The sequence below is a fragment of the Bombyx mandarina genome, chromosome 10 (assembly GCF_030267445.1).
Source record: "Bombyx mandarina strain Sakado chromosome 10, ASM3026744v2".
In the NCBI taxonomy this organism is placed as follows: Eukaryota; Metazoa; Arthropoda; class Insecta; order Lepidoptera; family Bombycidae; genus Bombyx; species Bombyx mandarina.
The window spans coordinates 9854658-10143015 of record NC_143217.1 but is presented as its reverse complement, the minus strand read 5'-3'; the positions used below and the strand labels follow the sequence as shown (position 1 = coordinate 10143015).

Genomic DNA, 288358 nt, shown 5'->3' with positions numbered 1-288358 from the left:
TAATGTTTAGTGTAATAAACTAAGAAAAGAGAAAAAATTGTTAGCATATATATAGTGCGTATACAGACATGCTCGCCATCCGCCATTTTTTTATAACGTAGGTAAGTGAACGAGCTCACGGTCCACCTAGTGTGAAGTGTTTATCGGAGCCCATAAACATCCAGTACCAGGTATTAAATCCTTAACTTTAGCAGTACCTAGCTATTGTCGGATCCAAGAAATCCGACAAAAATCTATGTGACGCTAACGACCATTTACGGGTAGTATTTTACTAGTTGGAGTTAGTATATTTGTAAAATGGGTAGTATTTTATTAATTGGAGTTAGTACATTTATAAAATTCCGCATAGATTACATCATCTTTGCTATTTCTGCCGCGAAGTTGTGTACCGGTTATAGGGACACCAATTACATAGTACAATGAACTTCGATATTATTATCATGTCTTAAAGTGGGCGGTTGTATTTTCTATGTAATATATTATATATGGAGTCGGGTAGCCACTTAACTATGTCGTCAAAATTATTATTATTTTTTAGTTATACTTGGAGTCAAATTTCTTAAAATATCGAACTTCCTAGTAGTTCCTAGCTGGTTTGTTGACTGAATAACTCGCTTATGTGTAATGATGTGGGGGTGAATGTTTCTTTTAAGCGTCATAATATCTCATTCAAATTCAGAGTTGACTTCGAAGTTTAAATTGTGTAACGGCTATAAATGCAATTTGATTTCGTGTTACAGGGCCATGGGGTATACCGTTTCTTGGTTATCTACCGTTCATGAAGAGCTCACCCCACGCCATGTATTCTAGAATGGCCGATAAATACGGTGAAATTTCTTCTATAAAACTTGGAAACCATTTAGTCGTTTGTCTTAATTCGCCGAAACTTTTGAAGGAACTCTTCAGTCGATCGGATTCTATCGCGAGACCAAGAACTCCGCTGAATGAAATCATGGAAGGACGAGGTAACTTCTCAGACCACCTATTCTCTTCCAAAATTAACTTCGTCCTAAAACTTACTTGTATTTTTTCATTAAGTTTAGAACTGCATTCCACACAATTACAAATTAAAGGGTTTAAGCAATCTTATTTTTTATGAATCAAAAATTTTTGGCAGGTCTTATTTTAGGTTACTCAATGTTTTTAAATTAAATCTATATATTAAAAATGCTATTTTAAAAGCAGATTAAGAATAATAATATTAGGTTAAAAGATAATAAGGGTACCTTAGGTACTCTATATTACCCTTCACTTGGCACTTAAGCACGAACAAGCCCTTAAAGACAGTTCGACGAAGATCTGAACGTGCATTTACGAGAAGACGTCTTTTATATTCGATTTTACTATTCGTAGGTATAGTACTGAGTGAAGGTATACTTTGGCAGAAACAGCGTCAATTTCTACATGAAAAATTCAGGGCTCTTGGAGTAAAGGTGTGGCCGAAACAGCGATTCGAGAAATTTATTATTGTAAGTATATATATTTCAAAAAATCATTGAAATTATATTAAGGAAAAATGTACCGGAATAATTATTTTTTTTGTATTATACTTGCGAAAGCAAAGGACAATATATGGCTGAAATCCCAAAATATTATGTATTGAATGTGTTAAACGTAAGAAAAAAAATACATTTTTTCCAATATTTGAGCAAGGTGAAACTAATGGACTTGTATTCCTTTTTAAAGGTAAAAAACATATGGTTTAATAAAAGTTTTATTCAGCTTACAAGTAAAAACTTGTGTTTTTCTGCAAACAACAATAAATTTGGCCAGAAGGTTTTACTTAATAACGTCATAATCCATAAATCCCAAAAATAAATGTGGCCAGAGGATCTCGCTTGATGATATCATAACCCATAAATCCCAAAAATCCATAACAACGACGAACAGAAGAAGCTGACGACCCAGGGTCTCTCCATTTAGTACTACTTTGCATTCATCAACAGATTTTTTATTTCTTAACTTTTGCTATTAACCTCGGGGGGTTATACTAGCTTCATCGAACGTATCAACAGTAGGTTGAGCTTACCCCTCACCTCATCTTTTTCTAGCTTAAAAGATCCTGAGATGTCATTGAGCTTAATGATAAAAAGTTTGGTTTTGTACAGATTTGCGATCAATGTTATAAGATTTTGAGGTACTCTTGGGATATCATTGAATTGTATTGTATAGATTGGTGACAACACAATGTGAATACCGCCATCACACGATGTCATTCTAGAAGTATTTTGACAGCCATGGTTAAATTCGTATTTCCATAGAAAAAATTGCGCCTGGGAGATTTTTAAGCTGGTATAGCTGAATCGCTTGATACGAATGAGCTGGGCGCTTTATCCTTTAGGCCACGGCGATTTCATAGAATGCTCTAATGCAATTAGAACTTTGGCATTTTGTCTTATGATTGATGACGCCATACACGTTGTGTTTTATAGTCTTCCAGTAGCTGCTAAGACTTAGTCGACAGAAAAATAGTTGCTATCACGAATTGCGATATTGACGATTTGGAATAAATAGTAGTGGAAATAAAATTGTTTTCTTAGATCTATGATATAATTTAATTTTAGATGGAAATCGAAGAATTTATAACTGACTTAATTAAATTGAATGGAGCTCCTGTTGATCCAACGCTTTTGCTCGGAAGACACGTACACAATATAATATGCCAATTGATGATGAGTTTCCGATTTGAAGAGGACGATCAAGAATTCGGGATATTTAATGAAAAAATCAGTCGTGGGATGAAGCTGTACGGATCGATACATGCTAGCGAATACGTGCGGCAGTACTTGGTTCGTACACAGATTGTTCTCTTTCTAACACCTTTTTGTTACCTTGACCTGTATTGTATCAATGTAAAGGCAATAACAACGTAATTTTCAACAACTTCGTTTGATTAACTTGAAAATTTGCACACGTATTAAGGACTGATGACAGTACAATAATTGATTATAATACTTTGGCCTAACATTCTGACCTGAATCATTAAGATATAAAAAGCATATTTTAATTTGAATTGCTTATAAACTTCGTAAAACTATATTTGTCAAATAAGGTATTTAGTGGTAGCAATGAAAATAATCATCTCGACATCTTGTTGCGCATTCAAATGTTACATGTCGAAAGTTTGCGTTGTTTAGGGCTATTGTATAAATATCTCTATATCTACAGTAGTATTTGAGCTAAGAATACTTATTATTTATGTTTTTTTTATTGCCCTTGTAGGCAGACGAGAATACGGCCCACCTGATGGTGAACGGTTACCGTCGCCCATGGACTTCAATGCCTGGGGCAGAGCCAAGCCGTTGCCTACCGCTTAATATTCTACACAAGCCTCGTTTGAAGAAGGATATGTCATAGCACTCGGGAAATACCGCGGAGGAGAGCTCATTCCATAGCTGGATGGTACGTGGCAAAAAAGACCTCTGGTAACGCACTGTGGATGACCGCAGTGGCTCCAGGTAGTACGGATGAATTCTACTCCGGTGGCGGGCGGTGCGATGGTAAAAACGAGATGATGGTATCATCTCGAATAATTCCTCCCCATGGAACATACGGTACAAAACACAGAGGGAACCGAAATTGCTCCGCAGACCCAGAGGTGCCAAACGATCTGTGATATGTACTTTATTTCGGTAAAATCAAACTTACAACTGAAAATTCTAACGTTCCACTCACAAGATAATTGTCAGCATAACATCTCGCTTTGCTCTACATATTGTGACACAGTTTCTAATGATCACGGCTCAAACACACGTGTAAGCTATAAAACAAAAGACGAAACCAAATATTTTGCTTCTCAAACAGAAACTGCCCGGAAAGAAAACAATTTTAGACGAAATGAAACGTAACTTGGCCGACATCAGCGAATTTCATGCAAACAAGATCAGAGAACGTATTGATTATCGAGCAACCCATCCATATGATGAACCTGCCGACCTTTTGGATTATTACTTGGACAATATTGAAGCTAGGAAATCAAGAAAACGTTTCCCTGATATATTCCCGGGAGTCGATCCAGGTATTGACACGTCTAATATTTTAAATTTGTTGTATGTAACTTTACATTATATCGACGCTTGAAAGGCAAACGTGACTAAGCGACAATGCGTGAACTTTACAGTAGACTAATATAACTAGTCAGGTCATAAGTATTGTCACACAGTAAAAACTTTTCTTTTAGGATGACCAAATATACCAAACAAAAATGTTAAACTCAAAGCTTACATAAAATAGAAAATACAAATGGAGTAATTAGTTACTGCTTATTTGAAAATGTTTTACAATATTGAAATTCTTAATTGTTCATAATTTATATGAATTTTGACGACAACTAGTATTTAAATCACAATGCAATCTTCAATGGCAGCAAATGCGTTTCTAGATATAAATATTCCAATTAAAGTATGTATTTCAGACTTTTACGAGTATACAATTGCGACGTACTTTATCGATGCTTTAGTGTAAAAAATCGGACTAGTGCGAGAAAAGTCACACCCTGAGAGTTCTTGCTGTAAGTTAAGTCTCCTTGTGGTCCGAATGTGAATAAATAATATAACTAGTCAGGTCATAAGTATTGTCACACAGTAAAAACTTTTCTTTTAGAATGCTGGCCACAAAAAAGTTTATTGAATTCGAATTTCGAATTGTTCATGAAAATAAAAATGTATACTTTTAGAATTTTATTCATTTTTAAATATGGAGTGGACGCTTAAAGAAGACCGTGTTGCAGTTATTGCGTTGCATCGTTGCGGTTATGCGCCAATTCAAATTTTTAACATACTGAAAAATTTGAATATAACCAACAGATTCGTTTATCGTACCATCAAACGATACAATGAAGACTCTAGTGTAGAGTGGGTCAAGAAGTGGTCGCCCTCGGTCTGTTAGGACTCCAGCAGTGATAAAAGCTGTGAAGGCGCGAATTCAAAGAAATCCCAAACGTAAGCAGAAACTGTTGGCCCTTCAGATGGGGTTAAGCAGAACCACGGTGAAAAGGGTGTTAAATGAAGACTTAGGGCTTCGGGCATATCGAAGAAAAACAGGACATCGTTTGAATGCTCGTCTAATGGACCTGAGACTGAAGAGATGCCGCGCTTTGTTGAAGCGGTACGTGGGAAAAAAATATCGGAAAATTCTTTTTTCGGATGAAAAATTTTTTACCGTAGAAGAGAGCTACAACAAACAAAATGATAAGGTGTACGCACACAGTAGTGAAGAAGCGAGCAACCGTATTCCGCGTGTCCAACGAGGTCATTTTCCATCCTCGCTCATGGTATGCTTGGGAGTTTCTTATTGGGGCTTAACAGAGGTACATTTTTGTAAAAAAGGTGTAAAAACGAATGCAGTTGTGTATCAAAATACAGTCCTGACGAACCTTGTGGAAGCTGTTTCTCATACCATGTTCAATAACAGGCACTGGGTATTCCGACAAGATTCGGCGCCAGCTCATAGAGCGAAGAGCACACAAGACTGGCTGGCGGCGCGTGAAATCGACTTCATCCGGCACGAAGACTGGCCCTCCTCCAGTCCAGATTTAAATCCGTTAGATTACAAGATATGGCAACACTTGGAGGAAAAGGCGTGCTCAAAGCCTCATCCCAATTTGGAGTCACTCAAGACATTCTTGATTAAGGCAGCCGCTGATATTGACATGGACCTCGTGCTGCGATAGACGACTGGCCGCGCAGATTGAAGAAGGCCTGTATTCAAAATCACGGAGGTCATTTTGAATAAACTTTAGTGTCATAAGAATCTATGTTTTGTTAAGTTCATTTTGGTATATTAATGGTTACATAATGGATAAACTTGTTTCAATTATGTTACATTAAACATGTGACAGAATTTATGACCTGACTAGGTATATTTCAACGTAAAGTTGAAATACCTGAAAAAAAATCTATTTTAACGAATCTAGCCGTAGGATTGAAATGATTTTAATAGACCTAGAAATATATTTTTTTTGCGCATCGAATACGGTTATTGCCTATCATTTATGTACAAAGCAGTTATTGTCGTTTAGTCACGTATTTGCCTTTCAAGCGTCGATATGTAGAATGTAACTTTCTTGGTTTGTTTGCTCCTCGTACTTGTCGCGAGTTGTTTTGATAGTTTAGGAATTGTTCTTTTTTATTGCCCTTGTAGGCATACGAGCATACGGCTCGCCTGATGGTGAGTGGCTACCGTCGACCATGGACATCAGCGACACCAGAGGCAGAACCAAGTCGCTGACTACCGTTTAAAAATAGTGCTTGCCTTCCTCGTTCTGTTATGTACAAACAAACTAGTATCTATATTTTATACATCATACGAGTGAAATTAATTTCTTTGTAAACTTTGTAAGAAGTATTCAGTTACAGTTACAGTTCAGAAAACCAATTTCAATTTATTTTTTTTAGTTCTTTAAAATATCTAAAACAAGACACATTTTCAATTAACAGAGAAACAAGTAGTACAAGTGATGAACGATCTCTTCTCCGCCGGAATGGAGACGTCGCGCACGACTCTCTCCTGGACCTTGCTGATGATGATCCACGAGCCTAACGTGGCTGCGAAGGTCCGGGCTCAGCTCAGAGAAACGGTCCATCCAGGAGAGCTCGTAACCCTCGATCATCGCCCCGAGCTGCCATACCTCGAGGCTGTGCTGTTCGAGACATTACGATGCGTTTCACTCGTACCCTTAGGAACCACACATGTCAATACAACGTAAGTTGTTACAATTAACAACATTAACAACGTTACAGTTGAGAATTTGTAGTTTTCCCGTAAACATATTTAACTTTCACTAGAGGTCCCGCAGTAGTCGAAATTCGACTATAATTAATTTAAATTGTAAGTTTGTACACTATTATGATTCTGTTTTCAAAGACTATTATACTTCTATAATCAGAAATTTCGCCAAGACTACACTATAGAAAAATATTAATAAAGAAAAAAAATATTTAATCTATTCTCAATTTGACCACAGACGTCAAGAACAAAAGTTTGACAATAGTGTGTGTAATGTTTTTTTATTGATTTAATGTATTTTTAGGTATAATTTAAAAAATATTAATATTCTGCACTCCTTCTTTATATTCTCTATAAGTGTGGGAAATTTCATACTGCTCTGTTCGCGCAATTTTCGTAAAGAGGGATACAAAGTTTTTCCTTCACGTATAAATATATAGATAAATACGTTTTACAGCGAATGGAAAGTGGACAAGTACATCATCCCGAAAGGAGCACACATTATTCCGTTAATCGGCAAGATGAATAACGACCCCAAAGTATACCCGGAACCGGATAAATTCAAACCGGAACGTTTCTTGCGCGACGGCCAGTTTCACATCCCGGATAGCTACATGGCTTTCGGAGTTGGACAACGCTTGTGTCTGGGAATCCAATTGGCCAGGATGCAGCTATTCCTCTTCTTCGCCAACATTATGAACAGGTTCGAGTTGTCGCTGCCCGAGGGCGCTGAGATGCCGCCTTTAGAGGGCTTCATGGCTGCAACCCACACTCCGTTACCTTATTCTTTGTGTTTCCACAAAATCGATGACTAATTTTATTTTATTTTATTTTAAGTGTTTAATTTTAATAACTTTTTCGATTTGACTTTAAATTTGATATACATGAATATGTAGTTCGTATATTAGAACTAGTAGAATAGTTGACAAAAGTGCGTTATTTCTTCAGTTGTAATTTCTTCTTATTTGGAATCAATCAAAACTAGTTTTAAATTTATTATCGGACTGATCATGTAACTATAATTTTGTTTCATTTATTTAAAGCATTCAAAGAATCCTCATCGTTGGTTTGCTATTTTCTTTGCTTGAAGAGTGTAGTTTATTCATGAGTTTTTTTATTTGACAGTTTCGATTTTGGAGAAATTCGCAACTGAATTCATTACGTGACTTATGAAACATCAAATTTCAGTTAAATAACTATCGATAGTATTTTGACCCCGCCTATTTTAAGTTATATTTGCATTTATATAAATTTTTTGTACTGACATTACCTTTAGCGTGTTTATTTTTTAGTTCTCGAAATTATTTAGTTTCAAATCAAACGTAATAATACTGCATTCATTAATTTTTATTATTAATGGCCGCCGTATTTATTTTATACAATCACACTCCAGCCACGTACCATATACAAAAGAGCTTACATAATCCTATACACGACATATTCGTCCAAGTATTGAATAAAAGTTCCATACATAGTCTTGACACAAAAGCTTTAAGCCCAGTTATATTATATAACATCGGTTGATCATGACCAGTTGTCCCTTTTATGATTATGGCCTTGAATTTAATTTCTGTATGCATGAATAGTATTCAAAGGTCATAAGGGAACCTATTCAGAAATTTTATAATGGAAATATTGTTTGACCCCATTCGGCAAGTTCAAGGCTTTAAAGCGTTGTGCCACTCAAATCTAAACATTAATTAATGTAAGAGCAGTGATATTTGTAAGTTTCATAATATATTTTATGTAATTACAGAATAATGACAGTAGTATTATTGTGCGTATTTTTATGTTATAATGTATAAATAATTATATTTTATTTACGAGATAATTTTATTCCTAAATAATATGTAAAAAATCATGACGTATTATTTTAAGTACAAGCATAAATAATATTATTCTGAATTCGTATTTATTTTGCTTTAAAATATATTCGATTTGAAATTATTAATAAATCAATTACTCTCATTTTTGTATAAAAAGTAATATTTTAATGTTTATACTTTTTTGTTCTCATTATATTAATGAAGCATCAATAATTAATTCCAAATTATCACTTAATTTAATTAAGATCATACGAGGTCAAACTAGACTTTTACACCTAAAATTGGAATACACGCAAAATTTTAAAAATAATATAATAATATATCGGGAGCTTATCTATACTATTCACAAAATATATACTATTAACAAAAATTATTTTAATGTATACATATTATTCTAAGTACAATAACGAAATACTACATGACGTATTAAAGAATTAAATTAAAATTTTAAGTATTTACTATAATTTGTAACTATGTATTATTTTTCTTCTTAAAATATTACAAACTTTGTTTCATGGAACTCACCCTTAAGCTTGACACGTGTAATATGGAATTCGATCCAAAAGGAGAGGAGAAATTCAAGGTCAACAACGCTTACGTTCACACCGCCGTATGCTAACAGACAAACAAGCTTTTTAGATGTAAATGTATATGTATGTAATACGGTGATTGAAATACGAGATAATAAAAAAAAAAATTACGTTTATGAACGAAGGAGCTCACGGCCAACTAGATTTTAGGCTGTTATAGGATTCTCTGTAAAATTACGAGTATCAGAGGGACTACGGCCAGCTATTCCGACCGGAATGCATGCTTGTGGCATCAGAACGGTATCATGAGCTCGTGTGGGCTCAACTTGTCCTAGATATAAATCATGGGAAGCGTAGTGGATATTAATTTGAGAAATTTGGCGTGGTTAGTACTCGTACGATAGTATAGTGTAGTATAGATAGTATAGACTGATTATGCGGAAGTTGTATAACGCATTAGCTCGAGACGACGTGGCTGCATGTCCGCATATTATGATTTTTAGTAGTTCTAACTTCTTTTGTTAACGGATTTCAAGAAAAAAGAGATTCTCAATTCGATTATAAATTTTTTTTTGCCATTGTTACCTTAGAAGTTTTTCTTCTAGCTGAACCGATTTTGATGATTCTTTTTTTCTTTGAAAACTGGTGCTTCTTATGCGGTCTGGTAAAATTGTAAGATGTGATAGTCTTTGAGTTATCCTTAATAATAAATAATTAAGTGACATCGATGAATTTTTTTTTTGTTAAAATTTTGTATTATTCTGATTTTCAGAAGCGTTAGTCTGGTTCTAAAGTCTAAAGTCGACTTAATTTATACCTAAAGACTCTTCTAAAGCACATGAAGATTAATCGTTGCGAAGTGGAAAATTCTTTTTTAGCCAATAACAAAATTCTTAAGCATGAATTACGCGTTCTTTGCCCTAAATCTAAAGAAATAAATTTAAAGGACGTCAAAAACGTAATAAATAGAAAACTCCCTCCAACCAAGAATGAGCTAGTAACATAAATCATTAAAACTGACCAAGCCGCCTATGCCTGGAGGCAAAACTGAGACTGCTGACTGGTAGTAATTTTTTTTTTAATATTGACCATCAATCGTGCGTACGTGTCGTAACGCAAATGCGATACATACTCAACGCGTATTATATTATATAGTTGGTATTTTTTTAATTCAGTAGCTGAATGGGAGGGAGGGGATGAGAGGGAGGGGACAATAGAAGCATTCAAACTAATTTCAAGCCCAAACACTTGTGCGAACTGAACTGTCTTTACATCCCTCAAACACGATATAAAGTACCACCAGTACGCATTCTGTCTGAGCGCATAGTTACCAGGCTTACCACAATATATTGCTTCAGTTGCGACTGGTGAGGCGATAAAGGCACTGACTGGTTGACGTAATTCCAACAAATAATTACTGAGAGCACTCTCCGTGGAATATTGGTCTAAATACAAAGATAATTAAAGTCTTTCCGAATGCCCAGAGGCTCCAAACGATCCCTAAGACCAAGTTCGATAGTCTAATATCGATAATAAATAAGTCTAAAAAATAAGTCTAATATTCGATAGTCCAGTGCAGAATTTTAACTGAAAAGTGGGTCTGTCACATTTAGATTGTCTACGAAGGCGTAGGTAAAAATTTAGATTGTTGACCCCCTCTTCCTATCATCGTTAAAAATATCATAATACCCACATCTACAATACAAAGGAAAATAATTTGCATTAACAAAACTGTGCGTGTTACCCTTAAATACTAAAATTAATTAGATAATAAATAATAATAAGTGATCAAGTAAAACAAAGGCACCTCTTACGTTACGTATAAATTATATATAATGACGTGCGCTACTAAAAGAATTAGACTAGAGCTGCTCAATATATGAAAAAAAAATTACACAAGGAAATTCTTCTTCATGTTCAAAGTGTAAATGACGCGTAAAAACCTTCAATGTACATTGAATTAATCGTCTCGCAGTACACATAGACTTGAACTCATGATTAAGATCAAGGCTAACAATTTTGGCAATTTATTAACACATTTGACTTTGACATCTATAGACCTTATGACTATTCTGTTCCATCTATTAGGTTTGTTTGTTGCCTTCAAATGATAGATTGTGTTTGTTAATTATCAAGTTCACCACGATTTTTTATGAATATTTTTCTTCTCATGTTTTCTTTTTAATTAAAAATATTGAAAATAATAATTTGAAATGTAAACTAATTGTTTTACTTTATAAACCGTTCCAATGATATGTCGAGCACAATTTGTAACCTTACCTTATTTGTTTACCTAAAAAAAGCTAAATAAAAAATAAGTTTCATTTAAAGATTTGTACATGATAATTAGCTATAAATATAATAACTATAATTTAAATATTCGTATCCGAGCCACTATCATTCTTCATGATCCTTCACAAACTGTAATCCTTTACATAAATAAAAAGTGCTGCATTTCACACTTAGTCGTGTAAAACGCATAATAACTTAATTCTAAGCTAAATACCTAGTCAGGTCATAAATTCTGTCACATGTTTAATGTAAAATAATTGAAACAAGTTTATCCATTATGTAACCATTCATATACCAAAATGAACTTAACAAAACATAGATTCTTATGACACTAAAGTTTATTCAAAATGACCTCCGTGATTTTGAATACAGGCCTTCAATCTGCGCGGCCAGTCATCTATCGCAGCACGAACGAGGTCCATGTCAATATCGGCGGCTGCCTTAATCAAGGATGTCTTGAGTGACTCCAAATCGGGATGAGGCTTTGAGCACGCCTTTTCCTTCAAGTGTTGCCATATCTTGTAATCTAACGGATTCAAATCTGGACTGGAGGAGGGCCAGTCTTCGTGCCGGATGAAGTCGATTTCACGCGCCGCCAGCCAGTCTTGCGTGCTCTTCGCTCTATGAGCTGGCGCCGAATCTTGTTGGAATACCCAGTGCCTGTTATTGAACATGGTATGAGAAACAGGTTCCACAAGGTTCGTCAGGACTGTATTTTGATACACAACTGCATTCGTTTTTACACCTTTCTCACAAAAATGTACCTCTGTTAAGCCCCAATAAGAAACTCCCAACCATACCATGAGCGAGGATGGAAAATGACCTCGTTGGACACGCGGAATACGGTTGCTCGCTTCTTCACTACTGTGTGCGTACACCTTATCATTTTGTTTGTGGTAGCTCTCTTCTACGGTAAAAATTTTTTCATCCGAAAAAAGAATTTCCCGATATTTTTTTCCCGCGTACCGCTTCAACAAAGCGCGGCATCTCTTCAGTCTCAGGTCCATTAGACGAGCATTCAAACGATGTCCTGTTTTTCTTCGATATGCCCGAAGCCCTAAGTCTTCATTTAACACCCTTTTCACCGTGGTTCTGCTTAACCCCATCTGAAGGGCCAACAGTTTCTGCTTACGTTTGGGATTTCTTTGAATTCGCGCCTTCACAGCTTTTATCACTGCTGGAGTCCTAACAGACCGAGGGCGACCACTTCTTGACCTGTCATCTACACTAGAGTCTTCATTGTATCGTTTGATGGTACGAAAAACGAATCTTTTGGTTATATTCAAATTTTTCAGTATGTTAAAAATTTGAATTGGCGCGTAACCGCAACGATGCAACGCAATAACTGCAACACGGTCTTCTTTAAGCGTCCACTCCATATTTAAAAATGAGTAAAATTCTAAAAGTTATACATTTTTATTTTCATGAACAATTCGAAATTCGAATTCAATAAACTTTTTTGTGACCAGCATTCTAAAAGAAAAGTTTTTACTGTGTGACAATACTTATGACCTGACTAGTTATATACATTTTTTGAGGTAATAAGTACCCTTTCCCTTTCCCTGCCCTGCTACAGTACTTAAATTGGGGTGTAAGTGATGTTCGTAAATAATGTTATTACAAACGGGTAACGGTCAGCTGTAATTAGACGACCCTGTCGCATATCGAATATTCTGACTTAATAACCGGACTAGCTACTATCGTGCTAGATCCCTAAACACAGCCACTAAGGGTTTACAAGGTTTGGTTATACAAGGGCCCGAATGAATCGTTGCAATGGACGAAAATATTTGCTGGTGGAGAAGATGCGCCGCATCGATAGTATGTAGAAAGGTGTACACATACGTGGTCACCCTAAATACATTTTAATTTAAAACTGTATTACGAAATTGCGCAAAATTAGATGATGGTGACCTTACGCAGTGATCGTTGGGCAATGAAAATGCTCAGCCTCAACGCGATTAATTGAACGACCTTTAGTAATTCAGTTAGGTCAACGTCATGTGACGAATACAATCCACTAAAACCATTTTATGAGATAGGTATTATTACGATTATATAAGTGCATCTAAATACCCATCGCCCGTACTTAATTTGGAATCCATACCGAATGGAACATTTATGAAATGTCACACTCCAGGCCATAAATTGGTGGTATTATTATTATTAGTTAACTACTTTTCCAGTTTAATAATTTAAAGTGGAAATATCAGATTTTATTAAATCATAAATTAAGCCGTAAATGTTGTTTTGATCGTTTCTGCCTTCGATCAATAATAGTACGTTTCTGCGAATCCCAAAAATATTAATTTAAAATGATAAATGAAAATATTATTTTAGCCAGCTCACGAAAAAAATATGTCGGAGAAGCCACAATTATTCATCGTCAGACATAATAGCGAATAGGGTGATCAAGCTAAGCGAAATATTGAGTACACCAACCACGTTTGTTGTCTTGAACAATTTAGAATTATCTCTTGACGTTAGCAACGAAAACGAATGACAGTTCTTAGGACGAAGGCACCGCTCTTCAAGAAGGTTGGTTGGCAAGTGTGATGGCGTCTATGCGCCTCCATCGGCTAGGCTGATGGTAGGACCTCTTGTGAGTCCACACGGGTGGGTACTACCACCCTGCCTATTTCTGCCGTGAAGTAGTAATGCGTTTCGGTTTGAAGGGTGAGGCAGCCATTATAACTATACTTGAGACCTTAGAACTTATATCTCAAGGTGGGTGGCGCATTTACGTTGTGGATGTCTATGGGCCAGTAACCACTTAACACAAGGTGGGCTGTGAGCTCGTCCACCCATCTAAGCAATAAAAAAAAAAATAGCTGAAATACTAGCTAGACCAGCTATTTGGAAGTCTAGCCACCCAAAGTATTTCTCGTACTTCTTGTGGAATTCTCCATCTATAGGTATACTCCGATTCTTATTCAAATCATGTACTTCACAATCTTTTCCAAATAATAGGTCCTGAACCAAAAAACTATTAATTTGTAAGCAATATCGAGATAATTTCGATATAGACATTTCGCTGTCGGACTTCCTTACTAGACGCGGCGGCGAACGTGAGTACCCGTGGCCTGCAAACGGTGCTGCGCGAATGGTCGCCGCGTCCACCGCTTCGCTGTTCGCACCGCCGATCCCCGTGGCCATTCCGTAACAAGCCACGCGCACCGGCGACCGGCGAAGCGACCGGCGGAATGTACCGAGCGAATCGCGCGGGCGACTTACGATGCGGCGGGCGAGCAAAACAAATGCATGAATAAGGACGGCGCAAGCCACGGAGTCGAGCGGTAGTCGCGGCGAATAGTGCAGTGATTAAATGAGTTTAGTTGTTTTCGCCGCGAAAAATGAAATTTTTATATTTTATATTTTTTAATATTTTTTTTTTTTATATTTTTAAACTCTTCGTGGCCGAACGGATAAGGCGTCCGGTGTTGAGCGATGCACCGGTAGTCGAATATCAGGCGGGTACCAATTTTTGTAATGAAATACGTACTCAACAAATTTTAATGTTCACGATTGATTTCCACAGTGAAGGAATAACATCGTGTAATAAAAATGAAACCCTCAAAATTATAATTTGCGTAATTACTGGGGGTAGGACCTCTTGTGAGTCCGCGCGGGTGGGTACCACCACCCTGCCTGTTTCTGCCGTGAAGTAGTAATGCGTTTCGGTTTGAAGGGTGGGGCAGCCATTGTAACTATACTTGAGACCTTAGAACTTATATCTCAAGGTGGGTGGCGCATTTACGTTGTGGATGTCTATGGGCTTCAGTAACCACTTAACACAAGGTGGACTGTGAGCTCATCCACCCATCTAAGCAATAAAAAAAAATTAGCTGAAATACTAGCTAGACCAGCTATTTGGAAGTCTAGCCACTCAAAGTATTTCTCGTACTTCTTGTGGAATTCTCCATCTATAGGTATACTCCGATTCTTATTCAAATCATGTACTTCACAATCTTTTCCAAATAATAGGTCCTGAACCAAAAAACTATTAATTTGTAAGCAATATCGAAATAATTTCGATATAGACATTTCGCTGTCGGACTTCCTTACTAGTCGCGGCGGCGAACGTGAGTACCCGTGGCCTGCAAACGGTGCTGCGCGAATGGTCGCCTCGTCCACCGCTTCGCTGTTCGCACCGCCGATCCCCGTGGCCAGGCCGTAATACCTTGAAAGATTTACAGAAAGTTTCCTTTCAAATGTGAAACTATACTACCACAATTGTCGTTCGTGTTAATTCTGAAGCAATGATTTTATTGGTTTTTTTTCGCAGACGAGCATATTACCCACCTGATGGTGAGTGGCTACAATCGCTCGTGGACGTCAAATAATGCCTGGGGCCACGCCACTGCCTTTTGCCCAGTACTCTTTTTTTTTATTGCTTAGATGTGTGGACGAGCTCTCAGCCCACCTGGTGTTAAGTGGTTACTGGAGCCCATAGACCTCCACAACGTAAATGCGCCACCCACCTTGAGATATAAGTTCTAAGGTGTCAAGTTAGTTACAACGGCTGCCCTACCCTTCAAACCGAAACGCATTACTGCCTCACGGCAGAAATAGGCAGGGTGTTGGTACCCTCCCGCGCGGACTCACAAGAGGTCCTACCACCAGTAAAAAACTCTCCGTAAGCCTCATTTGACGAAGTGTCTTAACGCTCTGGAAACACCGAGGGGGAAATTCATTACAGAAGCGGAAGGTACATGGAAAAAAAAAGATGGAAATATACTGTAAATAAATGCAGTGGTTCTAAGTGTCTGAATGGCGAAAATAAAACTTTCGAATAAAATACATCATACATAATTTAGATTAATTTTCATATATCATACGAGATTTCCAATTTCTTTATTGATTATCTTTCATCATTTTTTTGGTGTTTAAACCATTAAGCCAACGGATCGCCTGTCCAGCATCGCGGTGATTTATTCGACCCTTGACACACACGTGATTGTATTTAACGCCATGCGCATGTGCATACATGTTGTTCGAGTTCATGATCATCACATTGATAAAATAATTGCCTGCTCAATGCACGTACTAATAATACATCCAGTAGGCTATTTAATTCAAGGGCACTCTCATCACGCGGTGAACGTGTTATCTGTTTCAGAAAGTATCGTATAACATAGAAACTTGTAGAATAGACTAGATTATTTTGCAAGCTTCCACAAAGAAATTTGATGCAAGAAAGATAATTGATGCAATAAAGATAACGAAATTTGTTTACCATATTTTATCATATTTACCAAACAATTTAATTCATAAATGAAATGATGAAATGATTTTTTCTTTGTACATATGTACATAACGTAATATACATATATTTACTCTCTGTGCTCTTAAGCCGATCATCCAATTGAAACTATGCTATAGTAATAGATAAATTAAAGTTAAATGTTGGTATTACTGATCTCACACGTTAAATGATGATGTATTTATTAATTATTTCATATTTTATTATGTTATATTTATTTATTATTATATTTATTAATTTAGCGATAGTGACAACGGAGCGTGACTATAATTAATATGTATATAGGTAATTTTAAAAGGTTTTTTTTATTGCTTTGAATTTACCTCACAGCGATAACAGAATAATAGATCAAAATTATTTTGTGCAACAACAAAAGCATTTCCATTAGATGCGTGAGCTTACATACCAACATTTGACAACTATCAACTTATAAGCTGAAATTGCCTCTCAAGCTTATCACCGCAACAGCTTATAACAGCAACAGTACTAATTGACTACGTATATAATTGAAAATAGAAAAGTATAGGGAAGTTTTACTTACTTCTAATTGGATAAGCTTTTAGTATTCTTAATAATTCTTAAGTATTCTTAACGGTAGGCAGCGGCTTGGCTCTGCCCCTGGCATTGCTGAAGTCCATGGGCGACGGTATATATATATATATATATATATATACTCACCATCAGCTGGGCCGTATGCTCGTCTGCGTACATGGGCAATAAAACAATTTAATATATTTAGGTTTAAAACAACCGTGGGGTCGTCGCGTCCCCTGCGGAGGCGCGGAGCGTGCATCGTGGAAAACCCTCTGACCGGGCATGTAACTCCCTGCCATATTTATATAATGTATTTATTTATTTATATCAAAATACAGTTTAGCTTTGTAAAACTATAGCAATTCAGTTGCTCTTATAAAGAGAAACAACATTTAAAGCTATTGCTTCACCACTATTTTTATATATTTTTATATTTTAATATTGCAAAAATGCTCTTTATATAGGTATGTCTAATGTTCTAATGTTTCAATACATAGATTATACACTTGTTTCAATAATCGAAATTCTATTTATGTCATCTATAGAAGAATGATATAAATAACATATTAACCTCTTTATGGATTAATCGTATAGAGGTTACATTTATTTCCGTTTTATGATTCGACATTTTCAAATAAGCTATGTATCTACAACTTATAAAAATCTTTGATTCATATTTTTGCTTTGCATCACTTGTAATGATAACCAAAGAACCTATTCGGAGGCTCTTCGTAACATAATATACGTAATTTTGTCGCTTATTTTCGTCCTCTACCTTGCCTGATTGTTCAGATTCGATTCCCGGTCGGAATATAATCATATAATAAATCACGATAAAAAATATTTTATTGGTTATAATCGTTCTTGTCGTATATACATATCTACGTTTCTGATACCCATAAAGCAGGCGATTAATGCTTTGGGCCATTGAATGTGAAACCTCTACGAGTATGTTAATTGATTAAATATTAAACCCGGATCTTATGGGTTTCGTGGCCACCCGCCCTTATTAGGATTAGATATAGATAGATAAGAAAATTCTAATGCCATTGTTTACGTATGTCCACAATGAGGTCAATGGCGGATGATTATCATCACGGCAATGATCGTATCGGCCCGATTCAGGGTTTCTATCTTCTGATGTTTATTATATCAGAATATACAGGCGATAGGGCGACACGTGATTTTAGAATTAAGTAACATGATAATCATATCTAAAGCGTTTTAACATGAATGCTATTTCCTGTTCATGGAAATAAAAGTATTATTAGACTTTGTCAGTTATTTTTTTATAAATCAGTGTGAAAAAGGTATAAAGCTTTTCACTCGTAAGCGATGGTTCGACCGATTTTTTAATGTTTACAATAATCCTAATTAGGTTGATATGGAAATAATAAAAATGGTGCGAGTGCAACTTGGTGCATGTGAAAGAAGTGAAATTTCATTTTTCATCCTTAAATCAAATTTCTATTGTAATAGAGAAAGATGTGTATAAGCGAAACGATCTGTTCACCCTTTATGTATATTTTAAATTGTAAATAAAAATATATTTTCATTGAATCTATACTAATACTAATACTAATAATATTATAAAGAGGAAAGATTTGTTTGTTTGTTTGTTTGTTTGTTTCGAAAAGGCTCCGAAACTACTGGACCGATTTGAAAAATTCTTTTTCCATTAGAAGCCGACATTGTCCCTGATGAACATAGGCTACTTTTTTTAATTTTTTTTTAATTTTATTTTTTTGGTTTCATGTGTGTTTTAATGTTTCCGAAGCGAAGCGAGGGCGGGTCGCTAGTATAAAATATAAGAGAGTTAATACGATACTGCCATCTACAGGACAATGAGAAACTAATAACAAGCCATCTAGTGGCTGACGCCCGTAAACAGAATCATCACAGCCCGTAAACAGATAAGAGACGATCCAGCTTGTCTTCTTCTTCTCTCGACAGTTAGTGGTTCGCGAGACGCTGCGTCTATTTTCTCACTCTCGCTCTTCCTAAATTGCATATTTTCTTACTTTGTTCGTATTTGTTCTCTAGATGTAACCAATCTGTCATGAGTTTAATTTGAATCTCAACGCGCCTAAAGAAGTTTCACTTCAAAAATAAGAAATAATGAACGTAAAATAATAAATTGAAGGCAATCGCATTATGATCAAAAACAAATTTAATTAAGTTAGATGGGACAATGTCTTTCTGATCTGCTATTATTAAAACAAAACGATGTAATATTTTAATCTTCTTATTTAATAATTTGATTAAATAAATTAGATAAAATCACGTACACTCCGATGGCAATTTTACTTGTGTTTATTTTATTTTCCTTGTACATCTCACGATTCAGAGAAGTTACTGGAGCTATCACTTTAACGGGAAAGAATTCGAATAACTTTTGGTTTCACGATGATTAGCTCGACCTGGAAATTAACTGTGACGGCGAGGCACCAGCCACCGGTCACGTAGGATATCCGTAGGACATCGCATTCTACTAAATATTTATTTACCTTAATACGGTGCATATATACAGGAACAATCAACGTTTTGAATCAGCTGCAATGGACATTTTGAAATTGTATTGCTGTCTTGCTATCTTATTTGGCGTGTGTTATACTGCAGGAGTTCAAATTCATGAGGTGTTTATGGTGTACTTTGAAGGTTAGAGCGGTCCTGTCCCAGGTCACTTGATGACTCTCAAGGCGTAGTCTCCCGGCAGGAATTGGGAGAAGAGGAGGACCCCTGTCTTCTTCTTCGCCCTGTTCTTCTCTGGAGGCGCCGGAGTCCGACATAACCCGGTCCCTTACCCCCCTCGACCGGGTATCCATAAATGGATTCCCCAGCGTTAAAAAAAAAAGGCACTTGATGACAAAACATTGTTGTTACCGTGACATAATAGAAGCGAAGCCGTATTGAAAAACAATCGAGTGGGTGCTTTTTTTTTTATTGCCCTTGTAGGCAGACGATCATACGGCCCACCTGATGGTGAGTGGTTACCGTCGCCCATGGATTTCAGCAATGCCAGGGGTAGAGCCAAGCCGCTGCCTACCGCTTAATACTCTCCACAAGCCTCGTTTGAAGAAGGACATGTCATAGCGCTCGGGAAATAGCCGGATGGTACGTGGCAAAAAAGTCCTCTGGAAACGCACTGTGGATGACCGCAATGGCTCCAGGTAGTATGGTAGAGATTTTTCTCAGTTGTCCGATTTTTTTTTGTGTACGAAATTTCTAGAAATTACTAGCTGCCAGCCGTTTTTAGTTCTCGAGTAGACGCCGCTACAATTACGGATGTAAGTTTTTGCATAAGTTTATCAATAGTTATGTTAATGCGATAAAACTTGCTATAAAAAACTTTATTAAATCATCAGGATTGTCATGGCGTACACAAATATTTACTTCCGAAAACGTAACTTTAATTAATGTCGTAAATTAACGCTAACACATTATTAATTGTATCTTAAAGTTGTTTGTACAATATCAAGTTTGTCAGGTTTTGTATTAACTGCCAGCACGTGCTTCGATCAAATAACGCGAAACACTACGTGTTATTTTTAAATCAGACTGCTTAACTGCTTACAAAAACCGGGTATAAAGTGTGCCCCTCATGCGATAGACCACATCATCGAAAGAGGATACATTCACCCACAAAAACACAACTTTATATACACATTAGTAGTATTATTTACACACATATTACTTTTCTGTTTTAATTTTAGCTAGTAAGCACGGTTGAGAATAGAATTCATCTTAATGTATTTTATTATAATTGATAGTATACATTGAGACGTGGGCCAAAAAAAATATCATCAAAATAAAATTATAATGTAAATCACACATACTACATACATTATGTATGTATAAATGTAATAATGACATGTTGACTTTGTATTATTTATCAGTCTCACCGAATAAAACTTCTAGTTAAGTGACCTTGGAAATATTTAATTGTCTCGTACAGCAGGAAGTTAATGTATCTATATTGTAATAATGATTTTTTTTTAAATATTAATTCACTCAACGTCCATCACCAAAATAAACTTTCGTATTTAGAAATTACTAGCTAGCCCGCTGGCAAACGTTGTTTTGCCATATAAATTATTTCTAGGAAAGATAAATAACCTAGATACCGATTGCAGTGCCATCTGCTAGGCTGATTTGTAAATCTAAAGCATTCTCGAATCCACCTGAAGGTACACAGAAAATTTCATTAAAATCGGTCCAGCCGTTTAGGAGGAGTTCAGTGACAAACACACGTACATAAGAAATATATATATATATATATATAAACATTGTATCATCTCGCATCTTCATAAAAGGAAAAAAACAGATTATATTTCATATCCCAATAGCTTATAATTAGTCAGAACTAAAAATAGCTGGTTCGTAAATATTAGAACGTTTGCATCCGAAAGCTGAAGCAATGATAAACCTCTAGCGTAAACTAAACTTAAATTTGCAATTTCTTAAATTTATATCTAAATATTAAGGGTAAATTTGTAATTCTGAAATATTGAGAAACGTCTCATTATTCCCTGATCCAAATTAACGTATATTATCCAGACAGTTTCTCTTTCAAACATCATCCCTATCCGTCACAGTGAGAAGACAAACCAAAAAATGCATTCTCGATTATGATATTGTTATCGTCATCGCAATGATAATTGAATTCACCTTGAACCACGGCTAATGTCACACAAACATTGTTAATTATCCTTGACGAGTACAGGAAGTGCAATTGCATTGCGTAATAGCGCGCACAGTTCTCGTCGCTTTTTATCTTAAACTACATTACGTCCTATAGTTAGAATGAAGTCATTCGCTGATTTGCATGAGCGTTACATAATCCAGTATTAAATGTATATTTTCCGCTCTTTTACCTAACGGAAAGTTTGTACTTTTAGATATAAACGATTCAAAATTAGGCTGCATTTTATACGCGAGTACAAAATCACAAACTTGCCAATTAGAAGTCCAATTTCTTGAAACAAAATTGAAACGTATTTAAATAAAAAAATATTATTGAGAGAAATTAGCATAATAAAATATTTTATACGCATTCAATTGTATCTTTATATTAATATTATTTTACGAGTAGCTTCAAAAATTTATAAATACCAGTGGTATATGAGTTTGTCAAAATTTTCAATGCGATCCACCACTGAAGTATTAAGCTATTATTATCTTATTATAATCGATATAAAATTTATGTTAATAGTGTCGGACTTTACAGACTAGCCTTCCAGCAATGAGCATAGAGTAGCGTAGACCCGTGCAAGCTCACTGAACATCCTAACACTTCTATTGCCATATAATGTATTATTTTGTACTGGCGGTAGGACCTCTTGTAAGTCCGGACGGATAGGTAACACCACCCTGCCTATTTCCGCCGTGAAGCAGTAATGCGTTTCGGTTTGAAGGGTGGGGCAGCCGTTGTAACTATACTGAGACCTTAGAACTTATATCTCAAGGTGGATGGCGCATTTACGTTTTAGATGTGTATGGGCTCCAGTAACCACTTAACACCAGGTGGGCTGTGAGCTCATCCACACATCTGAGCAATAAAAAAAATTTGCAATTTTAAGTTGATGCTAAGGAAAATTTGTGTTGCATTCTCTTATTAGGGATTAGAACGGACTTCGATAAATACACCACAACCCTATTCGTGGGATGAGGTTTAGTAGATTACGTCATGCCTCATCGCCTCTACATGGTGATGGTCGATGCAAGATATACGGAGCTCCTATATGGAATCAATCCCTGACCGCAGGGTGGTGAGGAGAAACGTGCTTTGGGCGAAACGCGTCACCTTGCCCTCCGCCCGTTCCTTATTGTTACGCAGGGGAGTGATGGAGAGGTTTATTCGATTTATCTCTGAGATGGACCACCCACCCCTAATCACAGATGAAAGTCGAACAACAAATTTCCGCCTGACCCAAGAAAAAGCCCAGTGATATGAAAAATTAAGCAAAACATTGTTCTGTAAAAACACTGCTCTGTGAAACTCTATGTACAAATTGAACATAACAACATCTTGTATAACAGTTTATTGTTATTGTTTATTAACAACAGTTCGAGCAAATATTTTCTGTTTGTTTATCCTTAGGAAGAGGAAATTAGATTCCGTGTTATTATATTTATCAAAATAACCTTGTATTAGTTATCGATGTAAGAAAAAAGTTTCACAATACACGACGAAATGATAGGACGTGATACAAAGAAAAATATTCCTAAGTTCCTCCATGTAGGGGCGAACAAAATCAATAAGTACATTCATTTGTCGGGCGTCCCCTGCGGCCCCAGTTAGCGATGTTTTCCCCTTGGAAAACAGGAAATAATCTAGCTTCATGATATCATTGTTGTTATCGAAAGCGTTTTTTTTTCGCTTTGTTTTTCCGCATTAACCGGAAAAAAATATAGATAAATTGGCAAAAACAACCTTGAAACCAACCACGAACGATCATAAACAATATGATAAACAAACATTACTAACTGCGACACCTACGTGGAGAGTCAGTTATGAATTGCTATTTAAATTCTAGAAGTCGTTGTGGCCTAAGGGATAAGACGTCCGGTGCATTCGTGTTGAGCGATGCATGGATGTTCGAATCTCAGGCGGATACCAATTTTTCTAATGAAATACGTACTCAACAAATGTTCACGATTGACTTCCACGGTGAAGGAATAACATCGTGTAATAAAAATGAAGCCCGCAAAATAATAATTTGCGTAATTACTGGTGGTAGGACCTCTTATGAGTTCGCACGGGTAGGTACCACCGCCCTGCCTATTTCTGCCGTGAAGCAGTAATGCGTTTCGGTTTGAAGGGTAGGGCAGCCGTTGTAACTATACTTGAGACCTTAGAACTTATTTCTCGTGGTGGGTGGCGCATTTACGTCGTAGATGTCTATGGGCTCCAGTAACCACTTAACACCAGGTGGGCTGTGAGCTCGTCCACCCATCTAGCATTTAAAAAAAAAACTTGCTTCAAGTAGGTGCCGAGTCTACACGTCGTTGTAATACGGTGGCAGGATAGTTGCCGTTTGCATTATTCGAATCATGAACAAAACTGCTGAACGATCGACGCACATTTCAATTCACGATGACATCATTTTCTTACAATAGAACCAGTTGTAAATCATTAAACAAATACTTATTAGACGCAAGATTCGAACAGCGAATGAATACAATCTATAATCAAAACACATGAAGAATGCTTGCACGGGTAATGGCTGCCGGTTTTAATAAACCCGAGTTTTCTAGCATGGTTCAATGAATCAAAGAAATTATAAGTTCATACAAATTATACGATCATCTGATTGTTTAGTTTATAATTGTTGATGCTATTAAAACAATACATCGCGCTAATAAAAACAAAATGATTCACTGTAACGCTGACAATGAGTTCAAGGTTGACAATGCACAATATTCTAAGTAAGTGTTCTAAATTCAAAATTCAATTGTTTTAAACAAAAATAAGAGTAATAAAAGATTTTAATTACAAGATTATTCATGAATTGTTATCGCTTTAAAATTTGGAATTTACACTACAACAATTAATTTACAGATGCATGATGTTATATGAAAATATATTCTATGCACATTATGTATAAGCACATTATGTTTAAGTGGGAGCACGAGACGCGACAGCTTGTACTACTTGTAATATCCTTTAATCAAATTCATATTGTTTTCCTACTTAAGTCTCCTCAAAATCATGTTAAGTAAAATAAAGGGGTGTTTTGATACCGTCAGGCTAGCACCTATGTGCAGATGTATATCCACCGGAAATAAGTCATGCATTGCAATAGGAACTTCGATAATAAGTCTCAATGGTGTAGTGTAATTAGCATTGTGTAGTCTGTGGACTCTAGTGACAACTTTAAAATTGCTCAGCTTAGAGTTCATCTGTCTAGTTACGGTATTAAAAATTGGTCACACAAATACTATTTTAGCAAACATTGTGCAGATGTTACCTGTTTATCGATGTGCGACTTCTGACGTTATTTCTAAAAATAAATAAAAAATATCCAACGATAAGGATCGTTTGACGCGACTATTACGATCCTGCGATAATATTTATCGTATCATCGTAACAGTCCGTGAAAGTTTTTACTTTTAATGCTACAACTGGTTTGAATTTAATCAAACGGGGCAAGGTCGCGTCGAGCGATCCTCGCAAAAAGCTGTTTTGGCGCTCAATCTTGATTCGGGGCGGGACCAATAAATTGTCTGCGTCTATACATTAAGAGACGTAGGTAGACGGTTTTTTTTTAAGCTAAATCGAATTCTTTTAGAAAACAATTTATGGATAACCTAGCTCGCAGGTGACCGGTCGCTCGTTTATCAGAATTATATCTGGACGTTCTGAGAACGATAAACTGAGACGCTTATAACGCGTCTGTTGACGGTGTTGCGCAATGATTGTCCTTTTGTTTGATTTGTGTGCTTAATATTGGAAGCGTTCTCAGGCTATTTCAAAAGAGCATTGTAACTGAGCAGGTATGTTTTATTGCCAAAAACGAGTATGGCGGCTTCCCACCCTTGACCCGCCGATTGCGCAATCCGCTCCAGGCCGAAGGTGCGTACAAGGTTAGTGACGCGACATGCAGACGTCTTTTCCTTGCCAAACCGTGTGTTGTAGTTTTTATTTCATTAACATTCTAGTGTCATGACGATCCGAAATACATTGGTGGTGTTTCGAGGTTAAGTGCAATAAAAAAATGCTTAGAAATTTAGATTGAGAAGCATGGGCTCGAATAAAGAAATGTATATTTTTTATACATAAGATTAACGATGAGCAAAACTAAGATAAACATTATGGACGGTATTGTGGCTTGAAGGAATTTTTTTCACGACAACCATCGAATATGTGAAGTGTGCTATCAGAGCTTGAACATTTTAATTCTAAATTAGAAATGAGTAGGTAAACATGTTTAACTCACGTACATTGTATTAGATAATGGGAGGTATTGTTCTGATGAATTGTTCGAGCTGATACCATCATCTCCTTTTTACCATCGCACCGCCCGCCACCGGAGTAGTAGTTCATTCATACTACCTGGTGCCACTGCGGTCATCCATAGTGCGTTTCCAGGGGTCTTTTTTGCCACGTATCATCCGGCTATGAAATGAGCTCCCCTATACGGTGTTTCCCGAGCGCTATGACATGTCCTTCTTCAAACGAGGCTTATGGAGAGTATTAAGCAGTGGGCAGACAAATTATTGTAACGTCCTATAAGCGCTTTACATCGATAAAGTCATTGGTAGATTACCAAATATTTTAGTATTATACTTTCAATCCTATACCAAGACCAACTAAGTCCATGCAGTGCTCAGTGACGGCACATTAACTAACTTAAGACGATATGTGAATGGTGAACCTTGAACAAACAATAATTTCGTAACAAGATGCCTTCTGTTCCGTCTTGTTGATTTAGTTTATAATAATGTTGCCGGGTTCAAACGCCGACCGTGATCGGATTACGTATATTACATAAACTAATTATTATTACGTGGAGCTCGAATACAATGTAGCCCGTTCGAATGTAAGACAAAAGGCCTTTGACTCGTCTAAACGATTAGTAAGCTTATCGTAACCTGTTACATCATCATTTTATGTCACCATCACATTGATAATGAAATATTAGTATAACTAAAGACAATTTCCTAGAAAGTCTGCCTCTTGAATATCTTGACACAGCAGCTCTTTATTAAATTACTAAGAAATGTACATACATACATGTACTGTAGATAGGACGATTTAGTTCCATTGTATGTAGTTCCATTTCCTATAAGAATTTTAATGTTTTTTTTTAAGTTTCTATTATTAGTATTTTCATTTAGAGGTTATTGAAGTAGCTCTTTTTTCTGTTGTCATCGAAGAGAGACGAGCTAGCCCTAGACGATCTGAGTTTCTCGCCTGATCTTCTCAGTAGATCGCGATTCCGATCCGGTGATAGATTAGTGACCGGCTAGTGTTAGCAAGTTCTTTCAGGTTGAGCCCGTGAGGGTACCTACCTGTCCGCGCCTAGCTTGAATAGCTAGTAACTTAATACTTGAGTAGCTAATAAGCTGCTTTCAGACTACGCTATACTATAGTACCAAATAGTATAGCAGCGTATACTTAGCCAATAATATATAGTACAGTACAGTGTGAACGTATCTTTAACAATATATAGTGCGCGATATTGTTGTACTAAGAGCCATTACAATATGCTATTATATTATAGCGCAGTCTGAAAGCAGGTTTAGGGAAATAGGGAAAATAGTCAGAGGCACGGCCAAGCTATTGTCCGCAGGAAATAGTTTTTTCATAGTGCTGTGATGGCACTTTATCTACTGTTGATACTATTCAAATATTTTAGGTTATCTATTTGTGTTTACATTTTTTTTATGTTGTTCGTCAACCAACACCTATGCCAATTAAATGCTATACTTGTAGCTCAGGTACTGCAAGAACTTTTAAATTTCATCAACTAACACGGCTAAGCAAGCAGTTTTGTTTATTTTTTATTTTATTTTTTTATTGCTTAGATGGATGGACAAGCTCACAGCCCAACTGGTGTTAAGTGGTTACTGGAGCCCATAAACATCTACAACGTAAATGCGCCACCCACATTGAGATATAAGTTCTAAAGTCTCAAGTATAGTTACAACGGCTTCCCCGCCCTGCAAACCGAAACGCATTACTGCTTCATGGCAGAAATAGGCAGGTTGGTGGTACCCACCCGTGCGGACTCCCAAGAGGTCCTACCACCAGTGATTACGCAAATTATAATTTTGCGGGTTTGATTTTTATTACACGATGTTATTCCTTCACCGTGGAAGTCAATCGTGAACATTTGTTGAGTACATATTTCATTAGAAATGCACCGGACGTCTTATCCTTTAGGCCACAACGACTTCAAACGACTTCAAACGACTATCAGTTAGTTCAAACAAAGTCAAATCAGTAATAACAAACATTTTATCAAACTTTCGCGGCCTCAACATTGAAATATTTATTGTAAAGGGTCGTTTTTGAAATACTTTTGAGTGAGTATGTCGTAATATCATAAAATTACTGGTGGTACGACCTCTTGTGGGTCCGCACGCGTAGGTACCACCAACTTTCCTATTTTTGCCGTGAAGCAGTAATGCGTTTCGGTTTGAAGGGTGGGGCAGCCGTTGTAACTATACTGAGACCTTAGACTAACTTATATCTCAAGGTAGGTGGCGGCATTTAGTTTTTGGGCTCCAATAACCACTCAACACCAGGTGGGCTGTGAGCTCTACCGCCTATCAAAGCAATAAATAAATAAAAACAGTTGAGTAGTTCGTACGATTGTCACATGAAAAACTCTCATCGACCGGGTGAAGAAGATATTAATTAGCGGGCGACACTCGTGGCGTTTGTTTACACTAAACATTAATATAATATAACAATATTATTGTTCTGGTGTCACCTCCTCTCATTCCAGAAAATAACTCTGTGTGTAGACTAACCCTAGTTATCGTGTAACTAGAATTATTTAGGTACCATTAAATGAAAATACGCTATTTAGATCTTCCATTTTTTGTGTTTTGAAGCGTTTTGTTTCGCAATCCCAAAACCTTTGTACAATACAATTGAGACTTGGATTTCATGTTCCAAAGAGATAGAAGCGTTCATGTTGTAATTCATATGGGCTCGGGTAACCACTTAACAGCAAGCGGGCCGTAGTTACGTTCAGTCATCTGAACTGACTGACTATAAAAAAATAGTGAAAAAAAAATAGATTTCATCTACCAGTCATAACCACTTTATCAATTATCCGGTCAACTGTTCTCAAACCCTTATTATGACATATATTGTCTTCCGATCACTTTTACTGTGTGATAGAAAACTACATAAAGTTAATCATACTTAATTCTGTTAGATCGAGGATGCAAGCAACTAAAATCTACTGGAATTAATGTATGAAACTCTTTAATAAAAGATTCTGTTGCGATACGAAAACCTAAAGAATTACCATGACGTAACGTATTTACTACGAATACTACACGCTCAAGAATTCCACGAAGATAAAAAAACCAAGTCATAGAACTCAACGATTGACGATGTTCTCGTCTGTTTTATAATTAAAATATTAGAGATACAATGACGCACGTGTTTAATACGAGCTGTTCAAATATTTTGTGGACAAACAAGAAACTCGTGGCTGACAAGATGTGGCCATGAACTCGATCGAGTCCGCTTCCTACCGGCTATTAGAGTCAATTGTCAGTAGATAGTCTGCTTCGTGTAACAGTTCAACGTTAATTTTATTGTTTTTATTGCATTTCCTTATAATATTAGGTACATATCGACGCTTGAAAGGCAAACGTGACCAAGCGACAATGCGTGAACTTTACAGTAGACTAATTTAAAGTTGAAATACCTGAAAAAAATTCTATTTTAACGAATCTAGCTGTAAGATTGAAATGATTTTAATAGACCTAGAAATATATATTTTTTTGCGCATCGAGTATGGTTATTGCCTATCATTTATGTATAAAGCAGTTATTGTCGCTTTGTCACGTTTGCCTTTCAAACGTCGATATATTAACATTACAAAGTGCGAATCTATTAATTTGAACATTTAAAATTTAATTTGCATGCAATAAAAACAGCTAGAGCAACAATCATATTAGCGGAAAAACACATTAGTTAAAAGAATCAAATGTATGCAAAAACGCAATTTATAACTAAATCTTTATCGTCATATTGTGCTAAAAAGGATGACCAAATATACCAAACAAAAATGTTAAAGTCAAAGCTTACATAAAATAGAAAATACAAATGGAGTAATTAGTTACTGCTTATTTGAAAATGTTTTACAATATTGAATTCTTAATTGCTCTTAATTTATATGAATTTTGACGACAACTAGTATTTAAATCACAATGCAATCTTCAAAGGCAGCAAACACGTTTCTAGATATAAATATTCCAATTAAAGTATGTATTTCAGACTTTTACGAGTATAACAATTGCGACGTACTTTATCGATGCTTTAATGTAAAAAATCGGACTAGTGCGAGAAAAGTCACACCCTGAGAGTTCTTGCTGTAAGTTAAGTCTCCTTGTGGTCCGAATGTGAATAAATAATATATATGACTTGATACAAAAAAAAAAAACTTTAATATTATATTTGAATATGAAACCTGTCACTCTCACGTTTTTTTTTTCTTTTTCATTTTCGCGCCAATCTTTGATAAATACTTATTATACATTATTGTAATGTTAAATGATTGAAAAAAAAATTTGAATAAGATTATTAACCGAATTAGTGTTAATATTATCTATATATATAAAAGAAAGTCGTGTTAGTTACACTATTTATAACTCAAGAATGGCTGAACTGATTTGGCTGAAAATTGGTGAAGAAGTAGCCTAGAACCAGGAGAAGGACATAGGATACTTTTTATCACGTTCCTGTCTGACGTGACATAAAACGTGATATAACAAGATGCAACTGATATGGAATAACAAAACGCAACTGACAGTGAAACGTAATATGAGTCGTCTATTATCAAAGGTGGCAATCTGTGCATTTGGACAAAAAAAAATTATTGATATGTCAATACAGATTTATTTGAATATAATCGTCTCCTTCAAAAAATACGGTTCAAAACCCTGCATTAAATAAAGGTTAATAGTTAACCTGTTATTTATCTAAGATGTCGTTCCGAAGAGTTTTGTGACTGCCAATGGAATACAAAGTCAATAATTCGTTTTTCTGATTTACCAATCATTGTCCAAAAGTCAGATTGCCGCCTTTGATAATAGTCGACTCATATATTCTATGGTTAATTATCGTAGAATTTTGAAGTTGACGTGTTTAATACAAACAGTCTGGCGGAACAAAGTTCGCCGGGTCCGCTAGTATAAAAATAAAAGAAGATTTGGAGACAAATACAAAATTTGTAACTCTTTATCGGCTCGTTAATTTTATTAGTCTGTGTATTAGGCTGCTACTGTTAAATCTAAGAAAACGTCCTTTGTTGGCCATTGAAATAGCACGGGTCATCTACGAATGATTAATTCGAAAAAGATGATCAAAGCAGTCAAGAAGGAAATGCTAAGAAATTATACTTCATGAACGGAAAACCATTTTTTGTAGGCTAAAATCAAAACAACTTCTTAAGCCAAACGGATGGTCACGGAAAAAAATACTAACGAGATTTTAGTTTTGAGCAAAACATTGATGAGCAGATTGAGCAAGTCCATACTTAGAGTTCTATAAATGATTGTCAATTAGTCAGTACCCTACAACGTGGATATTGTCTGCGTTCAATGATGGTTAAGAGGGGTGTCAGCTGCCAAGTAGTGATTAGATATTCATGGTGAAAAAGGTCAAAAGGTTGATTTTTCGTGTATTAAAAAAAAATCGCTAATTTCCTAATAGAAATATTTATAGTGGGACTAAGCATTTTGGGGAGAAGTAATTAAGATGCCACTTATGTTATTTTTGAAAAGGATAATGAACGCATACCTAATGCAATGCGTCATCGCGTGTGTAATGCGTGCGTTAAACAATCACCTAAAGCTTATTGTTCCAGTCAATTGTAGTTTTTGTACGATACACATTAATAACTGAATGAAATACAATCCGTTGTTTGTGGTCGTCACGTTTCTCGTTGTTTAAGCAAAAAAATATGAATGATTTTATGACCAAATGACACCGGTTCGTTGCACTCATTACTGTGCAAAATATTTGTATTTATTGAATTACTTTCATAATTTTAGGATCATTTTACTGTCGCGCAGTCAATGAACTTCGATTATATAACTCGTGGCGAACCAAAATTCCTTTGATAGTGTATAACAATCTACGAGTCAGTCAGTCAGGCAAGATCTATTTTTTTTGTATATTTTTGTATTTTAAGGCCTTTCCTGATGGTCAATGGTTACCGTGTTACATGAACGTTAACAATCCTAGAGGAACAACCAAGTCGCCTATTGCTAAGTACACTTTGCAAGCCTGGTTTGAGTAAGAACGTATCAAGCGCATAGAAAACACGGTGAAGGGTGCATTCCAGAGCCGCATTTTATTTGGCAAAAAATCTGAAATTAGACTGTGGATGTACACAGCGGTCCAAATAGCATGGATAAAATCTACTCCGGTGGCGGGAGATGCAATGGTAAAAAGTTACTGGAGAAATCATCTTGAACAATTCCTCAGAGCAATTCCTCTGGTATGTACAGACAGTACAAAACACAGATAGAACCGAAGTTCCTCCGTAGATTCACAAAATTCAAATTATACTCATTCATTTTGATAGCAAAAATGTTATCTTTCATCTTACTGTGAAATCGACTATCAATATTTTTTTTAATTAACGATTACTGTTGGCCTGGACGCCTTTCCAGTTTCACCAGGACAAGTGGGCAAGCAAAGGCTCAGCCAGGAGGGAAGGGATTTGCTAACAGTTGTCCGAGCGCCTCCAAAGGAGACCTAACAACTCCAAGGCAGTTGCTTTGGGAATGAATCTACTATTGAAACGAAATCGCGACATGCTTTGAAGATATGGCGAGAAACTCAGCGGGCTGATGCCCCTAGAACGTATTTTGTTTCTCGTTCCTTCTTGAAACACCAACAACTGTCTGTCTACAAACTAGATTTTATTAAAATACTAGCTGACCCGGCAGACTTCGTAGTGCCTCAATCGATATATAAAAGATCTAAACTTTTGTATAAAATAAACATAAAACAAACAAAAGGAATCCGTCCGACGGATTTTTATTTACTTTCGAGCATTTTCATATTTATCTACCTTTTAAACCATCTCTGGATTTCCACAAATAATTCAAGACCAAAATTAGCCAAATCGGTTCAGCTGTTCTCGAGTTTTAGCGAGACTAACGAACAGCAATTCATTTTTATATATAGTGATTATAAATAGTTTGCTTCTGAAAACAGAGGTTGTATGTCTCAATATTTATCCCACAAATATAAATATTTTCAATAAAAAAATATTGAAATATCAACATATCAAATCATCGACAGAATTAAAACAAGTTTTAGTTAGTTTTTATGTATATATATATCGTCTGGGTTGACGGCCCAACCGGTGCACAGCATTTATTTCTTTTTTTCCTAGCAGTAGTAGTCTGGTATTGGTGCGCTAGTAGCCTAAAGAGCTATTCCGGCTACTCGCAGACGGGTAGGTGATCTCACGAGTCCAACCTGAGAAAATTTGGTACCTAACACTAATCCTAGCAAGAGCAGTGCTTCTCAGAATAGTTGTCTCGAATGGATCGAAATCACAACCCACTAGCAAGATCCGGCGAGAAACTTAATGGATTGTATCTATGGGTTAGTTTTGGGACTAGCAACATTATTCACAAAGGTTTGTAATAATCAACGCGCAAGAAATTTTTTTTTCTCCTACCTACGCCGAAAGTTCGGTTTTCGTGCCGCTGTACAGGGAAGAAAGTGTAACTTTTTCTCCCTAGGTACAAGTGCGCATGCGCGTTAGTGTCTACGTCTGCTCTCACGCACCTATAATTCTCCTCCATTGTTGTGCTCGGGTAATTTGCAATATTGTGTTTAGTGTAAAAGTGAAATAAACAAAATGCAACAAAATTTAATAGTGAAGTATTAAGCAAAGATGGGTTCATCAGACAATTCTTATCCAATTAGTAGTAGTTTATTTAAAAATTAAAAAACTGTGAAATTGTTTTTTTATGAGTACGGGGGGCTCCGCCCCCCTACCCCCAGTCAGAGCTTCGCCCCTGGACCCCGACTCAGTATTCCACGAACTTTCGGCCTGGTAGGAGAAAAAATAGTATGTGCACCGCGGGAGAAAAGTTGGACATTTCCTCCGGCGTGTTTGCCATTTTATACGCGTGAGGAAATGTCCAACTTTTCTCCCGCGGTGCACAATGTACTATTCCGACCGGGGTCCGTGCGTCCTACGTGGTGCCCGCGCCTAGGGGCGTGTGGGGTATGTGGGACGATTGGGCCCAAGGATAATTTTAGGGCCCTACCGCACTAAACGGCTCCCCTACACTCTTACACCTGACGTCCAATCTCCGCCTGGGGTCAGAACCCGGTCAGAGTAAGGGGTTCCCGTGGCTAACACTACAACCAGACTCGCGGTGCCACCCCTAGGAAGTCCGACTGACAGGTCGTCGAGGCGATAGTCGACGACTTACGCCGCCGGTCTCCGCGGTACGGTGGCCCGACCAGGTCGCTCGGGCGATGCCGCTGGTGATCCGGGATACCGCACTGGGTAGCCACGACAGTTGGAAGCGACAAGTCGGCCCCTATTTTTGCAAAAAAGGACGCAGCGCTACTCCGCGAAAGCGGGGAAGTACGCAAGTGTGTGCTCCACTCTGTTCTCGTTACATCCACTGCAGTGGTGGCACTTCGGCGTTGGCTCCCTCCGGACAACGAGGTGCAGGTAGCGGCTAAAACAGACGTGCCCCGTGAGCACATGCGTCGCCAGAAAGGTGAGACGGTCGCGATCCACCCAGTCTGAGAAGACCGAGTGGATCACCTCGACGGTCCGTCGCCCGTATGCGGGGTCCGCCTGTCGGCGAGACCACGCTTCGAGCACGGTACGTGCCAGGACGCGACTCCCGCTGGAGCGGAGATCGCATTGCCACACGTAGATAATCCGCAGCGATCGCCTCTGCTTCCAGGTCCCAGTATCCAGGCGAGCACGCACGCGAACCACCCTGACCGCTATCGCGCGTTGCGAACGTTGCAATGCTGCGACGTTATCGTGCGTCAGGGCGTGGCACCACACGGGAGGCCTAATATAACCTAACGTAAACTAACAGAAATGAGAAAAACCAGTGTGCGAAAATAAAAACATTTATTTATCAGCTCTATCAACATGTGAAATTTTAAATATTAAACATCAAGCCTCTATCTATGAAGAGGATGATGTTATTACCACAATTGGCTCATAAATCATGAATGCTACACATTAATCGCCTAGTATGAGGTGGCCCTTGACCCTGTCGGTCTACTCAAATAAAAAGGCATAGTTTAATACAATTCTTTACAATTTCATAAAAATCTGACTAACTCTGTGGTGCGTAGTTAATGCCCTTGACTACTGGACCGATGGTCGTGGATTCGATTCTCATATTGGGCAAACATTTGAGTGATATACAGGTTTGTTTGCTCTTTGTCTGGGCGTTTAATAGCTCTCTCATCCCCATAGTACAGGCAATCCCAGTTTGGCGCTACCTGTCCACGGTCGTTATAATAATTGTTTTTTTTATATTATAAATGTAATGATCATAATGACTATTGATTAATTTTAACAGCCAATAAAGCGTAACCTAATTTTTATAATTATGTGCTTACGATTTACTGATTTTAATTTTTTACTTGTTATTCCTGTCTTGATCTGTGATTCTAAAACACGTCGCTTACTAGCACATAGACTCTTTCGGAATGGTAATCTTAAGGTCTGTATCTACTTGAGCAGCCTCAGACTGAGCAGCCTCTACTTGAGGCAGACCGAGGCTGTTCAGCTTTAGACAGAAGGTCGAGATACGTTGCAGATTATTGTAAGGCGATGAGTCCAGTTTAGAGCAAAAGCGCGATAACACCAGATGCGTGTAGAGTAGCTGTTGCTTTAGTAGTCATATCTGTGAGATTACTGATCTTTATCTCTAACTTACGAGTAGAACTAAATAATATCGTTTCAAGCAACCTGCGATTTTTGTCGTATTATTTTTTATATAACGGATCTTTTTTTTTATTGTTTAGTTGGGTGGACGAGCTCACATCCCACCTGGTGTTGCTCACAGCCCACCTGGTGTTAAGTGGTTACTGAAACCAATAGACATCTACAACGTAAATGCGCCACCCACCTTGAGATATAAGTCCTAAGGTTTCAGTATAGTTACAACGGCTGCCCCACCCATCAAACAGACACGTATTACTACTTCACGGCAGAAATAGGCAGGTTGGTGGTACCTACCCGTGCAGACTCACAAGAAGTCCTACCACCAGTAAGATCGCTAATAAAATGATTATTATTATAATTTTATCAATTTAACTGCAGTATCGTTGTCACTTTCCATTGAGAGTTGCGACCTAAGGCGACAGACCCGTCTTCGTTAAACGCGCGACAGACTCAAGCTCCTTTTAGCGGATCAAAAAACCGACAAACAACTAGGCATGCAGCGACGAATTTTGCTCATGGCTTCTGGCATGCCTTTGATCGAGGGTTCTGTCTCGAGTTGCACTGCCTCAACCTACAGCTGTCTTTAGTGTATACTTAGCTCTAGCATTACGAAAACAATAATTGTCAATATAAATATGTAGTACTAAAAGTTGTTTTTGGTATTATTCCATTGCAAATTAATTAATTAAATAAGAACCAAGCAAAGGTTAAACAATTTTACCAAAATAATTCGTGTCACTTTGAAACGTACCCTCGATTTTATCTATGATTTATACTTTTGACTTTTGTAAGGTTGTTGTATTGCATGAGCCCGCCGTCTTATCGAGCACGTCACTGTAACGCACAGTTTGTGACTCTTTTGAGACCTTTCCGATAAAAAATAATAATTATTGCACAATTTTATCGCGGAATCGTCGTGTAATCATAAATTAAAACCATATTATTGTATGCTTCTTTCCAATTCATATTCGTAATTAATTTGTCTGTCGTATTTTTTAAAATATGTACATATACCTAGTCTTGCCATAAATAGTGAGACAAAGGAAAAAAAAGTTTTATTGCAAATAACATTTATTACTTTTACAGTGTGTTAGTTTAATACATAAATATAAAACAATTTAAAGTATAAAAAGCTTATTCGAAGTGGTCTGTATTGCAGCCAATGGAGGATTTCTTCGAATTCTTTCCCTTACTGCTTTGACCACCTTTTTCGTACGAACACTACGTGGACGGCCAAATCTTTTTCTGTCACAAACAGAGGAGGTCTCATTGCACCTATTAATAACCCGGTACACAAACATTTTACTAATACCAAGCGTATGGAGAGTTTTAAAAATTGCATTTGGCTCCATACCTACTTTGTGTAATGCTATCACAGCGATTCGGTTCTCTTTATCACCCCACTCCATATTAATATCGCAAAATATTGTACAGTGTATTGGCGCCAAAATGAGAAAACTCCATTGAGTTATTATATAAAAATGACAGATTCCAAATTCAAATGTAATATTTTGTTTATTTTTAATTGTAACAGTATTTATGGCCAGACTAAGTATAGCGGTATCTATCGTCCTATCAAAAATACTCCTGAATAACGCTAGCAATAATTTCATTCAAACAACATTTGGACCATCAGTTTGTCCAGTAATCAATGTTCGTCATAAGCCATAAGCGATTATTTTTATACAAACTTATATACAATATACATATATTTTGTAAAGTAATTAAATTTAGGTACTGCAAGACTTCGCTTGTTAAATATGTTATCTACCAAGTTTTGGTACGAAAATCTATTTATAGCATAGGTAATTAAATGAAACCAGCCATGATAAAAACATTCTTGTTCCACAAAATGCTCAAGAGTGCAATATCACGTTCGATTCTGCCAGATACGTAATTATCCAGATACTTCACAGACACATGATCTGATCGCATCATTATTGCGTCAATGTCGTGACCTGAAATAAATTGTTTTAAATATTTAAGAACGACCTCTATACAAACGTTACGGAAAAACAAATAATCTGCAGTCGTATCGGCGTGCTGAATACGTGAAATAAATAGGTTCTCTAATTTAAATTTAGTTTTGCTGATTAAATGTTCGTTTAGTTAACGAGCTACGTGTAATACAAAAATTGGGGATTTACATGCTTAGTAGGTTGCAAGTTATTTGAATCGCGATAAAACAACACCTCAGATACGATAATTGATTACAAAAAAAATACAAATCCATATATTTGAAGGTATATATTTTCGGGTGTTTGTTTGTGTAAATTGAAATAAATATTTGATTTCTTGATTTAAAAATGGGGTAAAGTTGAAAATCTGACAGGACTAAAAATACTTTCAGCAATTTATTAGTAGTATTTTCTTTAACCTTTTCATTAATGTATAATATTTTATAGCGAAGTATATAACTATATCTCAAATATTTGTTAATTTTAATAATAACCAAAATGTAAGCAGCATGCATTTTTGTTTCAGAAACATACATTACTTTTATATATAATTTGAAAAGATAAGGAAAAAAAAATATTGAGAAAAATAAAAAAAATTGCAAATATGATCAAGGTCAATTGGCCATTTTGTCCTAATTAAAAAAGTAAAAACGCAAAGTACATTCACTGGTCATCTAAACCAAATAAATTCTAAATTTTAAACGCAATATCCAAAGTAGGTTATCATTTGACCTATGAGTTTAGTCGTCGATAGTTTTGGCGAAATGACGTCACAAGTCCGAATGAGAGAATAAGGCGGAATGCATAAATATCATAATATGTTTAATAATTTGAAAAACATGTATCCGACATCGGGTTCGGTCCTGACATTCGCATTTCATTTCCCAACGGCCTTCGCTTCCCACCAGCTCTGCTTCTGATCTAACCACGCTATATTTTATTTTACCAAAAAAATAATAATGTTAAACTGTAATAAGCACAAAACTGAGTACAGTGTTTATGAATGAAACGCATTGTTGATTTCTTCTAGACAACAATTCATCACAAGCTATCAATCGAATTAGACTCATTAATTAAAACCTTATGATCCCACTATTGGTTTATACCATTGAAAAATTCATATACACCATTTAGTACTAATGTCATAGCATTATTGTCTTATTCACATTCAGAAACACAATGGCCAAATTCCATGATAATGCTTTAGAAGTAAGTCAAGTTTGTTTCTAGATTCTGTTGCATAGCAACATAAATAAAAAAAAAGGTCGACAGAAAATAGCCCGTGCGACTGTTCTGTGATTATAAGAAACAGCTTACAAAATAAATGATTACCAAAAATATTTGTAATCTTAAAAGTCATAAACTGCGCGACAATCGAGAATGTGTTTTGAGATGTTTTTAAATCAGTTTTAAAATGCATTAAAGTATAATTATCAGTCCGTTTTTACAAGCCAATTTAATAAAAGTATTATACAGTTTTGTAATATTAACATAAAAATATTATATAGTAAAAGCTCCGAGCGTTCTCGTTTATTAGGGTTATTCACAGATGATCCTCTGCAATGTCTATTGCTTTGTACGGTTGCGATATCAGTTACTTTGTAGAGCGTCTGATGATCTTGAACGACTAGGTACCAAAATCCTGCTTATTTCTGCCGCGAAACCGTAATGCGTTCAGCCGTTGTACTATAAAACTGAGACATACATGAGAATAGCATCAAAAAACGGCAAATTAAATATAACGATAACACGCTTGTTCATATATGTACATCTAAGCAATTTCAATTTATAATTACTGTCAAAATTTATAGGAAAAGGTGACCGACAGTAAAAGAAATCGTAGTAAGAGAATATTCGGGAATGATCTGCTGTCGCTAACACAGCAATTTAATACGCGTGGCAAAATACAAAACGGACTATTCCGAACTTACAAAATGCCCTGAAAAAAGGAAAAGACTGGAATTATTTTATTTTTCGTAAACAATCAAGCCATTACTGAGACTGGAAACAACAATGAGACGAATAATAATAAATACATAATTGTTTTATTAAAACATTCGTGGAAAACAAAACGTAGGAATGCCTTTAGTAATAAAAAAAATAAAAGCTCAGCTGTGATTATATATCAAAATTAAATTTATTAGTATCATTAATTTGTTTTGTTTTAATTATTTAAACCATAATAATCATCGTCGCATGACTATCAGCTACCGAAAGGAAACGTAAAACGGAGGGATAGCAACCAAGTGAAAAATAGGTCAAACATATTTTTTTATTTGCCGATGTCGTAACAGTTCGATTATTATTATAAATTTGTTACGACGAGTTAAGCATTTGTAAAGTTAATCTATTTTTGAAGTAACAGTTCGAATTTCTAAACACTTATTTAAAATTTGTGTTTTATTTACTAGGTTTCACCGTCGCAAATGCAAGTCCTAAATCTTTAAAATCGCAGTAATCACTTAAGAGGATCAAACTTAAATATTAACTTGAAAATACATTTAACGCTCAAACTTGAATAGTTTTCAACAAAATGTGCATGGCAACCAAATTCTTAGATTGCCCTTGACACATGACGAAGAATAATTTTATCACTTTGACCAAACTTATGAAATAGAACACAACTATTTTTCGTAGTATCTACGTACGATCTTTTCCCAGTTTATTTCTCATGAGTCATATAACTTTTGACATCAGATGTAGCCATTAGCCAATCTATCCTGACAGGGTGTTCTAAGCCTCCGAGGTTTCGGCACAAAATTGCTAAGCCTAATATGTACGACCTGGTCTTTCGCCTACAACTCGTTTAGGGCGTGATACCACTTACAATAGTGGCGTAACAACTTTTCAGCTCCATCCAGATTTACTCATAACATTTTGTGTAAAGTTTATATTCTAACGTAATTACAAAACGCCTTAAACGACTTCAGAGAAATACTTCTTATAGTAAATCCCTTAGGAGGGCGTGCAAAGCGCTTACGCAAGTCCTTATCGATTGGTCGCGCTCGTGTTGCGCTCCACTCTAAACAGGTCGTTAACCTCAGCTGCTCACGCAAATAATTATGTAGATTTGGAAACCTTACCAACGGGCCGCCTGCTGTGTTTCTGTTTAATTAACTTCCCTAATCATTATTATGCAGTTCGTATGCGTATACCGCTACCGAATTTCATCGTAATTATCTCATTCCCTAACTAAGATTCTAATGCTAAATTCTTGTAATATGTGTCCTATATATAAATGATACCTAGCCGCATTAAATTCTAAAGTATACAGAGAAAATTATATGCAAATTATGTACAATTCTCTAAATATTCATTTTAAATACATAGCTATCGAAGCTTCTAAATTAAAACGTATTTGTTAGGAAATAACATGATTGATTACCTAAATGTTTTAATGTCTGAATGTTAATCGAATTATTTATAACAATAATATAATATGGATGATTTAAATATCTAAATGATTAAAATTCGAAAACGTGGCCCAAAGAATGGAGACAGACACTCGGTAACTCGTATCAGGCGATGTTATTATGACGGTGTTCAAATGCCGCAGGTAAGAAACCACTTTTCTAATGAAATACGTACTGAACTGGTGTAATCGAACAACTTCCGCGGTAAAGTAAAAATAATGTATAATAAAAATCAACTTGGGAAAAATAAAATATGATTAGCTAATTGTGTAATTAACTAATTAATTAATTGTGATATAGACCTCAAGTCAGGGCCACCACCCAGGTAACACCAGGTGGATCTTTAGCTCATTCACCCAATAAGTCAAAAAAAGCTATTTGATTCATAGCATCCTTTCTTTTTCGTACCTAATCTGATAGTCTAGAGAAACCATATCTGCGTCACCAAGCTAGTAGGTGAGCTCACGGGGCTCAAACCTGATGACGTTGCTAACACGAACCCTAGCAAGAGCCGTGCTTTGCAGAATATACCACCGGATCGGAAACGCGACTCACTGAGAAGATCCGGCAAGAAACTCAGTGGGCTGTGTCTGTGGGTTAATTTACTCGCCGAGCCCTTCGTCGGGAACGATGATCGGTGCTTGGGGTACCTCAAAGCACCAATAGCATCCTAATGATACTCTGTAATTATATAAGTACTTTTAAAATACACGCTAACTAGCAAACGGAACTAATAAATAATTTCACCTTTTTGCATACTAACATATAAGCTATAAAATTATGGTTTTGCAAATTTTCAAGTTAATCTGACATCTTGAAGTCGATGAAAATGACATTCAAAGATTCCGTTACATACAAACAAACACACATTTATAATAATACAAGCTAATAAAAGCGTATTTAAAAATAAGTTCGCTTCATCTGATTGTATGAGTCGTCGAAATAATATGTATAAAACTGTTGTGTAGATAAAATGCGGAATGGTATAAGACGTTTGTTTGTAACATGAACAGATTCAAGTTACGTCGCCCTGTGATCCCGGGAAGACATTGCAGTTTCGAAACGACACAATACCGCTTGACTTCCACGTATGATATACGAACCTTATGCATAATATTACGGTATTGTTCATTCCAAAAATGATAACGATGGATATTTAGATGGTTTTTTTTTTAATAGATCGGTAAAATATATCAAGGCCTACCTGGTAATGATTTTTCTTCTTCGTTTTATCGCAAAAATGCGTTAACGAGCTCATGCCTCACCTGTCGTTAAGTGATTGCCGCGTGGTCGTCGTTGACCACGAAAACGGTAATTCGAAACCTCAGAAATAATATAATGACAAAAAAGTGCATAATTAAACTGTAAAAGCAGTAGTCGTTAGGAGACGTAGCAGAATAAGCAGACGTAGCAGAATTACGTCTATGAATCGCGAAAACCAAATATAATACTATACCGTAGATACCTTGTTGTAAGGTTGAAGTTTCAATTGTTTAGTAATTTATTGGCCTGTAATGTAAGGCCTTTCCATATCAGAAATTGTACGATGGTATATACCATACACAGAGCATACAATATGCACTTTTTTCCCTACCTAGACAGATAGTCTTGAGAGGCTATGTCAGCGTAACGTGAGATCACGGGGCTCAAACCGGGAGTGTTGCTAACACTGGCCCTAGCAAGAGTAGTGCTTCGCAGAATCTACCACCGGATCGGAAACGCGACCCACTGAGAAGATCCGGCGAGAAACTCAGTGAGCTGTGTCTATGGGTTAATTTACTCATCGAATTCGTCGCAAGCGACGGGTTCGGCGAGGACGGTGACCGGTGCTTGAGGTACCTAAAAGCACCGTTAATAGATCGGGAGGATCCGTAATGACGTATTATACGCCCTAATGCCAGTTATTACGCAACTTTGTTAATTCTGCTGATTTAACCTTCAACACGCTACTTGGATTCATAATGATCGTCTGCTTTATTATGATTTCGCTCATGAAAATAATTCAAGACTCATAAACGTTACACAACCGTATGTTCTCTCGAAACGCTACTCGATTTACACAATACGAAATAAATGAATTTGAGAAGATACGACACGTTCGAGTATTCGAATTTAAAGAAATTGAATCGCTGACAGCTTCCCGTCAGCAATTCGTGTCATTAGCAATTAGTGATTGTTTTGTTTAAACAAACAGATCTGGTTTTGTATCGGTCTATTAGATTTTTGATTTTTTTTTTGTATCTGTAGCGGTAGTTATAAAAGAACAGAAGAAATACGACAAAAACCTAATTCGCGCCAACGACATTTTTAAATAATATTATCTGTTCGCCAAATGTAGTTTTGTATTTTTGAAACATAAGTGGCTTCGATGCGATGTTCTTAATATTTTCATGGATTGATTTGGATTCCAGTATTACTAACAGCCATCATAACCGTCTTTTTTATAGTATAAACGATAGATGTGAGAGTAGGAACGGTAATTGCTCGAAATGTCCAGATTTGCATAGTTAGCCAGACTATTATCATGTAATTGAGTTCGTCGAGGCCTCAAGGAGTAGAGTATGGTGTACTCCTATCGAGTGATGTAAACTATGTCGGTGCTCAACTTATTCACGAGTTCACGAGTGACTTCCGCGACGAGCAAATCGTGTAATACAAAAAATAATGAAACTCGCATATTTATAAACTTCTTAAGAGTTATGTTTTGTGTAAAATTTCATTCGAACCCTTTCAGTTGTTTTAGGCGTGAGATTTAAAATATTATTTGCATGTATGTCATTACTTAAGTCAATTTGCACTAGAACTCCAAATATGAAACGAAAAAAAATTTTGTAGATACAAAGAAAACGTCGGACCTTAGATTTTTTTTTATCGTTATTGACATAATGAATGACAAACGCATTTTTAATTTTGTGAGTCAAACCTTAAAGTCGTGAATATTGAAGTCGTCGTGGCCTAAAGGATAAGACGTCCGGTGCATTCGTGTTGAAGCAATGCACCGGTGTTCGAATCCCGCAGGCGGGTACCAATTTTTCTAATGAAATATGTACTCATCAAATGTTCACGATTGACTTCCACGGTGAAGGAATAACATCGTGTAATAAAAATCAAAAAACCCGCAAAATTATAATTTGCGTAATTACTGGTGGTAGGACCTCTTGTGAGTCCGCGCGGATAGGTACCACCGCCCTGCTTATTTCTGCCGTGAAGCAGTAATGCGTTTCGGTTTGAAGGGTGGGGTAGCCGTTGTAACTATACTGAGACTTTAGAACTTGTATCTCAAGGTGGGTGGCGCGTCTACGTTGTAGATGTCTATGGGCTCCAGTAACCACTTAACATCAGGTGGGCTGTGAGCTCGTCCACCCATCTAAGCAATAAAAAAAAAAAAAAAAAAAAACTATTAACCTAGTTTGAAAACAAAATTCCGTCATAAATAATATCAGTTGAAATAAATCCGGCTTTGTTCGATTATGCATAGAACCTACGGGGTCATATAGGTCGGTCAAATTAATTAAAATATAAATTAAATTTCATTCACTCAAGTGCATTTAAGATAATGATAAAGAATTTCTTAATTAGATTTTAAGCTATTTGGTATTTTTTGATTAGGTTAACCGAATAATTTCACCTTCAGATTTACGAGATTAATGCGGCTGGTGTAAGCTCAGTGCAATATTTCAAATATCTGTGTTTAAATCCAATGTCAGATACAAAATGAATTAATAAAATAATATGTATTTTAGACATTGTCATGTTCACGAATGATTTCCACAAAGAAGAAATATCACCGTATAAAAATACTCGAAACTGTATAGCTTATAAATTTGCATCATCACTATACAATTGAGACAAATACCCAAAGTCTCAAAGTGACATTCACGTGAGGTCTACGGGCCCCGGTACGCACTAAACAACAGACAACCAGGGAGCTTGTTCACCTGTCTATGTAGCATCCTCCTCCTCGAGTCGTGCTCCTCATGTCTGAGGATCGTGACCACCATCACCCATGAGCTTCAATCTTAGGATCTTTTTCCACTTTCCCCTGTCCACGGCGTCTTGCAGCGCGCTGTACACTGTACTGTCCAAAGCGGTGCGGATCTGATCGGACCAACGAGTATGGCTGCGGCCTCTAGATCTGTTGCCTTCAACTTTGTATGAATGCATGTAGCATAGTTGTAGCATAGATGTAGCATAGTTATAATATTAATCACCAACGATACTTAGTTATAATGAACCGCTTACGTCCGGATTTTGATATTACGTATTTAATTTGTAACGCCTCCGAGATTACGCTATTTCCATAACAGTGTACATACATAGTATTAGAAGATATTTACCACTGAACGAGTATTACGTTGATTACTGAATAATGATAACACAGTAACGGAATGTTATTTGTTTTACTATTGTAGTTCTCTTATCTATTTCGTAATTGTATACAATAATTCGTTCCAAAAACAAAATCTTTAGGTTGGCGTGTCATTTTTCAAAATAAATTTATTAGTGGTGGAGCTGTTAGTGGTAGACTGTAGTCGTTGTGGCCTAAAGAAGAAGACGTTCGGTCCATTCGTATGTAGCGATGCACCGGTGTTCGAATCCCGCAGGCGGGTAACAATTTTTCTAATGAAATACGTACTTAACAAATATTCACGATTGACTTCCACGGTGAAGGAATAACATCGTGTATTAAAAATCAAACCTGCAAAATTATAATTTGCGTAATTACTGGTGGTAGGACCTCTTGTGAGTCTGCGCGGGTAGGTACCACCACGCTGCCTATTTCTGGCGTGAAGCAGTAATGCGTCTCGGCTCGAAGGGTGGGGCAGCCGTTGCAACTATTCTCGAGACTTTAGAACTTATATCTTAAGGTGGGTGGCGCATTTACGTTGTAGATGTCTATGGGCTCCAGTAACCACTTCACACCAGGTGGGCTGTGAGATCGTCCATCAAAAACTATAACTACTGATACCATGCACCTCACGTTTTGATACAGTAAAATCATTTTTTCTTACACAATTTTTAATTCAAATTTATTAAAATTTATTTTCTTTTTTTAAGTTGGATTTTCTATAAAAGCGTATTTTGTTAATTTTTTAAACTATTATTTATTTTTCATTTTTTAGTTGAATTTCAAATTTTTTTCGTTTCAATTTTTTTTTTCATATTGAATTGTCATTGGTCCTTAGTAAATATACCAAATTTCGAGTTAATCCGACGTTTTGAAGGGGATCAAAATCATGCTCAAAGATTCCGTTACAAACATACATACGTCTGAAACTAATAAAAGCGTATTAAAAAGAAACCCCTATTAACCGACAAATCCAAAATAATTTCTGCAAGTGTATGCGTGAATTGTTATTTTTTTTTATTCGTGGACTGTCTCCGAGGGCCGTAGGGCTCCCGGTTATCGGGCGCGGTTATCGTCGTGGCCATTTTTATAGGTAGTGCAAAAATGGTGCCACCTACATTCCGCGCATTGAAGGTCGCTGATAATATTTTTTTATAACAACAGTATAACTTAATCGTCGTATGGCTTAGAGCATGATCTTAGTGTCACGGACAAAGCGATAATATAATAATTGTAATCGTCCTCGTAGATAAAAAATACTTAAAAATTATTGATTTTATTTACATTTTACATTTATGCACATATAGACAAATTTACCAATCCAAAAAAAAACATTTAAATAATTTTCACATAAAAGAAAACCAACTTCAATAAAATAAAATGAGAAAATTATGAAACTAAATTGATTAGAAATCGAAGATAACTAAATATGGATTATAAAGAATGACTTAAAAAACTACTTATCAGATCTAGGTAAATTGTGACCACATGAGAACTACCAGTTTTCAAACACAAAGAAATAAATTATAATCGATTCATATAGAAAAAAGTTCTGACACATAAAATAAAATAGTCAAATTGATAACCATCTCCTTTTTTTAAAGTCGGTTAAAGTTTTACTGTTGTCCTTGACTTTGATTTCATAATATTTAAATAGTCAAAGACGAAACAGCTATGCCATTTTCTTCTCTGTTTGCCCACAGATTGTGTTTGTTTGTTAAGTAGTAAGTGAGCTTTAGTGTTATCAATGAAATTTTGTAAATAGTCGTTTGTTTTTGTTAAAACATAAATCTAAATCTTGAGACTTTAGTTATTAAGGTCGAATTTCGATAATTGGGCAAGCGCTATACATATATTTTGAGACTGCACGTCACAACAATACTGATCCAATTGGTAAATTAAATTGGAACATTTTCTGAATATAATATCTAGGAACCCAATCGATTCAATAGAGCACTTAATTATAGACAAGGAATTTCTCTCGGTTTCATCCACGTTAAATTTGTAATTCTAAAGTAACGATGTATATATGTATTTGTTTGGAATATACAACTTTCGAGCCAACACCACGCTAAGCGTGTGCTTACTTTATACTTCTTCCGCTAAAAAGCCCATTTCGTTACTTTATTTCTTCTTCATGAAAAAAAAAACAAACAAACAAACAAACGCTCTTTCGCATTTTAATATTGTTATGATAATATAAAATGTATTGTAGTAAAAAGATTAATCCACTATATAAAGTACGAACGCTTCAATAAATAATGATAATTTGATCTACTCAATGCTAAGTGTCTCTTTTTCTCTGTATCAGTGTGTTATTAGTAATGACGAAATTCGACAAATAAATCCAAAAGTAATCCCTGGAAAAGGAAGTTTTCTTAACGCCCACGCCGGAATTCGTTTTGTATTGAGGTTTCTAATCGAATTTGCCCTTATTTTCCCGATAGAACTTTTGATTAGTCTTTACTGCTTATCTATATGTTATTTGGTTTCTTTTGTAACGATTTTTGTGACTCAACTTCAGAGCTCGTGCCTACAATTGTCTTCATGTTTTTGTTGCTCTTAAACTTGTAAATATGATATGATAAGTACTTATTATTTCTTATTTCTTCCTAAAACGGAGATGATATAATGTGATATAGATGATGATGATATAAAAACGAAAAGAGATTAGTAATTTTCAATGTTAAGAAGTCAAGAAAATTTATATATTTAGAATATCGACCAAATTGTGCAAGACTACTTTGTACGTCACGTATTGTTTTAGTCAGCGAATCGAGCTTAGAGCATCTCTTTGGTACGTGATTTATTTGCGAGATATATTGTTTTTAAATTTTATTTAGATTGTTTACTAGACAACATACTTTGGACCGCCTCAGAGAGTGTTTAATGTGTATTTTTTTTTATTTGCTTAGATGGGTCGACGAGCTCACAGCCCACCTGACGTTAAGTGGTTACTGGAGCCCATAGACATCTACAACGTAAATGCGCCATCCACCTTGAGATATAAGTTCTAAGATCTCGGTATAGTTACAACGGCTGCCCCACCCTTCAAACCGAAACACATTACTGCTTCACGGCAGAAATAGGCAGGGTGGTGGTACCTACCCGCGCGGACTCACAAGAGGTCCTTCCACCAGTAACAAATTTTTGATTGTACATAAATCATTAAGGGAGTTAGGTCTCTATTTATGAAAACTCAGTAATAATCAAATACCTTAATGACATTATAAGTGTTTGTGGAATCGATTTCTTAGTACATTCATCTACGTTCGTAAAAATAGAACTATGGGATACAATTAAAATTATACGACAGCTGAAGCTATAGATTTTTTTATCAAATAGTTTATTGTACTAATATTCAAAAACATAACTTTCATTGCAAAGGAATTTGCTACAAAAAAAATTGGCTGTTCCCCTGGCATTGCTGACGTCACGCTTTTTTAAATTTATTTTTTATTGCCATAGTAGGCAGACGAGCGTACGGCCCCCCTGATGGTGAGTGGTTACCGTCGCCCATGGACTTCAGCAATGCCAGGGACAGAGCCAAACCGCTGCCTACCAAAATGAGTGACGGTAACCGACTCACTACTAGGTGGGTCGTGTGCTGGTCTTCCGATAAAATCAATGAAAAAACATGAACAGCTCTTTTCTAAGATTTAACTTTAACTTTTAAATTTAAGTATTTGACTAGAATAAAAAGAGTGAGCTCCACTAAGGATTTTTAACCTAAAGATAACTTACCTGATCAGTTATCCTGAGGTTAAGAACGATGCATTCTTTAGTTTTTGTGATCAATAATGTACGCAACATTTTCAAAGTCAAATAGCAAAAAACTAATGAATGTGACTCAATCAAAACAGCCTAACTTCCTCTAGTTTACAATCAAAACAATTGTTTTGATTTTGCGCGCTCGCCACAACGTCGCCTACAAACAATTAATGATGACAAATCACTTTTTTATAATTGAGATTGTTTACGATCAGTTTTTTTTTTTTTTTGTCTGAAATGGTCTGAGATTGTGGCATTCATGACTTTGACCACATTTATTAATTGTATAACTTTTGATAACCTGCTTTTATCTTAAATAATAAGCTAACTAGTAATGAATGAATAAATTCAGAAATAATTACTCGTAAAATTCGAATTTACTGCTGTACTTTTGGTGATTTTTTTTTCTTGAAACGGTCATTGACTATGTATTTTATTTTTTTATTTAATTATCAGGAACGGAGTTTGAAGTGGTCGCCGTGGCCGAAATCGGCTAAGGAGAGTAGTAGTATTTAACTATGTATAATTTAAAATTATATTTCCCAATTACAAGAGATATTTCATTTAAGACTGAAAAATGAAGAAAACCATAATACTACACACCGCAAAAGATGTTTCACTTACTTCACGTGTACCAAGTTGCACGCGCACCTTTTTTATTGTCTTAGTAGGTAAACGAGTACACAGCCCACCTGATGGTGAGTTACTCCCACCATCGCTCATGGACATCAGCAAGGGGAACAGTCAATTCGCTGCCTACTGCAAGCCATGACATTCTTATTAAATTAACACTTGTTAATTTATCCGTAATGGACATGCCTACTTCTATAATTTTTATTTTATATTCTATATCTTTTAGACTCCAACAATTCTTTCATACATTAACCATAATTGTCTTTATTTCTTTTGAAAACATATCTGTGATTGAATTTTATTGACCTAAAGACATATCGTCTTTTCGCATTAAAAGTGTACAATTTCCAAAAACATTCGAAATTTAGTTAATATGCGAAATCATTTGGTATCACCAGTATTTTTCTCATAAATACTGTCAAATTTAAAAGAGCGTTGTTTAGTTTTAGTTTTTTTTTTAGTTTACCCATATTTTGACTACTATTAACAAAATTAATACATAATTTTATCTTACTATAAAAGACAAATAATGTAACTGGTAAAACCTAAAAAATAAATGTTGCAAAGATGATTAATATTAAAAATATCATATCGACGCTTGAAAGGCAAACGTGACTAAGCGACAATGCGTGAACTTTACAGTAGACTAATTTAAAGTTGAAATACCTGAAAACACAATTTATTTTAACGAATCCAGCTGTTGTAGAATCTAGCTAGTAGCTGTAGGATTGAAATGATTTTAATAGACCTAGAAATATATTTTTTTTGCGCATCGAATATGGTTATTGCCTATCATTTATGTACAAAGCAGTTAATGTCGCTTTTTTTTTTTTTTTTCCACAGGAGAAAATCGCCGGATCCCCACCCGCGCGGCAGGTGGGGTATGTGGGAGTTGAACCCACTAAAAACTCCTGCCGCTCACAACCGGCGCCCTACCTCGGGCCGGGCCGGAGCCCAGTCGGGGCTATTGAAACGGCGGGACAGGGTTGACGCAGAGCACATTACATCCATCCCACCGTCCCACGGACGCCGGACCGGTGGCCGCCAGCGACACGACCACCGGTTCCCTCGTTCAGCGGGCCGAGAGCCCGCTTTGATGGCGCCGCGTTACACCTTCCCCCAGAGCGGTCGGGGGAACGCGGTTTACTATCACCCGGCTTCCTATTGCGGGTGAGCGTGCCAAGCACGCCACCCCACGTCTGGGTCTCTCCCCGCACAAAACGGGTGGGACCCCTAGCTCTTAGGGGGCCAGGTCACGGATACGACCCCAGTCCCGACCCCCTGCTCGGCGGCGGCAGTTAATGTCGCTTAGTCACTTTTGTCTTTCAAGCGTCGATATGTTAAACCTTTAAAACACTCTCCCGTAAAATTTAGTAAGTTTTGAGATTATGCAGTTTTAATGCGAGAAGACGATATATACCTTCACATATTAAATAGTTTTATCTTTGATGATGATTTGATCCTCCATTGGATTTATCATGAGTTTAGTTTTAGGAGCTTTTGTCGTGAAACCTACCTCTTGTTTCTATTTATTTAAGTCGTTGAACATGTACTGAACAAGGTTTCTTTTTGGGTGCAAATAATATAGTGGAATCCGCAAATTCCGTTTATATTAAAACTATAATGTTTCTTTGTTGCGCTGATAAAATTCCTTTTGAAATTTCTGTGAATAATTTTGACTGTAGTCGGTCTCCTCATCTTTTAATTTGATATTAGCCGTACTATTCCGGTATGTGTGTCTTAATATTCCAATACATACATTTATAGTCACCTTCTTCGTTAAACTTTTCCAATATTGTTTTTGAGATCGATTAACACAAATACTTTAAACAATAAAACAGTTATAAAAATAAATTTTATACTCTTTATTCTTCTAGAAGAAACTTCTCATTTTGAAACGATCACGGAAATATTCTAACTACTACTAGTTCTTAGTCTAGAGCGCTTTACGGGTTTAATTTTTCTTCTTGTTTTTTTACATTTTCAGTTTTTCAAATTCATCCGTCCAACGTATCTATGCTTCAGCTTGGTTTTATGTTGTACCAGCACTTTTTTGTTCCAAACTATCACAATTTTGTACATCTATTTTCTGAAAAACGTGCTATCTGACCTGTCTTCCTTCGTTTCAATAGTAACATTCACTGATATAAATATTTCGAATTGACTAATTCTATACACAAAATACAATTTTGACAAATTTCAAACATCTGTTTAATCAATATTACATAAAATATTTGACAACAGAGTCTTCGAAGGCTACGCCAAACAAAATTTGCGCTTACATTTATGTCAAGGAATGAATAATCGAGGTAAACTAAATACTCGTACTGCGTACGCATATGTCCGTTGACGTGCGCAAACCATTGTGAGGGTACTGCGGAGGTGTTTGCAGAAAAAGAAATCGACCTAATTGTAAAAAAAGTAATTAAATTTTTCTCCATTAAAAAAAACTTCGAAAAACTGATTCAAAAGACTATTGAGATCCATTGTTTTTTTTTTACTCTTAATTAACCTTTCACTTACCTCAATCAATTTTATTATTATTAATCAAACAATCAAATTAATGGCTACTGGAAAATGGTCAAATTTGATCATAATTGTAGTAGGTACTGTTATAAAAATCGTTAAAATAACATTGGGTAAGTGTCTCATTCATTAGTCCTTAAGGTCGAGCAGCAATATAAAAACGGCGGCCTTATCACTTAAAAATTACTAACTGCCACAATTTTGCAGATGTTGTGCAGACAGGTCCCGACCCGAAAATGTCAAATTACTTCGTATCATGAACCGTGATTGTTCGCTTATCACTTACTGCAGCTTACTGTCATACAACTAGCACCAACCGCTATCGGGTAGCAACAATGGGTACTAAATAGCAATCTTACTTGTTTTTTTTGCTGAACCACCGAAAAACTTGTACAAAAAAGCGCCTCACATGCAAACATTTCAAAACTTCAAGAGAAATTTACGTTTGGAAAGCCAAATGAGAGCTGCTAATTTTATTCTGGGTTTTATTCCATGAAATCGCCGATAGATCTAAAAAAGATGTGGACTAGGCTTTTTGTTCTAACTATCATGTCTCTCTAGTCATTTTGATTCATTACTTTATATTATTAAAACATAAGAAGCTCAATTCTACAATAGTATATTTTTAAGTATAAAATGAAAAACAATATGACACCGAATTTAGATATGTAATCGATTGTTTCGAAAACACACAAAAAAAATGTCTTGTTCTTAGCGTAAACACAAAAATCATTCTAAAATTATTTTAATTCTAGATCTATTCTCCATTGGCAAATCATTTTTCTATTTTATGAAGTCCGCTTTATTGGAGTTAAAAAAAAATGAGAATTGCTGTTAGTGAGTTCAAATATGTGCACGTAAGTTTTAATCTTTGCGAAAAAGACTGTCCGCCAGCAACTATAAATGGTATTCAACTTCCTCACCAAAATTCGGTTAAATACTTGGGAATGCACTTAGATCACAAGCTTACTTGAAAAAAAAAACACGTAGAAACAAAAGAGATTAAATCAAACTGTAAAAGAGTCTACTGGTTACTGGGTAGAAACTCTATACTGGAAATCGACAAAAATATACTCATATATATTTATACTTTTTTTTTTTATTGCTTAGATGGATCGACGAGCTCACAGCCCACCTGGTGTTAAGTGGTTACTGGAGCCCATAGACATCTACAACGTAAATGCGCCACCCATCTTGAGATATAAGTTCTAAGGTCTCAGTATAGTTACATATATTTAAGCCTATTTGGAAGTATGGTACTTAATTTTGAGGATCAGCATATGGCTCGAATATAATGGTTATACAAAGGGGACAAAACTTTATTCTGCGAGAAACATTTCACTAAAACAAAGGAGATCCATGAAATCCTTAAGCTGCTAATGGTCAAAAATGCAATTAACTGCTATTGCTCCCGTTATAAATCACGACTTCAAGAACATCCTAATCAGCTTATAGCACAACTTACCATTCCTGAAACAGCTCGTCAACTGAAGAAACGACGGGACATATTTGACGAGAATAGTCATCCATAAAAGGGTGACTACATAAAAGAAGTTGGACTACACTGGGTACACTAACACCCTACACCTCATCTCGTCTACATTTCATCTGCTTGTAGTCCACTCAACTGATTGCATTATAAAGACAGGGAAAAAAATCTGTAGCATATATGGAAACTTACTACGCATTAATGTGTACGAAAATATTATTTGTATGCTGCCCTTAATAATAATAATCGGAATCAATAAATTATAAATTCACTCATAATACTTGGATATAAATTAGTCGACTGCACGCAATAACTGTTTGGGGTTAGTTGGGTTAACTAGTCTCCTTCCTTTTGCGTAGTTTTTATGCACGGAGGGATATATCTTAGCCTCATTAAATTACTTATAATCATGTTATTTAAAGATTTCATTCTGTTGGCAATTCTGTGCACCAATGATTTAATAAAATGTACGTTTTATTTCTTTCAAAATCATGTGTCTCAACGAGATAATAGTGTGGTTGAACGGACTCCTATACAATTTTTTGTTTTAGTCCCACATCAATACAACTTTTATCCATCGCATGTTTTTTTATTCTAATTTTACAACTGATGAGGCACTGATGCTCGTAGATTCACTGAAACTCGAATCAATCAATTTAGGCCAAAAATTTATTGGAAAAGCAATTCCATTTCCGTATCGTCTATTATCTATGTACTATTTAAACAATGTACTTGCTCAGTGTTGACAGTAGATAAGGCTATGTTATTGTTTTTGGTAATCACGAGTTAGTGATGTAAATAATATGACGTTTATATATTTGTTGAGTCAGTCGATTTCAATTGCCCTATCGTAGGAGCTCAATTTTCATGGTGTCATACGATAAGTGTTTTTAGACACAGCTGTAACATCAAGCATCAAGCAAGTATGAATTTAATATTCTCAAAGCTGTAACATCAAGCTATGAATTTAATATTCTCAAATAGGTGAAGGGACTCAAGGCCCGCCTAATGTTAAGTGGTTACCTATATCTTGAGACATGAAGTCACTGTCAGAATACTTTCCACCAAAACGCATTGCTGCTTCGAGGTAGAAATAGGTGTGATGGTGGTATCTACCCGTGTGGACTTACAACACACCCTACCACCGGTATTTTATGGAAGAACATTAAACAATAATGCTGTTAAAACTCAATATATTTATTTCAGCTTTGGATTAGAAGCCCAAAGCTCATATTCTCGCAATGTTCGTCTGGTAGTATCCGGGTGTAAATTCGTTTCAAGTTGCTCTTATAGATAATTAACACGTATAATATTTGGTAGATAAATACTTAGAATTATATTCAAGATTTGTGTTCATTGTCAAGTATAGGATCGAAATGCCATTGAAATTACGTTTTGATCATTTAGAGTATTGCAATCTTACACACCTTATACATCTTCGAGCCGGGATACTTTCTTAGAAGCTGGTATTTTATTTTGTAAAAAAAACAATAAATTTGTGCAAGAACCAAATCATAGTAATTCGTAAAACTTCAATAACATGAACGGCTAAACACCGCGGGACGCCGTTGTGGCCTAAGAATAAGACGACCGGTGCATTCATATCTAGCGATGCACCAGTATTCGAATCCCACTAGCAAGTACTAATTTTTCTAATAAAGTACGTACTTAACAAATGTTCACGATTGACTTCCACGGCAAAGGAATAAATAACATCGTGTAATGAAAATCAAACCCGCAAAATTAATAATTTGCGTAGTTACTGGCGGTAGGACATCTTGTGAGTCCGCACGGGTAGGTACCACCACCCTGCCTATTTCTGCCGTGAAGCAGTAATGCATTTTTGTTTGAAGGGTGGGGCAGCCGTTGAACTGTAAAAACTGAGACCTAAAAACTCATATCTCAGGGTAGGTGGCGGCATTTACGTTGTAGATGTCTATGACTCCGGTAACTACTTAACACCAGATGGGCCGTGAGCTCGTTGACCCAACGAAGCAATAAAAAAAATTAAAAAAAAAAGGAATCCGCTAAATGCCGGCTGCGCAAGACCGTCATTGTGGCGAACTTTGGGGGAAGCAGCGTCTAACAGTGGACGTCTGGGTGATGATGATGTATAAAGAAGCGCTGTAGGACATTTTTTTATCCTGATAAAAGACTAATTTAATATCAGGATGATTACTCCTTCATAAGTAATGAAAAAAGTAAAATGTGCTACATCATAACAATTTTTGTAAATTTTGTATTCTTTATAGTCGGAAATAACGAAAAAAATAGAGATGGTCAATAAACTCGTAAGAGTTTTGGCGATGGTGTACTAAATATGTAATTTATTGGAAACAAAATATTTATGACATTCGAAATATTAAAATATATCTGATTAACATGTAGATTTAAATACGATAAAATCATCACAAAAATTAGAAATTAAACTTTACTTTTTTTCTTCGATTGATCAAATTTGAACGATAAACTAAATCAAGAATTAAAATTTTTAGCCACTTTCTGTGCTTAAAGTTTGACCTAAGTAACTCGTTAACATTAACTTTCAATTTTCCGGGAAAAGTTTTACGCGACCTACTTTTTCATAGATTCTAAGATAAAACAGCCTTCAACATAACATATCTATTTCGAGAGCATATAGGAAGTGAGATAATAACGATTACATTATTGAGGTCAATGAAAAATCTTTATTATCAACTAATTCATAATAAGAATGACATCTTCGACATTATCAATCCATTTCGTCCTTTTTATTATCGTCATAATTCATTAAAAAATTTCGAAACAAGCGGAAACATTTTGTGTAAGTGAATTACTGAGGCGATAAGGCACGATTACATAAATTGATTCCGAGACATAGAACGCAATGTTCTAATCTAACTCCCGATAGGAAATAACGAAACACGATAGCTAAAGTACCGCTGTAAATCTGCGTTTTAAAGATAAAAGGGACGGTCATTGACCTTTAGTCGGGTGCATTACGTTCGCGGTACGTGATCTGGGAATATATTTTTGTCAGGAGACCTACTGAAATCGTTATCGTAACTGAATATTCATCGGAACATGCCTGCTTTAGTGGAACACTGCTCACTAACTGACAGAATACGAATACAGTTGCAGAGCTAAGTAAAGCTAATTCACGCGCTATATATACCAAACAAGAGACGCGATTTATTTGGCACTCAAACAAACTGTAATACAGAAAGTAATTGATTGAAAATTCAATAGGACGTTTGAGAATAGAAATGACGTTGATTTTTGAACATTTAATATTTACGCAGTTTTAAATCGGAACATTGCGATATAAAGATTTATAATGACATTATTATCTACAATTTAAGTACGATATAAACTAAGCTATAGTGTCCTACTCAAATCCAAGAACTTCCTACTTTGCAATGCATTAAGATGCAGTAAATAACTGTGAGCTACAGTTTCCGTTAACCCATTATTATAACTTAGATCATTCCACTTCTTAATTCATTGTTATCACATTATTTAAGTCGAACGTTCAACTATAGATTATTTCAAGACTTCAGCTACAGACACTATTATAAGCTCGGGTCATTTATTTTTAAATGTATGATAACACAAGCTTGATAATTAATCTCGTGCATTAACCGAATGTAGAAAGGTAAACGAAAAAAACAAATAAATATATTATACATTATCGAACATTTAATAACATTTTAGACTATTTTATGCTAAACGTGCTTATCAAACTATGTACATGTACATTTTACTGGTGGTAGGACCTATTGTGTAAAAAAAAAAATGAATATTATAAACGATTAGGCGTTCGGAAATGTACTCTCACTCGTTCTAATAATCTGTTTATATGACGAATTGATAAGTTATTTATTAAAACATGCGTAAGATCCGATAAACAGGAATATTCCAAGAAGATATTGTTACGTGTTTGTTTAAGATATTCGCGATGTTTTTCTGGCTACTTCTTATTAACACGCGTCTTTATTTGATGTATAATAGGCTATTCGGTAAATATCTGTATTTTTTTTATTGCTTAGATGGGTGGACGAGCTCACAGCCCACCTGGTGTTAAGTGGTTACTGGAGCCCATAGACATCTACAACGTAAATGTACCACACACCTTGAGATATAGTTCTAAGGTCTTAATATAGTCACAACGGCTGCCCCACCCTTCAAACCGAAACGCATTACTGCTTCACGACAGAAATAGGCGGGGCGGTGGTACCTACCCTTGCGGACGCACAAGAGGTTCTACCACCAGTAATTACGCAAATTATAATTTTGCGGGTTTGATTTTTATTGCACGATGTTATTCCTTCACCGTGGAAGTCAATCGTGAACATTTGTTGAGTACGTATTTCATTAGAAAAATTGGTACCCGCCAGCGGGATTCGAACACCGGTGCATCGCTCGATACGAATGTACCGGACGTCTTATCCTTTAGGCCACGACGACTACTTTCCACCATAAAGACCTGGAAAGCTTTTTGAATGTCAACAATTGGTTGGGAACTAAAATAAACTCCGATTGTAAAAACTATGCTTGAAAGGAAATTACTTAGTTTATAATTTTATTAAGTGAATATAAATTATTTCCTCATAAAAAATATATATTTAAGATTACATTATAATTTAACGTATACAAAATAATTTAATCTCGATATTTGCATTTCCAAGGTCAAAGTCAAGTCACAGCTTATCACTGTGGATTTTTTGGAATCACTATCACTATCACTGTGGAAATTTTGACTAATCTTTGAGTAAAAAAACAAATTTTTAACGGGTTTATTATCGAACAAATAAAAATGATATATTTCTATGTTACCGGTAAACCCTGTGACGACTATCACTAAAATGTATATTATGAAAAGGGTCTAATTTTTAAGACGTGACGTGATAAATGAAAAAATCAGTAAGTACCGTACCGACGTGCGCACGAATGCAACCAACATGAACAAGCGAAAGTTCAAAAAAGTATTTTATATTAAATAAAATGAATATAAACAAGCGACAGCCACGTGAATAACAATTGGAACGACTTAAAACGTTATCATTCACTTTTCAGATATGAAAAAGGTTTCGCTTTTATGTTTATGTGCATAAATGTAGTCTATTTATTTAATATATATTTTGTACACACAGCTGTTAGAAAAGACACGTCAATAAGGATACAGAGTACAAGGGCTCTACTTATTTCATGCTGAAATCTCTTCCAGTAGGCCCGCAAAAGGAAAGAAGAATTAGGAACACAAACCTAGTGCATACAGTAAACATTACATATATATACATATTACAAGAAGTCTATGTTTTTTTTTTAAAAGCTAATTGTTTTAGTCGATAGTTTTAAGTCCTATAAAGTCTTAAAAGAACCCTTATGATTATGTTCAGGACCCCTACTAGAAGGTTTTGTTTTTTTTCTCTCAATAGAACACGAGAAAAGCTGGATACCTTAGAAAGAAATTTCCTTATTTAATAACATTTTCCTTATAAATTTATACATATAATAACATGTTATATAAAGAGCAAATAGTTGTAACTGCGTAATTTTCACACTTAGCTACCAACTAATTATTGTTTCTTATACGTACATAACGAAAGTTTTTATTGTTTTTGTCGCAAAATCAGTAAATTTTCTATTAAATTAATACAGAACAGTAATATTTATAGAGTAAATTTAACATATAAAAAAATGCGAATCAATCATAAGTTTTGCGTTTTGTAACTCAATTATAGTAAGATCGATTTAAATAATAGTATCAGAGTGTGTGGCAGAGAGTCGAGCGCGTAGAATGTCGTTGACCCGCCCGTCACCTTGCACAATTACGCAATTCGTTAATCTTATCATCTGCGACCTCGCCAATCCCTACCCCTCTCCTAAATTCAACGCTTACAATGCATACATTCAATACATACACGCACGAATTTTAAGGCCATACCCAAAGTCAACTTACATTTAAAATTCGGCATGAGCTTGTTCTTGACATACACAATAATGCCCTTCAAAACCAGACTCGCAAGTAATCAAAATACTAATGTTCTATTATATAAAAGACAAATCATTTGTTTTTTTTAGTATCTTATTTTTCGAAGTTTTTTAATGCCAAATTTTGAATTAAATATTATATAAAACATGAGCGCATAAATTATCGAAATAAAGTGGGTACAATCAGTAAGAGCTCTATCTAGCTCTACGAGCGTTCGCTACGCGGCCCGTAGCGCTACTCGGTAGAGTTGGAGCAAGCCGTACGTACTCGCTACCGAGTAATGCGCATAGAACCAAAATCTACATACACACCACACAATTTTTATTCATCTACATTACTGCAACAGTTTATTTTAAACTTTTTAATCTTCTATAATTTTTTAACAATTATAAAAAAAATTAAACATAAATCAATCCAACCCGAATGGAGCAAAGATACATTTCAAATTAGTGAAATACTTTTATTATGCCTTTAAAATAAACAATGTTGCTTTTCGATTCAATTTTATATACGTTTAAATGTAAAGTTTGCAATAATATATATATTTTTTTGTTTCAATCCTTTATTATAATATTTTTAAATAACGTGCAAATTTTTTTTTATAATTTTTTATTGCCTCTGTTGGCAGACGAGCATACGGCCCACTTAATGGTAAGTGGTCACCGTCGCTCACGGACGTCAGCAATGCCAGGGGCAGATTCAAGCCGCTGCCTACCATGCCAAATGTGGATATCAGCGCTGTAAACTATTGTATTTACAGCGCTTAATAGCAGAAAAGCGATTGAGAGGTCCTGTACGCCGGTGGGACGGACTCGCTACTATTTATTCGCAAGGCCACGGCAGCGGCGCGCCAGTGCGCAAACGTTGCTCGCACGCGGTATACAATCACAGTGTTCTGACGTCGCATGCTCGCGATCTACGTTCCGCGCACGCATGTTTCGTTTCGTCTGAACGAAAAGTTAATTTTTATTTAAAAAAAAAAAAAAAACAAATCAGTAAAAATGATAACTATGCTCACGAATTCGAAAATTCTGTGGGCGCTTTGGCAAGTGATGAACTATTGTGTATCTCGTACGTCGGTGATGCTAATCATTGTAACCTGCACGGCGTTGTTGTTGACTCAATTCCTGAAGCTAGTACGTGACATTCGCAAGCTGCCCCCGGGACCGTGGGGACCACCCGTCGTCGGCTACCTACCTTTTCTCGGAGTCCGGCACAAGACGTTCCTTCAATTGGCCAGAAACTATGGAGCTCTCTTCTCTGCGCGACTCGGAAACCAACTGACCATCGTTATGAGTGACTACAAAATTATCAGAGAAGCCTTCCGACGCGAAGAATTCACCGGTCGTCCCAGCACTCCTTTAATGCATACTTTAGATGGTCTTGGTAAGTGTTTAATTTTCAAACAATTTCACATAATATTTAAAAAAAAAATGCTATAGTAAAAAAATAGTATAATAGTTTAAAGTAACTTAAAACTTTATCCACAAGACTGAAAGTTACACATGTTAAAGTGGGCGTCACCGAGTCGGACCTACCGGTGCGCATGCGCCGCCTACACTCGTAGACCCTACTAAACACCTCCCTCTTATTATGCAGGCATCATCAATAGCGAGGGCCGCCTCTGGAAAAATCAACGACGGTTCTTGCACGAAAAACTAAGGGAGTTCGGCATGACTTACATGGGAAACGGCAAAAAACTAATGGAGGACAGAATCAAGGTTTGTAATATACGCTTAATAAATAAACTAAAGTAAATGTTGTTATTTATGAACGTACTAAAAAAGCTTCGAAAGAAAACTTAGAACGTATTATTTTTATTGTTTAGAATGAAATCCACGAGCTGATTGTAAGCCTGCATCGAGCGCAAGGCGCACCTATTGACGTAAATCCTCTCCTTGCGCTGTGCGTGTCCAACGTTATCTGCGGTATCACGATGTCGGTCCGTTTTAGTAACGGCGATGTACGCTTCGAGAGACTCAATCATCTTATCGAAGAAGGAATGAGACTTTTCGGAGAAGTTCACTACGGAGAATACATTCCTCTGTACAATGTAAGTTTAAAAGCATACTATTCATTTTAAATTTCAAAACGTAATATACAAATACCTAAAGTCATAAACGGGATTTTTTTTTATCTTTTTCGATGCTAATCGTCGTATGTACACTAAAGCAATTCGAACGTATTTTTCTTTTTTTTAAACAAGCTTGAACAAGAAACAAGCTTATACTGTGTCACATTTGAATGTGTTCACTGTGTCACATTTAAACAAGTTCGTTAAACAGCATTTCCAAACTCGTCAATAAAATAAATCACACAGCCTAAGTACCACAAAAATATAGATAGACATTTTTTATGTTAATTTTATTTATTTATTTTGTTTTAGTATCTACCTGGAAAAGCTCTAGCTCAAGAAAAGGTCGCAAAAAATCGCGATGAAATGTTCGCGTTCTATCAAACATTGATAGACGAGCACCGCGAAACTCTCGACATCAATAATGCCAGAGACCTTATCGATGTCTACTTAATTGAAATCGAGAAGGCGAAGAGCGAGGGCAGGGCCGGCGAACTCTTCGAAGGAAGAGATCATGGTAAGTTATAATAGATTAATTATCATTTAATTATCTCTTTCTTTTGGGAGCTTCTTAAACCGATTTAATAACACTCTACTTTCTGTTTTAGAATTACAATTAAAACAAATACTCGGAGATCTTTTCTCTGCTGGTATGGAAACCATAAAGTCGTCGCTTCTGTGGATGATAGTTTTCATGTTGCGAAACCCAGACGTGAAAAGGCGTGTACAAGAAGAACTCGATGCGGTCATTGGCCGAGAACGTCTCCCTTCTATTGACGACATATCTAGTCTTCCATACACCGAAACTACAATTTTGGAAACGCTAAGATTATCAAGCATTGTTCCTTTGGCAACCACACATTCTCCGACTAAGTAAGCTCCAAAAAAACTGCAAAATAATAACGGCATTATTGTTGTTGCTTTTAAAACAATTTTTATTTATTAATTTATTGTTTTAGGGATGTGCAAATCAACGGCTATAAGATTCCGGCGGGTTCTCAGGTTATACCACTTATTAACTGGGTGCACATGGATCCGAATCTTTGGGATGAACCAAACAAATTCAATCCTAGTAGATTCATCGACGCGACCGGCAAGATAAGACGTCCGGAATATTTCATGCCATTCGGGGTCGGCCGAAGAATGTGTTTGGGCGACGTATTGGCCCGCAAAGAGATGTTCATGTTCTTTTCGTGTATGATGCACCAATTCGACTTGGAAATGGCTGAAGGTGACGCATTACCTTCGCTGGAGGGCATAGTAGGTGCTACGATTGCACCGAAAGCTTTTCGTGTGAAATTTTTGGCTCGTTCACCAGTACCCTTAGTACCGACTACGCTCTCTGCAGATAGCTCTCATCTTCGTCATGTCGGCTCACATTAACTGCGCCCCGTGCCTGTCTGCCACACACCCACCAGTATTGAAGTGATCCACTCGTTTTAGAGCGTATCGACGACCATTTATTTTAGTCTTTTATTATATAAGTGTCGACATCGCAGTTGCGATCGTCAAGGCTGTGCATAAAGTGTTCAATTATTAATAAACCAACCGTTTTAGATGTATCATTTATATCCCATCGTTGAGATTTGGATGAAATGTATGCGATTTACAGTATTAGGATATTTTTTTTCTAGATTATGAAAAAAGTTGGATTTTGCGAAAATCACACATACCACACGCATTAATTTAAGTAACTATGTGTAAGTTCTAGTACCTATACCAAAATAAATTGTATAATTCTAGGTCATTATTTATTTGTAAGTGTGACTTGTGAGTGTTGTTTGATGAGTGTGTGATCTCATGCGTGTTACGTTATGTTAAGTAAGTTTATATTTAAGATTTACAAGTGTTCATGTATAACAGTTCTAGTAGATACGTACATATTGATGTTTAAGTTACATTCCAGATAAAGTAACAACCAACTACTAGTCTAAAGCTATAATGTCGCTAAACAAATAACTTTAGTGTTCAGTTGACTCTGTGAAATCCATTAGCTCAGCAACCAAGTTGCTCTGAACTGAAATTTGGATGGTTAAGTCACTTCTATAAGCAGCTCACCGTTATTTTATAGGTTCTCTTAGAATTAATTTAGGAATTATCGCCTAGACGATACCGCTTGTAAATATCGCTGGTTTTCCATTTATTATAATGTTTAATTGTGCGTAAAATAATGGTGAAATATTTCATGAAAATAAATTATGATTATGAATTAACTTTGTCTTTTATATTCTAAAGTATTATCAGTCACGGCACATTATAAATTCTCTGTCAATCTGTTTTCTCTAAACCAGCGACAGATAATTATATAAATAATTATTTACGAAATAAATAAACCGACAAATGATAAAAGGTATATTCCGTGAAACAAAAATTACATAATGATCTACAACTAATGTTATTGAACGCTACTTTAATTAAAAGCGAACTCAAATAAAATTTTAGCCATTAAATTGGTTCGCAATAGTATTTCACCGGAGGAGGCGCCAACGTGACACCGACGGTTCCACGCATCTCTTCTGTTGTCGGTATTTTTGATGCGAGTCGAATACGCTGCTTTCTGAATAGTCTACTTACGAGGCCACACGACAACATACGGGACAGTTCGTCACCCGGACACATCCGCTTACCTGAATGAAATCGAAAACATTTTGATTAAAATCTAATAATAACACATCAAATTTGAAATTAAAAGGCCCCCCTGCCACATAAAAATTTTCGTGAGGTCCTACTCAACGATCGCCTCATTATTCTAGTAGCTATTAACCCTGATTAATGAACAGCGTTGGCCGGGTTAGAATCCCGATCGGAGTCAGTTTCTTCGTTAAACATACCTGATATTTGGATTTAGGAGTGTTTACGTGTTTGATATCATAACACAGTATAATATCTCAGATTAGATTAGATTATTGAAAAACCCGTTAAGTTTTTAGATATTTTTGCGTAGAGAACTTAATTAAAGACTTAAAAGTGTTGTTAACTTTAGAAAGCCAAAAACTCAATTAAGTACTGCTTCAAAGTGTTTTCTCCGTCCAAATAAAAGTAGTAATAAATCTCCCCTAAGTTTGAAGTCAAATTTAATAGGCCTAGCTTAGGTACAAAACAAGTCCCATATTTTGTTTTCTAATAGGAATCCCTAAACCATTAGAATCGGAAGTCATAATCTATGTATAATGTATAAAATAAATATCATAAATAAATATTTTTTGGCCGCGGGCCGAACCTCCCTGCACTCTCATCCAATCCCCCCTCGAGGTCAGAACCCGGGCGGGGTAAGGGGTCTACCGCGGTCAACACTGCAACCAAACGCGCAGCTCACCCAAGGGCGCCCAACTGACGGAGCATTCGAGAGGAATCGAAGGCTCTGGACTTCGGCCGTCTCGGTACGGCAGCCTGTCAGGCCTCCCAAGGGGTGCCGCTGGTATCCCGGGATACCCTGCTGGGTCAGAACCTGCCTAATGGGTCGAGACGCGATACACCGCCAACCGGTCGCTCTTATGATGATTTTACTCCCGGGCGACGCGCTAGAATGCTGATAGCGCACTGCGCGGCTTCGATCTCTCAGGTCACCCCATGACCTTCAACGGGGGAGGCCGTCAACTACAGGGGCTGGGACGTACTCTCGTACTGTCTCCCGCAGCCCACAGCTCAATGGCGACGGATCGGTGCGGGCAAGGAAAAGCTCTCCCGCTCTCTTTTCGCTGCCTCCTAGTGCAAGAAGGTGGATTCGCAGAATTCAACAATCGCCTTCCAGGACGCGCGACTGGTTCTATCCCACGACCGAGACGAGGGCGACGGCTGCCCCCGGAATCAAGAACAGCGCGCTAATGTATGTTCCGCATTGTCCTCCACGTCGCTGTCGTGGTGGTATTGCACCGTTAGATCCCTCCAGGCGACAAGGTGCAGGTACCGGCCGAAACAACCGTGGCCTGTGAGCACCTACTTCAGTCGGAAGGTGAGTTTTCCTCGGTCCTCGAGGATCGCGCGGGCCGCCACACAAAATCACCTATATAATTTATTTTTTTCTTAATCAAGAAAAATAATTATAATAAAAGTATAAAATTACCAGTTTGAAACGGTATGAATTCTTGAGGCTTAAGTAGACTACCATCCTGAGCCAAAAATCTACGCGGTTTGAATTTTTCTGGTTCTTCCCAAACATTAGGATCCATGTGAATAGCCCACTGCAATGGGATTACCATGGCATTTTTTGGGATTCTGTAGTTACCCAAGTAAGCGTCCTGTAGAAGAGAAAAAATGGTAAGTAAAATAAAATACATTAATTAAAATGTACTTATTAAGATATAAATTTATTTTAATTACATTTTTTTTCTAACAGACAATAAAAATTATGACTTACAATTAACCTGAAAATAATATTATAATAATAATGTAAATAACAAAATTTGCTTTAAAGGATACCTCATTTTCATAAGGCGAAATGTATTTGGGCAACTTGACATATAAATAACCATTACCTTTCAGGGGCTTTTTTTTTTTTTTGGTCAGGAGGAAATCGCCGGACTTCCGCCCTTTTCTGGGGATACTGGGCGGGGTATGTCAGAGTCGAACTGACTAAAACCTCCTGTCGCTCAACAACCAACGTCCAAACCTCGCATGAGACAGAACTCATGACAAGGCAAAGGGGGGAAAGTGAAGCGTTTAGTGCGGAGCACATCTCTCCCATCACCCTCCCCCTCGGGACGCCGGACTGGCGGTCGTCGGCGCCACGACCACCAGCCCTCTCGGTCGGCAGGCTATCCGAAGCCCGCCTAGATGGCGCCGGTTAGAGTGGGTTACCCTACGGAATACCCCGCTGGGCCAGAACCAGCGTGGGTCGAGGATAGCCGGCCTTCCATCACCCGGATGCTCTTGCGTAAAACGCGTGCAGAGCAGCTTGCACGACGTCTTCTTAGGCCCCCCTCGCCGGTCCCCAGACCAACATGTGAGGGGGACCCGAAACACTTAAAGGGCCAGGGCTTGGGCGATATCCGCCTCCCTGGCCCCCGCTCGATGGCGGCGGGATTGTGCGTCTCTCACGCGCCCCGCCGCCTCCTTCTGCGAGATGGTGCACTCGCAGAAGTCGAGCATCGCCTTCCACGACTCGTCGTCGCCGAGCATCGATGCCACAACACTCGGCAACGACAAGTCGGTTCCTATTTTTGCGACGAGGACACGGCGCCACCCCTCCCATGCGGGGCAGGCGACGAGCGTATGCTCTGCCGTGTCCAAGTCGCAACCACAATGGTGGCACTCTGCCGTCGGCTCGGCTGTGATCCGGTGCAGGAACTCACCGAAGCAACCATGCCCAGTGAGCACCTGCGTGAGCCGGAAAGTGAGGCGTCCTCTGTCACGATTCACCCAATCCATAAGGACCGGGCGAATCGCCTCGACGGTCCTACGACCAGCCGAAGGATCAGCCAGCCGTCTGGACCATGACTCCAGCACGGACCGCCGAGATTGGGCCCTCCGCGCTCTGACCACACTGGGGCTGGGACGCGCCACGCCCCGGGCACGAAGGTCAGCCCGCCACTTATAGTCAGCGGCGAGCGCCTCCGCTTCCAGAACCCAAGGCGGCGTCCCAGCCAGTACACACGCCGCCTCAAAGGAGATGGTGCGATAACCACGGATGACCCTGACCGCGATGGTGCGTTGCGGCCGTTGCAGCAGCTTCGCCACCCCCACGGCCAGGGACTGGCCCCACACGGGCGCCCCGTATAGGGCCATTGATCGCACCACCCCCGTATAGAGACGGCGCGTCACCCGGTCAGGTCCCCCGACGTTGGGCAGAAGCCGGCTTAACGCGCCGGCCACCCCCAACAAACGAGGGACCAGGTTCTGAAAGTGAGCACGGAAGGTCCAACGACTGTCCAGAATGAGGCCGAGGTACTTCAACTGCACCCCGACCCCGATACGGACGCCTCCAACCACGATATGGGCATCGACAGGTGGCATTCTCCGGGGCCTGTGGAACCACATGGCCTCGGATTTACTGAGCGCCACGTCGAGGCCCAATCTCCTAATTTTGCCGACGACATGCGCCACCCCAGCCGTAGCAAGACGGGCAGACTCAGCAAAACTCCCCCCCCGGGCCACGACCAACGTGTCGTCCGCGTAACAGATTACGCTCAGGCCCGGGAGGAGGGCACCTCTCAGCACCCAGTCATACCCGATATTCCACAAAAGGGGGCCGAGCACCGACCCCTGTGGAACACCGCGCACGACCGGGAACCGGTGCAGGATCCCACCGTGTCCGGTACACGTGACCGATCTGTCCTCTAAGTAGGAACCCACCAGCCGGCGAAGGTAGGGGGGCACTCTATGTCGTTCCAGCGTCCCCCCTATCACGGACCAGGGCAGGGTGTTAAACGCATTGGCGATATCGAGCGACACCGCCAAAGCCACCCCACCCCTGGAGACGGCCTCCTCCGAGATGGCCCGCACGCGAAGGATCGCGTCTACCGTTGAGCGGCCCTCTCGGAAGCCATACTGCTCCGCCGACAGACCTTTCAGGGGCTGCTCATGTCTGCATTGCGCGTAAGAATTTTAATTAAAAATTGCAATAGTCTAAGAGTCCACAATGCGACCTACCTCTATACAACCATGGGGTATTCCCACTGGAACAATCGATCGAATCCTCTGAGTTTCACAGATTGCTGCCATAAGAAGAGGTAACCTTGAACTATCAACATCATCGTCATGTGGATATACGGATAAGATTTCTGTACGTATTTCTTCCTAGAAACAAACACATATGTTACACAAGATGCCCGTCTCAATTTGGCAAGCTGGGGCGCGGGAACGGAAAGAATCGAGAGTTTTTTTTTTATTGCTTAGATGGGTGGACGAGCTCACAGCCCACCTGATGTTAAGTGGATACTGGAGCCCATAGACATCTATAACGTAAATACGCCACCCACCTTGAGATATACGTTCTAAGGTCTCAAGTATCTGCTTCACGGCAGAAATAGGCAGGGTGGTGGTACCTACCCGTGCGGACTCACAAGAGGTCCAACCACCAGTAAATGACTTCAAATACACCAAATTTGACCAGACTTCAAATACACTTTGGGAAAACAGTAAACGTTTATGTTCTATTTGGATTTAAAATAGTTTTTTTTTTTATCTTAAATAGTATTCGTATCTATAATACTCATACAAAGATTTTAATATGAATTCATATATTTAATATAATTCACATAGATAAAATATCATCTAACATTTCTATCGGAAACAACAGTTAGAATTTTATTGTCATACAATTAACCAAATAACCGACAATTAATTACTAGTTTGCATGTTCGACCTTTTTCAAATTCAGCTAAACGTCAACTATGGCGAAGTCATCGTTTAAAGAAAGCTTTCTCCTACCTTTCTCTTTTAGTTCATTTTTACCTTTTCTTTAAGCAAAATGTACTAACTGGTCGGTATAGAAATAGACATATATTATTAACATTGTGTAATCTGTATGTTGCTGACTTACATAGGAACAGAACCAACTTTACAATGATCAATTTAGATTTTCGAATCATTAGTAAACAGTTTTTGAATTTCGAACATATAGTTCTTCTTGTAGGATCGCTATCAAACAAGTACTGCAGCAAATAACATAATTCACAAATCTCCTATAAAATCGTTCACAAATTAATAACAAGTTGACCGCGGAGAGATACATATTCTCTTCGAACGATCCCCGTGCGATTATTTTATGATATCTATAGGTATAACAATCTTTATTACTCGTTTATGTTTCCAATAATAATTTGATACAATATTGTAACAGGCATGTTTGAAGAAGCATTTTTTTTTAATTTCTTATGTTGTTAGGAATTTACTGTGAATTAGAACTATAATTCACTTATAATACCAGTAAATGATTGAAATCTAAATAAAATCTTCTGAAATTTCAAGAGTGTGTCGAAATTTAAGATTGGGCACTTTGGTTATCGGGTTTATTGGTATTAAGATAATAAAATTCGTTAGTAATTAAAGAATTCTCAACAAGTGTATTCAATTCTTAGACTTCATTGTTGATTGGCCACGGGTAACGGGTCGCTTACGATAGGAAGCAACTAGACACGGTACATAGGGATTTAGTCACGGTAGGCAGCATTATATCAGTGCCCCTGGCATTATGATCACAGCCGCGAGTAACGTTCACCAGTGACCGTGAGATGGCCTCTCTATCTTTGCAGTGAATCTGACCAGCAGAAACAATTTAACAATTTCGGAGGCTACCACAAATCGTAAACTTCATAAAAACCATTTTGCGGTATAATCTCGGACTCACAACGCAACGAAAACAAAACGTCGGACATTATAAAATTTATAAAGTAAAGGTTAAATTTAATTCAAAAGATTTAATATAATTATTTACAGCTATGTAAATAGAATTAAAACAAAAACAGACCTGTTCTTCTGGAAACAAAGCCATGTATAGCAAAAACCAAGCTAAAGTCACCGATGTAGTATCCAGTCCGGCACCGAACATATCCGCTAGTAGAAAATGTAACTGTTCATCTCTCATATACAGTGCCGTTGCGTCTCCACTCTCAAATCGTTTCTTTTGCTCCAACAGAAAATTATCCAGTATGCAATCTCCTTCAGTCGGAATAAGAGTATTGGGATCAAAGAAATGCTCGGTGTTCGGAGAGACTTTGCTGTATTTTATGCATTTGATATGGCCATTTGGATATAGTTTTAAAAGGTTTTCGTGAGGAGCATATTCGGCTCCCTTAGGCTTCTCTAAGCCCAACATTTTTCTTCGCCTATCTATCATGCTTGCGTACAAAGTATGCGTCTGTGCCTGTCCACGGACTAGAACTTCAATTGTTTTTCGTGTTGATGGCGAAACATGGCTAAAACATTTCATGTCTATTTAATCCGAAACAAAGTATATTTAATATTAAGAGGATATCGGAGTCCAGAGTACATTAACAAAAATACCATGAGATATTAGGTTTAAGTTTTAGTTGCTATAGAATAATGGCTATCCTGCCATGCTGTGATTACGCATAGAATAGTAATCCATAAGAACTTACAGCATATCTTACCAATAAGAGATAGTATAAAAGTAAGATAGAAAAAAATTGACGATACTACTTGTTCAGATGGATGATGTTGTAATAGAACCATTATTATCAGGAGAACCTGGGCAACTTTATGTCATTATGTAAGTTCATATGGTCTGATATTTGCGTAAAAGTGTGGCTGTATACACAAACCCTGCTCTCGAAAAAACGAACACTAGTAACATATTATAATACTCACCGTATAAAGGGCAAGAAGTTTACAACACCTGCGACTCCCATCTCATGGCATCCTTCCTCCTGTATTTGACGAAACCATTGCCATGTTTTATCTTCAGGTGGAAACTTAAAGCCGAATATTATCTCATTGACAACGTTTCCTAAAGAATTCGTCAGCATATGAGGAAGGTCCAAGGCAGCATCAGAAGTTTTTTCGATATTCTAAAAATCATTTATCAGTTAATTTTACTATAGATCTTTATTTTTATCATTGAATCAAAATTCTAAAATTCATGCATGTGTAAGGTCATTTAAAAAATAGTAAAGCGCCTGAATGTTTCAAAGAAACATAATTCATAGCTTACTTCCAAAATTTCGTATACTCCTGAAGCGATTCGTTTTTCCAATTTTTCTCGGGAAACACTGTGCTTACTCATTCCAAAACTTTTCAACCACGATGTTATTAATTTCCTTTGGTCCCTCCACAAACCGCCTTCGGCACAAATAATTCCTAAAAAGCCAGAACTTTAAGATATTGTATTCACAGCTATATTAAATGGTATTACCATTGGTAATCATCTATACTAATATTATAAAGAGGAAAGATTTGTTTGTTTGTTTGTTTCGAATAGGCTTCGAAACTACTGGACCGATTTGAAAAATTATTTTTCCATTAGAAGCCGACATTGTCCCTGATGAACATAGGCTACTTTTTTTATTTATTTTTTTATTTTTTATTTTTTTTAGTTTCATGTGTGTTTTAATGTTTCCGAAGCGAAGCGAGGGCGGGTCGCTAGTACTATATAATTACCAATAATTACCATCTAAACATGAAAAAATATCTTACCATTTCCATTCATAAGGCCATGTGTTAAGTAAAGAGGTGCTCGTCCAGAAAAACTGTCTTTTGAGAACGCATCTCTTACAAGTTTATGATCAGATAACACTACAGTATATATGCTGCCCATTTTGAGACCGTAAATAGCTCCGTATGTTTTAGACAAATTTGTCAAGGTGATATGTGGATGATAGCGATCAATGAAAGGCAAATAACCGACGATAGGTAACCCCCAAGGTCCGGGGGGCAAATTCTGCCATTCCTTTATTTTTTTGAAAATCCAAAACCCAGCCACGAACGTTACAAGCCAAATAAAATAAAGGTCCATATTACCTTAAATTAAAAATAAATAACAAAGCATTTTTTTTTAAATAAGCAACTGTATTGAAATAAAAAAAAATATATATAAAAATGAAATAAAACTTAATTCGTCTTCAATTTCACAAATCTTATCATCTTTATTAAGCAAACTCTATATTGATAACATTGTGATATCAAAGATTGTGATTTTGATGCCACTAATTTAAAGTACAATTACATCAATTTGTGACAAATTAATTATTACTCTGGCAACACTATTGAAGCAGGACTACCAACTATGCAAAAAATAACATGATTCAGCAAACGTCATGCTACCCATTCCAAACTCTTTTATGAATAATTTTTTAACAATTTTTTTAAGAAGCTGACTGACAATTTTTTGCAAAGTATAGTAATTCTTTAATTTTAATCATACACTCACTTGATAGATACAGTTGATATTAGTTGGGTATCGTTAAAACGAGTAAGCCAAATATGTAGTAGAGACCAATAATCGGTATGAAGTGAGCGCAGCGTCACCACGTTAACTACAACTATTAGATTCGGACGCACCAGCAGTCACGTGCAGTGACGCCTATCGACTGCTCTCTGAATTTGTTTTAAAATAGGACATTTCTGATACGAAATATAAATAATTCAATATTCGGGTCCACAAAACAGGGATTTTAAATTGAAATTTGTGTAGATCATCCGAATGACGACAATGACGTTACTGACAAACAAAAGCGGTTTTAGGCAAAAAATGAGCGTAGTGTACGTCGCGGGGCTTCAATTAATTCTAGTTGTTTTTTACAAAATCCGATTTTTGACGAGGTCTTTATGTTTTTGTTTAATAATTTTAAATCTCGCTTCGATCTTAAGAGGCCAGATATATACATTATTCTAAACAGCTCCTTATATAAATAATTGAACCGAAGTGTTATTCTTGTCGTGTTTTTATTGTTATTTTTTGCTTAACCTCTGTAAATGTCAAGGTACCTACTTTTGTTTTTCTTTTAAATCATTAAGATCGAAACTTTAGTTACATTTATGGCTTTTAATCAGTAATGCTGTTAGTAAATAAATAAATGACAAATAAAAATTGGACTAATAAAATAACTCCCTGTGGTTTTAAGTGCAAAAGTATAAATTAATTCTAGTCTATTTTAGCATACATAATGATATATATTAATGTACTAGTTTTATACAGTCTATATTTATGTATATATTTAACTAGCGACCCGCCCTCGCTTCGCTTCGGAAACACTAAAACACACATGAAACAAAAAAAAAAAAAAATTTTTTTTAAAAAGTAGCCTATGTTCATCAGGGATAATGTCGGCATCTAATAGAAAAAGAATTTTTCAAATCGGTCCAGTAGTTTCTGAGCCTATTCGAAACAAACAAACAAACAAATCTTTCCTCTTTATAATATTAGTATAGATTGAATGCTTTTGTTTGTTTTTAATGTACTGTGGTTATTAAGTGTTTTCAGTCAATACATTAATAATTATTTTTTGCATTGCGCACCTTTACCCTTCATATACATCCAGTTTTTTTCTACTGCTAGTTGCTCTAAGAAAACTCATGAAGCTGGTCTCTCCAATAATGTATAAATAAGAAATAATTACATAGACTAATTTAAAACCATGGATTCTATACCTTGTTAGTCTTTTTGGGACTAACATTGGAATCCATAGAATTGTTTTTAGAATTCCATTGATTTTTTTATTGCCCTTGTAGGCAGACGAGCATACGGCCCACCTGATGGTTAATGGTTTTTCGTCGCCCATGGATCTCAGCAATGCCAGGGGTAAAGTCCTGCTTGATATTGCGGTAGGTAAAGCGCTGCCTACCGCGCAATATCATAGCGCTCGGGAAACACCATGGAGGGGAGCTCATTCCAAAGCCGGATGGTACGTGGCAAAAAATACTTCTGGAAACCCACTGTGGATGAACGCAGTTGCTCCATATAGTATGGGTTTGTACGTTAATGTCAGGCGCATATTTTTCATCCGAGCTAATACCAGTTTTTACATCGCGAAATCCCGCAAACTTGTTGGGTCCATTCACGTCCTCGCTATTTTACCCTGACCAGGAGTAACAGGTTGTACTCAGGAGCTTGTATTTTTTTCTCATTTCGCTATACGCTTTCGGAGGTAGAGAAGTATACGCCCCAACTGATGGGCAGTTAGAAAAGGATACCATGGTTCTTTGTAATTCGAAAGACGCAGCCAAACCGGTCCTTCCCGTACAGCTTTCGTAAAGCGTTGTTTGAAGAAGAATGAAGGATAAAGATGACGGTGTTATTTGAATCAGTTCAGCAGAACATATGGAATACTAGAACAAAAGAACCACTGGCCGAGTCAACGTTTGTATATTTACTATGTTTTTTCTGCAATAGGTAATTAGATGTGTAGTCACACTGCGACATGAGTACCGCCACCCACCATAAGGTGTCAATTCGAGGTTTCATTCCATAACGGTTTTCCTACCGTTTAAAAACCATAAAACACACCTTTTTCACAACAGAAATAGCTCTCTGTGTCCTTTCACAATACATACATATCATCGGTGACTTTCTTTTTGGATTCAATTTTACTTATTAAAAGTCTTAAAAATCATGTTTCCCCGGTTATGGTGCTTTTTTTCCCTACCTATGGCAAAAATGGCGGTATCGGTATAGGTGGATGATTCTTGATCGCTTGTTTTGTTGATTTTTCCATCACGTGGTTTTTCGATTACCATACATTGTCAAATTAGAAATCGATATAATTACCAATTGAAACCGAAACTAATAAGGAATACGTAATTATAAAACAGAATGCATAAGAATTTGCGATAACATGCTAAATGCTAAAAAGTCGTTGACTGTCTATGAACGCATTCAGTAAGCAAAACACCAAGTTAAATAAATGGAATAAATAATAAAACTTTTAATTGCCTATTTAGCTCTATAAATACATACCACGGGCTTCAGTTTTATTTTCGGTCGGAGTCAGTGTCTATCTGAAAAGTTATTATTATCTCATTTATTTATTATTTATTTCTAGCCCAATTACGTCGTAAATTTGGCTAAATTGTTTAAGTACTTTTTACATTTAATTTTAATGGTCCATAAATTGCTCTAATCTAATATTGCTATGTAATATTGCTAAAATCTAATATTGCTCCTGTAAATATTTATTATTGGATTTTAGTATTTAATTTATAACCTACCTATACAGTTGCACTTTGCTGTAAATAATTTACAATTAAGAAAAACGGTAATGTTCCATTTGATTTAAGAAGCTGTCACTCTCATATGACATATGCCACATTTTCGCGCCGATCTTTTTGAAATGAGTTGTCAAATGGAGTGGGATAATAAAAAAGCCGAAAAATCCTTTTTTTTTTCAGATAAATACTGTTTTCGATGAAAGAAGATATGGAGTCAGGTGCATTTTTTTTAAAATATTCATCTGCTTCGGATCAATTGAATGTTTGTATAACGGGTTATTGGTATCTTTATAATAAAACCCCTCTCTGTGAAAAAAAGATGTGTGGTGTCGTGGGACACCGGATAGGAACGAAGTTCCCAATTATAAAAATATGAATTTAAAGTTCTATTCGAGGTATGAAGAAAGAGAGAGAGAGACAGAGAGAGAGACAGACAGACAGACAGAGAAACATGCGACGCCGCACAGCTTACAATAGCTTACTATAGCAAAAAGTGTCGTGACAACTTTTCGTAAGAATTTATAGCAAAAAGTGTCGTGACAACTTTTCGTAAGAATTTTTTCCGTCTAACCCCCTTTCACAACGCGCGATAAGGAACTTCGTTTGAAAAATATGACTTTTCACTCAGTATACACACTAAAGGGGCAATCGAAGCAGAAAAGGAAATAACCCGAAGAAATTCCACCTGAAAGCATAAGATCGTATCTAGGGAAATAATTATAGCATACAGAACCGCATCGCGTATTATAAAATAAAAAAGGAATTCTTTCTTATAAAAGGCGTACTTCTTATCACTTAACCGATAATATTAAAATGTGTTCATTTTGATATTAAGTATTGAACACTTAATAAATTAAGTGATCTTAAGTTGAACACTTTGAACTTTGAGGAGTGAACAACACTTTGATGTTGTTTAGTCCCAAACTCTCTTTTCAATTAGGCTCTCTTTTAAAGAATATGTTATAGTAAGTGTTCCTAAAACATTCCATAAGAATGACAATGTCGATTTTTTAAGAGAAAGTAGGTATTTTAATTCTTAACCGCCACAAGGGATTGGGATCATTAATGGATAATTTTGAGATCATTTTGATTGAGCTTCATACTCTTGAAATTCTACTTTTTCGATGTATAAACTAAGGCAAGCTGTAGTAATAAATTTTTCATATAATATAAAGAAAAAGAGAAATATTTTTTTGTAATAAAAATTATGACCCTATATTGCTACACATCGCAATGGCTATTGGTTATCCTAACAAATATAAAAGCATTCTACAGTTAAAACAACATTATTGTATTACATGACTCACCTCCTGACGACTGTAGCCAGCAGCTAGAAATAGAAGGTCTTATGACGGCATGTATCGGTAGGAAGGTAGCAGTTATCCGGGCGTGTTCCCATATGCCCAATCAGTCCAATCACCAGTAAGTATCATGCTCTTTAATCGTATGGTTGAGTCGGTCAACGATGAATTCATATGAAGTTTCCGTTAATATTGTGTTTATGATCAACTTACACTATCAACTGTCGCGCGACGTCAACTGTGATGTTAATATCGTGTTGACCCATTTGATTGTGAGCTTTTGTGAGTTACAAGGTATCAGAGTCTCGTCATCGGCGCTAACTTCGTAATAAATAATGAATATTAAGAGTATTTGTACATATATGTTAACGGGAGATCACTGGGATACTTGATTCTTGACCGTGAGGGAAAGTGAAAATGAATGGATGGAGCTTAATTAATGTTATATCTGATGTATGGTTTTACGTTGAACATAAATCTGACTTTTTTATCGTCATAATAGGTAGTAGAACACATAGCCCCCCTAATGGTGAGTGGTCACCAATGCTAATGGACATCACCAATGAATGTGGAACATCTGAACCTATTCTATTCTATTCGAGGTTTCTAGTTCTATTCGAGGTCTAAAGAAAATAATTATTCGGGTATACATTTTTTATTGCGAATTTTTTAATGATAATAATAAAATAAAAACTACTTTACAAAGTTATCAACTTTATTTTATTCACAATGATTTAAAAAAAATATGTAATATTAATATACAAAGAAACAGCTATTTATATGAATAATAATAATAATAACCGTCATCACGTAGACTATACATTAGACACTGTATAGCCATCATACTAAGACTATACATAAATAATAAAAATCTTACGTTACGGACGTTTCTTCCCAGTTAGGGTACCCCTCCGCATCGTCCCATAAAGAACGTCGTTCCAATAATTAATTCCTATTTTTATTAGGTTACCTAAAAAAGAAGAAAGAATAATTACAGACTTTATAAAAATTTACAGCTTATATATATTATATAACATACATATATTATGTTATAAGTTAGTCCAAATGCTAATGCATAAATAATAAAAATCAATAAGAATGTGACATTTAGATTGTATGGAAACCGAATCCTATGCAATAATATTAATCTTAACTCACTATGAACGTGAAATGAAATTTACTTTGTTAAGTTAGGCTATTGATATATTTAAATAGCTTGCAAATTTAAGGCAGCTGTCAGTGGGTGCCCTCGCGTCACATGATACTATTGACCTCGCACGTCAGCTGATTTCTATTTGTGTTACACTGCGGGCAAGGATAAAAAAGTGTATGTAGAATAGTAAAACATTTTGACTTAACTGCTATCTTGGCGAAGTATATTTTTTTATAGCTTAGATTGGTGGACGAGCGCACGGCCCACCTGGTGTGAAGTGGTTACCGAAACCCATAGACATCTACAACGTAAATACCGCCGCCTATCATGAAATATAGTTCTAAGGTCTCAGTTTTTACAGTATAACGGCTGTCCCACCCTTTAAGCCGAAACACATTACTGCTTCACGGCAGAAATAGGCAGGGCGGTGGTACCTATCCTTGCGGATTCACAAGAGGCCCTACCACCAGTAATTGCGCAAATTAGAATTTTGCCGGTGTGATTTTTATTACACGACGTTATTCCTTCACCGTGGAAGTCAATCATGAACATTTGTCAAGTACCTATTTCATTAGAAAAAATAGTTCCCTCCTGGGGGATTCGAACACCGATGCATCGCTAGATACGAATGCACCGGACGTCTTATCCTTTAGGCCACAACGACTTCAAAAGGTCCAACTTTATATTGTCAAAATTATGCTGTGAACGATTGTCCTACTTTTACACAGAAACCCGAAAAGATGATTAACTTCACAATAGAATTATAAATAAGACGCTGATATGTAACAACTCGTGTGAGCTTGGAATACCATCAGCGTATAGCATTTGTTTTAGTTAACTATACCCTGTATAAGTAAGATAAAATGTCGTCCAATCTATTTTCCTCCGTTATTACGTTTTTGCGTCTTACGGATGTTGACTTGTAATTCGATGTAGATATATCGATTAAAGCCGAAACAAACACGCATCGAATAAGGAAAATACAGTAATTAGATAGCGTGCATACAATTTTACGATAGCATGCTAAACTGTGATCCAAAAATAGATAGGAAAATATTTTGATGACCGCACTGTTTTATCACATAAACAAACATGTTAGTAACATTAGTTACATTCGCCGATAATGTCCTAAAACAATTGACGCAAGTCGCGTCAATCATCATAGACACGATACAAAACAAAAATTTGGTATTTCCAGTTGAATACATTTGGTGACAATTCACAACGTTATAGTTACTAGTGGTCCCCCGGTAGTCGAAATTCGACAATAATTAATTCAAATTATAAGTTTCTACACTATTATGATTCTATTGTCAAAGATTATTATACTTCAATAAACACAGATTTCGCCAAGACTGCACTTTCGACAAATAACTATATCAATATAGACAAACATTATTTAATCTATTCTCATTTGACTACAGATGCATTATGAAAAGTTTGACAGTAAACAAATAGTATCCATGCGTGTGTGTGTCAAGTACGTGGTAGTGTGTGTAATGTTTTTTATTTATTGATTTAATATATTTTTTATGCATAATTCAACAAATTATTAAGATTCTGCACTCCTTCTCTATATTCTCTATAAGTGTGGAAAATTTCATACTGCTCTGTTCGCACAAATTTCGTAAAAAGGGGTACAAAGTTTTTGCTTCACGTATTAATATATAGATAATAATTTATTTAAAAATTAATAGGATACCACGCATAGAGCTATCTGTACACAAGAGTGAATCTGTAAGCGTGAGACGGGCGGGCGAGGTCGCGCGTAGTCTCAAGCGTGCGGCTGCAACGCTAATTGTGAAGGCCGGTCATCGGCCGAGCTACTCTTATCGAACCAATCACAACGATCGACTCTCTTAATATCCACTATCGACTAATGTAAGCATTGACTTCACCACGTGCCACCGATTTAATTAATTAATAAACGCAATCACGTTCACAGATATGAATACGCACACCCACACTCCTAAACATGTCCAAGAACTATCATTAAAGGCTTTTTGTTTCGATATTTAAGTAGTTTTAAAATAATAGAGAATATAATTTATTATATACATTTTGTAACATTAAGCCTTGACTTTTGTTAACTAGTAAGACATTGTTATGAAATAGCGGCGAAGGTACTGCTGCCCACTCACTAACTCATTTCTCAAGTTTAATACTAATTCAAAGATAAGTCTAAATTAGAAATTTAATTTAAAATTTTTATAAATTTCGCATCTCACTATACTATGTATAAGTTCGGAATTGTAATTTAGTAGAACACAGCTAAAATCATTACAGTGCTGTTTCTTTTCCACTGACAGTTCGTACCTAAATGGTTTTGAACATATAATATAGATATAATCACGATGCGATTTAGATTAGCCCTACTTGACAATGTGCCCCAGAATTCAAACATTTTTTAAAAAAATTGTGAGCAAAATCCATAAGATTATTTTCGGAATTATTACCAATCTCGCCTAGGGTAGTTCATGCCAGACGTTTGCAATACCTCATAATTAACGTCAACGCTTAGAAAAGCCGAAAGCATTTTCTGTTTGAGCCGTTCTCATTCGACCACGGTCCAGTTATCCAGCGACCAGTGTTACTGACACAATGCAAGGTTAGCACGAGGTAGACGCCCTCGCAAATGATCGTATAGCATTCAAAAGGACATTTACGTCAAACGACACGAATAAACCGAGAAGGGCAGAAAACCAAAATCTGTATCCAAGCGACGAAAAAACATAAATGATCCTTTTTTTGTGCAAATGCATTTTTTGTCCGGTGTTCGTATATTTAAAAGCTCTCCTGACCTTAGTCTAGACTGGAAAATAAAAAATCCTTGTAGAATCATTGCAGGCTATTACGAACCGTATTTCCTTATAACTGATGCATCGTTGTAAACTCTTCTATATGTACCTATCGTCTTATAAAGCGTGCGTATATATTATTTCCAATCTTTACAAGAGCAAATCGCACAAACGGGTTCCACGCCCATGTAGTGTTGGAATGCTCGCCACATTACTAACATAATAACGTCGATAATTAAAGTCAATAGCTTCATCGCAGGGAGCGAAACATATTCAACATTAAGTCAATGGATACCTTAACGAGGCCCTCGTGTCAATGAGGACACCGCATCTGATCGCATACGACGTAAATGTCCGTTCTCATTTAAATGTACAAGTTGTTCAGGAATCGACCGCCACCACTGTAGGGTATCCACGTCTCCCCAGGATGCTGGACGCGGTTACTTTTATTCCTTTTTATCGCTTACGCCTATAAGTACAGCCTAGAGTGCTTGTTTCCTTGGCAGATGTTTTATCCTTTTATTTTTAGTTAGCTCGAAAGAGGTAGTTGACCAGCCGGAGGATCCAGGGTCAATGCATGCTAGGTTTTTACCCCGATCGTGGGCAGCTGTTGCACAATAGTCTAGAAATTACTGGACGTCAGAGTTTTGTTATCGTGCTATTTATATATCGAGTAACAAGCTTCCAGGATTGCAGTGCTAAAAATAATCTTGCATTTGCTCAGAACTTACGCTGCCGCTTGTAAATAAATGTGTTTTCCAATAAGTGTGTCGCTTCAAGTCTGTGTCTATGTTTTACTAACGCAAACGGGCGCACTCATTGCTGTAGGGCAAACTTTGAAATGGTTACTAGTATTCATAGACATCGCAACTTGAACACCACCATCCTTCTTGAGACGAAAAGTCGAAAATTCAATTGTGTTGTAAATTGACCGTCCCTGTTTACATACATCCGAAATCGTTCTTTGTGTCAGAAATAGAATTACCATTATGCCTGTGTGCCTAATATATTCGCTTTATCTATATATTAATACGTGAAGCAAAAACTTTGTATCCCTTTTTACGAAATTTGCGCGAACGGAGGAGTATTAAATTTTCCCCACTTATAGAGAATATAGAGAAGAAGTGCACAATGCTAATATTTTTTTTAAATAATGCATAAAAGATACATTAAATCAATAAATAAAACATTACATACACTACATACCATGTATTTGACGCACACAAGCATGCATACTATTTATTGTCAAACTTTTGTTCTTGACGTCTGTTGTCAAATTGGGATTAAATATTGTTTGTCTTTGTTAATATTTTTTATAGTGTAGTCTTGGCGAGATTTGTGATTATAGAAGTATAAAATACATTCATAATAGTGTACAAACTGACAATTTCAATTAATTATAGTCGAATTTCCAGTAATTGCGACAATCTAGCGGAATCATTTTATTCTTATACTAGCGACCCGCCCTCGCTTCGCTTCGGAAACATTAAAACACACATGAAACAAAAAAAAAAAAATTAAAATAAAAAAAAATGTAGCCTATGTTCATCAGGGGCAATGTCGGCTTCTAATGGAAAAAGAATTTTTCAAATCGGTCCAGTAGTTTCGGAGCCTATTCGAAACAAACAAACAAACAAATCTTTCCTCTTTATAATATTAGTATAGATTATATATTATTATATTCTTACTCGTTAGATCAGGGAAGCTTCACTTTTTCAATATACTGTAATTTTCGTTAATCGCCTTACGGTAAACGAACTTATAGTTCGTTCGTACGTGGTAAAAATTTAGTGCCATAACCTCAATTAACTCTTCCTTAGTGATTAATAAAAAAAATACTTGTGGAGTAATTCATTATTGTTTGAACTAATATCGATATATTTATAATAAAAACAAAACAAAAATATCCTATTTTTTATCTTCTCAGAGTCTAGACCATAATATAAAACTCAATAATTCAAATATAGTTTATCCTAAAAATAATCAGATTATCTTCAATGCATAACTATTTAAAATTGAAATTATAGATATCCGACCGTGTGCCTCTTATGTTGAGAATTTATCACGCGAATCATTGCATACATGCATACCTACATACATGCTTGCATCCAAACCAACGTCAATGATAATAGTATTTATTACGTCTAGGGCTTTGACTTCTCTTAATTATTGATTCTCACACAAATATATCGTAAGCACAGCTTTAATGTGGATAAGTAAATAGTATCCTTGATTGAGTTCATTACACTCATCGCACAATTTTCCGCACGGAGCGCAATAAAATGAACGTGCATAAATACCGTTTTGCTCCAACGTTTTTAGTCACGAGGCTTAAAAGCATATTTCGAAATTGTTTGTATTTATTTTTAAGCGCAAACAGAAATCGCGCAACGCATGGCCGCTAATTAGCTTTGTGACCGAGTGAGTGAAGCGATGTGCGCTGCTAGGCTAGGAACCGATTCGGAACAATTCAAGAAACATCATCGTCGGCGTCCTTGCATTCTTTAAAGACACAGCGAATGTTTGCCGGTTCAATGACACTTGACAATGTGAAGGGAATATCACTCGCGATTCAAAGGGTGTGGTCCATTTACGTAATGAATCTAATAGTGACGGTCGAGAGAAGCTTACGATCACCAAACTCGGTTACCTTGCTGTTCAAACTCATGTACTCATTAATAGCCGTGAATATTTTAATTTATTCTAAGCTATTTATTTATTCTAAGCTAATTCTACTTCAATATTTGTATTCCTGTTATTACTCTATGCTAATTTCGATTAGAAGTAATACGAAGATCATTCAATTCCTACAAAGTACGTCACGTCGGAGCTTTGCCGCTTCGTTCAGTGAATAATTTTTAATATTAGTGTATTGAGGTCAGATCTCAAGTAATGTTTATAAACTCACGTAGTTTTGTGATGCTAAAACAAGAGGTGTAATATTTGGCTAGTAAATTGTAGGACAATTGCAAACAATCACACACGCAAATATTTCATATGGAGACTTGATGGAGCAGGTAAATAATCATTAACCTTTTACTCGTTTACGTGATGCAATTTTTTGTTCTATGTCTTTTTGGTTTCCCCGCGTTAAAGAACACAAGCGGTTTAAGCAAAAACGGTACTACTTGTCTTGTATGACAAGGGAAATAAATTGTTAACAGGCTATCAAACTTGAGCACTCCTGAACATCATACTTCACGATTTACATTATAACATCAGAGTACATTTTCAGCTTCGAACCAATGGTTCCTTGCAGAACAGACATGAATGACACCACTGGCCTACCAGAGCGTTTTGCATATAGAAATGTTATCTACTTAATAAATGATGTTACTTTTATTAAATAGTTTAACATAAAACTTGGTCATAACTTTTTTTTTTATTGCTTATATGTGTGGACGAGCTCACAGCCCACCTGGTGTTAAGTGGTTACTGGAGCCCATAGACATTTACAATGTAAATTCGCCACCCACCTTGAGATATAAGTTCTAAGATCTCAGAATAGTTACAACGCATTACTGCTTCACGGCAGAAATAGGCAGGGCGGTGGTACCACCCGCGCGGACTCACAAGAGGTCCTACCAGTCCTACCACCAGTAATTACGCAAATTATAATTTTGCGGGTTTGATTTTTGGCATATTTTGAACGTTGGCATACGCTTCTTAGAATTAACAACTCTTGCATTATACAACATTTTTATTGTTCTTGGAAAAGTAAATTTACGCACGCGTTGTATCGATAGCCGAACTCAATAAAAGTATAATCTTATGAATGTACTTACATTATCTTTTAATAGATATAAACTTAATCTATTCAACAAGTTCGATGGCAGATATAGATGGCACAAATGTAAGAAATTCTACCAAATATATTTAAATTTTATCCCCAGGATTAACTTGAAATTAACTAACTGGTAATTTTAAAATAACCTTTATCCTAAGAGTTACTATTACTGCTACGTTTTTTAGTACTGTTCATACTGTTATCAAACTTTTAATAATCAAAACGAGTGCAAACGTGCATTTTATGAAAACACTCTATGCAAATTGTTATGACAATACCATTATGACTACGTATGTTTCTAAGCTCGAGTTTGTTGATCGCACGTCTCTCAACGGAGACCTTTTATCGTTTATTATTTCATTGTACCCTATTCGGAGGTGATATTACGAGGCTGACTGCGTAATAAAAGTTAGGATCGTACATTGACTTTGGCTGCGATACGGCACGAGTTCACGGATATATTAGATAGTTAGTTCGTGCCGATGTTTTTGACGACGGAACAAGGAGAGAGACGTGCACTTCCTACTCATGTTTTGCAGGCTGTATAATATTCTTCATTTAATCTGTTTTGTTTATGATCACCAGAGCGTGGAGCCTCTAGATTACTGTTAATGCCCACGCCCAGCTTGAGGCAAAACATCGAACTATCGACCGAATTTGAAAGCAAATGCGTAAAATACAAATACCGATTTCAACTAAATAATAGGGGTTAAAGTATGAAATTGCCGTTCTATTGTAATAGGTACTTCGAATTGACATAGAACCTTCATGGTTTGAGATTTTTGAATGAAACTTTTCTCAAATGGTACCTGTGAGGTTGTTCTTTTAAAAAATGTGCAATATTCGATTATCGATTTTCAGTTGTTTTTTTTATTCAGCTTAGATAACAAAGATGGATACTTCGAAAATTCGAGTGATTTTTGAGTACGAGTTCCGACGCGGAACTAACCCTGCACAAACAGCTCGCAATATCAATGTTGCGTTTAGAGAGGGGACTGCTTATGAACGCACCGTGCGATTTTGATTTAAGCGCTTTCGTAATGGAAATTTTGATTTGAAGAACGAACCACGTGGAGGACCGCCCACACGTGTGAATAACAATGAATTGAAAGAGATGGTGAAAGCCGATTCAAATTCGAATCCGAAGCCAAATTACCCAGGAATTAGCGGCATGGTTTAACGTTACCTTTCCAACAATATTGATTCATTTGCGTCAAATCAATAAAATAAAAAATATGACAAATGGGTGCCTCATGATTTGATTGATCTGCAGAAAGGAACGTGTGTTGAAACTTGTGTTGCATTGTTGAATCTATACAGAAATGAAGGAATATTGGATCGAGTTGTGACATGTGATGAAAAATGGATTCTTTACTATAACTGTACGCGAAAAATGCGATGGCTGACCCTAGGTCAAACACCGCAACAGTGTCCTAAAGCAAAGCTTACCAATAAAAAGGTAATGGTAACTGTTTGGTGGTCTCAGCATGGTGTTATTCACTATGGCTTTCTCATATCTGGTCAAGCATTAACGGCAGATGTCTACTGGGCCGAAATTCGAACAATGATAGCAAAACTTGCAGTGAAACAGCCCCGACTCTTGAATCGATCTTCCCCATTATTACTCCATGATAACGCGAGACCTCACACAGCACGAGTAACCGTTTTAACTCTACAGGAACTGCAATTAAAAACTGTTCGTCACCCTCCGTATTCGCCAGACCTTGCTCCAACAGACTATCATATTTTTCGTGATTTGGACAATTTTCTACATGACAAAAAGTTTTCTTCCCAGGAGACAGTACAAAATGCTTTCACACAGTTTGTAGAATCTAGATCACTAGAGTTCTATCGCAAAGGCATAAATGACCTGCCTATTAGAAGGTAGCAATGTATAGATAATAATGGTAGATATTATGATTAAATAAATAAGTTACATGAAGAAGAAAAAAACGAATTTCAATTTTTCAGTCCAAATTAACACTTTCATACAGCATCTTATAAAATAAGAATAACGTCAGTGTTGTAGTCAAAATCAATGACATGTGCATTATTAAGGATAACACAAAAACTACTGGTCAGATCTTGATAAAATTTAACGACATAATTTTTTTTCGGTAGGCATCGGTTTGGCTCTGCCGCTGGCATTGCTGAAGTCCATGGGCGACGGTAACCACTCACCATCAGGTGGGCCGTATGCTCGTCTGCCTACAAGGGCAATAAAAAAAGACATAAGAAGCACCGACTCTCAAATATATAAAATAAATCAATAAAATCAATTCACCTAGAAAAAAGTTCTAAGGTAACTTAAGTACATTAAAAAAAGCAGTCGAATTAACAATACCCTCCTTTTTTAAGTCGGTTTATATTAATATCTGAACAGTCAATCCTTATTCAGAACTCTTGACCTAAGATGATAAATAGCTGGTGAACTTTGTCGCCGCAACACTAAATAAAATGCTATAAATACATTGAAAATATTGATAATTCATGTTAGCAAGCCAACGCACCTGATCTTGATAAGAGAAGTAAAACGAAACTCTTCCCAGTCAGAAATATAATAATCTGAGAATCCTGGAGCTACGTCCCCTGATTTATTGGAAGCAGACCATGACACGAGCCTGCACGGGCCGATAAATGTGTTCTTCTTCTTACCTATTTCTGCCGTGAAGCAGTAATGCGGCTTGAAGGGTGGGGCAGCTGTTGTAACTATACTGAGACCTTAGAACTTATATCTCATGGTGGGTGGCGCATTTACGTTGTAGATGTCTATGGGCTCCAGTAACCACTTAACACCAGGTGGGCTGTGAGCTCGTCCACCCATCTAAGCAATAAAAAAAAGTTCTGGAACATTTTTTTTGTCTATGTGCTGTAACCACTTAACACCAGTTAACTTTTTTTTGTAAATAATAATGTTACCGCGTAGCATGTGCTTTTAAGTTCAAAGATTTAGCAAAATGAATACCATCGTCTATCTTAAGATATTTTATTGAAGAATGAAAAATATTCTATTTCATTTAAAGACAAAGAATACTGGCAGGCATAGCCCGTACATTAAATATAGTAATAATACAAAAACCAATAAATTCTCTTTTGTTTTTTAGAAATAGAAGTCATTAGTTTGCGTCTTGTCGGAACGTATTCTTAAAAATGTACAAATCTGAAGTTTGCGCTGTAATAAAATATCTCTAAATCAAATAATATGTAGTGATTCTATCGATTGTACAATATGTATAAAGTATACTAACGTTTAAAAAGAAATTAAACCAATGCTCATTTTTTTCAAAATATTGCTGTTTTCTTTATGACCTGCGGCTGTTGAAAATAGTTAAGAATTTCTTTTGATTTTCTTTTCAAACCCTAAAAAAAGGTTGTATATGTACTACAACAATATTATTTTGATTGAATTTAGACAACAAACAAAGTATTTACAAGAAGAGATCGTAAGTTTTTTGATGTTAAATTTTTTGGGATGATTCGTCAACAAAGTACCATTTGTTAGGAAATACTAAATTACCTCAGTACCATCAGAACTGAACTTTCTACCAATTTTCATTTAAAACGTAAATTAACGTAAATAAGCTTTGACAAATTATTAACTATAAATTGTTTTTTACGAGTTGCAGTTGATCAAAACGATGTTTTACAGCTTGCTTATTTTATTCTCTAAACACCAGACCTAGTACTTCCAACGACTTCCAGGTTCCTTTCATACTAAATATTTTTCTTAGTTACCACTCACTATCAAGTCGTCACTATCAAGATTTCATTAAACTATGTAAATTTTTAAATATTACTGAGGACTTCGTGCATCCGATAGTAGATGTTAAAGGGATTGTTGATCTTGTTTTCGTGATGATATCGAGATGTGAAAGACAATGTTTAAGCGACATTTCGCTTAATACATTTATCTTTATAATTAAAGGTGCGTTTTATTTAGTATTATCATCAACAGCTCGATGCTTTTAATTAAACTTTTATTGAGTTTACTCTATTCAAATAGCTGAAGAAGTTTTTTATGTATGATATTTTAGCCTTTCACCCGATCACGACTTAGTCGGACCTGTTGTGAGTCCGCACGGGTAGGTACCACCGCCCCGCCTATATCTGCCGTGAAGCAGTAATGCGTTTCGGTTTGAAGGGTGGGGCAGCCGTTGTAACTATACTGAGACCTTAGAACTTATATCTCAAGGTGTTTGGCGCATTTACGTTGTAGATGTCTATGGGCTCCAGTAACCACCTAACACCAGGTGGGCTGTGAGCTCGTCCACACATCTAAGCAATAAAAAAAAAAGATCTCCAACATGGATCGACCTCATTAAATCTGTGACTCACTCCAACATAAACGATTGCTCTCACTCTGCGAAACACCGTGCCACATGGCGTCGCATCGCGAGAGCATCGGTATCGCAGGATCGGACTGATGCATGACCACGACCACTCTGTCAAGAGTGTACGAATAGGAAGAAGAAGAAGCCTTTCACCCCTCGATATGATGTTATGTTTTATTTTAGTAGATGAAGCGATTATCCGGAGCTCTTAGACAACAATTCAAATGAGAACAATTTTTGCAAAGGATATGTTGCAATGCTTAAGAATGCTTAGAGCAGCGGTCTGGATTGTTGAATAAGACAAAGACTGAAAGGTTCATTTAGATAAGGAAACAATATTAATTGCACTGAACACATCCAAAATTTGACCAACCTATGTTCTTATTGTGTAAGCTCTTTTCGCGTCTAGCCATGCGACTATGCTTTACTCAAAATCCCCGAAGAAACGTTAACAATTCTTTTTTATGAGTTCTATTTCATTATTTGCAATTTTTTCAGTTGAAATAATTGAAAAACATAAATCCACCATAAATTACAAATTTGCATAATAATTAGGTCTGGTCCTATTGGGAGACCTTTCTGGTAAACACCACGAAACATGCATTCGATCCTCTTTAAAGGGTGATAAAAATATAATTGAGTCTTCAAGCGAATGTCTTAAGGAGAATGGCGGCTTCATTTTGTGGTACCTGTGGACTCCTATTACTACATAAATAAGATCGTAATTCGTCTTTTTTTTTATTGCTTGGATGTGTGGACTATCTCACAGCCCACCTGGTGTTAAGTGGTTACTGGAACCCATAGACATCCACAACGTTAATGCGCCACCCACCTTGAGATATAAGCTCTAAGGTCTCAAGCAATTTTCGTAAAAAGGGATAGATACAAAGTTTTTGCTTCACGTATTAATAATATATAGATTCCACATAATACCTAATTGTAATCCTCATTAAATTGAATTAACTTCTACCAGCCATATTCCCTGAACATCTGTCACTTTTCTGATTTTAATAGTAATAAAAATTATAATTCTGATTTCCTTGACCTACCTACCTACGCACATAAAATGTTATTGTTTAATCAATAAGTTAAATTCCTTTATTTTATCTAAAACTATCTTAAACCAATTATATGTAACATTTTCAAAGACGTCACAACATTATTATCTATTCCAATTTGTTATTTTACTGTGGAAAATTTTACTGTGGAAAATTATGTTCGTAGAATTACATTTCATCCCTATAAAATAATATTAATCAATTTTCCTCAATACTATAAGTAAGTTTCCAATTACATAGACACAAATGTATTGTAATGTATCTAAAGTTTTATTAATATTTTTTGACAACATGCAATGTAGGTAATGATTTTTTTTTGCTTAGATGGGTGGACGAGCTCACTGCCCACTTGGTGTTAAGTGGTTACTGGGGCCCATGGACATCTATAACGTAAATGCGCCACCCACCTTGAATCAAATCAAATCAAATCACGTACGAGAGTACGTATTTCATTAGAAAAATTGGTACCCGCCTGCGGAATTCGAACACCGGTGCATCGCTCAACACGAATACACCGGACGTCTTATCCTTTAGGCCACGACGACTTCGAATTGTATTGTATTGTAATATATCTAAAGTTTTATTCATATTTTTTTGACAACACGCAATGTAATGAAATTAAAGAACATCTAAATCGTAATGCTCGAAGGTACGCGAAGGAGGTTTGCCAGGTGAAAAACTTTTATAGTACACCGTCTCTAAAACATTATTAATAAATAGAAAAGTAATTATGATTAACTTATTAAATGAATGATTATTGTTTGGGCGTCTTCCGTGCCCAGGCGGTAGCTTAAAGCTTCGATCACTGTCTTTAATTATCTGTTAGTATTTTTAAGGTTTCAATCGTTTTGTACTAAACAGATTAATTTACGATTTTATTTTGTGTGTGTTATTATTTTACATATATATGTGTCTCGCTCTTTTAATATTAAATAATATTTATTATTGAGATTCAGGTCAAAAGGTTTTCTGAACTCACTGGTTGAGTATTTTTGTATCACTAGCTCCTCGGTAATTCAAAGAGTTGGGTTCATGTTACTTATTAATTTAAGTGTAGGTTAACTTATAAATAGAAATGACAGTGTTGATTACTAATGCAATTGTGGTTGGCTTTGATTTCATTATTGGCTTGAAGATTATTCCGGTTTCGTTCCGAAGGCTTGAGAGATCATAAATTATTAATACTGTGTTTTCTAATTCGAAATGATTGATAATAAATTACTAACTTAATCAGATTCGTAAATACGTGTTTGTCTATTGTGAACCTATACCAATAATAGGGCCAAAATAGTGTACGATACCAGATCAGTATACACTAAAATACGTGGAGCTTTTTTAAATTAGTGGGCTGTATTGAAATTTTATGTCACAGGCGCGCAAAAAAAATCAGCTCAAAACCAAACTCAGTCATTTAACGATCTCTAAAATAATTTTACAATCAAACGCAATTGATAGTAACGATACGTTAATTACGTACGGAACCGTTGAAGTGCTCGTATACTTATCAAACGCGTTTCATTCATGTTTACAAACAAAAAGATCAACGCACGGTAAGTAGGTTAGTGCAGTGTGGCCGCGTGCGGACGAGTCGCGCCGGCGGATGGTTGCGCGGGTCGTGGTCGCACGATACACAAGCTTGTAAGACTCTCTTTTAGGTGTCGAAAAAAAAAAAAAACACAAAAAACATCATTAATTTTAACACTAATATGAATCTATAATTAACTCGTAACGCGAAGAAGAAAACAAGAAATTTAGTGTTGAAAAAAATGAAAAAGAAGAAGTTTGTGTGAAGAAGTGTTGAAAAAGAAGTATTAAAAATCATTATCAATTCTTACACAATAACCGAACTACGTAACAAACGCCTCTATCATTAGAGTACAGTGATAAGGAGTACTAATAACGTGAAATAGAATAGAAACGATAAGAGAACATGTTTGTAAATCTCATATTATGAAATAAAAATTTTTTAGAACAAAATAATAAAAATAAAATTGAAGTAAGAATCTTAAATGGTGTATTATTACATAAGAGATCTTCATTGAAACAAAAGTTATTGTTAACAAGAACTATAAAAATAATTTGAACTATATTTTAGTAAACGTCATTAAAAGATGCTAATATTTTGAAATATTATTGCATGTTGACATTTCATCGAACGTCTTCAAATCGAGAAAATCTTGTTCGCTTTCAACCTGCGCATAAACGGAAAAAGCACTATCAATGTGCAATTTAGTAGAACGATGGTCGGCAACACACCCGTTAAGAGTTCAATCCACTCATTAAATATTGGATTAACTTAATTTTTAAGGCTTAGAAAATACAGTGCTACATTTGACAAAGAGCAGGGAGTGTTTCTTCCCATAAACGTCAAAGCCAAAATGAACCGTGAAATTACAAGAAACTGGTGGTAGGACCTCTTGTGAGTCCGCGCGGGTGGGTACCACCGCCCTGCCTATTTCTGCCGTGAAGCAGTAATGCGTTTCGGTTTGAAGGGTGGGGCAGCCGTTGTAACTATACTGAGACCTTAGAACTTATATCTCAAGGTGGGTGGCGCATTTACGTTGTGGATGTCTATGGGCTCCAGTAACCACTTAACACCAGGTGGGCTGTGAGCTCGTCCATCCATCTAAGCAAATAAAAAAAAAGCAAAAAAAAAAAAAAGATAAGTCTTTGTTAGAATTTAAAAAGTTTCAACTGACAATAGCTTTTTAAATAAAGAATATTTCGAAAGAATTATGTTGCTTAAAGGTTAAGAGATTTAAATGAATCTTCAATTACTTAATAGCGTTTACATGTTACAATATTTACAGTATTTAGATTGAGCTGGTTTAATATGGAATAATTCAATAATTAGCTACGCTTCTTCAACAATAGGAACTCACTTTTCTCACTGTTTGTACCATGATAAATAGTTCCTCACCTAAAATGGCAATTTTCCTTTCTACTAATAACGATTATTAACTGTTAAGCTTTACAGTTTCAATCAAAACATTTCCAATACATAATAATAAATGCACATTAAATGAACTGAAATAGAAGGAAGGCAACAATCGCTCGTTTGCGCAGGAGAAATCGTTACAATGCCCTCTCGCAAACGCGCCGGAAGAAAGTTCCTAACGATTTGCATAGCGTTCAGCGAGCGAATAGTGTCGACAAGCGACCGAACAACGATCCCGCGCTCGCGATGGCCCACATAGACATGCTTCATAGTTTATTGTCGCGGACCTATTTCCGTGGGTGCACGACGCCGACCACCGCCTGGCCCGCGGCCCGACACACTTCGCTCACTCCGAAAGTTTCTCCGATAGAGAAACCTACAATATCTAATAGCACCGACATCCGTGTATGCAGATTTACAGAGCAAACCACCACAGAGATTGTGACCTAAATATGCGAACTTGCCTACAACCAGACTAAACCAATTGTTCTATACGGACTCTGCTTCATATATCTAAATTACGTTATTCGATTTTCATTGAAGTTAGCTAAATGAATTCGTCCATAATTAATTAACTTAGCGCGGTTTTTACTGTACTGTTAGAATCACATAGAGGCAATAACCGAAGGAGAATCAATGACAGCATTAATTCGTTTTCATTCTCAATAGTGATACGCAAGAAAGACTTGCACTATTACGTTAGAAAGCGTAGACCATTTCACCATGGAACCTAGAAAGTGTGCATAGAAAGAAAGTGAAGAAATTGAAAAAAATAGCTGTAAAACTATGTATATGGCGCGAAAATAGCTCAACGGATAAACAATACGGGCCTAAAGTTTCCAGTTGGTTTGTCATCACTTTTCCCCGAGATGAATCTATTGCATTCGCTTGCACACGTTTCTCGGCTCACGTTTGCCTAGTTCTTGTATCAATGCACTTATTTTTACTTTCTTTTCCGTTCGCTCTTGTTTGTTTCACCAAGCAGCTCTGTACGTACATAGTAGATATCACACATATTCAAAGTGAAAACAAAAACTGACGCTTTCGTGCGCTATGAGAAATGAAGACGAAAAACTATTCACAACGATGTTTACAACGTTTTGTATAGCTGTTGCACCAACGTCACGTCAATTCTTAGTATTAATTTAATCAGAATAAGGCATTATATTTTAGATTCCAGTGCCTAAAAAAATATATCTCATTTGTATGACTATTTACGGTGAACTAAACCTTTGAAACAAAACTGTTACTTTATTTATAAATCTTTAACAATTCATTTGTTTCAATACAATTTTTTATATGTAAGGAATTTATTGATCTACATTTGGGGAATCAAAATCTACATTTCAAAGTAGGTGTCATTTTTTCTCTTAAAAAAAATGAGTAGCGTTTGTGGCTGAAAGTGAAAATCTTGTTGCTGTACCGGTAAAATGGGGCGATTAGGGATTGAAAGGCGAATCGGGAAAAAACCGGGAAAATCTTTCGACGCTCAATATAAGTTTTATATTCGTTGCAAAATCTTCCATTTTTTTGTAGTTTAATAGTAGAATGTTGAAAGTTCACAAAACAACTCTGAATATGCATGTTAATAGCTGCTAACTTATAAAAAATCGCGTTTCAAATTAACTTCCTGTGGTGGTAATTATTTTAGTGCTAGAAACTTTGCTCTCTTTTATTTATTTGATAATAATAGAAGACGACTATGATTTATAAACGTTATTTAGTGTTTGAACCAGCATATATATTAAAGGTAAGTCTTAGTTGTTATTGGTTTTAATGTATTTGATTAAATAAAAATACATGTAAAAATCTGTTGTTTTTGGGGATATTGGGGACGTCTTAGGTACAAATAACAACGAAAAAGGGGTCAATTGGGATGAGAATACGTGAAATGGAAACGACATAAGTATAAATAGGTACAGGTTTGTAGGGTTGTCTATGTAGTTATAACAATATTTTTTAAATTTGTTGGTAAAAATCTGGTTTATCGAAGCGAAATTGGGAATAAGTCTTTAGTTGAAATAGATAAGCAATTTAATATAAGTAAGTCGATTTTGCAGAGACATGTAACAAGATCAATGAAATCTCAAGGTGGACAAAAATGTCTAAGTTATACATAATAAAATATTTAATATTTGTTCAGAGTGGGGGTATTCATCTGATTAATCCATGGAATAACCGACACACCTAATCTCTTAACCCAGATAGAAATATCAGCCCCTAAGTACTTACCAAGAACGGAGAAATATAAACCGTTTCTAAGAAAGCCCACTATATATATGTAAATATATATATATATATATTTTGTTGTTACTGCACTGTCGATTGCACCTATAATTGAGGTGATGTCTGCCATGTACTTTTGTCAGTTTTTCAATTTTTTTTATTGATGATCACTTTGTTGGTGCAACTAAATAAATAAATAAATTAAAACTATATATAAAAATAAAAGTAGTGCCAACCCTAGCAAATTTCTCATTTCATCCCAATTAACCGCAATTTTCGGGTAAATAGGGATTACACCTATTTTTGCATTTTTTGCTTAAACTGGAATGCTAGTTGCATAATTTTAAATTAGACAGCAAAGGTGCCCCCAAGACTCAATCATTTTGATCCTGATATAGCATTATATACATCAACAACTACCTTAAAATTGCTCTTAAAGTTGGAATTTGTCCCTAATCGCCCCATTTTACGGTATATAACAAACACACTTACGATAGTCGTAAGCATGGTTCACGTTGCGTGCGACTTACATATGCAACCATGAACTTTTCGCTTATTTTTACACAAATATCCCTACTTATATATTCCAAATACTAATGATTTATTCTGGCCTAAGCTCGTGTATTTGTATGTTCAAAACCCGCTGGCAGGTATCATTTTTTGTCAGGAAATACATATCGACGCTTGAAAGACAAACGTGACTAAGCGACAATACGTGAACTTTACAGTAGACTAATTTAAAGTTGAAATACCTGAAAAAAGTTCTATTTTAACGAACCTAGCTGTAGGATTGAAATGATTTTAATAGACCTAGAAATAAATTTTTTTTGCGCATCGAATATGGTTATTGCCTATCATTTATGTATAAAGCAGTTATTGTCGCTTAGTCACGTTTGCCTTTCAAGCGTCGATATGTACTTATGAAATGTTTATTATGAAGGCAAATTTCTATGACGAAAGGACTAGTAACATCGCATAATAACAACTAAAGCCGCAAAACCTCATAAGTGAGCCCTCGTGAGTGACCATATCTATGTCTGCCGTGAAGGGGCGGGGAAACGTCATAAAATTCAATTCAATTGACTTCTTCCTAAAATGGACGGTAACAACTCCATGCCAGATGGGCCGTGAACTCGTTCTCCATCTCTGTAATGCAAGGTTTCTTGAAACACCCTCTATCCGACTGCCAACATACATCGTAGATTTAATTAGTTAAAATGTATTGGCTAGATTTATGATTGGGAGAAAATTAAAAAAAAATGCGATCCAACTCGTTGCGTTGAATGCGCGTGTGTGTACCTCGTTGGTGTAACAAAAGATAGTTTAAGCGTTTTGGTGGCGAAGTCACTTATGCTAAAAAAAAATTAACCCACTGAGTCGCGATTTCCCTGTCTGGTGGTAGATTCTGCGGAGCACTGGTCTTGGTAACACGTTGACCACTGACTAGTATAACACAATACTAATGTGAGAAGTTATTTGGATTTCGGTAACCAAACCATTTTTTTTCGGACCGTGTGTCGGTCCTCCAGCGAGGTCCCCGTGGGACTTGACGACCTGCAGATGTTGGGAGAAGACCGCGGTCCCAAGGATGTTTTAGGGCCCTACCGCACTAAGTGACTCACCTGCACTCTTCCAGCCGACGTCCGATCTCCGTCCGGGTCAGAGCCCGGTCAGATTAGGGGGGAACGGTAACCAAACCATACTGAAGTCTCGTTTACGTTTACTGGTGGTATGACCTCCTGTGAGTGCGCACGGGTAGGTACCACCACCCTGCCTATTTCTGCCGTGAAGCTGTAATGCGTTTCGGCTTAAAGAGTGGGGCAACCGTTGTAACTATACTAAGACCTTAGAACTTATATATCAAGGTGGGTGGTGCATTTACATTGTAGATGTCTATAGACTCCAGTGACCACTTAACACCAGGTGGGCTGTGAGCTCGTCCACCCATCTAAGCAATAAAAAATATATCGTAAGACGACTAAGGGATTCATAACGAAATGAGCAATAACGTATTTTGCACCAGAACACACAGAAACCGTCAACAGACATTTTATGGTATCACCATCCCGCTCCTTTCTGGAGTGAACGTAGCCATGCATGGTTACGGTTACTGTATTTACAGCTGTTTTTCTTATGGCGAGTGGCGCCATTTACGTGGTGGTATTCAGAAGAAGAAAGGGGTCATCGTACCCTTATATGGAGGCACTGGACGGGCCTCAGGGCGAACCCCTCTGCCCAGGCTTTGGACAATCTATGGGCTTCGTAAATCACCGAGCGATCAGTCAGAGCGTCTGCACATCTACAACATTTATAAAAAAATATATATAAAACCCGAAAATTAAATGAATTTTGAAAAAAATATAATTAGTTTGACGTATTCGTATTCGACGCCATTAGTATCCCACCAACGCTAGATCTGCTATTAATGGACAAAACAAGTTTGTGCCCAACAAAATATGGATGAATGCCACCACGAACGTATAAAGCAACGAGCGTGTAAAGCAACGGGAAAGCTGACAGCTGCGGTGTCGAGAGAAACAGTGTGAAGGAGAAAGATGGGCATTTCACCGCGAGGTCAACGCGCTCGGTGTACTGTCGCTGATTATGCCCCAATTGCTGAATGTGGGTCTAGGCCGGCGTTCGTCGACCCGCGTGACACACTTGCGCCCGCGCAACGCGATGCTTTCACGCCCCACGCGAGGGTGGGGGCAAGCTACGGAAAGCTGAAACAGCTTCTCTGCTCTTAACATGGGCGGGGGACCAATCTAATCTTGAATGCAACTTAGGTGCGCTTTGCAGAACTAAATCACACGATTGTTACTAACCGTCTTCAAAAAAGGGGAAATATCAATTCAATTATATTTTTTGTATGTTGCTTCATTATTTTTTTCTAAAAGAACTAATTTTGATGATTTGTTTTATTTTTTGTAACATTTGAAAGCTGGTGGTTTTATTGTTTTTAAGAACTAATCAATATTTTTTGAATGATTCATATCAATGCATATTTCTTTGACTTCAAAAACACAGACGATATTCTCATTTTCTTTTAAGAGCACCGTTTTTCTTTTTTGTTAAATTTTTGTATTATTTTCGATGTCAAAAGTCAATCTTTGCTTAAACAGTATATAAGTGAAATATTCGTTGTTAATAATTTCATAAACCTTGATATAGCTAGGTTGTGAAAATATTTACATTGTAAGGACTATCAATCGCTCATTACATAACTCTTTATTACGGCACGATTACTTAGTATATTGGAACGCTTGACGAGTGACAAGGTTAACGTAGGAAGGTGTTCTATGTCACCGCCACTGTTACTATACAATATAAATTGTATTGCTCATGAGTCTATACAGTAATGTCGACGTAAATATTGGCTTACTAGTACATTCCTGGTAATTTTTTGAAGTCTTGAAAATTTTAACATCGAAAAAGATCTTTAAAGAAAAATTGTGTTTTATGTATTATGTGTGTTTATTACACAATTTTATCGGTAACGCTTATTTTTAAATTACTAATTTGTTTTATTATATTTGTAATTTTTAGAAATCATTATTTGTTCGGTCCTCTATTATGAAAAGTCATTGTGAACCTTCATATAATGTTGTATCTCACATTCGTCTCTAAAATATTATTAGATGTTTTCGTCTTATTTTCGTTTTGATTTCTAAATCGAAACAGTTTAATACTCGTATTTCTTTTGATCCTTAATATTCATCCCAAGAGCAATCCCTATTTTCACAAATCATCCATTTTATTATATACACTTTATTCACAAACAAGCTCTACAAGTCATATGTTAAAATATGCATCTATCTATATGGGGATGGGACTCGTTAACTTGCAGCGGTCCGACAACGTAACTAATGATCTACCATAAATTATGATAGTGCCTGCTAGTTGGAAAGGACAAGGTCAACTGAATTAGAGCAAGGTCAAGTCGAGTGAAGTCTCTGAGTGATAGCGTGACCTCTGTTGTTATTATCGCCTGCTGATGCCAATGCGTCTAAGCTCGGCCGTGTCATTCAGTCATTAGTAAATTGTATCGGGTACGAGCCAAAGCTTGCCTTGCTCTTGCCGGAGATTGTGTTGTTTGTTTTTTGAAAGTTGTTTACGTTTCGTTTTTAGTTTCACGCTCCGATTTACCTTGAAAATTAAATAGCATAAGCGTCTGTATGTGTGCGGAACAATGCGTAAGGAAACGTCCTCAAAGCCGAACTCTTGTCTGATCATATTACCGTGTCGGTACAGCTGAAGAAGCCTTAGGGCCAACAGCAATCCCATCACAGTCAACGTTATTTATTACCTAAACATAACATATTATATTTGTCGTCTGAGCAAGTGAAATTGCAATCTAAAGTGTAGGGTAGTTATGAGATGTTCTCCAGCATCATACAAAATCGTTGATCCAAAAAATCAATCGATTTTAAATATTGGGTTTTATTCTTAGTGTCCATTATCATCAGCCCCCACAACCTCTTGTCGTCGCTGTAAAAGGAAATGATAAATTCATTAAGTGAGTAATATGTAGAGGTTACATTAAATTGATATTTTGAGTACTGAACAACTTCTTGACACATTTGTTTCTCGCTTACCGATTGGTAGTAAGCCTAAGTGAGTCAGACTTACTACCCACCTCGTTTTGTTGTTTATTCTTTAAAATACAAGGAACTATGAACTGTTTTAAAACATATTTCATAGTCTCAATATATTTATTGTGTGTTTAAAACACAAGGCTGCTTTTTTTCTGTAATTCATCGAAGTCCATTATCGATATCGACAAAATAAAAGTGTCTCTTAGAAATAATTGTATACTGAACATTAGGGATGCAGGCAGCAAACCTCTTCTTACACTTAAGGAAAATACAATCAAAATTCACACAACCCATAAGCTTCTGTTCTGGTTTCCCAGTTTTTAAAACAATTAATGCAGTGCGCAATTATAAAAATGATTTCTAGCATACTGTCATAGCAATTGATGGCTTCGGTGGCGGGTCGAATTGAGCAGGTGCATTAAGCTAAGTTCTTGGAAGCTACAGGCCGTTCCAAGAATTCGTTTCGAGCCTCGAGACGATTGCATGCAATTTAAACTGACTAGGTAGTCATGATGTCATTCAGGATATGAATATTTTGAAACGTTCTCAGAATTGATTCAAATTGATAATTATTAAATTCAGACGAAAGTTTGGGAAACTTTTAACGTCTTATTTTTACGTAAATTTCCTTTCATTGCACAACTTATTTTAAGAAAGCTTCAATTAGTCACGCATTATGTAATATCAAACAATTATCGTACAAATTTAACTAAAAAACTAAGTTGCGCTGAAATTCAATTACAACTAATATATCTCGTAAACCTCTCGTCAAATAAAAAATTCTAATATATAGAAATCTATATATATAAAAATGAATTGCTGTTCGTTAGTCTCGCTAAAACACAAGAACGGCTGGACCGATTTGGCAAAGTTTGGTCTTGAATTATTTGTGAAAGTCCAGAGAAGGTTTAAAAGGTAAAAAAATATGAAAATGCTCGGAATTAAATAAAAATAACAATTTTGTTTGTCCTTTGATGTGTCCCCCATAGGACGGATTCCTTTTGTCTTTTATTTATCGATTGAGGCACTACGAAGTCTGCCGAGTCAGCTAGTAATGTAATAAAAACGTGCAATTTTTACATATTAGTAAAAAAATTGCCATTTGATCTTGTAATTAATTACAAGATTGAATTCATTTATTATAACAAACAAAGTTAACATTATTAACGTAATAGACAAGCTCTTTTGATAATTTACCGCCCTTATATTCATTACAAAACAACTAATTATCAATATTTTCCTATTAATTATAATTAAATTTACAATTACAACAAAACATTAATTTAAATGTCATGCTAAGTCGTATTTATCTATTTTAATGGGAAATCTGATGAAATCTGAATTTTATTTAATTTAAGTCGTAGTGGCCTAAAGGATAAGACGTCCGGTGTATTCGTGTTCTTGCGATGCACCGGCGTTCGAATCCCAGGCGGGCACCAATTTTTCTAATGAAATACGTACTCAACAAATGCTCACGATTATCTTCCACGGTGAAGGAATAACATCGTGAAATAAAAATCAAATCCGCAAAATTATAATTTGCGTAATTACCTTTGTGGTAGGATCTTTTGTGAGTCCGCGCGGGTAGGTACCACCATCCTGCCTATTTCTGCCGTGAAGAAGTAATTCATTTCGGTTTGAAGGGTGAGGCAGCCGTTGAGACATTAGAACTTATATCTCAAGGTGGGTGGCGCATTTACGTCGTAGATGTCTATGGGCTCCAGTAACCACATAACACCAGGTGGGCTGTGAGCTCGTCCATCCATCTAAGCAAAAAAAAAGAATACCAATAAAAAGCAGTCACCAAAAGTTTCCTTCCCCTGCATTTTTACAAACTTCGTGTGGACCCGTACTTGTTTTGTATGTACATACACAAGGATAATTGTACTGGGCTTTTACGAAATCCATACACAGTATTTTAACCCCGCAGCTATTTATGGATATGGAATATTCACCGAACGCACTCGTGTCTTATACGTATTTGACATCAAGACGTACATAAACAAAGTTTAGTATTCAACGCAAGATGAGGTCTGCGTCATGTAGTAACAGCAAAAAACCCGATAAATTGCTATCATTTTTCATTCAACCCTTGGAACGACGCTACGTCATCGACTAGCGATGCATTACTCACAAGTTTTTTTAAGAAACTTAAGTTGCAACGCTATAAAAAAATGACCGGTGTAACTACAGATGTTTTTTTTGTTTCTGGTCTTATGTGGATAAACTAGGTGTTATGTATGTATTAAAAAAAATACTTCTGTTTTCATTTCATTGCACTACATACACAAGTCATGATCGATGGTGCCCAACAATGGCTAGACCTTATAGCGTCACAACGTAAATTTCGCCTTCTCGGGACGTAAGGCCCAATTCAAATTTTACTGAATAATCAATCCTTCCTACTTACACTACACCATAGAACAATGATCAAAACAGTACAATTACTCCCATAATTATGTGGCCTAAAGCTGAATGGTGGGCCAAAGCATGTTTTTGTATGATATGAATTTGTAGCGCCAATTTATTCAGAATGTATGTTTTGTGTTAAAAAGGCGATAGTTTATCAATGATCTTTCAAAAGCTATTATGAAAAAAGTCTAATGTATTGCGCGCTTTCATGCTGCTTAATTATTGATATCACTCACTGTTCTAATGCTTAATACTGAAAACAATGATTATAGCATTGGTAGCATCAGACCACAGAATTAATTGTTTATTGCTTAAATATACATAGGCACGGTAATAACCAACTTCAATAAGACAGCTTCTGGGAACTTTCTATATGTTTTCACGTTGGAAAAGTCGGAAAAGTTAGAAGCCAGTCTAGGCACCGGCGTCACGTCCATCCGGCCAACATCTGTCATAGTATAATTCATTAATCGAGCATATTTCCAGAGGACGGGTATTGCCGGTAAATTTGTGGTGATGGTTGGAAAGCCCGTAGAGGCGCCGGCCGACGACACTACGAGATACGAACCGATGTTTCGCGTGGAAACTATGTCATGTTGCGCCTTCTCTCAGTAAAAGTACTTTCTTCAAGCCGCTTTCGGAAACTCGTCTAGAACAAATTTCCTCACTACTGTAGTAACCTTGTGCTGTATGACATAAGGTTTTACTTATCCGTGTGCTTAATATAATTAGAGCTGTCGGTCATTTTACGGCTGCTCCAAGAACTAGCAATCGATACTGCACAAAGCCCCGCCTCGTCACACAATCGTGAGAAACGTTCATGTTCTTAGCCAAGATGTTATTATACTTGCTAGCGAATAGAGATTAGAACACAATGAGCCGCTTAACAATACAGTGTAATAAATATGAAGTACATTCAAAATACGATGTTAATAAGAAATATTATAGACAGTTTGAACTATGTTTATGTTTAACACCAACAATTCTCACCTTCCAGTGTCTATTTATGCTTATCGTTCTTTATTGAATACTTACTTACTTACTTACTAAAAATTAAATGAATATATAAAAAATATTATAATTAAATGTTTTTTTTCAAGTGTTTTCTATTGTAAGAGGCTCATGACATTTTTTTTTTTTGTACACAAAGAAATAAACTATTTTAAATCGATTAAATTATCCCGAATCCAACAACACTGGAGCGAAAAGTATCAATCAACCATTGGCAGCGTTCACTACACAGATTGTTAGTCTGTGATAAAGACAAAAGGTCTGTCGAAACTAAAACATGTAAAAAATGCACTCTTAATATTTTAATTTCCCGGTGTTTCCCGAGCGCTATGACATGTCCTTCTTCAAACGAGGCTTGTGGAGAGTATTAAGCAGTAGGCAGCGGCTTGGCTCTGCTCCTGGCATTGCTGAAGTCCATGGACGACGGTAACCACTTACCATCAGGTGGGCCGTACGCTCGTCTGCCTACAAAGGCAATAAAAAAAATTGTAAAAGCGTTGTATTTAATATAGCTAGATCATTTCGATTTGCATGATTATTGTGTTGTTTAATTAAACATCGAGATGTGGGCGCAACATCGACTACCCCCAAAACACAATTAATTTTCTCGTTGGTGGAAAGATTAATAAAACATTTTAATGCTTATATGGGTGTATGAGCTCACAGCCCACCTGGTGTTGAGTGGTTACTGCAGCCCATAGACATCTACAACGTAAACGCCGCAACCCACCTTGAGATATGAGTTCTAAAGTCTCAGTATAGTTACAACGGCTGACTCACCCTTCAAACCGAAACGCATTACTGCTTCACCGCAGAAATAGGCAGGGTGACCTACCCGTGCGGACTCACAAGAGGTCCTACCACCAGTAACAGTAACTTTGACTACTGTAACAGTTAGTATCTTTGTAAAAGATATCTAATATTCGGGCCTGGCCTTCTTTTTATCTGGAATATGTTTCCAGAATCGATAACATATGAGAAAATTCACAGAGAATAAACTAAGTCTTTTCGACAATTTTAATTGAGCTTTAATACATAACACATTTTATTGTATTGTCTTATCGCGTAGATAGGCAAACAAACTCTCGACCTTGAGACATGAGGCTGGAGTTTTGATTGTATTGTACAATATGTGATTCTATGTAATGAGTTCGCTGCTCTTAAGTTGTTTGGTCTCCCTTGGAGGCGTCGGGATGGCTCTTAGCAAATCCCACCCCTCCTGGCTGAGCCCTTGCTCGCACACCTGTGCTGGTGAAACTGGAAAGGCCTCCGGCCCACCAGTAATCACTAAATCATAAAATATCAAAGCCTCAAAATTATAATTTGCGTAATTACTGGTGGTAGGACCTCTTGTGAGTCCGCGCGGGTAGGTACCATCACCTTGTTTATTTCTGCCGTGAAGCAGTAATGCGTTATGGTTTGAAGGGCTGGGCAGCCGTTGTAACTATACTGAGACCTTAGAACTGATATCTCAAGGTGAGTGGCGCATTTACGTCGTAGATGTCTATAGGCTCCAGTAACCACTTAACACCAGGTGGGCTGTAAGCTCGTCCACCCATCTAAGCAATAAAAAAAAATGAGAATAAAAATACGATAAATTTTTATTTAGCTTTTAGTAGATTACAGCGCACCCTTATTGATTGTGACAGGGTCCTTCCCGTATCCTTCGAGACAACAGTATCGTCTGCCATGCTAATGACAGTGACAAACTGTCTGAGTCAATCTGTAATAATAGCTGTCCTCTAACAATGTAGCACTCAGGATCCAAATAATTTTAAAGATTGCTATTACTACTACTACTACGTGTCTACTATTAAAAAAGATTACAGCGCATCCGGAAATTAAATTAAAAAATTTAGCGTACCTTTCCTTAATCAGCTTTTTATTACTAACTAGCTGACCCGGCAGACTTCGTAATGCCTCAATCGATAAATAAAAAACGTAAAGTTTTGTATAAAATAATCTTAAAACAAACAAAAGAATCCGTCCGACGGGGGACGCAACAAAGGGAAAACAAAATTGTTATTTTCATTTAATTCCGAGTATTTTCATATTTATTTACCTTTTAAACCTTATCTGGACTTCCACAAATAATTCAAGACCAAAATTAGTCAAATCGGTCCAGCCGCTTTCGAGTTTTAGCAAGACTAACCAACAGCAATTCATTTTTATATATATATAGATTTGTAATATATTACAATACAGTACATTATAGATACTAATTTTTATTATCAACATGACCAGATGTACGGCTTGATAGTATTTTCCCGTAATAAAATAAATTCTGTTTGTGGCCATTGATTCTCTTTCTATAAAACATCTGCAATACGAATTTAGAAAGTAGATTCAATTACTTGGGTTAGTTACAGTGCGCTTAAAGGTGGAAAGCTCATAAGATGCTTGACATTTGGGTCTCAGCATGAGCATGAGTCTCGCAATCTTCAACAATGCCTAAGCAAATATCCGTAAAAGGCGGAAGGCAAAATGTGTCGCAAGAAACCAAAGCTCTGTTAATACGGAATTGAGTATTTATCCAACATAATCTTTATTTCACTTGAATAAAGGTTATGTTTTATTACAATACATAGTTTCTATGTTTATATATTTTTGTTTTTAATTCAATGAAAAATTAAAACACGGTTTTTGGACTATAGATCTGCTGTGAGTATCAACTAACAATTTGCATTTCATCTTCTTTGTAAAAACCTCAAGTCTAAAACGCTCCTATTGAAATAACTAAAAAACGAACTTCTAAGCATTTTGAAGTTGCATATATTTTCGACACATCGAAATGTGAAACGCTTGATAAAAAACTTACGAATGAGATGAATTTTAGAAGCTTCTAGCACAGTCGTGTTTCGTAAATTGGGTCACAGGCGCATAGTGTGTCAGCTTTTTGCTTAGAATCAGATTCAGCGTCTATAAGAAGCTGTTGCTAAGAGAGCTAGGCCGCTGTAGCACTAAGCTCACAATCCGCGCTCAGACTTGACTTTTTCACAGATCTCTTCACCGTTATCTGACCCGTTACTCAAAATGTCATAAAAGGTTGTCTTGGAAACAAGGAAGTTTTATGTGTCTGGAGTCAGGACAAAGAGCCGTTTAACTGTTTCGAGACAATAAAGAAACTTTCTTTATTTTTTCAAAAACACTGCATAGCTTTCGCAATTTTTATTCGTGAATTAATAGGAGTGAACGTGTTAAAATAGGTCAGTATACAGCTATAATTACCATCCAATGATATTTCAGTGTTCATATTCGGATTTAAAGCAATTTAATGATTTATAAGTCGCATTCAATCAATCATTCCTATATACAATAATATACATTAATTTATACTTTGAGGAAGCTCAAACGTATGTATATTTAATCAAGTTAATTAATTTTCAGAAAAACACAGAAGGTGGCGTTAATTTTATTTATTAGTAGCATAATAGGCGCTTGGAATGCACATAATACGTGTGAAGTCATGACTGCGTCAACGGTGCGGCGCCGCGAACGCAACACCGACGCGAGCGCCGCTGCGATGCGCGTAGACTCGACGGCAAATTTCGCCGCTTTCGCCCACTGATCTACATTTCACCTCCAATATGGGTCAATAACTGCCCACGCTCAGCCCCTCCGAGCACGGCCATTCACCTCGCCACTCCAAATCATTGTTCGCCAAATGTATAGCGCTGTCAGAGGTCGACGACCTCGCTGTTGGTGCGGCTGCTGACAGCACGGATGTTCCTCAAAATGACACTCGACACGAAGCCGTCGATGCAAACAAACATCCTTTGTACACTCATTAGTGCCTAGATATAAATTAGACGTTTCAGCTTTGTTGTGTACTTAGCGGCATAAACAGAGCAATCATTTAGCATTCCCGCCTGTGTTGTTCTCTACGCAAATACCTAACGTGTTGTGACCTGGTTTTATACTTAACCATTATTTGCATAATAATAATGTATTGTTTTAGAACATATTATTCCTAAATTTAAATATATTTTAGGTGTATAAAACAATCGAGAAGAAACAAAAAAACGGCTTTTAATAATGGACGGTGGGAAAGGTAACACGAAATTCTAACAACAAAAATTATACCGCAAGGAAAGTGGCCCGATGAACGAGCTGGCAGCGTCTGAACCACTGCACGAAGTGTCACGTTGAACTCTTACATAAGGACTCTCTTGTGTGCTTTCCAAAATATTATCGACAAAATTTACCTTTCTTCGTCAAGCAACGTGAATTTTTTCGGTAAAAGAAAGTAGCTCGTTACACGTACAACATAACCATAAATGATTAAGATAAAAAAAAAACTAAATGCTGCACGTAAATATTCGTAACGTAGTTTCATAACTAAGTACATAACAATGGAGGGCTTTATGTATAATTTTTTTTTAATAGCCATTACCAAGATTATCGTACATAGAATTATGGTGAGCACTAAACGCAACGATTGATTCTTTGTGAGCTCCGAAGAGAAATTCGAATTAAGCTTTAGTAATTACTTTTAAAAGCGGAAACTGGCTTTGTGTTCGGCCCGGGGCAGTTATAGTACGCCGTGGACAAGTTGCGTCGTAGCCCAAGGAGAAACATTGTTGCTCCACATTTATCGAGTTCGGAACCGATGACTCCTCGTGACGGTGTCCTCCTTAACGAATGCTGCTTTATCTCACCGAATTTCTCTGTGCTGTTCCGCATCATCACGAACAAAAAGTCGAGACCCGTTCAGTAGAAACGCGGCCTAGTTGTAGCCACTTGCCCACATAGCGACGATCAATAATACCCATTCTCAATACGGAACCCAAAAGCGAGTCAGTACTTTCGCGTCGATTGAAGTGTTAACTGCAGTTAACGAGGTCAGAAATGTATATTTCATATGTGTAAATTTATATTAATATCGAAACAGTAACAATAATTTTACGGTGCTAGTGCTGTAGTAATCGGTGAGCGTGGAAATTTTATTTTATGCGTTAAAGCATGTAGGTATTTTTATTTATTTTCTATTTAACCCAGTAATGTAATTTAGCAAGCCTGCTGCCTCTGATTACTGGTATAACTTCCACATCATCCGTCGGTAATAACTGTATCCTCGCTTTGATTTTCTAGTTAACTAGTTAAATCGTCTTGGTTCTTTCAATCACTTAGCAAGCTTACCTATCCGGTTTGAAATTGAAATAGCCGTTACCAAAGTATTTGACAATTAGACCTAATGCTCAAGCCGAGTGACGGAATTCGCATTGTTACTTTAGGTGATATCCTAAAATCGTCAATGAAATTAATAAAAAGTAACAAGTAAGTAGTTGTAGTAATTCCATTCAGTATCGACTTATGTATGAAAAAAAATGTTGACATTCTTGTTGCAAGCCGCGCTGTGTGACCCCACTGAAGCTTCGCCCATATTCCGAACGAGGCTCCGTTTCAATGATACGGATCGCTGGCAGTCACGTGTACCAGCCATGCCTAAAGCCCGCGTGACTACCATTTCTGGGCCACCTTTATTATCTGCTGAAGAGCGTCTGTTTTGGCTAGGCCATAGCCACACTCATTTACGTCATTTGACTCGTGTAAGCACCACAAAATCAAGATTGGCACATAATTCTTTTTACTATGCGAATAAACGTAAGCACAGTATTTATATTATATATTATTATAATTAAATTACTAAAATACCTTATCATTTTTTTGCGTTTAAATGTCATGTGTTTATTTTTTTTTATTGCTTATATGGGTGGACGAGCTCACAGCCCACCCGGTGTTAAGTAGTTACTGGAGCCCATAGACATCTATGACGTAAATGCGCCACCCACTTTGAGATATAAGTTCTAAGGTCTCAGTATAGTTACAACGGCTGCCCCACCCTTCAAACCGAAATGCATTACTGCTTCACGGCTGAAATAGGCGGGGCGGTGGTACCTACCCGTGCGGACTCACAAGAGGACCTACCACCAGTAAAACTCTTGAAGTAATTACGCCAAACTGGTTTGTCCCTACGATTTTCATTCATTTATGTTTTAAACAGTACCTTTCTTAAAATTCATGGAGTACACAATAAATTTATGTGGTCAAGCTGTATCTACCTGGTGGTAGGACCTCTCGTGAGTTCGCACGTGTAGGTACCGCCACCCCGCCTATTTCTGCTGTGAAGCAGTAATGCGTTCCGGTTTGAAGGGTGGGGTAGCCGTTGTAACTATACTGAGACCTTAGAACTTATATCTCAAGGTGGATGGCGCATTTACATTGCAGATGTCTATGGGCTCCAGTAACCACATAACACCAGGTGGGCTGTTAGCTCGTCCAGCCATCTAAGCAGTAAAAATGGTTCTTTATTCTCGCACGATCATGGGGCAATAGTACTAATGAATAATTAAGGTCAGATACCCCATTCTTTCTATACAATATTAATTTTAAGTCAGATCCTATAATGATTTTAACCAAATATCACATAATTATTTTACCGATACGAAAATATTGCGAACAAAAGTCGCAAATTAATCCCCCTAATACTTTCACCTGTCTTAATAAATAAACAAAGTTTTTTTTTGTATACAGTCGCCGACGACATGATACAAATTCGAACACACAGTGCAATGACTTATTACATAAGCTTTTGTATTTAATTACAATGATGGCCCAGCTATGTATATTGTTTTATCACAACAAATTCGTAACAATGTTTGTTTACATTTTTATTTTTATCTTTAGTTTCTAGTTTGATTTTAATATATTTTTTAAAATATTTTGAGTCTGTATCAAAACATACACTCTAAATGTTATCTATCTAGTTAATAAACGAATAATTGCGGATACCGTATTGGCATTGATTTTGCTTCCTTTCGTATTATATGAGATTGTACAGGTGTATTTTAATAACGTAGCTTTCACTATATTACCGAGTCAAATCTAAATAAAGGCGAGGACCGGATCTAAATGATTTTTATTGACCGAATAATGAAGACAGCAATGTTCGTTCGGGATTCGCAATCAGATGAATTTGGATGATAAACTTTTATTTGTGACAACAAGATTTCTAAAATCAAAATCGTCGCCGAATATTTTTTTTTATTGCCCTTGTAGGCAGACGAGCATACGGCCCACTTGATGGTGACTGGTTACCGTCCCCATGGACTTCAGCAATGCCAGGGGCAGAACCAAGCCGCTGTCTACCGCTATAAAAACTCTTAAAAACTTTTACTTTTATTTTCCAGAGTAAAAAATGATAATTTATATCGAAGTAACGATGTGCAATGAAGCCGCGGGCGCGTCCAATACAGCTAAATGTCGCACACACGGCCTCAGCACTCACAAACGGCCTTTGCAGTTCGGCTCGGTCGACGACCTGCCTAGGGTCGATGACCGAACCCACATTTAGTTTTCACTTTCGTTCACTAAGGATAACTGTACCATATACGTCACGTACATGCCCACAATTTCGTTCGCGCCCAACTTTTTTTGGGAGCCCGCGAAGCGTACGCAATATTAAAACGTATAACAGTCGTTTTAAGTTTGAATTAGCCATATGCAGAAAACCTTGCGCATGTTCGCTTTTAACATTCTAGTTGTGACCTATCCGAGGTTCTATTAAGCGCCCAGATGAGCACTTAAGATGACTTTGTGGGTACGTTGACCAAATTTTAGTTATACCCATATTAAAATAAGTTCATTTACATACTAAATGTTAATCGAAACGTGCAATAAACGTTCACCACCTCCATCACCTGCCTAAGCAGAAGGTCGTTGCACTAATAACAGCCAATGTCGTAACTCGGGCGTTGGACCGGTGTCCTTTTGATGCATTTTGGTTACAATTAGGTAATTTTGACAAGATGGTGGGAGCAAGACGACGCCGAGGGGAGGCGCGGCGCGTGGGGTTGCGAGTTTGGCGGTGTTTGCGCAAGCGCCGGTCGTCGACTCGGTTATGTCAGCGGTTTACGTAAGCGTCACCTCGCAATGCTCTCGGGGCAGCCGCCAATTGTAGCCCCGCGACCGTTTCGCACCTCTCGCGGGCTATTTGCGGATGACCGCGACTTGTTAGCGTTCCGTCCACACCGCGCCTTTCCAACGACTCGCTCAACCGTCTTCCAACCCTCGACTAGACGATAATTAACGCGATAACGAACAAGCGAACATTACTATTACACACACAAAACCTTAACCAAACAATCCACGTTAATGTACCGGATAGCTATGAAGATCAGCTATTGTGCAAATATAAACAGCATTCGATAAATTCTAACGTTATAGTGCATAAGGATTATAATTAAGTTTCTTTATTGTTTCCATTGCTAATATCAGGCTGTGCCCTTAAAGAATAATTATGCGATATGGTTGTAGTCAGAGGAGAAGGGGCTGAAGCGGTTGCGTCAGCGCACGGAGAGCGGTCGGGCTCAACGCACAAGGTTGCATAGGTCAATGCTCTAGAAATATGACACCCGACCCAGGGCAAGCGCTCGCACGTCCGTCTTCCACGCCAGCTTCGTTCGTATTATGCGTAGACCGTAGACAATTCGACTACGCTCGTAGACAATAAACATACAATACAAAAACATATATTAAAAAATGATTTTTTTTTAAAACTATTTTATCGGTATCGGTGTTAGAATTCATGACTCCTTAGCTTCGATAAGATCGTTGTCGAGTACAATGGAAAGCGTTACTGTTTCAGTACAGTTATGCCCATTATAAACTATTGTTAAACTAGTTGTCCTAAATGATGACAGTTTATTTTAACGGTACACGCACAGCTTCGTCGAGTAACCTTCAAAAGAGAGAACGTGCCGTCGTAAGCACGTACAATGTGCCAACTCTTTTTTTACGTTGGCGTTTCGCAATTTTTTTTAAATAATTTTGCCTTCGACCTTTGTGTGCCGCCCAATTTATTCCGATTGATATTCCTGCGGCGACGTCTTGTTCTTTTCGTAACTTGTCGTCGAACGCTATGTGCGTTCGTGACGTGAGGACCATGCCATTAGGCGTTAAAGCACACGCACCGTATACAAATAGTCTTTAAATCGCTAATTAATTATGCGTTTGCTCTATTGACACACCACCGTTTCTTTGTAATATACCGCCATGTAACAAAAAAAAAAAAGAAAAAAACGTTTCGTCAAATTCTGTCTCATTGATTTATTTTTAAAGACATTCATGACTGGATACAAGATCAACCTATAGGAGTTTAATACTTTAAAAAAATTAATAGGGGCAAATATAATATGATATTACGTTCAAAGATTTTCTTCCGCTACATTTCAGTGATCATGCGGCGTATTGTATGACCACTGATTAAGTAGCAATAAGTAGCACAATCCTGCCTATTTCAACCGTAAAGCATTGGTGCATTCCAGTTTGAAGACGGCAACAGACGAGATATAACACAATTAAGACCTGGACCTCATGTCTTGAGCTGGAGGGCGACATTCACATGGGCAACCAAGTGGGCTTTCACGTTATATCTGAAAGAGAAAAAGAGAGAGAATACTTTATTTTACACCAAGATTTAACTGTCACTGAAAATAAGTCAACATGTATTGATTTTGAAAGACAATCTGATGTAACAGAATTTAAAAGCTTATACGACCGTTGGTATTAATTTTGGCCATTTTATCAAACTCGTTACGTGATTTTTTTTCATGGGCCCTTCACCGAGGACCCGCTTGTAAGTCTATTACAAAACTTAGAGGTCCACATTATTACGATCCTTGTGAAACACTATGGAAAGCAACGACGTAGCCCATATAGCGTAACAATTGTTATAAATCATCATTCCCTGACGCAACATCTATCCTTCGAAATAACTGGTGGTAGGGCGTCTTATGAGCACGCATATGTAGGTACCGTCGCCCTGCTCATTTCGGTCGTGAAGTAGTAATGCATTTCGGTCGGAAGGTCGGAGCAGCAATCTAAATCTAGGAAAACAAATACAAAAAAATTGTTTTGTAGTAATTCACATAGGACATAAACTAGTGTCTGACTAGAGTACCTATACTGCCCTACCCCACGGCATCAACTCGAAAATACGACAACCCTGTATCACGTGGGCAGTCTACTGGACTGGCCCAATACTAGATTACAACATTTATATCTCACCACAGCATAGTAAGCCTATAATTGTAAGTCACATAACAAAGCAAAATAAATTACTTTGATGTTTCGCCTTATAATATTTTTACGGACGTCGCAATCGTTGCCCAAAATACTTTTCGAAATTGAAACAAGCGCCAATTGTTAATATCTCACTGCCCGGTAATAGCTTGGTAGGTATAGACTACTGAAACTACAAGTTCAGACTAATATCTACCAGGAACCTATATTTAATCATAGTAATCATGGTTGTTATCCATAAATACATGGATCACACCCGTATACGATAAGGTACCGGAAGACGCAGCACACAAATCAGTATACTAACGAACACACAGTGCATAACAACAATCGAATCGAATCGTGAGCCAAGTCACAGCTGATTTGCGATTTCCACTACTCCAATCTCGGGTCGTCGACCCTGTTAGGCCACACTTTAAAGATGCTCTTCGCAAATATAATGCAACGGTCGTCAATTGAATATTAAATGGTTCAATCACGTAATAAGAATTAACACACATTCGCAACAGCTTAAATGTGTAGTAGATTCGGCAGGAAGGGATCATGCAAACACCGGTGCCTGAACCACATTACCGGAACGGCTATACGCAGCCTTTCACGCACTTAATTTGGCAGGACCCCCTTCTCTCCACGTCTGCCTCGCACCTCCTCGCCCCAACATTGAGAGAAAGTAGCTAGCCTACGCAATGACAGGGTCACTGACCGTACTCGAAAATGCTTACTTCTGACAAAAGTGTCACATTAACTTCGTGCATTTCATATTCAGCATGTGTGGTCAGTTTCTTGCACGGATGTTGAATGAGCAATGCAAATAAGTCAAACTGAATATACTACCTAACACATCCAGAGGATCCCTGAATAACCCGCTCGCCTAAGCCAGTTTATATTTTGTAAATACCGTTTTGAAATTTATTTTGTTATTAAGATCTAAAAGCCGCCATTTTTGGTTGTGTGGAATAACTGGGTTCAATGATTTAAGTAAAAGTCCAAACACACTGGCACACTTGCCAAAAATATTTGCACCGGTGAAATCTTTCATTCTAGGTTCAGATAATTTGTTATAAAATACCGCTTGGCAACAAACTAGTCACACTACTAATTAAAAACCAGTGTTACAAGCTGTTAACAGTCACGAATTGACACTTCAACCTGCTTCTTGCTGACTCAAGCACAAAGAAAATGCACTCGTACTAAAAGTATTCAATCAGATAACGAAGGGTTTGGCCTAAATCTGGGCGTGATCAGGGTCATCAACCAAAAGTAACCGTATTAAAAACATAACAGAATAATGCTCTACTATTCCACTAACTGATGGTAACGCGAACATTACCCGAGGCTACGTTAAAATGAGAGTGATTTAATTGAAATGGCTATGTACCTAAGACTCTTTTTACTTTTGCTTCATTGAATTATACGCTTACGTTCAGATGCATCATGGGTGGGTACATTGACTTTCACAAATTACTTCAGAATGAAAATGAAATCTGAATACAATAAATAATATTTCAAGAATCAAATGCATATCCTACAGAATTACTCATAAATTGATAAGATTCACACAATTCTATTTGTGTTTGACTTATCCGCAGAAAATCCAGAATTGCCCTACAATATTAAGGTTCAACCAAAAGAATATTTGTATTTTGATATGTAAAACAAAAACTAAAATTGAAAACAGTAGGTACTTTAATATGTTAATGGAGCGAATATTAACGAAATCTTACTTTTGAATTTTCAAATAGCATTCGAAAAACTTTAATTGTCTATACTAATATTGTAAAGAGGAAAGATTTGTTTGTTTGTTTGTTTCGAATAGGCTCCGAAACTACTGGACCGATTTGAAAAATTCTTTTTCCATTAGAAGCCGACATTGTCCCTGATGAACATAGGCTACTTTTTTTTAAAAAAAAATTATTTTGTTTTTTTGGTTTCATGTGTGTTTTAATGTTTCCGAAGCGAAGCGAGGGCGGGTCGCTAGTCTTTCATAATTATCTTGAATACTAGATCGGAATCAAAATTTTGCTATTATTAGTATCAAATTAGTATGGTATATGCAGTTGAAGCAGTGAAAGCCAAATTCAACGAGAAATGTTCTACTGAATTCTTCATGCATACTCCGTACCGATACAATGTCATACATTACTAAAAGCTTGAGTATATTTGAATATCTTGCACTTGTTTAAAACGAAAAAAAAAACATATTCAATAATTTTTCTATTCAAACTGCAATTTTGTTATAGTACAGTATACTGAACTTAGTTTTATTAAAAATCTGTTAGAATCTATTTCCTTCAGCCATCACGATCAATGGAACATGAAACAAATCAGTCAGTTGATATACTTACTGATAGACTGTATTGAGTGAACACTTAGTCAATTCTTGAATAAAATAACAGTATTGTTCACAAATGCTTCTTTTAAATTGCCAATTTAGGCAACGAGCATACGTCCTACCTGATAGTGAATGTTTACCGTGGCTCGTGGCTTTCGGCAATCCCAAGGGAACAATCAAGCTGCTGCTACTGCAAATGTTCTTTTAACTCAATAAAAAAATATCTATAAAAGTCAAAAGAGTAAGTGAGGTAGGGGATGGGAAAGACAAAATGTTTTACTTGTTTTCATTCCATACCACCCATAGAATGACTAAGTAAAGATAAGTCACCTAAGAATGAGTAAACTGTACGTAGGATGCAGCGGCGACACCGGTGACATTTGGGTGAAAAAATAAAAAATAAGGTCTACATAAGGTTTAGGTCCTCTTGTGAGTCCGCACGGGTCCGCACCATCGCCCTGCCTATTTCTGCCGTGAAGCAGTAATGCGTTTCGGCTTGAAAGGTGGGGCAGCCATTGTAACTATACTAAGACCATAGAACTTATATCTCAAGGTGGGTGGCGCATTTACGTTGGAGATGTATATGGGCTCCGGTAACCACTTAACAACAGGTGGGCTGGGAGCTCGTCCACGCAGCTACGCAATAAAAATCATTTGAAAAAAACTTGTTATATTGGAAAGTCCTGTTTGGTTTTTCCATTGTGTTGATATTGCTGTCACTCCTAGGTACTATCCACTTTTTTGTGACCGTCTTCTTTATAATATCGTTGTTCAGTTCAGTTATTCATAACCTCTCGTGTAACTTAATTTTATGATTATTTTAATATTAATAAGTTCATGATATTTTTTTATGCAAGTAGCCATTGTGATTTTAAGCTCAGACTAATAATATAACATATTGTAAAGTAGTTCTCCGAATCGTACGCAATTGTAAATCAATTAATATCTAATGCAGTTGTTTGCATGAAGAATGAGATCTCCGATGGACGCTGTGATAATATTCGAAGTACACCAAGTAGCTGCGGCAAGAAGCGGCCGGTCTTAGCACGTGCCATGGAAAATCACAGAAAACAAGGACACAATGCAATGGTTCATTCAACCGGACGTTATTATTCAACGAGCGCACTGTGATGAAACTACGCAGATCTTCATTATTATTAACAAAGAACAACGTTACGAAACATTTTACAACGTACAGCGTAGGACACGTTTGGCCTACCGGGCCCTTAAGCACTGCCGAAATATTATACCTATGTCACGCAAACCATCTGCCCAATATGCTCAAAAGAAAGCTGCGAATACTAAGCACGTGACTCATGCAACGGTACAACATATTTCGAGTACCTAAAGGGATTTTCAGGAAATTCAATCCACACCTATCATTAGAATTAATGTTTTTGATGCAATTTTATATAATAAACTAGCCGTACTCTCCCGCTTCGCTGGGCATTTAAAGTTAACATTATGATTTATTGTCATTATTATTAGGGAGTCCAACACTCATATAAAAACCTACCCAATAAGTACATGTATTTTCTACATAGATACTAAGTTTCAAGTCAATCGGATGCATGATTCAGTAGTAATAACGGAACATCCGTAAAAACCACTGTAGAAATATACCTATATATTAGTATAGATTATAGGTTCTGAATTTACAGCTAATTTAGTATAAACTTCGAGCATGTAAAAAACGAACAGACTTAAATTAATAATGTTCACTGATTTAAACATAATTATTGGGAAGTATAAAAAAGAAACTAAAAAAGATAATTCATTGAAAAATGGTTTTAATATCTTAAAAATCAGATTTACTTTCGTATTCATCATAACAGTGCAAGTCATATACTTACCAATATGGGATTTCCAAATTACTACTATAAATCAAGTCGAAAAGATTTACCGCAAACTTGGGACAGTGAAATCGAAATTGGTGCTAAAGAACTAATAACATTACGAAATATCTTTTCCTTTACAAACTGATTACATAACCTTAAATTTATCTTAATCGGTCTCTCCTTTAATCGAATGAAATTGTAAGCAAACGAAATCCAGCCATTGTATTTAATACTTCAGTATCTTAATTATTCACAAATTGTACAATATAATGTAAATGTAATGAAATGACAGGTGCTTATGAACAATAAATATAATATAGTACTGGAGGTAGGTTTATCTTGTTTTTAATAAAAATTAAGATATATCATAATATTTGTCAATTTGCATTTTTTTTATTCCATTTTAACCTGATGTGTATACGGCCCAGCTGATGATGAGTGATTACCGTCGCTCGTGAACAGTCAAGAGTACTCCGAAAATATAGTTTAAAGAAGGATATATCATAGCGATTGGCAACAACGCGGGGACAGTTGATTCCAAAGCTGAATGGTGCGATAAAAAAGATATCTCGAAACGCGCTGTGGATGAACGCAGTGGCTCTCGGTAGTGTGGTTTAGATGAACTCTATTCTGGTAGCAATAGTAACACAAAATGGCGAGAGTATTTCAAAGAATTCCTCACAGGACACCCCATTTCACGTACGGTACAAAACACAGTCGGGACTGAAATCTCTTCGGATACGTTGCAAGCTTTCAAACGTTTCATATCCGTCATGATAATCGCCTTATCGTTGCTGCCGCTGACTACTCCCCGAATCCTGATCACGCAGGAGCCAGTCACCGTCGACGCCCTAGACACGTCCTTACGGATCCATCAGATCCAAATAACCTTTGCATTAGACGCCTTCAGCTCTAACACTAGGAGCAGGCTTAGGGACCTCGGTAACCGTACTTGTCAAACTCAACAAAGAGTTCGCCGTGCAACCTAACCCATGAATCAGCTCGCTGAGTTTCTCGCCGGATCTTCTCAGCGGGTCGCGATTCCGATCCGGTAGTAGATTCATTCGCGAAGCAGCTACTCTTGAGCTGTTAGGTCTCCTTCGGAGGCGCTCGGGTAGCTGTTAGCAAATCCCACCCCTCCTGGCTGAGCCTTTGCTCGCCCACCTGTCCTGGTGAAACTGGAAAGGCCTCCGGGACACCAGTAATCCTTCAAGTAGTTTTACTGGTAATGTTTTAAATGTGCCAGGTATCTTTAGCGGTGTTTTCATGAAATATCCATTAACAAACAAAGACAACCTACATACAATTACTTTTTACTGGTGGTAGGACCTCTTGTGAGTCCGTGCGAGTGGGTACCACCGCCCTGCCTATTTCTGCCGTGAAGCAGTAATGCGTTTCGGTTTGAAGGGTGGGGTAGCCGTTGTAACTAAAACATGAGATCTTAGAACTTATATCTCAAGGTGGGTGGCGCATTTACGTTGTAGATGTCTATGGGCTTCAGTAACCACTTAACACCAGGTGGGCTGTGAGCTCGTCCACTCATCTAAGCAATAAAATATATATATAAATATATATATACTTTCGTACTATTAAATTATTTATTAACCTTAAACTCTTAGATTTTAACATAACTATCAACACAATGTTTTCTTAATTTATCAATCCGTGAATCTTTATTGTGTCTGAGCAATTCTAAGAATAATGAAATAAATTTTATAATTGACAAGAATTGATCAGTAGCTAAAATCAGCAACGCCATTGTCCGCATAATAATAAAATATAACATTGGCATAATTATTCTAAGATTGTCCGTTTTGACATCGAACTGCAACATATGAATACTTGATGTGATGAACATTCAGTTACAGACTGAATGTTAAGTCACCCTGTTGTCGAGCTAGCTTTTCGGAATCAATGGACATGTTACGTTGACAAGAAGAAAAATGTATATTTATTAAACTTTTCAAACGAACTTTAACACCAAGCTCCGATTGTTGTGAACCGAAAAAAGCACTAAATTACTTTTAAAGTAACGTAGGTATGTATGGAGAAATCTAAGCGTCACATCCCTAAATAATTAGTATGCATACCGATACGATGAACGCAGCCAAAACCAATTGGAGTGATGGTGTAACCGCGTGAGTGAGGTAGTAATGGACCGGGTTCGTTCGCCGATAAAAGCGAAAGTGCTGCGTTCACTGGGACAACGACCGGCTCCTGACAACCCTGCTAGCTTCCTGTAGTCCATCGTCATCAACGCGTCATCTGACCTCCTATTGGTCAGCGACTCCACGTTGATGATACTTGGCAATCGCAAGGAGTGCTATCGAACGATACTAGTGCAATATTAGCTAACCTATCTGAATACTAACTACGTTCATTACGAACTATAGAGAGGACAATAACACTGCGATGTCAAGGCATGGTTGTCTATTAAATAATAGATTCAAGGATTACATTATTACAATAATCATTGAATAATTTAATTACATCAAATATAATGCAAAAGTGAATTGATCTAGCAAAACAATTGATGCGTTTGGATGAAAATTTACAATAAATGCTATTATTTCGGAAAAATCATTTTACGTATTAAATTATATATATGCATTTGCTCGTGAAATATAGTGAATGTATAAATTAATCACTAATAACTAATCAATAGTCAACCTTTCAAAATAACATTCAAAATGCAAATGCATAGCTCCGAACCTTTATGAAATTTATAATATTAATACGATAGTGAGTCTGTTTGTTAATTAGTTTATTTCATAGACTTCAAAGGACAGACAAGCTCTCAACTTATTTAGTGTTAACGGGATTACCAAAGTCCAAAGGCATCAAGTATATCTTATAGATATTAAGTTGATGCTTCCGAGGACAAGAAATTTATCGGCTATTCTAACCAAAAACCTGAAACACATAACAGCTTAATGGTAGAATTATGTAGAACTGGAATTATGATCCTAGTAAGCTCACACTAAATACGCTACAAAACTAAAATGTTGATCTGTAGTTAAAAAATATCGCTCTGTAGTTAAAAAATATATTTTCGAAGAATACAACTTTTTTGTGACGATCTTTGATTTGAATTTACGACCCTATCCATTTTTAATTATCGGTTTAGTAATGAATAACTTCCTTATAAGCTGCGAGCTTAAAATACGCAACATGGTTCTGGGTGGTGAATTTGTATCCCTAAATTAAAAACATTAAAATTTGTTTTCGAACATAAGTTGTTCAGTGTGCTTAGTGCGAGTTTTGTAACGTTCTCACTAGCGAGCCAGTTTGCTCAAATTTGTATGCAATTGCAACAGCGCCCCTAGCGGCAAACGTACTCGGTGTTATTTTGTGAGTGCGAGTTCATATTAACATTGTGATCTCGTAACCGAGTAATTTTACCGAAATGAGTACTACGAATGACATTTGTGCGAGTGCGTGTTACAAATTAGTGGATTTTAATGTTTCAATCGAGTATTTCTTTAGTAGTTTTATTTTTCCAACTAGAGAGGCAAAAATATCATGCCATAGAACCTAATTTTTTTTTATGAAAAATGATAATATGGAGTGAAATGGATTTGATTAATTTGAAGCATTAATCAATTGGCATGGAATGAAATGAAATGAGATCAGATAATATGGGATAAAATATAATCTCTGCAAAATGCTGATTATATACTGAGATTTTTTCAGTGGACCTTTTCGAAGACTTCGAGAAGCTACGTCCAGCGGTTTTGTTTAATTTTTTTTAATTTTCGCACTTTCACAGATACTAAACAGTTAATAAACCCACGTTACTTTGTTATTGCACAGATGGGTGGACGAGCTCCCGGCCCACCTAATCTTAAGTGGTTACCGGAGCCCATAGACATCTACAACGCAAATGCCGCCTCCCACCTTGAGATATTAGTTCTAAGGTCTCAGTATAGTTACAACGGTTGTCCCACCCTTCAAACCGAAACGCATTACTGCTTCACGGCAAAAATAGGCAGGGTGGTGATACCTACCCGTGCGGACTCACAAGACGTCCTACCACCAGTAATTACAAAAATTAATTTTGCGGGTTTGATTTTTATTACATGATGCTATTCCTTTACAGTGAAAGTCAATCGTAAACATTTGATAAGTACGTATTTCATTAGAAAAATTGATACCCGCCGGCGGGATTAGAACACCGGTGCATTGCAAGATACGAATACACCGGACGCCTTAACCTTTAAGCCAGGACGGTCTCAAAATTACACTTATACACGAAGAAATATTAAATACGCATTAACTAAGAAACATTAAATAGACAAAATAAAACAATTCACACAATTTAGCTCCTCGCGGTCCCTCCAAAATGTCTTTTCACCTTTTTTTCCTAGTTGTTCAATTGTAAATGAATAAATCAAAATCAAATCGAGTTTACGTTCTATACGGTGAAAAATGAAGAATTGTGAGTGTGAGTTGAGAAATGCTACTCGCTTCGCAGGGCGTTTATTCACCGAGAGCAGCAATAATATTATTTCTCGTATATTGGTAGCACGTGATGTTTTGGCATTAGACCGTCTAAATGAAATACAACGCATTTTAACAGCATTTTAATGGGAACCATCTACTTTCAAAATTATTCGGGTAATGTCACGTGTTCAATACTATTTTGTACCTTTAGAATTAAAGTGGCTCAACCCAAAATTCTTAGTTTCTGGTAAACTTCAATATTGTAATACAATAATTGTATTTTTTTAGTTTTTCGGTTTAAACACTTTAAGGCATGCCATTTTATTTGAAAAAGACAGAAAGAGTACTTTGTCCTTTTCTAGACTAAAAGAGACTGTTTAATTTTTTAAGCTGATAGAATAATATAGAAAAGAATAATAGGATACCCTCTAATCGTCACATTGGAAAAAGGTATGGCTTTATCATTTTATCATTTAAATTATTTTTTATTGCACTTATAAAACTAATTTAATTTACAATATGTAACTACATATATCTATAACTAATCCGTACTTGTCAAATTCCTCATAAATTGTCAATATTCTTAATAAAATTCCTATTAATAATATACAAGTGCAAATGTTGAGCTGCTTGCCAGAAATGATATAATAGTGCTTTGTTTTTTTGTTGTTTCCTTGTAGGCTGCCTGTAATAATCTAAATCTGTGTGAAAGGCAATAAATGATTTTATTATTATCTACTAATGGTAGTCCAGTGGTCGAAATTTGACCATAATTTATTTAAATTTTAAGTTTGAACATTATTATAGTTCTATTGTCACCTTTCTATTATCATCATTTCTATAATAATCATTGCTCTATATCGCCAAGGCTACATTATAGAAAAATAATATTAAAGACAAAAAATATTAATCTATTCTCAATTTGACCACAGATTGATAAATCAATAAACAAAAAAAGTATAAATGCATGTGTGTGTCAAATACATGGTAATGTGTGTAAGGTTTTTTTATTCATTTAGTTTATTTTTTTATTGTTTATGCACAATTAAAAAAAAAAAATTAGCAATCTGCACTACTTCTCTATATTCTCTATGAGTGTGGGAAATTTCGTACTTCTCCGTCCGCGCAATTTTCGTAAAAAGGAGTCCAAAATTTTTGCTGCACGTATTACCTACTTAAAATGTAGGTTCTTAATAATAATACATAAGTGTTTTGAAATATAAAACTAATCTTAAATTTTTTAGTTATACCACTTCCATTCTAAGGGTGCAATTTCGTAAACAAACTTTGCCGTAATGGCGTAACCTTTAAAATACACGAAAACTGCCCAGCATAAACATATTTTTTTAGTAACTTTAATAGAAGTATTAGAATTAGAAGTTTATTATAGAATTTATTTAATTGTAATTACATATTTAGACATACTTAACATAATTAATCTTGGAATAGGTAATTATTTCAGCTTTTTTTAATTAAAGAAATTATGTTTTACATAGGTTTAATCTTTTACCCGTTGAACGTTTATAAAATTATTGTATTTACGGTAATAGTGTTGATGATCTTCATTAGGTGGCCCAAATATACTAAAATTATTACGAGCATCCATCCTTATTTATAAATGTGTAAAGAAGCAAAATTATTATTACATTGTTCAAATTTCTATATAATTTATAAATATAAATCTGTACGTATGTACCTGTAAATATGTATATTGCGCGCGCGCGTGTGTGTGTGTGTGTGTGTGTGCGCGTGTGTATGTGCGTGTGTGTATATATTTCTATAATAGATAGATACAGTGTGCAATTCATTTCGAAATTATTCTTGCCCATCTAATGGTTGTCTGGAAGAGATCACTCTTAGCGATAAGACCAAGAAAAAATGTTTCACAATATTTATTCATTTTGTGTACAATAAAGAATACTCTTTCACTGGTGGTAGGACCTCTTGGGAGTCCACACGGGTAGGTACCACCACCCCGCCTATTTCCGCCGTGAAGCAATAATGCGTTTCGGTTCGAAGGGTGGGGTAGCCGTTGTAACTATACTGAGACCTTAGAACTTATATCTCGAGGTGGGTGGCGCATTTACGTTGTAGATGTCTATGGGCTCCAGTAACCACTTAACATCAGGTGGGCTGTGAGCTCGTCCACACATCTAAGCAATAAAAAAAAAACAACTCTATCTCGCTCTCTCTCTCTCATCAAACAACTCTTTAAAAAAAAGCAATGATTTAATAAGAATTAAATGAAAAAGCAAAGAATTAATATGTATTTACAACTAGCTAGACGTCTATAAAATTTTCTAACCGAAAAAATATATGTGTATAAACCATTAGAATAGATAAAACCTTAAAAAACAACATTATTATTAAAAACGAAAGAAAAAATCTTGATATTGTATTGGTTTCACGGCAAAATTTTTAGTGACTACTTAACTTGCTTGAAAGTGAAGAAATACTCTCAAAATCCATTAATTTGTAACTCGCACTCGCACATACAATAATCGAGAGGCTCACTTCGGTAAAGCTATTCGATACATGAGACAGCAACATAAACAAACCTTCTCTCTCCCACAAAATGAGATTCATAAGCTTACCACTAGGTGGCACTGATACAAACTCACACAAATTAAACATAACATTAACATCGACTGAGTAATTAAAAAAACTCGCACTAAGCACAGGTACATTACCCATTACCCGACTAATTATAAATATCGTTAGAAAGCTTGGCATTTCAATTAAACGCCTTAAAAAAAAACTTGCGTGCTACCAATATAAAAGAAAAAATTATTGCTTCTAAAGATGAATAAACGTCCTGCAAATCGAGTAACTCGCACTCAGAGCTCCGCACGTTTCACCGTGAAGAGCGTACACTCGATGCGAGTCATTCGATTCGATTTTTGAAACTCGCACTAAGCCTACAGATCATTTTCTTCACTGCTTTGATCGCCTTTTTAGTATGGTATATAATATATCGCGTGGACGGACAGATCTTTTCCTCTTCTAAATACCTAGGTATAGGAATAGAATAAAATATTCATATCAGACATAAAAATTCCAAATTGAAATAAAAATTATGTAGTCCATATTTTATTGTAACAATTTATTTTTGCCTATGGCTACATTAGGATTTGGTTTATGCACATGTTTATACTAAGTACATATAAAGGGATCGTTCCCAAAAGGCGAACGTGGTAGAAAAAAAAACATTATTCTCCTCGTTTAATTTAGTTTTTTATAGGTTTTATATGTATATAATATATGTAGCTAGTACAAAATAAAGCTATAATACAAACGACAAACTGAACGTATAGAAAATACATCAACGGATTTTTTTAGAGATCATTTTGAAGTCGTCGTGGCCTAAAGAATAAGACGTCCAGTGCATTCGTATCTAGATCACTGATGCACCATTGTTTCTTCTTCGCTTTATTGCTATCCTTCTTACCTTTATTATACCAGGTAGTGTCAATACAAATATACATTGATTCCTCCCGATGCATTAACGGTGCTTTTAGGTACTTCAAGCTCCGGACACCGTCCTCGCCGAACCTGTCGCTTGCGACGAAGGGCTCGACGAGTAAATTAACCCATAGACACAGCCCACTGAGTTTCTCGGTGGATCTTCTCAATGGGTCGCGTTTCCGATCCGGTGGTAGATTCTGCGAAGCACTGCCCTTATTAGGGCCAGTGTTAGCAACATTCCGGTTTAAGCCCAGCGAGCTTACATACACGTCAAGGAGTAGCTGAAATAGCCTCTCGAGGCTATCAATCAGCATAGGTAGGGAAAAAAATACATTAGTTACATGCCATGGATATGCTTTTCTGAAGACTAGGTCTTACATTGGCAAATCAATATAAACAACTTTTGTATACCTAATGTGTTTAATGAGAAATTGTTGGAGATGATATATTAATCTGAGATTTCCATATCGTACCGTCCGGTGCTAAATTCCTAACTATTTGGAACGTTTCGTCCTGTGAATTTTCAGAAAACCTTTTTGTCACATACTACCCTTCTTTGGAATGGCGTATCCGTAGGCTCGACTGCCTATAAGGGCGATTACAAAAATGTTCCCAGCTAAGACTTGCTAGAAGAGGCTTGCTTTTCATTGAGATAGTTCATATTTATTTTTGCCATGACTCCGCTACCAGTGCATTTTAGTTTTTAATGGAACAAGTAATTATATTCTCAAATTATTCCCACCGACTTCACTTTTGAGGTCAAAAGATCCTACAATGCTATTCACGAGACCCTACCGGAACGACCACGGTCTCTGCTAGTACAAGTAAGATTGATTATAAGCCTGCACAGATGGTACCATCCTCCTATCTATTCATACCGCGATGCATTCGTGTGTTCAGCCTGAAGGGAAGGAGCCTTGTTATAACAATACTCGATGAGATTCTTAATTTTGAACAGTTTTGAATTTAGAGTTTACTCTTGTGCCGCCTCTTTTGAATCTAACGAATCTTCCTTGAAAGCATAGGATTTTCAAAAATAGATTACCAAAGAACGTAATTTCGAATTTGGAACTAACGCATCCTTTTTACGCGGAACACGTAAAATTAATCTGAACTTAAATCCGCTTGTTTCACCTGTCGCATCATACCCGATTTTTTTTAATGCCCTTTTAGGCAGACAGGCATACGGCCCACCTGATGGTGAGTGGTTACCATCGTCCATGGACTTCAATGCCAGGGGCAGAACCAAGCCGCTGCCTACTAGCTAGGAACAGCTACAGCAATTTTTTTACTTTTACTTTACATTACTTATATTAATATTGTGAGTGCTCGCCTTCAGTTCACCGCTGAAAATAAGATAAGGACTTGGACAACATCAGCTAATTCACAAGTATTTTATTCTCTGACTCATTCACTATGTTTTTCATCTTCACCTAGCCCCCAAAATATCCCTAAAGCCTGCTTGCCTCGCATCGCTGAATTCTGAACCCCTTTCCTACTGCATACACGGTATTCATGTCATGATGTAGGTACATATAGGGTAAGTCCGGGGTAGATGGCCATATGGGAGAGATGGCCTATCGAAATATTTCAAGGTACCGTTCATTAAATGCCACTGATTAACGTTTAGTTTTCTGCGCGTCGTGCGTGAGGGCAACAGTGCGATAAAATATTTGACGAAAAAAGCATAAAAAGTAAGTAAATCCTTTGTTTTTTGTTTCGACTATTGTAAATATTTATTTGATGTTTTATGTTTTACATAATTGTAGTATCAGTTTCTTTAAATTATGGTGATATTTGTATTTGATGCAAAGTATACAAACAGTGCTACTTTAAAATCTCAAAATGGTTTGTTTCGTGTCATGGCTTGTTTTAGTCTTTGTTGTGGCTATCTCTCCCGGAAAAAAAGGAGAGATGGCCAAGTGCAGTCGGTATATTATGGCCATAGTGCCATGTTACAGAAATGATGTTTTCTGCAAAGTATTATGTATTTTATTATTTGTTTTAGATGCCTCATAATCGTGTTTACAAAATCCTGCGTTAAAACTGCCACGATGTCTAATGTTTCACACCCGAGTACTCCGAAAGAGGCTTCGTTCAGTAAGGATCCAGATTATACTGCCATCTCGAATTCTACAGGATATATCACCTAGTCCAGAAAAACTGATTCAAGTGCTTAAATGAGCAAAGCAAATTGAAACACCTTTGACTTCGAAAGAACACATGTAAACTAGAAAAAGAAAGTAATAATATATGTCAAAACAAAGAAGGAAAATATACAATAAAAGGACTGTTCAATGTATAAAAAGAAAAGCCATTTGAAGACTATCTGAGAATAGTGACGATATTCTATTAAAAATACTGTCAGATAAGAATGAGAAAAGAAAGAGACTCGAAAAGGATAATTGTCTTGGGCGTGGTGGTGAAAATTACTACGAAACACCTCTCATCGAAGAGTGGCTTCAATGTACAGTGTGTCAGTATTAAGTTCACAAACACTACACTGAATTTAAAACGACGTGCTCCAGTTGTGACGAAGAGGAGAAAACAAGACTTGAAAGTAGAAAATAAGACCAAAAAGTAATTATAAGTCTAGAATTAAGCTATGGCCATTTTACCTTTAATACTATGGCTATCACACCTGGATACCTTGGAAGAGATGGCCAATTGTGATTTAAGGAAAACTTCAATTAATAAGGTGATCTCCTTAGAAATTGTTACTTTTTTGTTTAAAATATCATAGTTGATTCTTCAAAGTTTAATGACAAATAAATATAATTAAAAAAACATAAGTATTTGATTTTAGACAGAGCTTAGAAAAAACTATGGCCAACTACCCCGGACTTACCCTATGTGCACTCGCAAACTTTTAACCCCAGGCGAGCTCGAGCTAATTTGCGCTCCTAGAGATATAAAACATAAAAATATCATTGCGGAATTTTATTAAATAGTGAGTACCCACCTTATTAAACAGTTATTAAATAATTATACAAACTATCATTCAGATCAACGTTAACGTTATAAGCGACAGACTCTTAGATTCTAAAACGAACATAAGAAGCCTTAAATCTGTTTTCATTGGTAACAAAGAAACAAGGGCTTACAGTTGACGACGACGCAGCCACGTTCGATTTATTGGTGCATTGTTCAAATTTTCCCTCTTGGCTGTGGAGACAGTCAGACGCGCACCTGTCTAGCGGACGCAATCGTTACCACGTCGGTCTGCATCGGGGAGCATGCGCAAACCGAGCGATCTAATGTTCGACCAAGTTCAGTGGGAAGTGAGGAGGAACGACGCTGCACGGTGCTCGCGAATGGTCGCATAGCTGACGCCGCACCGCCCGCACCCACAGTCCTCCCGCCGCGCCGGCTCTGTGCGCTACACACGAACAGCATTATGGTGAGTCATTACTAAAGTGCGAAACTATTCAATTATGACGACCTTTACGTTTGACTGCAAACTGTGTTAAAATGAACTGCTTCATAATAATATACATAAGACTTCAATTGAAACGTGAAATCAGGACTGACCTTGACGCCTCAGAACAGCCGACAAACCAAAATGCGCTAACCTAATTATGTCGTAAATTGTAAGTTATGATAGAAAACAAGAATAATGCGTATCTTTAACGAAGGTCAACTACATAAAACCTAACAAGCAGTTGATCATTTAAATCTTTCAGGTAATGGATAACCGCACGAGTTATGATTCTGAAAACGAACAGAACTCATCGATTTTCGTAACAAACTTTCAAAATGGAGACAGCGTTAACTATTCTGTTGTTCTTCTTAAAGGAATAATAACACGTTTAAACTGTAATACCCAAGAAAAGTTAATCTGTTCAGTCACAAACAACGGGACACAAAGTAAAACGCAATGGGATGTCCATAATGGAGAATTTAAGGCAATAATTGAATTAAAACATGGAGAAAATGTGATTGAACTTGAATACACAGAACAACAACGCCGCAAATTTATTTTAGATTACACACCGAGAAAAACCAATCTAAGGGTAACACCTGTCTACATTATTTGCCAAGGCCATGACGGTTGTTTTCAAAGTCCATCCGATATTGACAACTCTGTAGAGAGTGCATGTTTACGTATATCTCTTGGCTGTAAACTAATACAAAGTTTAACAGCTGAAAAATTGTTTGAAAGTGGCAATGGCCGAAAAACATTTCAACTCGAACACGAAGTCAACCCAAAGAAACCAGAATGCATAATATTCAAGAGTACGCTAAATGTGAACAAAGCTAGAAAAATGAAACAAGCTGAATTATGGTCTCACTTTGGTAGAGAGCTCATGCTTTCTGATTTAGGAAGCAATGAGAGGAAATTTATAGGTTTTATATCTTGCACAAGGTATAAAGGAACTGATCTCGACAAGCCTATGACACATGAAGAGACAGTTTCTATGACTGAAGCTTACGCGGCTTTGGGTGGTGGAGGATTGGCTTTATTTGGAACAGCATGCTTATACACTTGGCCTACAACGATTGATGAAATAATTCCAAACTTTATGAATTCAACACCCGTAAATCCAAAGAGGTTCATGGACGATAGTGGTTATCGTGGAACACTCGGAGGCTGCTTTGCAACAACTTTGGGATCTGTATTTCACGAACTTGGACATACTTTTGATCTTGGACACACTAAAGATGGGATAATGGGCAGAGGTTTTGATAATTTAGACAGAGTATTCATTGTTGGAGAAAAAAGATCATCGTTGCTAAAAGATAGTATGAATAATTTTAATGGAAAACCAGTACAACATTCGACCGTTTCTCTTCAACGTAACATAAATGTAACTATGAATGTGGCAGAGCCGTTGAGAGTGTTAGGGCCAAGAAGTAAAACGACCTTAGGAAACTTTGCATCAATGTCAAAATCAGATATTGTAAGGAGAAGTCCAAATATCACTCCAATAACAAGACCATCAAGTGTATACTCAAGTATTACAAACAAGTTAACAGAATCTAAGAAAAATATAAACCGCAATCATAGCAATGATTCCATATATTGGACCAGAAACTGCGCAGTATTCCTGTCTTATCATAGATGGTTCAATAATGAATACGGCAGAGAGAGACAAGCAATTACCAGATATCTAAAATTTGACAAAAACAAAATGATGATTATCTCTACTGCGGGTATCAGGATAGTTGAAGTCAGAGATGATTCTAATGGAATGGTTTTAGATTCTTATGAATTTACTAACCTCCTACCAGAAAAAAGGTTTTTGGTTCCATTCACGTTTTCCCCTAAAACAAAAGTTTTGACAATAGTTGTTGAAGATGACTTAGGAAACGTGTTAAAACAAACGTTTTCATACTAGATCGAACAACACAAATTTTCCTATTGACAATAAGGTGAGCAAATCAGAAGGATAAATAGTATCAACAGATTTGAACGAAACCAAACGTGAAGAGAAACGGAAGCCAAAATTACATACACTTAAGTAGATTATTTTTAAATTTTAACGAAATTGGAAGCACTAAAATTATCATGGCAGCATTGTTCAAACCTCTGCATTTTGTTCCATGACATCTAGAAACTGACACTGACACATTCTTATCAAAATGACATTTTTGTGTACCTACTTACAATTTAATTTTAGGAACTTTATCATGTTTTTTGTAAATATCACGATAACGAGATAAGTTTTGTAAATGTGTAATAAATTAATTGTAATTATAAAATCCTTGTAAATAATATATTTAAGATAACTGCTAATAAGTATTTACAATGGCTAGCTCCACACAACACACAATAGTTTGTTTTGAAGATGTGAAGTCTTTCCCGCCTGTTGTAAATGGAAAAATAAATTTGGTGAGCTTCTTGGAAGCTGCAACGGATTTGGTCTACCTTGTTGGTATGTTTAACATCCATTTTTACTAGTTCGTTTCCTGTGCGAAATGTTTTTTTTACAAGAGTAAGTTTTTCAGGGAAGATTTCTGAAATAATTCCATTAGAGCGCCACTGCAAGTCATTAAATGGGTATATTTCGTCAATTTAGAAGAAATCAAAGTCCATTCACAACTATCTTTTATTATCATTTTACATAAACTAGTCAAACCATCACTTATTCAGGTTAAAAACTTAAAAACCAAATTAAATTCCACATTTTATTTTGTTGACCAATTTATATCGAATGTTACAGAACGCCTTGGCACAGCTTTTGCACCTGTAAAATTTGATATGCAAGGAAATATTGATGTGAGTTCCACTTTTTTTCAATATTTGTAAACAAAGTATAATTTGGCTGAATTTTAGTTGAAGCTTTATTACTTTCATTTTTCTAAATATTTCTATATAAGATTGGTCTTCTAAGTTTTTCTTTGGGTATCCTTTCTCTAAACCTCGATAAGACCTTACTTAGGTCATGCACTATAGGCCATAAGGCTTTTGAATTTCTTTCTTGATTTGATATTAATAGTTAGCTTATGCTCTCTGACTTTTTGAATTTTTTTTGTGAATAAGTATATTACTGGAGTTATTTTTTTAATTTAAAATTATTTGAATGTCATTGCTTTTCAAGATGTCATCAGTGGCATAAGGAAAGCAGAGCCATTATATTTCAGAATTGTTCTCAAGTAATTCCAGTATCTCAGATACTCTCAGATGAGGCTCCCTCCTTGTGTCTCTTTATTGTCTTTGTCATTCTCTGACCCAGTATAAAACCCTGTTACCTATCTTCTGACTGCTGTTTAGTGGTTTCTGAAATACCTTAAGGTCCATACAATTGATTTCTTTTAAATTAACAACATATGAGTCGACTATTATCAAAGCCGGCAATCTGACTTTTGGACAATGATTGGTAAATCAGAAAAACGAATTATTGACTTTGTATTCCATTGGCAGTCACAAAACTCTTCGGAACGACATCTTAGATAAATAACAGGTTAACTATTAACCTTTATTTAATGCAGGTTTTGAACCGTATTCTTTGAAGGAGACGATTATATTCAAATCAATCTGTATTGACATATCAATAATTTTTTTTTGTCCAAATGCACAGATTGCCACCTTTGATAATAGACGACTCATATGTATGTTTTATTTTTCAGAGAATAAAAAAAAATTACAAATTTGATGAAAATTCCTGTTTACTGATGTTAATGCTTGAAGAAATTAATAATGGTAAAGCTCCTGTTACTGAAGGAGTTTTATGGCTTAACAGGTATGATAACAAGGTTTGAAATCAGTAATGGGTAATGTTATTTATAAATAATATTCAATATAGTTAACCATTTTTACCTGAATAGAACCCCTTATTTCAATTCTAACACAGAAACTATCTCTTTTATCACATATATTTCATTTCACACACAAGTCTGTTTGATGTTTTATAATACATAATGTATTTCTTTAAAATAGAAAACTAAGACTTTTTATGATGATTTTGGATAGTAATTGTCTAATTCATATATTTTCTTTTGTCTACAACTTGTTTTTTTTATTTATTTCTATAGTATAACAGTATATTTATTTTATGTACACATTTAATTGAAAAGCTAATATTTAATTTGAAATTTTGGCCTTGAGGAACTCTTAACTTTGTTATCACTACACCCCCCCCCCCCACAGGAGCCTCACATAGAGTTCATCCTTACTCTTTGCAACTTCTGCATTTATCCAGAGTGCGTTTCCAGAGAACCTTTTTTTTTTTTGCCAGGAACCATCCAGCTCTGGAATGAACTCCCTTACATGGTGTTTCCTGAGCCCCTAGACATGTCCTTCGTCAAACGAGATTTGTAGAAAGTCCTGGGCAGTAGTCAGCAACTCGGCTGAATCCTTGAATCATTGTTAATTTCTATCAGAGACAGTGACCACTACTTACCTCAGATGGGCTTTATTTTTGTCTGCATATAAAGATAAAATAAAAACACAAATTAATTATATATTATTGCAAAATGTTTTGTTTCAGAGCTCTGCTGTTTTTCGAATTAGTATTTGTAGATATACTAGAAAATTTACAGGCAAAAAAGGAGATAAATATGAAATATGTATTCACCAAAGCATATGAAGGTTCTGTAAAGAAGTATCACAGTTGGGTCACACAACAATTATTTATAGTAAGTCTATTATTTTGATGTGAAATGGCTATACAAATAAAACCGATTGCTTGCGTAGCAACGCATCGCCTTAAATGATAATATGCATGTATACTATATACATGTATAAACATACATACATAATATATATATCAGTCTAGGGATGTTCGATGTGGGAAAAACATCGATTATGGCATCGATAATGACATCGGTAGCAGGATATCAATGTTGTTTGCAAATATTGATCAATTAATAAAACAACCATAAAATCACAACGTTTTTATAATTCAACAAAATGAAAAATAAATTAAAGATATCAGGGCATAGGTACATGTTATAAGTGCCAATACTTTTTGTTAATTGACTAAAAATAATAACTTGAAGTTCAGAACCTTTCAACCTATTGTGCTGTTGATATAGGGTTGACCAGCCAACAGAATTTCGATATGTGTTCGTAACATCGATGTTACGATGTTTTAAATAATGCAGTATCGATGTTAAAACATCGATGTTTTTTGTTTTAATATCGATGATCATCGAGCATCCCTATATCAGTCTATACGTAGTAGTCTGTGTACAATGTGGCGAAGCATCGCCATGCGCAAGCCACTTTTCTATACTAATATTATAAAGAGGAAAGATTTGTTTGTTTGTTTGTTTCGAATAGGCTCCGAAACTACTGGACCGATTTGAAAAATTCTTTTTCCATTAGAATCCGACATTGTCCCTGATGAACATAGGCTACTTTTTTTATTTTTATTTTATTTATTTTTTTTGGTTTCATGTTTGTTTTAATGTTTCCGAAGCGAAGCGAGGGCGGGTCGCTAGTTCTTAATATTTATATTTTATTTTTCACTATGCTTCATTAATTTCCTTTCGTAAACTATCCTTTTATCCATCTATAGCTGTACAAAATAATATCAATATTTCACATTTGCCAACCTTCCTGCAATGACTTTTTAAGTAAACTATATTAATAAATTACACCACATTCATGACGTAAATTGAAAAACATTTGAAAAATAAATTTCTATTAAAGTCAATACTTATCAGTTTAAAAATAATACTTAAACTTTTTGTATTTCCATTTCAGTTCATCTGCAAGATGTCACCAACTTTTGCACAAATGATCAAATCTTTTGGAGTTGATGGTGATATCAAAAGTTTCGAGACAAAATTGGCGAGTTTCAATATCACATTGCATTTAAATCGCTGCAAGATAGATGACTTTTTCAAAGACAACAACTTATTTAGTGATACAGCTTAACCAACATTAAAATCTACTAACTGAAACCAAAAATAAATTATAGGATATTTTAAAGTACGTTAACGAGACAGATGATAATAAAAAAAGTTCAAGCACCACAGTTACAATAATTCAATGGTTTGTAAGTTTTGATAGAAGTTCAATTATGTTCTAGCATAAAAACTATAAATATATCTTAAAATAATGAACATGAATAAGTGAAAAAAATCTACAGTATTAGAGACACAGCAGAGGCATGAAGAGGTTTGATCACTTTTAAAAACTAGTTTTAGATAATTGAATATTGACTTATTGGTTGTAACAGAATTTGCTAAAAGCAAAAAGTCAGGATGCTAAAATATACTTTTTACAGGAAAGGCAAAATAATGTGTAATCGAACGTAGATTCGAATACACCTAGCTTCTGAATTCTAATTACTTTAACAAATAAAGTCACTGCATTAGATGCAGCCAATACCCTTGTTACTCCACAGCTACTGAGAGCACTTGATTGCAAATTTCTTGCTCTGATAGCCTTTGTTTAGAATTAGAAGAATTGAGACCTGAGTGAGCTGATCATTCATAGTTGGAAAGGAGATTTAGGTAAATGTTAATCGGAATGGGAGAAAAAAAATCTTAATGTGGACAAATAAAACTCCTGCAATTCAAGCTGCCTTAAAAGTGAGTACTTTGGCACTGAAAGATTAAAACGATGTCTTACGGTTTACTATGGCAACATTTCAAAGGAGGAGTTAAATGCAGTCTTCATCACAAATACTGAGTTATAGAACATAATTTCCTTTAAAAATTTGGTTCGTGGAAAGTTGACATCACTAGTCAGATTGTTCCAAAATGAATTTGAAAATGTCGAACCTTTACATTTAAACACTGTACTTTGTAGATCCATTCAACTGTGTCAAAATTATATCATTTTCCCCTTGAAGTTTTCCCAGTGTTCTACAAATAAAAAACCAGTGCCTTGAAGAGTTTAATGGCAAATACAAATATTTAAATATGAATGTTGAAAACCATTTTAATGAAATCTTATATATTTTGATACCAATAATAAATTTAATAAATATGAGTCAGAGTATTGATTTACTTTTATATGAACGGAGAAGTTTTCTGTATTCCATTTTGTTTAAAGTAGTTACTTAAGAAAAAGTGCAATCATTATTTTAAAGTTATGACTAATATTTTTTGTGTGCTTTGACGCTATTTTTTAAAGTTAAATGTATTTTATGACAGTATTTTTTTTAAAAAACTTAATTTACTTTTGTAATTAACTATTATATAACAAGCTATGTTAAATAATTATATTTATGTTTATTATGCCAAAGCTTTGCTAAATACAGCAATTTTTATTAAATATCTTAAGATATGGTTCCAGCATCAAATGTATTATGACAATAAAGTCTTTTCATTTAAAGTATGTTTCATTTAAAAAATTTTAGACATTATGCCATAATGACTGATCTGTTTTGTCATGGTTAAAATTGGCATGAACGCACATTCAACCTGGTTTTAAATGGTTATTGTAAGTATATCATCCACATATTAAATGAGAGTGCCTTGAAGATTGAATTTTCATTGCATTGATACAACAGCTGTCCTATCTGTTCAAAAGAGAATACATGCAGGAGTAGTTATCATACCCATCAGTGCCCTACTACCTGTACCTACTTATGAATGCAGCATGAATTAGGTTGAGAGAAAATTATTTTTTTTTACTTTTATTAAGCATATGACATATGACCCACCCACCTGATGAGCATAAGTAGTCTCTATCACTCACGGATATCAGCAATGACAGGGAAAACCAAGTTGCTGCCTATGTTTTATTTGTTTTAAAAACTCAAGCCATTAAGGTTTATTTTCTAATTTTAATAAGAGAAAAATGTATACTGCGTTTACTTTTGTTTCAAACTAACAAATCTAAAGTTATGAAATATATAGATATCCTAAGTCACTTTGCAAAAGAAATTTGATTTTTGATAAAAAAAGGACATAACAAAAAATGCTTTTTCACATTGACAATGCTATTATTTAATGTTTTGTATTTATCATACCATAATTAGTGCTCATACTAATTACAGTCTGATACTATGTATATTAAGCTCCATTCTACCATAATATTACTACAATATTACCTTATAATTTTACTACTCTACTCACTGATTCTGAGTTGTGGACAGGTAAATGCTTTTAGCTAGAGAAGAAGCTTGTTTTAATGCTCTAAACCCGTACACAATCTCAATAATAGTAGTCATCCAAAACATAGCATGCAGCGTTAGTTCTGTTGGTGTGCTCAGCAAATATGGATGAAAAAGGAAGAAGCTAACTAGTGGCATTTGCATTAAAATTGTCAACATGAGGAATACAGCTAATTCTGGAACCTAAAAAAAAAAGTATATTACAAATTATTATTTTGGCTAAATTTTCCTTTTGGGTCCGTCGATTTGGAAGTTCACAATATTTTTGTAGCTAGTACTCATAAATAAAAAGCTTTTTACAAAATTTCAAGTTGCGGAGACTCACGGTTTACGAGATATAATTTTTTTAAATTTCCATAAATATTAGTATTTTTAAGCAATTTTCTTCCTATTACATTCTGTTATTTATACTATTGTTTTTGTAAATCTCTGCCACTAAGGTATTAATTAATATTCAATGACTTAATGTTAAGGACTGGCAAATGTCTTTATTTTGTCACATAATTAGTAGTAATAACCATTAATAGTAAATAAATTAGCCATTAATTACTTACTCTGCAAGACAAATTTCCATATCTACCAAGGTACAATCGTACAATTTCTATTCCAGATAGTAGCAAAAAAACTGTAGCTGATAAATATTTTGTCAGGTGGCTAAGTTTATCAAACTGCAAAAATAATTTTTAAAACGCTTAATTGTTTAATTTTTTACACAATGCATATTTCTTTGTTTGGAAAGTTACTTCAATTTAGTTACTTTCTTCCTCACTTTTTGAAAAATAGTAAAGTGTTATTATTTTATCACCAGATCTGAATTAAAGAAATGCCATTGTATTGCTGATACATCACTGTCAGAAAATTAATTTAAGTCCTATGAGATCAGGGAGCACCAAATCCTACATATATGATCTCGTATTACGTTTCCTATTCATAATAAATAGGATGATTACTAAGTACAGTGAACACAGCATACATTTTAAAGTATACCTTCATAAACAAGAAAAACCCTGTCACAAAACACCAGAGAACAAATAGATTTATTTTAAAGTACAGACATTTCTGCAAACGTAGCATAGTTTTATACTCCATTGAATTGTTTACATGTACAAAAGTATAAATCATTCATTTTTAGTCAAAGTTTATTTTATTACTTATCCGCATAGGATTTATTGAACTTTAACAGAATGCCGTTTATTCATTTGATACTTTATCAGCTTTACTCCTTGTTAATGTTTTGTTTTGCACATTTTACAGTTTGTTTGCTTTTTTTTAATTCGTTCACTGGATACGCAAATGTATAAATAGCCCATTAAACAAAAATTGAAATAAAGGCTGTTATGTATATAAAATGTAAAATGAAACGAAATAAAATGAAATACGTCATTACTTTACATATTTTTATTTTTATATTGCCTTAGTAGGCCAACGAGCATATAGCTCACCTGATGATAAGTGGTTACCGTCGCTCATGAACGTCAGCAATGCCAGGGGCATAGCCAAGTCGCTATCAATCATTTAATAGGTAGGTGCTCCTCCAGGCCGCCTTTGATGAAGGACATAATAATAGCGCTCGAGAAACACCGTGGAGGAGAGTTCATTCTAGAGCCGGGTGGTACACGGCCGACGGCTGAATGATCTCTGGAAACGCACTATCGATGAACATAGCGGTTCCAGATTGTATGGATGAAATCTGCTCCGGTGGCGGGAACAATTTATTTTTTATTGCTTAGATGGGGGGACAAGCTCATGGCCCACCTGTTGTTAAGTGGTTACCAGAGCGAATAGACACCTACTAAGTAAATGCCACCACCCACATCGAGACATGATTTCTAGCTTTTCAGAGCACTTCCCATGGTACGGCATACGGTACAAAATAGAGAGATAACCGAAGACCTTCCCTCGACCCAAAGGTTCCCAGCGATCCGTGAAAACGAGATTATCGACAATCTGAGTGGTCTGTCTTTGTATGGAGTCAAATGGTACCTACTACCTGGTAGCCCTGGCCCAGTGATGGGCCTCACGTACTCACGCTTCGCCCTGTTGAGGACTTCGAACATTTTAGAGGCTAATTTGGCTTTATCTTCCAAATGACTCCAATATCGTTCACCGCTCGGAATATCGAACCTAGAATACACTTGCAGAAAGCTGCAGGCAGGGATACTCAGAGAATATACGAAAAGTGTAAGGATGTATGGCGTGACACCTTCGCCTTTCCAGTTGGAAAAATGGAACTACTATTAATACTACCTGACAGATAACCTGAAAAATAACAAAGTTTTAAAAACAGTTTTTATAAACCAAAGTATTACAAATTATTATGTATTAAGTATTACAAAATAAATTAAACTCCTTAACTAATCTAATTAAAAATAATCTGAAATTTAGTTAACTCCAGTTATACTGGTTTTAAACCAGTTCAGATCAGGTTATTAAATACTTGTCAGATTTTTATTCATTAGTACTTCATTAAAAAAGATGTTCTACAGACCCTTTCGTAGCTGTTTCGGTAAGGATTTAAAATAAAACTACGAAAAATTTTAAATTAAGAAACTTACTTTAAATGTTTTTTTTTATTGCCCTTGTAGGCAGACGAGCATACGGCCCACCTGATGGTGAGTGGTTACAGTCGCCCATGGACTTCAGCAATGCCAGGGGCAGAGCCAAGCCGCTGCCTACTGTTAAAATGTAGCTTTAAAACGCGGTTTCACTCGCGTTAATATAGAAACTATAGTCAAAAAATATTTTTTTAATGAAAGGAAACTTTATTATTATTTTATATATAGGTGACACTGAAAATTGTAATATCGGTTCAGTAGTTAACGTATGTACGCGTCACAACGACTTTCACATAGACGATAATAAACTAATGATAGAAATTTCATTTATAGGTTTATTGCAAGCTGAAAAAGCTCAGCTAACTCTAGTTGCAGGTTTAAAATATTTTCCTCCGCCAAAAAATTATGACCGTAAGTTAACACCGTTTATTTCACTAGTCTAGTTTAAGTACTTCATTATTGAATATACCTATAGTAAATAACATACTAAGAAATAAACAAAAAACCCTTTCTTCTGTTGTTGTCATTTTATCAGTATTAAATTCAAATTTCATAAGGGTTTCATTGCAATGTTGAGTGTTTCCTGCAGCTATACCAAGTGTGTTCTCATCTGCATTAGAGCTACGGTTTTATGTGTTGAGGTGTGACTTTCTAATCAAGTGTTGTATGTGTGTGGCTGTCTCATTAATCTCCATACAAAACTTGCATAGAAGACTATCTCTAATAACTTTTGTGAATAAGCATTATATGGCTGTGGTCAGTGATTGCACAAAATAATGAGTTTGGCTGAGTTTGGCACTTAAACAGTACGATCAACAATTTAACTGTCTGTGTTGTATGAATAATTTAAGGTATTGAATAAGGAACTTTGACAACTGTGTATGGTTCTAGCATAGCCCCCCATATATTTTGATGAGAATTATAAAAGAGATTTATTTACTGAGGATGAATGGGTAGCAGCCTCTCCTTTTAAAGCAGCATACTTTGATCATCATTGTGGTAGTGATGACACTTTTCTGTCTATTCCTGGAGCACTTTGCTCCTCATTATGCATTCTGAAACTCAGCGGGACAGTTATTGCTTAGGATAGTCACACACAGGTATCCACTTGACATGCAATGCTTTTATGACCTTGTCGGGCCATGTTATTATAGATAATTAAATAAAAAAGACATTCTATTATAGAGAGATATGGTACAGGATACAATAGTTTGCTATTAAGAAAGCCACAACTTTTGAGGCAAATATTTGTTGATATATTTTTATGATAATATTTGCAGGATTCTTAGCCTTTTTTCATATTTGAGGACCCTAAAAATTCTCCTATTTTTTTACGCGCGGACTGCTACTTGAGCTCACAAACTCATCTTGAGAGAATTTGCTAACTATAGCCAAGTAAGAGTAGTGCTTCACAAAATCACCCATCAATTTGAAATCGCGATCTATTGAGAAGATCTGGCGACAAACTCAATGGGCTAGTCCGTTCGTCGAACTCGTCGATTACGACGAAGCTACGCGAAGGGGAAGGACGGCGACCCATTCTTGAAGAGCCTAAAAGCACTGGGAGTGAATCCTGGAAATCTCACAAGGCATGCTTCGAGCGACGGCGGTTTTGCGCTGCCCTATTGCCTGGCTGGGATATGTAATTGGCGGCGGCCACGATAAGTGGTGTAGCGCCGCTTTGTCGAAGTAGCGTTCCGACGCTACCTTAAGATACTTACGTATCGGTTCTTATCGTGACATTTCACGCGTGCCATGGAGCTCCAATGGTTATACTGCAGAAACGGGATTGGATGACCTGGAGAGAGCTTATATATGCGGCCCGCGTCAGCAAATACTACACTTCCATAACTCATGGTGAATAAAATCCTCCAGACCATTATTATCATTAAGAAACATAAAAGTTTTATTTTGCTACAGATATTGAAATACCCGAAAGACAAAGGTTGCGGGTATATGATAAAGTGCCACAGTATCCTCCAAACTTAAAACCACCCAAGATGCAGAAGAGACTCAGATACATGAGAGGACCAGAGGAAGTCCACACAACATTACAGTTGAAACAATATGGTGTCCGTGTAAGTCATGTCCTAGTAATTATTAATCTTAATTGGCTTTTTAATATTTTAATGCCTACTTTATAATTAGCAAATGAGCTTCGATTCTCAAATCTCCAAATTTTGAACATTAAACTTGTTATATAGGAAGATAGTAAAATTGTGTGTCTGTTTGTATCTTGTAATCGATCTGCTTAAGTAATTTTGGCTCTAATTTACTAGAAATGATGTGCACAATTTAATGTAATAGGTGCGTTTGCTAATTTTGCTTAGGTTGCCTGTTTAACAATTATGTTATGGTAAAAATGAAAATTGTTTGCTAATCAACATGAAATTGAATTGAAGAATATAAATCATAACTCTTATAATTATATCGAATTACGCAACTATAGTGGATTAAAATATGCACATATTAAAATATTTTGAACATGTACAAGTTTTTTCAAACGACTTTCACAATGAATGAATAATGCTATGTAATAAAAAGATAAACCACTTTTTTGTGTTATTATAATATTCGCGTTTGAGTAAAAAGTGACCATACTAGAGAATGATATATAAAATTAACAATAATTAACAGGCCACTGGAGGTGGAAGAATGAAACACGAACATTTTGAAATGGCTCGCTTAGTTGTTGCCAGGAAATTAGACATGAAACGTATGTTTGCCATATGGAGAATAGATCCTCCGTGGCAACCCATAACCAAGAAAGGACAAGGTCAGCGAATGGGTGGTGGAAAAGGAGCTATTGATCACTATGTAACCCCTATTAAATCTGGTAGAATCATTCTTGAAGTTGGTGGCAAATGTGAATATGCTGAGGTATTTGAGTGTTTAATATTATATTTAATCTATTTAAAAAATTTGTTCTATGTATTACCAACAAATTAAAAGGAAATCTTTTGACCTTATGACTTAATTTTAAATAGGCTGTGTATTCATTCACCCATCTATGCATATCATCTATCATATTATTATAATCTGTAAAATTTTACTTCGATATATTTTGCATAATATCGCGATTATTATAAAATGCCGTACACATAATTTTATTTAGTAAACAATATAGGTACCACCAGAGAAACAGTACATACGAGCCGAAGTTACTGCACTATCTATACTAATATTATAAAGAGGAAAGATTTGTTTGTTTGTTTGTTTCGAATAGGCTCCGAAACTACTGGACCGATTTGAAAAATTCTTTTTCCATTAGAAGCCGACATTGTCCCTGATGAACATAGGCTACTTTTTTTTTTTTTTTTTGTTTCATGTGTGTTTTAATGTTTCCGAAGCGAAGCGAGGGCGGGTCGCTAGTGTTATAATATAGTCGCCAGCTTACTATTGTAGTATCAAGGATCATGAGTGAAGTTGTCTTTCTATACCATACAAAGCTTCATTTCATTCAAGCTTACATAAGCATAATGCAGTCTTGTTCAAATTATGTTAAAGGCATTAATTATATTGGGCAATTGGTTACTACATCTTAGGCATTCGTTTCCACAGACTATGACTTTGATTGACGTTGTGTAGACGTGGGCTAGACAATTTAACTCATCTCGTCAACTTACGAAATTATTTTTCCGTACTAAATGCGTAACATTTTGCAGGTACAAGACATGTTGAGAATAATATCTGAAAGATTGCCCTTCAAAGCTGAGCCAGTTTCTGAAGAGATTTTAGAGCAGAAAGCAGCTGAAGAAAAATGGTTAGAAGAAAATAACAAAAATGAATACACAATGAAATATATTATACAGAACAATATGGGTGGCTGTCACAAAATGCTGTCTCCATTTGATCACAAATGGTATACGAAATATTTGTAATGTTAATGTTCAACTTAGAAATATAATTTGTAGTATGAATTAGAGATGTTTATTTTTATGTTGGCAACCCGATAAAATCTAACATAAAGCAATATGGTGTATGATTAATTTAGTTGATGTTTTAAGAGCAGTGTAATCGTTATTTAAAATTAGTTTTGTACCTACTCGTGGTACTTATATTTTAGGGACTTTTAGTGTATAAATTGAATTTTAAAATCAATTAAAAAATAAGTATTTTTATTAAAGCCATACGATACACGGCGCAGGTGCTTAAACAAGTCTACCCACCGCACAAATAAGTCTTTTGTTTGTATCCGTAAAATAAAGGTTTTATTTAAGTAAATTATTTTTACTGGTGATAGGACACGTTGTGAGGTAGGTACCACCACCCTGCCTATTTCTGCCGTGAAGCAGTAATGCGTTTCGGTTTGAAGGGTCGAACTGTCGTCGTACTATTACAACTGAGACCTTAGGGCGGAATTTATGTTGTAGATGTCTATGGGCTTCGGTAACTTAATACTAGGACGGCCGTGCGCTCGTTCACCCATAGAAAAAAAAATTACATTACATACAGATACCTACTACAATTTTATTTATGAGTATAGTTTTATGGGAAAATAAAACCCAGTGGATGTGTATGTACTTTTAATGGTTTATTAATTTTGACATTTGCCGAAAGGGTTACCGTGACAAGCCTCAATTTGCGTACATTTATATCTCGTAGCAATAATTTTATATTCCCTTAAAATATGGCAAAAATTCAACAAATACAGACGTCACAGCAAAAATTGCTACAGCAGATAATACTAACACTTTCCCAGCCTTACTTACAAACTAATCTGTATTGATAAATATTCGTCACGTAAAAAAAAATTATACTTTGAATATTTTAATGCAAGGCTGTACTCTTGTCGTCCTTAACCTAAAGACAGAAGCTAAACAGCACGCTATTTTTAATATCAAGACTCAAATGATATAAATTTGAGTTTAATTGCATTAGAATATTTGTTGCCGATTAAACTTTTTTTAAGATTCACATCAATTCATATTAAATACACAAGATTAGCTAATGTGTACTATTAACAGACACCAAATATAATATCATATTTAATTAGTGATATTCTGTGCACAGCTACCGTCCAATAAATTTTAAGCAACTACCACATTAATTATAATATCTTCTATTCAAGTTGTCATCTCCACATACATATAAATTATATAACTTCATAACAATATTTACAAAGCCTAATTCTATCTTACAAATAAATGCAATTTACATCGACGTTCCACAAATAAATTAAACTGTTGATACTATAATACAAGCTTTACCTTTAATAAGTAGATTTAAAAAAACAACCGGAGTTTTTAATAAAAATAAAGTCCGTTTATCACATTATGATTCTGCGGTAGGCAATGTTGGCATAACAAAATTATACTTAAATATAAACAGTCAATATATTAAATACGTAATATAATCCAACGAAAAGATATAATTACGTATGAATTCTATATTTTAATAACAAAATAAGAATTCCTATTCAGTAGAAGTTACAAATGTGAGCAAATAAATAAGGCCGATACGTAAAATAGTTGACTAGTCCTGCGTTCCGTTCTACGTTAAAATTTAAAACATAAATAATATGTATCCTAAACACTGGCATTTTGCAGTCTTAATTACTAGGCGTTTTAAAGATTCCAGGGTCATTACATAAACGCACTTATTATTATTCGCGTACACACATATTTAGCTAAGCTACAGTTAAGATAAAGTGAGGTAGCATTTTTATATTCTAGTGGAAAATATATATACAGATCTAGAACGAATGCAGTGTACAGTACACTATGGGGAGTAAGGGAATGGGTTTAGCTTCATTCATTTTTTTTGTTGTTGAAAATATAACAAACGGTACCTATTGTTTTAACAATACAATAAGGTAAAAATACATACAATCTGCATTAGATTGAAACATGTTAAATTATATACCAATAATATTACTAAGAGTATTTATTCACTACACACATATTATTAGGTACGTTTTACAGGTATGTGCAATTTGTCGATGACTAGATTATATTAACGATAACATTACATAGTATTATTATAATATTTATAAAACAGTTACATTTTGATTGTATTATTTCGATTTCGATCACTGCAAGGATCCACATTAGACCCGTTTGAGGATAATACCTTGACTGAACATGTTTATTCGTACGCTTCGCTCAGGTGTTCTAATAAAAACTTAAGTTGCCTTTTCATAAAATTGTTCTTGTGAGCGATTGAGTCGCATAGCATTTGCGTTGGTGCGACCGCGTTACCGTTGCTAACGTTCTCGTATATATGTTCATTGGAACATATGTTGTTGTTGTGCGTGTCAACAGTACTATCCTCGTGGCCGGCTACCCTGGATATATCGCAGGGAGCATTGTATACGTCGATTGGAGGAGCTTTGATGATATGCTGATATTTAAACGTAGACAATACCTGCCGGATCTTTGCAATGATCTGCTCTACTCAGGCGTTCGATTCCTGCGAAAAAGTTTTAAATACGTGAGACAGACTGCATATCCGTTTACAAAATCAATGATTTCTAAACTAGAAAACGTGACGCTACTTTCTATGCTAGTGATCAAGAAATAGCTGCACGCTACTCGTATGAAGAGTACATGTGTATGCAGAAACAAGTAACGAAGAGTGATGTTGCGTTGAATATCTATTCGACTGAAACCTACGAGATATTTTGCGGGAGTGCGAAACGTTTATGATGTAAATACCTTAACTAGAACTTTAAATAGATCGCGATACATAATAATACTGTTCGGCGTTTACGATAATCTATGTATATATATATTTGTATAAAATTTACAAATTACATTTTATAAAACATTACATCCTAAAATCAAAAAGTTTTTTTTTTTTTTTTAAATATATTAAATGCATCAAAATTTCAGGCTGTATTATTCATAAGAGAGTAAACATCGAAGATATAAAATATTATAAATCGTGTTAGAACTGCGCCGTGATTATCGGTGACATCGATGCAAGCGACACAGCAACATCTACACTAGAAGCGTGGAGGGACGGTGTGATGCTTTTTATACCTTGAGGTTGTGGAAATAGTGCATGATCTGATCGTAATCCATGTGGAGGTCGTCGAGTCCCAGGGCCTCCGCGGGGGGGTCGCGGCGCTCCTCGCGTGAGAACATCGGGTTGCCTACTATAGTGGCGCGTTTCACTTCAGGAGAGCTGCTTGCTAAAATCGAAACATTTATTCGTCAGGTATTGGAAACGATCTCAAAATTGAATATAGAACAAAAGAACACGATTAATTTTTAACGTGTTTTATTTATAACGAAATCTTTGAACGTAATTTTCGCCTACTTCAAAACGTTCGAACGATTTACTCATGCATCATTGGACCGATGACAAAACAGTAATTTTCTAACTTTGCTCTAAGCATTTCCTAATTAATATCAACAGGATAAAGTAAAGTGGAAATTAATTTTATTACTTTGATTTACTATTTAAGCGTGTTTTATTACTTTTAACATGGTATTTTTTATTCCGAATGATGTTTCCTAACACAATTTGCGGTGGAGGTTGAGTGTTAGAAGTCATGAAAGAACATAATATTGCTATATCCCTTTCATGCGACTATCTCTCTCTTTTTATTGAATTAAATTACTTACTTTTGTTTTGGTTTGCAGACTCGACAAAATCTCCTTTCGGTTCCTTGGTCTTGTTCTTATAACGAATCTGCATCTCCGGTAGGCCTGCGATTTAAATGAAATTACAAAATCTTTTTCACTTGTGGTTTTTTTTTTTGTTTTCTATCTATTACTAGTAACTTCATCAAATGTGTAGACGAGAGCTCACGCGGCTCAGCCTGGAAGATTTTGCTAGCATTTGCTCTAGGTATAGCAATTTTTTTTTAATGTATTTTATGACCTGGTAACTAAGACCTTTAAGTCATGTCTTATTTTAATTTATACTCTTATTTTTATGAAAAATGATGAAATGAAATGAGATGAGATAATATGGGATGAAATATAATCTCAGTAAAATGGTGGTCATTTACTGAGATTTTTTCGTTGGACTTTTTGGAGGATCCCGAGAAGTGACGTTCAGCGGCTTTGTTTCATTTTCCCACATTTGTGCACTTTCACAGATATTAAACAGTTAATAAACCACCATTATTACACAATTAAACCTAAGAAACACTAAATAGACAAAATAAAACAAATCACACAACTTCACTCCTCGCGTTCCCCTGCTCTAGCAATAGGAGTGCTTTGCTGAATCTACCCACCGGATCGGAATCACTCTTGCTAATACAATGAGCTAGTGTAAAGTAAAAAAAATGTTCTCACCTATTCCAGAGTCGTGCATGTAATCAGGGCTTTCTGGCTTCGCGAATGTTCGTCGGGAATCGTCGGTACCTCTGTTCAGTCCCACTATCTCTCTGTAGTCCTTGTTCTCCATGATCAGAGGAGCGTCGTTGTCAAATTCAAACAGGCGAGCGCAATCGTCCTTGTTCGTGAGTTTCTCAACCGGGTTGTCGTCAAAATCATTTAAGTTTTGCATCGGATCCGTATCACGTTTATACTGGCTTATGTCTCTGCTCGTTACGTATGGTGCTTCCGTTTTGTTTAGATCAATAATTCTGGGGACAAAAAAAAATTGTTTTTTTACACTACCCTCTTTATTCGATTTTCGCTGGTCGTCGACATAATTAAATTAATTTAACGTTTTAATCTCGCGTTTATTATTTTCATTAAGCTATTAATCGTTTTATTGGAAACGAAAAAAAAAACGGAAGTTATGTAAATGAAAAACGAGTTACAAAAAGTTTTCTTAGGAATTCATCTTGTGCTTAAAGTATTGGAGGCACGAAACAAACATGAAATAAAGTGGAGATTAATTAATAAACGTATAAATCAACGTAATTAAATTTAATTGTACCGGTCTGAGCGGCGGGCGTTTTCCGGGGATCTCTTCGTGGGTTCGTGTTCGCGTTCGTATTTTTTGTGATTTCTTGAGTGGCTTCGTCTAGCTGGTGGCATAGCCGCTTCGGGCAAAATCTATATTAAAAACGATACAGGATGTTAGAGGTAGCCGAAAGTTATTGACGTTAGGTATTCGTCATAGACTTACGAGATATGTCAAACGTGTTATAAAATTACATGTCCCGTAGTTAGAGACATTTACCAGGAAGCAGTAATGCGTTTCGGTTTGAAGGGTGGGGCAGCCGTTGTAACTATACTGAGATCTTAGAACCTATATCTCAAGGTGGGTAGCGTATTTATGTTGTAAATGCCTATGGGCTCCAGTGATCACTTAACACCAGGTGGGCTGTGAGCTCCCGTCCACCCATCTAAGCTATAAAAAAATTTTGTTTTCATTAACTGGTTCCATTAAGAGCTTTGATTTAATTACCCCGTGCGCTGGCTTAAAAGGTTATACGTAGTTTATTCTTAACACGTTAATATAATTATGTCTATACCTAATACATATGTATAGAACGTTTTGACATTTGATTAAGTGACATTTATAAATGACATTTTCATTTTAATACTAAATATCATCGCCTAGAACAATCGAAAGATTTCCTAAAAAAATCATCGAAATCGGTCCATCGGTCGATATCTTTAAGAAACGTATAATACGCACTCGCAACTTATTTACTATAAATGTGTAAATAGATCAACTTACTTTGTTCGGATTTCGTGGGGGTACGGGCAACTGCGATTGTTGAATGGTAGAGGAGTGTCGGTGTGGCGGCACCGGCGGTCGGTAGTCGTCCGGATTGTTGGGCTCCGACCTGAGGACCGAATGTGTTAAATTATACCTTAACTATTAGAAAGGCACAACACAGTATAGCACAATCATGCAAAGCTGTTTCTTTATAACCACTGAATGAATGAATGATTTATTTTATTTCAGACAACAACAACAAGTGTCTATGTGTACATAGTATCATTGAAATTTACTTTAAATGACCAAAACAAATCAAATAAATTATACATTATTAAAAATAATTATCAGTTGAAAACCACTATTTGTGAAAAATATTTGTAATAATAAGCGAGACAGCTGAAAGTGCGAAATTCGTTTTTTTTTTCAAAATTGTTCGTTGTATCTTTTTTTAAACATCTAATCCTACAGTTGATAAAATTCGCAGAGTAGGTCTCTTGGAAATTACTTAAAATTGTGTTCTCGTTGCACTAAAATATATACAAAATACTACATACATAATATGATTATTTGAATTTAATAATTTTAAACTATAACACTAAGGTATTTTTTGGTTTGCAAGTCTTACATTACCTACATCATTTGTTAGCTATGTTGAATTGCTGACGGGACAGTTTTAAAAGGCTCTTCTAAATTATATCATGTGGATCTATATTGTGTATTTTACATGCGTATTTATAAATACTTTATAGAATACCGCGCTAAATTACTAATAAGCAAGAAATTTATGTAATTGGTTTGACTTATTTGACTTAACTTCATATGTTAAATAATAAATAAAAACTAAGCAAGCAATATATAGAATTAAGCAATGGATAAAATAACTTACTGCCAATGTCCATCTCCAGACGATTGGCGTGTGTGCCGAGCCGGTTTCTTACAGTAAGTCGTGGAATCGATAACTCTCGTGTCGTTTTGCGATGGCAACTCAATTGAGTTTGGATTATCGAAACTTGTGACCATAACGTTGCCGTTATCTCGTATCGCGTCATCGGGATCAACGTAGTTGTAGTTTAGAGGATTAGCAGTGATCCTGATCTCTTGGTTGCCGTTGTCAGGAACCTGCGTGGAATTGCGGTTGGCTTGATGACGATTGCCGCTTCTCTCCATCGTTGCTCTGCCTGAAATTTAAGAGTGTGAGATTTTAAGTCTAATTTTGATCTGATCTTTTACGATGGTAATCACGTGGAATTGGAATGGAATTACGATGATAATCATACAAGCGAGCTATATAGCTAATTAGAAAAATTGCACAAAAATTTGCTATCAACTTGGAATCCATGATTGGTTCTGCCCAACCTCGATAAAAGTTTAGGGCGTATTGCAAGTTGGACCACATATTTTTAGAACAATTATTATAGAATCGTCGAAGACTTAACGAATCTACGTATTCTTAGATTTGTAAGAGTAAATTGATGTATTGTTGTTTAAGGACCTAAAGCCCTCAATTGGCAGGGCAGAGGGTTTTAGCAGTTTTCGTTATCACGACTGGTCTTACCCTACGCGCTTTACTTCGAGCCTGATTAACCCGGTTTTCTTCATTTCCGCTGCCACAGTGCGCGGCCGCAGCTCTGCTTGGGGCGACTTATTTTTCGTTTTCCCTGAGGTTCCACTGTAGGACTTGCCTCGGGAGGTTTGAGGGCTCTCTTTTCAGAGTTATGACCTATTCATGTCCGTTTGTGGCGAATGATCTGCTTGTTGATTGGAATTTACCGACACGCCTCCAACAGTGGTTCGTTAGGGATTTTCTAAGTCCGAATCAGAAAATGTCAAGTATTTCCCGCAAACCGCGTTCGATCAAAATCTAAATCGGGTACGTTACCTTTTTGGTTACTTTCGGTATATTTCGCTCTTAAAGGTCACGACCCTTGTGTTCGCTTGTAAAGGTCACGACCCTCAGAACTGAGAAATACGACGCACGGGGGAGATTTTACCGGTTTAGGTATGTATTATATGTATGAATTTCAAATTTATGTATTTTAATGTTTTGTGTATTTACTGACATTTATATTGTATATATTATATATTAATTTATCAATTAATGCACCTAGTTCATGTCTACTCTACCCTTTGTTATTTGGTAGAGAATGCCTTAGGCGCACTAAGCCCGCAAATGTTTATTAACGTGCATATGTAATTTACATATTACAAACGCAGAAAGGATTTAGCTCATAAAATTTCACAAACCACTGACCTAGCCAAACCCAATCATGAGCGTTTGTTGTGGATTCCCTTGTGGGCTTGTCCCTGGCCAGTCCGAGCGTAGTTCCCACTAGTCCTGCGACCTGTAACCGTCCCCCTTCAGCTAGTGCCGGTATCTTGCGGCACATACCCGTGCCTCCTTCTGGTCCGGCCGGCTTCAGACGAGAAGCGTACACCACACATGATACGACGAATACCTTGAATAAAAACATATTAACACGTTACAATTTCAAATTGAGGCTAACGTATACGTTTTTCGAAACTTATTAATTTCAGTATTGTATATTTTCATAATATTTGGAACGTTTTATGTTCATTATACTCACTACTATCGCGAAGCAGAAAGCACCAAGGAGAACGTACATTCCTGGAAAGGAAAGGTTTTATTTATGGTATCATCACTACATAGTATAAAACAAAGTCGCTTTCTCTGTCCCTACTTTTTTTATTTATTGCTTAGATGGTTGGACGAACTCGCAGCCCACCTGGCGTTAAGTGGTTACTGGAGCCCATAGACATCTACAACGTAAATGCGCTACCCACCTTCAGATATAAGTTCTAAGGTCTCAAGTATCGTTACATATCTACTATCTACATACTATATCCGTATGTATGCTTAAATCTCAACGGATTTTGATGCGGTTTTTTTAATAGATCGAGTGATTGAAGAGGAAGGTTTATATGTATAATAACATCCATTAAATAGTGGAGAAATCAATAATAAATTACAGTTTCCGAAGCGAAGCGAGGGCGGGCCGCTAGTTAATGTAATATATATGATGTTAACTGTATAATTTTTATTTTTTAATGCGGATTCGCTGACGCTCTAAAGTAGTATTTAACTACCTATATAAGTTAAGGTAATGACAGCAACTTATCATGTTCGGGGTTACCAATTCTGCCGTATCTTTCGTAAACGACTCCAATACATATGGTATATTGACTTCTATCGGTCTTTTTTTCACCGAAATTTCGATTTTCAACCAATATTCCTCTTATATTCATTTAAATACCGCCGTGCCTCGCCACTTTTGTTTTATTAATTTGTAATTAATCTTTTGATCACTAAAACTTGAAATTGATCCCTTAATAAATGCACCATTACACCGTACATATTATTTGATTTTACATTCAAAATTTTGTCACAGGTAAGTAAATATAATAATTATCTGATAAACATTATACAATGTGTTACAGGTAAGTAAACAACATTTAAACCTATCTTATTCTTTGTGTGCCGTCAAATTTTGAAATCGTTAAAGTGTGCCGCGACAAAAAAAAGTTGAGAAACACTGATCTAGATAAATGCTTCAAATTGACATTTTAAAATATAGTATAGGTCCCGCAGTAGTCGAACTTCGACTATAATTAATAGAAATCATAAGTTTGAACATTATTATGGTTCTATTGTCAAAGACTATTATATTTCTATAGTGACAGATTTCGCTAAGAAATATAAACAATATTAACTTATTCTTAATTTAACTACAGACTTTAAGCAATAACAAAAGTTGGACAATAAGCGAAGAAGGTAGTGTGTGTAATGTTTTTTTTTATTGATTTAATGTATTTTGAATACATAATTTAAAAAATATATTAGCGTTCTGCGCTCCTTCGCTATATTGTGTATAAGTGTGGGAAATTTCAAACGTCTGCGTCCGCGCAATTTTCGTATAAAGGGGTACAACATTTTTGCTTCACGTATTAATATATAGATTACCTATTTCAACCGGCGTCATGACTGTTGACTGATGTTGCCGGGGGTGCTGCGCGGGGTTGCTTCGGAAGATCGAATTGTAATGTTGCGCCTGCACTGTCGGCTCATGGTTGTTTTCGTCTTTGAACGGCGATATACCTGGAATTGTGAAAACACAGCTTAAGAAATCACACAATTTTGTATTTATTTTGTTATTGGTCAGGTGGGTTGACACGCTCACAGCTCATCCGGTATTAAGTAGTTACTTTAGTCCATAGACATCAACAACGTAAATACTTAAGACATGAGTTCTAAATCTAAGTTTTATAGTACAACGGATGCCCCACCCTTCAAACCGAAACGCTCCACTTAATGACAGAAATAGACAGTTTGGTGGTAAGTACTCGTGCGGGGGTGAACTACCCCCAACATGCGGGCTCACAAGACCCCTTTTTTCGGGTAGGTAATCGAACCTCATGAGTAGACCGCGATCACAAGGATGTTTTTAGGGCCCTACTCAATCAAACTCCCGTTGTATTCTCACACTCAAATTCGATCTCTGCCTCACAGGGCTGACAAGACGCCCTACCCAACCAGTAAACATTCAGTATTTTGCCTAACATTTCAATAAACCAAATCTTTCAATTGCAAGTCAAGTAATGCGTTAACTAACGTGACAAACAAATTTTTGCATGATTTTTTTTATTTTGTTGCTTAGATGAGTGGACGAGCTCACAGCCCACCTGATTTTAAGTGGTTACTGGAGCCCATAGACATCTACAACGTAAATGTGCCACCCACCTTGTATATATTATTTCTAAGGTCTCAGTATAGTTACAACGGCTACCCCGCCTTTCAAACTGAAACGCATTTACTGCTTCACGGCAGAAACAGGCGGGGTGGTGGTACCCGTGCGGACTCACAAGAGGTCCTACCACCAGTAATTTCGCAAATTATAATTTTGCGGGTTTGATTTTTATTACACGGTTATCCTTCACCGTGGAAGTCAATCGTGCTACCCGCCTACGGGATTCGAACACCATTGCATCGCTAGATACGAACGCACCGGACGTCTTATCCTTTAGGCCACGACGACTTTTGAATGATTGATTAATTGTTAGTATTAATTAAAAAAATTACCCTTCAACACGTCGCTAAGGTCCGACAATCCACTTCGAAGTCCTCCTCTGGCCATAATATCATCGTTCTGCGGCGTATCCGGTCTCTGTGGTGCATCTCCCCCGCTGAAGTCAACATCTACGCTCGCAGCCGCCGTGGCCAATGCCCCAGGAATGTTTTTAATGTTAGCCGGAGTCTTTGCGTCACCTTTCCCGGGAAGCGCAACGCGTCGTATTGGCCCGGAACGACATTGTTCAGGCGTTAACAAAGTCACACGAAGAAGTTCACCGCTGCCTGAAAGTTTTTTTTTTATAAACTACTAACACGGTGTACTCAATGAAATAAAACCATTAATGGCGTAGATAGCCCATTTGATGTTAGACAGGGCCAATAGGTACATAAATACTTGTTCAGTTTCTGAACGTAAAAATGTCAGTGGGCGACGTCCGCCATGACACCAAACTCTCTTTCAAATCCAGCCGCCAAAAGCTAAGCATCAATTTTATAGTTTTCTTATATTATGTCGTTATTTTGTAAATAAATATTTCATACAAAAATACAGTTCAAGCTTAGTTACCATAACACAACAATATGTACTACAATCTAATTACATTTAAGTAATGTTTAACATTAATAAGGCGTAACTCTTTGCGATACAGACAATTCAGTCATTACATACAGTCACAAAACTAAAGTAATTGAACAAATTACCTTCACCAACAGCAATCACACGTGGGTGCTTGGAAGCCAACATTGGCGCAAAAGCCACAACTTCGGGATCGAGGCTCTCGACTAGTAAAAAGTAGTCTGATACAGCCACATCGCGAAGTGGGGTGTGACTTCCGTCCGAATACTCGATATCAATGTCCAATAGACCTTCCTACAAAATTTAAATGCAGAGTAGAGCATGCTGCGATGAACACCAAAATAAATAAATACAATGTGAAAAGCGGAACAAAATACGCGATCTCTTTCTGATGAAGTGTAGATAAACAAAATTAATAATTAATTATAATAATTTAATTGTGTATTTTAATTGGTACTATAACTTAAGAAACGCTGTCTGTGTAATAATAAAATTTGAGGATTAAAGGATAACGAAGCACGCGTTGTTTTATTTATTTAAAAATATTATCGCGCTCTTAGATATTATGAATCCACAAATTTTAAAGAATATCGAAGCAAGTGTTGGTTTATTTATTTGAAAATATTATCGCGTTCTTAGATATTTTTAATTTCTTAAAAGCGCTCTTTTATCTTTTTCTACAAGAAAAACATTTCCACACCTCAAGTAAACATTTTGACCGACCTGATATTGCGCTGTTAATCGTCTCGTGACTGTCGTTTCGGAAACATATCCATTTTCTATAGCCGAGTCCGGAGAGATGTTAAGTTGAAGGCCAGATATCACACGAACAAGTAACCTTGAGATCGATACTTTGTCGTTTCCAACACGGACTTCTCGGACACCGATAACACGACCTATTAACACGGACAAACATAAACTAGTCATTATGTTTAACAGAGTGTATTAAAATAACTAGACGCGTCCTGCGTTTTCAAGATAAATTTGTAATTTATATTAGGAATTAAAACTAAAATTTGTAATTTAAAATGAATCGCGATGTTTTCTAAAACAAACAGAAGCCTATTCCGCTCTAAACTATCTCTGTAAGAATAATGTCAATATCAATTTCCACTGTTGCGTGAAATAATGATAAACCAACAAGCTGGCTTGTTTGAGATTGGTGAGAAAATAATTACATTATAAAGTATTTAAAATTGAAACTACTTTTACGGGTTAATCTCGCAAATTTATTGCCATTATATTATTATTATTAAATTACATTTTTGACGTTTCAAAAACTGACAGTTTTCCATGTCAGTCATTTGTCCGCGAGATTAAGCCGTACCTGTGACCTTGCTCGTTCACGAAGCCCGCTATAGAAAGCAGAGTATTAAATACACTTGACATTGGCGAAATCTAAAAGGAAACGCCATAAATCTAAGAGATAGATTAAGCCGTATAAATAGTTTTAATTGCATCTACGACGCGACTACGAAACAAAAAAAAATACTATATTAAGATTTGCTACATAATATTTTTCCTTATTTAAACTTTAATATTTATTCTATCACAAAACCTTTGATGTCGCAAAGGAATGTAACTAGGCTTAGGAAAAATGATTTTTTTTATTGTCATCGAAAACATTTGAGTGAAGTGCTCACCAGGTAGTGAGAGGTTACGGTTATTTTTAAAGAACAACAATGTTACAAAGAAAATCCGCACCAAGGACTAAGAACTCTTTTTGAAACTCATTATTTATTTATATTATTGGTATTTGGTGAAACAACTACTCACCAGTTATAGGGGATAAGACTTGAACCTCTGTTCTGCCGGTACTCCGGCCCTGAAGAAGTTTCCCTCTTAATGTTGCGATGCGCAAGTCGGCGACACGCATCAACGACATCACGAGCTCGGTAACTTTAAGCCAAGTTCGACGAGACACGAAATACGACACCCTTCCAGAGTCGTGATCTTTTGCAAGAAAACGAGCGTACACCTGTAAATTAATCGTTTTTGTATCGGAACTTTGACTTATTTTGGGTTTATTATGATAAATTTCTCACTCGTTAAGTGAAATAAAATAAATAAATGCTTCAAGACATACGTAATAACATCCGTTTGTTTGAATTTAAACTGTCGAAACATAATATTTTAGTATTTAGTACAAGTATTTTAGATTTAGATATTACGATTAGAATTAAATGTCAGAACTAAGACTATATATAGCGGATAGTGAATAGAGAAATTGATATTTATTATGGGCAGAAAAATTACTAAGCATTGTGGCTGAAATAAAACGAATTACTAGAGGGTGCACGAATTTCGATTGTATAGTAGTATTAAAATATATAAGGCATGAGACAATCAGATTTTTAGATGTCATTCTATGAATCAATAATAATAATAATAATAAGAAACTTGGAAGTATAAAAGGACGATAGCTTTTTGCCATATTTGTTAGATTAGGATGTTTTTTTTAAATACATCGCAAATATTTTTATATATCACAACATTTAGACATTGTAACAAACAACATTTTATGGCTGTAGATGGCGAGGTATTCCTTGAGCTCATAAAGTTTAGGAACTCATATTGAGACATGAGGTTAAATTTAAATGAATAAGGGAGCAGTCGTCTGTGCCCTAGAAAACTATCGGCTATTCGACGCGACGGAAAAAAAATCTTAAGATTAAGCTATAAACACTTTAACTAAAACTAAAGAAAACGGCTCGTCAAATCCTAAGAAAATAAGTTTCAATGATCCCCACTCAACAGGCTTAAGCTAGGAAATTAATCCGCACTATTTACATACAGACTTTGAATGTGTTTAATAAAGTACTACAGATTAATAAAATTCGATTTCTATTACAAGATATTATTATTTCATAGCGTAAGTAGTTTGTGAACACTTTTCAAGTAAGTGCGTATTTAATCAGAAAATTTGTTACTTGACACAAGCCTTGAAGTCTCAACTCGAATCTGCATACGTTCATATGATAAATAATACAAATAAAAAACCTTGAGAGACAAAAACCTCACCCGCGGCGTATATCTTACCTCTACGTTGCTCTGCTGATATCTCAATCGACAAGAGCGTTGATCCGTCAAAGAGTTAGTGCCGTCAGATCTAGATCCGCCCCAGCCTCGAGCCGACAATGATCGTCGCTGTCTGTCTTTTGAACTTGCATCGTCAGACACCTTCCAACCTAAGGTATATTTTGTATATAAGAATCCACACAAAAAAAAACCGCATAGACAATGAAATATTCAACATAAAAAAAAACATAAAAAATGATCTTTTTGACTATACAGACTAACTATTATGGAGGCTTCATTTGAAAGGTGAATCAAAACGTTTTCCGATAAGACTTCCATCAATCATCATTTTATTTTATTTATTTATTAATTCCAATCAGATTTTGTTGCCCTCGAAGATCGAGCTTTCCTGATGGTGAATTTAGCATTAAGCTTCAATCACTAAGCTTCTTAATTAAATATGAATAAAAAAATAATAATGAATCCTATTTATCGTCATCCATTATTATTTACGGTACATTTCTTGACATAATATAACATAATATTTAAAAAAACTACATAAAAAAAAATTATTGACGCTGATTCCGTTTTATATACTTATGTAATTATTAAATATCTATTTTTTTTTTTTTTAAATATGAAATACATCTTATGAATTATTATTATTAATTAGTAATACAGCGTAATACACAGTATTAAAATGTAGCATAAGTCATGAATTTACAAAAGACTAGAAGTGCAAACCATAATGCAATGCTAAAATATCTACCTTTAATTTGGGATAATCTGTTGTCATCCACGTCAATTTCTAGAGGATTCTCAGGCATCCAAACAGTGAACCTTGCCAGGCCGGTGTACGTTCCGTATTTCACTATCACGGACGCGTTCGATGAGCCACGGATCTCGGAGCCATCTACATAGACAGAGCTGCACGACGATGACACCTGAATTGAAGCAATGGAGAATTTTCATTGAAGCTTGCTAAAAAAATTATCTTTCCGCAATAGCGTTTTGGAACGAAGTTCCTTATGGGACGATACGGAGGGGTACCCTAACCGGGAAAAATTGTCCGTAATATAAGTTTTTTATTAGTAATACACACAGTGTACGACTTAACTTTGTAATAACGTACAAAAAATAACATATTTTTTTTATTATTCATTGACCACGATCTCAGAGCGTTCGTTTGAGAAATACACTAACTCTTATGCAAACAAATGTGGGTTGTTGCGAAACCTCCAGTTTTATTTTCTTTATACCTTGAATAGAACTTAAAATTAATATTTTTGATAATAAGGAACGAAGTACCTATCCGGTGTCCCACGACACCATACATATTTTTTATTTCTTTGACCATATAATGCAAACTGAAAAGCTTCCATAGTTCATTAAATTATTAGATTATATTTTGTCGCTAAAAAAATATTTGCGAAAGAAATTGCTTGCGTAATTCAACTTACTTTGAGAACACTCTCGTCTTCCGAATGACAGGAGCTCTGTAATGTGACGTCAGCCACTTGTCCCGCTTGAGAGACTATGAGCACCTTCATTGACTGTGACACTTGACGTCCAGTCAATACGGCTGTATTCAGTACTTCCCAATTCTGAGGACCAATTCGATTGTTGAACAAAAAATAAATTAGGCCAATTTTTTTTTATTGCTTGCATGGGCGGTCGAGCTCACAGCCCACCTGGTGTAAAGTGGTTACTGGAGCCCATAGACATCTATAACGTAAATGCGCCACCCACCTTGAGATATAAGTTCTAAGATCTCAGTTTAGTTACAATGGCTGCCCCATACTTCAGACCGAAACGCATTACTGCTTCACGGCAGAAATAAGCAGGGCGGTGGTACCTACCCGCGCAGACTCACAAGAGGTTCTACCACCAGTAATTACGCAAATTATATTTTTTGCGAGTTTGATTTTTATTACACGATGTTGTTCCTTCACCGTGGAAGTCAATCGTGAACAATTGTTAAGTACGTATTTCATTAGAAAAATTGGCAAAGAATGAAAAACTTGTTTTTTTTTTTTGAGAGAATTAAATAATCGGGCTTATCGTTTGTTTAGCACACACGATTAAAATGTTGATGAGTCGTTGCTATATTATATTTACATTTTATCGTATTCATATTATAACTGTCATAGTTAGGAGTCACGAGTCAGTGTGCGTTCGTCCTTCAGTAAATAGATATGGAGTCACTCGGCCTCGCACGGCACACCGCCCCGGGGCCCGACTAATGGTCCTACGGTATTATCCAGATAAACTAATTGCTTTATAAATATTATTCCGTAACTTCATTATAGCGGCTGCCTCGGGACCGCACACGTTGCTTGCGCATTTAAATTGCTGGGTTCCTCCCAACAATCGCTTAATCTCGCCGGTTTCACCGTTCATTTAGAACTGAATTACGTATCGTGGTGTGTTCGACAAACGAATTACACTAATTTCACTTGTATGGATATACTATTTTTTATTTATTGCTTAGATGGATGGACGAGCTCACAGCCCACCTTGTGTTAAGTGGTTACTGGAGCCCATAGACATCTACAACATAAATGCGCCAACCACGTCGAGATATAAGTTCTAAGGTCTCAGTATAGTTACAACGGCTACCCCCACCCTTCGAACCGAAACGCATTACTGTTTCACGGCGGAAATAGGCGGGGTGGTGGTACCTACCCGTCCGGACTCCCAAGAGATCCTACCACCAGTAATTACGCAAATTATAATTTTGCGGGTTTGATTTTTATTACACGATGTTATTCCTTCACCGTGTAAGTCAATCATAAACATTTGTTGAGTACGTATTTCATTAGAAAAATCGGTATCCGCCTGCGGGATTCGAACACCGGTGCATCGCTACATACGAATGCACCGACGTCTTATCCTTTAGGCCACGACGACTTCAACTTTGATGTTGTATTATTCTCGATAATCATTATATATTATAAAAAAGCTTTCGGTCCACAGCTGCGTCTACGTAATGTCGCGTTGTTGGAGACGTTACTTAGTAGTGGGATAAAACGTGTATTGTTTTCCATTGTTCAAATTATATTCATACCGATTTATGTCAAAAACGCTTGAGTGATTTGGGCGTGAAAACGTAACAGATACATTGAATTGCCTTTACATTCATAATAGTACTATCAAAAGAAAACTATTAATACAATTACTTGCTCTGTAACATACAACACAGTTCAAATTTAAAAAAAATATTGCTTGCTTCAATACGCTTTTAAGCATATCTTGTTCATATCATATCTGTTTTTAATAAACAATTCGGACAAGCAGTATTATGTTTGCAAGTTTTTTCTTGGTGTACTGTTTTGAACAAATGTTTATTTTAAGCCAGAGTGGGTTGCTATTTACTTTTACATTAGATCTCATTGATCATTAAAAATATTGTATATAAAACCTTTAAAGGTACCTAAATAATAATAAAATATGGAAATGTATTTAAAATGTGGCTCAAAACCCTCCTTTTTTGTGCGCTTAAATCTCGGATTAAGGTGATTTAAATATTAATTGAGAAAAGCAAAGGAAGCCGAGGCGTGTTGCGACCGACCGCGCGACGTAGGCGACTATGATCTTTCCAGCCTCCATTAGCACGCGATAAAGTTCCCATTATAGCACTTCATTCATGCTAAGAGAGCACCATTACGCTTTAATCACGGCGATTTGTTACAATCATGTCTGCACTCGATATTAGAAACGTCCCGATAGAATTAGTTTAGTCGCAGAAAGATGTGATAATTTAAAATTGCCCTTTACCTTTTCACATTCTGATCTCGTAGCAACGGTCAAAATATATTCACATAAAAACAGTAACAGTATAAATATATATTTTTTAATGCTTAGATGTGTGATTTGATTTTACTGGTGGTAGGAACACTTGTGAGTCCGCGCGGGTGGGTACCACCACCCTGCCTATTTCTGCCGTGAAGCAGTAATGCGTTTCGGTTTGAAGGGTGGGGCAGCCGTCGTTACTATAATTGAGAAGAAAAAAAAAAAAAAAAAAAAAAAAAGAAGTCCTACCACCAGTAAAACTAACTAACTAATAACTATTAAAATGCCAATAATTACTAAGAAGAAATGGTGCTGGTATCTAAATATATTTAATACTATGACCCAGTATCCACCACCTCCAAAATATACCGTTGCTACCTTATAAGTTACAATTTATCAAAGAAATAAGCTGGTAGCATTTTTTGCGAGTGTTTTTTTAATCAAAAGTTTTCTTTCCATATCTCTCCAAGTTCTCCAACTCTCAACTTTGACTAAAAGAAATTGTTTGTAAGGCCATCTAGTTATTGTTATATCATGTTTTTTTATATATACATACCTATATCGTATAAAACAATTTCGCAACATATAAAATATTATACCTTTGAGATCGGCAAAACAGCTTGTATATCATCTTTTTCAATATCCAGACGTGTATTAACCCGTTCGTGAGGTGGTTCAGCAGTGGTTGAAGACGAAGATATTATTGGAGAAACTTTGGCTGACCAGCTCAAACGTGCTGTACCCCTTCCAGACTCGCCTTCGGATCCCTCAGCGTCACCTTCACCTTCAGGCCCAACTTCCACCAGCCAAGTAAGTACTTCTTCCCAACCAGGACCTCCGGCTCCGATAGTTTCTTCTTCATCACTATTAAATATATTACAAATTGTATTAAAGCACAAAGTCGTTGTCAAACCAAAATCTGCTATGTTCACTTTTTGAGATTTTTACTTTTTGACCTTTTCGTATAGTTCACAGACCTATCTACCGTAGAAACTGTTATGTGTCTATAGCTTTAATATTTATATATAGCTTTCATTTGATATAGTTCTTAAAAATTTACTATCATATAAAATTTTATAGGAAAATGTTTTTACTCGTTAAGTCAAAATAGAGTTTTTGCACATAGCAGATTTTAATTTGACACCGACGATAAGTTAAATAAGTTAGATTTTATCAAAAGGTTTCTGAATGACATAAGTTTCGTAGGTGAACGCAAAGGGTAACTAAGTCGCGTCAAATCGATAGCCACGTACGCTAAGTCACTGTTGAATAACACACAGCGAGAAAACAAATTTTATTCCAGTAAACGTTGAAACTCAAAGTCGTAACATCGAGTTTCATTAAGCATTACAACCAACCGCTAGATTTATTGCTCAGAAAATGTAAAGTCGTGAACAAATTGTGAACAAACCTAAAAAAGGAAATGGAAGGAGAGTTTATTACAAAAATTAAATTGAATAGGTGCTGTCTTCTACTGTTGAAACTGAATTTGAAGTTTATTGGGACGAAAATGTCAAAAAGTAAAAATTAATATTGTTAATAAATTTCTCGTGCTTCGTGGGAGATTTACATATCATTATTTAGTTGGTAAACACTAGAATTTCATAATCTTGCCCGATTATATCAAAAGCTTTTTAGACAAATTAGGCTTTTAACTCAAGTTTCAAAGCAAACTGTTCTGTTCTGTTTGCTTTCGAGATTTGTTTGTTTATTTAAGCCGTCATTGAGACTTGCTAGGTGTGTACATTTTTATTTACTTCTATTGATGTTATCGTTTGAGTAATTTCCTGTAAGTGTATTTTGCTGCTTGACCCAGTTTCTTCGATAGCGTCGTGAATTGGTGAGTAGCTTCGGAAAAATAGAAATGGACTAGGTCCTTTAAATCCGCACTCCATATCTCGGCCGGCCAATAGAATTCGCATGCAACGTCTCATTTTACATTTGATTCTTATAGATTAGTTCATTGATTAAATTTTGATATATATTTTTTTGTTTTAAGCTAGCTCCCTGTAGAAAAGCATACTAATTGCCAATGCGATATGTTGATGGAACCTCGAATGATTACAATGGTTAATTCATGTGGTAGATTTTGCGTCTGATCTTTTTTAAACCCGTATCAAAAAAAAAATTATAAGCAAATTACCATTTGGGTGCACGTTGTCTGTGTCATAAAATTGAATGTTAAATAGTCAGTAAGTAAGGGCAAGTAAGGTTTCATTGGCAAAGTGAACATACATCCCAACTTGTAGAAAAAGACAAACAATACTTTAATACCATAGATATTCATCGTATCTCGAAAAATGAGCAAAAAACGCAACCGTTTTACAGTTGCGTTATGTCCTATAGATATCCCATGAAAAATGCCCTGACAATAACTAGACACCAGATAGATAAAGAGCTTGTCTGTCTATTTACGCACATCAAGCATAGCAATTAAAATACGTAACGTACTACATATTATAAACATTCTTAAAGCCTTCACCTACTAAATATTAAAATTATTATCACTTTAAATAGAACGTAAGACGGATAGCGGCTGAGAAACACCGAAGAGGAGTAACTTTGAAAGTATAATACGATGGAACTTGGCTAAATTCAATATATTGAAACGCATTAAGTTTGATACTAAGAAGAGCGTTTGATTTTAATCAATGTTTGCGTTGACCTCTTTATGTCTCTCCCGTTTGAACTAATAACATTAGTACATACAACTTACAAGTCAATATCGTCGTCATCCCGCAGTGGCTGCTCCAATCTTGTAGCTGTGACAGTCGCAGAGCGCATCTTTACTTCTGAAGTGACAGCCCAGCGCGAGTTGGCAGCCGTAACACTTAGCAGCCTCAATCCCGACTTGACTTTCATTCTATGTTTGTCAAAATCAAATAATCAATCCAAATATTCAACAAATTAAATAACAATAAATTTCTTTATAGTCTACTTAAAACTTAAGCACTTAAATAGTGCTAGCATGGATGGAATGAGAAATGCAACATAATAAACTGAAATGCACAGTAATATCGATTTGGTAACATTCAAAAGATGATTTAGCAATGTAGAAAAATTTCAGGGTTTCTAAGTAGCAGGTTATTATTACCGCCCACCCTGGAGTTCTTATTAGTTCGTAGAATTCCATTTTTACGTCTCTACAGCGATCTATTTTCACGCCCTGACGTACCTACACGCTTAAACATTGTAAAACTAAAAATAGTTCGATAAATTCGTTTTACATAGGGCGGGCATTCTTGAAATTCCAGTCGTTATAGTGGTAATTGAAAAAGCGCGGGCTGTGATATCGGAGGTAGGATAAACTACTCTACATTTAGGACCATGATGGCTCTGGTCATAATTCAAATGATGGTTGTTTAAGTTTCGAAGCTGACAGTACTCCTAATGAAATTATGAATAAACATACTTTTCCTTTTCTTTAATACCTAAATACATTATAAATCTGCATTGGCTTTAAGTCGATATATGCTTAAATTCGAATTTCGGAACATTAGTATTTCACTGCAGCTCTCTATATCTTGGAACTTATTATACAATTTCAGTACGTTCCCAAAAGTCGTCAGAATTCACGGATCTATATAGTTCGTTGCTTTACTTTTAATATTGTATTATAGTGTACCAACATTTCTGCACTAAATTCACTAGATTCCCTCAATTTTTGCAAATATTTCCTTGCAGAAGCTGTAAAATATGTTCAGTGTACCGACCATAAATGTTCAAACACGTGAAATATGAACCGCAAGACGTTATTCGCAGATTTTATTGTAGGTTATATAAAAAGGAAATCTTTCCAACATTCCTACATCTATTTTATGTATATTTAAGAAACTGCTTGATGTTATATTTATGTAGTAAAAAACAGTTCTAACTGTCTAAATGTTTGAAATGTGTTCCAAATAGTTTCAGATTTGAGAGAATCAACTTTTTAAAATGAAGGGTAGAAGGAAGTCCCACTTAAAACACAGCTATTTATTTCTGAGTTAATCGAGTGTATTGAATGACTTTAAAACCCTCAGAACTCATATAATAAATCACATACCCTGTACTTTTTGGGAACCATAAGATACTTCGCTTCTTGAAAATGAGGAATTAGGAGAAGTGATTCACATTACAAATTAGTTCCTTTAGACCTTATTCTAAGCAAAGTGTCACAAAAAACGTCAGCTTATTTAAAAATTTCTCTGTCTCTACGTAAATTCTTACTAATTTTATTGAAAGTTCGTTAATGAAACTTTCAATGAAAAGTTCTAAGAAGAAAGTTCTATAAGCTCAATTTGTACATAAATGTCAGTAAACAATATTATAAATTTTTTAACGGTAGTTAAGTGTTAACAATACTAAAATATTCATTTTAGGCTAGACATTTGACTTGTCCGTGATCACAAAAACAATAAACTATTTGAAATGTTGGAATCTATTTAATGTATAATAAACGTTACGATTAACCCTAAAAATTGGCTGCGACTCGGAAACGGTTTGGAAACAATATAATTGAGCATGAGAAACAGTGAAACTAAACCTTATTTCATCGACTTGAAATTGTAGCAAAACTTATAATTGGTGCATCCAGGTTGAGAGCACCCGGAGCTCTCGTAATAAAGTTATGAGTGCGGTCGACAGGGTCAACTTGGACATAAATGAGAAAATACCTAGTCGGCGCCTCATTCGTTTTCAACCTTTGAAACTTTGCCAATATTAAATTACAAGTGGCTTTAAAAAAAGAGTCTCTATGCGCTTTCATTAATGAATAGTCGTAATTTTAGGAAAAAGCTTTTGGTGCCAAGTAAATGTTTCGAAACCTTTCGCCCCACGCAAGCCTAAATCAAACATGAACCCAAACATCGACAGACCACGAAATAAATATACAAACATTAGCGTACAACATCTAAACAAGTTTTATATTATGAAGAGACTTTTCGGTGACAGCATTTCTCCTTGAACCGTTAAGTTGGATCTCAACATAACTCACAAAGCGACATGCCACGCTATTGCTTAATAATATATTATTATGACATTTAGACTTAGAAGTTCGACGACTTCTATAAAGTTTTACTTTTACTTAGTGGGCTACTACATTATTTATTATTTTCTTAATTATTGTACTGTTTTTTTTTTTACCTATTCACTAGTAGACTAGGGAGATACGCCCAGACAGATAGGTGAGCTCACGAGCTGAACATGAGAAAATTTGCTAACAGAGCAGTGCTTGGTAGAATCTAGCACTTCGGAATCGCGACCCACTGAGAAGATGCCGCGAGAAACTCAGTAGATTGTGTCTATGGGTTAGTTTGCTTGCCGAAATCTTGTTCGTTGTATTGGATATCTGAATTAATCTATTATATCAGAATTTATAGCATACCTGATGGCAACGTGTCCTATATTGTGAGAACTGTCACGACGAACAACAAAAGGTAAATGTATTCTAGAATGCGGATACAGAGGTGCTCGTGGTAGAAGGAGGGCTGCATCGCCGGCTCTTGCTTCTCTATAACCTGCTCTTGCACCGGCAAGAATCACGGATCCCAATGGCCAGGCTGGTTGTACTGAGACCCGACCGCACGTATCCTCTCCGGATTCACCATTGCCAGCTTCTGTGGCACTGTAAGCTAACCTAACAGTTCTTGGTGGTCTTTTTCCTTTACCGTCAGCTGGCCACCACGCTGCAGGAACTGTTAATTCAGCCAAGCAAGCCCCCTCTTCGCCTTCTGGACCACATGTGGCCGTTAACGATTTCGATCCAAGACTCGCATGCAATGTTATGCAAACACGTCGAGGTCTAGATGCTGCTCTTCGTGCACCTTCCCCCCCTGTGTGAAACAGTACACGTAACACAGGCGAGTCTCGGGGCAGTTCTCGGAAGACTAAATGAGCCGAAACATCCAGCCTGTGAGCGGTGGCTTCCTGTAATTCAATCAAACTTGCATTCCTTTTCGGTGGCTCCAATGGATCGGGTACTGCATAACGCGCAGGAACAGTTTGTTTTGTGGAAAAAGGACCGTATGTAGCTCGCACTGAAGCCGGCGCTGAGCCTTGTAAAATCGTGAATCGATCTAGAGACAGCAAAGCCCCCGGTAAAGCCGTCCCTATTGATTCAGGCGGGGGACCGGCACCGTTCCATCTTGGAGTGTGTTTCAAAAAGAACCCGCTGTCTTTATTTTCAAAATGAACTTCGACAGCTAATCCCGTTCCTGAAAATAAAACAATCGTTAGGTTATTTATTTATTCAGCATCATGCACAAGGGTACAATGGCGGACTTAATGCCTGACGCATTCTGTACCACTCAACCAAGGGTGGTGTAGAGAATCCTGTGGTAGGTGTATTACTTAATGCAAGAATAACCAAATTGATAATAATATTACATACATATACAAACACAAACACGGAACATACATATATACATATACACATGAACACACATATATGTGGGAATAATTAGGTGTAACCATTGGCCACACCGACCTGACAGATGACAGATTGCGCATGAAGTATAAGACAGACTTATTAAGACGAAATAAGAAAAGACCTAATTTTTTTCATTATCATCTTAGAATGCGAATTATTTTGTATATGTATGTTCGAATAGTAAATATAATTATTGTAATAATCTATTACATGCGCGCTTTATTCATAAAAATCGCTAATTAATGTTTTGTTCAATAAATTACCTAGTGAAACCCGGTCGTGTTTTACGTATAGCCTGCTATTAACGTGAACGCCAAATAAGTACACAAAGAAAACATGACAGAAATAATGGGCAAATGCATATGCCAATACGAGCAAATTTATATGTTTATCTTTTAATTATGTACCTACTTTTAATAACCTATAAATGAAATATTTTTCGTTGCGATAAAGTACCAAAATAGTAAAATACGGAACAGGCTTTTTGCAATAAATACAACTTGTAAACATAAAAGTATTTTAACCTACAATATGTAATCGTACATATATCGCGCGTTAACTTCATAATGACACCAACAACGGTTAAATTGTAAAGAGAGCTCTCCGATGTTCCTTAGAAGAAATGACGTGAATGTAAAGGATAAATAACATTATAAGCCGAGGAGTGAACGCTAGAGTGCTTTCGTGTGGTTAGGGATGGCTTACGTCACGACCTCCTCAGACGTCTTGTATGAAGTATGAATCGGCATTTACGCCGCTTTTTTATGTAAGAACCTTGCCGAAATAACTAGCTTTTATTGGTAAAATTTTTAAAAAACTACTAGAGAATGTTGTAAAAGCAATAATGCTACCAAAGTAAACACTACTTTATGTGGCCACTGCCTACCTGACAGTGCCTTACGGGTGAATTTGTCTGTGCCAATTCACCCGTAACTTAAATCTACATAGTATAATAATTAAATTAAGCTTTGTATTTACCTAGGCGGAGACAATTAAGCGGTAACTGCCAAATTACCTACGTGCGGAAGGATTGCTTCATTTGCAAGGTAACGCTAGTGTTGAGTCACGTGCTCTTCGTATATATGAGGAAAGGGGAAAAGGGAGGATAATAAAACACATTTGCACGTGACTGCCTCAGAACAAAGAAAAAAACAGCAATATTTTTTTAGGCTTCAACGCCCTAAAAATATGGAATGGTCGAAAAGGAAAACTTATTGAAACGTTTTGTTCCTGGTTTTCATAAAACTGTTTATTTTCTGTTAATTAAATGATTATTTAATAAAAATTAAAAATGTTTACCCACTCAGGAATATGAAAAGATAAAACAGTTTAGCACCAATTTCTCTTTTGTTTCTTATACGATTTTCCCAAGTATATATTGTTTTTTCTAAAGTCAAAAACAAAAAAAAACTAAAATGTAATACACAAAATTATTCTAAATCTAAATGGTGAGGCGCTTATGGTCCAGTTTCGATCCTTGGGCGAATACTACTCAGAATTAAATAGCAAAAAACTGACCGTATTGCTTCGAGTCATATTTTATCTATACTTTAATTTCCTACAGATGAAAGGCTACCTTAGCAAAAAGAACTTCACGAATTGATATCGCTTTTTCCGATCGCACGCTCGGTGAAGAGGGAGGCGCTTCGAGCTATAATAACTATCTTTGAACAAAATTTCTTACATATTACGAGAACTTTGGTCAACGTCTGGCCTTTTGTGGAATATAATATACTTAGAAAACTTTATATGTTTTGTTGGCAACATTCTGATAGGATAGTGTGAGTAGATACTATCTGTGTGTGCGTTTGTTAAATCTTATATTGATTGTGCTCCATGAGTTTTATATAATACTTTAATATTGTGTTCGTTACTGTATTATTATGGATTTTTAATTAACATTTCAGTGTGTGTAATTATATGATTGTTTTATTCTAATTTATTCCTGTAGTAGCGATTCCTATAGATTCCTGTAGATTTATTTAGATGAAATATTAGGTTTTAACTATGAAATTGCCGGTTAGTATACACTTCATTGATATTATGAGTATTTGTGCGGCAATGCTACTGTGGCGGAACTTGTATTCCATTATTACTCATATTTTCATCGTGTTCATATTGATGTAAAAGATACAAATATTGTGAAAACAAAACACTAATCAGTAAAGAAATAACTAGAATAAAAAATTGAATTTCATATTTTAAAATAAAATTCATTTGTATTTAGAATTTATTGCCATCCACACAAACTTTAATACATTTCAAATGGTCAGTATTGTAAGACGGCTATTTAAAATATGACCTATTTTATATTATATAATGTAAAATAGTATAATTTTCTTGAAAGAAAGTTATTACTTTTTACGAAAAGTTATTACATTTAACGAAAGTTTTACTGTACCTGATTAATTATTTTATTATTAATTAATTTAATATAAATGAGCAATCATATAAAAATGACAGATTCCAAATTCAAATGTAATATTTTGTTTATTTTTAATTGTAACAGTATTTATGGCCAGACTAAGTAAAGGAAGTATATAAGAATCGAAGATGATTTAATCGTGGTCTATACTATAATCATGTAATGTGATTCTCGGCGTACACGTATCAAACGATACGACAACGTAGGTAACTAAATCCCACAATTGTGTATCAATTATTCTAAATGCAATTAAAAAAAAACCCCACGCAACAACTTCAAAGGAAATTATAGGTATATTATTAATTTATTTATAATTAATCAGGTACATTATTAATTTGGTATACGCGTCAATGCGTAAACATGTAAAACTCACTATGTTGTTCCGTTTTATTCGTCAAATTTGTCCCCTCAAATTAAATCATGTCGGGCTTGAGAGCTTTTCAATAAAGAGCAATTATAGTTGAGTAGGATGGGTGTGCCGCAATATGAGCCCACACGAGAACGAAATTTGAAGCATTCATCATCATCGTTTCATATAATAATACGTCGTCGACCATCATTAATTGAAAAGTTAAACAATAGAAAACATAATATCCGTCAATTAAACACTATTTATAAAGTTTATTTTCCTTTGAAGTTGTTGCGTGGGTTTTTTTTAATTGCATTTAGAATAATTGATACACAATTGTGGGATTTAGTTACCTACGTTGTCGTATCGTTTGATACGTCAAAGAATCACTTTAGGTCATTATATAATAGTATAGACCACGATTAAAGCATCTTCGAATCTTATATACTTCCTTTACATTCTATTTCTTAAAGATGAAACTTGAATTTGTCAGTATAATCTCTTCTTCTTTTTCTTCACCTTATTCCACTAGGTGGGGTCGCCACAGCTAATTTTTCTCTTCTATTCTCTTCTATCAGCCGTCACCTCAACACTCACTCCTCCCTCTCTCATATCGTCATTCACACACTCCATCCATGTCTTCTTTGGTCGACCTCATCCCCCTCTACCTTGCACTACCATTTCCATACATCTCCTAGTTACATGCGTCTCTCTACGCATCACGTGTCCATACCGCGCTAACCGTCCGCTTTTTAATCTACAAACAACAATGCAGTAGATTAATTTTAAATTGGTAGGAAGAGCAAAGAGCGATAGAAAGCTCTATTTTTTTTATTTTTTTTTATTTATTAGGCTCACAATACAACATCACAACCTAAAAGATACATAAAAAACACAAGTAAAAAGGAACAAAATCTGGCTTGCAACATAGCTTGTGTTTCAATCAGCGTAACATGCACTAGCTTAAGTGTATTATATTCTATGACACTAGCTGCGTTTAAAAAGTTAGTCAATGCAGACTTACTAAATTTTTTTTCTTTCTTATATGCGTGGACGAGCTCACAGGCCACCTGGTGTTAAATGGTTACTGGAGCCCATAGACATCTACAAAGTAAATACGCCACCCACCTTGAGATATAAGTTCTAAGATCTCAGCATAGTTACAACGGCTGCCCTACCCTTCAGACCGAAACGCATTACTGCTTCACGGCAGAAATAGGCAGGGCGGTGGTACCTAACCGCGCGGCCTCACAAAAGGTCCTCCTACCACCAGTAAATTACTAAATACCGTTTTAAAAACATATTTATACGAAGACAAAAAATGATAAAAACTTTATACACATAAACGCCTACGGGGATTACTTTCCAAAGATAATACTAATTTGTATGTTTTTTTTTGGTTCCCCAATTGTTCGTTCTGCCCGACTTTGCGTAGATAAACATACAAACTTTCATAAATTGTTACAGAATAAAGTTAATAAATTAATTGATGAAAAGAAAATAAATTCATATAGAGTAAAGTAAAATTGTTTGCTTGACTATTAGAATCAGCAGACTGCTGGAACTGCCTCGAATATCGTATTATAAAATGGCGTGGGGCGTAAGAGCATTATGGCAAAAGAAGAAAAATAAGTCAATACGTTACAATATATTAATTGGACTATATTCATAATTTCTTTACGCGAACCTATACGTTGAATAACTTCTTAACAAATTGTTTTCTACTTTGATTAAGCTTTATTAGCATTTTTGTTAAATAATAATTATTGGTACGTTTTTATTGTTGCACTAAAAACGGCTCTTTGACGTCAGCCCTCGCCGCAAATTTACATAACCACACGTTCCGTCATTTCGTGTCCACTGATGTTAGCTGTAAGCTGAATTTTAACGAGATCGGTACAAGGGCGGATCCAGCTTTGGTGCCAGGAGGAGGTCACATAGTCATGGTCAAGTCAAGAACTTATAATTTAATTTTGATAACAATAGATACAAGTAAAAAGTAGGTATTTTATTAATGTATGTAAGTACTGTACTTAAAAATATTTATTCTTTATTGTACACTTGAAAAACTTAACACATAATAGCTTGTACATATACACGTACATATTGCATCTTCTCTTGAAGACATCCAGAGAAGCACTATCACGCCCGGAATGAGGCAGATTATTTAATTCCATAACCATGGTCCTAAAATCATTATGTTCAATATGTGGTTCACCTAGGTCCTGGAACTAGCTCAGGGGGGGGGGGGGGTCATTGTTAGTGGGTACATCCCTATTAAGAATGAGCTGTAGCTCAACACTAGTATATAAAAAAGGATATAGAAGAGTAGCGTCATAACACTATGGTCTCTAAGAAAATGTATAACAGTAAAACCAGTAATGTCCAGTTAAATAAATAATATATATATTAATAAAAGGTTTGTTTTCTCTCGTCTGAGCATCTCCACACCCTTCAGGTTATGGGCCCAGGACCCGAGACTGCTCAGACAGGACCCGAGACTGCCCAGACAGAACCAGAGACTGTACAGAACTAGAACCAGACTGCCCAGAGTGAGAAAAGTGTAAAAGAAAATAAAACAAAATGAATAACCAAGAAGAAAATATAGAAAAACTTACGAACTCTGAAAATTTCCACATCTGGAAATTTGAGATAAATATACATGTTTCGGCATCGAATCTGTCGGAAGTGTTGAAAGAAACAAAACCAGAACAGAGAGAAAAACCAGAATTCCAAACTAAGGATGCTAAGGTAAAGAAGTTGATTTTAAACTCCATAGATAGAAAATTAAAAGGTCACATCATAAATTGCAAAAATGCACATGAAATGTACAATAAGCTATGTGCAATATTTGAAGGATCTGAAGAAAGAAACAAGTCTTCCTTATTACAAGATTTCTTTAACTTCATATTTGAAAACCAGACAATGTCACAGTTGATCACCGATATAGAAAACTTGAGGATGAGATTAAATAATCTTAAACAAAATATTGATGATGACATGGTAATTTCAAAAATATTAACCTGCTTACCAAATCAATATAAATTCTTCATCACAGCATGGGAATCAACACCCGATGACAAAAAGACACTTACCAACTTAACTAACAGACTTTTATCAGAAGAAAACAGATTTATAGAAAGGAAAATTGAGTACAAACAGGTTGCTTTTAAGGCGGAGAATAAAAACATAAAATGCTTTAAATGTAACAAAATAGGCCATCTAAAAAAGGATGTAAGATGTGCATTTTCTGTAAAAGATATAACCATGAAGAGAAAGATTGTAAGTTAAAAAACAGCTGTTGTTCAATTTGTAAGAAAAATAATCACACAGAAGAAAATTGTTTCTTTAAGAAAAAAGGTAATAGTAAGAAACATAAAAATGTTACTTTTTTGACACAAAACTCTGAACAGACCTCAATAAAATTCATAGTAGATTCTGGAAGCACAGTGCATATGACAAATGACTCTAGCATTTTAAGCAATTTCGAAGAAATGGATTCTACAGTTTATGCAGCCAATGATGAAAAAATGAAAGCACAAGGATCAGGTACTGTCCATGGAATGTCATGCGATTTACAAAATACTTTATTTATACCAGACCTAGCACAAAACCTTTTGTCTGTAAATTGTGTTACCAACAATGATGGCTCTGTTGTGTTCACAAAGAATAAAGTGGAGATTTACAAAAATTCAAAATTAATTTTAACCGGCAATAAAGAAAATGGCTTATACAGGGTGAATTTAGAACAAGAACTGAAAAATGAAAATAAATCCTTACTTACACAAGTAAACGGAACAGCATTGGAATGGCATGCAAAACTGGGACACCCAGGTAAATCAGTACTAGAAACACTAACAAAAGTTGCAGACGGCATAAATATACAAGGACCAAAAGTATTACAAGAACAGTGTAAAATATGTGCTGAAGCAAAACAGTCAAGACTACCATTTAATACAATCAGAACTCGTGCTGAAAGGTACCTACAAATAATACACACAGACATATGTGGTCCCTTCGAAGAAAAAACTTATGATGGATACAGGTATGTTTTAACAATAATGGACGACTACAGTCATTTTACAAAAATCTATTTACTTAAAAACAAGAGCGATGCAAAAGAAGAAATTAAAAATTATATTGAAGAAACGGAGCGAGAGAAAAATAGTAAAGTATCGATTATAAGATGCGACAACGGAGGTGAATATACTAGTAACGATTTTAAAGTATTTTGTCAACAAAAAGGTATAAAATTAGACTACACAGTGCCCTACTCACCACAATTAAATGGCAAAGCTGAACGCCTAAACCGGACATTATTAGAAAAAACAAGAGCATTACTATTTGATTCTAAATTGAACAAAGAAATGTGGGGTGAAGCAATATATTGTGCTACTTATATTTTAAACAGACTACCAAGTGATGCCCTGAAAAACAAAACACCATATGAAATGTGGGTTGGAAAAAAGCCTAATATATCTAATATGCAAAAGTTTGGATCTGCTGTCTATGCAAAACAGTTACATCCAAATGTAAAGAAACTGGATCCTAGAAGCAAGAAACTGATAATGATCGGATACACTAATAATGGGTACAGACTGTGGAATGACAAGGAGAGAAAAATAGAGATATCAAGGGACATAGTGATAGTAAAAAGTGAAACTGAACAAAAGAAAGAAAACTATAAGAAAATAAATAATAATAAAAGTGAAAATGATGAAAAAGAGACAACAGAAAACCAGGAAGAGACTATAGATAACCAGGAAGAGACTATAGATAACCAGGAAGAGACAACAGAAAACCAGGAAAAGACTACAGAAAACCAGGAACAGATTATAGAAAAGCAGGAAGAGACAACAGAAGAAAATAAAAATGATGAGACTTTTGAAGATGTAATACCAGAAACTGAATCACAAGAGACAGAAAGAGAAAGAAACAGACATAATGAAGAAGATGGTTATCTAAGAAGAAGCAAGAGAATTAAACACATACCAATACATTTAAGAGACTACAGCTTACTTACTTACAGAGAGGCTGTAACATCTAAAGAGGGAGAAAACTGGGAGAAGGCCATAAATTTGGAGAAGGAATCCTTGGAAATCAATAATACCTGGGAAGTAGTAGACAAGAAAGAGGCAAAAGATAGTAAAATACTTACAAACAAATGGGTATTCCGTGTGAAAGATAATGGGACTTATAAAGCTAGACTTGTTGTACGAGGATTTGAACAAAACAGTATTGACTACAATGAAATATACAGTCCAGTTGTCAGTCAGTCAACTTTAAAATCTTTATTTGCACTTGCTGCTTCTAAAGACTATAACATGATGACATTTGATGTTAAGACTGCATTTTTATATGGAGAGCTGGAAGAAAATGTGTATATGAATATACCGGATGGATATGAAAAACAACCTGGGAAGTTTGTCGATTAAAGAAATCCTTATATGGACTAAAACAAGCTCCTATTACATGGAACAAAAGATTTACAAAAGCAATGTTAAAACTTGGTTTAAAAGCTACTAAAACAGATCAGTGTGTATTTACAAATGAAGATAATACAATAATAATAGCAATCTATGTAGATGATGGACTTGCTTTGGCTAAAGAAAAGCAAACATTAAAAAACATTTTAAACTGCCTAGAAAAGGAATTTGAAATAAAAGTATACAATGATCCTACTACTTTTATTGGATTTGAAGTCAAGAAGACTGAGAAAGGTATAACACTGAAACAAGAAAACTACATTGAAAACTTATTAAAGAAATTTAGTATGGAAGATTCTAAACCTGTTAAGACACCCTGCAATACAGAAAATAAAACAGAAACGCAAAACACAGATACTATAAATTTTCCATATAGAGAACTGATTGGAGGACTTCTATATGTATCTACAAGAACAAGGCCAGACATAAGTCAAGCTGTAAATGAAGCAAGCAGAAAAATAGAAAACCCTACGAAAGATGATGTGATAGCTGCAAAGAAAATACTAAAATATTTAAATGGAACAAGACAGAAAGGAATCATGTACAAGAAAGGAGGAGATATTTCAAAACTAAATGCATACTGTGATGCAGACTATGCCAATTGTATCAAGACTAGACGCAGTACAACCGGATTTGTGATAATGTTAGCAGAAGGACCTGTGTCTTGGTGTTCAAAACGACAACCAATCGTTGCATTATCATCAACCGAAGCAGAGTATATTGCAGCAGCTGATTGCTGTAAGGAATGCTTATATTTAATGTCATTTTTAAAGGAGTTGATTGGTTCTGAAGTTGAAATCACATTAAATGTTGATAACCAAAGCGCTATTCAGCTGATCAAAACAGGTTCATTCAATAAAAGATCCAAACACATTGATGTGAGATACTATTTTATTCATGAAAATTATAAAAATGGTAAAATTAATATTAAATATTGTCCTACTGATAAACAGACTGCAGACATATTTACAAAACCATTGTTAAATAATAAATTTAATTTTCACGCCCAAAATATTGTCAACTAAATAAGTTCATTATATATGTATATAACTTAAGAAACATCTACTTAAAATTTGTATAATTTAAAATTTGATAGCATAGAATAACAAGTATTATTTAAATTGTAAACAATTTTAATAATAGGAGAAGGTGTTAGTGGGTACATCCCTATTAAGAATGAGCTGTAGCTCAACACTAGTATATAAAAAAGGATATAGAAGAGTAGCGTCATAACACTATGGTCTCTAAGAAAATGTATAACAGTAAAACCAGTAATGTCCAGTTAAATAAATAATATATATATTAATAAAAGGTTTGTTTTCTCTCGTCTGAGCATCTCCACACCCTTCAGTCATGACCCCCATGACCCCCCCTGGATCCGCCCTTGGATCGGTAACGGCATGGCCGCTTTAATTGCTAATGCGTTGTCTGTTAAAACACAGTTAATAATATCATGAACTGATATCTTATACCTTTAAACGAGCAATTCTTGTATATTAATATATATATAATCTGAATCTCGGAAACGGCTCCAACGATTTTCATAAAATTTAGTATACAAGGGATTTCGGGGGCAATAAATCGATCTAGCTACGATTTATTATCAGAAAATGTTGTTTTATTCGTGTTTTCAATAATCAACTCTTCCGGACATCTATTGGCGAATAATAATACTATTTTTCTTAATTGAGGGCAACTAACCGCTTTAAAGACACAACAAGATGGCGTTATCAAAAAAAAAACCGAGCAAGGCTCGGTCATCATCTATAATTTAATTATAAGTGAAATTCAAGCTTGGCGCTGTTTTCACTGGTTAATTATCCGTCCGAAGTGCTACTTTGTTTTCCTATATAACTAATTTCTAAGTCTTATTCCCTCATAACTAATCAAGAAACTTGTCATGGCCAGATTATGTCCGCGCGAGAACTTAGTAGATACATAGTTTCTCGATTCTCCCTCTTTCTGCCCTGAAACGATCCAATCAATTTGCAACACAAGGAAACTGTTATATCAAAGCAATTGAACTATCATCCTTAAATCTTAAGATAGATGATGGCGTTCACGTTGTTACATTTGAGCTCCAGCTACTACTTAATAAAAGGTGAGTCACCTATCTCGAAGCACATAGTTGAAGTCTCAATTGTGTTGGATAACGGCTCTGCTACTGTTTATATCGAAACACGTTATTGCTTAGCGACGGAGATAGGGAGAAATTGGTGCCTCTGTATGCCGCTCAAAATACGCCCCAACTCTAGTACAGACGAATTACCAGAAGCAGTTTTCTAGTATAAAATACTCGGAATACACTGCTGCTTTTTCTGCGGTGAGCACTTAGTCGCCTTTATGATACCTAAAGGACAAGATGAGGTGGTGTTATTAACATTGTTGAATGAATGAATGAAAATTCTTTATTGCACAAAATATTGTACAAAGGCGAACATAACGGTATGCAGGCATTCTCTCCCAGTTAACCCTCGTTGATGAAGTTGATCATTATTATTATTATGTTGATAATTGATTTTTAACATTAACGTTCATTGATTGATTGTTAACATTATTAAAACTGTTCAATTGATTTTTCTCATGTTTTTAATTAGTCAATCGTGGTTAATGAAACACACAATGTTTTCTAATTCTTGTTTTAATAGCTACAATAGTGAAAACCCCAATGAAATTTCCCAGTGACAGCCATTGTTATTATTATCATGCACAATGGCCGAGAAGAACAGACATTTATTTTTACTTTATTAAATTATGTTTAAGTTAAATAAGATCATGTTATGTAGAACGTGTAATTACAAATGTTTGGAGGAGTTGTTCCAGATCTCCTTCAATATTCCTTGTAAAGAAATTCACCCCCTCATTATTTCATGAACTGAAGATCATTTTTGACTCAATTCACTTCAAGTTTTGAAGCAACCTGAGAGCTGAACCTTGTGGAGAACATTTTCCATCATTATTTTTAAAACCAGTCTCGAATAATCGACAAAATGTTGATCTATGAACTAGTTAGGAATAAAATAAAGAGAGAGAGAGAGAGAGAGAGAGAGAGAGAGAGAAAACAGTAAACAAGCAGATACATTTGGACATTTGTACAATACAAAATATAAAATTACCTATGTTTTTACACAATAATTACATGTATTAAGCCTTCAGTTCAGATTTCATCTGATGATTTGATGAGTAACTCTACCGGTAATGTTACAAAGCATGCATTATATGTCCAATATTTATTGAAAAAAAGTATGTTTCATATTAATTAAACAATAAGGATTACGTGAAATTCAAAACTGGACACTTATTTTTGTTGTTTTATGCACATTTTTATGCACAAACCGGGAAGAAATAAGGAAACCGTTAGCATGTATGTAGACAAGTTAACCATAGACAAGTTAACATCACGAAACTAAGTTGCTGGCTGTTACGTGGTAACGGGTAATATAATTTTATACAATACGTATCCACAAATAACTTCCACTAAGAGGGAAAAAAATAACGAGGGCTATTTGGTTTAAGCAACATTTTTGCAACGTTATGGAAGATCCATTTTTACTGGTGGTAGGACCTCATGTGAGTCCGCGCGGGTGGGTACCACCACCCTGCCTATTTCTGCCGTGAAGTAGTAATGCATTTCGGATTAAAGGGTGGGGCAGCCGTTGTAACTATACTTGAGACCTTAGAACTTATATCTCAAGGTGTTGTGGATGTCTATGGGTTCCAGTAACCACTTAGCACCAGGTGGGCTGTGAGCTCGTCCACCCACCTAAGTAATACAAAACAAAAACAAAAAAAAATTTAAGTTTCAAATTTGGAAAAAATATCATAACAAAAACCTTCGTCTGCTATTTCGTTGGTGTAAACATAATAACAAACTAAGTTCAATTAAGCACATCGAACTGTTGATGCTATAATATTAAAACGCACCTTTAATTACAAAGACAAATGTCGCGTACCAAACGAAATGTCGCTTAAACCAATGCGCTTAAGCCATGCCATAACGCTTAAGCCTTTCACCCCTCGATAATAATAATGGGGACAAATCACGCTCGGTCATTTAGCCCAAACTAGGATTCCTGGTACCATTTGAACCAAAGATTGATATACACATTTATATACATTTAAATAGATACATTTATATAAATTAAACAGCCAGACAAAGAACAAACAAACATGTTAATCACACGAATGTTTGCCCAATGTGGGAATCGAACACACGACCCTCGGTCCAGTAATCAAGGACATACTACACAACGTCAGTCAAAATCATTAATACATCAATCATCAATTCTAATTATAAAACCGTTGAATCCGTTGAAGAAAATTAAAAAAAATTGAAAGAAGGATGGAGGAAAACTAAAGAATTCCTATCTATTTATATGTCTGTCTGTTTGTTTTGTGTGCATTTTTGGAACAACTGTACAGATTTCATGTAGCTTTAACAAGTAGACAGAATATCATTTCGAGTAAAATCATACGGGCTTTGTTTAATTACAGTCGGATGTTGCGGAAAACATTATAGTAATTTAAAGATTTCTTTTAAATTATTTTTACCCTTTGTAAATAGTGTAGTTTTTAGATGTTAGAAATTACGTAGCATAAAAACGAAAGTAGCTATACGTTTTTTTAGCTTGCTTGTCCGAACCGATGAACCCATTTGCGCGAAATCTGTATAAATAATAAAATACAGGCTCGTTGAATATTTGCGTTTATTCCTATTTTATTAATTTAAATTACAACTTGCCATGCACGGGTGTAAAAGGCTGGAACGGAAGAGAGGGTTGCCAAGCGCCAAACATAAAATTAGCAACTTAGAACTTAGGTGTTACCATTAGAATATTACAATATCATTCTAATGTTCATATTTTGATTGAACAAAATCCATTATGGAAATAGTTTGATGCGAAAGAAAATAGGCTATCTCTCATCTCAATGTTAAGCACGGGTTTTCGTGTACATGATTTAAATTGTAATCCAAATGAATCCACAAAGTCCACAAAGTTCAAAGATCAAACTCACTAAATGGACATCTTTATGTAATTACTAGCGGTAAGGGGTACCTTAGGTCCACATAAGTAGGCATGGGAAGACATCGCCAAACTATATTCCTACGAGTATATGTTGATGCCCATTACCAACTGTGACCATCAGACGGACTGTATTTTTCTATGAAAGCAATAAACCCTTGCATACATTTGTATTGAGACATACAAAAAATAATGGTCAATTATTATTCAGAAAATGTAAAAAGCCAATTCCGATATTAAAAAATAAAACGAATTCAGCCAACAGAGAAAACGCGCCGCAAAAACCTCAACAGATCTGAACATAAAAATAAATATCGGTTTAATATCCGTATCGAATTGCCCCTAAAATTTGTATAACAGGACAATGAAACTGAAAAAAAAAATGAGGTAAAAGAGGAACCCGTAAAAAATAATGGCTCAACCCAATGAAAGAAGGGTGGCTTGCTGAATAAATTGTTTGCTTTTTTCAATTCCGCACATTTCGTACTGACTACAATTACATACTCACTACAATTCCGATATTAGTGTTTTATGGGTATAAGAAATATACTCAGACCCTTTAGGTCGATACATGTTTAACTTATAAATCGATGCCTCCAATGAACACTACTCTAACTCAAAATTTTGAAATTTTCGTTTTTCCCGCAAATCGCTTCACTATGTTAAAAGTATTACAATTAATCATTATTGATGGGGTTCGGAGCAAGAGTAAATCAACTAGTTACACAAAAAAACCATAAATATATCTGCAATAATAAATATTTTATCAACTTTTTTCGTTTAAACGCTCCTCCTGTAAATCTACGAATTTGGAGTTAGCGTAGTGTTCATTGGAGGCATCGAAATGGTATTTAATCCGAATGTGACTTGAATAATGATTGTTAGCTAATATTTAAAATTAGAAAAATAAATAGCTTTCTAAAAAAACTTAGGCACTTAACGAACGAGCTATATTACGTAACAGAATAAAAGATTCATCAAAAGATATGTAAGAGGAAAAACCCAGGAACAAATGTTCAATACGGTCGGAAAAACACTGCGAACGCTCGCACAAAGACAAGGACGTAAAATTTATATGAGAGTATTGAAAACAAAGTAATTCCTTTTTCCCTTATATAAAATGAGAATTTCCGCGTTTGTTTTCGTTGTATTCGGCACAGGAATCATTATGGCCCATCAGTACTGAATTTAGTGGATTTGCACCAATTTCTGTGCCTTAAAATATAGCTGTAGCTTTTATACGTAGCACACAATTATCTTGTTCAAGCGAATTCAAGATTATCACACAAGTTTTATGTGGAACAGAGAAAAAGGTTATCTTCTGCACGTACATTGCTACTGTTATATGATTTGACGCGTAGTTTTACGTTCATTCCAATTTTAAAATGGAATTACGTGTTTTTTTTTTTTTAATTCTTAACTTTAGATCTTAATTGAAGTATACCAGTGCTATGAGCAAACGGATGCATGTGATCGACATAGGAATGCGCGACGCCGACGACGATCATAAGTTACCGACAATTCGAAGAACATGTTATATGCCTGACTCATGAAACCAGACAGACGGTTACTCCAATACGAAAATAGCTGACGGCTAATGGAATTTGTCAACTTAAATATATAGCAGTCGTAATAACGTAATGATTTAACGCGACGCCAAACTATGACGTATGCGAGATTATGCGAAATGATGTAAGTTTTTTTTTTTTTATTGCCCTTGTAGGCAGACGAGCATACGGCCCACCTGATGGTGAGTGGTTACCGTCGCCCATGGACTTCAGCAATGCCGGGGGCAGAGCCAAGCCGCTGCCTACTGCTTAATACTCTCCACAAGCCTCGTTTGAAGAATGACATGTCATAGCGCTCGGGAAACACCGTGGAGGGGAGCTCATTCCATAGCCGGATGGTACGTGGCAAAGAAGTCCCTCCGCAGACCCAGAGGTTCCAAACGAGTAATCCGATAGTATCCATGATTATATTAAAGGAAATTTTATTTATGTAGAATTAAGTAAGGAAGTAAAGTTCGTTTGGAGGGTGCTTCTATAACCCTGTATTCTTTAAAAATGTAGGAATTGAACTAACTCGTTAGTTCGCGTTACTGTCGTCGCGATACTCTACGATAACCACTTGACATAACCTAGGGACGACAAGCTCTTGACTAACACTTGACTTGAGCACACTTATCAATGAGAAAGGCACAGTATGTTTCCTCACAAATTATTTGCGGTTCACTAAACAATTACTTTTACATATAAATGTTTATTTATCTAGACAGAGAGATAATGTTTTCGTTAGTACAGAATTAATGAAAAAATACATCAAAGAGAACCAAAGTATCCGTTTCAACGAATACCCGTCGATGTTTAGCTGAAGATAAATCGAGGCAGCAAATTTCTAGTTTCAAAGTATCCCTAAAGTTTGGAAACCATCACGGAAAATAGATGAGCAGCATTTGCCTTTTCGTTGTTAAGAAAAACATGTTATGTAGTTTCAAACTATAGTTAAAATCAGCGAATGAATAAATTGTCATCGAATTAACAGTCATAGATAGGATTAAGAAACGTAAAAAATAGGGTCCGTGTACTTATGTACGCGCGTAAGAACTTATACTTTATTTTTATTAAATTTGTTTCTTTATTTTTTATTTAAATTTAATCAATTTGAAAAAAAATCGATTAAACAACATCCTCAAACACGCATATTGGACATCCCTTTTCTTGACATCGTATAAATTCGGTAATTCTCGGTAAGGTTCGGAAAGTTCACCTGCGGCTATATTCAGACTCGCCAAGTTACGTCGGTCGTATAGTAATGAGCGATTTAGTGGGCAACTTCATTCTGTTAATTTTGTGTCACGGTGCGCGCGCATCGTAAAATTTCACACTCATAAATTTTTCACAACGCGCCTAAAGAAGTATAACTTCAAAAAGTTCAAAACAATATTAGTCTAAAATAAATGCCATTAAAATACAAAACAGCTTTTAGATATTCGTAAATAAATATCGATGAAGTGTACATATAATTTTAATTAATTCTCTTTCTCGAAAAAAAGGCTCGACAGATTTACAACTGAATTCATTAAAACTGCAAAGCCTTCTAACTGCCTCAACAAAAATGACGGCATTCATGTTATCATGTCTATAGAATCCAGAAATCTCTTAACACCACGAGGGCCGTGAGCTCATTCACCGGTATCCAAAAAAAACATCACTTTACTATTGTATAATTAAATTTAATTAAGACACCAAACATTAGCTGCGAAGTTAGTTTAAGAATAGAAAAGTTACGATCAGTGATGTTAGAAACGGTGGACGAGAGCTATACCGTAATGTATTCTCAAGTTGAATGTCTAACGGTGTGCCCTTATTGCGTATTTGATGACTGTGATTTACCACTGTAAATACACCTGCTACGACATAACACTGCATCTGTTTTGTTTGAACACAGCTTTCTAAAACTTACTCGTGCCACTTATATCTATTTCAACTTGTTTCCTGAACACCATCAAAAACAATTAAAACGTAAACAACCACAATCGGACGGATCATTATTCACGTTTTAAACGTTTAAAATTTAATGTTCCGAATCAACTGGCTATAAAAAAGATTCATATTATTGTGGCTAAGCTGTATGAACGTCGTAGTAGCTGTTGGTGTTAAAAAATAAACGCTGCTTGTTTATATGTAATGTAATTACTGTAGTAATGTAGTCCATTGAGCGGTTGGTGGTGCAAGGCATTGTCGCGGGCAGAAGATCTCGCGAACGATCTCCAACACGACGGACCGACCTTATAAAATCTGTGACTCACTGCAACATAATTGATTGCTCTCACTCTGCGAAACACCGTGCCACATGGCGTCGCATCGCGAGAGCATCGGTATCGCAGGATCCGACTGATGCATGACCACGACCACTCTGTCAAGAGTGTACGACTAGGAAGAAAGTTTATATGTAAATTTTACTAACTAATCTAAAGTGTCATGCTCTGTCGCTTGGTAGATACCAAGAGGGTAGATTCTGCGAAACATTACTCTTGCTAGGACTAGTGTTAGCAAATTGTTTCAGGCTAAGCCCGTGAGCTCACCTACCGCCCGCTTGTAGCAGGAATAGCTCCTTAGGCTACTAGTAGTGAATAGGTAAGAAAAAAAACAATTGTGAATGGAATTAACCCAAGATTCCGTTTGCATTTTTGGTACCGGTGTATATATATTAGAGGAACTACGTTATGATGATACGTTGATATATGATTATTGACTAGCGGTCCTTTGATTATTCTAACAAAAACTAGGTAAATGAGTCCACTAAGACAAAATATAGTAAAGCGAAAGCAAATAAATATAAACAAATCAACTGGGACAATGAACACGCGATCATCTGACCCTAAACTAGAATTCCCTGTACTATGGAAACCAGAGACTGATGTACATACTTATGTATGAATATACGTTTAAATAAATACACCCAGTTAAAGAGCCTAATAAACTTCTGTAACTATTCATTGTACGAATGTTTTCCCGATGTGAGAATCGAACTCGCAATCCTCGGCCCAGAAATCAGGGGCGTTAATTATTGTGCCACCGAGTCGATCAAAAGTATCTAAATAATATTCCGGTCTATCTAAGTAAAAGTATCTAAATAATAATACTCTCTATACCATGACACGGTACCAAGTAACAGACGGTACACAGTAATTCACATAACATAATAGCTAACAACGTGTCTTCTCATTACTTTACCCGGGTAATTAGTGGGCTGTGCGGAACGATAAGAGTTCCAAGAGACATCACTCTCTTTACCCCTATCTCCCCTACACACCCCTATACTGCAATAATTTGTTACCCCTTTCGAATATCTAAAATGTAAATGATGCATTTCGGTGATATTTGTACTGGTTGTAACTATCGTATGTATGTAGTATGTACACTTATGATACCTTAAGCAGTTACATAATCAACTATCCTGTCTATTTCTGACGCAAAGCAATGTCGCATTTCGGTTCGAAGAGTGAGACAATCATCAAACAATATTAAAGAGAACACGAAAATTGTAATGTATTCGATACATTGGAAATAATACGAGTATATTGACTTTAAAAAAAGGCGAGACTGCGAAACCGAAGAAAATACAATACAAATTATGATATATCATATTATGTCAAAGTGGATGGTGGCGTTTCCCCTGTGACGTTTATGAATTCCGATAACTAATTTACACAAAGTAAACCGTAATGTCGTTGAGGTACTAAAAAAAAGGAAGTAGAATCTAGCTTTTAAATTAATGCATTTGCATAAAAACTACAATTAATCTTTTGTATGTAAAATTATGCAGTAGTATGGATATTTTTATAGTTTAGAACAATTCCAAACTTGGGTAACAAACATAAAAGTAATAAAATAAAAAATAAATTTGAGCAAATTAACGTTGAAAACGAAAAGTAGCTTAGATTAAGAAATGTAATTTGTAGAAAAAGTACTATAACAATTTTATTATTGGTTTATGAATATTTTGTAGTCTAGTGAAATTATATAATTTCACAATGTACGTTCTTCTTTATAGTTCATATTAAGTCTGAAGCTTAAGGTAAAGTCTCTTGAGTTTAACTATTACTACCTAAAGCTTTTTATATAAAAGAACACAGTTGGCGGTTTAAAGGCAAATTTTACTTTAACGTTTAAATATCAAATATTTCTAAATTAACACATTTAAGAAAAAATTTAAAGCAACTCTTTTTTTTTCGAAATCTACTTTATCTATTAATACAATACAAAAAAAGTAATAAAAGTTAATAGCCCGAACATTAGCTTCACTTGCATGTAAAATTAACTACGTAAATGTACAATTACCAATGCTATTACAGGCTCGAATGGATACTCTCAGACGAGGCGATTGAGGAAATAACTAAGTTCCAAGACGTGGGCACGAGAAAATAAGATTATGAGAATAGGACGTTATTGCCTGCCCAAGACTGAAGCTTTGTGGTAAGAAAATGTAAATTCACTGAAACGGACGGAATACTAAATGGCTTCGATGTTTCTGCATTATTTTTCTATATTATAAAGAACACAAATTGATAGGCAGTATGCACTTTATGTTATATAACACCTGTTTGGTAATAATTGCTTTGCAAATTTGTTTTTTATTTTAATAAGTAAAAATATTGATAATTAATTCCTGGTTTTTTTTCTTCTTTTTTTTACGATTGAAGGATTACTAGTGGCCCGGAGGCCTTTCCAGTTTCACCAGGACAGGTGGGCGAGCAAAGGCTCAGCCAGGAGGGGTGGGATTTGCTAACAACTGCCCGAGCGTCTCCGAAGGAGACCTAACAGCTCAAGAGCACCTGCTTCGCGAATGAATAAATTCCTGGGGTATCGTCGTACAAAATACTGTAGATCGGACGAAGAGGCTTTTACTAGCGTGGAATGATATTTAATGCACCTTGTGAAATACGGATAGTCATAAAATTGAATATTATTTTAAATTGGGGTTTATTCGGTCAGTGAAATTATAATCGTGACCAATTGCTGTAAGTACGGTGGACCCATGCTGCGCTTGCGCCGGTCTCACAGCGGGGTAGCGTCATATAATTGTATACATCATAGGTTACAATAAGACCTGTAACTCAACTACTTATAGGCTTATAGCTGTTCGTATACAATCATATTATTATTGTATTGTATATCCCAGCATAGTGATTTCCTTTAGTTTTCAATTGTATTTATAGGAACTAGTAATTAGGTTAAACTAAAAAAATGGGACAACTGAAACTACCACAGTAAAACCAACCAAAACAAAACACAACTTAGTCAAACAAAAACAAACAGTACAATGTTTTTTTTTCACACATACCCGAACGTGCGGTTTGTATAAACTCGACGGATTTAAACGAACGTTGGAAATCCAACAGAATTCTTTTCGACTTAACCCTTTCCCGTGAGTGCTATTATTCGAATTTTCCTTTGAAAGAGGCAAGGACTCTTGGTAATCTTTATCCGTACTAGTGATTGGTTTTTGGAATCGAATTATCTCCTTGGGCTTTATGACCACTGAACAAAAGAGGCTTCTTTTGATCAACAGCGTTCTCCTCAATCTCGACGCTGGGATTTTCTGTGACAGTAATTTCAGTGAGTTTTAATCATGGAAATTGTTGCCTTTGTAGCATCCCGACCTGTGGTTGTTCGACACAAAGCCGTGTATCTTGCATAAGGCGTACTCTCGTAGCTTTTAGGGATATTACTAGTTTCGTATCTTTACTCTGTCTTTGAGCTTCCGAACTCAGGACTTACTACAACAAATTGTTCATACTTCCAAATCATCTAAATTACAAACTGTTTTGTTTTAACTTCAAAATATTTAAAATCGTGGTGAAAGCCTGTTGAATCTTATCCAATCGATCCAATTAAAGAAAAGAGTGATCCGTATCAGATTCACACTTTTCTTTAATTGGATTGATTTAGCACGGTACGATTTACATAATAATGTGTGAAATTTTCATATTCTTACTTCAAATAGACAACCGAATTTGAGATAGGTAATGTCTTACCTAATTTACACTGAGTAAAGTTCATTCTAACAAGACAGTGCTGAAAAAGAATTCTGTAACATTGGGTTTCCGATTGAACCATTTGCAACAGACCTGAAATACCGGTAACTAAGTAAAGATCCTGGTAAGAGCATGTATTACTAATAAATGGTATTAATGATGACCGATATGATATTGATGACCGCGGACATTTCAAAACCATTCGATGTTTAATAATTTGAAATACATATGTACGCGTTCACTTCAATTGAACTTCATTAATCGATGAACAGATAATGTACTGGAATGAAGCAGTATCGATAAATCAATGAACAATAAATATTGTTATGGGTGGACCAATAAATTTCCATTCGATCGCAAATTAGGTACGATTGAATCAATCGTTTTTCTATTAGGTCAGATGAGCTTAATAATAATAAAAACAGTCCGTCCGATTATTAATCAATAGATACGGGTATGCGATCCCTTTGTTATTATTTCCCTGTCATCCGTCCGTAGCGGTAGAATGTTAAGCTATTTTCTTACCTAATATCATAATTGGTATCTCTGCTCTAAGGCATGTTGCAAGTAAGCACGGATGTGGCTCCTCTCTCATGTTGTCTGTTTCTCCGACAAAACAATCCAGCAATACGATTTGTAGGACTGGACCGTCATTGTAAGTTGCAACTGAAATGTCTATAAACCTCATCGCGGACATAAGAGTTCCTGCTGTGATTTCAGCGGGCTTCCGAAATCGCTTAAGGTTGGGTTTCAAAAAAAGCACAAACAATTAACAATACGTATACATATCTGGGTTGGCTCGAAAACATTACATAATCGTGAAAACGTGAATAATTCTAGATTGTTCGCAAAGTTACCGCTTTTAATAAAATCACTTTGTGACAGCCGCCGGATGAAAACCTATCTTCGTTTACGACATCACAGATGATTACATTCAATTTTGTTTGTTCTCGCGGAGGTTTAGCTTTGTGTGATTGCGAGTGATTTATTCGAAGCCTGATATTCTGCGAAACAAACACGACCGTCGTATATTCAGCGAGATAATGTTTGGGTTTTGTTATCTCCGACTCATTCGAGGCTGATATTCTCATTTGGTTCGAATTTACGTTATTGAATGTTGTCCTTGTTAAACATGGCGTAGTGGGTATAATAAATATTGTACCTATCTTATACAATACAATACAACACAAAATAGACGATAGCGAGATAATGCTTCAACTTAGGTTTGAGATATTGTAACTAATTTTTAAAGTAAGAACATATCTATAAAATATGTGCTTAAACCATACGCATATGTAATCTAGAAAAAAGAAAGAAATAGACTGAGAAAGAGCAAAATGTGACGTGACTAATCTTATGTAACTCGGTCGGTGTACATCACTGTAAAAACTAGCAAGTGAAGTGAGTTCGAAGTCTTTGAACGTGCTTCTTGCATTTCAGGATTGCAAGTAATCCAATTAAAGGAAGTTCGCATTAGTGATGCCAAAGAGGAGCTTTGCTTTCCACTTTAGTCTATACCCGTGAATTTACTTTGAAGCAGTAGGTATAACCTAAATGTGCAATGTTCTTTTTATGTCCGGTGCTTTTCAGCTGAGGCACAGATGAATAGATATGCAGACTATCTCACGATATGACGGTACTAAGTGTGGAGACTAGATTTGAGTGATTTGAGTGTAAATGCGTCTGACTAAATGTGACCATAATCTCAATTACAGTGCAAAGCATGAATACACGATTGCTTGAATGACGGTTGGCGATTACTATCCATGTGGGTTCACAATACGCCGTGACAATAGGTAGGTTCGCGAATTTATATACTTTACGGGTGCGATTTTAATAACAATGTTTTCCTTTATAATGAAAGTAATGTATGAATATGTATTGTCTGAAAATCAAGCTTGAAATTTTCAGCAGGCCAATGAAAGCTGGCCGAAAACAAAAGGAATACGTTAATTTTTAAACATATTTGTACACGTTTCTGAATGCATATTCATAACTCGGCGAAAAACATTAATACTTCAGGCACCTTTGTGAGTGAATGTGATACGATTTAAACATACCCTCTTATTTTAAAAGCATTTGCCTTTGAAAACGTAATAATATTACATTAAAATAATATGCTGTCTGAATTACATTAAAATTTGACAGAGTACACGAATATTCGTGAGCTTTAAATAAACTTTGTTTTAGATCGAATCATTATTTTGTGCTTGTTGAAATGAACTTCTTTAGGCGCATGGGGGTAACATTTTTACAGAACGTCACGCAGGTATGCAACGGAAGTGACATCAAACTACTATTAAAATTAAGTACTTGTCAAATGTCAGTAGTAGTAGTTGTTGTATTTTTCCATTTCTTTTTTTTTTTTTTTTTTTTCCTACCTAAGCTGATAGCCTTGAGAGGCTATGTCAGCGTAACCCTAACTTTTGTAGGTGAGCTCACGGGGCTCAAACCTGATGACGTTGCTAACACGAACCCTAGCAAGAGTCGTGCTTCGCAGAATCTACCACCGGATCGGAAACGCGACCCACTGAGAAGATCCGGCGAGAAACTCAGTGGGCTGTGTCTGAGAGTTAATTTACTCGTCGAGCCCTTCGTCGCAAGCGACGGGTTCGACGAGAACGGTGACCGGTGCTTGAAGTACCTAGAATCACCGTTAGTGGATCGGGAGGATCCGAGATGACGTGTTTTGGGCGACGTCGACTGCTTTCCATTCTGTCCGCAGGATCGGGAATGTAGTTACCGGCGGCCACGATGAGAGGGTTCTCGTGTCGTGCCGCTTTATCGAAGTGGCGCATTGACGCCGACTGCATATACTTACTGGTGGACTCTAAGTCCAGGTCGTCATGGAGGTCGACGTTCCTGACGAACCACGGGGCTCCGACGGCTATCCTGCAAAAACGGGATTGAATGACTTGGAATGATTTTAAGTGTATGCGGGCCGCGTGAGCGAACACTACACTTGCATAGGTCATGACGGGGCGTATGCAAGTTTTGTAGAGTGTCACCTTATTTCTAAGGGACATTTTACTTCGCCTACATATCATCGGGTAGATATTTTTCCAACTGGAAAGGCAAATGTATCATACCATACACCCTAATATTTTATAATTTTTTTGTGAAAAATGTTAATAGGAATTGAAATGAAATGAAAAGAATTTGGAACATTAATCAAATAGCATGAAATTAAATTAGTCAATTCAATTGGCAAAATATTAGTCATTTACAATTTAGAAATCTAAACATAATGTGACTGTCAACACTGAGGATTGAGATTGACATTTGACAGACTTTTGGCGGGAACATATCTTCCTTTTTCCCTTCCTCTAAGTCTCGGAAATCTAAAGTTTTAGATTTGTATAAATATAAGCAAGACTTATAAATTAGTTCGCCAAAAAAGTTTCACTTCTGACATGTGTAGGTACTTTGTACGCACGCACTTTTTTTTAACTACGTTCTAAATTTTACTAGCAGATCTATAAAATCACTGCTTTATTTCGTCAGTTAAAGCACTTCTTATCTACAAATGTTTCGAAACTATAATAAAATGTGTTGTGTATACATACTTGTTAAAGAGGTGAAGTATTTTCTACAGGTACAGCCTCCAGTGCATATAAAATGAAATGAGGCGACAAGTGTATTACGTATGTTATCTATACCGGTAACAGATAGCGGAGATGAGCGTGCGAACCGACATTCGAGCTCAGTCGGCACGAGACCGATTTGCATTCCCGGACGTGTTCCGAATACTATGTTAATAACCTCAGTGCCTACGGGGAGGCTGCACTTCGACTTGCCAATGACTTATTGTTTCGATATACATTACGATGCAATAACTCGTCGTGGCCTTAAGGAATAGGCGTCCCGTGCATTCGTGTTGAGCGATGCACCGGTGTTCGAATCCCGCAAGCGGGTGCCAATTTTTCTAATGAAATACGTACTTGACAAATGTTACGATTGACTTCCACGGTGAAGAAATAACGTCGTGTAATAAAAATCAAACCCGCAAACTTATAATTTGTATACTGTAAAGCAGGAACGCGTTTCGGTTTGAACGGTGGAGTAGCCGTTGTAACTATACTGAGACCTTAGAAGTTATATCTCAAGGTGGGCGGGCGGCATTTACGTTGTAGATGACAGTAGATGTATATGGGCTCCAGTAACCACTTAACACCAGGTGGGCTGTGAGCTCGTCCTCCCCCAAAAAAAAAAAAGATCTTCTTCTGTTGATGTTCTTACACCGCAATACGTCATTGAAGTATTTATTTTGAAAACAGTAAAAAATTTAAACATTCTCCATCATTTTCCATAGGGACACATGCAAGTTACGTGAGTCTGAAACCATAATTTCAATTAATTACGTCTTTCCCTTGTTCTGGTAGATAAATGAGTCTCCGGAGCGTCGTCAGCTTTGAAAACACGAAACTTTGAAACTTACCCGCGTCCTCCAACGGCTCATATCGCTAACGCAACAATTCAGATACGTATTCTTCATTTTTCTTCGCGCCAATCTACATTAATTTAAACTTCAAATTCGTTTTGACAGGTATGCACTGTGCTTAAGTAATATTTATTTTTAATTTAAATTTAATCAAGTCTTGACAAAAATCTCTAAAGTTTAGACCATAGAGTTTTACGTAGTAAAATACAATTTTGGTCATGAGCGAATCAGCATTATGGCGAGAATCATCATCTGATTTAGATCGATAACAAGACAGTTGGCCTTGTTTTAAATTTTAATTTAGGTTATTTGTAACGAAATTCCATCCTAATCTAACTACATTATGATTTAGGCTAAATAGATAATATCGAATTGCCACAGATACATATAGCTTAAGATAGTTTCATTGAAAGTATTGGCAGTATAAAAAAAAATGCCACCGTCTATTGCGGACGTGAACAATGATTTTAGCCTTCGGTCGAACCAATTTCACGCGTGATTTGTGCACTTTTATTTCATTACTTCTCCCGGAGTGCTGTCAAAGCAAACTGAGTTGTAGGGGTGGAGATTAATGTTCACTGCAAACCAATAAATTACCTAAATAAAATTAATGCTACATAATTCTATAATCAAAGGTTGCTAATGTTTTGTATGCAAAAACAAAACGCCACATTGGTATATAGGAACCAGAGATGGAACAGAGATCAATAAAATCATTATATTTTTATGAGAAACATAACGTACAATCCTGTTTCTTTTATGAATACAATCATGTTACTTTTATGAAAAACATGACGGTACATGTGGGTACATATAGGGTTGGCATCTCATAACTTGACAAACATCGATTCATGTAGCAGCAACATCTTGTCTCACGGCATAGCCGACTCGACAACTTGATTTACGGCCGTTTTCAATAACGTATCTGAGTTTTCGGATAGATAGCTATCTCCGAATATCAGCAAGAGCGTATCTATCCTTAGTTTGCGTTTCACAATCACGGATAAGTGCTATCTCTCTTTAACCAACAGTAGATAGCTTCTTCCCTCCGATTTATCCGAGCCTCTTGATACGTTTCGTTCTACTACAAATACGAAACAACGTCAGGATCAAGACTTATTTTATTTTATTCTAAATTATAACTATAATTTAACCAGCATATTGTAGACTATCATAAACACATTTGTTTATAACAAAAAGTAATAAAAACATATGTAGATTTTTTTAAATTGGACGTATTGCTATTTTTATCCTAGTCGAAATTATGAAACGAAACGTTTTGACAGTCCGTTTGCCAATAAGCAGTGATCAGTTTCTTTTGTTTGTTTTTCTATTGTTTACCTACTATATTAGATGATGACTTACCTCCAAAACGCTTTAAAACTTTCGTTTATAATTCTAAGTGTGTAATTAAAGAGCTACAGTGAAATAAAATGAATTCTGTAAGTATCTATGAACTACATTGATAATAATAATTTTACTTTGAAAACTTTGAGTTCAAGTTTAGAAAATATATCTTTTTCAGTCAAGAAAGGCAGCACCCATGACAAAAGATGAGACGATGATTCTAGCAGAACTTGTGGCGGCGAAAAAACATTTCAATAATAAGGCAACAAATGCCACAAACAATAAATTGAAGGAGCAGGCTTGGCAAACCCTTGTAAATGATTTTAATTCGTCGATTCGTCGTTTCCCACGAACTCCATCGCAGCTTCGACTAAAATGGGAAAACTTAAAGAACGCTACGGCAACATAAGAAACAACCTTAGTAAGGTTAGTATAATTAGTTGATTGTTTGTCTCTAATAACACATTGATAAACATGATTTTTTCTTCAGGTTGCCGTAGTATTTGAAATAATTATGCTCTTTGTTACAGGCTGGAGGTGGTAAGGATTGCAGATGAAATTTTGGATAAAGCATGCACATTGTTGTAGGTCACATATAATATTTTTAACACTTTTACAGCCAAGCGGAAACAAGATGGAAGAAAAGAAATGCAAGGCTAGCATAGGGACAATGCATTAGCAGAATATCTAATAGCAAAAAAGAGACTTGACTTGGAAAATAAAGAAAACGGTAGCAAAAGTTAAGTTAGATTTAGATAATATAAAAAATTAAAAATTACTTAAAAGGAATATTAAATTTCATAAATTAAGTAGGCAATAATAATTTTATGTTAGATAGTTTTTTAAGTATATGTACAAATTCTAAATTAAATATCTTGCATGTACTAACTACCATGTAATTATCATTTTGGAAAATAAAAAATAGTCAAATTATCTTTGGAGTTTATTTTATAAATTATCTTTGGAAGCAATTATTTATAAGTACATAGTTGTATTTCAGATGTAAGTTTTGAAAAATTGTTATGAACAATTATATTATTTTCCTGTAATGTATCTGCGACTGAAATTTCTGATTCTAATTCTTCTAAATTCATACTTCTGACGATATTATGCAGCATGGCAGCTATAATAACAGCTTGCATATTTTCTAGTTTTAATCTACTTTTCAATGATATACAGGGAGTCTTCTTTTACAAACACCAATGCATCTGAAAATTATACATTATTCGCTTAAATTATTTTACAATACAGTATAACAAGCTCTTAACTAAAAAAAAAGATTACCTTTTTTTTTTTTTTTTTTTATTTTTTTTTTTTTTTTTTTTTTTTTTTTTCTGATTGAAAGTTTACTGGTGGCCCGAAGGCCTTTCCAGTTTCACCAGGACAGGTGGGCGAGCAAAGGCTCAGCCAAGAGGGGTGGGATTTGCTAACAACTGCCCGAGCGCCTCCGAAGGAGACCTAACAACTCAAGAGCAATTGTTTCGCGAATGAATCTACTACCGGATCGGAATCGCGACCTCGCTGATCCGGCGAGAAACTCAGCGGGCTGATGCATGGGTTAGGTTGCACGTCGACCTCTTTGTCGAGTTCGACGAGTACGGTTACCGGGGTCCCTAAGCCTGCCCCTAGTATTAGAGCTGAAGGCATCTAATGCAAAGGTTATTGGATCTGATGGATCCGTAAGGACGTGTCTAGGGCGTCGACGGTGACTGGCTCCTGCATGATCAGGATTCGGAGAGTAGTCAGCGGCGGCAACGATAAGGCGATTATCATGACGCATAGCCTTATCGAAGTATCGTTCCGACGCTGACTTCATGTATTTCCGAATTGATTCGAGGCCCAGGTCGTCGTGTAGGTCAACGTTCCTCACGAACCACGGAGCGCCGACAGCTAACCTGCAAAAGCGGGATTGTAGGGATTGGAGGGTGTCTATGTGTGTGCGGGCCGCGTGAGCGAACACCACACTCGCGTAAGTCATGACGGGCCTTATGCAAGTTTTGTAAAGTGTCACCTTGTTCCGAAGGGACATTTTACTCCGCTTACAGATCATGGGGAAGATTACCTCTCTATAGTATTTCTTGTTTTAATATGTGATTCATTTTAAATCGTTCCGATTGAGTATGTGGGTTAATTAATCACGTTAAAAGATAGGGTTGTGGGGATAGCCTCTATCGGCAAGCAAATAGCAATTTCCAAGTCCACCTTGTTATCAATGTTCTCTTGATATGTAGATAATTTATTATAATAGTGTCATATTAAATTCATATAAACACCTAAATATATAATATAAATAAATAAAAATATAATAATAATATATAATAATAATAATATAAATAAGGTAATATAAATAAGAAATACCTTTTCAATCGGAATGGTTAATTATAGTTGTATCATGAGTAGACCCAGGCCATCAAGCAACAACATTTTGAAACATCAATGATGCATTGCACACAAATTACACATTCAAAATACTCTTTTTCTATTTCTAAATTCCTCTCCTATATTTGAATCTGTAACACAAATATAAAATGTAGAGGTATTAGTGTGTAATAAGAATGAAGGTAAATAGCCTACCAGGTTATTGTATTAGTATATGAATGTCATTTAGGGCACCATGGGAATCCAGCAGTATTATAGAATTCCTGTTGAGTGTGATTTTGTAACACAACAAAAATTAGGTATAATTTTGCTATTGCTATAAACAAATATAAGTTGTAATAACGAGTACTTTTATGGTTAAAATTTATCTTACCTTTTTGACGTTACACTCAAATATGGTCTCATTAAATTAATCAATTCATTCACAACACCTTTGCTCAGAAATCTATAGTCAAATTCGTAATTATTGATCTTCGCCATGTAATTCAGACGATCTTTATTTTCCTAACCATATGATATCGGCCTCACTATCACTATCTGCATCACAATCCATTAACATTTGAAATAATTCCATATCACTATCATCACTGCTACAATATGCCAATATGAAGAGAAACAATTATTAAATTATAGCGATTTACTTTCGAAAGATAAACATGTAACCGGCCGATTTTGACAGATAAGCGAATGCCCATACTAGAGATAGCGCCGCCTACCGGAGAGTTACTTAAAACTCATATTGAAACGGAAGTAAGCACGATTTGTATGAGCGTTCTATCTTTAGCAGGTTATCCGTCCTCCCGACGATGGATAGATAAATCCGATAGGAACTGCTGCCCGTCGATAGGTTATTGGAACGTAAGTAAGGACAAAAATATAGATTTGTCTATCTTTAGTAACCGAAACTAGGGATAGATAGGTTATTGAAAACGGCCGTTATAGGCCTGCTTTGTAAGGGCGGATGGGTAAACACTACGGTAACCAGTCTTTATGTTTTCGGGAAGATTTGTTTGCTCAATTTATCCAAATTCATATAAATATACAGTGATACCTTAATCAACAGTCACTAGCGTTTTATTTTGCCGGCTCGGCTGGTAGGTACTTCAGCAATCTTAAGATATCAATATTGTAAATACTTTATTTATTTATTAATACGGTCAAAATATATTATTGATTACGTTTCGAAGTTTGAAGAAAATATTGACGAATATTAATTGAATTTTAATACTTTTTATATTAACTCCATAGACTGGTGTACGAGCTTACGGGCCGCTTCCGTCGACTCCCAACGAAGAGCTCGACAGTCGACGTGCAAACTAGCCCTTAGACACAATCCACTGAGCTTCTCATCGGATCTTCTCAGTGGGTCGTGATTTCGATCTCCGGTACTAGATTCAGCGAAGCACTGCTCTTGCTAGGGCTAGTGTTAGCAATTCTCTCAGGTTGAGCCCCTGAGCTCATCTACTAGTTCGCGCGAAGTTTGAATAGCCCCTTAGGCTACTAACGATTAGGTAGGAAAAAATATAGTAATAATTTTTCTCACAGTTATGCTCAACAGTCGTTTAAATTAGAGAAGGAGGCCCGATTTAATCAAAAAGATTAAGAAGTACCAGGTCTCTTTGCTTATGAGCATTCTTTTTAGAACACGACTACAACTTAATGTTTTAATAGCTCAATTAATACTGGACGTATTTGTTTACATTTTTAGAAATATTACATCAACACTAAAACATATTATTATGACAAACAAAAACACATAAGAAAGATATGACTGAATTTGAGTTTGTTTTTACAAATTAATTGTTTGAAATATTAAACATATTTTAATGAATCAATATATTGTTTAATACAATTTCAACAACTCCTACGTATGTTTGAGTTGTTGAGCTGTACTACAGTGAAATTAATTTAGAAAATTTTAAGTGTTTTGCAGTAAACACGACTTGAACCGTCGATGCTGTTCTCTATAGCTTCGTATAGATGTCAAAATGAATATAATAATATGTTTACATACTACGAATAGCACGAAAAGCTTTTGTTATTAAAATTTTATCCTCAAAAAATATTAAGGCCTGCTAGCCCCAGTCAAAACGGGCAACACGAACGCCCCGCGTCAGATAACATTGTACAACGGGATGAACGGGATACTAAATTATTTTTTATCATCGACTTGCAAAAACTCATATGAGCTTGCAATCTTTTTATTGTGAATTAACTATTTGTCGTCATTCGTTATTTTGTTGCCAAAGTAATCATATTATTATTACCTTAGTATTGAAACTGGTATATGGAGGCGTAAAAAATGCTTCCCACGGGAAACTTGTGTTTAATTAGATCTTGCCACACGACTTGTGCTGTGATAAAATGGCGACCGAGTTCCAAGCTACACTTGAGTTACGATGGAGTTAAAACATTGAGATAATAATAACAGGTGTAGGTTTCTCTATCCGGTCAATTATGAAATATTAAATTAATCTCAAATATAAGAATTTATTTTTTTGGAAAAGTTTATTTTTATATTATACTTTTGGGATTTAATTTTTTCAAAATTCAGAGATTAATAATAACTGTGTTCTTGTAAAATTTTAAAATTTTAGAATGTATTGTGAGATTAGTTAGTTTTTGTTCTGATCTATAGCGTAATATTCAAATGTACGCATCGAATAGCGAATATCCCGTCCTTGTAATTGAATTAGTTAAAAATTAATTAAGCTCTGTATCTAAATTTCGATATAAAAGAAAACAAAATCAAATATGTTATCAATACAATCGAAATATCGAAATTGATGCGTTCTACTTCCAAATCGAACACAAACATTCGTGAATCTGTGAACGAAACGACTCGACCGTTTGAACATTATGAAAAGCGGCAAAATTCCACGGATGAGTAGTCAAGCTGCAGCGTTTCAAACTTTATGACTATCAAACGATGCGTATGTGCGCGCGGTACGTCGATAAAAAGCCCATTGTCGACATCGGGGCCTCGCAAATGATGGGAGGAACTCGAGAGAACGCGATAAAAACGGCGGATTCCCTGTGTCGGTAGGTACCTCAGAAATACATAGAATCGAATCATTTTTGACGACTTAAGGTGCGGTCATAGAATTTCGTTTTCGGTTTTTTCGAGCCGTAGTCATTATTTAAAACTACTTTTGCGGTTTAATTTCGCGTTTCTTGTTTGCAATATATTCTTACCGACGAATCTTTTTTTTGTCCCCTACCAATTCGCTGTTTTTTTTTTATTGCCCTTGTAGGCGAGCATACGGCCCACCTGATGGTGAGTGGTTACCGTCGCTCATGGACTTCAGCAATGCCAGGGGCAGAGCCAAGCCACTGCCTACCGAAAAGGTGTAGCTTAAGGTGCCATTACAGCTTAATGAACACTTAATGAATACAGTGTTCGTGATTGCGGACGAGTCGAAATTTGAATATTGTACTAATAACTTGCTAAGAAAATCAGTCTGTAGTTACAATAAAAATAATAAACGCGAAATTAAACCGTCAAAGTAGGTTTAATTAAGACGCGGTTACAGTTTCCAAACTCGGATAATCTTAACTAAAAGCAATAAATCCGCTTTGAATTCTCATTGGATTGCTAGTAACCAAAATAATAGTTCAATGAAGCAATTAATATCCTAACTTCCCATTTAATTTTATCAATCCATGACGCATGCTTAACTTTATATATCCATAGAATGTAAGTTTTTAAAACAAACGATTAACCCTAATAGATATTTTCGTGGGATATTGCTCGATCAACCTCGGAATTTATCATTTCATTAAGAAATTCTTTACCCCAAGATATTTGTAATACTTCGGCTTATTTCTGAAAGCGACTTTACTGGAAGTAACCGAGGTTTTGGTTATATGAGTAGGTACTATGTTTCTTTGATGTCTCATTATACCGTTATTCATTTTGTCCCCAATTTATTAATAGAATTCAAGGAACATAGATGACAGAAATAACATTTTTTCTTCTCAAAGTTATCACAGCAATTTATATTAGGAAATTATATATAGGGAATTCAATGAAATGTGGGTACTCCAGGTTCGCTCACGCGGCCCCCACCAACTTGAAACCCCTTCAGGTTATACAATCCCGATTCTGCAGGATAGCCGTCGGAGCACCATGGTTCCAGAGGAACGTGGACCTCCACGATGACCTGGAGCTCGACCCCGTCAGTAAGTATCTACAGTCGGCATCGCTGCGCCACTTTGAGAAGGCGGCACGACATGAGAACCCTCTCATCGTAGCCGCTGGAAATTACATACCCGATCCTGTAGACCGATTGGTAAACCGTCGACGTCGCCCAAAGCACGTCATCACGGATCCTCCTGATCCATTAACGGTGCTTTTAGGCAATACAAGCACCGGTCACCGTCCTCGTCGAACCCGTCGCTTGCGACGAAGGGCTCGACGAGCGAATTAACCCACAGACACAGCCCACTGAGTTTCTCGCCGGATCTTCTCAGTGGGTCGCGCTTCCGATCCGGTGGTAGATTCTGCGAAGCACTGCTCTTGCTAGGGCGGTGTTAGCAATTCTCCGGTTTGAGCCCCGCGAGCTCACCTACACAAGCTAGGGTACGCTGAAATAGCCTCTCAAGGCTATCAGCATAGGTAGGAAAAAAAAAGGGTACTCCAGAAATAAATTATTCTTAAATTTCGAATTAAAAATTGTTGACGGTGTCGATTATAAAAATACGAGTACAAAGTTATTCCAAAAACGTTCTAGATGTTTGAATATTTTGATGTAAATTAATGTGAAGTCATTCAATTTATCGCGTGACTCGACAAACGATCGCTAGCACGTTTGTAATTCCTTCCCGCCGTTCCTTGCTCTACCCCTACTCTCCGGTTTTGTTTTCAAAACGTAAATAGTTTCCGATCCAATCTATTCACCCAAAAGCGTTCGATTTGTCGGTCGCTTTTCAGGTCTCTGGATTGGCGTTGTCTCCGTCCATTATGCAAATGGAGTCCCTGGCTTTGTACGTATTTAGCTGGTCTATTCGTAGAGTCCGCGCAGACGTCAGGACGCAAACGTTACAAGCTTAATCACTGTACAGATAGACCGTTGGTAGAATTAAACACAGATTTGATTTTAACTTAATGGAGTCTAAACTGATATTTATGTAGCGTTATAAAAACTAGTTAAAAAACTGGACGTGTTCTAAATGGATGTAGCGAAAAATGTGGTGCAGTTTCCGAACGCTTTTTAAAATGCTCAATTAATTAGTGCCGTTGGGTGAACATTTTCGATTACATTTGTTTGTAGACTTAGCTTCCAAAGCCAGAAAACAAATACACAGATTGCAATGGTCTGGTTAATTCTGTATTGCTTTATTTGTAACTCCACTTGTACAACCTTTAGATATCTGCTCACTACAGAATACACTGCTTTTTCTGCCATTTTTTCAGACTACCGCCTTTTTTATTATGTCGCGTTCCCACTACTGCCATTGCTCCCACCAACAGTGTTGCTATTGGGCAATCCGAAAATTGTCCAAATTTTAACATGATGAATTTTATTTTAATTATTTTGACAACAAACCTTACATTCGACCGTCCTGACACCATATATGTCACATAAATATTCTTTATTTCAAAATTACCTAATACATTTTATGGCATACTATTTGTCCAAATGGTTTCGGACATACATATATATAAATATATGTTAGTCATGTTAGTCTGTAACATTAAACGTCCTGTTTGCACATAATCATGATCGAGTTTAATGTCATGTGAGGGCGTGTGTTTGTCCTCTGGGGAGTGGCTGATGTTCGTTCCATGCCGAAGAGTGGCAACGTACCCCCGACAAGTATTTCGATGGTATCGCGCTAATGTGTTTCACGATAATCGATGCCTACACACAAAGAAAAAAAAAATCTTCATTTCGTGAACACAAAGCCCTTTCGTGAGGCTGTCGACCCGCAATAAACCAAGATTTTCTATCGTTGGTCATTTTATTTTCCTGATAACGTCGTTAAAAGTTCGACATTATCGCCAATAATAGGCTTTTATTACAGCAATAACAAAAAAGATAGGTACGTACAAACAGTTATGGTTTAATGTATTGTAGATATATCATACACAAAAATAACTGTTGCAAATTATAAAAGTTTTTGTAATTTTGTAAGACATTATTGCTGTATTGAACATTTATTAGTGTTGATTTCATGAAAAATACCAAGTAATTTCCATGTTACACTTTAAGTGTCAAAGCTAGTTTACTCGTAAATTATTTTATTGCATAGCTTTACAACATAAAATAAAACGTTTTTACGCAGCTAAGTTTTATGTGACAATTCCATAAGCATTAAATTTGTCAATGTAGGTGCTATTGTTGCAATTTATTTAGTATTCTCGAATCAGAATGATTTTTGTTCTAATTTTTTTTATTTCCCTTGTAGGCAGACGAGCATACAGCCCACCTGATGGTGAGTGGTTACTCATGCCCGTGGACTCCAGCAATAGCAGTGGCGAAGCCAAGTCGCTGCCTACCGTCCTTCCTCAGTGGTTAAGCTTGAAGTAATATGATGGACAGTTCATTATTATTCTTCTATAATAGGGTTTTCGTGTGTCGTAAGTTTCGTGCGTGACTGTCATTTAGTAATTAAAAATAATGATTGAGAGAGTGTTTGTACGCTAGACAGAACTGTAAAACAAATCTCTGTTTTAAACGTATTTTTGAATTTATTATCATTATTATTATTGCAACTTATGTATTTTTACATGTTCACTCCAAACCCGACGAGGGAATTAAATATTATTCTGAACTCTTGTTATTTAGGAGACCCTTTGCCATCTATCCATATATACTGGGTAAGCCCTACGTGTATATGAAGGTTGAATTTCAACAATTCTCTAAGCTTCATATTGTTCTTTATTTTATGGTGCTTTACAGACTTCTATTTTAATCCGTAAAAAAAACAAATTTTCTCCAAATAATATTTACCACCTTTTGTCCCTCCATGAATATGTTAGTCAAATGTTGTACATAGAACGTTTTGTTATTGGGTGTAAAAGTAAATAGGTATCAAGTTTTAAAGAAATCAAGAACTATTTTATCCAGAAACATTCAAAGCTGGACTTTCGTGAATCAGTCACTCAATCAAAATTAACAATAGTCAAATACAATGAAGATTACTTTTAAATCAATCTTAGACGGGACTATATTTATGTTAAGTTTTGAATGAGCAAATAGTCTGATTTGTTCCTGCGCACTTATTGCATTCGGCCATCCCGTTGCCCCGTCGCCGGATGCTTCACTAGCGAAACCGAACTTTAATTGGACAATGCACGAAGCAAGCGCGCCCCATCATACATTTCATCTGCCGATAGTTATTGAAAGTCGTTTTAAGTTTTTTTTTTTATTCCTTAGGTGGGTGTACGAACGAGTTCACAGCCCACCTGGTGTTAAGTGGTTACTGGAGTCCATAGATATCTACAACGTAAATGCGCCACTCACCTTGAGATATAAGTTCTAAGGTCTCAGTATAGTTACAACGGCTGCCCCACCCTTCAAACCGAAACGCATTACTGCTTCACGGCAGAAATAGGTAGGGTGGTGGTACCCACCCGCGTGGACTCACAAGAGGTCCTACCACCAGTAATTCGCAAATTATAATTTTGCGGGTTTCATTTTTATTACACCGTGGAAGTCAATCGTGAACATTTGTTGAGTACGTATTTCATTAGAAAAATTGGTACCCGCCTGAGATTCGAACGCCGGTGCATCGGTGGTACCTACCCGTGCGGACTCACAAGAGGTCCTGCCACCAGTAAAATGAGTACCAATAAGTAATAATTTTTTAACGCCAATACTATAAATAGAGCTCGTGATCGTACTTCACTGGTATATATAGACTAACCTATTGGAAAATGACGTCAATGTCCACTTAGATTTATATAAAATAAGTAGATTACAAAAATCTTGGACAAATTACGCAGAAAGTGTTGTCTAAACAAAACTTGCTCTTGCGTGCCCACATCCCCGATGGCTTAAGCCCCTATATCATCAGTAAAACATTTTTTAAATAATTTAATTAACAAAACCTTGCAATAAAATAGCCGCATAGTTTGCAAGAATTCAAAACCGTGTCGAACACATTATGAAGACCCCAACCCAAAACAGACAGCGTACATGTAGCGTACGTATTCTCTGGTATAATGCAAACCTTGCCATTAACGAGACTGAATCGAAACCACACGCCAGCACACGCCGTAACTTCCTTCGTTTGCTATGCTAATTGGGCGGATAAGCTGCCAACACACACCCCAACCTAATTAGAAACCCTCAGGAAAATAGAGCCAGTGAAAACTAGCAGCATCTACTCAAAGATTACCGGTACCAATGCGTACTATGCCATAAAAATCTAATTGATCTCTGTGAAGATTGAAAGCTATAAGTCGTAATTTAATTATGTTTTTAATTTAAATAGAGGTCCCGCAGTAGTCGAAATTCGACTATAATTAATTGGAATTGTAAGTTTGTACACTATTATGATTGTATTTTATACTTCTATAATCACAAATTTCGCCAAGACTACACTATAAAAAATATTAACAAAGGCAAACAATATTTAATCTTTCTCTTTAATTCTCAATTTGACAACAGACTCCAAGAACAAAAGTTTGACAATAAATAGTATGCATGCGTGTGTGCGTCAAATACATGGTATGTAGTGTGTAATGTTTTCTTTATTGATTTAATGTATCTTTTATGCATTATTTAAAAGAAATATTAGCATTGTGCACTTCTTCTCTATATTCTCTATAAGTGTGGAAAATTTCATACTCCTCCGTTCGCGCAATTTTCGTGAAAAGGAATACAAAGTTTTTGCTTCACGTATTAATATATAGATAAAGTATTTTGATAGAGTATTGCAATTTGTTGCCTAGCCTCCATTGAACTAAAAATCAGAATAGTCTTTCCAGAAAAAAGAACAATGATGTGTTTTTTAAGACCCGATAACCGCTTAACAAAAGGCGGGCCGTGAACTCGTCTAACCATATCCCTTCGTAATTTACATTACAAATTAAATCGTAAAGCTTCGTAAACACGTTTAATGTCTCATCCGGAACATTATATTGACACACTGATCTCATCCCGGCGCTAATGAACTTTTCGCGTGACATTATCTTGTTTCTCCAATTACTGCACAACACAACGTTTATTACAACCATTCATTTTAAATGGTAAATTTCATCAATCACAAAAGGACGCAAATGTAATTGCATCTAATGATATTATATACTCATATATATATGAAATGTGTATATTATGTAGATTAACAATCAATATTATTAGTTGGGAAATGTGTCATGTTACGCTAAAACAGCGTTTCTCTTTCAGCATGATTTTTTGCAAAGAAATAGGACGTACGTGAACTAATTTTTATCCTAAAGAAAAGTGTCAAGTATTCTTGGGTTTTAAATTCAATAATAGACAAAAATATAAAACAGCAAAGCTACGAGTATATTCACCTTTTATAGAGACTAGATCTTCTCTTAGTTACGGTTGGCTAGAATCTTAACAAAGTTGAAAGTTGGCACAGTTAATGGTGACTAATTGAGTACGTGTTCTATCTTCAGAATCTGTTCGCCTCCGCAATTAGCACATATCCTTCTATTTACTCAAGTTTCACTCAATTACACTGGTCTTGATTGTAGGTGAATTAGAATTACAAAAAGCTAATTGTAGGTAGGTATACATTAGAACCAAAAAAATTCTAATGGAATTCTATTTCACGGTTATAAGACATTCTGTTGAAACATAACAATTGGACCTCCTAACTCTAATTATATTGAAAGATCAACTGAAAGTAACAGTGCCATATATTAAACAGCTCTAAACTGAGCGTGTACTAAGAATAATTCTAGAACATAGACGAATCAATGAATTCTTGCATCGTTTATTATAAAAATATATAAAACAGCAGTGCGACAGAATAACACTAAATTTATTTATTTCCCATAGATTATTTAAGCCATAACACATTTTTTGTGCTGAGATAGAGATATTGACCATTGAACATAGTAATTGATGGAGACTTTCAAAATACAATCTATTTCTATGATAATGAAAACCTTTTTTTTAAAACGGATGAAACTTAAGCTCAGATTAATTAGAAAAGTATTCCGATTTACAAATGGCAATGGCATTAAAAAGTTAGAATAGTTGATTATTTTGTTGCTATAACGGAAGAATGCTCAGTAAACCTCTTTAATCCTATGCAATACCTACTTTTAATTAATATTTACATTAATCAGATACGTGGATTTTTTTATGTATGTAATGTATGTAAAAGTATGACTAAGTGATGCAGATTTTTTCTGACAGAATTCCTGCTTTTCTGTTTCATTATTATTCCTAATAAGTAAGGTACCTATTTTCATTCGGTGAAAATCCGTCAAGCCTGCATCCATATCCAAAATATTAAATGTTATTATCTATGGGATCGGAGAAAAATATCATAATGTGCGCTTGACATTAACGTACCTAAACAATTTACTATGCATTATGCTAATTTAAGTTTGTAGTTACCAACGACTAAAAAAATTTATGGCCATAGGTCCTATGCCATACGACAGGTGGTTTTATTGAGAAAATTATCAAGGTATGACATTTATACAAGAAACAGCAGCAGTATAAGTAAAACAATAAATCTACATGTTCACGACGCAGTTAACTAAAAAGCTGTTTCGAAAGTCATAATCGTTAGAACTCAATAGAACAACAACTCGAGTGCATCGGCTATGAGAGGTGCTTTGAAACGCATTAGCATTAGTCGCTCGATGAAACCTATGCATGTTGGATGGCTCGACTTATTTACACTGCGGGCAAAAAGAGAAAACGGAACGTTCTCGGGAGGCTGAGTCCCAACTTACAATACATCAATGTTGATTCTTCACTTCACCAGCACACTAATCAAACAACTGACTGGGAATTCGATTTCAATTTACCATTGAAAGACAGGAGCAGTGCTCAATGTTTATTTTTAGACTTGCCACTACTAGAGATATGGCGTCGATTGTATTATAGTAAAGCCGGATCTTGGAATTTAGATCATGTTTTGTATTCTTTTTAATGAAAAGTATTTTCCTACAATGTTGTTTTTTATTTTATTGTGTATCTTGCAAGAATCTTTATTCGAATACCGTGTTTATTGTACATGTGGCTTTGATATTTTCACAGCTCTTGTAAAACTATTATTTTATTTGTGTTTTTAAAATCTACGAACATCTGAAGAAGTGATAAAGTAGAATTATTTGGACCATTCATGTTTAGTTTTCATTGCTAGTTGGACTAAACAGTAAATTCTTAACAGATAAGGGAATTATTACGAAACAAAAAACAAAAAAATGTAGCATCAGTTTCAAAATCTTTATATATTTTAGGCTCTTGTTTGGCTTGTCTCTGTAGACGTGTTTACTGTTCAAACACTATCCTTTAAGTTTCCTCTGATACATTGTTGGTCAAAGCTTTTCCGATAATCATTCTCGATGTAAGTAGGCATGATATTCCACTTCACAATCAGGTTTAGTTTGTTGTTATTTCCATACTGGTATTTAATTGTTAATGACTTTAATTAATTACATCTCTTGCAGTGCTAGCATTAACCAGTTGTTGATACGTATAACATGAAATTAAAATATGATTGGAGCTTAGATTTCTCAAATTTTGCTACAGGTTTAAAAAATTTTTTTAGCTAACCTAAGTTTTTTTTTTATTGCCCTTGTAGGCAGACGAGCATACGGCCCATCTGATGGTGAGTGGTTACCGTCGCCCATGGACTTCAGCAATGCCAGGGGTAGAGCCAAGCCGCAGCCTACCGCTTAATACTCTCCACAAGCCTCGTTTGAAGAAGGACATGTCATAGCGCATAGTCACTGCGATAATTGGCGTTTTCTCATTAAATTTGCATTTAGATAATAATATATAATCGTCGTGTAATCAGCTAAGCGTAAAATAAACATATGTATATCAATGATGACGTCTTGAAAATTTTGTTTGCAAATATGTATCTGGATACTTGCAGTTGAAGTTATCGAATCATACACTGAATGATTTCTTTGTTTTTTTTTCTATACACGCTTTTTAGCCAGAGAAATGCTGACATAGATTAATTGCAAGTGATACGCGCAAGTAGGGTGCGTAGGTCGCATACCAATCCGTGGATAAGTTTTATTACATTCCCGACACAAGAAAAGGAATTACGGTATACGTGCGCGGTCAAATATTGGTTTTCTTGTTCATTCCACGACAATACCCTATTAGGGAGACAATGTAACATCTCGAACGTTCCAGCCCATTATTCTGTGGTATACTCATTTCGACAAAGAATATTCTGTCATTTTATAGAGATACGTTATTAAACCAAAGTTCTAATGCCTTATGTTTATTCTAAGTAGTAATGTCAGACTGACTGAATTTATTTGTAATAAGTACCTACGACCGATTGTAGTATTATTCTTCATGGCATTTGTTTTCAATGTTTCATGTTTAAATGTATTTGCAGTAAGTACACTTCTTAATACTTACGATTTGGATTACCTCAATTATTATTTTTCTCCTACCTATGCTGATAACCTTGAGAAGCTATTTCAGCTTCTCCTTGACGTGTAGGTGAGCTCACGGGGCTCTAACCGGGAGTGTTGCTAAAACTGGCCCTAGTAAGAGCAGTGCTTCGCAGAATCTACCACCGGATCGGAAACACGACCCACTGAGAAGATCCGGCGAGAAACTCACTGGGCTGTGTCTATGGGTTAAGAACATTTATGTTATTAACTTTATGTACTGTACTGTCTCCACTATATTTGTCAAGTTCGGGTAGGGACTAGTATTTCATGTATCACTCTATTTTTCGACTTGGATCATTTCCAAAACTAGACAGCGTCAGTCCATTCCGATGGAAGGACTCTTTTGTACATATAATAATTAGTTGTGTATTGAAAGTACCTAAATATTTTTTTTAGCCACCAATACGATTTTTAGATCTTTGACTCTTCTGAATTTTCAAAGGTCATGACCGGTTATTTGAAGTATTTGCTTACGGTATTTGCTCTCTTTGTATTCGTACCCGTCTTGATATTCTGAAGAAATGCTGTCGTATAAATTTTATGATTTTACGGATTCTTTATATTCTTAAGGTATAAAACTATGGATATATGTACTGTACTGAGAGACGAAAACATATTTAAAAAAAAAATCGGTTGTCTGTAAATTCGGCTTACTGACGATAGTTGAACGTGACGTCATAAGAAAATCTGATGGAATGGTTTCATTTTTTCAAAAGAAAATTTTAATTTTATTTGTTTGATAGATAGATATTTTGTATGAATATAGAGAAGGAGGTAAATGGAAATCACTATTGAATTGATCAAGTTACATTTATTTGTACGCGTAAATACAATTATGTTTTTATTTACAATGTACATAGTTTTTTTACAAGTATGGATGTGCTTTGAATTGTATTATTGTATAGCAGCTGTCCACGCGGAGGCATCGCTTACTCAAGTAGGAGAGAGACAGATGTCGAACGCTGCCGAACGCGGAGGCCGATTGTGCCTCTTTTTCGCTCGTTGCGCGATCACGCTTGCACTTCAAACCTTAAATGGAACGCCTCAGAGCGAGGTAACGCCGCATGAGTCATGTTTTTTCGTGCGTGCAGCCGGCTCCATCGAATTATAAGACGTTGTCACGTCAAAATAAAATAAAAAGTCGTTTTGAATTAATGGATTACGTATTTAAAGTGTATGTATACTGTACGTATATCCACAGTACAGATTACAACTTGCAATGTATTTTCGTTTTAAGGAATGTTATGTAGAAAACTTATGATATTTCGCGAAAATAATGTTTTATAATAATCAAACAAGACTAGTAAGTCTTGTTTAGTTATTAGTTTGTAAAAATATGTTAGCGATATAAAGCAGCTTCTTAACGAACGAATGATGAATAGGTGTTTTGATTAATGTTGTATGGCTCCCTGTGCGGCGCACGCAATCTTCGGAACGTAATTTTGTTCCTTATTATTTATCGTACGTGATACATGTTCTAATAAATTAGTGTTTTAAAAAACACAACATCCAAGATTTTATAAAGCCGAAATTATGTTCGATGCGTGATAGCGCACGCGTTGTACATTCTCGGCTCGACATGCCTTGTCGTAAAAGATCGCTCGAGCTCCGATACGAGTATACAATTTTCATTAATATTTATGATCGGAACATAATCATTAAAATACGGCTTATCCCCTCCTTGAATCAATGGGTGATTATCATCACCCATTGATCGTCCATCGTTGCAGAAGTTCGCGCAAGACATGTGATTTTACTTTTTTTTAGAATGAATGAAAACCTGATTGTAAATACAAAAAAAATATGCATCGATTAACATAAAAAACTGACTGCGGCACAAATGAATAAATATTATTCAATACTTAATTCTGCAAACAGTAGCTAGTTGTTTTGTTCGATACTACACAAACGTGTTCCGCATTCGACTCGCGGAAGCTGTTCGACAAGTAGACAATATTTACTCTTTCGACCCAGAAACTGTACCATAAACAGCGGCCGGTACTACGGCTCCCAAAGCGGCTATAATCAATTTGCTGAGCACATGTATCAAGTGTTGAATTCAAATATTTATCGTTGGTTCCCAGGCGCACGCGCATGCGACCGTTGACCCTGCACGCCCGCGCGCCTTGTCGCCCGAGAATGCGTCTGCTTTCTGTACATTGCAGGCTGCATAAGCGCAGCCGTCGCCCTTGCAAGCGCGTCAAACCACATCGAGTTCCCATAGGAACGCAGATCAACAACTTCTTAATGTAGCTTTGCGTTAGCAAATATACCTACTGAATATTTACACACAATACGAATTAGCCTTAGTTTTTATTGCTTTAAGTGAGTAGTTCACGCCTACATGATGTTAAATGGTTACCAGAGCCCTTAGACATAACCATTTGAATACCAGCCCTGTGAGGTCGTTTCAAGGAAGTTTCAATTGTACAGCTAAATGATATAGGTAATCCAGTCTTTAACCTGTAACACGTGACTGCTTCGCGATTGATGGTGCTCTACGACCAAAAAAAAAAAGTTCGTTTTTTAGAATAGAATACGACATACGTTTTTGTATTTACGTTTTACTGTTTAAACTCGCGTTATTTAATGTCATGACCCGAACAAGTCGTCCGTGACCACGAAATAATATAGAAACAAAAAAAACGCGAGAGTAAATCGTAAAAAAAGATATAAAATTATTTTTTCATTCAAGTTTTAAACAAAAAGTTTTTAATGTAAACAATTTACGTTTCTTCTCGTAAGCCTAAAGCTCCCCAAATACGGATAACAATATCGACTTGTCAGCGGTTACATAACCAACCCACTGGCACACTAGGTTCTCTTGTTTCAACACTTAATAGGAAGCAGTGTGCCAAGAAAATGATAGCGTTTGTATTATTTTTATTAGCGGATATTTATTCCTTTTCTTGCGTAACAAATAGGTCGGCTACGCAATTATATCCGTATGTAATATATTAAGATGATATGAATGTATATTTTGCCAAGTAAGCACGGTCTGTGAATTCACATTGTGCAAACTTTAGTGTCTGAGTAACCTAACGAGCTATGTTTATTATGGTTCGTTTTTTTTTCAGTATCTTATGTAGTATACTAGCAGAGAGCTGATTTGGTGATTGTTACATAAGGTTCATGGGTTCACAGTACCTACAACGTATATGCAGCTTTTGAGCTTGGGACATAAGGTCGAAGTTTCAGTGTATCCTAATAACGTCAGATTTTAAATCGAAACGTGACAAAGCGCCACCGGTATTAGGTACATATTTAAAAAAAAATTGTCTTTGATCCTGGAGGCCGTACACGTGTTTATCAATGGATCGAACCACAGTAAAATCGCAAAATTATTTAGGACTTGTTTCATCTGCAAACATTTTTACATCACACATGTTTTAAAGCTAAGAAAAACGAACATTAATATAAATAGTACTTACCACGTACGTTTTTAAGTTGAAAACTGACTGAGACAGACCACGTGCAGATAGATGCGAACTTGCCAATTTCGACGGAGAAATATCGTGTTTTTCTTTTTGAATAGTGTCAAAACTCGAGGCACTGCCGTTATAAAATACAATTGAGACTTTGACCTCACATTTGAGACCTCTTGAAGACAGTGGCCATTTATTGTATTAGCATATACACTTCGGTAAAATTTCTACCCGATGATATGCAGGCGAAGTAAAATGTCCCTTAGAAATAAGGTGACACTCTAAAAAACTTGCATACACCCCGTCATGACCTATGCAAGTGTAGTGTTCGCTCACGCGGCCCGCACTCACCTAAAATCATTTCAAATTATTCAATCCCGTTTTTGCAGGATAGCCGTCGGAGCCCCGTGGTTCGTCAGGAATGTCGACCTTCATGACGACCTGGACTTAGAGTCCACCAGTAAGTATATGCAGTCGGCGTCGATGCGCCACTTCGATAAAGCGGCACGATACGAGAACCCTCTCATCGTGGCCGCCGGTAACTACATTCCCGATCCTGCGGAAAGAATGGAAAGCAGTCGACGTCGCCCAAAACACGTCATTTCGGATCCTCCCGATCCACTAACGGTGCTTTTAGGTAATTCAAGCACCGATCACCGTTCTCGTCGAACCCGTCGCTTGCGACGAAGGGCTCGACGAGTAAATTAACCCTCAGACACAGCCCACTGAGTTTCTCGCCGGATCTTCTCAGTGGGTAGCGTTTCCGATCCGGTGGTAGATTCTGCGAAGCACGGCTTTGCTAGGGTTCGTGTTAGCAACATCGTCAGGTTTGAGCCCCGTGAGCTCACCTACTAGTTAAGGTTACGCTGGAATAGCCTCTCAAGGCTACCAGATTAGGTAGGAAAAAAAAAGATAAAATGTCATTGTCAGATCGTCGCCATGCGCTTTCGTCTTCTATCTAAAGCTGATAATATAGCCCACGATCAAATAAACACAAGGTGAGAGATACGCTTTTAAGTGATAAACTTTTAAGGTAAAATATATATTTGATCGTGTGATTGTAATCACGAATTGTGTAAAGAATTCGGAACGATAACAGTCGTGTGGTCTAATTTAAGATAGACGAATCCGAAATTAAAAACCTTGGTCGTACCGATGATTTTTTCTTCTTCTGTCCCACAATATGTAGGCCCGGCAAAGCATTTTCCTATTGTCATGTTGCACAGATATTTGGCATGAGTTTTACGACCTGCCACCTGCCTGAAATCAATAGTATTTCTAATGCAATGTGCTAAGGAAAGGGAATTTTGATGCTTCTTTTTCATTCGGTGTTTCTTTTACATTACCCGTATTTAGTTTTATAGTTTTCATTTTATATTTATAACAAAATCTAGATTTTTGATCATTTGATCATTTTCTTTTTCGTTTCTTTGTTTTTTCACAATGTCAAAAAAGCTCATGCATTGTCATTAATTAATTTGCAGTGCGTATGGAGCAGGATCGGGCTGTGAAACGGTTGTACCGGAGGGACGCTGCCCCGTAGGGAAGCCCAAGTACCGCTGGTCTGACGCTGTGGAATGAAATTTACGCGAGCTCCAAGTGTCAGACTGGCAAGGTGTTGAGTAGCGCCGGGATGAAAGGCAAAGTTTATTAGCGGAGGCCAAGACCTACTTCCGGGTCATAGCGCCAGCGCAGTAGTAGTATAGTAGTAGTATTACCATTAATTTATTTTATATTAAGGAGGCCCGGTCTTCCTGCTATTATTATCGAAAACACACAAACTGTAGTTATACTATGATTCCGTTATCGAACACATAGCCTCTGAGCTATAACTGAGTTCCTCGCCAGATCTTCTCAGGGAGCCGTGATTTCGATGCGGTGGCAGATTCAGCAAAGTACTCCTCTTGCTGGAGCTTATGAGCTTACCTACCAAACCGTGCGTAAATGGAGTAGTTCCCTAGGCTATCAGCGACTAGGTAGGAAAAAACATAACCGAATCTATACACCGTGACACACACGTATGTTTTTCTTGAACTACTAATTGAAAATATAACACGTCTTTTTTTTTTTCAGTACGATAATCGGCTTCTTATATGCCAATATTTCGGGTGCCGAGTTTATAATACAATTAAGTGGAACACCAGACTAATTCGCAAAACATAATTTAAATGAACGTATTCGATGTTCTTTTTTGCCATAGACAAAACAACGTGAATGTCTCACCCACATTGAAACATGAGGTTCAAGTCCTAATTGTATTGTATACGACTGTCCCAGCTTTCAAATCATAACAAATGACTGCTTCGTGGCACTATATGCAGGATCAAGATACCTACACTAAAAAATGATTATGTAGTCTCATTTATCTCTCACAACATAATTATTAGCCGACTCATATCATATTTTTTTATGACAATCCTCGCAATAAAACCTCTTTGTATGTTGGCAACGTAATTTAAAAGAATATCTTTGTAATCAGAACACAATTTTTAAACAAAAAAAAAAGAAATGTTTCAAAGTTCATTAATTTTTACTCAATATTCAACAGCGGCTTTCTGATCCCAAATTAGGATTCTGTAAAAACGTCCGTTTTACTTTAAATTTCATGAGACGTTTTCTGAACAATATTTTCCGGTTTAGCGAAATTTTAACGCAAATTTTGTAGCTGCTTTTAAGACACATACTTAAATTTATATTGCAAAACCATTGTGGGAAAAAGGTTCACGAAATTGTGTATTAATTATTTAGTTTATAGAAAACAAAATATTAGGTAGTGTTAGTGCTTTTTTTCCTAAATCCATATCCTGGATCCACAGATTGAATTTGGAACATCAAATAATGATTTGGAAACATTTTAAAAATTGTATTAAGCTGCTTGATGCGGACCGTAATCATAATTAAATATTATTAGTAATTTTATTTTAAATGAAAATGTATTCTATCATTTTTTAAGAAAATGCTTGTAATAAAGTATTTATGTAATAAAACAAAAATATCTATCGCTCAAACAGCACCGTGTAAGATAAATTGCACCAAGTGACATGCAAAAGATTATACTCGACGGCTATTAATCCACGCGTACAGGTACATTCATATTCAAACGAAGCGCTCGGATCGCTGCATTGTATAAAACAATATGTCTGTCAGGAAACTACATCACGTGTTACGAAATATGTATTTAAAATTATTTACAACGATGACTCATCTAATTCAACATTATCGAACAGAATAATTCTCAAACTAATAACATTAACCCCTTTGAATAACAACACAACACTAATGAAAGTACGGAACCTTAGTACCTGAATCACGAAAGATATTAATTTATTTATTTTTATTTATTGCTTAGTTAGGTAGACGAGCTTACAGCCCACCTGATATTAAGTGGTTACTGGGCCCATAGACTTAATGTGTTACTTACATATTTCACTATTATTTACAATTGTGTTACTTACTGACAATTTTTTTTTAACTGCTAGTAGGACATCTTGTGAGTCCGTCCGGGTAGGTACCACCACCCTGCCTATTTCCGCCGTGAAGCAGTAATGTGCTTCGGATTGAAGGGTGGGGCAGCCGTCGTAACTATACAGAGACCCTAAAACTTATATCTCAAGGTGGGTGGCGCGTTTACGTTGTAAATGTCTATGGGCTCCAGTAACCACTTAACACCAGGTGGGCTGTGAGCTCGTCCACCCATCTAAGCAATAAAAATAAAAAGACTGGAAGTTATATTTTATCGGACTTTAGCTTTCTTGAAAACTGTGATTCAGTTGGTAAATGGATGAGAGCGGTTTTTTAGCAAGGCATACTTCACTTTATATTTACGTTCTCTATAGGACAAGTTTAAGTTTAAAACAAGGCGTACCCGTGATTTTGTATTCTCATCCACTAATAAAGAATATGATTTTAGATTGTCTTAGTACGTATACGGACTAACAATGTTCTAATTAACTCTTTGTTCGTAAAACAATATTATGCGTAATAAATTGTTCTATTTTGCATTATGACATCAACAATCTTGATTGACATTAAGTTCTATCTATGTAAATAATAATTATAATAATGGTATATTTGTATAAAGAATAGTGTTTATAATAAATATTATTATTTCATAAAGTGCATCTTTTGACTCCATACAGAAGAGGGCCGTTAGGATTGTCGACAATCCCATTCTCACGGACGTTTGGAACCTCCGAGTCTGCGGAGGGACTTCGCTTCTCTCTGTATTTTTTACCGTACGGTCCATCGGCGATGGTAACCACTCACCATCAGGTTAGCCGTATGCGAGTCGGCCTACAAAGGCAATAAAAAAAACTTAATTTAAAATAAAATATAGTTATCAAAACCAAACCGTATACAGTATTTGCAAAAATATCGCAACTACATTACTATTAGAGACGTCCGCTCCAGTGTTTCTTGAATGCTGTGACATATCCTGATTGTGGCAATGATTGCCAATTTGTTGCTCTCAATGACAGTACCATTAAATATTTGAAGACTATAAAAAAACACTCAGTTTTTTTTTTTTATTGCAGTTCCGTATAAAACAGTGAAACATACGTATTTTGACGTGCTTAAGGAGATTCCATCTAAAATCTAAATTATTCTCTAACTAGTTCCAAAGTGCCAACTAGTTGAGAACGTTCACTATTGTTCACCCGAGTCGAGGGACTTATTACCTTGTCATGAATATTTAAATCTTATCACTTCACAAAATTAGCACCTCGCTTGCTTCAGTTGAAGTTAATGTCCAAGGGATTTTGTGAAATAAAAATGGTCGTTGTTCTGTTGTTGCTTGCTATTTTGTTTTTGCTTTTTGGATAAATAACTTCTAAGAAAATTTAAATTTATTTACTTGTGTTTTATGATGTAGACAATTCACAGATCGAAATGTAAATACAATGCAAAGCTTTTTAAAGTTTTTTAGTGTCCACTTGAATAAAGATGTTGGGATACATCAATGTTATTTGATATTTTAAGAGCACCTAATATGACCAGAAAAAAGATTGATACAATTAATTTACTTTATTAAGTCGCAGCCAAAATTTCGACGTATCCAAAAATATATATGTATGTACTACTAGTGGAAAGGTATATTGGCAAAATTAGCCTTTGCTCGTTTGACGAACGCAACGATATATAATAGATATGTAGAGTACATATCTATTATATAGTTTGATAACAAATGGTGTAATGTTAGTAGGAAATGACGGGGACATCTGAATAAAAGCCTCGGAATGTCAGTACATTTGAGACTGCCACTCACGTTTCAAGGTGAGAAAGAAAATCGATGTTGTGATGTCTACGAACTCCAGTAACAGCTTAATATCAATATCAAAGTACAAAAAATTACGATAAATTACATTTATCGCATGACTTGATCAAACTAAGTTGAAATTATGAAAAATATTATTTGACTTCAAGATCAATTGATTTTACTCGTCATTATTAAGAGCAACAACTTTATATAAACGAACAGTATATTTTTTTCCACAAACATAATTCTTTATGTTTGTGAAAGAAAAAAACATACGTATGTTGACTTTCATTTGGTTATTAAATGTAGTCAATTAAGTTGAAATTGTTCACTTAAAAATGCTGATAAAATATTATTATCTTCGAGCAAGCCTTGATTCTTTATCACTTGTAATTACTTCTGCGGCTGCACCATTAATACTAAGAATACCTTAATAAAATTTTCTTTGGAACATTTTATGCGCCATTATGGCCTCGTAAATCTTCTGAAATAATCCTTACTTTTAACATTAAATTGAATTAAAAATGAAGTTGTTTAGAAGATTTTTCAACGAATTAATGTAAAATTTGTTTAAGGGATTTTGGTTATGTTCCATGTTCTGACGAATTGTTTCAGAAGATCTTCTTTTTACCTTCGTACAGCAAATCAATGGAGCAGAGTCCGTGCCTACTAGATGGAATCATTGTGCACTGTATGCTTGCATGAGATAATTTCTGCTTCGTACCGAAAGAGCTCCCTCCTTGGTGCTTTTTAAATGCTACGACATCTCTCCTTATTAGGTTACGCTGATATAGTCTCTCAAGGCTATCAAGCTTAGGTAGGATGTTTTTTTACTTAAAAATAAGACATCTCTTTTTTCAAATAAGGCTTAGTGTCACCGCAGTATGCAGCAGCTTGCAAACGTCTCTGATATTGCTGATGTCCACGATGATCACTTACCTTCAGCACGATCATCTATCTTTCTTCTAAGAAATGAAAAAGTTCCAAATTTATTTTTAATTTACATATCGAAATTAAACACTACAAACGTTCCGAAATAAAATACATAACGGGGTACAGTAATACATAACCAATTACAAAAGAGACCGACTGAAAGATTTTATTCATATATGTATTAGTTTTTGGGCGTTTTATTGTGAGCCCGCGCGGGTAGGTACCACCGCTTCGCCTATTTCTACCGTGAAGCAATAATAAAGGGTGGGGTTGCCGTTGTACTATATAACTGAGAATTAAAATTTGTATATCAAGGTGGGTGGCGGTATTTACGATGACATCTAACTTGACATCTATGGAATCCCTATAACAACTTAACACCAGGTGGGTCGTGAGCTCCTCCATCCATAAAAGCTATAAAAATGACAATGTGGAATTGATTTTTTGGGTTTGATTGATAATGCTAAACTTGGATGCTAAGCATTAAAATTTCTTGCACGGAACCATTCACAAAGGGTAGCCATAGTGTCTATTTTATTATTGCGTTTAAATACGAGAGCGCTGTTTCGATAACAGTAAAATAAGCAATAAAATTCTCAAAGTGGGTCTTAACGTTAATTATCAAGTATTAATGGAAGATCCCTTTCACGCAAGCGGCTTCTGTGGGCAAAGCATGGTTTCCAATTGATTAAGCACTCATCCAATCGAGCTCCTTAGGGCCCGGTCAAAACGCCACAGCGCCGGCGCCGTGCTTTAGTGTTGTGTCTGAGCTGAACCTTTAATCAAGCGCGTCGTACGTTACCTCATTAGTAGCACCACTAAAATTGACAAATTCCTTTGCCTATTTGTCTATACATCATTTTATCTCCGGAATACACAAGATAATATTGTTTTTGTGGCATCAATCTGTATCTAAAGATCTATTCATTCATATTTTACAATTAATACCCACCTAAAAGATAATTTCAATGTTGACTTTCGTCGCATTAAATTCATACATTCAGATAGACGCGAGTGTTCGTTATATATAAATATTTAGGTGACTAGAGATTAGTTATATTTTAAATATCACTAATCTGTATTTAAATTGATATTAAGAATATGACTAAACCTTTTAGAATAAAAACTGTACCAGAATATTGACTTGAGAGCTTATTCTAGCTATTCACAAAATAAATATTGTTAAAAGAATATTTTTTTCATAAAATAATTTTTTTTTTCACCAAAAGGTGGTTACTTAATCTCCTTGTTCCAGAATCAGAACAGCGGCTAATTAACCTGTTGTATTATTTTGACCTAAAAACATTTTTTTTACATTACGCGCTAATACCGTACGAAATTTCTATATTTATTAAATATACTCAGATGTTTTAAAAACCTCTTCCGATATAAATATAGAAAAATATATAGACAAATATGCGTTTGATCTTGTAATGCAATACAATTAATTTTTAAATGTCACATTTCAGAACTTTATAATTTTCCAACAGTATCTTGAGGCCTGGCAGTTTGTTTGACTTGGGTTTTCATCTTCACAATATAAGAACCTCCGGTGAATTTTATAGTTTTAATTATATCTACACGCAAAACCGGAAGAGAACACAATTTGCATATTATGTATCATAATGTTTACAGCTTGTTAAAATGGAATTTTGGCTATGTATGTAATTCCAATAATGCCAAGTCCAATTAGATTGTTGTACAGTTAGATAAGATGAAACATTTAAATATGTGTATATACATATATATAAGAACATAGGAGTACATTAAGACACCCGACGGTTTTACTAAAAGGTCGACTTTTCGTTGCCTTCACTGTAAAGGTGCCGAGACTTCAAAGTGTTCGTACTTAATAAGAACAAAGTTAACAGAAAATGGTGTCAGAACTTTTGCAACGACGACACCGGCTCTACTCTCAACAACGCCGGAGACTTGAAACGTTGTCTACCGATTTGCCAACTTCAAAGTGATTCTCAACTACTTGGGTAATTAAATCAGTCCTTTACAATGGATTCTCTTATACGGAGGAAATATTTTTGGGTGTCCAATTTGTGGAATCAGTGTGCTTAGCGCGAAAAAGTTAATTCAAATTTGTATGCAGTTGCTACAGCGCCCCCATCGGCAAACGAAGGCAAACGTTCCAACTCCATACAAATTTGAGTTAACTTTTACGCTATCGAGAACGTTAAAAAACACTCGCATTGAGCACACACATCGTAAACAGAAAATTCACTGGTGTAGGTATATTTGAATAGAATAGAAAAACTTTATTTAGTGTGAAATTCAAGGTTCGCGTATTTAAAATGATAAATGAACGAGTAATTTATGACGTAATTAAAAGTATGCTCGTCCGTTACGGTAAACCCGATTCCGGCTCAACATAATGCCGGTTGCGCGGTTGTTTTCAGCGAGACCGTGCGGCTATCGACATAATCAAGCACGACTCGGTACTACCGGTCTAAATATCTTTAGTGCAAGGTTTTTTTTGAAACGAAGTTCCTTATGGGACGATGCGGAGGGTACCCTAACCGGGGCAAAAACGTCCGTAACGTAAGATTTTTATTATTTATGTATAGTCTTACTATGATGGCTATACAATGTCTAGTCTACGTGGTGGTTATTATTATTATTCATATAAATATGTAGCTGTTTCTTTATATATTATTATTATATATTTTTTATAAATCATTGTGAATAAAATAAAGTTGATAACTTTGTAAAGTAGTAAAAAAACGGAAACATAATAAAAATGCGTTAGGTATGTCCTTTTTTGCGTAAATGGGCAAAAGGGCATGATTACGGACATGACGAGCAGAATATGGAGAGTGCCATTGACACCGCAAATCATAAAAGGTTGAAAACCTGATGGTATTAAATAAGCTTTCCGGGATGCATGAATACCTTTACTGATGGTAGGACCTCTTGTGAGTCCGCGAGGGAAGGTACCACCGCGCTGCCTATTGCTGCCGTGTAGCAGTAATTCGTTTCGGTTTGAAGGGTTGGGCAGCCGTTGTAACTATACTTGAGACCTTAGAACTTCTATATCGGGATGGGTGGCCCATTTACGTCGTAGATGTCTATGGGCTCCAGTAACCACTTAACACCAGGTGGGCTGTGGTGAGGTCGTTCACCCATTTAGATGGGCAAAAAAAATAATTGAAAATAACGCCTGTACATTTACTTAAACTTAACATAGAGAGAGTAAGTGATCTGATGCGCGTGAAATATACGAAATTCCGACGAATAAGGACGTGATATATAGATGTGCTATATTTCTAGTACGACTAATTTACGACTACCCTCGCCGTGTCCTGAGTCCTACGTTCGCGTCTAGCCGGCGTCACTGAATGGCGAACGGCGAGACGGCGCGGCTCCAAGCGTGCCACAATGAAGCTTTGTTACGCAAACGAGTTCCACACGATGTATCAAGTATCTCTGATATGCACCATCATCCGAACTAATAATTCCCCTGAAAATTGCAGTGCAAGTAAAAATAATAGTATCTAATCTGTGAATTTAACTAAAATGCACGTTAATAATGTACAGTCATCTAATTAAGGACAACAATAGTCAAACAGCAATGTTGGAACCAACTGTTTATCATCTCATAAATGATATTTAGGGGTAATAAAGTATACTTAATCCTATTCAGTATTTGGCTTCGTGATACAACTTTGTCTCTAGTTTGCTGCTAAATGTATATTTAGATCTGCCATCATTTCCAATAATCTCATTTACAGTAAGCCAATCTTTCACGTCTTAATAATAATAATATAAAATTTTGACCGACCTATTGAATCTAAGACCGAAATAATTACAAAACTTTTGCTGAACTTGATTTGACTTTGCGGTAATAATATTATTAGCCTCCGACATTAACAGTATAAATCTTATTGCAAACTAAGGCACTTTAGTTAAGCCGGGGCCTGATTAAATAAACCTACTCTATTCATAAAATAATACAAGCTCAGTAAGTTAAGTCAAGTAATGCATGAAATGTAGGTAACACAAAACGCTGAGACGAGAAAATTTTAACGCTTTCAACTTTTAATTGTTAGGCGATAGACTCGGTACCAAATTACCTATCTAAGAGTTTTTGCTGGAAATTGAATTAAACTTCTATACTGAATGAACAGCTAAAGATTATTTTGTTTTATTCATTACTTAGTTCTATAAGTTTTTTTTTCTACCTAATCGTTGATAGCTTCTTTCTTCTCGGTAAAGCTAAAGAGCTATTATCCCAACTATGCGCGGCCGGGTAGATGAGCTCACGGGGCTCAACCTTAGAGAACTAACTAAAACCAGCCCTAGCAAGAACAATGCTTCACTGAATCTATTACTGGATCGGAATCGCGACCCACTGAGAAGATCCGGCGGGAAACTCAGTGGGTTGTGTCTATGGGTTAGATCGCTCATCGAACTCTTCGACAAGTAGAAGAGAAGAAGAACAACGAGAACGATGAACGGTGCTAGCAGAGCCTAAGAACACCAAGAATGGATTAGGAACAACCAGTAGATTGGAAGGATCTGTTATGACACATTTAGGGCGACAGAGACTTTGCGTTTCCCCGTTGCCTGGATCGGAAATACAATTAGAGGCAGCCACAAAAAGTGGGTAATCGTGACGCGTCGCTTTTTCGAAGAAGACTATAGACAAACAAAGTATATCCATAACGTTATAAAGAGTCATTTCGCCCCCTTTAAATATGAATTTTCAAATGAAGGGCACTGCTGATTTGTGTGGTTAACAAACCTTAGTAAGGTTAGTTAAGCCGCGCAAATGTGTGTCATAATTCTACATTTGTACCCCGAAGCAGCCACGCTTTACTATTTCACGGATAGAATGGCTACTTTACAATATAATTGAGACTTAAATCTCATATGTCAAGTTTGGGGGTGACATTTAAGATATAATGTCGACCACTACTACTGTCTATACCTAGTACCACATAGACCAAATGGGCCACGAGGGTATCAATTATCCAGAGTGTTAATGTTAGTTTTGTTTACAAATGTATAATGCAAATTTCGAATTGTAAGGAAGCCATAACTTCAGCGTCTTATACTCTTTAAAAACATATAATGGCATTACTAACAATTGCCAGACTTTTCTCATAAAAGAAACTATTTAATGTTTCGGCACGAACGACTTACGTCGTTTGCCATTCGATATGCTTTATGGTGTTTCTTATAACACGGGTTACTAATGCTAAAGGGAATGACGGCTCAATGAAGAGATTTTATATGGCTTTGCAATTCAAACCTTACAAAAAATATGTACAAGGAATTCACGCATTAATTAAAAAGGTCGGTGGTACGTAGACAGTGTTTTTTTTTTGTTTTTTTAACCCCGCATAAATCTTATTCGCTGTTGGCGAGTCGCAGAGATAATTAATGCTACTTTTACGGCACAATCTCATGTTTATTACATCCCATGTTTCAAAAGATTTACAGTTTTGTGAAGACGGGCGACTAAGGTGTCGCCCGTGAAAGTAGTTTTAATAACATACGTAAATCACTTTTCAGTTTTAATCCTAGTGCAACAATAGCATGAATACAACATACAATACCTTAAGTAGAATTTCGCATCTCGAAAATTACTTATTCGACACCGAGAGAACGAATTTCGTGGGTCATAAAACTTTTACTATTATGACTCACAGGCTATATTTAAGGTAATCAGCCATTACAATCAGTCATAAGTTCTTATGTTTTAACTAGTCGTATATCAAACAAAGAACGAGCTCATGCAAGGTTTGGGTTAATGCTAAACTTTTTTGCTTATAGACGAGAATCGGAAAGAACATTAATTATCCTGTTGATTCTTAACGACTACAAATAAACTAAGTTTATTAAATGACTGTCGAAAGGAAATTAAAGACGTGACCTCGTAATCATGGAGATTTTCGGCGTCTCAAATTCAAATTATTTTCAAAACAAACCGTGAACGTCTTTTGAATGGCCGTTTTAATCGTTTAGTTTGGCGAGGTCATAAATTTAATGTAGGCTGAGTTTTATCGGCACTTACTGGACAGTACTCCCACAAACTGACGCCTCAAAACGATATCAAAACGTTTAATTGTTCGCCAGACAGACATTTACGAACACTTTGAGAAATGTAATCTGCTATTTTTGTATATTTAGAGTTCCTGAGGATAAGCTATTTTAAATTCATGCCTTCAATATTTCAATAAACTAAGGTTTATATAAAAAGCCGTGCCTATTGTAACTTAGATATATTTACTCTTCATACTATTCAATAACAATAGGAGGCAATACAAAAATGTTCAAAGTAGAAACCTCTTTTAAAATTCACAACATCTCTTCCTATAATTCTAAGAATCCACTTCATTAGCTTAACCAACATTTTCTTTTAAGCAACGCAGACATATTTAAACGAACAAAAAAACAAGTTAGAAAAGATTAATGGGCTTAAAGTTGCATAGCTTTCATGAAGTACAACACAAAAAACGCCGAGTGCGGATGGCAAATGCAAGGTAGAACTGGAGAATACAGAGCAGCCGTTGGAATTAAAAGCGAATGAATTATTAAGATTGCTCTGTTGACCCATTTTCAGTAAAACGTTGTCTATTTAAGGGGTTGAAATGTTGAATTTATTTGCTTGCATTTAACTATTATAATTCGAGCGAACGAGCTCACGTCTCGTCTTAAGCGAACCAATAGTTGTCATAATGTGAATACCAAACTTGAAGCATTTGGTCAAAATCTTGTAAGAGCTATCCTGAATTCAGAAATTTTTTTTTTTTTTCAATTTTGATTTGAACGATTCTAGGTTCTAATTAAAAAAGACTGAAACGAAAACTTTGTAAAAATAATTCTAATTAAGTTCCGGTGTTTGAGATGGTGTCTTTTGTGTCTTTCGGATAATTGAAATTCTCGATGGTACTTTATGCAAAACAGTTAGTTATGAAACGTAATATGTAAGTATTGTGTAATTATCTAATTAATATATTTAGAACACGTATTCTGCAATTAATGTCATTGTTTATTTTCTACGCACGAAATTATTGGGTGACTAAAGTGCTGGAGTCCTAATAAATTTGATAACTAAGTATCCTTTTAATGAAATAAAAAATTGACATTTAGATTATATATGTAGGTCAATAGCGAGTAGTATTACACGTTAGTTTTAGAAACTCCGGTAACCGTACTCGTCGAACTCGACAAAGAGTTCGCCGTGCAACCTAACCCATGAATCAGCTCGCTGAGTTTCTCGCCGGATCTTCTCAGCGGGTCGCGATTCCGATCCGGTAGTAGATTCATTCACGAAGCAGCTGCTCTTGAGCTGTTAGGTCTCCTTCGGAGGCGCTCGGGTAGCTGTTAACAAATCCCACCCCTCCTGGCTGAGCCTTTGCTCGCCCACCTGTCCTGGTGAAACTGGAAAGGCCTCCGGTCCACCAGTAAATATTCAATCATAAAAAAAAAAGTTTTAGAAAAGTAATATTTTAATCTTAAGATCAAAATAATAACATATTGTATTAATGACTACAGAATCTTAAATCTTCAACGATAATAGCCTTTGCAGCTGTTAACTTCAGAATAGTGGCTTACTGACTCTTTTATCCGCAAACTTCAAATACTTTGTGAGTTCATATAGGGGCATTCTTCTCTTTTTCTTCTACTAATTCTGTCCCTGATTTTGAATTCTCATGGTAGCGCATTTGCATTATAGCTGTTGTATGTGTGCTTCGAAGGCAGGGGAATTAATAACAAATTTCTGAATTGCTGTCGCGAAGCAAACTTAAGTTCTAATTTAAAGAGAGAAATTACCATTGATCTTTAACAATGAAGAATTTGACCACTTATCTCGTGGTAAGTGGCGGCGTTCACCTTATGGTTTCTTTGAACTTGGTAATTGTTTAAAATTAAAGGAACTGGAGGGCTCGTCTACACATTATCAACGTTCATTTTAAAAAAGTACAACTATGATAAAAGAAACCTAACTATGTATTTTTGTTTAACCGAAAACCATTGGTGGATAATTGTTATGAAAACAACTTCATTAGGGCTTCAGAGGTACAATATCGCTTAACATTTTGTTGATTGAAATTCCAAAGGCTTTAAACGGTCCGTACCGATATAAAATTATATGTAGACGATAATTGTTGTACACTTATGTTTCAAATGAAATAATGTTTAGAGAATTCACCAATATTATATAGCGATATTATTTTTGTATTCCTAAACAGTTTTAATATTAAATTTAAAATCTTAAATAATTTACGAAAGCTTCGTCGCCTTTTAGAAAAAGTAATGTGCTATGTAATGTGTTTTTTTAATGATATTTAAGAACATTATTTGATACACACCCTTTTAGTCCCCCGCCGTATTTGGAGAGAGCCACCCTATACTAATTTAAATTTTAATCTACATACTTATACAGTACGATACGTTTTACAGACAGGAAAATATGGGTAATTTTTTTAGATTTTATTTATTTGGGTATGGAATATAAAAAAAGGGAAGACCTTCCACCGAGCGAACGTTTGGGCTTGGCAGACAGACTCTAATTCAAATACTTTATTTCAACTTAAATGTTGTAACATACATACATACATACATACAAAATATGTTCCACTATATCTAAATAAAACTTGCAATTTAGATGGAGAGTATACGACGATTTAAATTTCTCTATGATAATTCAATAAGGATTCAGGTTTTTCCGAATGTCTTCTAGTAGCATATGGACGGCGCTAGATCAGTTGGAAAATTGATTATTCAATATTGATCAGTATCAGTTTGGTTGGGACATAATTGGTTTAGTTCCTGACGTAGCTACAAAATTTACAAAAAAAAGTTTTTCCGTGTAGCAAATAGGAAATTTTATTTACTTCCTAAATTTTTTATAAATTATTGGCTCTTGGAAATATTGGCTAAACAAACTAATACCTCTTAAATTTCTATAAATTTTCAACAAATGCATTTCGGAATGAGTCGGTGATTGGTTGATTGCAAAGATGGCGCAACAGTGACGTCAATAGGTTATCGATTCGGGGTGACGATTTACAAACTTACACGTTTTTGAAACTAGGTTAAAAAATAATATTGCCAGCTCAGTGGGCATAGTTAAAACATCAATGAAAGCTAAATCAAATTTCTTAATTAAAACGATAGACGAAGCCAAAGGTTAATACTCTTGGGTAATAAGATAATCTCAAACAAATTTACGCTATAAGACATGATTTAAATACATGACTTCCATTTATCTCAGGCATCTGACACTCGAACTCGCAAGAGTTATAATCCCGAAAAATTCAATCTTTTGAATTGGCTTAGATGCGCAGATGAGCGGGTCATCGACTCGACAAAAGAGCTTGTTCACTCTTCTACGCAATAATAACATTCAACAACGACTATCCTACCTACAAACTAAAGCACACCATTGCTTCACGGCAAATATGGTCAGGACCGTCACGATAGGCCGTTAAAAAGAAATTTGTTATTCCCATGACTTTGAAGTCGTCGTGGCCTAACGGATAAGACGTCCGGTGCACTCGTGTTGAGCGATGCACCGATGTTCGAATCTCAGGCGGGTACCAATTTTTCTAATGAAATACGTACTCAACAAATGTTCACGATTGACTTTCACGGGGAAGGAATAACATCGTGTAATAAAAATCAAACCCGCAAAATTATAATTTGTGTAATTACTGGTGGTAGGACCTCTTGTGAGTCCGCGCGGGTGGGTACCACCGCCCTGCCTATTTCTGCCGTGAAGCAGTAATGCGTTTCGGTTTGAAGGGTGGGGCAACCGTTGTAACTATACTGAGACCTTAGAACTTATATCTCAAGGTGAGTGGCGCATTTACGTTGTGGATGTCTATGTGCTCCAGTAACCACTTAACACCAGGTGGGCTGTGAGCTCGTCCACCCATCTAAGAAAAAAAAAAAAAAACTCCTAGGTACACCGGGCTTTTCATCTATTAGGCCACAGATTCTTCAACATATTATCAATTCAATAACTATTATTTTTCCATTTTAGCACACAAACTGTCATTTCATAATACTCACTTGATTATGACGTAAGAATCTATTATGGTAGACATTTAATGGACATTTGGCTTTAGATGTCTTTTCCCTAACACTGAATTTGTATTGTTTTAAATCTTTGTTTATCATTTTACTTTTAAACATTTTTATTTTATCGTAAAACGAAAACACCATTAGCCTCGAAAGTAATTTAATGTAAGCGAATGATTCTTGCAAATCGATAAGTAGATAAATAGCATGAGATAGGGTGGCGACCCCTTGGTACTCTTGAGGACACAGATGCATATAGCCGTAGTAGTACGACATTTAGACGGTTTAATCTCATCCCGGCGAGACAGGCCGGCCCGGAGGTTTTTATTTATGGACGAGGCTTACGTATTTTGAGTCACACGAGGCACAATAAAAGGAAATTGGAGCACAACTGGAGGAATATATGTCACGATTGTATAACGAAAAATATTCTTGAAATAATAACGAAATAATTCACACGATAATAAGTCATCGATAAATCCTCTTCAATTAGTAACGTATTTATAAGAATGTTATTTCTTTCGTAACACTATACTCGTTTCATTAAGCAAAATTTTTGTTTCTAAAATTGAATTGAAACAACTTAAGTAAAATATTCATATTGATTAACCTAATAGCCGAGAAAAGTAGTGAACAGTAGTCCAGACAGTACTTTGACTGCTCCAGACAGTCCACCAGACTAAAGTGCCCGTCTTACCTAAACAGAATTTCCAGATTAGACTAGCGATTATCTACCTCTGCAGGCTACACGCGTAATTCATTTGTATCGACAAAAAGAATGACAAAATCGAAAAGCTCATGGTTGCGAGGAAGATTTAGGGAGATTGGGAAAGATACTCAGTTCGAATGACAACATAAAGGACTGATGAAATACGCATCACATTATAGTCAACTGTCTATAGTGCACTTTATGCAGCAACAGATAAGTACTGATAGTGCACTTCGCTAAAAGTACCAGGTGCAAGGTACCAAAGATACTCATCTGCCAACATGGGCAGTAGAAATAGAACAATTCATTTCAGGGCGGCATTAATCCTCATAGTTGAGGAAAGGCCAAAGGCCGAAGCCGAATTTAAAAGCTGTTGTTCTTTATTTTTATTTATTTCCTAAATGTAACGATTCCATTCTGCGATGTGACAAGGAAACGTAATTAAGTACCTACGGCAGAGGATTATACGACATTCATAGAAATGATGATAAAAAATCGGTAATACGATGACATATATATTAGTTAAGACTTCATAATCATTCTAGCACTCGTATATATTTCTCTTACTACATATATCACAGAATTATCACTTTCTAAATGTGTTCAGCATATTACATGAGAACATAACGCTGAATATATTACCTACTCTATAAGATTACAAAAATCCTGTTTTCAAGAAATACGTATAAGTAAAATATGGTATGTCGCTGTGATAAAATCTCATTCACACTTGTGTGTAATACTTATGTAGATCTAGTTACTTCATAAAACAAAGAATATATTAGGGTATCTTTTGATGTTATGAAATATAAAAATGTCTCAGTAGATTTCATATACGTACTCGTACCTCGAATGTCTGTGAGGAGATTATTGATTTCGCGTTAAGTTTGCGAAGGGTCCGATTGCTTTGTTGGTTTTCAAAGAATCTAATACACTGTGTGGCTTCGTGAATCCACCACAAACTCCAAGTAATGTTTTTTTTATTATTACCCTTGTAGGCAGACATGCATACGGCCCACCTGATGGTGAGAGGTTACCGTCGCCCATGGGCTTCAGCAATGCCAGGGGCAGAGCCAAGCCGCTGCCTACTACAAATGTACACATTTTATTCGAAAATTCTACAAAGAACGAATTCAAAATTTAAAAAAAAGGTATATTAGGTATAACATGTCACGCTGGGTATCATTTAAAAAACATCGTGCATAGAACAAAGAATCAATAAGTCGTGCTCGAAATAAATGTTACAAATAACAATAGACTGGGTCATGCTATTAAGCGACCGCTTAAAATGCTTTCCATGTTTCGCTTCATCCGGCGATGACCGCTGCCCCGTCGGCCCGGAAGTAAGACACGGGACCGTAATCAGCTCGGCTTTATCTCATACGCGACGTTTCACAATGGAAATATAGAAAACGACTAGTCAAATGACCATTAATTTTAGTTGTATGCATGTGGGCTCTGACTATTAAGATTGCTCAGTGATAAATTGCAAACTAATGTTTAAAATTTTGTTTGGCCTGCACATTTTAATCCAAATGCCTTTCTTAATGGAAATTTCTTCGTTCGAAATACGCATACGTACCATAATCTATGTATGTATCTATAAAGAATGTTTGTCCTCATAATATGTTCCCAAGATATTCGTCCCGTTGTGATGAAGCCTGTTACAAAAATGTTGGCGCCACAGAAAAGGTTTCTGACATAATGCGTGCGAGTAGTTTCAAGAAAACGTCTTTTTTATACTTATTCATACTTATCAGTACCAAAAATATATAAAATCCGGTTTCGCTGAGGAAAATATAAATTCACTTCTCCTCGATAACATAAGCAAAAAATCATGATATTGAAATTACTTTGTCGAAATAAATGTATCCATATCGCGGAGTTGGCACTAAAATGATGCGCCCTCAAAAGCCAGCATGACAGAGCAGATTGTAACTAATGGATCTTCCAACGAATGACTCATGAGTCCCACATGTCACTGTAAGTGAGCTACATTCAGATTTCATAGACTAAGGATCAACTATTTTTGGAACGGCCGACACGAAGTTTTGGGACAACGTGAACAAAAACGTACCCTAACAAAAGTGTCTCATTTTAACTAGTTCATTCCTTTACTACATTAACATTACTGACAGCCGGTTCAATTAGCCATTACAATTGTTCCAGTTCGAAACACGAGACCGTCTGAGTTTTAATTAGTTCCATGCGAAATAAAAGACAATTGAGGAATATTTTAATTGATCAGACCGGCCTACTTTAGTTGAGCCAACAAACTACACGAGCAAATTCTTGGAATGTAAATTGAGCCTCTGTATATTTGTTTATGTTCATAATAAAACCATGTACCATTGTGTACTAATTTATAGTCCCAAACACACATGAGGACTTCATAATCTCATGTCAGATGAGAATTAAGTCGAACACATTATTATGGAGGAAAGATGTATGTCAAAATAAAGGGGATTTAAGCAAATGCCCTCTCGAAGCAGACAGGTCAGGGGATACTCGGGGGAAGGAATAAAAAAATAGATTTATGTTCAAATGTAATCAAATATTATCACCGCCTCTGCGACCCCTTGCTCTAGCCATATCGATTTTAGTTCACTGTGTTACATGACGTCACTCGCTCAATTTTATGCAACACACAATAAACATAATGCTATAGCTATGTGTATATATCTTTTATATCCATGCGACGTAAAAAATATATATAATAGCTAGAAAAATGTACATAGGCAAGTTTGCTTAAGGCAAAGGGTCGCTCGTAATTAGTATTTCCATAAATTACCAATGCGATAATTACTGGTCGTCTTATGAGTTGTATTTTTTTTTGACTCATCGTTCACCTTCTCTACCCTGGCTCGTTTGTGTAAAGCAAATCATGCCTTTTAGAAGAAAAAGAAATGCACTTAACATAGACCCTGAACTTAAGTATCGTTTAATACTATACTATACGTATAAATACTATCTCGATGAGAGTGTAAAGAGCAATGTTTATTATAAGGATTGCGATATCTTAACGGTAAATTTAAAAGCCATAAGGTCAATTTCTTTCAAGTCAAGATTAAATAAAAGAAATCGTCAGGGTATAATTATTGGTAAAATATTATTCTAAGCCGCTGCGGAAGGAGGAGCTTTGCACTAACAAGAAATTGTTCATAGGCCTACTGAAGGCACCAACATTCCGAATGAGACATTTTATCGATTTGTCATTTAGTAGTACAATATCATAATTATATAAATACGTCAATAAAACAAGTCTCATACAATATTCAGTTTCATAAACTAGCGCAAGGTAACCTTTCGACATTTAACATTAATTAACCTTTCATAACATCAAGTTATTCTTCTGTTTGTTTACTGTTCCCTCGGGCAACTCACATAATTCAACTTGAAATGGAACGCTCAATAAAGATTCTAGCACTAAAATTTTCACAAATATTTGTTATGATTAAAATTATGTAGTGAAAATAAAAAAGATCAATATTTGAGGTTTTTTCTCGGATATCACCATCCACTTGGAGACACGAGGTCGGAATTACAATTATGTTGTGTAACAGCCGTCCCACTCTTCAAATCGGAACTCTTGCCAGAAACCGATATGATGGCGGTCGGTACCTTAACGTGCGACTTCACAATTCATTGAAAATCTGTATCGTAATATTTATGTATTTGATTTTCAAAAGCCCTTTTATAAAGATTTTTTTACCCGAGAGAAAAAATGGTAGCAATAAAAGGCGTATTGTACAAAGTAAAGCGCAATGACTTGAATTAGTTATTCAGTTGATTATACCCCCCCTGGCCACTCTATGATTATCATTTCAGTGCACGCACGTGCCGGCATGCGCAGGCCAGCCCTCGTGCTCTTCAAGGTCGATAATACATTCTATGGAGTCTTTTGTTCCTTACTTATTGGCTCTCAGTTATTGTTAGCTTAACGATAAATTACTGTCATAATGCAGTTATTTTCAAATATTGGTATTTAACGAAACGGGTGTTTTGTTGAAATATGTAGTTTAATGCGCGATATTTCTTAGTTTTTGTTCTAATTGTTTCATTTTCAATAGATACCAAAAACCATTAACTTGTAAATAAATCGAAAAATTATAATATTAGGTAAATAAAATAAAAACATTTGTTCTTCTTTTCTTTTTTCCTATCTAAGCTTGTAGCCTTTCGAAGCTACGCCATCGTAACCGAGCCGAGTTGGTGAGCTCACGAGGCTCTAACCTGAGGACGTTGCTAACACTAGCCCCAGAAAGAGCAGTGCTTCGCAGAATCTACCACTGAATCGGAAACGCGACCCACTAAGATCGCGCGAGAAATTCAGTGGGCTGTGTCTGTGGGCTAATTTACGGTGATCGGTGCCTAAGGTACCTAAAAGCACGGATAGTGGATCTGGAGAACCGTAAAATGACGTGCTCTGCTCCGATGGCGGGAGGTATGATATTAAAAAAGAGATAGATGGAAAGAAGCTTAGGAAGGAATTTTAGGAATTCGTCGTGGCCTAAAGGACGCCTTATTTCCGGTGATTTCGTATCTAGCGATGCACCGGTGTTCGAATCCCGCCGGCGGGTACCAATTTACGTACTTACGTACATAACAAATATTCATGATAGACTTTCACGGTGAAGGAATAACATAGTGTAATAAAAACCAAACCCGCAAAATTATAATTTGCATAATTACTGGTGGTAGGACCTCTTGTCAGTCCGCACGGGCAGTTACCACCACCCCGCCTATTTCTGCCGTGAAGCAGTAATGCGTTTTGGTTTGAAGGGTCGGGCAGTCGTTGTAACTATACAGACACCTTAGAACTGTTATCTCAAGGTGGGTGGCGGCATTTTCATTGTAGATGTCTATGGGTTCCGGTAACCACTTAACACCAGGTGGGCCGGCAGCTCGTCCACCCATCAAAGCAATTTTTTTTTTTACTAGAAACAGAACAAGCTAGAATTTAATTATCATTAAGTTGCGAATTGATTATGAACACAATCATAGTAGTTATTCAAAATCACATATTTTGGTTTTTTATTATTATATATTGTATGTAAAAATTAACTGCAAAATTATGAAATTCAATAGTATTTTTTATTTATTTCAGCCACAAAACCCTTTTTTTGTTGTTGATACAAGCTATGTAAATGTATTTAAGTAATGATCTCATCTGTGTATGATAACAACGAAAATATTTTCCAATAACCTATTTTAAATGCAACAAAAAATAGTGCACTAAATTCATATGGAGCATTAAGTCAACTGGTAGCTTGATTACGAATTCTGCTTGGAATAGTAATCACAGTTACTTTAACGCCCCGCTCTCATGTCTCCAGGGAAATAACTGGCATATCTACTATTTCTATTGTAGTCTTCACAATAAATCTAATGAAGCAATTTAATGATCCTCTTGTGAAATTATCATAAACTATAATATTTACAGTAATATTTTATTTCGAATCCCGCCGGCGGGTACCAATTGACGTACTTAACAAATGTTCACGATTGACTTCCACGGTGAAGGAATAACATCGTGTAATAAAAACCAAACCCGCAAAATTATAATTTGGGTAATCACTGGTGGTAGGACCTCTTGGGAGTCCGCACGGGTAGGTATCACCACCCCGCCTATTTCCGCCGTGAAGCAGCAATGCGTTTCGGTTCGAAGGGTGGGGTAGCCGTTGTAACTATACTGAGACCTTAGAACTTATATCTCGAGGTGGGTGGCGCATTTACGTTGTAGATGTCTATGGGCTCCAGTAACCACTTAACACCAGGTGGGCTGTGAGCTCGTCCATCCATCTAAGCAATAAAAATAAAATAAAAAAATTATACTGTAAGTAATATATATTTATTTCTTATAACAACTAACCCAGTTGGGATTAATGTTATTCCAGAAAAACTTTTATAAATGTAAGCAATTCTACAGTTTCTTAGAACTTATGAAGTAATTTGTGAACGAGCTCGTGATTTGTAAATGCGTGCAAGAAACATAATCTTGTCAGTTTCAGTCGACATAACAGCGAATGAAGAAACTTTTGCTACACCTTTATAAAACAAGGAATGTTTAACTCTGCTGGGAAATTTCAAAGTGGCCAAAACACATCTGGGAAATCTTGTACTGAATTAACCTAAATTTTCGAACGAAACAATATTTTCCCTATGGATTCTTTAAATGTTGTTCTTTCAAGTTGTAATAAAGATTTTCAAGAGAAATAAAGGTCGTTTTTTTTATTGCTTCATAGTTACGTTGGATTGTCATAGGTAATCTTGGTCATGTGGTGCCGCCCTAGAATAGCACTAACCCATTTCTTCCCCTTGTCGTTGTAAAAGACAACTAAGGGATTCACAGGAGAATGGAAAACCGCCTTATTTGAGTTACTAGGTATATACCAGCATAACGCGATCACCAGCCGGTTTTACTGTTACGTGTTACTGTGTTGGTAGGGCATATTGTAAGCTCTTATGCCACCATCCTACTTAATTCTGCCGCGAAGAAATCTTGCGTTCAGATTTGAAGTTTAGGATAGCCGTTGTACAAATCAGTTAATGCTTCGACAATGTGTATGGACTGGACCATTTTACACCAGTTAGACCGTGAACTCGTTTACCCAATTAATAAACCTCTCTAAATACTGGCATCAATTAATTGGTAATCCAGTTATACATTTAAATTTAAATTGTTCTCTTCTGTGGAATATCAGGAAAAATTTTCAAGTACAAAATTACTCAGTTAATTGACGATAGCAATAGGCTGAAATTTGAAGTGACAGTTAAAAAGTGCATTTAAATGTCAATGTATTTATTAAAACGTTTAAAAAAAAAGATAAAAACCCAAGATCGAAAACAGGACCGCAATCAGAAAAGCCATAAATAAAACTCACACAAAAGTCGAATTGCAGTGTGAAGATGCGCCTACGCACACCGCTGTACATCGGGTGTAAACACACACATAACAGAGATGAAAGCCGGCGCCCAGCCACTTATCGACTCCTTGCACCCGTTTTGATTATGCCTTCTCTGTCAACACCCTAAAATAGACATAAACCAAGTTTTCTTGGAACCATAATACGATCTATGTTACGCAATCGAAATGACTGTTTAAAATGCTATGATTTTTGTTGTGTGAATATTGTATAAGCATGCAGCATAATGATTTTGTAATTTATGAACATTATTGTCATTGTTTCTATTTTTTTGCGTGATCAAAGCATGGTACGAACGCATGTTATGAGGTCCAGTTAATCTATATAAATAACTGTTTGTGCAAAAAGGTGCGCGAGTGTCATTTTTTAAAGAATTTAACAGAATTATAGCGTGAATCGACCCTTTGCGCTATGATTATATATATTATTATGATTATAGTGAAATGGGTGGATTTCTCGAATAAATTTCAACAATAGGATCTATAGTGGTACTATACCTACTCATATTTTCTGTGAGTTCCCTCCCATTAAATTTGATCCCTACCAAAAATATTGATTCACAAATCCAAAGCATGCAATTCTGGAAGAGGTCAGCCAAAAAACCTATCGTAAAGCTGGAGGTCGATCAAACATCAATATGGATACATTTTGTACCAGGGCAAGAAAGAGAAAAGTACTAAAACATTATCCTTATAGTGTGTTTAAGCTTCGGTTTATATAACTGAAACGTTTTTTGGAACAATAATAGAGAACTTCAAGATGCTATCCAGACCACAAGGTAACGTGGCATACTTAAAATAAAGGAGAAAAAACACAAGCCAGGTGCAAGCCACATCCGCTAAACTGGAGCAAAAAATATTTATCGAACGCGAAACAATTTTATGTAGAACTCTAAAACGTTAAAACAGATGCATTCTTCTAGTGTTTACTGAACTCCTTTATAGTTTTTAAAATGTATATTATTTTACTTATTATTATTTTATTTATTATTGCACAGCGAATTCTACAGAAAATTTTAGGTCGTTTTTCTTTGAACAAACCTGTTTTGTTCCATTCAATAAACACCTTTTTTTGAGATTGATGTGGGTATTGAGACCTAAACTTTTGGTAACTCCTCCGAGGGCAAAACTTTGTGATTTATAAAGGCGTGTTTGGGACAGGGCTATCTGCGACAGATAGCTTCAAAGCAAAACTTCCTGATGACTTTTTGCATTGAAACGTGAATACGCCGGAAAATTAATAAAACATATTTTCAAAGTATAAACGCTGAGTTTTTTTCTCTCTCAAACCTTTACAAATTTTAATAAAGCATTGGAATATAGGTGGTTATTATATTTAAAATATAAGTATGGATATCAAATGAGTGAAACTTGAGGGATAAAATAAATGGATTCTTGAAAATCATTGAAAAGAAAACCAACGAATTTCTATATGAGTTTTACATGTGCAAAGATTTTTCATTATAAGAGTAATCTCGTCCCAGCCACGGGTCGGGTCCATTCCGGTCGTCTACCTGTATTGAACACCTGTCGGCCCGCTGCTATAAATAAAGACCCCAAGTTCCTTATTCTAATCGTAAGCCCTGCCATTTTTCGGAGATATAAAAAAGGATTTGAATGAATAGGAATGCTTTAAATTTATTCAATGTTTGCGAAGCAGCTGTCATTCATATTCCTAAATTTGAAGTACTTAGGTAGTTCTCCTCGTTATTCCTGGACTTTAAATGTTTGTAGGCAGCGGCTTGGCTCTGCCCCTGGCATTGCTGAAGTCCATGGGCGACGGTAACCACTCACCATCAGGTGGGTCGTATGCTCGTCTGCCTACAAGGGCAATAATTCTTCATGTGTTTGTTTGCATTGAATCTCATTCAACGAAATGTAACATTAGCATAGTAGTTTCAGTTAACATAGTACTTTCATTATTACTTTTCAATTATTAGCGAAACACGAAGATTAACGAATGTTCCCGTTTTGCTGCATCACGATTAGTTTAATCCGACGGAACCAATACGCTTCGTTCATGCCGACAGATGGATATTGTACAATACACTCTTACAATAACGACGCTATCGAACACCAGATATTTCTTAAATCCTTGAACAAAACGCTGCCCTGCCATACAAATGCATGTGTAACACACTATACAACATTATTTGGTTTTTATATTGTTTTCGAATCAAACAGAAGAAATATACAACATTACTTGGTTATTATCAGGTCTTCGAATGAAACAGAAGAAATATAATAATAAAATTAACAAATAATTAACTTTGCGAATTAAGTAGTTTATCTTATTCAATCCCATTTATTCCGGTTTTTTTTAAGTAACTTTGGCAGCAAATTTTATACTTATTGTCATAGTTGTGCCAAAAAATCATGCTCAATTTACTTTATATTTTAAAGTAATTTAATGAGGGTCTCGAAAGATTCAATTTTTATAATAAGAATATTAGTCACTAAAATAGTGAATTGTACTATATAGTTCTAAACACAATATTTACAGATACATATTATTATTACAGTTACAAATCTATTTACCTGTAAGTAGGAACAGGAGCAATAAACGCCGCATGTTTGAAGTCTTGCAGGACCGGTATTTATGTTCTTCGGTACATCTAGTCTATGACATCGTTAATTGTCTAATTAAAAATGTTTACGCGACTCAGCTGATTTCTTCGTTTATTATGTTCGCTAATCACACACTCACGCACTGCGGGATCCGCACGCTGCAATGTCAACGGCCACGAGCTTACCAGAAAAGTAGACACTAGGCGAAAGCTGTCCCCCTATACAGTCAGCTAAACGATTCGTCAGAATATATTATTTGCAAAATTTATTCATTCATACAAATAAATGTCGCGGACGAAAGCTAGACGAAAGTCACCCTCTGCGATGAAAACATCACACATGGCTCGAGTTAGTTCAAAGGGTCTCTGGTACACGCGATCGCAGCGCACGGCGGCTGACTCGCGAGTTGCGTGAGTGGGCCGGTAGCAGCGGGGGACAGGGGACAGGGGGCCACGCCTGCGCACCGCTCCCGCACCGCACCAACTCCAGTATTGACCGACGACGCCTCCTTCCTATATTTCACATCCTTTACTGCCTACTACGAACGGCTCTTTGAAAAAAAAAATCTTAATTCCAACTTCTCAATTGAAATAAAATGACAAGGTCTATGATGCAATATAATTAAGCATGTTAAATAATTACGTTCGAGCAAGTCGGGCTTGCAAAGTAACAACGTCTCATAATTAATTTTGTAATAAATCTTACACTTTTATCGCCAGTCTTATTTTTTAATTCAATACTCAACAAAAATTCCAATAACTACACGTATGTGATAGCTTAAGTAATTGTCCAGATATACTCGTGGTATAATTGCTCTTGTTGGGCTTCAGCCTACATTTGCGACCGATGACGTCACTTTAAGTTGGGAGCGAAGAGATCCGCAAAACGAATTAACTTGGAACAAGGACATACTGCAGATTGCTATAAAACTTTTGCTATGTGGGTCGGTTACTTACAGTCTGAAAGTGTGACACATATTGCTTAACGCAATATATAAAGTACCGTACACAATGTCTGATTTACACTATACTCGTATATGATTTGCTAAAAAATTAATCATTTGACGATGGCGAATACAGGAGAATTTGGAATATGTATTTCCCATTTGTGTTTCATATTTCCTAGTATAATAACCCAGTTTTTTGTGTAATAAAATTCAAAATTCGATTAAAATTACTGACAACTCTCAAAACAGGATCTATTATATTTTCTCTTTTGTTTTATTATTGGTCAGAAAATAATTGAGCGTTTCCATTATAACCATAATATTTGAGTGATAATAGCAAATCTCGCAATAGCGACAACTAAATAGAAAATTAATTTACTAACAAATGGAAATATTGAACTGCATTTTGATATTTTTATTTTTTTCCATACCTATTCGCCGGTAACTTATGAGGCTATCCCAGCTACGCCTGGACGGGTAGGTGAGTTCACGGGCTCAACCTGAGAGAATTTGCTAACACTAATCTTAGTAAGACACGTATGCGTAGAATCTACCACCGAATCGGAATTGCGACCCACTGAAAAAATCTGGCGAGAAAACCAGTTAATTAATTAATAAGTTGATATACTTTTAAAATTAGGACAATATGTGTAGGTAATACTAAAATAATGATGATATTAAGTTTTGTATGATATACGAAAATTGTATTTTAAGATATTCAAAAGCTTTTGTGCCTACATTGGAAAAGGCATTTAAGGGTAAGACACAAAACTCAAATTAAAACTGGAAAACTGCCCAATATTAACACCGTCTGAATTTTCTTTAAAAAAAAATTATGAAGTAAATTACACCAAGAAGTTTCTTTCCAAACTCTATTACGTAACTGATGACTCATGTATTGCCCTTTTGTGTTTTACGTAATACTTTAATGAACATGATACATTGATGAGATTACAACAACCAACGATATCCAATAATACCCGCCCGGTATTGAGTCGTCACCGCTCCATAGACCATCCCAAGGCCCAGGCCAACCCAAGTTCGAAGTTCACGGTCCTAAAATCGTTTCGGACTAACATATTATATTTGTAAAAACGCTTTCTCAGTATACGGCACACAATTATATAAGCCTGTATTTATGACTTATTATTATTACCTACATTCAGCTTAACGCCAAACATAAAAATTATTAACTTAACAGAAACCACATAGATAGTAATTACCTACATTAGAATTTGATTGAAGATTTTACATAGAATTCTTTGTCTTTATTTGGCAAGTTTTTTTTTGTCTTATTATTTTAATACACAACAACATTTCAGAACCTTTGTTTGATTGCAAAAATCTTATTTAAACGTACTTAATTAAAATAGGAATCGTCAGTAGACCGTCAAAAATATCTGAAACATCCGTTTGGCCTGACTATTCAAAAGTTAATAAGTCTTCAAAGAGACCCATGAATGCTACCCGTCGTCAGACGAAGTCGAAATTTTCATAATAGGCATTTTAATGCGCTCATCCCAACCCATGAACCAGAGCGTATGATGACTTCGCGTAAGAAGATAGTTCCAATGGAATTTATTTAATCTTTTTATCAGGAAGAATCCAAAAAGTCAACTTTTTTTTTTTTTTTTAAGAATAAGAATAAATAAATAAATATTTACTAACAATCACGCCACGTTAACTGGTCCCGTGATAAGTTCGTAAAGAACTTGTGTTACAGGTGCCAGATAACGGATATAAATGTAAGATTTTTATTATACACATACATATACTTAATATACATCCATAACCCTGGAAAAGACATTTATATTTATCATACAAATATCTTCCCTTGGCGGGATTCGAACCCGCGACCCCCTTGTGTAGTGACCATGTCACTTACCACTACACCAGAGGACCGTTGATTACCTTGCCCGTTATTGCATTGACGGATGAACTAGCTCACGGTCGAACTGGTGTTAGTTGTTCTACGGAGCCCAAAGACACATTGAGACTTAAGGTCTCTGTGGTATAATTTATAACGGCAGTCGCAACCTTCGTGAACATGTGTTAAATACATATACGTATACCTACATGATCGCATCCACGCACCAATTTTTTTATGCGTATTTCAAAAAATTGCTGCGTGGATGCGAACACTGGCATCGTGCGATTAGAGTATTGCGGGCGTCTTATCCTTTAGGACTTGACGACTTCAAGATCTTAAAGATATATGAGCTATTTATATTAATATTTCCGTTGGTGTTGTAGTTAGTGACTTTAACTTCCACACCTCAATTCCCAGGTTCCATAATATGCCATGGGGCCTATTCAAAGTCAGATATCATCTTTGTGAGAAAATCATAGTTTGGAGCTGTGAAATCTATGTTTTTTATGACACAGATAGATGAACGAGGCCTCGGCCCAGCTAATTAAACGGATACTGGAACTCGTAAACATTAAAACATGAATATCAAGCCCCCGCATTTTTGTTTTTTTGCTAGCTAATCGCTGGTAGCTTATGGGGCTATTTCAACTACGCGCGATTTAGTTGGTGAGCTCACGGTACAAAACTTGCTAACACCAGCAGTGCTTCGTTGAATCTGTTACCAGATCAGAATCGCGACCCATTGAGAAGGTTCGATGTGACACTGGTGGTGTTTATGGGAAACTAAGAGCACCGAAAGTGTATCGGGTGAATCCGATAAGATGTTTTTTGTTTTGTTTTATGATTGAAGGATTACTGGTGGCCCGGAGGCCTTTCCAGTTTCACCAGGACAGGTGGGCGAGCAAAGGCTCAGCCAGGAGGGGTGGGATTTGCTAACAGCTGCCCGAGCGCCTCCGAAGGAGACCTAACAACTCAAGAGTAGCTGCTTCGCGAATGAATCTACTACCGGATCGGAATCGCGACCCGCTGAGAAGATCCGGCGAGAAACTCAGCGAGAGAGAGAGAGAGAGAGAGAGTATTCTTTATTGTACACCAAAAAACAAATAAACAGTGCGATACATTAAAAAAAAACAAAAAAGTACAATTGGCGGTCTTATCGCTAAGAGCGATCTCTTCCAGACAACCATCAGGTGGACAAGAATCATTTGGAAACGAACTACGCGCGGTGTACCATTCCAGTGAAATACATATAGCGAGCTGATTCATGGGTTAGGTTGCACGGCGAACTCTTTGTCGAGTTCGACGAGTACGGTTACCGAGGTCCCTAAGCCTGCTCCTAGAGCTGAAGGCGTCTAGTGCAAAGGTTATTGGATCTGATGGATCCGTAAGGACGTGTCTAGGGCGTCGACGGTGACTGGCTCCTGCATGATCAGGATTCGGGGAGTAGTCAGCGGCGGCTACGATAAGGCGATTATCATGACGCATAGCCTTATCGAAGTATCGTTCCGACGCTGACTTCATGTATTTCCGAATTGATTCGAGGCCCAGGTCGTCGTGTAGGTCAACGTTCCTCACGAACCACGGAGCCCCGACAGCTAACCTGCAAAAGCGGGATTGTAGGGATTGGAGGGTGTCTATGTGTGTGCGGGCCGCGTGAGCGAACACCACACTCGCGTAAGTCATGACGGGCCTTATGCAAGTTTTGTAAAGTGTCACCTTGTTCCGAAGGGACATTTTACTCCGCTTACAGATCATGGGGTAGAGTCTACCGAGAATAAACGCGGCACGGTCACGGACTGATTTTATATGCGGGCGGAATGTCATCGATGCATCCAGGGTAACGCCCAGGTACTTGACCTGCCTGGCCCAGGGTATGGATTGACTAAAGAGAGTAATCGGGGGTGTGAGATTCCTCCTCCTAATACGGGAGGAAATCCGTGTGGAGCTTCCACTCTGAAATAGCACCGCAGTACTTTTCGCTGGGTTGATGTCTATGCGCCATTTTCGGAACCACTGTCCTAGGGCTAGGGATGCGCTCTGAAGCTTCTTCGCGATTAGGGACTTGTTTCTACTGGAATAGTAAACAGTCGTGTCGTCGGCGAATAAAGCTAAATGGGTCGGCGGCGACCGGGGAATATCGTTAACGAATAAGCTAAATAGGAGGGGTGAAAGGACAGAGCCTTGCGGGACTCCAGCTGTGAGAGGTCGTGGGGAGGAGCGGGTTCCCTCGACTCGATATCGAAAAGAGCGGTTCGACAAGAAGTCCCGTATGATGAGCACGAGACTATCCGGCACACCCATGTTGAATAGTTTGAAAATCAAACCGTTGTGCCAGACTTTGTCGAACGCTTTGGCGACGTCGAAGAAGAGAGCTCCCGTGTATAACGGTTTTGGTCGATTAAGCCCCACAAGAATGTGCTCCGTGAGGCGGTGCACCTGTTGAACGCATGAGTGATTTGTACGGAATCCGAATTGTTCATCGATGAGAATGCCCTTGGATGAGACGAAGTCTCTGAGGCGTTTGTAGAGCAGACGCTCATACAGTTTGCCTAGAGACATGAGGAGGCTAATCGGGCGGTAGCTCGTCGGATGATTTTTTGGTTTACCGGGTTTATGTATGCCGATAACGTCCGCTTCTTTCCACACCGCGGGAAAGATACAGTTCGCCATAGCGGCATTGAAAATAGATGCCAACATCACGATGAGTTGGACGGGTAGAAGTTTAATAACGCGGTTGGATATACCGTCGGAACCGGGATCCGATAAGATGTGTTTAAGATAACGGCTACTTTTCGTTGCCCCGGCGTCGTCTGTGTCGGTTAGTAAGTACATAGCTCGTGGCCCACGGTGAGAGAGCTATCGTATCGTAATTCGAACCAGTGACATAACCAGATCGGAGAAAGACCCTTGATAAGCCACGTGTGTAAAAAATACATATAAAGGACATAGCACTCAGGAAATACCAAAGAGAAAGGAATTCATTTAATTGTTGCATGGTTTAGACAAGAATCATCTCTGGAAACACATATTCCCGTAGTACCGAAAAACGGGGTGATTAGGGATTGAGAGGTGAATGGAGAAAAAACCAGGAAAATCTTTCGACGCTCAATATTAGTTTTATATTCGTTGCAAAATCTTCCATTTTTTGTAGTCTAATATGTGAAATGTTGTAAGTTCACAAAGCAACTCTGAATAAGCATGATAATACCGTACAATGGGGTAAATAGGGACAAAATCGACCTTCAGATTGAATTTTAAAATAGTTCCAATTAAATAGTCACTGCTCAACCAAAGAAATAAGTTGAGTCTTTAACGTACCTAGGTGATAAAAACCGTTACATTATTTTAATTATTCATTTTAAAGAAATAATCGGTAAAATAATGGCCGTCCCAATTTACCCAGCGTCCGGGGTAAATTGACACGGTTAAGGGTTAAATTGGGATATTTGTAAGGGTTGTCAACTCGCAGTACTGCGATATATAGGTAGGTGCCATATAATTATTTATATGGACCGAAATGATGAACACAAAATCATAAAATAGAATAAAAAATAGAAAACAAAAGGACTGGAAATGCAATAATACAATTTTATTTAATCAACATTTTCAAAATAATCTTTGAGCAAGAGTAAGATATCAGGTGAATAAGATAAAAAAACAGCTTTATCTGATTACTGCCAATAATAACAAAAATAAAAGAAATTCTTTCTAAGCGAAATAACTAAACTCAATTAATTCACTCACTCATAATTGGATATCTCGGATTTTTAATTAATGGTACATTTAAAATCTGAGGCCTGTTTTTATTTGTGTGTGTTCATTGTGAATGTTAACAAAATCATGATTCGATGCGTGAATAGATTCTGAAATAACAAAAGTTTTGATTCGTTTGAGTTCTTTTAACTTTTAATTTTTTTTATTGCTATAAAGAACATACGACCGGGCAGATATTACAAGGTAAATGTCGCGAAAAAAAAGTAATTATATATATACTTTTCTTTTACCTATAATACTTACATAAACTAACTTATAAACACATTAACCTTCTTTACATCACGCAATTAAGTGATAGTATAGGCTAAAAAATCTATTATAAGATATCAGTGACAACCCTAACAAGCCATCCCTATTTTGTCTTTTGGCGTTCCAATTTTGTGTTTTCTCGTCCCTAATTTTTCCAGTCTCGTTCCAAATTACCCTACATACGTCCCAATTTTCCCCAAAAAGAAAGGAAAAAATATACATTTTTTATTTTGTCGAAATATTGTATTTAAAATAAGAATATTGCAACTTACCGTTTGTTGTGGTATTTCCAGGTGTATTAAAAACTTATATAAACTGTGATCTTATTGAAAAAACAACGATAATATCACTTTTTTTAAAAGTTCTTTAAGCTGTTTTAAAACGCACTTTTCAACCACTATTTTAAATTTAATTTGACGAATTTTTGGGACCAACTTAACTCATGTTTAGTACTTCCATAATTAACTTGGTTTTTCTTCTATACATTGATAAATATTACCTTAAAGAAAATTAGGTAGATTCCGTGCTACAAGTACTTTGAGAATCTTCCGCAGGTTTGTCCCAATTTACCCCAGGATCCCAATTTACCACATGTCATGGTACTTCCATACTACTTCCATAACTACATTGATAAGCACTAAGAAACGCTAAGCACCATATGTACTAAACATCATTAAAATAAAAATAAAACATAAAACATAATTTCAAATAACTTGAATCCTCGCGTTCCCGCCAAAAATTAGTATCATAATCATTTAGACACATAGATGTCATACGTCAGACGTCAAAACTGAATCATAAAACTAGGGTAACTTTCGACTTCGAGTTCATGAGTAGATTGATTTAAAATTTTTAGAAAATAATTTTGTTGTGCACCAAAAGTACTAAAGTTTTAACTTTTCTTTAAGGCTGCAACAAAATACATTTGTCGTTACTATACCGCCGTCCACTAATAAGATCTGTATCTAAACTGTCTAATTTAAAAACATTCCATAAAAATAAGTACAAATTCTTCAATAGCAGTTAATTAATAGACACGGAAGCATTGTTGCAACATAGACGTGAGTATTACTGAAATAATAACTACAATTTTAAACTTCTTATAATATTAAAAGTGATACTTATAAATTATTTTATAATATGCAAATCTCAACTAAAACGCTTAATTTTGATTTTTTAACTGTAATAGGTATGTATGGCAATGGAGCAGGACTATAAAATTGGAATACTGATATAAGGTCAAAAATAAAATTGGATCCATGAAAAGAAAAGTTACAGATTTACTTCTTAGAGTTGAGATTGTATTTCGCACCTTTAGATTTAATTATTGCTTATTTGGGTGGACAAGCTCACGGCCCACCTGGTGTGTTTATGGTTACCGTTGCTCATGGACTTCAACAATGCCAGGGGCAGAGCCAAGCTCCAGCCTACCGTTAGTAATTAAATACCGATAAAATTTTAGTGGTTATTCTGTTTGGGCCGTGTGGCTCACCATTGACCATACAACAGGCTTGTGTTGGCCAAGTATACAAAATGGGATTTTAATAAAAAATAATTATTTTGATCAGGGTTTTTGACTATTTAGAATAATATAAGCCAATTAAATATAATAAGTAAAATTGATGGAAAACACAAATCGGTGTCAAATTAAGAAAGTATAGCGGTGGTCACCGGTGACCATTATGGTGTTCAATTTGTTAATATATATAATTTTATCATATTGATTATGATAAGGATAGTATGTAGTAGCTGGGGCATCTTGTGAACCTTCATGAATAAATACCACTCTGCCTATTTCTACAAACAGTACTGTGGTTTGAAGTATGAGTGATATCATTTTACAATTGAGACTGACACCCGTATCTTTAGACGTTTCGTAAAATAGTCCTCCACTCTTAACTCATCCGATGATGCTCGAGCATTCCCTCGAAACTTACTCGAGTTTGGTATTTTTAGTCGACCATTACAATATTCCTCAACTGTCCTCGAGTGAGGTAATAATGATGAAAATTTGATCAAGCTAGCATCAAACCCATAGAGTTCTGTAGTCTATGGTCATTGTTTAATGTCAAAGTCAAGCTGCCGCTGTCTGTTTGACACTAGATGAACTTGTTTGATGTTTTGGTTGCTGAGTTATTCGTAAATATGTGTGCGTGCGGTAAATCTGAAAGTGTATTATTTATTTTCTAACCTATTATTATTTTAGATTTCGGATCCGGCTTTGTATTTTTATTCGCCGCTTTTGTGTGATTTTGGTTGCATCGTGTTGTTGAAGTGCTTTTCCACAACCACCAGTTTATTATTATATAAATAAAACTTATAATCGCATTGACTTTATTTATCAGGTAGTAAGCAAAATATGACTCTTATGTAGGTAAATAAAATAAAGAGTTTCAAATGTCTAACCTCGAACTATTTACTTTATTAATAAATATTATCAAACTTAAATTATCAAAATATGCGCGAATCATGCACAGATCCAGGCCATTGCACAACAATATCATATATTTCCATTTGCGGTCCACATACTATTTGGACATTGATAGAAAACCAGCCTTGAGGAACGTTCAAGGTACGTCGCGACGTACCTTAACTTGACAGTTCGGTCACTTCACTCCGGTTAGGAAATTTTTCCAAGGACGTTTGAGTGGAGTTTATTTTTACGACTAATCATACCAAAACGCGCGTTGGAGGTTGAGTCGAGTCGAGTTAAGCTCGTGTGAACGACTAAAGATACGGGTGTTAGACTTCATGTTTCAAGGTGAACAGTGGCATTCACATTCTGATGTATATTGGATCCAATAACCACTTAAAAAAAACCTGTGCAATTAATAAAAGTGAATTTGAAAAAAAAAATATCACACATTTTTTTTTTATTGCTTAGAATAGAATTTTTATTGGTTGCTTATTGGGTGGACGAGCTCACAGCCCACCTGGTGCTAAGTGGTTACTGGAACTGAGTGGAGCTTATAGACGTCTACGACGTAACTGCGCCATCCACCTTGAGATATAAGTTCTAAGGTCTCAAGTATAGTTAGAACGGCTGCCCCAACCTTCAAACCGAAACGCATTACTTGACGGCAAAAATAGGCAGGGCGGTGGTACCCACACGGATTTACAAGATATCTTACCACCAGTGATAAAATTGAATATGGTCACTGAATTTTTCAGCAAGGTATCATTATCATGTTTGTATCTCCTAATTACACTACCTTAGTTGTTGTTAGTTTAGCTTCTGTAGGCTTGCTTTTGTTGCTTTTCGTGAATAATAAGTTTTGTCTATATTGGATATACAAAATCTCGTCAAAATAATTATTTATTTTTCTTCCTTCCTACCTCGAAATTTAGTTAAGCTTACATTTGAAATCTGCATATGTGTGATTATTTCTTATTTATTTTATGAAACAGGAAGACGACTAGACTGATTATCCATACTTTATAATATTGTAAATGAGAAAGTTTGTTTGTTTGCCCTTATTTCACGTCAAAATGAAGCAATCCATTAACATGATTTTTTAAGGTGATTGTATTCGGTCAGGACAATGACTTAAGCTACCTTTTATTCCAAAATAATCTCATTCCGACGAAGACCTACACTGACACTTGTCTTATACTGCGTGTGCCAAGCCGCGAATAACAGCTAATCTATATAAAAATAATGTATGTGTGTGTGTATGTTCGTCTAAAACTCGAGAAAAGTTAGCCCAATATATATAAAACTTTGCACACAACTAAAGGACGACGTAAATGAGAGTGTATGTGTGTATGTATGTTCACCTAAACGTATCTTACGTTAACGGCTTTTATTTGTAATTGTTATTCCCACCGTCCTAGCTGTTTCTTTCGTGAAATGTTTTTTTTTAAATGTTTGTAGGATTACTGGTGGCCCTAAGGCCTTTCCAGTTTCACCAGGACAGGTGGGTGAGCAAAGGCTCAGCCAGGAGGGGTGGGATTTGCTAACAACTGTCCGAGCGCCTCCGAAGGAGACCTGACAACTCAAGGGCAGTTGCTTCACGAATGAATCTACTACCGGATCGGAATCGCGACCCGCTGAGAAGATCCGGCGAGAAACTCAGCGAGCTGATACATGGGTTAGGTTGCACGTCGAACTGTTTGTCGAGTTCGACGAGTACGGTTACCGCGGTCCCTAAGCCTCCTCCTAGTATTAGAGCTGAAGGCGTCTAATGCAAAGGTTATTGGATCTGATGGATCTGTAAGAACGTGTCGTGAAATGATCTGGTTGGACGACTGATAGCTATTTGTTTTTTATTCATAGCCTAGCTCAACTTACATTGATTACAAGTTTAAACAGGTCCAAATTATTAGGGTATTTTTTTATTTAGTAAAACAATAGTTAGAAGCATAAAGTACCTTTTTAAATATAATTTAAAACAGCCAAAACTATAATAATGAACAACTAAAACTTTTACAGATTTAGCGAGACACTACAAATGGCCTACAATGTAAGTACACTTTCTGAAACTATTAAAATTTCCTAAAAAATCTGTCCATATCGGTCTAATAGAAAATTGCCTACTTCTTAATTACCGCTGAACATATTAATTTATGATGAATGTTTAATATTAATTTAGGATAAATCTTTCATTTAAGTAGGTACCTACTTTTTAATATTTTTTTCTCAATTTTCCGCAGTTTCATAAATTACGTTAAATACCACAATTTTCACCTATTAGTCTGTCTTACCATCAATTAACCTTTGAATATGGAACATGCCAAACAGACCTATCACTCGCAAACCTCCAACTACCGAAAATAGGAAGGAAGTTAGTACGCCCAATTCACAGTCTTAAAAAACGTTTATCAGTCAATCAACCCATGGACGCCGTACGCAGCTAAACTGTAAATTATAATTACCTTTATTCTTGCCTAGCTATCTGCCAGTAGGTTCTACGGACTAATCAAGCTCACGGGGTTCAGCCTGAATGGATTTTATTCGTTAGTCTAGTGCATAATGTAATATATTAATAACTGGCCTGGCCATAAATACCGTTCGTTACATTTTATTTATTTTTTAACTTTTCAATTATTTTGAATATGTATGGAACACGCATATTATTTTAAAAACTTCTTTCGATTTTACGCCATATCACCTACGAATAAATAGACTTATAATTTATTCGTAGCATATCACAAATTTTTTCGTGTTTATTATCAAATTACCATATGGAATGGAGTGTTGTGCCTTGAACAAAGTGGGTATGGAGCCATCGGTCATATTCCAGACACTTCAAAAGCCGTATCAGCCGTATGTTTGTATATCGTACTATCAACAGATACAACAACACTTTCTCTGTCGAAGACCAGAAATGGTCGGGGCAGCCGCGTGCTGTTAGAACTACAAAGGTTGTTAATGCTGTTAAAGCCAGAATTCGTCGAAACCCCATTAGGAAGCAAAAAATCTTATCACCAGAAATGAAGATTCCCGCTAGGACTCTGTCGCGTGTTACAAAACAAGACCTGAAGCTCGGTGCTTATCGTCGGATATGCCTTAAATAATTCTTTACAATTAAAGAGAGTGGATCGATCAAAACGCCTTCTATCGCGATACGCAGGTGAAAGGCACAGAAGTATCCTCTTTACCGATGAAAAAAAAATCACGATTGAAGAACACTACAATAAGCAAAATGATAAAGTGCTCACAGTTCTAAAGAAGCTGCTTGGCCGGAAAAGTACAACGTGGTCAACACCCTGCGTCAATGATGATTTGGTGGGGCGTGTCTTATCAAGGATTCACAAAACTAAATTTTTGTGAAAAAGGAGTGAAAACTTCAGCCAAAGTGTATCAAGATACAGTCTTGGATCATTTTGCGAAACCTCTCAACAATACACTTTTTAAAAATATACCGTGGACTTTCCAGCAGGGCTCTGCACATAGTCACAAGGCACGAACTACCCAAACCTGCCTAGGAACCAATATTCCCGATTTTATAAGAGCTAAAGACTAGCCTTCATCTAGCACAGACCTCAGACCTCAAACTTCAGATTATGGTCAGTTTTAGAGGCTATGGCCTGCTCTAAACGACTCGCTTAAAAAATCATTGGAGCAAACAGTGGCGAAATTTCCCTTGGAAACAGTGCGTACATCCATGTATTCGTGGTCAAACAGGCCTGTAGAAAGGTCAAAGGTGGCCATTTCGAATAGAATATTTTTTTGTTTTTTGCTGAGACCTTAATAAATATGTAGGTATAAAATTAAGTGATATTACATTGTGTAAGTGATGTAACATTACTTCATTAAAAAAATGCATTTTCATTTGTAACAAAACTTATGGCTGGACTAGGTAGATAGTAACGCAAGGTCTGGGTTTAATTCCCGGCTGAAGTCAGTATCTTGATTTTTTTTCTTACCTGTGCTGATAGCCTTGAGAAGCTATATCAGCGTTACCCTAGCGTGTACCCACTGAGAAGATCCGGCGAGAAACCCAGTGGGCTGTGTCCGTGAGTTAATTTACTCGCCGAGCCCTTCGCCGCAAGCGACGGGTTCGGTGAGGACGGTGACTGGTACTTGAGGTACCTAAAAGCATCGTTAATAGATCGGGAGGATCCGTAATGACCTGTTTAGGGCGACGTCGACTGTTTACCATTCGGTCCACCAAAAAAAAAAACAGTACAGATTCCTTAAATACTCAACCTTTTTCAGTTTTTTTCTTTGTCGGTTTTGAATGTTTAACAAGAAATGGGATTGTGTCATTGGGATTGGGATTATTCTTTAGTAATTTTTTATTTAACTAAGTCGCTACTGCAACGGGCCACTATAATTTTATCCATATAACGACAGACCGAATTTACAACTCCGGATAATTTAATAGCGTCCCTTAAAAATGCAATATAATCGAAAGCAAGTAAACCGTAACTTGTAACCGTTCTAATTTTGAAAAAAACATCTAAAAATATGATCAATATGCAACGCATAACGGCTATTGCGCTTGCTATTTTTTACCAAAGATTATGAATGTGATAAAAGGAGTTTTCATTAGATCAGGAAACACACCACCATCAATACAGTAATTAAATATTGTAGCAAGGTAAGGTGCGATTATATCAATAATGGATTTTATAACCTTAATTGAAATTCCCCATAAATCACCTTTGTTTTTGTAAATAGCTCAATAGAAACAAAAGATGACGAAATCACTGAGAGACTGTGTGCCCAAAAGCGAAAGACTGTAATTACTTACGCCGGAATATCATCACGTATTAAACGAATCGTCTTATAATAAAGATTATAGAATACCATGGAAATGCACAAGCTAGCACTCGATACATAAAGTGGACCACCCATCTCGAGAAATACAATAATTGAACACAAGCAAAGTAGGGACCAACGAAATGAAACGAATGACAAAGTACTGAACTGTACATAACTATTAAATTCTTTCCCAAGGGTCGAAGTATCGGGAACTTTTGGTAGGCAGCGGCTTGGCATTGCTGAAGTCCATGAGCGACGGTAACCACTCACCATCAGGCGGGCCGTATGCTCGTCTGTCTCAAGAAATAAACAAAAAAAAAAGTGTCCATTCCCGAAAACAAAAACATTTGGTACGCAACGCAATCAAAATGTAATTGTAAATAAATGTAATTAACTATCTACGTTTTTTATAAAATACTAGCTGACCCGGCAAACGTTGTGTTGCCTTAAATAAGATTTGTAGGGAAATTCTACTGTAGAAGAAAAAACCTCATTTAACCACATAATACCTCATTATAACAAAAAAAAATTAACCAAAAAATAAAAAAATAAAATAAATGTTTGGGGTGGACAACCCTTATCACTTAGGGGTATGAAAAATAGATAGTAGCCGATTCTCAGACCTACTGAACATACTATTGATACACAAATAAAACCAAAAAAACATGGCTGAAAAATGTATAGTATTGTATATATAGCTCTCAAATATATTAAGTGCATAATCTATGATATTTAGTGAGTAAGTAAGACAGGAGACCGGCTTCGTCCTCATCCCTACTACGTGATGTTTGCTGGATGACACCAGGCGGGGATAACTGATCCATTGATAGTTGATCAGTAGTCGACCGGCGAGGGCGGGAGATCAAATTGAATTTAAAAAAACTCAGAGTTTCTTCAAGTTTACTAGTTTCTTCAATTTAGTATTTAAGAAACTTGAGGGATGAAAAATTTAGAGTAACATCAGCTTTTTTATTTTAATTCATGACAAAATAAAAATAAAAATGAAAATCTTGCCAAAAAAATTAAAGTTTATAATTAACAAATAAAAAAAAAAGGGTTGATCGTAGAGGGGTGAAAATTTCAGAGTAATATGAATTTATTTATTCTAAGTCATGACAAAATAACAACAAAATTCTCGTAAAAAAATTTAAAGTTTTTAATTAGTAAATAAAAAATAAGGGTTGATCGTAGAGGGGTGAAAATTTAGGATTGTATGTATTTTTGTATGCTGTATCATAAAAAAATAAAAACAAAAACATTTTGATGAAAAATAGATGTTGTTCGATTTTCAACCCTGACCGATATGCACGCTAAGATTCACGAAAATCGGTCGAGCCGTGTCGGAGGAGTTCAATCGGCACCCCGTGACACGAGAATTTTATATATTAGATATAGATACTTACGTACAATTAAAAATCAAACAACAGTAGTAAAAAAAAATTATTTTAAAAAAGTAATTATTCACAAAATGCATATTATAATGTTTAGAAATAAATATTTTTATTGCTTAGATGGGTGGACGAGCTCACAGCCCACCAGGTGTTAAGTGGTTACTGGAACCCATAGACATCTACGATGTAAATGCGCCACCCACCTTGAGATGTAAGTTCTAAGGTCTCAGTATAGTTACAACGGCTGCCCCACCCTTCAAACCGAAACGCATTACTGCTTTACGGCAGAAATAGGCAGGGTGGCGGTCCCTACCCGTGCGGACTAGTGCTACACTTACTTAGGTATCATTGTGTACGTTTAGAATATTAATGAAATTAGAAACAATCCAACTTCACCACTTTGCTGGTGTAAGAATCGCTCGGCTGCTTATTTTGCCCTTGTTGCCCGCATCAAATTTAATAAATAATTTTTTAATCATTAATATAATTATTATTATATACCTACTTGCTAAATGTACTAAGATACACTTTATATGAAACATAGTAGAGTATTGACACGGGTGATTTATCTAAAACTAAAATTGGGATGAAATTGAATGAAATCAAGTGAAATGGGACGAGATGAAAGGAAATAAGGTCCCAGTAAAATCCTCATCATCATCATCAGTCAAATCATCGACTTTTTGGGAGAACCCGAAAAGCCACGGCTAGCTAGAAGCAACATAAAAAATTAATACGCAGATAGAGAAAGGAAATGATGTGTCGTGCATACACTTATGTTGTAACTATAGTTGAGACCTTAGAACTTATATCTCAAGGTGGGTGGCGCATTTACGTTGTGGATGTCTATGGGCACCAGTAACCACTTCACACCAGGTGGGCTGTGAGCTCGTCCACCCATCTAAGCAATAAAAAAAAACTTAATCTAATGCATTCGGTTTCTTTTAAAAATAAAAATACCTACAAAGTCTTGTTCATTTTCTATTGTCTAATTTTTCAGTGCTTTCCAATAAGTTAATTTAAAAACCTTTAAAACTAGCAACCCTGATCAAAACCACAAAGAATATAGAACTGCGGCGGCAAAGAAAATGGCTGCTAAGTTTCATGTCGTAACGTTAAACTTGATGCGTTGTTTTTTGAGTGTAACTTCGTTTATGAATCTAAAATGCAATTATTTTATGTCCAACAAATAAGTGAAGTGATCTTTGCGTGGAACTCTCTAATTAGTTTACCTACGGCTTGAATTATGTAAGCAGGAACCGTTAAACAACGATAGCATCGACGAAAATGGGAGACTCTCGATTGTTATTGTTTATAACAATGAGCTTGTTCCTTAGTTCATCGACTCTGGGGGAAATTTACTTTTGCCCATTAGAATGCGCCTGTCTTCATTTATATGTCGATTGTTCAAAGAAGAATTTGGTGTCTGTGCCAAAAATTCCTGAGTGGGCGGAGCAATTGGACCTCAGTCATAATAAACTAAATAATGTCACGAATGAATTGAATACGCTATCGAATTTAAAAGTATTAAAACTCGACAAGAATAATATGAAAAATATACCGAACCTGCAGTTGGATGAAATACTAGAACTAAACCTCAATAGAAACAACATTGTATCAATAGACACGAATCATTTCCCGGAAAATAGCTCTTTGAAAATATTAAATCTCAACAGTAATCACATAATGACGATACATGAAGGAGCTATTGATAATTTATCCAACTTGGAAGTATTGAAATTAAACAGAAATGAGATTAAATCTCTCCCAAATCATTTATTCAAGTATCAAACAAATTTGAGAATTCTAGAACTGAATCACAATAAATTGCATGTTATCAATGCACTGCTTTTTCAAGGATTATCAAATTTGACTACTTTGAAACTTAGATTTAACAACATAGATAAAATAATGGATGGTGCCTTTTTCGGATTTAAATCAATGAACCTATTGCAATTGGATCATAATAAAATCAGAGGTATATCAAAAGGGTGGATGTATGGCCTTGAATCTTTGACAACATTATCCATGTCCAACAACTTGATATCTAATATTGATCTAGGAAGCTGGGAACTGTGTGCAAATTTAGAGGTTCTTGATTTATCACACAATCATTTGATAGAAATAGAGGGGCGTACCTTTCAACACCTAATAAACCTTGAAACATTAAATCTTAGTAACAATAATATATCATCTATTTCACAAGAGTCCTTCAGTTATATGGATCATCTTAAAGCGCTTTATTTGAATAACAACAAAATTTCTTGGACTGTAGAAGACATGTCTGGGCCTTTCTCAAAATTACAAAATTTATACCTCTTTAACTTAGCAAGTAATCATATAAAGTCTATAAACTCCAGGGCATTTGATGGTCTTTCCAATCTATTGGAGTTAAATTTGGCTGGAAATAACATAACATCTATTCAGCAGCATGCATTTAATTCTATGACAAACCTGAAAAAACTACACATGAACTCGTCATCGCTACTCTGTGACTGTAATTTGTTATGGATTGTTAAATGGATAAAAGAAAAAGCTGAGCAAAAATTGATCACTGCTACTTGTGCATACCCCTCTGAAGTCAGAGGTGTGTCAATTACAAAACTGAAAGAGGAAAACTGTGGAGATTCGCCAAAACCAAAAATTGTAGAGCATCCTAAAACACAGCTTGCAATTAAAGGGCGTTCTGCTAGTTTAGTTTGTTCTGCAACAGCAAATCCATTTAATAATATGTCATTCCTGTGGAAGAAAAATAATGGGAATGTCAGCAATCCCACTGTATATGCAAATGTGACATTATCACAGACTGGTCAACCTCGTGCAACATCTACCCTAATTATACCTAACATCTCACAAGGAGATTCTGGTAAATACCAATGTGTTGTAACAAATAATTTTGGAACTACATATTCTTCAAAAGCAAAAATGAATATTGTCACATTCCCTAGGTTTATAAAAACACCAACAAATGTGACTGTTAAAACTGGTGAAACTGTCACACTGAACTGTGCAGCTACTGGAGACCCTACTCCAGAGATATCATGGAAAAAAGATGGGGGGAATGACTTCCCTGCAGCTAGAGAAAGAAGAATGAATGTTATGCCGGATGATCATTTATTTTTTATTGTTAATGTAAAGACAACAGATATTGGTGTTTACAGTTGCGCTGCAAAAAATCCTGCTGGCACTATTGTGGCTAATGCTACATTGACAGTATTACAAGAACCTTCATTTGCTAAGGTAATGGAAAACAAAGAAGTAATCAGTGGAGACTCAGTTGTTTTACAATGTATGATTTCGGGATCACCTAAACCAGTTTTGAAATGGCTAAAAGATGATACTCCAGTTGTCCCTGGCGAAAGACATTTCTTAGTTAATGATGACCAACTATTGATCATAACAGGAGTACAATCTGACGATGCTGGTAAATATGATTGTGAGATCACAAATGAACTGGGAACTAAGAAACATATGACTCAGCTACAAGTATTGCCACCTGTAGCAATTATGGTTAATGAGGAAGATATGACTGGCATCATAATTATAACTGTAGTGTGTTGTGCTGTTGGAACTTCAATAATATGGGTAGTAATTATATATCATACCCGTAGGCGTATGGCAACTGCAGTGCGTATTCCTACAGAAAGTTTGAAAAGAACACATATAGTGCACAGTGACAGTGATTCTCCACAAATGTTTTCAGACAATGTTTCAGAACATTCATCATGTAAGGATAGTGGGACTGGTGATTCTGCTAAACAAACGAGCTTTGATGGTGTTCCTATGGAAAGGATTGAACAAGTACACTTTGAGCCTCCTGCCACCAACCGGAGCTATTCTCCTGTGCCTGAGGCTCATAAACTTCTTCCATCTTCCTTTAAACCATCAATTCAAGTATGCGTTAACACGTCTGTAACGCCAGCTACTTACAGTTTTTCTAGTCAGAGTAGTAATGTTTAGATAAGTAAGTATTTATAGACAGCATGGCAGATAGTGATGAACAATCAATGCACTTTCACTAATTAACTATGGGGTCAAAAAAAAACAAGTACTCTTTTTAAACGCACAAAAAACTGGGTGTAATTTTAAAAGGCAAATTGAATCTACTCAAGATAATTGATATTTTGTATAATAGTAATGGTAAAATAAAATTGTATCTAGATAATTTAAACCAATAATTAGTGAAAATGCACTGACAACAGGCATGTGTAATGTTTGAGAATTTGATTGCTTAGTACAAAACAAACTTGCCAGTATTGGTTTTCATAAATAAGACTGAAGGTCATTTAATTCTTAAGTGCATACTATAGAAACTATTATATTATTTAAAAATGATCAATGAGCATTGTTTGTGTTAATAATTTTTTTAGTAGTAATTATATAATTATTATTTTTATTAATCCATAAAAACCTGATGTATTTCTGTTCACAAATGAACAATCCCAAAAACTTTGTATAGTTGTTCAGGGGGCCTAGCCAAAGTACAATTTATTAGCGTTAATGCTAAAGTAGACAAAAATAAACATTGAGAGAAGTCTAAAATATCATGCTAGTAAATGGCACTTTTTCTAGGTCTTCTGCATGAACAAAAGTAAAGCTAAAGTAAACCAACTCCAATATTTGCAATGCCATTGAAACTGAAAGATTTATTTTAATAGAAGGATACCTATATTGATTATGTTGGAACAATATGTAACAATTAAATTTTATAATAAAAGCAAATGCAAAAGTTATAATCCAACAAAAAAAAACTGTTTTCACTAGTGAGTATTAATTAGACTACATTAAGAACCAATAACCAGCTTGCCTTACTGTGTAGACTGAATAAAAGTTTTTTTTTTTTCAGTAAGTCATGTGACGTTTAAAGGAAAGTAGAATAATATGGCAATAATTATAAACATTCTTTCACTCTAATTTCTTACAAAAATATTACATTGACTATTTAGGTTTATTAAATGAGAAAATGTGACTTTAAGTCTGTGATTTCGATTTGAGAAATCAACATTTTTTGTCAATGTATTCCATTTTTAAAACTTCTATTTACTGTCATATTATTAATATTAAGTACGAAAAGTTGATAGGTGATAAGTATACAAAATGAAAGCCCATGAAGTTGGCAACTTATAATAATATTGAATACTGATGTCACAACAACCTATCTCAATACAAAAATATATAAAATCATAAATCATCTTTGTTGTGCTTGGTGTTTACTACTGTAAATATTATATGTGTAATATTAATGTGCTTTGGTTAAAAATATTAGTGTATTTTGATTGTTTCATTAAATAGCATATAAATAAAAAATGACAGTTTTCAAAATAAACATCAACCCATGCTCGAAAGCTCTTGGTATCAAATAATATGCTACATTCTTATTATTATAACTTAATTACAAATTTATATGTAAATATAATATTTACATATAAATATAATATTTACATGTAAATCAAAAATATGTTAATGATACAGCTGACATATACACAGATAACTGTCTGTACCACAATCAATCCTACACAAATAATACCACCTTACTTAGCTTTGTTAATTAAACACAAACAGTAATATATAAATTAATTCAAAGTAGACAAATGCACAGTAAATGCAAAACTCAAAGTATTATACTTTTATTTGTACATATTATTATTATTATATAAATGATTGGCAGCTAATTAGTGTATTATGCACTATGTACTATGTACCTGTACTACAAACTGCTACTTATTTTTTAATTGTTATAAGTTTGTTTTGTAGTTAATTTTCTGGATAAGTATTCTGTAACATTGTAACATTTTTTGTCTTTTAAATGTTTTGAAGATTCTATTTGAAAATTTATTAAGTAACATGCATACTCCTGGAAGCTGATTAATATTTATCATGTATTAGTGTTACGAAAATTGTTAAAATTGGAAAAAAAAGATGTTAATTTGTTTTTGTTAATTAATATTTTGTCATTTCATGCAAATAATTTTAAGCTTCCCCATCAAATCAAAAATTAGTATAATAGATCCAGAACATTTTTAAACTCCTTCCAGTGCTCCTGAATGAACATAAAATTGTAATAGCTTTACTACTTACAACTGAAACGAAAGCCTGAGCTTATGATTAGTGGTCTTTGTGATGTGATGGAGTGATGATTATTGTAAGAATTAATCGCCCTGAATTTTCAAGATTTTGTATTGTTTATACTTAGGTACTATGTACATATAACAGTAATTATTTATACCGTATAAAATAAATATATTAACGCAATAAAAACGTTTTACTTAAACTTATTCAAACTTAAACATCATCCAATATACCTAGTCAGGTCATAAATTCTGTTACATGTTTAATGTAAAATAATTGAAACAAGTTTATTCATTATGTAACCATTCATATACCAAAATGAACTTAACAAAACATAGATTCTTATGACACTAAAGTTATTCAAAATGACCTCCGTGATTTTGAATACAGGCCTTCAATCTGCGCGACCAGTCGTCTATCGCAGCACGAACGAGGTCCATGTCAATATCGGCGGCTGCCTTAATCAAGGATGTCTTGAGTGACTCCAAATTGGGATGAGGCTTTGAACACGCCTTTTCCTCCAAGTGTTGCCATATCTTGTAATCTAACGGATTCAAATCTGGACTGGAGGAGGGCCAGTCTTCGTGCTGGATGAAGTCGATTTCACGCGCTGCCAGCCAGTCTTGTGTGCTCTTCGCTCTATGAGCTGGCGCCGAATCTTGTTGGAATACCCAGTGCCTGTTATTGAACATGGTATGAGAAACAGGTTCCACAAGGTTCGTCAGGACTGTATTTTGATACACAACTGCATTCGTTTTTACACCTTTCTCACAAAAATATACCTCTGTTAAGCCCCAATAAGAAACTCCCAACCATACCATGAACGAGGATGGAAAATGACCTCGTTGGACACGCGGAATACGGTTGCTCGCTTATTCACTACTGTGTGCGTACACCTTATCATTTTGTTTGTTGTAGCTCTCTTCTACGGTAAAAATTTTTTCATCCAAAAAAAGAATTTCCCGATTTTTTTTTCCCGCGTACCGTTTCAATAAAGCGCGGCATCTCTTTAGTCTCAGGTCCATTAGACGAGCATTCAAACGATGTCCTGTTTTTCTTCGATATGCCCGAAGCCCTAAGTCTTCATTTAACACCATTTTCACCGTGGTTCTGCTTAACCCCATCTGAAGGGCCAACAGTTTCTGCTTACGTTTGGGATTTCTTTGAATTCGCGCCTTCACAGCTTTTATCACTGCTGGAGTCCTAACAGACCGAGGACGACCACTTCTTGACCTGTCATCTACACTAGAGTCTTCATTGTATCGTTTGATGGTACGATAAACGAATCTTTTGGTTATATTCAAATTTTTCAGTATGTTAAAAATTTTAATTGGCGCGTAACCGCAACGATGCAACGCAATAACTGCAACACGGTCTTCATTAAGCGTCCACTCCATATTTAAAAATGAGTAAAATTCTAAAAGTATACATTTTTATTTTCATGAACAATTCGAAATTCGAATTCAATATACTTTTTTGTGGCCAGCATTCTAAAAGAAAAGTTTTTACTGTGTGACAATACTTATGACCTGACTAGGTAATGCTATAATAAAATCTGTTATTGACGTCACTTCGACCGAAAGAGTTCACTTTTGAAATTATAAGGTGGGACAAATACCTAAAGGAACCTTGCAGAGGTGTGCTTTATGTATGAGAAATTATGGTCGATATTATGTGAAGGGCCGAAAATCGAGCTCGTCTGCACGATTTGGAAAAGCCTACATCCAGCGATAGATGATTTTCGGCTGTTGATGATGGTAATCGAGTGACAGCAATTACCTACTTCTTGATTTTAAACTAACTAGAAAAATTGTCACGATATTACTGGTGGAACTCTAACAATACGAAGACTTGGCGTTGACCGTTTTCTAGTACGCTTTGGTAGCCTAAAAGAATTTACTTTAAATTCACAACTTGATTTGTAATGTGTACAAAAATTTTACTCATTTCAGTCCGGATATCCAGGACAGGCAGCTTACGGTGGAATGCCACCAGGCCAATTAGAAATTGGACATGGACCGTACCCTTCCATTGGAGTTGGGGGTACTATTACGCCCCAAGTACAACAGTGGTTCCGAGCTGTAGATAAAGATCAATCTGGATTCATTACTTCGACAGAACTAAGATCGGCGTTGGTGAACGCTCAAGGTCAAACTTTTTCCGAAACTGCTTGCAATCTGATGATTGGTAAGACTTCTGCGGCTCTCCCGTTTTCTCTGTCAAGTGGCTTTAGTCAGTAACTTTTTTCACACTGCTTTTATACCTACAGGTATGTTCGACAAAGACCGCAACGGGCAGATTAATCTCGATGAATTTGATAAGCTTTATACTTACGTGAATCAATGGTTAGCTGTATTCAAAACCTACGATACGGATCAATCTGGTTTCATAGATGAAGGCGAACTTTCTAAAGGTGCCTAAATTACTAGTCTTTTTTATAACGTGAAGTTCATTGGTAACCAACAATTTAGAAGAAATATGTAACCTTACCTTCTATCTCGTTTCAGCTCTGACACAGATGGGATTCCGGTTCTCACCAGAGTTTATAAATATTTTAGCGAAACGGAGTAACACAAATGATGGAAAAATTTCCGTGGACCAGTTTATTGTGATGTGCGTTCAGATACAACGTTTCACTGAAGCATTTCGAGTACGCGATACCGAACAAAATGGAACGGTTACCATAGCCTTTGAAGACTTCCTTACTATTGCCCTGAGCTGTTCTATTTGAAATTAACTTTAATCTTAAACATGTTTATTCATTTAAACGCGAGCTTAAAATATAAGCAGACTATCAAGCATGTAGTTTATAAACAAGAACAAACAAACTTTCAATTCAAAACAAATGAAATAAATAAAAATATTATTTCAAGAATTCACAGCTCTAAGACTAAAAGATTCATATAAAGTATTTCCGAGCCCACCAATATTGTCACGACTACTATTAATAAAGATGCTAAATTCTAAACTACTCCTACAAATAATCGTACTACTAGTTACGTATGTTTTTATTTTTTTACTTTGTTTTAATTGATATTAAAACTTTTAGTTACTTTTATACCAATACTATCTACGTTGGGCATTTACTTGACCACTTGCTTACCATCATAATATTACAGGCCAGCTCGCCTATCAACAAATAATCTCGCCAATGTTTTTGTAATGTGTGTTACACATGCTAACTCAATTTTATTGTAAAAGTTACGAAATGTTTAAGTAATGTTGTATTATGTATTATGTATTATTATTCGATGTAGGGTCTGGAAATATATATGCTATATTTATAATTACTGTTTGTTTAATTTTATGTCGGCTAATAAGAATTTTTTGGTCTTTAGTCCATCCTACTCGGTAATAGGCTTATTACACTTGGCTGAATTCAGACGACTGAATTCAGTCAAGTGTAATAGCATTAAGTAAGTTAGTCTACTGAAATCAGTAGCAAGGATGGTTTCTGACTGACTAAATCATTTAGAAGCCTAATTAGAAACGCATTTAGGAAGGTGTAATCGCATTTAGTTACTTAATGATTTCAGTCGTCCCATAGCTCTCCGTGCGTAAGGACGTTTTAGTTTGTTTTTTGCTTCCGAATAAAAAGTATTAATTTAGGTCGCCTTTATTTAATGTACCAAACATTTATAAATAGCCCGACATGTTTCAGGGACATTTTTTGTCATCAGGGGTTGGGATATTGAAGAACTAAATTTTAAATCTTGATACGAATTTCCTGTTGCAAGAAATCTTAATTTTACAACCAATCTTTCTTTTGGACTTATACTATCGTAGGATTAGATATGTAATAATTATATAATAGACTATCGTAGGATAGTATCCTGCTTTTGAATAAACGGTGTCACAAGGCTTAATATTAAGTCAAACGAGATCGAATCCATTTATAGATAATTTTTGAAGTCTGCTGGTTCTAAATCACTCATAATGTTCATATTTGCTAACATTCCGCACAGAAATAAATATTTCTTCACCGGTATTCTTGTTTTTTTTTTGAGAAATTCAAACAAAAAAATAATCAAAAATTTTGTTGTTGTCTAGACAATACTGGGGCCATCCTCTTACGCACACGACACGTCTTACTTCGTCGCGTTTAAACTGACAATTGATTCAGTAACTGAATTTAGAACAGTGTAATCAGAAGCTTCTAAATTTGCTTCTGATTTCAGTCGACTAAATTCAGCCAAATGTAATAAGCCTTTAATATAAAGATCCGGCGGTAGATTCTGCGAAGCGCTGCTCTTGCTAGGGGGCTAGTGTTAACAAATTTTCTCAGGTTGAACCAGCTCACCTTTCCGGGCGTAGCTGAAATAACCTCTAAGGCTACCAGCGAATAGGTGGGGGAAAAAAAAGTACGATTCCCGTCCGTTGGACATTGGTGCTCTTCCACCTACATATTTGAGCTAACTTTTACGTTAAAGAGAACGTTAAAAAACTCGCACTAAGTATAGTAACCGGCAAACATCGTGAGCAAATGACCTTGACTGCGCAGAACCGAATTTTAGATCACTTTGGTGGTGAGGGTGAGGCGCGACGGCAGGGGAAATCGTATCGAGCGCGTTATTGGTAGATCAGTCGAACCTTGCGTCCCGCACCGCGCCTTCGTTCCGCTTGCTCCCAAAAGTACGCTTGCGTACAGTGAAAAGTCTATCGTTATTAATCGTTAAGTTATATTTTGTTATAATTGCTTGTTGACTTTGTTGCCATTGCTATTTGTTGAATGTTTGTTGATTTTTTATAAAAAATACACTATGCCGCGACAAACTGGTGTAGTATTCAAAAGAAAGGGTAGAAAATTTGTGTACGACGTATATTGCTTCATTATAAAACAGGGGAAGAATTATATGAAATATATAATATACAGGGGAAGAATGATATAATATATGGAAAAAGTAAAACAGACTTCGGAAGCAACAAAAACATCAGTGAGTACTGTTAGGTGCATTATTAACGAAGCTAAAGGCTCTGGCTTGCTCATCGTGCTTGGGACTCCGGGTAAGAAAAGATCAGGGAAGAAGAAAGTTACCGGAATGGATAGTTTCGTTCAATCTGTAATAAAAAGATGTAATCATAATAACTACATAACAAGCAGCGAAACTCCGTACCGTAGAAAGGCTTCGAAAATTTTAAAGAAGGTATACATTTTAATGGCTCGGAATGAAGTTTACGACGAATTATGAAAGAGCTAGGCTTCAGATGGAAAAAAAAAACAGAAAATAATCGGAAGCTGGTAATTGAAAAAAGTAACATTCGATTACTACGAATCGAATATCTTCAAAAAATAATTAATTATAGACAAAAAAGAAGATCGAACCGACCGAGTCGTAAACTACACCGATGAGCCCTATGTCGACTTATCACGATGATGGCGACTCGGGTGATGAAAACAGTGATGATGATAATGGTCAAGATTATGATAACGAAAAAAAAATTACAAATACCAGCTTCGCTTCAACTGAACGAAGACCTGGCAACAGCTCTAGTTTTGACTTAATAGAAGGAATATCTATTTTACCCCAAGATTAAATTATTACAATTATTAACCTATATTTTTTGTTGATGTTCTAATAAATATATAAATAAATACATATGTTGATTTTAATAATTTAATTGCATTATGACGCAGAGTAAATAATGTTTTTGCACGTGAGTGTACCATGCGCAAACTTACCCCCACTACGTCAACAAATGCTCAAGAAGTTTGCCGGCTATTATACCCTGGTTGGTGCATTAGTTTGAACGTCCCCAATAGATGGCTTTAGTTTTTTAATTATAGGTAGTTATTTGTTCACATTCGTATCTGTAAACATGGTCAAATATTTTACGCTCCGTTTTATTTAAAGTACACGCAACATTTACGCAATTACGCGTTTAAGAAAATTTGGCATTGAAATTATCCACGATTTAACGTTTCAATTATTAAGTAGTAAGCTAACCGTTAAGATTTTCAAATCGATTCGATTATGAACATCCTCTTGCGTGTACGGATTTCAATTCATCCAATCTTAATTCAATAAAAATCCAAGAACATTCAGCACACAAAATTCAAATACTTATTTTTAACAATATTTGACCAAACAAACAACTGACCAAAGATATTCCCAATAAAAAAAATTAAAGTTATTTGTCAATTTTTATTTTATCTACATTTGAACACTACTATCTAATATGATAATTACAAATTTATGTGTTAAGTTCTGCTTCAACCTTTTCTTTTTTCATTTTGCTCCACGCTTGAACGAATTGTTTTTTTATTTCGCATGCAATTACAGCTGTAGCCATACCAGTGTTCAGACTGTCTACGCCTTCTATAAGGGGAATATTCAGTCTCAGTCCATTTCGACTAGAAGCAAACCTGAAATTGTTTTAATAGAACATTTATGTATTGACTATATGCTTTGATTTCTCTAAAAATGTAAGTACATAATAATATATATAAAGTGGCAAAGAAAAAAGATCCACTTTCTACAGTTTACGGAGCCATTTTCCTCCTTATTTATTTTATTTTTGAACACTATTGATATCACCAACTTAATAAAAACAAATAACTGGGAACAAATCATGCAAGGTCATCCGATCCCAAATTGGGATTCCTTGTGAGTACCAGAGACTGATATAAATACTTATATATATACATACATATGAGTCGTCTATTAACAAAGGTGGCAATCTGTGCATTTGGACAAAAAAATGTTATTGATATGTCAATACAGATTGATTTGAATATAATCGTCTCCTTCAAAGAATACGGTTCAAAACCTGCATTAAATAAAGGTTAATACTTAACCTGTTATTTATCTAAGATGTCGATCAGAAGAGTTTTGTGACTGCCAATGGAATACAAAGTCAATAATTCGTTTTTCTGATTTACGAATAATTGTCCAAAAGTCACATTGCCGGCTTTGATAACACCGGCCGACAAATGAAAATTTTTTGAAAGTTGTTTGTATTTGAGCCACAAATATCACCAATTTATACTATTTTAAACACAAAAACACCTACATATTTGCCCTATCACATCAGATTTTTTTAAAAGAAGGAAAAAGCATTTTTTTCAAAATTTCACGAAAAAAATCAATAATCATATTACAAAAACATATATTTGAACATTTACAAAGAAAACATTGAGTCTAAACAATGCTGCAGGACTATTTAGAGTGACATCTTTTACGTTTCGTGACAAAATTACGTCTGGGTGTAGTTTTTTTGTGAGTTTTTTTTGTAAGTATTTTCAGTAATATCACGTGTCAGTGACCAGCAGTAATCAGCCATCATATTCACATTTCATCGACCTTGGTACCTTGTCTCCATAGTTTTTATGTCCTGATGAAACCTTTCTCCCTGCTCTTTACTGTAATCACCAAGATTATCAGGAAAAAAGTCCACATGTGAATCTAGAAAGTGGAGTTTCATGCTCATATTACACCCCAATTTTTGATACTTATCCAATAAGTTTGCAACCTTATTTTTATAGTCGGGATGTTTATTATTTCCTAGAAAATTGTTGACAACATCTCTGAACGCCAGCCAAGCATCTGATTCAGTGTTATTCATTGTGGCATCAAATTTTTCATCAGCCATCAAAGATCTGATTTGCGGTCCATCGAACACTCCTTCTTTAATTTTTGCATCAGATAATCTTGGAATTTATTTAAACAGGTATTCAAAACTAGCATTGTTTTTATCCAATGCTTTAACGAACTGTTTCATCATACCGAGTTTGATATGAAGCGGAGGTAGTAAAATTTTTTCAGGACTAATTAAATTTTTTCGTTTAACGTTTATTGTTTCTACTTTGAGATTTTTACGAGGATTCCATTATTTTTGAACGTAGTGCTTGTCTTGTGCTATACTGTCCCACTCGCACAAGAAGCATGGAAATTTTGTATATAAGTAAAAAAAATTAAAAATATATATATAAGTACGTAACGTAAGATTTTTTTTTAAATAAACACACTAATTTCAGTAAAAAGTTTATGAACAAAGTAACTGTAGAAGTTTATTTGCATGTAACCTGTTTCGAATGGGTGTGTCGTTGTTGCAACTAATATATTTCCTCACTAGAGCTCGCACGATTCGAGAAAAGAGCGCCAAAATCTAAAATTTAATTTATTTTAATCAAAAAATTTAAAATAGCCAATGTCTTAATTTTTTTTAAAACCTGATGTGATACGATAAAATGAGGTATAATTTCGTGATCAGCACTACCAAATTAGTGGAAAAAAATAATCAGAACTTGAACAAGGAAAATTATGTCGGCCGGTGTAATAGTCGACTCATATATAGATAACTAGCTTTTGCCCGCGACTTTGTCCGCGTGGCATAACGCTAAATTTTACCCGCCTCTTCATTTACGTAGAAAGTGAATATATTTTTGAATAATAGAGAATGTTAAGGAGCTATTTAAGGTACCAAAATCACGCTTTCTAACCGACTTTAAAAGAGGAAGTTATCAATTCGACCATCATTTTTTATCTATGTATGTTCATACGATTTTTTTCTTTTTTCTTTTTTTTGTTCGAAAGGGTAAACTTCCCGAATGGTCCTATAATAAGATCTGATGATGGGTTCCTGGAGAAATCCAGCAAAATCTATAATTGTCAAAGCCTATCTTGAAGTGATTTGGGTGTTTCAATGTTGTAATGAATAACGTATTTGTTTGGATAGGGATTAATATAATCTTTATAAAAACACCTTCACAAATAATGCTTTATTTTAGAACAAATTTGGTTAGCAAAAAAAACGTTATAGTGAGCCCTGCCCACCTTTAATTATAGACATATGCTGTCGCGGACTTTTTTTTTTAAACCTTTAAAGTGGAACAATTGTGTTATACATTATTTTAGCGTAACTTTAACCGTTTCCGCAGCGCACGCAGCGGAACCTCTCAAAAGGGAGAAATACCCCGATTTTGAAACATTATTTATTGGTGCTCCGCTTGCTTTTGTCTTAGTACGATGTTATATAACGTATAGCCTTCCTCAATAAATGAGCTATTTGACACTGAAAGAATTTTTCAAATCGGACCAGTAGTTCCTGAGGTTACCGCGTTCAAACAAACAAACTGTTCAGCTTTATAATATTATAGTATAGATAAACACCTAGACAAAGAGCAAACACATCTATCTGCTTATCACAAGAATGTTTGCCCAATATGGGAATCGAACCCACGACCCTCGGCACAACAGTCAGGGGCGCTAACTGCTGCACCACCGAATAATCTACTATACAAAAATGTTTCCAATTGGTCTTTTAAAAAAAAAACCCCCAAAAACGTGGACCAATTAAAAAGCCTTATTTTAGGATTGTACTGAAAACTGTTACTTTTCTTAATCAAGTTAATTAATAGGTAATATAAAATCTGATGGCGGCCTTTATTGTTTTATGTGGCGTTGTTAAGATCTAGTAGGTGGTCCAATACAATCAATGAAGTGTCCTTAGTTCTCGTTGTTACTGATGGTAATTAGTAGTAAATGCTAAAATAGTCATAACAATAACTTAAATGACATAGACTCGCGAAAATTAATAATATAATAATGTATATTTAATAAACTTACTCATAACTATCCTCACTAATACCTTCCGTTTCACCTCCTATAATTAATGTGCTATGGCTAAAAGTAGAATAATCAACACCATAGTATGGCAAAACAGGTATAGTTGAAGCCAGAGAATCATGGCTATCTTCAACTGTATTCTTTGGATTACTGTCAGCTATGAAAATCGCTGATTCTGGTCTTGTATGTTCAGGCATTTCATTCCATTCTATTGATGGATAGATGGGTACTCTAAAATGTGCCCCTGCAGCGCTCCTTATAACTTTTGGATCCCATAAGTCTACACAACCTGTAATCAATGCAATAGCCAACAATATATATTCAATTTTAATTTTGCGAGGGAGTCTCCAGGGTCAACTCTGAACATGAAAACAATTATATATTTTTGTATTTTTGTACACAGTGAATTTTTAAGGTAAGTATTCAACTCTGCAATTTCTGAAAATGTACCGCCCTGTAATACAGCTAAAGATACATAAGAGTTCAGACACCACTGTAACCATTGTTCGGACTTCTTCCACAAAATCTAAGATGTATCTGATAAAATTGTTTTTAATGTCTACATCTACAGAAAGCTTGCAAAAATGGTGTTGCATACAAATCATGAGTCCAATATCCTAACAAAATTACTTTCACCGTACATTGAGCTGTTTCTGTCTGAAAGCTTTCATATAGTTATACAAACAGTGCCAAATGACTTACTATTAAGTATTTAGTTTATTTTAAATTAAGTTACAATCAACATAATTTAACAAAAAATTAATTGTTTTTAAATGTCAATAAAACTCTACTCCAATCATACCTTTAGTCAGTAGTACTTTTTCACACCCAACACCCATAGCAGCACGCAATATAGCACCTAAATTACCAGGAACACGAATATTATCACAGATAAAATTCAATGGTATTGTATTAGATTTTTTTTTAATATTCCCAGGAGTTGGTGTTTCAAATATACCTGAAAACATTGTAAGTTTTATTGAACACTTGGCAATAATAAATTAATAATTCATTAATTTATTATAATTAATAATTCATTAATTTATTATGTACAAAAGTTGTTTGCAAAGTACCTAGTATTCACACAGGAACACTAACATGCCTAAAACTAGACAAACACTAAATTGGAGAAAATTATAATCTGAAGAAAATCTTGAAAACAGTCACAAAGTGACAAAATCAAGCCCTGTAAATAATACATAATTTTTTTACCAAATTTATTAAATGTATGTTACCAACAAGTAGCAGGTTTTTTTTACATAGAAGGAATAGTAGTGTAATCTTATACAAGTACCTTGATGGTTATTGAAAGTATTGAGAGTAGTTGAGGAACAGAAGCTAGCATTTATTCTAATAATTTTACCATAACAATTACTAGCCTTGGAAAATTGGCAACTATCACCATCAAGAGAGGCTCAGGCACAAGTAATGGGCTCTGAACCTCTTAATTTAATAAGAGCATTGCTGAGACAATTATATACAAAGCACTGAACTACTATTCCAAAAAATTAATTATTCAATGATTTTGGTCATCAAAGTGTCTAAATGAAACAGACAACTAAAGTCCAGAATCTGCCTACTTAGTGCCCTAATAGGAAACTAGCACTAAGGACACCTTTATAAAATCGAACATTGGTGATGATTGGACTTGCCGATTCAGAAAGAAAAAGACAAAAATAATGTACCATATTTTCTATGATTGCAATGACTTAATAGAGATTTGAATGGATAATAAATATGTATCCACAAATAAGGACTAACTCTAGTTAACTGTTTGAATATTGTAGTGACTGTTTGAGACTTGAAGTAGAGGTCTATAGGATAAGATGTCGAGTGCAATCATATCTAGCGATGCATCGGTGTTTTTATCCCGCTGGCGGGTACTGGTTATCTAATGAAATACGTACTTAACAAATGTTCACAATTGACTTCCACAGTGAAGGAATACATCAAATTTTTAATTAATAAGATATTCTCACTCAAAGAGAACTTAAAATATTAATATTCATAAACTATTAAGTAGGAGCCATACCAATAATTACCAAATACATACCAAAAATGCCAGGTGAAGTTTCAACATCTGACCACATTTCTATATCTTTATATGGTATTTTATAAATTTTCACTCCAACAGTTGGTAAGAATGGCCGTATCTTATATAAATCATCAAGCCGGCTGAATATGATGTATTTAAGTTTACAATCAGCTTGAAGACCATCAGCAATCAATCTCCAGCCTTCAACTAATGACAATCCAGAGCGAGCTCTATCTTTTTTAGACTTTGATTTTACTAAAAGTGTGCTGAAAGTTTTGATTTTTCAAATATTTAGCATAATGTAATATTAAATTGATTATAATGATTCAAATAATGACAAAATTACTATTCAAATCGGACAGTAAAGATAATTAAATAATGATCTGTTAGATAGTCTTTCCAAGAAATACAGCTATGCTCTAATTCAAATTCTGCAATCTGGTACCAATATATTTTTGGAACAGCTTCCAAAACTATAAATAACATTGTTAACTAATTAATAATTTGTAAGCCTGCAGGGACAGTTACCACTATCCTGCCAAGCAATAAGGTATTCCAGTTGAAATGTCACTACAGCCATTGTACAATTAAATATTTCACCTCACATCTCAGTGAGTAGCAAAATTTACATTTTGATGTTTATGTGCTACGGTAACAGCTTGACTCCTGAGCCGTGAGCCTGATCACACATCAAACGAATAAATAAAAATTACAGCTACAGGCTATATCATCCATGACCACAAAAACGAAAAGTATTCCTCGCAAAATTAGTTTGAATTATGTCTACGACTCGCGAAACCCGCAGGAATTACAACAATAATTAATTAATTACCTTTCACTGGTGGTAGGACCTCTTGGGAGTCTGCACAGGTAGGTACCACCACCCTGCCTATTTCCGGCGTGAGCCGGAAGCAGTAATGCGTTCCGGTTCGAAGGGTGGGGTAGCCGTTGTAACTATACTGAGATCTTAGAACTTATATATCGAGGTGGGTGGCGCATTTACGTTGTAGATGTCTATGAGCTCCAGTAACCACTTAACACCAAGTGGGCTGTGAGCTCGTCCATCCATCTAAGCAATAAAAAAAAAACTAAAAAGTATATATGTTTCATACACAAAAAAATTAAATTGCATGCCTACCTAACGCGACCATCATTTCCCTTCAACTTTTCATACATTATTTCATTATTTTCGTTAAAAACTTTCTGCTGGTTCAAATAGAATTCGCGTCTTTTAATTTTATCTTGTCTTTGCTCTGTTATTTCTTTACATTTTTCTTTTGAAAATTTAGGCGAGGGTTCTTTCAGTTCTGAATTTATAACGGAAGACTTCGGGAATCCTTCAGTTTGATTATTTTTCATTGTACTTGGATCCAAATCAATGATCTTCTCCTTCTTTAAATCTACTTTTGTATTTTCGTAAGGAAGTAACACTTTGACCGGTTTTCTGTGAACCCATCTAGCGTACGATCTGTTGCACATAGCAGTAGATGATCGTATAATGATTTGAGAAAAACTTTGAAATAACTTTTTCTGAGACATCTTACTACACGATATTTTTTCCTTCTTCTTTCAGACCTCTATATTATTCTCAGTATTTTCAAATAAGTTTCAGTGAACGGTCAGTCATAAACATTAAAAAAACATAACCTATATGTAATCTACTAGTACCGTAAAATGGGGCGATTAGGGATTGAGAGGCGTATGGGGAAAAAAACAGGAAAATCTTTCGACGTACGAAATACATAATCAATATTGGTATTATATTCGTTGCAAAATCTTCCTTTTTTGTAGTTTAGTAGTAAAATGTTGAAAGTTCACAAAACAACTCTGAATATGCATGATAATAGCTGCTAACTTATAAAAAATCGCGTTTCAAATTAACTTCCTGTGGTGGTAATTATTTTAGTGCTAGAAACTTTGCTCTCTTTTATTTATTTGATAATAATAGAAGACGACTGTGATTTATAAACGTTATTTAGTGTTTGAACCATCATATATATTAAAGGTAAGTCTCAGTTGTTATTGGTTTTAATGTATTTGATAAAATAAAAATACATGTAAAAATCTGTTGTTTTTGGGGATATTGTGGACGTCTTAGTTACAAATAACAACCAAAAAGGGGTCAATTGGGATGACAATAAGAGAAATGGAAACGACCAAAGTATAAATAGGTACAGGTTTGTAGGGTTGTCTATGTAGTTATAACAATACTTTTTAAATTTGTTGGTAAAAATCTGGTTTATTCATGATGTTTTTGTCTAGAACTTTTATTCAGAATTATCATTGTGTTATTTTATTGTTTGGTAAATATTTATATTATCAGTTACGTATTGTTTTCTATTTTTAGATATGCCTCGCGTGTACGTATCAAAGAGTGCAAAGCCTTATAAGAGATATGATCCCTTAATATTAAAAACAGCAATAGAAGCCTATGAAATTGGGAATAAGTCTTTAGTTGAAATAGCTAAGCAATTTAATATAAGTAAGTCAATTTTGAACAGACATTTAACAAGAACAATGACATCTCAAGGTGGACAAAAATGTCTAAGTAATACATAATAAAATATTTAATATTTGTTCAGAGTGGGGGTATTCATCTGATTAATCCATGGAATAACCGACACACCTAATCTCTTAACCCAGATAAAAATATCAGCCCCTAAGTACTTACCAAGAACGAAGAAATATAAACCGTTTATAAGAAAGCCCACTCGTTCGAATTTAGGTGCTTGCTTTCCCATATACAGAATCGTTTGGGACTACAATAATGTCCACGGTAGCGTGGTCTCCGTCAATGTTCATTCGGAGTTGTCCGATTGCGCTGAACTAATTTTAAGTGATGAAATAGATGTTTTTTTTAATTGTTTCACAACTTACAGGACAAATCTGTCGCGGATCATTTCCCAAGTAAATATAAATTAATCATAAGTAAATAAATGTAATCAAGTTTTTGTTATATATATATATATATATATATATATTTGTTGTTAATGCACTGTCGATTGCACCTATAATTGAGGTGACATCTGCCATGTACTTTTGTCAGTTTTTCAATGTTTTTTAATGATGATCAATTTGTTGGTGCAACTAAATAAATAAATAAATTAAAACCAATAGTGCCAACCCTAGCAAATTTCTCATTTCGTCCCAATTTACCGCAATTTCCAGGTAAATAGGGATTACACCTATTTTTGCTTCTTTTGCTTAAACTGGAATGCTAGTTGCATAGTTTTAAATTGGACAACAAAGATGCCCCCAAGACTCAACTGATATAGTATTATATACATCAACAACTACCTTAAAATTGGTCATAAAGCTGGAATTTGTCCCTAATCGCCCCATTTTACCGGTATACGGTACGGTACCGTACCATATTTAAGTGTTTCTTTAGGGATTTTATGATCTGGTATAGTCCCCGGCACGTAACTTGGCAAGAGTCGTTATACCGGTGACTCACATGCGCACGAATACGCAAACCCGCAAGTGTAGGACGACATTTGCAAATGATTATGCAAAGTTGCGCGCAAACATTCGTATAATGTACGAATATTTGCCCGCATGTGAGTGGCCGGCATTAGATGCGCAGAAGTCGTTTTTTAGGTTTCTTTAGCGGGACGCGGGGAAAGACGTAGCACCGTTCCGAGCGCGCGATTGGTGAGTCAGTCGACGCTCCCCTCCCGCACCGTGTCCACGTTCCGTTCGCTCCCGGCTACACATGCGCCTACTAAGTTGTAGGAACCCTTTGTTTATATTAATTTTTTTTTAGGAATTGTTATTATTGTTTAAATTTAGTTTTTGTTACGAGTGTTATTGTTTTAAATTTGTTTGCAATGCCAGGACCAAATACCAATGACCATATAGTAGATTCAGTCACTGAGCGTTTTATTATTTACGCCAGTGACGACAGCGACTCTTCGTTATGTCGACGATGAGGAGCCAACTCCTTCCACCAGCTCAGGTGCTACCATAAATTTGATCCAAGGGGTAGTACTATTAGAAAATGACAGTGACGACGGCGACACATAATTTTTAATATTAAGTATATTTTTTAAAATAAACTCCTTAACTTTTAATTGTATTTTATTTATAACACCTAATACACTTCACGAATTCCTCTCTTTTCTTTAACTTTCTTCAAAACACACAGGCTTAAAAATAAGTTATGGCAAATAAACAATAAAATAAAATTAAATGAAATTATATGCGCGCAATAAAAGTGACCATTTTTTTGTTGCAATGTGCACTATGCGCGACATTACCCCCACTACACCAAAACCTTGCCAACCTACGTGCCGCTTACTATAACTATGACCTTTTTTTATGGCAATAGTTTTAACTTTATGATTTGTAATTTAATGTAATGTAAAATGGTGGTTATTTACTTTTCAGTAAAGATTCCTTTTTCAGTGGACTTTTTGGAGGATCTCGAAACGGCTTTGTTTCATTTTCTCACATTTGTGCATTTTCGTAGCTACTAAACTGTTAATAAACAACCGTTATTACACATTTAAACCTGAAGAAACATTAATACACGAAATAAAACAAATCTCCTAACTTCACTCCTGGCATTCCTACCATAAGTAATAAGTGTGTCTTAAATATTAAGCATATGCGTGTCTTACTTATTTATAGTAAGTGTAAAATTATCAGTAGTTCATAACTTATCTTGTAGTATTGTCGCAAAATATCGATATTTCAGTTTAACTTTCGATATTTTATGTGATTTTTAATGTTTCTATCGGACATTTCACGATTAATAGATTTAAAATTCTAAGTATTTTCATTTTCCAAATAGAATAGACAAATAGAATATTTATAAGCAACATAGATTGGATTATAATACATAGGTAATTAAATATCTTTATCGTTGCTTTTGCTTTTATATAGTTCATTTTTGATTTATTAGAACAAACATTTGTTAATTACGATTTATGAAGGAATATGATATTTTTGAGCTAAATTAGATTAAATTTAATAAGCTTTAGAACATCAGTTTTTGTTTTCAAATTAGACTTGTGTTTAAAAAATTTTTTAAAGATACTAACATACAATTAATATAGCTTATCGATGTAATCAGAGATATTGTATATTGATGCTATTTCAATGCTCTTTATTATTATTTTCCATGTTAGACACTAGAGTATAGAACATCAGTTTTTGTTTTCAAATTAGATTCGTATTTAAAAAAAAATTTTAAAGATACTAACGTACAATTAATGTAGCTTATCGATGTAATCAGAGTTAGATATTTTATGTATATTGATGCTATTTCAATGCTCTTTATTATTATTTTCCATGTTACACACTAGAGTATAATACAATAACACATAAATGATACACACAAAAGAGAAAACTAATTTATTTATAAGCCCCAGGACAGGGGTCAAAAATTGTATAAAACCTGATCTGAGGATAAATAGACGGCTCTGCGTTATTTACTAAATATAGTTTCTTTACGGATTATTAGGTAGTGTTTTGGTTTTTGTTGGGGTCTCAGATTCGGCTTCGATTTATTTTCAGCTACAATGTCTGATAAAATGTTTTTTACTTTACAAAACAATGGAACAATATAATCAACAGCATTTTAAAATTTTCGACTGGAAATCTCCCATTCAAAAGTTAAATTTTGATTTTTGTCGAGATAACAGTAGACCGAAAATCTAAAATCATCAATCGCGTCGTGATACAGTGTAATTTAATATAGATTTATTAAGTACCTTGATTTTTATAACTTGCAACATTTTTGTATCACGATCGGACGGACGTCAGCTGGAAAATTTATTGTGGGTGCGTAGAAATATTGGTGTTTATTTATATACCAAGCAAGTTACAGCGTAATCACAATGGCAACAGGAGTAAAACCTCGTGATGAAGACATACAATTTTCTAGATCGGATCTAGAAGCTATACAAGACGCATTGAAAAATAAGAAATTTCGAGAGCTTCTCACCGAGTACTGCGAAGAAGTACGTGACCCGGCGAACCAAGCTCTATATCAGAAAGAAATGACACAATTCGAGAAGGAACGTGGATACGATGTAACATTCATAAATCCAAAGGGAGGTTATGTTATCAAAACAAGTGTGGCCGGCGACAGAATAGCTTTTATTAATATTTGCAGTAATGATAACATCGGCAAACCTTCGCACAACATTCAAGAAGTTAACGGAAAAAGGGGTATGAACTGGCAAATCCCATATTCATTATTGCCACCCCGGGAAGATTATGTTCAAAATAAGAAACGTTGCGTGATTTACGATGTCGTTTTCCATCCCAATACACTTCGGATGGCAGAGGTTAACAAACAGTTTCGAGAATTAGTTAATAATACAGCATTTGAGGGGTTACAAAAAACTTATAATATTCATTTGGACGTCAATAATTTTCGGCTTCCAAAATCATCTTACAAGGGTATGGCTGTACCAGCGGTGATACGAAAAGAAGACCCTAACTATAAGCCCCCCGATGAAGAAGAAAGCCAGGAATTATCGCCAGAGATAATGGAAAAATTGTATCCTCAACATTCATACTCTGATCAAAATACTGAGGTATTCAAAGCAAGTAAACCTGTAATAGATCAATGGAAAAAACCCAGAAAAGTACTTTCAGAATTTAATCACATAACTGATAATGGATATACCATACCTAAATATGTCATAAAACAGCAAAAGAATATAGATCTTCAAGAATTTACATACCACAGAGAGAGCAAACAATACTGTGCTATACCAAGTCAAATTGTCATTGAAGTAAACTTGCCACTTTTATCTTCTACTAAAGAATGCACTTTAGATGTGAAAGAACAATCTTTATATTTGATATCTGAAAAACCAGCCAAATATAAATTAAACATCTCTCTTCCCTATCAAGTAAATGAAGAATGTGGTAATGCTAAGTTTGACAAAAGTTTACATAAGCTCATAGTAACCCTACCAGTGGTTAAGAAAAATTTAGTTCAAACTAATAAAGACAGCCACAAAATAGATAGTGGTCTTGAAAGTGAATCAAATGCTTCCCAAAGTGATGAGGAGAATAATAATTCCTCAAATTTAGTAACGGAACTTTCATCAACTGAGAGCAAGATTCAGGAAATAATTGAACCCTGTACTCAAAATCGAATAAATAATTTTTTTGAAGAATCTCTTGCCTACACGCTACCTAAATACACATACAACATCCTCGATGATGTAGTTGCCTTAACATTCCACGTGAAAAACACTGAACCTGATTCAGTTGAAGTTAAAACTGATGGTTCCAAAATTAATATTAAATTTACTTCTACAGGCTCTGGTTTTGTGCCCATTTATTATGCTGCAACTATTGTGTTCAATGATAACGTTGTATTTGAAAATGTTGTTGGAGAAGCTTGGGACAACAATGTCATTTTACAAATTGAGCTTAATAGTAATGTTCCACAAAAATTTCTAATTGGTCTAGGTGATTCTTTGACTGAAGAACATTTAGACAATTCCCAACTTAAAAAAAATGACTCTTCATCTGAAGAAAATCCTAGCACAGCAGTAACAGAATTAGTTACTCCAGTTGTTGAAGTAACAAACTTAGGTTCTGAGACTAACATTGTTGTATCTACCAATGTTGATGACTGCGATGATGATATTGATTCATACACACTAGAAGACAGAAAAATTGTGTGGACTGAGACATACAGGAGTGAGACTGGAGCCAAGAGTATACTCCGTAAATCGAGTTCTCGCAGTTATTCTGAATCAAGCATTGGGGATATTGCATCATCTATGGATTATATTAGCTCTGATTGCATACCTGAAGAGTCTAGTTTTAAAAAGACTGTTAGGTTTAATAATGTTATCGCTAGACAGTTTTACAGGTAAATATTTATGATATTAAATATCTTTATCAATTTGGGTGAAACATAATCTTTTGAATTTTTGTACAGTAGAAAGATAAAACAGTGTTCATTTGGAGTTTAAAATAATTTGATGCCCCATACTTATTTAAAGGAATTTTAAACTGCCAATTTTTTGCTCAAACAATTAAAGTTTACGCATATGCATATTTTTACTTCCTCATCATTCATCCTTTCAGATGGTAATACTATTCAAAGCATTAGCCAGTCAATGCATGTTAGCTACACATTGACAGGCGATTACTTCTGAGACCATATGAGAGTGCTGATATGTCCATGTCTACCACACTCATATCTATTTTGGATGAGAGGAATACCCAATGCAATCCAAATTCAGTTATTGTGAATAATTTGTATTCAGTTTGATTTATTTACTCATTGAAGCTTACTTAGCTTACTCATGGAAATGCCTTGAATAAATCAAACCATTGAGTAATTATTTAAATACGTGTTTATCAATGTTTATTTCACAATCTATATATCAATCTTTCTTATCTGAGTTTGTTATTTTCAAGAAATGATAATAGTGGATTTCATAAGTTTATGTTGTCTAATGTATATTATATAATTTTTTCAGGTACAATTCTTCTATTGAAGGTCAGAAAAAGAAAAATCAACGCAAGAAGAGTAAAAAGAGAAATCTGGAGAGAAGGAAAAGTGAAAGTGAAGCAGAAGAAGAATGTGGAAATACTCTTCAGGTATGTTAGCTTCTTACTTATAAGCTTGTTGATGAAGCAAATAAAAAATAAACACGTTTCATATGGTCTGGCATACAGCACTTTTGTCTAACTTATCACCTTAAGGAATTCCCGAGCGACTCTGCAAGTTGTTTGCTATCTATTTGGATGAGCGGAGCATCACAGTAGTAGACGACTGCTGCTCCTATAGCATGACCGTTAGTTCTGGCGTTCCACAAGGATCGGTGCTCTCCCCCACGGATCGGTGCTCTCCCCCACGGTTTTCATCCTGTAAATGAATGCGATTCTATCTATTGATGGCTTGCGTCGTTATGCAGATGACAACACCGGGATGTTCGATATATCAGGCATCAAACTCTCGAAGCATAGTGCAGGAGAGACGATCAAATCATGGGTCTGAAGTGAAGAAAACTCTGAACACTTCAATTCAACCCATTGAAGGCAGGGTTGCGCGTTCACTGCGAAAAAGGACTCCTGTCATGGTGCCGCAATTCCAAAGAGTATCCTTGCAACCTTTCACGAGTATTGGGATACTAGGGGTCAATTTTTCGAACTATGTCCAATTTTGGAGTAATTTCAAGGGCAAAGCCAAGTTGACGTCCAAAATACTGGGAATTCTCAACAGAGCGGAGCGGTATTTCGCGCCTGGACAAAGACTTGCTTTACAAAACACAAGTTCGTCCTCGCGTGGAGTACTGGTCCCACCTTCTAGGCCGGGGCTCCCAAATACCAGCTACTTTCATTTGACTCCATAAAGAAGAGGGCCGTTCGGATTATCGATGATCCCATTATCGTGGAATCTTTTGGCCCAAATTCTATTTATAAACGTATATTTGTCAATAAAATATCATTATCAAGTTTATAATAACATACATAAAACAATTGTTCAGCTTAGTAATACATATTTTGTTTTTTAAGAATGAATCGAAACGTGACATTATTTTCTCCTATTTCTACAAACTTTCTTCATTCTCGTGTGAACGGACACTAATAACGCAGACCGATCGAGTTACAAAAACAACTTATTTAGCAGAAGCGTTATTTCATGTTTGTAATTTACATAGGAGTTTCTACAAAATATCGCAACAAAATCGTCAGCGTTTTTTTTCTCCGTTTTATAGGTCAAAAAACGAAAACAAGTATTGTTCTTAAATTTGTATGTTAAAGATACTGAGATATATCATTTTAAACGTCTTTATGAATATTATGTTCGCAGAGTTCCAAACAAAGGTCGAAGTCAGCATTGAAACAGCGACGCGACAGCGGTCTAGCGGACACGTCCGACGCCGAAGAATGCAAAACATCGGATTCGTACAACAATCACGAATTCAACATAAACGCTAAACCAACAAAATACGTAAACAAGGCTGGAATCGTTGACGCGAAATCAGAATTTCGGGATTCCGGAAAGCATTCGAAGAAACTCGAAGGAGATTCTGTTAATTGCGAAAATATTAAACACAAAACGAACCTCTATGATCCCGAAAGGTTAAACAAAGGAAAATATTTAGAAGTTTCCTTTAAAAACGATCTCATATTTGATTTGGACATGTAAGCTCAGCCATGTTCGCTACTAAGCAACTTAAAGTTAATGTAAGGCGCGTAACGCCTTTTACTACGATTTTACAATCTATTGAGGACACCCCAGTTTTAATTTAAAATTTTATTCATAGATTTAGTATTATAACATTTCAGAGTTATGTTCCTTTCATTGATTTGAGTGCGATTTATAGACTGTAGAATGTTGTTTCTAGGTTTATGGCAACGGACTATTCGATCCGCATAATACATTCGGTCAATTAATAATTTTATAAGTTAAGTAGTTTTAGAGTATATCGTTTTCAGAAGTTGTCTTACTTTAAATAATTTTTGCTCACACCAGACAATATTTCAAATGTGAACGAGTGGTACAAACTAGTGATTATTATATATACACATGGCTTGATGTCCAGTGTAAGTTTTTAAAAGCACTGCACAGTGATCAATTAAATTAATACACGTTTATACACATTTTATTATATATACAAATAATAATTAAATAATCAAACATCCGATCCAGTCTTGCATATGAAAATTGTTTATTTGTAGATTTTTTTGAATCTTGATTAACGATTAATGGTTAATTTATATTTGGTCTTGATCTAAACAATATGGTAGTGAGTGAGTGGTTTAATAAAGGAGAGTCAAGTGTGTACCGGCTACCGTCTTGATGAGTTACAGCTGTATCTAGGGTTGACACTAACTAGCCAATAGTAGTGTAGTGTATATATTATTATGCTACTTACAATACAGAAAATAGAATGCACTACTAACCTTTTTTTTTTTATTAACCTTTATTTTTGTTTAAAAATTCACTAACCATACAAAAACTATTAAAATATGCGAGTTAATGACCCTAGCTCATAACTTTATGCGAGTAAAACGAACAGCTTGTCTTAAAATTAATCCCAAACTGTTGTCATAAACAATGCATTTAGTTAATTTAGAAACGAATGATTTGTAATAATTAATTATAGTTATTTAACGTATGAATGTGATTCAGTGTTTTTGGGAGTATACAAAATAAAAAATGTGAAATTATGGTATTTTGTTTCCTTGGTCACATATTATTATAGGTACGATGATATAGGTATCTCAGGAAATGTTGAATTGTAACGGTACTCATTGGTAGTTTTACTTAATACAAATGTTCACGATTGATTTCCACGGTGAAGGCATAACATCCTGTAATAAAAATCAAACCCGAAAAATTATAATTTACGTATTTACTAGTGGCAGGACCTCTTGTAACTTCGTGTGGGTAGGTACCACCACCAAGTCTATTTCAGCCGTGAAGCAGTAAGGCTTTTTGGTTTGAAGGGTGGAGCAGCCGTTGTAACTATACCTATTGGGAACTTAGAACTTATTCTCAAGGTGGGTGGCGCATTTACGTTGTAGATGTCAATGGGCTCCAGTAACCACTAAACAGTAGGTGGGCTGTGAGTTCATCCACTCATCTAAGCAATAATAAAAAATAAATAAAACGAAACTTACGAATACCTCCGAGTAAAAAAGAACTGGTGTAGAACATTTTGTTAACGATCCCGCACGGGTAGATACCACCGACCCACCCATTTCGGCTGCGAAGCGCTAATGCGTTCCCGTTGGAAGGGCGGGGCAGCGGTTGTGATATAATACTCATTCTTAGAACTCATCTCTCAAAATGGGTGACTACATTTACGTTGTTAATGTCTACGGTGACCTAGTGATCTAGTCTAAAAAGATAAACTAAACAAAACAATCTTCTCCGTTAGGCTCTACAATATCTTAACATCCTATGTTTGATTTTAATATTTTTCATTGGTTTTAAAGACAAACGAGCATACTGACGCTTGAAAGGCAAACGTGACTAAGCAACAATGCGTGAACTTTACAGTAGACTAATTTAAAGTTGAAATATACCTAAAAAAATCTATTTTAACGAATCTAGCTGTAGGATTGAAATTATTTGAATAGACCTAGAAATATATTTTTTTTGTGCATTGAATATGGTTATTGCCTATCATTTATGCATAAAGCAGTTATTGTCGGTTAGTCGCTTGCCTTTCAAGCGTCGATACGTTCCCCCTAGTAGTCAATGGTGGTTATGCAAGACAGTAATGCCTAGCACAGCCATGCCGCTGAAGACATGTCGCACCGCTGTCATTCGGAAATTGCATAGTACGTGGCAAAATTATATGTGGAAAAGAACTGAATGATGAATTAGTAGGAATGATTCGACCCAGGTCGTCAGAGTTACGACGGTAGAATAATAACAGAGTCAAACAATTCCTCAGAACATTTCACATGGAACATAGGATACAAGAGAGTAGTTAGACATTGTGGTGAAGGATAGGTTGATATTTGATAAGATTTTACGGATTAGAATTGAGACATCCGTGCCTTATCAGGAAAATAGTGTATCTAGTTATGCGAATATGATGATATAACGATATGATCTCAGGGCAGGTAGATATCAACTTTCTTGAGAAAATGCGTAGTGTATAAAATACTATAACCTGTTCACGAAAGACTTCACGACGAAATAATTATTATGTAATGAGTTGAAGCCCGATCGTGTAATCAATTTATTAAATTGCGTATTCAGTAGTCGTAGGGTGGTGGATTGTGAGCACGTAAAATCCTGAGTATTCCTCGAAATAGTTTTGGAAAAAATCTTGTTCATGGTGCCTGTCCCGCACCAAAGCGAGAGGCTGATTTCGTTTTAGATATGATTACAAGCAAATTCTTGACCTATTTGCGATACTTACTTTGATAAGCGACTTTTTACTGCCCAATGCAATTTTATTCTCTGTATCATGTCAGTACTTATTGAGTATGTTTTATCTTTTCTAAAATAAAAAGTACACATCAGTAGATATAAAATAAACTTCTCATTTCTGTGTGCGTATAAAAACAATGATAAATTAACTTCACTAAAGCTCTCTCTCCACTCTAATTAAGTTAATTATACAAAACTCACTTAAATAAAAAAAAAAGTATTCTCCATTTGAAAACATTTGCCGTATTTTGCGTAACAAAATTTACCCCAACGGACTAATTAACGGTTCACAGAAAGACAAATAACAATTTTGTTTCGTCAATTTCTTTATGATTAAAAGTAACGCTGTATTTTTGAAGAACAGTCACAAAGAAAATCTGAATGACGAATATTTACAAAAAAACTTTTCCACACGAGGCCGCGAGGGTGGGAAATCTCTCTGGAAAAGCGATAGTACTAATTAGTACCTACTGATTATGAGACAATCCACTAGACACATCTGCCTGTTCGTGCCTTATTTATGTTAAACAAAAATGTCATTAATACGTAGGAGTAAAATGAAATGTTTTTATCATTATCATTTTATCATATCAAATATTAATATTTGTTTTAATTTTATACTTGAATTTATCCTATTTCATTGTAAAGCCGACAATTATGTTGTATATCCTCTGTTAGTATCTAGCGTAACTGTTTTATTATTAGAATGATTTGAAATATCCAAAGATAGGCAAGCCATTTTGGTTTCTACGACACCTAAAAAAAAAACTAACGCTTTATAAAGCACGATTCCACCTCTCCTTTCTGACGGATCGTTTGAAACCAAATAAATCAATTTAATAATAAATAATTATTAACGCTATTATTATATATTTTATAACGAAATTATTTGGTGCGTTTCTACAGTTAACATTATAGTAATGAGACATGTTAGAACTTCAACATGCTTGGATTGTAGAACTTAGAGTTCACCGATGGATCATAAAGATAGTTAGATAGTAGAGTTATCTCTCTTAACTCTTAACTTCTATTCTATTTTATCATTATGATGCAGTTTTGACGCTTTTATATGGTTGTGATTGGTCAGGTCATATAACGCAGTTTTACTGATGTTCGTGAGGAATGTTGACCTACAAGACTTGGGCCTCGAATCGATCCGCAAACAGTTTTTTTTATGATTGAAATTTTACTGGTAGCCCGAAGGCCTTTTCAGTTTCACCAGGACAGGTGGGCGAGCAAAGGCTCAGCCAGGAGGGGTGGGATTTGCTAACAACTGCCCGAGCGCCTCCAAAGGAGACCTAACAATTGCTTCGCGAGTGAATCTACTACCGGACCGGAATCGCGACCCGCTGAGAAGATCCGGCGAGAAACTCAGCGGGCTGATGCATGGGTTAGGTTACACGTCGACCTCTTTGTCGAGTTCGACGAGTACGGTTACCGGGGTCTCTAAGCCTGCTCCTAGTATTAGAGCTGAAGGCGTCTAATGCAAAGGTTATTGGATCTGAGGCATCCGTAAGGACGTGTCTAGGGCGTCGACGGTGACTGGCTCCTGCATGATTAGGAGTCGGGGAGTAGTCAGCGGCGGCAACGGTACTTCGATAAGGCTATGCGTCATGATAATCACCTTACAGTCCCAGATTAGAATTAAGAACCTTTCTTACAGTCCCAGATCCCAGACCTAAATATGTGAAAAAGGGGGTGAAGTTCACGCTATAACTTCTATTTGCTGCGGTAACTGTTTATCATCAAGGACTTTAATGAACTTGAAATTTCCATATTGCATTCGAATCAATATCCGAAATTAATCGAGAGTTGAAAACCACAAAACCACTTTGTGAATTGTTAAATTTTCATTGAAATACTATAGAATTAATAACTAAATAACTAATTATTATTACTACTTACCATAATTAACTTATAAGTTGTGAACTGGTGAGGTACCTAGGCGGCACTGAAAAGGGGATGGCCCATTTTCGGCCCAAAGCGGACAATAGATTATAGAAAAAATACTTAGTGCATTAATTTTGTCATAAATAAATATGCATTTACTTTCTTGCAAATAAGCGCCACTATAGTTTACAATAAGTAGTTTAAAAAAAGTAACTCTATTGAAAAAACAAGGATTTTTATTTTTGCGGGAAAAATATTGCCAGCTTCAAATCCTTTTACGTATGAAGTAAATATTTTGAGTATATAAATAAAACATATAAATAAACCATTTTAAGTATTATCATTAATCAAACGATTTTAATGGATTTTATGCACATAAAATAACATCGAAGACATACCCATTGGACTTTAACTTGTAACTATACTTGAGACCTTAGAACTTATATCTCAAGGTGGGTGGCGCATTTACGTTGTAGATGTATGTGGGCTCGAGTAACCACTTAGCAACACCAGGGTGGCTGTGAGCTCGCCCACCCATCTAAGCAATAAAAAAAACTTTACTAGTATTGTTATTTAAATATGTACAACTAAAACAAAAACATAAAAAATAATGTGTACTCGTAAAAAAAGATTAAGATATAAATCAATTATCGGTTATTTAAAAAAATAATCGATATATGAATTTCATGTAATTATTTTTCTTTATACTGACAGCACTGAATTTAATCTGACTGACTTAGGCTATAAGGTCCTGTAACCATTGGCCGTAAATAAATAAATAAAAAAAAAAAAAATCTGACTGACTGACACTTCGCTTGCTGCTTGTGGTGTTGTGCTTGCGTACAAAATGGATGTGTTTTGATTTTTCTTCGATTTATTTTACTTTTATCAATAACGTTTCATACTACGACTAAAAAACATTGTGTGAATTGTGGTTTTACCCTGACCGAGATTTAAAACCGTGTATATGCTCTCCTTTGCTATTTTTAGATGATACTAATTGTGTATGAAGATGACGAAAATATAGATATTTAAAGAATTAAGTGTGTTTTTATACCCTATTGGATAAAAATAAATTAGGAACATCTTAAACATTAAGAAAAGAAAAGTTCTTGAAGTATCTCACAATCC

The 288358-nt window shown here is 35.8% G+C and overlaps 13 protein-coding genes and 3 long non-coding RNA genes across 23 annotated transcripts in view; 9 read left to right on the top strand and 7 right to left on the bottom strand.

Moving 5' to 3' along the window:
* The window catches only part of LOC114251017 (cytochrome P450 18a1), an 11323-nt gene extending 1517 nt beyond the window's left edge, over positions 1-9806 (top strand). For all 4 annotated transcript variants that reach the window (XM_089730389.1, XM_089730392.1, XM_089730390.1 and 1 more), the window contains 6 exons: positions 741-965; positions 1354-1469; positions 2565-2789; positions 3805-4018; positions 6438-6702; positions 7184-9806. In XM_089730389.1, coding sequence (XP_089586515.1) covers positions 741-965; positions 1354-1469; positions 2565-2789; positions 3805-4018; positions 6438-6702; positions 7184-7541 — 1403 coding nt within the window. In that variant the 3' untranslated portion in view covers positions 7542-9806. The remainder of the gene's footprint in view (positions 1-740; positions 966-1353; positions 1470-2564; positions 2790-3804; positions 4019-6437; positions 6703-7183) is intronic.
* Positions 9807-34465: 24659 nt separating this feature from the next.
* LOC149502223 (uncharacterized) lies at positions 34466-35270 on the bottom strand. The gene is made up of 2 exons (XM_089730496.1): positions 35210-35270; positions 34466-34941 (listed from the first exon to the last, which is right to left on the bottom strand). Exons 1-2 carry the CDS (start codon positions 35268-35270, stop codon positions 34466-34468), a joined length of 537 nt encoding a protein of 178 aa, XP_089586622.1.
* Positions 35271-60777: 25507 nt separating this feature from the next.
* On the top strand, positions 60778-64220 carry Cyp18a1 (cytochrome P450 18a1). The gene is made up of 6 exons (XM_028185161.2): positions 60778-61319; positions 61533-61654; positions 61762-61986; positions 62320-62524; positions 62616-62880; positions 62967-64220. The coding sequence occupies exons 1-6, from the start codon at positions 60935-60937 to the stop codon at positions 63388-63390; spliced, it is 1626 nt and encodes a 541-aa protein (XP_028040962.2). The 5' UTR covers positions 60778-60934; the 3' UTR covers positions 63391-64220.
* A 126-nt stretch (positions 64221-64346) lies between these two features.
* phtm (cytochrome P450 enzyme phantom) lies at positions 64347-72994 on the bottom strand. Of its 2 annotated transcripts, XM_028185155.2 has the most exons (8): positions 72833-72994; positions 72100-72423; positions 71618-71763; positions 71275-71474; positions 70415-70862; positions 68596-68742; positions 66071-66245; positions 64347-64634 (listed from the first exon to the last, which is right to left on the bottom strand). In XM_028185155.2, the coding sequence occupies exons 2-8, from the start codon at positions 72416-72418 to the stop codon at positions 64453-64455; spliced, it is 1617 nt and encodes a 538-aa protein (XP_028040956.2). In that variant the 5' UTR covers positions 72419-72423; positions 72833-72994; the 3' UTR covers positions 64347-64452. The 2 variants fall into 2 exon arrangements, with proteins under 2 accessions (XP_028040956.2, XP_089586514.1); XM_089730388.1 differs by lacking the exon at positions 72100-72423 and having other exon boundaries at positions 72833-72967.
* Positions 72995-95083: 22089 nt separating this feature from the next.
* On the bottom strand, positions 95084-95411 carry LOC149502222 (uncharacterized). Its single transcript, XR_016323664.1, has 2 exons — positions 95295-95411; positions 95084-95195 (listed from the first exon to the last, which is right to left on the bottom strand). It is a non-coding gene; the product is annotated as an uncharacterized LOC149502222 (long non-coding RNA).
* Positions 95412-128551: 33140 nt separating this feature from the next.
* On the top strand, positions 128552-131256 carry LOC114251007 (uncharacterized). Of its 2 annotated transcripts, none has more exons than XM_028185150.2 (2): positions 128552-128780; positions 129064-131256. In XM_028185150.2, exons 1-2 carry the CDS (start codon positions 128778-128780, stop codon positions 130717-130719), a joined length of 1659 nt encoding a protein of 552 aa, XP_028040951.2. In that variant the 5' UTR covers positions 128552-128777; the 3' UTR covers positions 130720-131256. The 2 variants fall into 2 exon arrangements, with proteins under 2 accessions (XP_028040951.2, XP_028040952.2); XM_028185151.2 differs by lacking the exon at positions 128552-128780 and adding an exon at positions 128833-128970.
* Positions 129064-136112, top strand: LOC114251008 (uncharacterized). The gene is made up of 5 exons (XM_028185153.2): positions 129064-131256; positions 131545-131600; positions 132452-132564; positions 133312-133459; positions 134532-136112. The coding sequence occupies exons 1-5, from the start codon at positions 131130-131132 to the stop codon at positions 134703-134705; spliced, it is 618 nt and encodes a 205-aa protein (XP_028040954.1). The 5' UTR covers positions 129064-131129; the 3' UTR covers positions 134706-136112.
* On the bottom strand, positions 131954-138185 carry LOC114251009 (transmembrane protein 17). The gene is made up of 4 exons (XM_089730387.1): positions 137884-138185; positions 137451-137564; positions 136859-137079; positions 131954-132110 (listed from the first exon to the last, which is right to left on the bottom strand). Exons 1-4 carry the CDS (start codon positions 138016-138018, stop codon positions 132092-132094), a joined length of 489 nt encoding a protein of 162 aa, XP_089586513.1. The 5' UTR covers positions 138019-138185; the 3' UTR covers positions 131954-132091.
* Positions 138186-139134: 949 nt separating this feature from the next.
* Positions 139135-143376, top strand: mRpL16 (mitochondrial ribosomal protein L16). The gene is made up of 5 exons (XM_028185156.2): positions 139135-139402; positions 139785-139862; positions 141372-141529; positions 142089-142331; positions 143117-143376. The coding sequence occupies exons 1-5, from the start codon at positions 139372-139374 to the stop codon at positions 143330-143332; spliced, it is 726 nt and encodes a 241-aa protein (XP_028040957.2). The 5' UTR covers positions 139135-139371; the 3' UTR covers positions 143333-143376.
* A 588-nt stretch (positions 143377-143964) lies between these two features.
* Positions 143965-239492, bottom strand: dtn (transmembrane protein 132C dtn). The gene is made up of 21 exons (XM_089730383.1): positions 239315-239492; positions 166866-167694; positions 164217-164363; positions 162100-162364; positions 159169-159312; positions 158478-158652; positions 157730-157878; positions 156467-156668; positions 155414-155586; positions 154816-154984; positions 154126-154398; positions 153010-153144; positions 151616-151656; positions 151282-151486; positions 149917-150208; positions 149046-149154; positions 148296-148414; positions 147704-147996; positions 147023-147106; positions 146435-146586; positions 143965-145862 (listed from the first exon to the last, which is right to left on the bottom strand). Exons 1-21 carry the CDS (start codon positions 239346-239348, stop codon positions 145848-145850), a joined length of 4005 nt encoding a protein of 1334 aa, XP_089586509.1. The 5' UTR covers positions 239349-239492; the 3' UTR covers positions 143965-145847.
* Positions 194075-195454, top strand: LOC149502221 (uncharacterized). 2 transcript variants are annotated; one of them, XR_016323661.1, is made up of 3 exons: positions 194090-194616; positions 194700-194947; positions 195052-195454. It is a non-coding gene; the product is annotated as an uncharacterized LOC149502221 (long non-coding RNA). The 2 variants fall into 2 exon arrangements; XR_016323660.1 differs by having other exon boundaries at positions 194075-194947.
* LOC149502220 (uncharacterized) lies at positions 195452-197970 on the bottom strand. Its single transcript, XR_016323662.1, has 3 exons — positions 197274-197970; positions 196584-197031; positions 195452-195805 (listed from the first exon to the last, which is right to left on the bottom strand). It is a non-coding gene; the product is annotated as an uncharacterized LOC149502220 (long non-coding RNA).
* A 7470-nt stretch (positions 239493-246962) lies between the features above and the next one.
* Positions 246963-264141, top strand: LOC114251023 (penta-EF-hand domain containing protein peflin). Of its 2 annotated transcripts, XM_028185180.2 has the most exons (5): positions 246963-247244; positions 250616-250646; positions 262806-263040; positions 263123-263266; positions 263361-264141. In XM_028185180.2, the coding sequence occupies exons 2-5, from the start codon at positions 250635-250637 to the stop codon at positions 263582-263584; spliced, it is 615 nt and encodes a 204-aa protein (XP_028040981.2). In that variant the 5' UTR covers positions 246963-247244; positions 250616-250634; the 3' UTR covers positions 263585-264141. The 2 variants fall into 2 exon arrangements, with proteins under 2 accessions (XP_028040981.2, XP_089586512.1); XM_089730386.1 differs by lacking the exon at positions 250616-250646 and having other exon boundaries at positions 247103-247244.
* On the top strand, positions 255856-259956 carry LOC149502219 (uncharacterized). The gene has a single exon (XM_089730384.1). The coding sequence runs from the start codon at positions 256072-256074 to the stop codon at positions 258742-258744; it is 2673 nt and encodes an 890-aa protein (XP_089586510.1). The 5' UTR covers positions 255856-256071; the 3' UTR covers positions 258745-259956.
* Positions 264142-266982: 2841 nt separating the features above from the next.
* Positions 266983-274438, bottom strand: LOC114251013 (rRNA methyltransferase 3, mitochondrial). Its single transcript, XM_028185158.2, has 5 exons — positions 273593-274438; positions 272473-272720; positions 271222-271377; positions 270420-270708; positions 266983-267217 (listed from the first exon to the last, which is right to left on the bottom strand). The coding sequence occupies exons 1-5, from the start codon at positions 273991-273993 to the stop codon at positions 267046-267048; spliced, it is 1266 nt and encodes a 421-aa protein (XP_028040959.2). The 5' UTR covers positions 273994-274438; the 3' UTR covers positions 266983-267045.
* Positions 274439-277925: 3487 nt separating this feature from the next.
* On the top strand, positions 277926-283617 carry Nop17l (PIH1 domain-containing protein Nop17-like). The gene is made up of 3 exons (XM_028185157.2): positions 277926-280300; positions 280917-281037; positions 282254-283617. Exons 1-3 carry the CDS (start codon positions 278298-278300, stop codon positions 282590-282592), a joined length of 2463 nt encoding a protein of 820 aa, XP_028040958.2. The 5' UTR covers positions 277926-278297; the 3' UTR covers positions 282593-283617.
* The last annotated feature ends 4741 nt before the right edge of the window (positions 283618-288358 follow it).

Coding starts and splice junctions, on each gene's coding strand:
- LOC149502223 (XM_089730496.1), bottom strand. CDS start 35,270: ATGAGAATCGAATCCACGACCATCGGTCCAGTAGTCAAGGGCATTAAC. Junction 34,942..35,209: donor CATTAACTACGCACCACAGA/GTTAGTCAGATT, acceptor AGTTTACGTTAG/GTTATATTAGGCCTCCCGTG.
- Cyp18a1 (XM_028185161.2), top strand. CDS start 60,935: ATGATAACTATGCTCACGAATTCGAAAATTCTGTGGGCGCTTTGGCAA. Junction 61,655..61,761: donor TAATGGAGGACAGAATCAAG/GTTTGTAATATA, acceptor TTTATTGTTTAG/AATGAAATCCACGAGCTGAT. Junction 62,881..62,966: donor ACCACACATTCTCCGACTAA/GTAAGCTCCAAA, acceptor TTATTGTTTTAG/GGATGTGCAAATCAACGGCT.
- phtm (XM_028185155.2), bottom strand. CDS start 72,418: ATGGACCTTTATTTTATTTGGCTTGTAACGTTCGTGGCTGGGTTTTGG. Junction 66,246..68,595: donor TACCCCATGGTTGTATAGAG/GTAGGTCGCATT, acceptor TCTCTTCTACAG/GACGCTTACTTGGGTAACTA. Junction 64,635..66,070: donor ATTCATACCGTTTCAAACTG/GTAATTTTATAC, acceptor GATTTCATTCAG/GTAAGCGGATGTGTCCGGGT.
- LOC114251008 (XM_028185153.2), top strand. CDS start 131,130: ATGGCTAGCTCCACACAACACACAATAGTTTGTTTTGAAGATGTGAAG. Junction 131,601..132,451: donor ATATGCAAGGAAATATTGAT/GTGAGTTCCACT, acceptor TTTATTTTTCAG/AGAATAAAAAAAAATTACAA. Junction 132,565..133,311: donor GGAGTTTTATGGCTTAACAG/GTATGATAACAA, acceptor GTTTTGTTTCAG/AGCTCTGCTGTTTTTCGAAT.
- LOC114251009 (XM_089730387.1), bottom strand. CDS start 138,018: ATGATTTATACTTTTGTACATGTAAACAATTCAATGGAGTATAAAACT. Junction 137,565..137,883: donor GGTTTTTCTTGTTTATGAAG/GTATACTTTAAA, acceptor TTATTTTTGCAG/TTTGATAAACTTAGCCACCT. Junction 137,080..137,450: donor ATGGAAATTTGTCTTGCAGA/GTAAGTAATTAA, acceptor TTTTTTTTTTAG/GTTCCAGAATTAGCTGTATT.
- mRpL16 (XM_028185156.2), top strand. CDS start 139,372: ATGTTCTACAGACCCTTTCGTAGCTGTTTCG. Junction 139,403..139,784: donor ACCCTTTCGTAGCTGTTTCG/GTAAGGATTTAA, acceptor TTTCATTTATAG/GTTTATTGCAAGCTGAAAAA. Junction 141,530..142,088: donor TGAAACAATATGGTGTCCGT/GTAAGTCATGTC, acceptor AATAATTAACAG/GCCACTGGAGGTGGAAGAAT.
- dtn (XM_089730383.1), bottom strand. CDS start 239,348: ATGCGGCGTTTATTGCTCCTGTTCCTACTTACAG. Junction 164,364..166,865: donor ATAGGACACGTTGCCATCAG/GTATGCTATAAA, acceptor TGACAAACATAG/AATGAAAGTCAAGTCGGGAT. Junction 151,657..153,009: donor CATGACGCCGGTTGAAATAG/GTAATCTATATA, acceptor TTTCCTTTCCAG/GAATGTACGTTCTCCTTGGT.
- LOC114251023 (XM_028185180.2), top strand. Junction 263,041..263,122: donor TGCTTGCAATCTGATGATTG/GTAAGACTTCTG, acceptor TTATACCTACAG/GTATGTTCGACAAAGACCGC. Junction 263,267..263,360: donor TGAAGGCGAACTTTCTAAAG/GTGCCTAAATTA, acceptor ATCTCGTTTCAG/CTCTGACACAGATGGGATTC.
- LOC149502219 (XM_089730384.1), top strand. CDS start 256,072: ATGGGAGACTCTCGATTGTTATTGTTTATAACAATGAGCTTGTTCCTT.
- LOC114251013 (XM_028185158.2), bottom strand. CDS start 273,993: ATGTCTCAGAAAAAGTTATTTCAAAGTTTTTCTCAAATCATTATACGA. Junction 272,721..273,592: donor GGAAATGATGGTCGCGTTAG/GTAGGCATGCAA, acceptor CAAAACTTTCAG/CACACTTTTAGTAAAATCAA. Junction 270,709..271,221: donor AAAAGTACTACTGACTAAAG/GTATGATTGGAG, acceptor CATTGATTACAG/GTTGTGTAGACTTATGGGAT.
- Nop17l (XM_028185157.2), top strand. CDS start 278,298: ATGGCAACAGGAGTAAAACCTCGTGATGAAGACATACAATTTTCTAGA. Junction 280,301..280,916: donor ATCGCTAGACAGTTTTACAG/GTAAATATTTAT, acceptor TAATTTTTTCAG/GTACAATTCTTCTATTGAAG. Junction 281,038..282,253: donor AATGTGGAAATACTCTTCAG/GTATGTTAGCTT, acceptor TTATGTTCGCAG/AGTTCCAAACAAAGGTCGAA.